The following is a 283749-nucleotide window of genomic DNA, read 5'->3' on the forward strand; positions in this document are numbered from 1 at the left end:
CACTGCAAAGACTGTCTGGGCCATCCTTAAGCAGCTACTGAGTGGTTGGTGGGTGAAACTGCTGAGCTTGTTTAAAGATACAGAAACTTAATAGACAGTGTTGGAGCCCTTAGAGGGGAAGCCAGGTTCCCGTGAGGAAGGACCGTAAGACACTGCCACATGTTTATACAGTAGCTCCTCCTCCTAGCCTTCCCAAGGGAACGTGCATTCATTTACCACAGTGACTATGTATAGGGGGAAGGGGAAAAACCAGTGCTTTTTGAGGATGACTCATCATTGGCCCTGAGATGACACAGACACCTAAGGATCCAGTGCTACTAGGAGCTAGTCAGAGTGAAGGCTTATAGAGGCCAATGATAACTGTTTTTCCCTAACAGGGCCGCCAACCAAAATTACCACATTCCTGGGAGAACTGCAGGGGTCACTGCCTCCTTCCCTGGCTTACAAGGTGTAAGGGTGGAGATTTCTACCACAGCCTCGTTAACGCACCAATCTGAACATATGAATGTTCATATGAGATGGGGAGAAAAGTACCATAAACCCATTCAGGTGGCAACTGCAACTGTAGCTACTGTTACTTAAGCAGAGTCGTAGGGAAGGTGAAAGAATTTCCAGGAGACGAACTGAACCTGTGACCGAGTGGAATATTTCAGAGAGCTAAGTAGAAGCTGCCCTTGCCTGTCTGTGAACCTGGCAGCCAAGAGAAACTAAAAGCCCAGTTGATGCCTAGTGATAAAATTAGGGAGCGGGTATGGGAATTCCCTGGTGGTCCAGTGGTTAGGACTGTGCGCTTTCACTGCCAAGGGCCTGGGTTCGATCCCTCGTTGGGGAACTAAGATCCCACAGGCCACGCAATGTAGCCAAAACAACAAAAAAGTGAGGGGGCATGAAGGCTGGCCAGAAAACAAGAGTGATCCTTAAAATCATGGCAAGGACAGAAGAACAGAAAGCATCAAGCAGACAAATAGCATTTTAAATCTGTGCCAGCACTGTGAGACCATGGGGCTGGCTTAACATGTGAGTATCACATGTGCCCAGAGATTTTCTCACCTGCAAATACAAACTGTGTATGTATAGAACCTCCATGGGACTCTATTAGGGAAGAGTGTAACCAAAGAAAATAGGCAATAGCCCTTGGATCTAAGGACCTGAACTTCACTGGCCTTAGTCTCCCAGGCAGAGGCATAAAAGGGTTGCCTGAGCCAAGTGGCAATGTAAATCTTCCTAAAGGAACTCCGTGCTTGGGGGTCCCCAAGGACCATCTCACGTGACTACAAACAAGAGTTGCCTAGATATGACATTCTCAAAGACTTCATTATTTTCATATAACCCATTATCACAGATAGAAGAGTTTCAAAAGGCATAATGTAGGAACTATTTAAATGGCAATAGACATACATTATTTTGGTCATGGTAAAAAAACTACCAAATTTATATGATTGGTAGGCAGTATCTTTAGCATGTTCAGTTCAGTGGTGTCTGTGGAAGGGAGACAATTGACGCACTAAGTAGACAGTGCATTATCCCCCAGAGTCAGGCAGGCACTTAAAGATACACATTAAAAAATTCCAGGTCCTATTTGGACAGAAATACGGGTCTTCTAGGATTATGGTGGATTATCATAAACTCAAGTCATGACACAATAGTATTATGTGCAACACTACCATGATTAGACTTCTACTTCTGGATCTAAAGGATGCAAAAATAAAGCTCGGGACACTAGATTTAGAGAAAAACATCATTTTAGCCTCCAAAGGGGAGATCCCTAAGGCCACGCCAGTTGATAAACCACTTAAAAGATTTGCCCCCATTATTATCGTAGCACTAACCAATATTTCTCCAAAGGCTTGAAGGACTTTGTAAAGTGTCTTAAAATCACAACTTCCTTCTAGAGAGTGAGCTAAGCACGAAGGTGAATGTGGTTAATGTTCCATATACAATGAACCATTTATCACTTTTCCAATATCCCAGTTACACACATTACAAGTTTTGGGGTAAGATAAAGGTCAGTGTCTAGTGTTCTCAGCAAGAGAACTTCAGCTGATTCCAGAGAAGTAGAGAAATGTACTTTGTTATTGGGGTGATTTATTGGGGGCAACTTAATTTTTAGCCTTCATTCCCACATGGACTCATCTCATCATTTAATAGCATCCTACCATTCAAGTTGTTCAGCCATTTCTGAGAAAGGATTAATCTGTGTCAGCATCAGCAGCAAGATGGACACTCTGGTGGAGCAGATGTGCACTCTTCTCTGTAATTACTTTCAGCTCTTACTTTGCCCTTTACTGTCTGTTTGAAATTTAACTTTAATGGAATGAGAATGGCATTTACCCAGGGATCAGCTCCAGGTTGTGTGAAACTCACAAAAATAAAGGTTATGACATAGGAAGTCTACTAATCACTTTTTTTGTGTTTGGAATTGACTAACAGTTATCTTTGAGTAGAAGAGATTAAGGATGTCACATATTTATCCTGAGGTAAGAGAAATGAATCATTCCTTTACTCACTTTGCCCCCTGCCATCAACTACCATGTGAGCCTATGCTATGACCCCTGAGTCACAATCCAGAACTCCAACATAGCATAGCATAGGGCAGGGCCCATTCTATTGAAACATAAGTGGCGTAACTGTGAGATGCCAACCAGACATCCAGAAGTAGAGACTGAGTTGGCAGCTGGAAAGGCAGGGCTGGGACATGGAAGAAAGGTTTGAGTACCCAAATATGGCAAAAATGGAATCAAGAAGTGCCGTTAAGTATTCCACACTCTGCTGCTAGAGGCCAGGTTAGGATGAGAACTGAATGCTCCTTTTCCTTCCAAAAATAATAGTGAGATTTGCTAACAGGGACTTTATAAATGTCATAGGATGAAGAAACTTTTATTATTTAAATAGTTGGCTCCTGAATTTCTCTTAGAAGAATTGTCTTCCTTTGGAGGAGTATCTTGATAAGTGATTAGGGGGAAAAGCCCCTATTAGGGCTCTATTTTGAAGTGTCTTCCAGACTTCAGAGGAGAGAGGAAGCATCCCTGTATAATCTACTATGGAGATTTAACTCCTGAAAGGGAATAGAAGAGCAAAGGAGAAAGGGAGGGAGGAGTCGCAGCATGGAGACAGACTCAAGACTCGGAAAAAATGCAATAGGGCAAAGAAATAGTACAAGAGTGCCATTGACTCTTCCCTCCAGGAAGAAATTGCTAATATAACCCCCCCCTCCGGCTTCACTCTTCTCCCTACTGGTTTTCTGTAAAAATCACTGAATGATTTTTTAAATAATGGCTTTTAAGTTATACTTTAAAATTAAGAAAAGTTTTCTTGAAGAAGCCACAGAAAGAAGAGAGGTCCTCACTGGAGCTTATACGGTGTAGGGCAGCTAAAGAGCACACAGAAGGGAGCCAAGTGACCCCAGGATGTAAGATCCCAGGGGATCAAACAGCTCTGGAGAAAGCCTTCAGAATTTCGGATACTGTTAAACTGGCAAAGGTTTAAGCCAATCTGCCCTAGACCTTGAGGGGCAGGTAGGTCTCAGGTTGGCATCTAGATAAAAAAGCCATCTCACTCAATTCTCGTAATACACCTCCATGGGGAAGATTCTATTGTCAGCTGCATTCCGAAGATGAGGAACTTTAGACCCAGAATCATTCCCAAGGTCACATATCTAGTAATAAATGGCAGGGCAGGACTACATTACAAATTCCAATAGTTGGTACAATCTCAACCAGTATAACATAACCTTTGCCTCATATTTTGAGATTGAATACTTGCAAAGCCAACTCCTTCCCATCCTTTAAATTTAGTTTTCCTTCCCCAAACGACACTGATCTCTCTCTCTGAGATTCCGCATTCTTCACTGACTCTACAGCCCCTTCTCTTCAGCACTTAAACATAATCCGATCTTGCCCATCTTTGTAACAAAGAAGCGTCTTCGACTGTTTTCCTAATTCTTTTTTCTCATATTCAAATGTCCTGAAATGCTGTCTGTATTTTTTCTCTGCTCTCTCTTTTTTCATTCACTTTTCTCCTGCTGTATCTGCCTGTTTTCTCTACCTAGGTGGGTGATGGCCTCCTAATCCCAAAACTCAGTAGACACCGTCAGCCTTCACTTTATTTTCTTTCTCTGCAGCATTTGACACTCTTCCCAAAGCCCCACCTCTATCTCTGTGGCACCTCTTAGATTTGATTTTATACTTGCATCTCTGACCCTCTGTCTGTCTCCTTCCTATATTCCTCTTTTTCTAGTCATTCCTAAAATGGTAATGTGTTCATTGGTTTCTGCTACTCTCAGCCTCTACCTGGGGTACTTATCCCAGAGTCTATAGATCAGCCTCATATGGTGGTAAGGGAGCCTCCTGAAACTGACACAAATTATTTTGCATATGTACAATTTCTCTCATTCAATATTATTTATTTCCATAAATATTTATGGAGAATCTGCATTGTGCTAGGCATTCTTCTAGGTCCTTGAAATAAAGCAATTAAAAAAAAACCCCACAAATATACCTGTGAACTTATAATAAGCAATAAGCTATGAACAAAATAAATAAATAAATCATATAATGTTTGAAGACGTCAAAAGCTACAGAAAAAAAAAAAAAAGGTAAAAGGGATTACAAGGACCAGGGGAGTGGGGGGCAGGCAGCTGGCAATCCTAAATAGGGTAGTTAGGGTAGATTTCATTGAGAAGATAATGGTTAATCAAAGACTTGAAAGATGTGAAGCGTTAGCCATGTATATAACAAGTAAGGCAGAAGGAACAGCAAGTACAAAGGTCCTGAGGCATGTGCATGTTTGAGATCCCCAAGGAACAGCAAAGGAGCAAAGGGAGCATACATAGTAAAGGATGAACTCAGAAAGGTGATGATGACTCAGGTCATGCAGGGATTTTTAGATCATTATAGCACTTTTATGCTGAGTGAAATAAGGAGCCATTATAGGGTACTGAGCTTAGAAGGTTTGCAATCAAGCTTATGTTTTAAAAGGATCACTCTGGCTAGTATATTCAGCATTGGTGTAAAGAGGCAGAGGTAAAGTCAGGGAGACCAGTCAAGAGGCTATTGCAGTTATCCACACGAGAGGTTGGTGGTTTGAACAGGATGGGAATGATGATGTGTGAGACGTGTTCACTTCCCTATTATGTTTGGAAGTTATATCCAACAGTATTTTCTAATAAACCAGATACAGGATATGAGAAATAAAAGAGTTAAGCACAACTCAAGATTTTTGGCTCTAGCATCTGGTAGAACAGAGCTGCCATCAACTGAGATGAGGAAGTCTGTGGGTAGATAATGTTGAGAGGGGAGGAAGTGTCAGGAGGTCAGTTCTGGACTTGTAAAGTGTGAAATATCTATTACACATCTAAGTGGAAATATTGAGCAAGTTGTTGAATATACAAGTCTGTATTCAGGAGAATGGTCTAGACAGAAGTCATAAATTTGGGGGACATTAGCATATAACCAGTATTTAAAACTAAGTAACAGGATGACATGACTAAGGAAATGAGTTTTGATGGGGAATAGAAGAGAACCAAAAATTGAGATCTAGGGTACTCAAACAGTAAGAGGTAAGACACGAGAAAAGACAATTTAGAAGGAGCAACAGCAATGTTGGAGAAAAACAAAGAAGGCTGGATGCCAAAGGAAGTATCCAGAAGGAGGGAGTCATCAACTATGTCAAGTGCTACATAGAGGGACAATGAGACCTGAAATGGATCTGGCCACATGGAGGCTGATGGTCACTTTGACAAGAGCAGTTTGGGTGGAATGGAAAAGATGAGGGCCTAACTGGAGGAGGATTAAGAACAAAAGGAGAATTAGAATTCTGCAGCAAAGAGGAGCAAAAATGATGGTGAAAAAAGTTATTTTTAAAATGGAGAACTATTTCAGTTTGTGTGCTGGTGGGAATGATTGAGCAAAGAGTGAAAAATTGATGAGATAAGAGAGAAAATTCCTGCAGTGATGTCTTGTGTAGGCAAGATGATAAAGGACCTAATGTATACATATTTGGAACCTCTGGTTAGCAATAGGAGCGTGAAGACTTTATTTATGATAATGGACAAGAAAGCAGAGTATGTGTGATGGATCTGATAGATGTTAGAGAGGATTCTGTAGATGTTTTCATGTAAATTATCCAATTATCTAATTTTCTCACTGAAATAGAAAGCAAATTCATCTCCTAAATGTGAGGAAAGAATTGGGGTGAGGCCATCTAGTGTAATAAGAGAGAAGGAAATCTTACCTGGTTGCCAGGCAGCTCTTGAAGGACCCACTTGCAATCCAAGGTCAAGAATGTTAAAATGAGACCAGTCAATAAAGTTGTGTGTTCCTTCCAACCACAGTCAGTTGCACAGGTTCAGGCACTTATAGTGGGCAAAGGGTTGGATATAACCAGTGCTACTGTTTATCAACTGAGTGCAATGAAGCAAGAGGGAGTAGGAAAGTGATTAGAAGGATTGACCATAAATTTAAGGTGTAGAAGCAGGGATCATGAACAATGAAGGAATAAGTTACAGTGAAAAAAATGGTGAAACACTACTTAATGAAACACATGTAAACATGGAACTGTTGGACCTGGTGGGGTAGACACATCATTGGAATTAATATACTAGAGGAAGTAAGCTGTCAATATAGGAAGTAGTGGTCAGAGAGTGGGATGAATGAAATTAAGATTCTGGAGGGGTTGGATGTATTGAGAGTGACAATGTCTAGAGTATGATCATGTGAGTGATCAGGTTGTCAAAGAATTTAATACCTACAAACTGGTGAAGATCCACATTTCCACATCGTTTCCACATTAACTACCCTGATTCTAAATATTGCATGTTTTGAGATGATTTTCTGTTTGTAAGATCAACTTAGATATTCTCCATCTGTTGGCTGTCCCCACTTAGATGTGGAACAAGTACCTCAAATAGAACACGTTCCGGGGTGAACTCATCATTTTACCCTTCCCCTGCCCCCCCACCAGCAGAACCAGAAAATGATGTCATTTATTTAATCTCCCTAAGGCAGAAACAAGGACTTACTAGACTCCTTTCCCAACCAGCAACATTAAAATAATTAACAACCTTTGTTGGTTTAATCTCATGAATCTATAATTTTTAACATCTTTATTGGAATATAATTGCTTTACAATGATGTGTTAGTTTCTGCTGTATAACAAAGTGAGTGAGCTATACATATACATATATACCCATATCTCCTCCCTCTTGCTTCTCCCTCCCACCCTCCCTATCCCACCCCTCTAGGTGGTCACAAAGCACCGAGCTGATCTCCCCGTGCTATGCGGCTGCTTCCCACTAGCTATCTGTCATGAATCTATATTTTAAACTATCTTCTTTCTCCAGTCCCACTTCCACCATCTGGAATGCATACCCTTACCATGTCAAAACTGGATTACTGCAGTAACTTCCCAGCCTCTTGGTTCTGGTTTTGTCCATTTTTCAAACCCATCTTCCATATTCCTTTGGGAGTATTATTTCTAAAACGCAAACCTCCTTAAAGTGTTTCACCGGAGGAGGATTTCGGGACAAAATCCACCCTCCTTTAGCAAAGCTAGGCAGCTGTGTATTATCTCGTGCTGCCTAACTCCAGCCTTGAATTCCCCTACCTGTCCCACCCCACATTCAGCTGGCACTCCAGCCACATCGAATTACAACCCATTTCTCCAAGACACTCCCCTTATTCATAAATCTTCACCTTTGAAAGTACTCTTCTGTCTTCCAGAAATGCTCAGCCCCTTCCCAACTCCTTCTTCACCTCCTTATCTATGGCTCATCCTTCAGAGTAAACTCAAGCAGGTCCTCTTCCCAAAAGCCTTCTCAGAAGTCCTTAGTGGGCTTAGGGTCTCATTATATGTCCCCAAAGCCTCCTGTCGATGAATGGATAAAGAAGATCTGGCACATATATACAGTGGAATATTACTCAGCCGTAAAAAGCAACAAAATTGATTTATTTGTAGTGAGGTGGATGGACCTAGAGTCTGTCATACAGAGTGAAGTAAGTCAGAAAGAGAAAAACAAATACTGTATGCTAACGCATGTATATGGAATCTAAAAAAAAATGGTACTCATGAACCTAGTGGCAGGGCAGGAATAAAGACACAGACATAGAGAATGGACTTGAGGACACAGGGTCTGGGGGGAAGGGGAAGCTGGGGCAAAGTAAGACTAGCGTGGACATGTATACTCTACCAAATGTAAAATAGACAGCAAGTGGGAAGCAGCTGCATAGCACAGGGAGATCGGCTCCGTGCTTTCCGGTGACTTAGAAGGGTGGGATAGGGAGGGTGGGAGGGAGATGCAAGAGGGAGGGGATACGGGGATATATGTATGCATATGGCTGATTCACTTTGTTGTACAACAGAAACTAGCACATCATTGTAAAGCAATTATACTCCAATAAAGATGTGTAAAAATAAAATGACTTTCTCATATTGTAAATTAGTTATTTTTAATTTGTCTTTCTTCCCTCTGAACTGTGAACTCGTTGAGGGCAGAACATTGTTTTTTTAGTCAAACTTCCCATACTTCTTAACATAATATCTGAGTACACAATAGGTAAACAGCATGGGCTTTCTGAATGAATGATTGGCACTTAATTCAATCCTACTGTTATGGTGGTTGAAGTATATGTTCACATCCTGGGATCCCAAGTACATGAAAATTCCTAAGAATAGTAATTATTTTGTAGTCCCCAAAGTATATAGAAAACTGTTGGCATAGATAAGGTACAATGGATTCGTTTCCTTCAGCTACAGCAAATATTTGGCTCTTGGCTCAGTATCTACCTTTCTGGCAACTGGACAAAATTGTTTTTCTACATCAAATTTACATGAAACAAAGAAGCACGTGTATTTGATGACTGAAATAAAATACCAAAGCTTCTAAAATGAAATCTTCTATTTTTTTGCAAGCGAATTGCATGAGGTTATCTTAACGATGTGATAAATTTGGCAAAAGACTCCAGAGAAGGAAAACTTCCAAACAAAAGGAAATAATCATCACTTTGATGTTAAAAAAAAGAATTAAATTCTCTGACTTTGTGCCGTTGCCTAATTGCAGCAAATCACCTTCACTTACCTAGCCAACGGTTCTTGGCTTCCAGCAGCTCCTCCCCCAGCAAGCCAGTTGCAAGCAGGCAGCAGCTGCCACCAGGAGCTCAGCTGCCCTCCAGCACCAGCTCCCCTGTTTCTGCCTTTCTCCTGATCAAGACCTGCAATGGGATTCCAGTAGAGGGACCAGTATGGGTGTGAACCATCTAGGATATCCCCTCTAGATCCACAAATGGAATATATTATCAGAAACAGGAGAATGACGGTGCAATTGAATAGCAGGCTGGTGAAGGTCTATCACTGGAGCTTTGTTTTACTTCATTCACCGTTATGGAATTTCTGGTTAGTACATGCTTGATGCAGAACTGTGCTGAGCAGGCAACAGGGTGCACAGCAGAAGACACTGAAGAAGGAGCGCAGGGACAGAAAATGTGTGGTTTAGAGTCAGGCAGACGTGAGCTGGAATCTCAGCTCGGCGTTTGACTCACCACCCACGTTACTGTATGTCAGTTAGCCTGTTTGAGCCTGGATTTCTTCATCTATAAAATAAAGATTATATCTCCCAGGAAGGGCTGTTGTGAAGAGGTACTGAGATCACACATAGAAGGTGCCTAATAAGGAGCTTGACAGAGTCGACAATTAACAAAGGAGACCTGTTCTCCCAAGGAGTGTACAATTCACTTGGGAGACAGAAATTTACATAATTTACCATGATAAAATGTTACAAGTATTATTAAGCAAACCCTATGGTTTGAAACACGATAATAATTCATCCTGCTGGATGGGGTGGTAGGACAATGTTACACCCAAGCCTCTGGATTTTGCTGTCTGACTCTAGCATTGACCGGTTCACCCCATAACCATCAGCTGACAAACAGGCTCTGGAACTCTGCCATAAAAGCAAATAAATAAATCTTCCTTTGACCTCACACCCCCCTCCAGCTACTCGCTCCTCTCTCTCCCCTTCACAGCAAAACGTATGGGAATATTTGCTGCATCCACCTCCCGTTTTCTCTTCAACACACTCCCATCTGGCTGACATCCTGTCCACTGAAATGACAAGTTGCTTCCACTCTGGCCACTCTTTTCAGGCTTTGTACCATCTCTTCCTCCCCTGCCAGGGTCCAAGACAGGTCCTCTTCTTTCTTCCCTGAATTTTCTCCTTTAGATGATCTCACCTAGTCCCTTGACTTTAAACACAATTTATTCACGGATGATTCCCAGATCTACATCTTCAGCCCAACTCTTTCTAGAACACCAAAAATCTTTTCCGCCCAGCTGCTGATTCAGCCGACCACACCGACGGGCCTCCCGAACTTAACAGTTCTAACACAACTACTGACCCCACCAAACCTCCCCCACAAAACAAAAGATACCTGTTTCTTTCGTATTCTTTCCTGTCTTGTAAATGTTGATACCACAGTCGGTCACCTTTGATTGCCCTTGTTCCATCACCTCCTGTTTCTGATCCATCATCGAGGCCTGTTGACTCTACCTCCTTGCTCATTTCCCTCTGTGTCCACTGCAACCACCATCGCCTAAGCCACAGCCAGCCCTCACCTAGACCACTGCAAGAGCCTCTTAACCCATCTTATAGCTTCCCATTCTTCCTCCCTCCTCTCTCCACAAAGTCTTCACTAGTCTCCACCAAGTAGTTCATGTGATTTCCTAAAACGCACTCCCCTTTTTCACAGCCTACCATGTCTTCCCATTTCACTTGGGAAGAAACCTCAGTGCCTTACCGTGACCTCTGCAGCCTTGCACTGCCTGGCCCCATGAACCTCTCTTCCCCTCCTGCTTTTCTCCAGTTCCCTCACTATGCCCCAGGCACAAAGGGCTTCTTTCCATTTCTCAAATGCACCAGTTTATTCCTGTTTAGGGGAAAAATTCAATTTGTTCTTTGCTCTATGCCGCACTCTCCTCCCAATCTCTGAATGGCTGAGTCTTTCTCATGGTTCAGGTATCAGCTCAAATGCACCCCCCTCAGAAATGGGACTCTTCAACTGCCCATTATAGAGAAGCCTTGCACCACCCCCATCACTGTCTAGTATGTTACCCGTTCTGTCTTCTTCGCAACACTAATTCCTGTTCAAATTATGTTATTCGTGTGCTGCTTTATTGTTTCTCTCTCTCCCTCTAAAATTTGAGAGAGAACAGATTTTTAAAATTAATTTTAAATTAATTTTTATTGGAGAGACTGGATCTTGAGCTGCTTTGTTTATTGCTGTATGTCCAGTGCCTGGATCAGTGTGTGGCACTTGACAAGCATTCACGCAATATTTGTTGAATAAAATAACACAGTTTTGGAAGAGTTTGGTAAGAGGAGTTATTGGATTGACTAATTAAATCTTAAGGGTGGGGGAGGGATGAATAGATAGAGCACAAAGGACTTTTAGGGCACTGAAAGTACTCTGTATGATACTATAAGGGTGGACACATGTCATTATACATTTCTCCAAACCCATAGAATATACAACATCAAGAGTGAATCCTAATGTAAACTATGAACTTTGGATGATAATGATGTGTCAGTGTAGTTTCACCAGTTGTAACCAATGTACCACTCCGGTAGGGTATGCTGATAATGGAAGAGGCTATGCGTGTATGGGGGCAGAGAGTATATGGGAAATCTCTGTAACTTCCACTCAGTTTTGCTGTGAAGCTAAAACTGATCTAAGAAATAAAGCCTACTAAAAACATTTAAAAACTTTAAAAAAAATTTTAACTATAATATTCTTTATGATTTCACTTACTTATGCCCCCTTATTCCACTTGCAAATGTAATTGAGAATCTGCTGAATGGTAAAAGCATCACTTATGTTAAAATGATTTTACTCATAGAGAATCTTTGTGCTTCTGCAAGAGTAGTGCTCAGTTACTGGTAAGCAATAAAGGCACAATTAGGGGTGCTAGGGTACCTCACCCACCTCTGAAAGGAATCATACAAAAATCAATATCCTTGAGGCACTTCTCTACCTTGAGTGAGGGTGAGGGCGTATATTATCCTGAAACTCCTTTTTCTTTTTAATTTCATTTTATTTAGTTTTTTATACAGCAGGTTCTTATTAGTCATCAATTTTATACACATAAGTGTATACATGTCATTCCCAATCTCCCAATTCATCACACCACTACCCCCACCCCCCCGCTGCTTTCCCCCTTGGTGTCCATATGTTTGTTCTCTACATCTGTGTCTCAATTTCTGTCCTGCAAACTGGTTCATCTGTACCATTTTTCTAGGTTCCACATATATGTGTTAATATGCAATATTTGTTTTTTCTTTCTGACTTACTTCACTCTGTGTTACAGTCTCTAGATTCATCCACATCTCTACAAATGATCCAATTTCGTTCCTTTTTATGGCTGAGTAATATTCCATTTTATATATGTGCCACATCTTCTTTATCCATTTATCTGTAGATGGGCATTTAGGTTGCTTCCATGACCTGGTTATTGTAAATTGTGCTGCAATGAACATTGGGGTGCATGTGTCTTTTTGAATTATGGTTTTCTCAGGGTATATGCCCAGTAGTGGGGTTGCTGGGTCATAAGGTATCTCTATTTTTAGTTTTTTAAGGAACCTCCATACTGTTCTCCATAGTGGCTGTTACCAATTTACATTCCCACCAGCAATGCAAGAGGGTTCTCTTTTCCCCACACCCTCTCCAGCATTTGTTGTTTGCAGATTTTCTAAAGATGCCCATTCTAACTGGTGTGAGGTGATACTTCACTGTAGTTTTGATTTGCATTTCTCTAATAATTAGAGATGTTGAGCAGCTTTTCATGCGCTTCTTGGTCATCTGCATGTCCTCTTTGGAGAAATGTCTATTTAGGTCTTCTGCCCATTTTTTGATTGGGTTGTTTGTTTTTTTAACATTGAGCTACATGAGCTGTTTATATCTTTTGGAGATTAATCCTTTGTCTGTTGATTTGTTTGCAAATTTTTTTTCCCATTCTGAGGGTTGTCTTTTTGTCTTGTTTGTAGTTTCCTTTGCTTTGCAAAAGCTTTTAAGTTTCATTAGGTCCCATTTGTTTATTTTTGTTTTTATTTCCATTACTCTAGGAGGTGAGTCAAAAAGGATCTTGCTGTGATTTATGTCAAAGAGTGTTCTTCCTATGTTTTCCTCTAAGAGTTTTATAGTGTCTGGTCTTACATTTAGGTCTCTGATCCATTTTGAGTTTATTTTTGTGTATGGTGTCAGGGAGTGTTCTAATTTCATTCTTTTACAGGTAGCTGCCCAGTTTTCCCAGCACCACTTATTGAAGAGACTGTCTTTTCTCCATTGTATATCCTTGCCTCCTTTGTCATAGATTAGTTGACCATAAGTGTGTGAGTTTACCTCTGGGCTTTCTATCTTGTTGCATTGATCTATATTTCTGTTTTTGTGCCAGTACCATATTGTCTTGATTACTGTAGCTTTGCAGTATAGACTGAAGTCAGGGAGTCTGATTCCTCCAGCTCCATTTTTTTACCTCAAGACTACTTTGGCTATTCGGGGTCTTTTGTGTCTCCATACAAATTTTAAGATTTCTTGTTCTAGTTCTGTAAAAAATGCCATTGGTAATTTGATAGGGATTGCATTGAATCTGTAGATTGCTATGGGTAGTATAGTCATTTTCACAATATTGATTCTTCCAATCCAAGAATATGGTATATCTCTCCATCTGTTGGTATCATCTTTAATTTCTTTCAACAGTGTCTTGTAGTTTTCTGCATACAGGTCTTTTGTCTCCCAAGGTAGGTTTATTCTTAGGTATTTTATTCTTTCTGTTGCAATGGTAAATGGGAGTGTTTCCTTAATTTATCTTTCAGATTTTTCATCATTAGTGTATAGGAATGTGAGAGATTTCTGTGCATTAATTTTGTATCCTGCAACTTTACCAAATTCATTGATTAGCTTTAGTAGTTTTCTGGTGGCATCTTTAGGATTTTCTAAGTATAGTATCATGTCATCTGCAAACAGTGACAGTTTTACTTCTTCTTTTCCAATTTGTATTCCTTTTGTTTCTTTTTCTTCTCTGATTGCCATGGCTGGGACTTCCAAAACTATGATGAATAATAGTGGCGAGAGTGGATATCCTTGTCTTGTTCCTGATCTTAGAGGAAATGATTTCAGTTTTTCACCATTGAGGATGATGTTTGCTGTGGGTTTGTCATATATAGCCTGTATTATGTTGAGGTAGTTTCCCTCTATGCCCACTTTCTGGAGAGTTTTTATCATAAATGGGTGTTGAATTTTGTCAAAAGTTTTTCTGCATCTATTGAGATGATCATATGGTTTTTCTTCTTCAATTTATTAATATGGTGTATCACATTGATTGATTTGCATATATTGAAGAATCCTTGCATCCCTGGGATAAATCCCACTTGATCATGGTGTATGATCCTTTTAATGTGTTGTTGGATTCCATTTGCTGGTATTTTGTTGAGGATTTTTGCATCTATATTCATCAGGGATATTGGTCTGTAATTTTCTTTTTTTCTAGTATCTTTGTCTGGTTTTGGTATCAGGGTGATGATGGCCTCATAGAATGAGTTTGGGAATATTCCTTTCTCTGCAATTTTTTGGAAGAGTTTGAGAAGGATGGGTGTTAACTCTTCTCTAAATGTTTGGTAGAATTCACCGGTGAAGCCATCTGGTCCTGGACTTTTGTTTGTTGGAAGGTTTTTAATCACAGTTTCAATTTCATTACTTGTGATTTGTCTGTTTATATTTTCTTTTTCTTCCTGGTTCTGTCTTGAAAGGTTATAGCTTTCTAAGAATTTGTCCATTTCTTCCAGGTTGTCCATTTTATTGGCATAGAGTTGCTTATAGTAGTCTCTTAGGACTACTATTTCTGCGGTGTCTGTTGTAACTTCTCCTTTTTCATTTCTAATTTTATTGACTTGAGTCCCCTTCCTCTTTTTCTTGATGTGTCTGCCTAATGGTGTATCAATTTTTTTTATCTTCACAAAGAACCAGCTTTTAGTCTTATTGATCTTTGTTATTGTTTTCTTTGTTTCTATCTATTTCATTTTTTTCTGCTCTGATCTTTATGATTTCTTTCCTTCTGCTAATTTTGGGTTTTGTTTGTTCTCCTTTCTCTAGTTCCTTTAGGTATAAGGTTAGATTGTTTATTTGAGATTTTTCTTGTTTCTTGAGGTAGAACTGTATAGCTATAAACTTCCCTCTTAGAACTGCTTTTGCTGTATCTCACAGGTTTTTGGATCGTCTTGTTTTCATTATCATTTGTCTCTAGGTATTTTTTGATTTCCTCTTTGATTTATTCAGTGATCTCTTTGTTATTTAGTAACGTATTGTTTAGCCTCCAAGTGTTTGTGTTTTTTACGTTTTTTCCCTGTAATTGCTTTCTAATCTCATAGCCTTTTGGTCTGAAAAGATATTTGATATGATTTCAATTTTCTTAAATTTACTGAGGCTTGATTTGTAACCCAAGATGTGATCTATCCTGGAGAATGTTCCATGCACACTTGAGAAGAAAGTGTAATCTTCTATTTTTGGATGGAATGTCCTATAAATATCAATTAAATCTATCTGGTCTATTGTGCCATTTAAAGCTTGTGTTTCCTTATTAATTTTCTGTTTGGATGATCTGTCCATTGGTGTAAGTGAGGTGTTAAAGTCCTCCAATATTATTGTGTTACTGTCGATTTCCTCTTTTATAGCTGTTAGCAGTTGCCTTATGTATTGAGGTGCTCCTCTGTCTGGTGCATATATATTTATAATTGTTTTATCTTCTTCTTGGATTGATCCCTTGATCATTATGTAGTGTCCTTCCTTGTCTCTTGTAACATTCTTTATTTTAAAGTCTCTTTTATCTGATATGAGTATTGCTACTCCAGCTTTCTTTTGATTTCCATTTGCATGGAATATCTTTCTTCATCCCCCCATTTTCAGTCTGTATGTGTCCCTAGGTCTGAAGTCGGTCTCTTGTAGACAGCATATATATGGGTCTTGTCTTTGTATCCATTCAGCAAGCCTGTGTCTTTTGTTTGGAACATTTAATCCATTCACATTTAAGGTAATTATCAATATGTATATTCCTATGACTATTTTCTTAATTGTTTTGGGTTTGTTTTTCTAGGTCCTTTTCTTCTCCTGTGTTTCCCACTTAGAGAAGTTCCTTTAGCATTTGTTGTTGAGCTGGTTTTGTGGTGATGAATTCTCTTAGCTTTTACTTGCCTGTAAAGCTTTTGATTTCTCCATCAAATCTGAGTGAGATCCTTGCCAGTTAGAGTACTCTTGGTTGTAGGTTCTTCCCTTTCATCACTTTAAGTATATCATGCCACTCCCTTCTGGCTTGTAAAGTTTCTGCTGAGAAATCAGCTGTTAACCTTATGGGAGTTCCCTTTTATGTTACTTGTCATTTTTCCTTTGCTGCTTTCAATAATTTTTCTTTGTCTTTAATTTTTGCCAATTTGATTACTATGTGTCTTGGCATGTTTCTCCTTGGGTTTATCCTGTTTGGGACTCTCTGCACTTCTTGGACTTGGGTGGCTATTTCCTTTCCCATGTTAGGGAAGTTTTTGACTATAATCTCTTCAAATATTTCCTTGGGTCTTTTCTCTCTCTCTCTCCTTCTGGGATCCCTATAATGTGAATGTTGTTGCATTTAATGTTGTCCCAGAAGTCTCTTAGGCTGTCTTCATTTCTTTTCATTCTTTTTTCTTTGTTCCACAGCAGTAAATTCCACCATTCTGTCTTCCAGGTCACTTATCTGTTCCTCTGCCTCAGTTATTCTGCTATTGATTCCTTCTAGTGTAGTTTTCATTTCAGTTATTGCGTTGTTCATTTCTGTTTGTTTGTTCTTTAATTCTTCTAGATCTTTGTTAAACATTTCTTGCATCTTCTCGATCTTTGCCTCCATTTTTTTCCCCAAAGTCCTGGATCATCTTCATTATCATTATTCTGAATTCTTTTTCTGGAAGGTTGCCTATCTCCACTTCATTTAGTTGTTTTTCTGGGGTTTTATTTTGTACCTCCATCTGGCACATAGCCCTCTGCCTTTTCATCTTGTGTATCTTTCTGTGAATGTGGTTTTTGTTCCACAGGCTGCAGGATTGTAGTTCTTCTTGCTTCTGCTGTCTGCCCTCTGGTGAATGAGGCTATCTCAGAGGCTTGTGCAAGTTTCCTGATGGAAGGGACTGGTGGTGGGTTAGAGCTGGCTATTGCTTTGGCGGCAGAGCTCAGTAAAACTTTAATCCATTTGTCTGCTGATGGGTGGGGCTGGGTTCCCTCCCTGTTGGTTGTTTGGCCTGAGGCAACCCAACACTGGAGCCTACCCGTACTCTTTGGTGGGGTTCACACTGATGAGTACTTCCGAGAACTTCTGCTGCCAGTGTCCTTGTCCTCACAGTGAGCCACAGCCACCCCCTGCCTCTGCAGGAATCCCTCCAACACTAGCAGGTAGGTCTGGTTCAGTCTCCTATGGGGTCACTGCTCCTTCCCCTGGGTCCCGATGCGCACACTACTTTGTGTGTGCCCTCCAAGAGTTCAGTCTCTGTTTCCCCCCGAGTCCTGCCGAAGTCCTGCAATCAAATCCCGCTAGCCTTCAAAGTCTGGTTCTCTAGGAATTCCTCCTCCCATTGCCGGACCCCCAGGTTGGGAAGCCTGATGTGGGGCTCAGAACTCCACTCCATTGGGTGGACTTCTGTGGTACAATTGTTCTCCAGTTTGTGAGTCACCCACCCAGAAGTTATGGGATTTGATTTTATTGTGATCACACCCCTCCTACAGTCTCACTGTGGTTTCTCCTTTGTCTTTGGATGTGGGGTATCTTTTTTGGTGAGTTCCAGTGTCTTCCTGTCGATGATTGTCCAGCAGCTAGTTGTTGAAACTCTTTTTTCCTAGACTAATGGGAAGTTCAAGAACATTGAGACTATTTTATATCTTTCCAAATGCTCAGGAAAACCATACCCATTTAATAGGGGATGAAGCTCCAACAACTAAAGGGGGTGGGAGAAATCAAGAGACGCACTAAAGCAGTCATTTCTACAAAAATATGTTCTAAGTAAATCAGGAATGCAGAGCCCTTTCTAAATATTGACTTCTCAGGAGGCTTCAAATGCTGTCACCAGACGTGTCTGTTCAAGGAAAGTTCCAGGCAATGGGCGCTCGAAGGCCAGACCCCCTGCCACCGTAGGAGAGGATTGGTGAAGGAGCTGGCACTGTAGCTTTCCTCCCCTAATTGCCCAGGTACTGAAGGTTTTTGACAGTCTAGTCACACTGTTCTGATTTATTCTATTCTGAAGGTGATCTTTATTTGTGATCTCGTGAAATCTAAAAAATTAAGTCCCTCATGAAGAGTCACTTGGTGATATCTCTGCATCCAAATCTGAGACCTTGGAGGCCCAATAAGTGCAGAACCTAGGTCTCTAAATCAGTTTCCTAAGGCTTTCTCTAATTCATCAATGCAAAGGTGCCACCACATCTGTAGGTCCCGTGTCCTTTGGGCGGTCTCTGACAATGGTGAAAGAACACTGGACTGTTTTACAGAGCCAGAATGAGATACTGTGTCCTCACTGGCCATTTAGACAACCAACTTGGCATATGATCACTCTTCAACTCTTTGCCTCCTATATGAGGCTGATCATTTTCATATTGAAAACTGAAGCAACAGAGAATTAATCCATGAATCTGCCTTCCACATCCTATAATTACAAGTCAGGCGACCCCACCACCACCACCTTGGGTCCTGGGACACAGGGTATTGAAAAAGCCAGGCAAGGTTCCAGAGAGTCCGGTTTGTAACTCTGTGATACTATCACTTTAAAACGGACAAGGTAAAAGTTGCTTTATTAAATTTTGACAACACTCAAACAAAGTGAATACAATTCAATGTGACACTTACTGTCAAGGAAATCTTGCTTCTTCAAGGAGAGTGTTTTTCCAACTCTGTTCTCATTAGAATCACTGGGGAGCTCTCTTTGAAAATATACTGAGAGGTTATGATTTAATTGGTCTGAGGTGGGCTGGTTATAATGAACTGCCACGGTTAAGAACTACCAACCTAAGGGGGTAAGTAGGAGCCTCCAGATTTCTAAAGCCCCAGTAGGGGTCCCCAGCACTGCAGCAATTGTAGCTAATAACACACAAATAAGAAGCAATCAAGTAATTGAAGAAATACAGCTCAATTAGCACTGAAAATTAGTGAGGTAAGGAAGATCCATTCTACAGGTAAAAGGTCTTAATCACAATTGTGGTGTGTCTACAGTTATTTTTGGTAAGTGAAACTGAGTGAAAACGCTCAGTTGTTAGTAACTTCTATTGGGTTTTGTTTCTTCCAGTGATGCTTTTGTAACTGCACTTTTACTTTGTGAGTTTACCTTTTCCAAACTGACTTTCATAGTACTGAAATTCCGAGTTATCACTCTGCCTGAAGCCCTGCTTTGATGTGTTTAAGGTAGGGGGAAAATCTTTTTAAATGAATTTCAAGGCTATGTCAAGAACAGTTTAAAAGTTAGAAAAATATTGTCATAAAATTGCTATAGTCAGTAGTATTTTGAGATTTCACAGCAGTACATTGAACACAGGAAAGTACTGCTCAGTTTGTATTTTGTGGTTCTTTGCAACTTAATCCTCTCTGAGTCCTGGAGGGGCTGTGCTGTTTTGTTTTTGCCATTTCTATACCCAGTCTCTCTAAGATATGAGGTTTGGTTGCCCGCACACATTCAGGTCTCTGTGTTCACCCACTTGCACACAAACACACTGGGCAGACGCCCAGTGGATGCAGACGCCATTGGTCAGCCTTGGAGGTCACTGAGTTCTCCCCTGGGGGTGGGGGAGGAGAAGTATTTGTATGGAACCATCCGTACTCAGCCCTCTTGCCCTTAGAACTATGAAAGTGAATGAAGACCAACCAAATGAGGAAAGCAAAGGCAATTCTGAACTTGCTACAGCAAGGGTATCAGCCATCATCACTTGGTAGATACTCAAAGGCAGGCACAGGAGTGGGAAAACTTCAGAGTGAAAAAAAGGGAAGACTTCAAGCGTACCCAGATTAGAGGATGTTGGCCCCGAGAAGCCGTGGGTGGGATAAGCGGAAGTGCTCTCTGATTGGTTAGAGGCACATATTTGGCTTTCTCTGGTTGGTCCTAAGTTGAACGTGGGGGCAAAAATTAGGGAAGCTGTCAATTATTTTATTTTATTTTTAAAAATATATTTATTTTATTTTTTTATTTTTGGCTGCATTGGGTCCTCGTTGCTGTGCGGGTCTCCTTGTGGTGGGCGGGGGCTACTCTTCGTTGTAGTGTGTGGGCTTCTCATTGCGGTGGCTTCTCCCGCCGCGGAGCACAGGCTCTAGGCGCGTGGGCTTCAGTAGTTGCAGCTTGCCAGCTCCAGAGCACAGCCTCAGTAGTTGTGGCTTGTGGGCTCTAGAGCTCAGGCTCAGTAGCTGTGGCCCAGGGGCCCAGCTGCTCCGCGGCACGTGGGATCCTCGCGGACCAGGGCTTGAACCCGTGTCCCCTGCACCGGCAGGTGGATTCCCAACCACTGCATCACCAGGGAAGCCCGGGAAGCTGTCAATTATTAATCATGTCCTGGCCATTTGGGGCTGATTGTTACAGAAGTTATTGTTTAGCTTTGTGTCTTGTCACTAGAACTAGAAATCTGGCTTCCTTCAAGTGTGACTTACTGCAGGCCGTGTTCTTCCTGCACTGCTTATTTTTTAATTAATTAATTAATGGCTGCGTTGGTCTTCATTGCTGCACGTGGGCTTTCTCTAGCTGCGGCAAGCAGGGGCTACTCTTCTTTGCGGAGCACAGGCTCTAGGTGCAGGGGCTTCGGTAGTTGTGGCGTGCGGGCTCAGTAGTGTGGCTCACGGAGTCTAGAGAGCAGCCTCAGTAGTTGTGGCGCACGGGCTTAGTTGCTCTACGGCATGTGGGATCTTCCCGGATCAGGCATCAAACCTGTGTCCCCCGCCTTGGCAGGCGGATTCTTAACCACTGCGCCACCAGGGAAGTCCCTGCACTGCTTATTGTTGATAAGGGGTTGGTTTCCTGGGCAGGTTGCTTCAGGTTGTGGGTCGAAGTTCTGTTTTTGTCTGTGGTCTGGCCATTGTCTGTTTGTATATTCAGTCTCTCAGAACCAACAGAAAGTGGATTATGGGGGTTATTTAAGCCTCTGCTTGCCAGGCTGTCCCACATTCTGACTGTAGTGGTTAGCCACAAATATACTGATAATTTTAGTCATTAAATATAACTTGTTTTCATATGGCAGAGTAACTAGGAAAAGGTCCAGAAGTATCCTATTAGCTGCTTCATTTACCATGCTATTCTATTGGTGGGGAAGCCTAAACTTTGGTTTAAAAGATAAAGCGGAAGCTGCCCTATGACAGGGCTTTCTTTACTTGCTTTTTGCCATGCACCACGAGAGCTTAATACATGTATAATAATAACTTGGAAATAAGAAGAAAGCAGCTATGGCAAAATCAAGATGCCTTGGCAGTAAATTCTTGATTTCTTTGAATGCAAATCAGAGAGTACTCACAGCTCTTCATCAAGAGCTCTTTGTGGCCCACTCCGCATCCTCTCCCGCTCCAGCTCCTCAAAGCACCGCTTATCTGACAGTGATGAAGCCTGAACCACAGTCAGCAGCCCTGGCTCCATCAAGAGGAGTATCTCGTACCATCAGGCTTGATTACCCCTCCAGTTCAGCTCAAAACATTTGCAGCTGGCAAGGAGACAAGCCAACATGTATTTCAAAAGTAAATCTCTGTCCAATTTCTTTTGTCTTTAGAATATCTGAACGTTGTAACAAATATTGTGCCCATCAATCAGTTTCAGACACATGAAAGTGTTGATTATGCTGAGATTTAGGGTGTAATTGTACTTGAGATTCATTTAGCCAGAGAATGGTAACCACCAACAGCACTAAACTTGAGGCTAAACACTTTTAAACACATTCTTCGGAGTAATTCATGCAGTCATGTGATCCAGATGTTATTTCCATTTCACAAATGAGGAGATTGTGAGCCTCAGTCAGGTCCAAGGGAACACAGCAAACAAACCGCACAGCTTTTATTCCACGGATCAGGGACACTTACTCAACGCTCCCAGTTACTCATGTATTACTCAGAGCTCTCCGGAGAAACATAACCAGCAGGGAACTAGGAAAGCTGGGGGCGTAAGTCAGTTTGAGTCCAAAAGCCTGAGAACCGCAGGAGCACTGGTTGTCCCAGCTCGGAGAGCAAATTTGCCCCTCTGCCTTTTTGTTTTCTCCGGGCCCTCAAAGGAACGGATGGTGCCAACTCACATGTGAATGTGATCTTTATTCAGTCTACCAAGTCAAATGCTAAATCTCTTCTAGAAACACCTTCACAGACACACCCAGAAATAATGTTTTACCAGCTATATGGATATCCCACAGCCCAGTCAAGTTTACGCATAAAATTAACCATCACATGTGCCTTATGTGGGCAGATATTTATACTCATAGAGATACTTTATACTCATAAAGATACTCATAGGTTGTTTCCTGGTTTTCGCTTGGCCCAGCATAACCAAGGGCACAAGTTGTACGCAGTTATAGAAACAGCTACGCGCCAGGCAGGGTTTGTATGCCCAGGAGCCCTTTCCCATGCTGTCTAGCAAACCGTCCTTGATTCCCCCAAAATGGTAACACAAATTGCATTATAATAATATAAGCACATACAATAAATTCCTTCTACATAAGCTCACAGACCACATCCTGCCTCTGGGAGCAAAGTCATGGCATGTTTATCAACACTGCTGCCCAAACCGTCACTTAGAAGTCAACAGTGCCACATTCTGCACCTTCACTTCAGTTTCATGGTTAAAGTCACTTCTTGCTTTTGTTACTTTCGGTTCTCCTCCAACCATCTTATCAGTGTGATGTTTGTATATGTTTTGATGTTATCAGTATGAGATAGGGAATTTTTATTTACTTAGCAGTCGACAGAAGCATTTATCATAAGGAGAAGTGATCTACCAATGCTCAGAAAATTATTTGAAACCCCTGACTGTGGTAGAAACTAAGACCTTGGAGGGCCTAAATGTAAGGATTTGCCCTACCGGAGGGAAGGAGGGAGAAATTGTTGTTTGCACTGGACAGGAAAGAAGGAGCTAGAAAAAGACAGTTGTTTATGACTCCTTGTAACTTTCCTTTCACGCTTGAAAGCCTAAACTAACACAATTCTTGGTGTGATGAGAACATTTGTGGGAACTGATAAAGGGGCTATACTTTTGGTTCAGGTCTTTAGGGGCAAGATCCAAGATATGGAGTTGAACCTAGCTGTTTGTCCTTTGTTTTTGGTATTCTGATGCTTTGACATCTGGGGTCTTGTGGACCCCCCCAGAGTTAGCCAGTCCTGGAGATCGTCAACAACTCATCTCGGAGCAGGCTTTTCAAACACAAGCCAACCAGTCCACAGTCCTTACCACCAGCCACCTCCTCTGTCGGGCTCTCGTACTCCGGGCCACTGTCCATTGCTCTCTCACCCCAGCGCCAGTTATCAGACAACTAGGAACAGTTCCTAACTCCCAGAGCCTGCTGAAATTTTTCTAACTAGCCAATCCGAAGCCTGCTTACCCTCCCTCGCCTGTTGTTTCCCGGAGAAACCCCAGGAAAGGCCCTGCCCACGCGCCTCTTCCCACCAACTCCCCGCCTTCTCGCTGCTTCATGCTGACCTCGAAAGTTCCCCAAGCAGTCTCCGTGGCTTAGCATGACCCCTCCTCTTGGGAAATGGGAGTAAATATCTTTGCCATGGCAACTATCTCCTGACCTGGTGAACTTACTCTATCTCAACTTTTCTATTAATACACTATATTTTAAAACACTAGTGGAACAAAGTCCAGAGGAAACAACAAGGGGGAAAAAATATGTCAGAAGTTACTGACATGGTGAGAAGGGCTCTAAATTCTCAGACACTCAAGCTGGGGTTCAGCCAAACTCACTAAGTCTCTGAGGGTCAGAAAAGCCCCACACTTGCTTCAGAAAGATATGTCTTTGCTTTATTCTCAGCGCTACCTATCTCCCTTCTCCTTTTACCTGGAGTGAATTTGTAATTCAAAAAAATCAACCCCAGGAGATTTTCTTTCATGACACCAAGGATTCTCATACCCATGTGAGAATCATATAGTAGGGAGAGATCATAAAAGTGCATATTTTCAGCTCTGAACCAAAGCAAGGATCTCCAATCCTACCTCCCTGGTCAAGTTTGATCTGAACTGAATGGTGAGTAAAGAATAAAACGTTTTTCTTTTTAAGGAAATTTGTCTTTTAGGTAATAAGCACACATTGTATAACCCAAACTTTATACAAGAGAGGAAGGAAAGAAATATGAAAAAAAAATAGTATGAAAATTTTCACCCTTTCATAAGAGCTCTTAACATCTAGCTAAATGTTCAGGTTATTAGAAATCCCTTATACACACATCCCGAGGCTCTAAAAAATGTACAAATTAAGATTAAAAAATAAGTGTATGGTGAATCCAGAATCCTAAAATCACTTAGAAATTTGGATAATTTAAAAAGCAGGCATGTATCTTAGAATTTATTTTCTATTTCCTCTTAAAAAATGTATTACATTTTAGAATAACTATAATTATGCTGAGTCTGTTCTTATTTCTGATCTATCACAAAATAAAAATAAGCAATTCAAAGCCAAATATAAATTTTGGTCTATAAAAGACAGAACTGGAAGCCACTTTGACTGTATGTGAGGATGCAACACTCGTGAACACACGTATGCACGCGTGCACACACGCACGCTCAATTTTTTTCTAATTTAAAAGTACATGACCAGTTTTTTGTGACCAAGAAATTAAGCATGTATGAAACCAGTTTTGTGAAGAACTAAAAATAATGTAAATCTATATTTAGGAATTAATATATTCCTAGATATTGAAATATTGAATATATTTATTCATATATATGTATTTGCTCTTCTTTATTGGAATCAGTCTTTAATGGTAAGCTACTCCAATAAATGAAAATACTTTGGGCTATTTTTATTGATTAAGCCAAAATTTTCTAGGACCATATTTGCATGAAAACAAGCTATGTAATTCATGTAGTAAAAATTAGAGATTTTATAGTCACTTAACCTAATTTTCAGCAAATGCCTCCATATTTGCCAATTGAAGGAGTCAAAGTGAGTCAAGAACTCAGGATTTTCATCTTTGTATTCTCAGCACTGGCACAGTGTCTGTCATATTTTAAGTATTAAATGGATGTTTTAAATAAATGAATGAAGCAGAATTAAGGATACAGCTGTAATGATGGCTATTAAATGCTAAAGCTCCTCCAAAGGTAAGCAATGGTCAAATTAACATAAATTTCCCTAAGTGTGATGTATTAGAGGAGATTATTGTGCACAAAAATCTACTCAGACTACATTCTGCTTGGTTTCTGTCCCTTGAAAGTCATAGAAAACTACACGGTAAAATACTGTACATTTACAAGTAATTTGCACCATGTTTTGGACTCATTTTAAACAGGTTTACTTTTCATTAATAACTTAGTTTTATATATAAAAAGATGGTGGTAAATAAACTAAGGCTTCTTGAATAAAACAAGAGTTGTTGCAAAGAAATCTGAAGCAAAAATGGTTCTGATGAACTTAGGGGCAGGACAGGAATAAAGACGCAGACATACAGAACGGACTTGAGGACATGGGGAGGGGGAAGGGGAAGCTAGGACGAAGTGAAAGAGTGGCATGGACATGTATACTCTACCAAATGTAAAACAGATAGCTAGTGGGAAGCAGCCACACAGCACAGGGAGATCAGCTCGGTGCTTTGTGACCACCTAGAGGGGTGGGATAGGGAGGGTGGGAGGGAGACCCAAGAGGGAGGGGATATGGGGATATATGTATATATGTATATGTATAGCTGATTCACTTTGTTTTACAACAGAAACTAACACACCATTGTAAAGCAATTATACTCCACTAAAGATGTTAAAAAAAAATTGCAATTAGTGCAAAACATTATCAGACTACAAACATAAAACATAACCTAAAGGAAAACAGTCAGAAAGTCAAAGTCTACATTGTAACAAGGATGTAGTTACCAAAGGTTCTTACCAACCGCAAAGATTCTCTGCTAGCCAAATTCCATCTGGCATCACTGTATTTCACCTTCCTGATGTCCCTTGGCCATTACAGCTATACAGATTCACTTCTTCTTCCTCTTTAAAAGGCCACAGTTAGGGCTTGTTGGCAGAGGGTCTCTTGGCCTTCTCCCAGAAAGTAAATGGATTTCAGGTGTAGGGGAGGAAAAAAATCTTTTCCTCTATTTTCAGGTTCAGTGGCTGGGGCCTGTGAATTGAACTGACAAAATACATATTAACAGTAGGAAAGGCATACAAAGTTTATTAATGTTTTTAATTTTATGTGCATAGGGGTATCACAGAAAAGTGGAAACCCAAAGCAACAGACTCGGGAGCTTCTATATTATTTTAACAAAGGGCAATAAATTGTGGAGACGTGACTAGATAAAGGAAGGGGGTTTGGGCTTCTAGGGATGATAAATTGTGAGAAAGTGACTAGGAAATATATGGCGGAAATGAATGGAATATAATTATTTTAGTAAGGTTTGTTTACGCAGACTAATCCTGGTGTGACTCTCTATCTCCAGTGATAAGGGTTTCTTCTTCATCCTAGATAGTTGGAAGGAAGGAATTTATGACCTACTTTCAGGCAGACAGGAAGAAGGCAATGAATTCTTGTGTCTGTTATTTCTCAATTGCCTTCAGCTGAAAAATAATCAATATGCCAAAGTGGCATAAATTGGGGTAGTACATCTGGACTCCTTCACAGAAATGGGTGAACATATCTTGGATGGAGGCTGCTGGTCTAAAATGTCCTTCACGACACCCAGATAAAGGGCATCTTAAGAAACATACAGGTGAGCAGTATGTGAAGAAGATAATGAAGTCAACTGCTAAGGGGAAGAGATTTTACTGAAAGGTCAAAATAGCCAGGAAATGAAACACTTTTCCAAAACCAGTGAGATCATCTTCACCTGATGTCATTTTGTGGGTAATTTAAATCACAGTGCCTTGCTAGATTCCTCTAAATCTTGCTTTGGATTTTTTAGCCTCTGATATTAACATTTATTTTTTGTTGGTTTGTGTGTTTGATTTTGTCTTTGTATTTTGTTTTGTTTGTTGTGTTTGCACTTCTTAGCAATTTTCATTCCTAGATTTATGAGATTTAAAAGGATGAGAAATATAGCCTCAAAAAATATGAATAGAATGGAGGCAAAGGACACACTTTCTTCTTAATCATGAAAAATGAATGGCACTTATTGTAATCAATATTATCAAAACAAATTACCATCAGGTCAAAGAATGATTAGTGAATTCTGAGAGATATCTACACAAGCAAAAATATTAATATGAAAACAATAGATCCAGGCTCGTGTAAATTGCAACCCATGGAATGAAAAACATAGCCTTTTGCCTAAAATGATCTTCAAGGAGGTCACCCAAGAAAACCTTCTCATTTACCAGATGAAGACTCTGAAGCTCAGAAATGTTAAGTGACTTGCCCAAGGCCATACAATGAATTTTTGGCAAAGCCGGAACTAGACAAACACAAAGTTTATTGGTTCCAAATCTCCTGCGCTTTCTGCTGAAATGGTATCTTTGTTAAGTGAAAAGCAGAAAAAAGTATTTGTTTTGTATTTGGTTTTACATAAAAGAAGGAGCTTTTTTTTCAGGACACGGGGGAAGTGAGGATGCTAAAAACATATCCCAGGTAACTCTTAAACAGCGAGATGTTGATTATATTGATTACATGGCTTGTGGATTTTCTAGACCACTTTCTACATTGACCTTTGTCCTGTCCTTCCTCCATAGGCAGCCATATTTCCCCTAGACTTCCAAGAACTATGAAATGAAAACGACAGAAATACACATCAGTCAGTATATTTTCGTATTTGTTAGCTGCTGCAGTGAAAATCTTAAAGGAAAATTGAACATGGGGACCCCAAATGGGATATTGTATAGCTCATCTTTTCCAAGTTATTATGACACTTTTAAGAATTAACTTCCAATTAATCTTTCTAATTCTGATGTCAAAAAGCGAAGTTTTTGGTAATCCCACAGTGGCTGGGCTCTGTTGAAAGAAGAAGATCAACAAACCATTAAGCTGGTGTTAAATTTAACAGAGGCACATTCAGCGGGCAGAACCCAGGAAATCAGACCCAACAGTCCAAATTGGCTGATAAATGAGTCACAGTGCTTCTGATTCCCTAACCTCCATCAGAAAGGCCACAGGAAGCGTGCTGCTTACAGACCCTTACAGACACCTAAACCGCTCTGGCTGCTGGGAGAGAACAGTGAAAGAGTGAGTCAGTCTTTGCCTGGATTAGTGTTAGTGACTTTTCTGGAGTTCGCACCCCCATTTTCTCAAAAACTGGGCTGCCAAACATTTATTTACTCACAAATTTAATAAAAATCATGCTGTTTGCAGCTCACTAACATTGGACAGAAAATGCCTCATTGCTTCCTTGGGAAAAACAAAATAAGCAACCATTAGGGTCATCCAGAACTAATCAGGAAATTGTGTGGCAAAGGGACAGGCTATAAAGCTGTGGATCCAAGTTCAGGCACAAAGTGTGCCTTAGGCAGAAAGCCTGACAAGCATCCTGCACTAAAATATGATAAATTGGGGTTGTTTTTTGCTTCCTTGTAAAAGTGATAGATTTAGTGCTTCTTAACAGCAGAAGCTGGCATGCCTGTAACACCCCCCAAAACTTAACAGGACATTAAATATCAATCACGTCAAAGTGAAGGCTTTTAGACCATTGGCAGCGGGTCCTCTGAAACCTGGGCTGGTACTGCTTTCTCAGCGAGCAATGGTAGTAGATACTCAGCAGCCTGGATCCTCCCCGCGGACTCCCAGGGGAAGGGACCTTCACTATTTAATTTTGTCACCAAAATAATGATCTCTGTAGTCACAAATAAAATGACATACATCACTTGAAAACTCTGGGCATATTCAATTGTCTTTAGGATCATAAAGCAAGAACCTCCAGTTGAAATACCGTCTTTGACGTTTCCTTTTCTATTACTTTTGCATTCAATCAGTCATCCATATTACCAATTCTAAAGCCTAAATATCCCTGGAATCTATTCCTTCTATCATCTCCACACTGCCATTATTTTAGTCCAATGCACCATTATCTATTACCTAGAACACTAATTTGTCTCTTTGCTTTCATTCTTATACCTTCCTGTCTGAGTTAGCAAAAGCTGCAGTGAACTCTCAGGGGCTTATAGCACAAGGCATTTGTTTTTCTCACTTGAGGGGTATGGGCTGGCTTAGTTCAGCTCTGTCTGTGTCTCTTTATGGGACCAGTGGTTGCATGATCACGTTCTTCTCATGGCTGATGTGGAGGCAAGAGGCCAAGATAAACCATGCCTGAGCATCTAAAGCTTCTGTTTCAGGCACACACGCTAACATTCCATTGGCCCAAGCAAGTCACACGGCCAGCCTCAGATCAAGCAGGTGAGGAAATATCCTCCCCCCAATCTAGTGGGAGGGGGTATAGTCATGTGGTAAAAATCGAGGACCTCTTATTCTACAACTGTGGAGGGAATGCGGAATTAGAAGCGTGAATGCAGTTCACGTTATTATTATCTATTCTCTGCATCAACCCAGAGAGGTTTTTTAAGTAAACAAATTTAAATAAACTTGTCACTCCCCTTCCCATACTCTTTAACGGCTTCCTTACCATTACAATCGACAATAAACATGCCCTGCAGGCCCTGCAGAACTGGACTCTGCTAGTTGCTCCAACCCAATCTCTCACCATTTTCCTCCCCCATTTCTACACTTTATCATCCTGAATGAAGTTCTGCTGTGCCAGCCTCTCCCACCTCAGATTTGCTCAAGATATGCACTCTGCCTGGTATAACTTCCTCTCCCTTTTCTTTCATTTAAACTTATATCTGAAGGGTGTCACTTCTTCAAAGAAATTTTCCTTGGCCGAAAAGATTGCGTCAGATCCCCTTATTAATTATTAATTCCTTCTGATGCTTCTTCATCGCACGTCACAATTGTAATTAATGGATACTTAGTCTAATGATCGTTTCCATAGCTAAAACGTAAGCTCCATGATTGAACAAACATTGTTTAGTGTAGGGATATGTTATGTTCTTAGCCTCTGTGTTCTATCATAATAAGCATTCAACACACACAGAGACATGCACACACAGGAAGATGTATGTGTGTGTGTGTGGGTTATATATATGTGTATTTAAATGTACTCATATTAATAGTTGTACACTTTTTCTTTTAATGATCTCCCCTACTCATTCTGTCCCTTCAACACTTCTTTGCTTAGCAAAACAGAAATAGTTTGAACAGTGTTTACTCTCAGTTCTGCCATTTAGTAGCTGTGTGGGTTAATGATTTAATCTTGCTGAGACTTACCTATGAAACGGCGATGATCATTTTTACTTTGCAAGGTTGGGGGACTTCAATGAGCCATGCATGAGCAAGCACTCAGGCCGCTGTTCCCTTCTCTATTCCAGTCCCCTGGCCTAGTCACCACGCCTGACTGTTCCAGTTTCTACTGGACATTTTCACCCAGATTTGCTGACAGCCATACATACCGCCAATCAAACCTATCAACTTTCTATCAAAACTGACAACTCATTCTAAATCCCTACTTTGGTTAATTTTTCAATAGGTTCAGATGGAAAACCTGGAAATCATCATCCACCAAGCCTTCCTCTGCCCCAGTCTTGGCCTCCAGCATGCCCAGCAGCTCTGCTTGGTCCTTCCCAGTTTCTCTGTGCTGACCCTGACATTAGCTCTCTTGAGACCTCTTCTGGGCTTTGCCAGTATCCAGGCTCTGGTCACTACAATGCAGCACTTCATTGCAACCACATTTATTCACTTAGGGTAGGTTTCTAATCCAGTCTTCAATGATAAGTAAAGTGCAGCAGCTGACAAAGCAGTATGTGCATCATAATGACATTTTTACCTTTTAAAACCTGTGTCTATACACACAAAAAAATTCCAGAAAGTTTACAACAAAATATAGGTGGTAGGATTACCAAAGCATCTATTTTCTTTTTTATGCTTTTTCTATATTTCTGGGCTTTATATGACAAAAATGCATTATTTTTAGAATAAAAACAACTAACGTTATAAATCTAAATCACCACCCCAAAAGAAATATTCTATGACTCTTTTTTTGTTTTCCTAACAAATGAGACCCAATTACTTAATCCTGGCATTGAGGTCTTTCACGCATGAAAGGTCATTCATGCTTTGGCTCCAGATTATTTTTCCAGCCTTGTCTCTTACCACTTTCCTTATACTCCACCATATTACAATCAAACCATACTCTATTTCTCTCTCCACATGGAGCTGAAATGGTCCTCCATTCCCATAACTCTTTCACAGGACTCCTCAATTTCCACAAAGGCACACCAGCTTTACTCTGTTATGTGCCCTCTATAACATTTTAATGAACTCTCAATCAAGCAACCAGTTTATTTGTACTTTAAGCACTCAGGAGGAAATACAGCATCAAGCATCTGCTCTCTAACTTCTATTCGGAGCCCCAATAAGAAAAGTAATACCCTTCAGTGTCTTCACAGTCCTATCCATTAGGAACCTGCGAACAACAGCCTTTCTACTTAATTCATAATAGCCTTGAAGCAGGGCATTGATAGGTCTAATTCTAAAATATGTTAATAATAAGTAGATATCTAACCAAATATATTGTGGAAAGAGGAGAAAGATTCACAGAGTAGCAACACCTACACAAAACCCAATGTGATTGCCCATTGACTTTCTTCTTCCTCCCCTAAAATCCTCTCCCCTAAGACACCTCACTTCTTGCCCTCTACTACCTTTAAAAATCCTCTTTATTTTCCTAAGAGTTAAATTCAGCTCACATTCACTTTGCTTGCTGTGCTCAGTAAATCAAAAGCATGATACATAATTTAGGCCTGCACCTTGGCGGTCTCTGGTCCCCACTCCAGAAAGAATTATCAGAGTATCCATCAGACAAAACAAGGCTCTTCCTAAAGGAAAATTCTATTGGCTAAGAAAATATGTTTTATCCACTTTAGTGTTCATCCTTCAAAGATTGATTCAATGGCGTCCCCTTCAGGAAGCCTTCCCTGATTCATCTAAACAGAGAGAGTATCTCTCATCCAAACCCCTGTATGGTGGGTTGAATTAATATACCCTGTAAGAGTATATTAAGAATTTTTACTGTATAAACTACACTGAGGGCTGGAGACACCTGTACCTGATTTGGCACCTCCCTAAATAGTACTTTTAATTCTCTCTTGCCATTGTACACAAAAAATGCTCCAAAAATAACATTTAAAACTTCTGGGCAAAATTACACAGCAAGAGATCACGGCCCTAAGAAATGATGAAGGTGCATGTGTATGAGCCATAGACACTAAGATTCTTCCTCCCCTGCTCAATTCTTTAGATGTTATTATCTGTTAGATTTAAAGAAGACAAAAGGCAGTTTTATTTCAAATGCCATCCTTATTTTCACTTTAAAATGTACAAGCCTGCTTGTCATTGCAAAAGAGTATAAAGCAATGTGACATTGTTTTGAAGAATTAGAATCCTAAAATTGTTTTTATGGTTTAAACAAGGTATTTTGTCTGCAGCGATATAATCCCATGTCAGAATTTTACTTACGTCTGTTGGCTCCAGACTCAAGTAACTAGAACAGGGTATTCATAAGCAGAAGTGAGCTAAGAGCTTAGAGCAAGGGAATACTTTCCTCTTCAAATTCACTGACAGTAAATTGCCACACTTCTCAATTCGTTGCCAAATAAATAAATAAAGAAATCCTAACACTATTCACACTGATATTACAAAATATTCCCAAGGAACAGATGACAGAAACCTATCCATTAAGGTAACAGAGCCAAGCATAGGAAAATCACATCTGGATAAGTTGTCCCAGATGGTGTCTTATGATGAGCAGCCTCCCCTTCCTAGTACAAAATTATGGTCACAGGTCTTCCATCCCAGAGGGAGAGCGTGAGAGTGTATGTGTGGCATAGTAGTGTTAGGAAGTTTTGCAAAGCCATATGGCCCTGTTTCTCTGCTGCTACCTCATTTACCATCCACTTCAATATTCTCCATCACCTGCCCTGACATGATCTGTCATACACAGGTAAGAGCTAATGGTAGCCAATCTGACTCCAGGAGCCTGTTAACTAGAATTAATGTGAATTCTCCTATTTTCATGCATTGCAAAGTCCAGTACAACAGAAAGCTCATGAAGTGGTATGTGCATTTGTAGCTTTCAGAGAGAATCAGAGGACTGCAACGTAACTATGAAGAAATTAGGTGTAGAATATGAAAAATCTAGAGAAAAGAGTGACAAGCGTTTTAATAATGCCTATTCAAAGATTCAGAAAAAGGTAAAGAATGGACAATATTTGAAGGTAAAAAGGCTAAGAACTTTCAAGAAGTATTAAAAGATCTTCAGATCCAAGAGGCTAAAATTCAATTTTAGACACAATACTGAGACTGAAGAATGACAAAGAAAAACAAAATATATTTAAAAGATTCCAAGAAGAAAGAGCAGATTACCTGCAAAGGAATGACGATTGGATGGATTGCTGACCTCACATCTTAAAGAGCAGAAACCAGCAGACAGCAGAAAATAGACAGCAGAAAATCACTGTCAACCTGGATTTCCAAACCATGAAAAACTGTCTTTCAAGAATAAATAGAGGGCTTCCCTGGTGGTGCATTGGTTAAGAATCTGCCTGCCAATGCAGGGGACACGGGTTCAATCCCTGGCCCGGGAAGATCCCACATGCTGTGGAGCAACTAAGCCCGCGAGCCACAACTACTGAGCCCACGTGCCACAACTACTGAAGCCTGTGCACCTAGAACCTGTGTTCCGCAACAAGAGAAGCCAACGCAATGAGAAGCCTGTGCACCGCAATGAAGAGTAGCCCCTGTTCGCCACAACTAGAGAAAGCCCGTGCACAGTAACGAGGACCCAACACAGCCAAAAATAAAAACAAATAAATAAGTAAATTTATAAAAAAGAACAAACAGGAAACAAAGACGTTTTCAGACAAAAGAAAAAGGTAAGTGAGTTTACCACCAAAATATCCCTACTAAAGTGAATTGTAAAGAATCTATGTATTTCAAACAGAAGAAAAGCCGTTCCAGATGGAAGGTTTGATGTACAAAAAAGAACAATGTGCAAAGACATTAATAAATATGTGAGTAAAAGCAAGCAACCATTAACTGCTTAACACTATGAAATTAATGTCCAGTTTATGGTGAAATACAGGAGAAAACTGAAATACTCCCTAACAATAGTATATATTTCTATCCTGGTATAGGCTTTGGACATGGGCCCTGATGGCTAATTCTTCTGGTCCAGCAAACATGTTCCTAAAATTGTTGGTTAATTTGATTTTATCTGATTTTGGTGATTAAAGGGAAAAAAATTATGGAATATGCTATAAGTTAAAGACAGCGCTAAAGAGATTAATCTTCACCTAGACACTGAGAATGTTTTACCCGTGATTCAAGACATTTATTTTGGTTCCCTTTTAAACTGAACCTTTATTCCTCTTCTTCTCAACAGCAAGCCTTGCAAATTCACAAAAGCACCAAAAGGGCTAGCCTTGTATTGCTTAAATCAGGGTGGGAAACAAAATGGCACCTGTGCTACACACACCCAATCCTTCGGCCAGGTGGGAGCTTGCTTGTTAATCAAGGCACTCTTTGCTGAGGACCTGACTGTGGTCTCACAATCTTCTCAAGTGCAGCAGGCAGCCACCACCAATCAACCAGAGCTAACATTTGACATAAAACCTAGTTGCCTTTCTGGGCTAAAGGCTGCTGACTTTACCCTGTATGGAAAAGGGTCTGTGATTCCTACTTCTTCCTTCAGCTGTTAGGGAGAGAAATACAGTATTATTTTTTATCCTGGAAATATTCCTTCACCCCTGGTTGCTGGCAAAGGCTGAAGAAAACTTATCAAGTAATAATACCATCTTAAATTTTCACACTGGCTTATGCACATAGTCAGACTTTTAGATACATACATTCTATATTTGCTTATAAATAACTGTACAAGAATTACGTGTTTGCCTCATAACAGAAACATCTCATATTTTTTATTGTGCTTTACAGTTATTGTAGCACATAACCATAAATATTTTGTCCCCAATCTAAAACAAATATGTATTGAGCAATGCCATGTGACAGGCATTGTGCTGAATGCTGCGGATAAAAAAGTTCTTGCCCTCTTGAGCTTATAGCTGAGATGGGGATGCAAACACATTAACAAATGATGCGAACACAGGATGACACCTTCTATAATGAAACAGAAGGGGACAGCATGAAGTAGTGATCAAAACTATGGACTTTGGAACCAGGAAATCCTGCATTCTTGTCTCTGCTCTATAATTTATCAGCTCTATACTAGTTAGGGTTCTCCAGAGAAAAAGAACCAATAGGATGTGTACATATACATCATATATAGAAAGACAGAGAGAACGAGATATTTTAAGGAAATGTCTCGTGTGATGGTGAGGGCTGGCAAGTCTGAAATTGAAATTCTGGCAGGTGTTAATGTTACAGCCTTAAGTCTAAAGGCAGTCTGGAGGCAGAATTCCTTCCTCATCGGGAGATTTCAGTCTCTTCTCTTAAGGCCTACAACTGATTTGGTGAGGCCCACCCACCTGATGGAGGGTAATATGCTTCACTCAAAGTCGAATAGTTTATATGGTAATCCCATCAACTTAGCACTATAGCCTAGTCAGTTGACACGTAAAATTAACCATCACAGGCTCAATTCTTTGTCGGTAAAATAACAACGAGAATACTGAAAACTAATAATACCTGCTTCACAGGATCCTTGTGAGATTGTACTGAGACCTGTTCTGCCTGGGCTTGGCACAGTGTCTGGAAGAAAGCTCATGCTAGGTGCCGCCATGTTGGCATCATTGGCATTTGTTCATCTGCCGCTCGCCCTTCTGGGTAACCTCTTACCAGCCACAGGACAGAGACCCTGGTGGTGCCCCGTTTTCCTCTCCTCGCAGCCTACGTGCGTGAGGCTTCCTCTGCCTGGAGCATTTAAATCTCAGTCTTTGTGCGCGAACTAGCTAAGTCTATATGTGAGGTGGACCGTAAAATAGGATGAACCAGGAAAAACAACAGTATTTGACCATCTTTGACATACAAAAATCAGCAATTTAATACGGCTTAGCTTAATAAAACTAAGCTACTTTGTAGCACTATCAAGGCAGTTTAAACAGAAACCCCAGGCCAATATTAAAAAATAATTCAAAGTAAATGAAGGCATTACATTTTTAATCCAAAAATGAAATCTCTAAAATTCCTTTTCTTCTTCTTTGTCTCTCAAAACACACACACACACACACACACACACAGAAAATTGTGTGTGTGTGTATTTCTATATAGGCAATGCATACATACATACATGTTATGTACTTCTGTATCACATGGGCCCCTAGGCCAATAGTTCAATCTGTTCCTCTGGCCTGACCTTGGCTCCGTACTCTCATCTTTCTTTTTTCTACCCTCCCACCTTCTGGATTTATTCTTTTGCTTTCCCATAAGTAGTTCCCTGACCTTTCTTATGTAAACAACTCAAATTTGTTGTGCTTACCTAATAAAGGTGCTGCCTAGCAAAGACAAAGTTTCTGTAAAGGAGGAAATTAATTAAGTTACACATTAACCTTTTTTTTGCAGTCACAGCATGCTATGCATACATAATCTATTTCTGGATTCCATTACTTTTTTATCTGCTTACACTTTGTGTTACACAACTAAAGCCACTCTATCAAATACAAATGTATTTTAAACTTAAATTTTTACAAATTAGTTTTTTTGTCCCAGCACTATATTTTTAACAAATAATGCTTGTAAATAAAACATACAAAAGCATGCCAGGATTCCCCAGGCCTCAAACTGTACGCTTGCAGAAATATCTTCAACCGACAAATTGGAGAATATTCTCTTCAATTCTTCTGGCGGGTGGGGAGGGGTGACCACCAACTATTTTCGTATTTCCTTGTGCAAAGCGAGAAGGTTCAAATTCGTTTCTGATGAGCAGAGATCTTGCAGCTTGACCCTGACGTGATAGAATTTTCTGAGCTCAGAAAATGAGTAGCCCTTCCAAATTCCCCTACTGGCCTCCCCATGGCTTTAGGGTTAATAAAGGAGTATTTAGAAGGCAGAAAGTATTTAGAGCTCTGGAAAGTGAGGTAGCAAGAGGAGGAGGAGAAGCACTTATAAATGTAAGGTAGCAGTGGTCCCCCCAGTTTTTGGCACCAGGGACTGGTTTCGTGGAAGACAATTTTTCCACGGAGCGGGGAGGGGTGAGGGGGGATGGTTCAGGTAGTAATGAGAGCAATGGGGAGAGATGGGGAGCGCACATAAAGCTTCACTCGCTCCCCGGTTCCTAACAGGCCTGGGGTTTGGGGACCCCTGCTGTACGGGAAAGGAGAGTCAGCCCATTTCATTACCGGAGAGCAGCCTTTGGCATCAGGCTATGTGAAGGCTTCCTGGAAAACTCTTGAGAACTTGAAGTTCTCAGTTCACCTTCTCAGGTAGTATTATCATCTCCCTGGAATGATGGTCACCTGTTTGCTGAAGAAATCTGACTTTCCCCTCCGTAAAAGTATATGCAACCATATCATAGAACTACTTACGTCTCTGATTTCCATTCCCTAGTTGAATATGTTTGAAATATTTACAGTGATTTTTGTTGAGACTTTTAGTGTTTGTATTTAAATTTGTTCATAGCAATCATTTAAGAGAGCCTGGTGGTACATATTAGCAAGTCTTGTATATAGTCATGTAAAAAAGCAAGACAGATGGCCTTTCACTCATAGAAAATCATGTTATATCTTGGTTCTATTCTATCTCCAGTGATATGATACATTCATATGAAAACAGAAAATAAAAGTTTAGCAAGCTTAATAGATTATCTGTGCATATTTCTCTACATATAAAAAAGATGTTTCTAAATATGCAAGCATCATATCATTACAACAGTGTTTCACTGAATCTTTAAATTCAGAAACGATATATTTTGAGGGTAATTTTCCATCCGTTTTCTGGCAGGAGTTCCATAGAGCTGTAGGGAAGGAAAACAATATTTCCCTCAACCCTCTTAGGGGTCCTGGCTGGGTCTGAAAATTAAACTGACAAAGATAGGTTAACAGAAGAAAAGTATACAAGATTTATTGCATTTTTACATATATGTGGAAGTCTTCACAAGAGAATAAAGACCTAAGAAGTGACCAGAGCAGGAAGCTTTTATACCTTTTAGACACCAAAACAATACATTTGTGATGATTTGACAAGGCAGAGGGGTTTGGGCTGGGGGTAGTGAGTGGTGAGGAAGATACTAAGGGTTAGTTTAATTAAGTTTGTTTGAATGGCTTCCCCATCCCTGGTGAAAACCATGTCTTCCCTCCTCTGGATACAGGGAGGGTACCTTTCACATGGGAAATTTACCCCTGCTTTCACGGAAGAAGGAGGAGGGGGTGGGGATGTCAGAGTAACTTTCCTGCTTATACCGTTTTCTCAAACTTCTTCAGCTTAAGACAGTCCATATACCAAGGTATCACATTTGGGATAGCAGGTCCTGAACCGATTCAGAGCCACTGGCCGAACTACAAGCACAATGCTAGGGCTGCAGAAAGAAGTAGAGAGAAGATAACAGGAAACAGAGTTAAATCTCACGATTGAAGGGGCACCTGACCTCCTGCTTTGCCAAAATTGTGATTCTAAATATTGTTGGAGAAAAATAACTTATTAGGCTACCTTACAGAATTTAGATTTAAGAGATAAAACTTGAGAAAGTTCCAAATTACTAATATTGTAGGCATGGTAACAGTGTAAAATGGAGACTGTTTTCGAACAGGATCAGCCTTAGGCAGAAGCAAAGTCCTGCTCCTACAGGTCCTGGGGCACCTTACACCCCTCACCCCACCCCTCTATTATGGTTTTATGAGGCTGGCAGGCTGGTGCCTAAACTTTCATCGTTACAACTCTATCCCTCTTAAAATAGATATACCACACAGGAGAGAGAATATATGGTCATGATTTGTCCAGTAGGCATGTCTGTGAGCTAAGAACTCGCTGAGGACAGGGATGTTGTTTTCACTTTTAGAATCCAGAGGCAGGCAGAATGTGTGGTAAAAGGAGGTCATCTAGAACTCTTTGTAGAACATAGGAATGAATTAGTCCCAATCAGTCCCAGTGTGAATTAATTTATCTCATTTCTGACAATCAACAACCTATATGGGGGCTGGTTTAGTGAGAAACAGAGAGGAAGGGTAAACAGGAAATGCCTAGAGCCTAGGGAAATACCAAAAAAGACCAGTATTGAGTGGATGGTCCTGGAAAGCCAATAGACATCAGAGGCAGAGGATTTGGAAAAAAAATAAAGCCAGGATTCATCCCAGTTTCTATTTCTTGACTATGTGATCTAGACCAAGTCTCTTAGCTTTCTTAGTCTCAGTTTCTATTATAAAAATAATAGAATTGTGAAAATTAAAGATAGCATAAGACTATATACAGCTAATAAATAATGGATGGAGATTAAATTGTAAGAATGTTAAATGATTTATAATAATTATTACCGTTATCTTCAACATCATTAGTGTCAATAAAGAAAATAATCACTTCCAGGAAAGAGAAAGTTTTTTTTAAATGATGGTAGAAGGAAGACAAAGAAATTTACTCTCATAATTTTGTCTGGGGGTGGCCCCTCTTTCCAGTGATACTTCCTCCCTAAAATAGACGTTCTTTTAACAAGTAAACACCAAATCAATAAGGTAAATTAGTTGATGCCGATTTCATAAGAAGCAAATCCTTTCGCCACGATTAATCTGAGACTGATTTACATAATCATTACTTTAAGAAGACATTATCTACTCTACTCTCTGTGGTCATAACCCAAACTCCTAAGATGTGCAATTCATAAAGCTTTGCCATCCACGTTGTTGTACTGAAAGAAGGAAGAAGAGGAGGAGGAGGAAGAGGCTTGATTCAGTTGTCTCCAGGAGACAGCCCTGAGCAACACAAGCCCCTGAAGCTTGAAAGGCAATCGAAGGCCACTCCTGGAGCATTGAAATCCATTTGGTAGGCTCTTGTGCACATCGAGTACAGGTACACGATGCTACAGAGAGACCTTAGCCTTGGAAATCATCCCAGAAGACAACAGGGAAATTCAGCAGTGAAATTCATCTGGAAAGGACAGTTTGCTTCAATTGTAGCTCTCCTCTCAGTAAATCATTTCTGTTCAGGGTGTATTCTACCAACTTAGAATCATCTGATGCAATTCACACTTTTCTAGGAACTGAAATCATTAGAGATGTCCCAAAACTTATGAGTCATAGAGCACTCGTATAATAAACTGGATCGTATTTTTCCAGTTGTTCAAGGGACATTCAGATCAATGTTCTAAAACCCAGGGTTGAGCAAACTTTTTCTGTAAAGGGCCAGATAGCAAATATTTTAGGCTTTGCAAGTCATACAGACTCACCTCTCTGCCTCTGTAGGGCAAAAGCAGCCATGGACAGTATGTAAGTAAAAGGACTTGGCTGTGTGTTTACAAAGACAGATGGAGGACAGGATTTGGGCCACAGGCCATAGCTTATCAACCTCTACAAAATCCATGTCAACATCTAAATCATGCCATAAAATTAAATACCAATTTATCAGTCTTTCTGGTTGGAAATTTTATCAAAAAACCATGTGATTTTTTACCAGCTTCAAGTAACTTCAGTGATTTAGAGCTAAAACTGTAGTAGGCACTCATCGTAGATGATCAATAACTACTCGTTGGATGAATAAAGAGATGTATCAAAAACTAGCACCTCAATCATGCTATATCTCCAGATGCTCCAAGGTTTTTTTCACTCTGAAGCACATCTGCCACTGTGTTATGCTGAGGTTTTCTTTATTACGGCATGTTGATTTTTTTTAAGTTTTGATCATTACCATGAAAGTAGCTTATTTAAGAAAGTGCACAAGGTACTTAAATGCTTACTCCAAAAACTTAAGGACAGATATTTTGGGGGAATTTAAAATTTTTCATACTTTTCAAAGTTTATACAGTACAGACAATGTATTATATGTCCCCACATTCCTCAAAGTCTTGGGCAGCGCCGTTAATCAAACATAGTATTTCTCCTATGAAACATATGAATATTCATATTACATGAGATCAGTAAAGATTATAATAATCCAACTGTTTTCAAAGTATAATTTAGGGGTCCTTGGGAATCTTCAAAACCTTTTCAGGGTGTCCATGAAGTCAAAATTATTTTTAGAAAGATACTTTACCTTTTCACTCATTCATTTATGAGTGTATAGTGAAGTTTTCAAGGGGCTGATGATGTGCGACATTATGGTAGATTACATGTAGAGGCAGATATGAGAATCTGGCAGGCTCTGTTAAGCAAGACTAAAAAGAGATTTGCAAGAATATTAAATACTACCACTTTCCTTCTGAACATTTTGGTTTGGAAAAAATATAGTAGTTATTTTCATAAAATATCACTTATATTAACATGTAATGAACTTATTACTGTTATTTTTAAATAAACATAAATTAATACTTTTTAACTTTCCACTTTAATTTCTAATGTGGTAACTGGATATATACAACTCACGTAAGCACAAGAACTTTGGGGTCCACAATAATTTTTAAAAATGAAACTCCTGAGACTGAAATTTTATAACTGCTGTAAAAGGTTAACATCATTTCAGGGCAAATTTAGCTGCCAAATGAGTTCTGCAAGAACTTTTGGTTTTCTGAGCATATGGATGTCACTTTTAGAGTTGAGGGACTGTTGGCTTTTTAGGAGATCTGATGTTAGAAGTTTGCCTGATGCTTATTCTAAAGCAAAGTCCAAATCCTGGTGTCTTGGATTTAGAGGGCTTTCATAGGTTGGAAGTTTAAATGCCTTCAAGATCCAGGCAGGCAAGGGAATTGTGTGAAACAAGGCAGCTGGGGACTGTGATACCTGGCCTATGTGATGCCTTGCAGAAGAGCCTGGTTTTACCAAACCTTTAGAATTCAACAGAAACTGGAAATCTAGCATTTTTATGTAAAGTTCCCTCATTGTATTTACTATTTAAACAGTTTTTCAAAAGAACACTTGATAAATCAAATCAGAAATACCTGCCAGTTCTTGTCCACCTGATCTCAGCACTAACATGGACTCAGGGCCACTTAAGGCTCCTGCCTGCCTTGAGAGATTCTGAATACTGTTAGTTCCCTTTATCTCAAGGGCACGGACAGATGGAAGTGATGGCCAGACGTGGGGGCAGCAAAAAGCCTGGGGCAGCTCTACCACTGACTCTACTCTTAATGCTGGCTCAGCTCCAAAACCATATATTTTAAAAAGTCACTTTGTCAGATTCGTTGACCATAGTTTTCATTTTGAAACGATCACTTTGAATTTTGTCTTTATATATTAGTTAGAGAGATATAAGAAAACTGCTATCTCTTCTGAATATTAGTTATTAGTTATTGATTTCTAAATGTTAGTAATACAATTCAGAAGATGTTTCACTAAAAATATTCCAAGGAACACAGATCTTGGGATGACAATAACTGAACGTGTATAATTATTGTGATTATTCTTTTCCCAGTTCCATGTCATGTGGATAAATACTGTGTTAACTAGGTTATAAATAAAGTATTGGTCAAAAATAATGCATCTTGCCTCTCTGTCCGCTTGCCTTTTTCATAACTGAACCATCTACTGTTTTTTATGATTATTAAAAAATGCATGTTCATTGTGGAAATTTTAGAGAATATAGAAAACTGTTAACAACATAATAAAAGCCATCAAGGATCTCACCATCTAGAGGTAACTAGGATTAAATAAAAATATTTTAAAATATTTGCATGTGTGTGTATCCTCCAAATGCAAATATGTAGATATACAAACAATAATATTAGAGTAATACTCTATATTCAATTTTGTCTCCTGCCTTATTTTATTAATGAGTACTTCTGAAGATTTGATTTCAGAGCAGCATTTCTGATTTTACTGACATACAGCTCTGGAACAAAGCAAGCGGAGACTTCAGTAGAGCCCAAATCAGTAAGGACACACAAATGGTACCTATTATTATAAATGAAAGCCACGAGTCAGACCATCCCTAACAACCGTCTGCTTTTTCTCCTACTCCCTGACTCCCCTATCTCCTCTTATTTCTATAATAACTGTTGGGTTACTGAACGCATGTGAACTACTTCCCACTTGGACTGTTTTATGAGGACAATGATTACCAAGAGACTAAAGTCTCTCTGCCAGAGAGTGTCCCTAGCTTTCCTGTATAGAGAAACCTGGTTGTTATTTACATGCAGCAAATTCTACTCGAGACTGAAATGACACAGTCCTCCAGGAGCTTTGGATGTAGCTGGGGACATGTAATGCAAATACAAAGAAGGATGAATATCAGTGATAAACAGCATGCTAATCTAGTAAGTTAAATAAATCGCTAGAGTAGCAAGTATAAAATAATAGGTGTGCAAGAAACAGAACGTATCTTTCTTTTCTACATCAGCCTAATTCTGGCCCAGATTGAAAGAAGATTCACCTTGAGTCAATGCCAAGGGCTCCCCTCCCTGAGTTGATGTGGCATCCAGATCTGAGGAGGCCACTAGCCACCTGTTCACATGAATTATTTTGAGACACCATTTTTTTTGTGTGTGAGTGTGTGTGGTACGCGGGCCTCTCACTGCTGTGGCCTCTCCCGTTGCGGAGCACAGGCTCCGGACGCACAAGCCCAGCGGCCACGGCTCATGGGCCCAGCCGCTCCGCGGCACGCGGGATCCTCCCGGACCGGGGCACGAACCCGCGCCCCCTGCACCGGCAGGCGGACTCCCAACCACTGCGCCACCAGGGAAGCCCTTGAGACACCATTTTTCACTCTGCGTGATTCCTTCAGGATCGAGGACTCTGCCAGTTTGAAGGTCTGCTTAGGGCCTGACAGTTCTTGGAGAGGCTGCCTTCCTTGACATAACCCACAGCTAAGCCGCGTCAGTTTGCCCCCTGACCCTGGGATGTTGCCTTAGAACTGCTACCCAGTCTCCGCTGTGCTGTGAGCCTCGGAGCTCTCTCTCCCCTGTCCTATTTCAGAGGACACTCACCTCTCTCTCTAGCTTCCTCTCAAAGACCATCCTCTCTCTCTCCTGCTACTCCAGGGCACTAATATAATCAACTCAAAGGATTATGTTTTTACAAAACACAGGAAAAGCTGTTGACTTCAGGCTCTCTTACTTTCTCTCTTGGCAAAATTCCTGAGTGTCTGGCTACCCGCTTGAAATGAATGAAGAGGAAAGTATAGGGAGAAACCATGGCAGCAAATATTTCTACAAGAGTTGAGGAGTGGGAGTAATCACTGAGCTTTGAAGTTATTTAGCAGGGTTCATGGAAGAAATAGTACTAAATCTGAGGCTGGTGGATGGATCAGTCTTGAACAAGTAGAGAAGAGTCAGGGCTTTCCAAGTAAGTGGAATTGCAATGAGTAAAAAGATAGAAAGGAAATATCCTAGTCAGGACCTGCAAAGACTAGTTATTTGGGAGCTCATGGAGCAGGGTAGACATGTTTGGAGATGTAGTGGTCAGTCTGTAGAAGGCACTGAATACCAGATTACTGCTACTGCTAGTTTACTTGTTTTGTAGACAACAGAAAGCATTAAAGACTTTTTTGAGGAGTATGACATAGAAAATGTGATGAGATAGACAGTTACGGGCAAAGCCATCTTAGGATGATTGCTAGAGAAGCCTTCTCTGGGGAAGTGTGTCTTGGGGTTTGTACCATGGAGAGTATGATCAACACCCCCCCCCCAGTGGGTTTCAATGTGGCGATTGATGAAGTCACACAGGCACTAAGACTATATGAAAAATTTATTACTCACATAATGAGGTTTTGTGGGGAGAGCAAAAAAGATACCCAAGCCAATTCAAATGGCTCAAGCAAAGGGAGGGCCACGGGGCCATGTGGCTTTGCTTTTGTTGCGGTCTGGAGGTGGGGCTGGGGTGAGCATTCCCACGCATGGGTTGGGGCTTGCGTGGTTTGGACGTCCCACCCGTACATGTGCCCAGGGAATGAGGGTATTGGCTTTCTTATTGGCTGGCCCAGAGGAGCAGGGCTTGAAGCTATGTGTGTAGGGTCAAGCATCAAAAATAAAGTCAGACTCTTTATTACAAGGTGATAGTTCAGCTGAAACCAAAGGATAGAAGAGGCAAGGGAAGAGCTGGAGAAGAGCCTCCCAGACCGAAGGCATGGAAGCAGACGCTCAAAGTTGTAAAAGGCCTTGAGTGTTTGAGGAACAGAAAGATGCCAGTCTGCTTGGAACATGGTAAGTAGAGGAAGACTAGATTAGAGAGGCCAAAGGAGACCAGATCATGCCATGAGTTTAAATTTAAAGCAAGCGTAATGGGAAGTCATTAAAAGATGACAGCTTGGAGAAGTGAAGCCAGAATTTTATTGCAAGCCTCACAAAACCTGATATCTGGATATAGTGAAAGAGAAAAAATAGACAAATCAATGGAACATCTCTAACATTATTTTATTCATTTAGCTATTGTACACCTAGATAAACCTGACCCTCGTGCACCGAATGGTCTAGGCTAAGGTTTAGGACACGTTTTGGATTCCTGCAAATATCTCTCCATCATGCTCCTACCCTCACCAGGGTGAGCACAATATTCTGTGGGTGCTGAATAAATAATTAAACATGAATAGAACAAAAAGAAAAAATAGATGATATAGAAAAGTAACAAACACTGAATCAGCCCTTCTTTTAGTGCTGCTGAAAAGGTGCACATCCAGTTTCAGTACGGCTTCGTCAGTTTCTTTCCCTCTCCGTGGTGACATCCCGAAGCTCCAGTCTATCAAACATCCCTTGGAGAAGCATGATTGGAAGTCAAAAGGGAAATTCTGAAGCCAGAAAATCATCATTATGTACCTGCTGGAGGAAATCATGTACTGTTTGTTCTTTAATAGGAATCTCTGCAACAAAGCTCACGTCACTTACTTTCAGCTAAGACAGTTAGCCTTCAGTGATAGATTTGAAATAATTGCCCATTTGTTTTCAAAAGCAATTGTTGTTCAAAACCACTATCCCTTTAATAAGAATATAATGTAATGGTTTCCTGTTCATTTAATTTCCTATTTGGGTAAAATGTTTATGATCAAAATGATTTCTAGAACCTCCAGAATGACTGCACTACACATTCCTTATGATCAGAACATTGCCTTTGTGCTCCTGACTTAGGCAAGGTGACAGTAAGTCACCAAACATCAGCATTACATTCATCCATTAGGACCTGGAAATATGCAGATTCCACCTCAGTGGTGAAACACGCCCATGGAGATGTGTGCCCCTGGGAATCTTGTAAATTTTGCCGTTAAAGCAATTAGTCTATTTGAGAAATATACTTGTGTCTTTGACCTCACAAGCTTTATGTTCTTGACTGTCTAATTTTATATCTTCAATTTATCCTTAATACCATACTATTTCAGAATTTCTATTCTACAAAAATAAGATGAAGTCAGGCCAAATCAGTATTACTGTATGCCCAACTCTCTTCTGTTGCTATTACCCAGAATCTTTTTTTTATTTTTTATTTTTTTACTGTTTCAAAACTGTCATGCATTAAGAAATATCTTGACAAATAAACATGTCTTATGTGATATTTTACATTTTGACTTAGCAAATGAATTTAAGACCTAGGGTGTCCCCAGGTTAAAACTTAGAGTGAGCAGATACTTACAGAATGGGATTCTGGAGACAAGAAGTTTCTCTCTTCTTGCTGATCACAAAGCTTTACATTTCCATGATCTGGCAGTCAGGGCCTGAATTCAGGGGAGGCAAGAGAAGCTCCTAAGGCACTGAATCTAAGAGACACTCACTCTCAGTGTCGTGTGAGCATCTCCTTGAATTTTGCATCCAAGGCACCCACTTACCTCGCCCTCATCCAGGCCCTGGCAGCAGTCATTTGGGATAAAGCCCAGAAGAATCCAGTTACCATGCAAAGAGTATAACACGGTAAGTCATTAGCAACCACCTGATGGAACTAGCTTATTAGATTAGAACCAACCCCACCAAAAGGGTTCTTAGGAAATGGGGCACTGAACAAGTCAGTTTTGAGGAAGAGAAAGAATTTGAAAAGGTTTGAAGCCTATGGCACTGCCCAAGGCACAGCAAGTGACCATGACTGAGAAATCATGATGGATGGGGTGGGGGTAAGGAGGCAGCCTGAGAGAGAGGAAGTCAGTCGATCTCTGAAAAGGACACGAGAGTCCTGCAAAACTCAGTTTTGTGTGTGTATAAATATATATATATAGATAGATAGGTAGATAGATAGATATAGATATAGTATTTTATGTATATTACTCATGTGTAATATATAAACTATACTGTACATACCCATACATATACAAACATGCATATACACACATGTATATATGCACACACATAGGGTATGTGTGCACGTGTGCATATGTGTGTGTATTTAGGGGTCAGGGTGGGAAGTCTTGTAGTGGACACAGAGGTAACAAATTCCCATCAAAGCCAGGACTTAACGTTCACAAGGAAGGTGCCCCAGCTAACCTGTAGCCCTTTAAATTTGCCTGAAGCTTATTTCTGGGTTTGTGCCAAAGGAAGGGCTTATAGCATCACTGCTACTGGAATATAGGCGTTGAGCAGCTTTCAGCCTCTTCCTCTGTCAGTGGGCACCTCTGTCTTAAGAGAGGGGGCTCCCTGATGAAGACAGCATTTGGATGCCACACTTCCCAGTTCACAGGAGACTTGTGTTTTTCTTCCTTCTCTGACTTGTCTGAACTTTGATTTTTCTGTTTACTCTAAGTCTCCTCTCTGCCTGGGTCTCATCTCCAGCCTTGGCCTCCAGCTCACAGCATTCATGGATTGTGTCCTCTCTTCTCAGCTTGGCATCCTCAGACTGGCCACCCTTTGTAATGGAAAGCCCATTCTGTGACATGCTTAATAAGGAGAGGAATATGCACGTCTCTCCTTTAAGTCAGTGTCAGTGAATACCATTCCCATGTAAGCATGAAAGCTCCTTGAAATCAAAAACAATAAATGAATGAATGAATGCCATAGAAACTCCACAATCTGAGGCCATCGTTTCTTAGGTGGGTGAGTTTTACCAAAAGTTATCTGCATAGTACATCTCCAAGGAATGTATCAGTGGTATAATACAAAAGGCAATGGCTGGAAATTGGGGGGCTGGCGTGTTAGTCCTGGATCACCGTGAACCACTTCTTAATCTTTGTCTGCTGATATTCAAACTCCTGAAAATTGGGGAATTTGAACTAGAAGAGCTCGAAGCTCATTACATTTTATACCTTTCTGAAAAATTGTTTTGGTTTGAAATAGAAATGCTAAACAACCCATCGGACAGTTCCTGGATTGCTGGTGGCCAGTTCTCTTATTTAGGTATGTTATGTTTGCACCCGACTGACTTTTATCTTGAATTTTCTCTACCTCATTGTCCAGGTCCCAGTCCAACCTCTCACTCTCCTACTGCCTCTAACACCTCTTTCAAGGTGAGAACCACAGTCTCAGTTTGTCTGCTGAGCTGTGATCACCCTGGCCATGATGTGACCTCCATTCCTAAGCATAAGCCAGTGAAGGTTATTGAAGGTGAGTTGCCTTTATATGGCCTGAGAGTAAGAAAGCAAAGAGCCATTACCCACACCCTAAACAGCAAAGAACATTCTGAAGGTACCTCAGGCCACCTTTCAAAATGCTAGTCAATGTTTTGCTTTTCACTGGGGTCAAAAGTAACTACTAAAGTTTGACTCTTTTAAAAGATGAGCTTCTCTGAGGTCTTTTAGAACAAGGGCTTTAGGCTGTTGCCTGGCAACAGTCCTAAAGGCAAGAGTAGCCTAAGGCCTGAAGAGATCTAGTAAATTAAGAAAGAAAAGTGCCTGCTGCCCATGTCAAAGTCATTCTGCTTTAATAGTCCTAAAAGGACAGAGGAAATCCAAAAAGCCAGTCTGGAGTCTTTTCTTCCCTAGAAATCACAGGAGAGTGAGTTGACTTTGGTGAAGGGAGACATGCTGGGTACACTTTCCATAAACCCTCATTAATGAGTTAATGCTGTCCTCGACTCACGTAGCCTTTCACAGGCATCGTCTTATCCAGTCTCCTGATGGTCAGGGGACTGGGGCAGCAGGAAGATCTCAGCAGCTACTTAACAGCATCCTCGCACTCAAGCTCTTCTTAAACACTGTCCTGACCCGGAGCTTACTGTCTCATTGGATGGGTCAATATTGTTTTTCTTGACCAACCTGTGTTTGAAAAGTTCTCTTAGAACACTCTTCCTTAAGAACTGAAATTGTTTCTAGGTAATTTTCAAATACTGGTTCTCACTCTCCCATATATTTTACCCTGTTTTAAACGGGACAGTTAACACTAGCTACTGCAACAGACAAGCCGCCCAAATTTGGAGGACTTAAAACAACAAAGGTTTATTTCTTGCTCAAGTCCAGTTCAGGTTGGAGAGCCAACTCCATCTTAGGGAGCTCTACCATCTGGAACGTGTTGCCAAGGCCGGATAACAGAAATTTGGTGGGAGCAGACTAGCTCTTAGGGCTTCAGTCTGTCAGTGCTAACACATCTGCTCCAAATTCATTACTCAGAACTGCAGCTGACAACCCCCAAATCTGGATGCCTTAAAAACTGAGAAATGAGGGAAAGCACTAAATGTAGGAATTCGGTGGGTGCCAACTGTGTCTGCCACATCCTGTGTCCCCAACCAAGCATGCTGATGGGAAGGATGAGGCATGTACCACGATTTGATACATCACAGTGATATTGAATCCTGAAACCAGATGGTACAAGGCAGAGCTGGTGCTTCTTTGATCAGGCAGCGATGGCCCAGCAGTCATTCCTTCAGAGTCTAACATCTGGCCTTCCTCTGTCTCTGTGCAGTGTCTGCAATATGTGACTTTCTCCCAGAATAGGCTGGGCGTTTAGAGGGCCTAGCAGTGCAGACCCCAGCCGTTCACATTTGTTGTTGACTGGAACATTTGAACTTGTATCTCCAGACTCAGAGATTAAGAATTTGACAGCATGAAGGAAGAATGTCACATAACTATGTCATTTTATGTTAATTAAAATTATGTTATCCGTTCTGCGTTTCAGATACTTCCAAGGGGCTGAAAGTGAGAAGATATCTAGGAAATACACGTAAGATTTCTCCAGCAGGCTGAAACTCTTATTTTGTCACCCCACTCTGAAATGGGAAACTGACACTCAGAAAGATTGAGTAAATGATCTGTGTTTATATGACCTGTAAATGGCAAAGCCAGAATAGGAACCCGGGATCTGTGACTTCGAATCCAGCGCCAAGTGCTACGTTAAGGGCATGCCAAGAACTAGATTACAATCACCTCCAAGCTTTCTCTTTTCAAATGTCAGAATACCAAGCTGACACTGCAGGGAAGAAAAAGATAGATAGCCAGGCCCTCGCTGATAATGGCACCTGTGGTGTCAGCGCCAGGGAAATAATAGGCAGTGGCAAATGCCCATTTAAGTCATGCAGAACTTAGTGGCATGATGAGGACAAGAGGCCTCTGATGGAATAATTGCTTCCCCACGGGGTTTTCAAGCAGCTCGAGTTTGCCAGTGCCCAGACTATAAATGAGTTTGTACTGGAGGTGTTACCGCGGCCAATACAATGGAATGTGAAGGGGGAGGGGGCAGCCACAGGCACCGTGTTTTCGAAACCACGTGATATATGAATTGCTGAAATGCTGTTCAGGAAAATTTACACCTCTTCAAAAGCTTTACACTTTTAGGAAGAAATGGCAAAATGGCACTTCAGCACTGACTCTGCCCTGACTCCGTCAGGGATGGTGTAGTCAACATTCACTTTTGTAATAACAGGCTAGACAGGTAGTTTTAAAAAGCTGTTGTTAAGCAGCCGTAAATTTTGCAAACATGTTTTATCCTTCACTGGTACTAGAATTATTCCATGATAGCATCTGGGAAGTGTATGATGCTGTGGCGCACGACCACTGAAGGGACAGAACATTCATGACAACACAGGGGACCTCGTAAACCTCCGGCAGGTCATCCTGCAGCAGCAGATTACAGAAGCTTTTGATGAAAATTCGCACAACCTTAGTGGCAATGGCAAATGCATTATAGAAAACAAATGAATTGATTTTCATGTCTGGCATTTTCATAGTACCCTTGCAATCTCAAATAGCTCTTGATCATTCTGGAAGGCAAAGTGGTTTCATCTGTCCCAGTTCAAAAGCATATATTCAAATGCATTATTTAAAATACCCCTTTGACTCTTGTAGTCCCTATCCTTCCATGCAGAGTAATTATTATTTACATTTGATAGTTTTTGCACATACACAGCCAGATTTTTTTTTTTTTTTTTTTTTTTTTTTGTGGTACGCGGGCCTCTCACTGTTGTGGCCTCTCCCGTTGCGGAGCACAGGCTCCAGACGCGCAGGCTCAGTGGCCATGGCTCACGGGCCCAGCCGCTCCGCGGCATGTGGGATCCTCCCAGACCAGGGCACGAACCCGTGTCCCCTGCATCGGCAGGCGGACTCTCAACCACTGCGCCACCAGGGAAGCCCAACACAGCCAGATTTTAATAATGTCTTTTTCGAGCCTCATACGGTGCATGTAAAGTAGATTGGACAGATATTATTATCCCCATATTTAAATATGAGGAAAGGTGAGACTTGGAGAATTTAGGTACTTTGCCCATGATTACACAGCTAGCAGGAGATAAAACCAATATTCCTAGCCAAGACTCACTTCCTGCTTCCTTTCAAAAGGATACAAGACTACATAGCCTCACTGTTCCAATGTTTACCAGTCAGACTCACTTTAAAAAATACTGCTGGGAGCATAGATTGTGTCCAGTGCTCCCAATACCCTGAAACAGCCCTGAGGGCCTCTGAAAACAAGGTGATTGAACACACAGTATCTGAGCCTGGAATCCGTGAGCACTGGCGGCTGCTTCTGTAGAACCCTCACACGTTTACAAAACACTAAGTCTTGTTCATTTTCCTGGGGAAAGGGTCTCTGACTTTCCAAACTCTTCAAAAAGTTAACAGCCGATACTTCAAAAGTAATAGGAATATCCTAAAATAGTATTTCCCAATCTTTATAAACCTTCCTCTCTTTCATGAATCAAAATAAATTAAGAAGCATAATAAAGAAAAATCATAAATAGGACATAGATCTGCTTTGTTTTTAAACTACATGCATCATCCTACACTCCAAAGATGTTAATATTTTCTTGCTCTCCATCCTCTCCCCATCTCTCCCACCCCACAATTCCTGCCCTGGAATAAGGTCTCCCAGATTGATTTAAACTACTGTCCTCAAATTTAGAAGCAACACTAGATGGGGAATGGAAAGAATTAGTAATTATGGATTTCTGGGGAATGCTGCCCTCTTCTGGCTGCACTTTCTTGTCTTTTGTTGTCCGATTAAGGAGAGATTAGCTGGGAAGAGACTAGCGGTCAGATTTAGGCGGCAAGAAATATCTTCATGAAGACAACATAGCAACAGTTTACCCTAATTTATGAAATAGCCAAAGCAAAAATGTAGCAGTTTAAAAGCTAATGCACAGGAATAAATAGCAGTTCTTTTTTTAAAAACAACTTTATTGAGGTACTGACATGTAATGAACTGTACATATCTAAAGTGTACAATTTGATAAGTTTTGATATATGTAAACTCCATGAAACCATCACTATGATCAAGACAGTGAACATATCCTTTATCCCCCAAATTTCTTCATCCCCCTTCGAAATCTCTCCCTCCTGTTCCTTCGCAGCCTCAGGCAATCACTCATCTGTTTTTTATTTAGATTTTCTAGGGTTTTGTATACATGGAATCAGTCATACACTATGTGCTCTTTTTTTGGTTTGGCCTCATTTGCTGAGCATGATTTATTTTGAGTTGTTGGATATATCAACAGTTTATTCTTTCTAGTGTTGAGTAGTATTCCACTGTATGGATATGCCACAGTTTGTTTATCCATTTACCTATTGATGGATATTTGGGTTATTTTTGATTGGGGGCTATTACAAACAAAGCTGCTGGCAATGTTCCTGTAAAAGTCTTTGTATGGCTTTCATTTCACTTGGATAAATAATTGGGAGTGGAATGATGGGATCATATGGTGGGCATATGTTTAAAATTTTAAGGAAGTGCCAAATTGTTTTCTAAAGTGTTTGCACCATTTATATTCCCAGCAGCCGTATATAAAGTTCCAGATCTTTCACATCCTCTCCAATGTTGGTATGGTTGAATCTTTTTCATTTTAGGCATTCTAATAGGTGTGTAGCAGTACTTTATCATAGTTTTGATTTGCATTTCCTTAATGGCAAATTGTATTTAGCATCTTTTCATGTGCTAATTTGCCACTATCTTTGGATGATCTTCTTTGGCGAAATGTCTGACCCCAAATTTTGCCCATTTTTTAGTCGTTTGTTTTCTTATTGATAAGTGTTGGATTCTTTGTATAGTCTAAGTAGTTCTTTATCACATATATCATTTAAAAATATTTCCTCCAGTTTTGTGACTTTTCTTTTCATGCTCTTAATAGTGTCTTTCAAAGAGCAGAAGTTTTAAATTTCATGAAGTCCAATTTCCCTTTTCTCTTTTTTATGGATAGTGAATTTGCTTCCTATCTAAGGGATCTTTGTCTAGCCCAATGTCACAAATATTTTCCCCAATATTTTCTCCCAGGAGTTTTATATATTTAGTATTTCTTTGGTCTATTGTCCGTTTTCAGTTAATTTCTTATATGGTGTGAGATATAGATCAATGCTTTTGTTGTTATTCTGGGATTTCTTTTTTTTTTTTTTTTTGCCTATATACACCCAATTGTTCTAGCACCATTTGTTGCAAAGACCATAATTTCTCCCCTGAATCCCCTTTGTACCTTGTTGAAAATCAGTTGTCATATATATATGTGAGTCTATTTCTGAACTCACTATTCTGGTTCACTGGTTTGTTTGTCCTTTTCTATGCCAATACTACACTGTCTTGATAACTGAAGCTTTATAGTAAGCATTCATGCCAAGTAGTCTTAGTCTTCAAAATTTGTTCTTATTTTCCAAAATTATTTTGCATTTCCTTATGAATTTTAGAATCAAATTATCTATTTCTACCAAAAAAAAAAAAAAAGGCATGTTGGCTTTTGAATAGAATTCCTTGAATCTATAGAGCTCTTACATGGAGAATCAACATTTTAATGATATTGACTTTTCGAGGCCACAAACCCTGTACATCACTCTATTTGTTAATGTCTGTTTTAATTTTTCTCAATAATTTTGCAGTTTTCAGAATACTAGTTTTATACGTATTTTTGTCAGATTTATCCATAAGTACTTCATTTTTAATGCTATTGTAAATGAAACACTTTTTAAATTTTAGTTTTCGATTGTTCATTTCTTGTACAAAGAAACACAATTGCTTTTGTATTTTGCTTTTGCTTTCTACAATATTACTAAATTATTAATAGTTCTTGAAGCTTTTTCATAGATATCATCAGATATTCAACATAGATGACCATGTTGTCTACAGATAGCAACAATTTTACTTTTCCCTTTCCAATCTGCAGTATTTTGATCAAGTATTTTTTTTAAAAAATACTATCCTTATTGCACTGGCTAAATTCTCCAGTACAATGTTAAATAAAAATAGTGAAAGTGAATATACGTGTCTTGTCCCTGACCCTGAGAGGAATGCATTCAGTCTTTCATCATTAAGTTATGATGGTAGCCCAAGTTTTGGCAAATGCCCTTTTTTTCATATTGAAGATTTTATTCCTATTTTTCTGACAGTTTTTTTTTTATCAGAAATTGATTTTGGATTTTGGTAGATATACTTTTTGCATCTATTGAGATAATCATATAGATTTACTTTTTGCTTTGTAGTATGTGAATTACCTACATTGATTTTTGAATGTTGAACCAACCTGAAATTCCTGGAATAAACCTTACTTAGTCATGATGCTATACTCCTTTTATATATGATTAATTCAATTTGCTAAAATTTTGGTTAGAAATTTTGCATCTATGCTCATGGGGGATATTGGTTTATAGTCTAATTTTTCCTGTTAGATCTTTGGTTTGTTATTGGAGTAATGCTGGCTTCATAGAATGAGTTAGGAAGTTATTCCCTCCCCTTCAATTTTCTCAAAGTGTCCCTGTAAAATTAGGAATATGTCCTTAAAATTTTTTGTAGAAAATAACTATGAAGACATCTGGCCCTGGAGTTTCTTTATGGAAAAATTTTACTTACAAAATTAATAATTGAATTAATTAAAAATTAATTAATAATTCAATTAATAAGATTATTTGTTGCTAATTGTAAATTAACTCATTCTATTTAATTAATTATAATATATTTAAATAATATACTCTATATTATTATTAAATATAATAGATTATTCAGATAATCTATTTCTTCTTGCATGAACTTTGGTAGTTTGTGTCTTTTAAGTAAATTTTCCACTTTATTTAAATTGTCAACTTTATGGGCTAGAGTTGTTCATACATTTCCTTTAATGCTTTTAATATCTGTAAGAATTTATAGTGATGGTACCACTTTCATTCCTGATCTGATTCATTTGTTTCTTTGTTTTTTCTGATCACTCAGGCTAGAAGTTTATCAGTTTCACTGATCTTCTCAAAGAAACAATTTTGGTTTAATTGATTTTTGTCTGTTGTATCTCTGCTTTCTATTTCATTGATTTCCAATCTAATTCTGTTACTTCTTTTTTTCTGTTTACTTTAGGTTTAATTTTCACTTATGTTTTTAGTTTCCTATAGTGGAAGCTGAGGTCATTGATTTAAAATCTGCTTTTCTAATATTGGCATTTGGTGCTATTCATTTTCCCCTAAGTATGATTTTAGAGTTATTCCACAAATTCTGGTGTACTGGTATTGAATTCAAAATGCTTCACATCTCTCTTTTGATTTCTTCTTTGACCAATAGGTTATTTAGAAGTGTGGTGTTTAGTTTCCAAATATCTGGTAATTTCTCAAGGATTTCTTATTGAGTTCTAATTTAATTCCATTGTGATCAGAGAATATATCAAAATTTTGCATGACCCGAATCTTTTTTAACTTATTGAGATTTGTTTTATGGCCCAGAACATGGTCTGCCTTGGTAAATGATTCATGTGCACTTGAAAACGAATGTTCTGCTATTGTTGGATGACGTGATCTATAAATGTTAGCTCAAGTTGGTAGTGCTGTTTGTGTTTTCTACATCCTTGCTGATTTTCTGACTACTTATTCTATCAACTATTGAGAGATTGAAATCACCAGCTATCATTGTTTGTCTGTTTCTCCTTGCAGTTCTACCAGCCTTCTCCTAATGTATTTGAACCTTTATTTCTAGATCCATAAACACTTAGAATTGTATTGTCTTCTTCAGTAATGTCTTCTTGACCAATTTACCCCATTATTACTATGAAATGATCTTGTTTACCCCTTGTAATATTCCTGGCTCTGAAATCTACTTTGTCTGAAAGAAATACAGCTACTACAGCTTTCTTGTGATAGTGTTAGCATAGTGTGTATTTATCTGTATTTTAACTTTTTACCTAGTAGCGTCTTTCTATTTAAAAGCCTTTCTTGTATGCAGTATATAATTGGGTCTGACAACTTTTGCCTTTTAATGGGATATTTAGATCATTTACATTTATTGTGCTTACTGATATGGTTAAGTTTAAACCAAGCATCTTGCTGTTTGTTTTTATTTTTATTTTTATTTTATTTTATTTTTTTGCAGTACATGGGCCTCTCACTGCTGTGGCCTCTCCCGCTGTGGAGCACAGACTCTGGATGCGCAGGCTCAGTGGCCACGGCTCACAGGCCTAGCTGCTCTGTTGCATGTGGGATCCTCCTGGACTGGGGCACTAACCCGTGTCCCCTGCATCAGCAGGCAGACTCTCAACCACTGCACCACCAGGGAAGCCCTGTTTGTTTTTTAATTGCCACATTTGTTTCCCTTGTCTCTCTTTTTCTTCTGTCTTTTGGATTAAATGAATTTTATTTTCAATTTGTTTTATCTTTTTTGTTGGCTTAAGAGCTATTATTCTCTGTATGTTTATTTTTGTGGTTGCTTTAGGTTTACAGTAGACATTAACATATAATAGTCTATATTTTAGTGATAGTATACTACTTCACATAAAATATAATAACCTTACAGTAGAATACTTCCACTTATCTCTTATCTTGGTCTTTAAGACTTTTACATAGGTTATAAACCTTAGACTACATTTTTATTATTTTTTTAGAGTCAATTTTTTTCAAAAATATTTAAATAATAATAAAAAGTTCTTATAAATTTACCCCATATATTTACTATTTTCAGTGCTCTTTATTTCTCTTGTTAGATGCATATTTCCATCTGGTATCATTAACCATCTAATGAACTTTATTCATTACTTCACATAGTGTAAGTCTGCCACATGACTATAATATAAGTATCTGTAAATATTTTCAAGGATTTTTTGGTATAAAATTAAGTTACTTGGAAACAGCTTGATCTTCTGGGGTCTTGTGTTTAAAATATTTCAAGCAGGATAAGAACAACCTTTAGTCTAAGGCTAATTTTGCCTCATTACTGATTGCAAATCTCTTCTATGTACTTACCCAATTTCCCACGAATTATTAGGTTTTCCATTCTGGTTAGTAGGAACAGGCACAATTCCCAATTTTGCATGAATGCTTGAAACTTTCACATCTCTTTTTTTTCTCTCAATCTAGTTCTTACCTCTTCAGTACTCTGTCCTGCAAACTCTAGCTTCTTTAATCAGCCTAAATCCTCAGTCCATCTCCTCAACTCAGGGCATCTGCTCGGCTTCCTAGATTACCCCTCCCTGGGCTGCAGCCTGGAAACTCTTTTAAGGCAGTATTCTGGGGCAGTCACTGGACTCAGGCCGCTTGTTTCTCATCACTCGGGGTCAGTGTCTTGACTATTTTTTCATGTATTTTATCTAGTGTTTTGCTTCTTTAATGTGGAATGATAAATCTTTTTACTGTTATACCATATTCACAGTCCTTTAAAAAAAAAACTTTAGTTTTCCTTTTATAGAGAGCTTATGCTTTCTATATTTTTATGAGCTAAACTTTGGCACTCAGAATGGGGGCTTGCCCTCAGGGAACGAGCAACAGAATTTAGGTGTAATGGCAAGGGGTTATCAAATACCATAATATCCCTTCAGAACTATTTATGCTTTGAAAATATATTAACTCTCTGTGTCATTAAGGCTATAGCCAGGCATCTATTTTTTGAACAGCAGTGAATGCCACTATATTTGAAGATTAAGTGATATGGTAAATTATGTACAAGATACACACTCAAAGATCTATCCCTTTATTTAGATTTTTGTATGATGTGGAGACAATCCCTTGCCCCCCAAAATGATCTTTCCTATTTATTTAGTAGTAATTTCTAAGCATCCTCCACAGCCCTAACCCAACTTCCAAACAGAAAATTTTAGAAATTAATATGATAGGAATATTTCCAGATTATTCCCAATCCAAAGAAATGCATACTGCCTACTCTATCTGAAACAAAACCCCAAACGAACTCTGATGGTCTTTAATGCCAATCTCTTTGAAAGACTAATCAGTAATAAATCTCTATCCTTTGTAGTATGGCTCCCAAGTGTACTGAAACAGTACCAAAACCTTCCTAATTGCCAAATTTAATTAGAGTTCTTAGGTTAGGTTATTTTTTTCTTTTATATATGACTTCTTTGAAGTATTTGAAACCCTTGAAAACTTTTATCTTCTTGAAATTTTCTTATTCAAATCACTTTTCTTCCGGTTCACTCTCATAATATCTCACCTAGACTATTACAATAGCCATGTAATTATGAAAGGCATGAAGTAATTGGTAACAACATAATACAGCAGAATATAGAAACAGCCAAATCAGGGATGTCCCATTTTGAAAGAAATATTCCCACCTTAACATGATGTTCTTATGATTAATGAGAAAAGTCATCTCAATCCATGTTTCTATTTTGTCCCCATTTTATTCAATAAAGAACTGTATTGCACTTGGCTCAGAATATATGAATTACTAATATGCCTCAAAATGTTATTCCTCATGCAGGGAGAGGAAGAATGTTTGCCTGATGTTTACTCTCACATACATACTTTATAATCCACAACAGAGGACAAAATCTTGAGAAACAAGTTGTGCAAGAGTGAAAAATATCCTCTGCACAGGCTGCTGTGTTTATTCGCCTGCTGTGATCCATTAGCAAAGAGCTGTTCCTTGACTTCTGTAGATAAGAATTCTCTCAGTACAGCAAGTTGGGGAGAGAAGGGAGTTATTTCTTTTTTTCAAACTGGTGAAGCTAGGACCAAAATATATTTGTAATTCCTTGCAACGTATCGTACAAAATAAGTACCCAATTAATATTCTAATTGTTATTACTGAGCATAATTCTCAATTTACCCAACTCATATCATTCCCAAGAGGAGAAAAAAATAAGAATTTCAGTAAAGGAACTTTTGATGAGAGATAAAACATAACAAAATATCTGAAACCTTGAGGGGGTATGCCATTTTTCTTAAACAAATCCATCTTACTCTCTATAATTCAATTTATCAAGAGATTTGAAAATGTTAGTGGAATCTCATAAATAAAGCTTCTGAATTAAATATAAATTATATATGCACAAATCAGATAGTAGCCTGTTTGGAAAACTGCTTACAGATTTAGCTGTCATTCACTCTGTTGCAAAATGTATTGAGGGCATGCTTAGCAACTGCTAACAATGAACACCAAAAACCTCAGGATAAGTTTCTCTGATGAACCATAATGAATTACACAGATGACTGGAATGCCTTAATAATGTGTCTTCATTGCCAAATACAGGATTTTTTAGACTTCATTGAGTATAGAATTGACATGTTTATCTTCTGGGAAAAAAATATAATCTCACAGTTTAACATTATTTAATATTGGAAAGAACCTAATAAAAAGCATATGTGCTGTAGTGAAATAAATTAGTTTTATTTTAGAGGCCTATATATTCTTCATTTAACAAGAATGGACAAATCATGCAATTCATTAATTTATTCCTAGAGAACAGAAGTTAAATTCCTCATGTAGGACATGCTTAACTTGGAGAACTGAGTTATTTTTGAGAAAGTGCCTTCAGGAAACTTTATTCAATTTGAAAGTAATTCAAATTTGGGAAACTTTTGAAGTATGAAAGTTTTAAAATAATCATGTTAACTACCACTCATTGCTCTAAGTTGGTTTTCCTTTTGTATCATAAATATATATAAACATTCCCAGGTTATTGCTAAAAAAAAGTCCTCACCATTATTCATTTATTTATTCACCAAATGATTTTTGAACACTTACTGCATGCCAGAAATAGTGCAAGATGTTAAACATTAAAAGATGACCAGAATACAGTCTATGATGTATGTTTTATAGTCTTTAAACTTAAACTTTTAGTATCATAAAGAAACAGGTAAAGACTCAGAAACAATGTATTGTGACAAATGGATTGGGTCCATCAGGATCACTGTTATTTGAACAGGGAAATTGTACTACAAGGAATTATTAATTAGGAGATTAAAGAGAACTCTAAGGGGTCCACAGGTAGCAGATGCAAAAGCTATTAACCCCAGGCTAAGGAAGAGTAGAAAATATGGAAACTAATGACTAGGAGAGGACCTTGCCCCCAACCAAGGCCGAGGTCTAGCCCTCTTCGAAAAGGGTATGTCTATGACAGGAACACAAAATCTGCCGCTGACAAAGAAACTTGCCAGAGGGAAAGGGACAGTGCCGTTCTGTAGAAACAGCCCGTGTTTTGGAGTATGAGGGCAGCCTGGAGTTGGTTTACAGAAGCAGCCCATCACTGTGAGAGAGTGTGGATGGATTAGACCTACTTGGAAGTGGCTACTGGTGAGGAAAGGATGGTCAGAAATGCAACTGCACAGAGTATTTCGTTATTTCACTTCTCATTTACAAATGTGCTTAGTTCCACAAAATAATGTATTTTATGTGTAGAATCCAAATTTTACTAGCGAAATGGAAGCTGAGTCTCATTGCTGGGGAGGGTATGGAGGGTATGAAGGGTATCCAGGGGACCTGGAAATAGGCTATCTGATGTAGCAACAAAACAGATTTTATAAGAGATGTGTTCAATGGAAATTTGTCTAGGAACAGGATGTGTAGTGTGTGTCATCCTTTTCAGAACCTCTATCAATCTTAAGTAGAGCTTACAAAAATAAGAAGAAAAAAAAAAGAATGATGATGAATGGTAAGTGCAATTGGATTTCACCTGAAACTAAGTGAAGGGTCGAATTTCATGTTCTGATTGATCTTAGGCCAAAAGAGGATCAACTTGAATGGGTGAGAAGACCGCTAATATCTGGGTTATTCAAGCAATGCGTGGTCACTGTACAATTCAAATTTTTAAAAGAAAGAAGCATGACAAAAGTAAAACAAAACTTTCAAAAAGCAATCCCAACTTCCAGTTTCCATTCTGACATGTAAAGAGCTTAGAAATTGTCACTCCCATCCTTAAAATTAAAAAAAAACAACAACTCAAAACCAATGACCTCCATCAGAAACTTGAGGTCATACAGCACACCGCCGCACTGAAGACTGGAGACACAAGAGAATACAGAAAACCACAAGTTTTCCATAATTTCTTCCAGAAAATAGAAGCAGAGGAAATACTTGCTAACTCTATCTATGATGGCAGCATTACCTTAATAGTACAATCAGACAAACATCATAAGAAAGGAAAACTACAGGCCAACATTGCTCATGAACATACATGAAGAATCTTTAACAAGATATTAGCAAATTGAATCCATAAATGCATAAAAAAGATGATACACTATGACCAAGTTGGATATACATCTTTGTATGTATATTTTTGTGTACTTATTCAATTATTTCCTTAGGATAAATTCCTAGAAATAGAATTGCTAGATTACAGGGTGTGTATATACTGAAGAATTTTAATGATTATTATTAAAATTACCTTCAAGAGAGCTGATCTAATTTTTATTTCCACCACAAGAATCTAAGACCGCTATTTGAGCTTGTATGTATCCTCTCTGATGATTTTGTTTTATGTCTGTTAGGTTTTCTCCCAAGTTTTAAAATAATGATTTATACAGTAAGAAATTATAATAATTTTTCATATTTTGTACCTGATTTTTCCTGCTTTGACATTTGCCTTTCAGCTCTATTTTTGGTGTTTTTGCCATAGGAAGTTATTTTTTTAACATGTATGTAATTTAAAATCTGAGTATTTAATGCATGGTATGTTCTGGAATAACAATTCATCTGTTTCCCCCACCGACCTTCATCTTTAAATTTATTGTTACTCAATTAGAAGTTTAGGGATCTGTTTTGTATTTTCTATTACATTCTTTTGATATACCTTTCTTCTCTGACATCAGAACCATCTTGCTTTAGTTATGGAAACGATATATTACCTTTAAATTTCTTTAATTTTCATAGCTATTCAGATTATTTTATTCTTTCAGATTGAGTGTAAAATCATGTAATAAATTCTCAGAACATTTTACATTGATTTCTGTTTAACTGAATTGAAATTTAGAAAGAAGTAACAGCTTTAAATATACACTCTATATCTTTTCACTTGTTCAAATATTACACAACGGTGTAACATGTGCATCTTAGGTTGAGCTTTTATTTCACATTTTTGTTGCTCTTTTAAATAACAAACATATTTAAATCTTTGTTTTCTAGTCACTTATTATTCTAGGTAGAGAGCAAAGCTTTTTTTTTCATATTGATTTTGAAACCAGTCACATTTCAACTCATTAATTTCCAGAGAATTTTTTGAAGCAGTTGTTTTATTGCAAATAACAATGATTTGCCTTCCTTTACAGTAGTTTTTATACCTTCTTTTTCTTCTTGTTTTCTCATCTTTAGTGCCATGGGTAGCATTTCCAGAAAAATGTGCAATAGTAGCAACAATTGTCTGCATCCCTGTTTGCATCTTGATTTTTTTAATGGAAAGCCCTCTGACTAATGATGCTGGCTGTTGGGATCTGGCCTCAAGGAACACAATGCAGTAAAATTAGGCACTAATAAAAAGTGTTAATCCCCCAAAATAATAGCATAATGATTATATAGTTAATAACAATAATAGAAATTAAAAGCTCTAAACAACTAATAATATTCTTTAAGAGTTAAGGAAGTATCCTTCTCTTAGTGTTCTAAGGCAACATATCAGTAATGTATGTTATGACCCATCAAATATGTTTATTAGTGTTGAGACTGACAAATAATTTTTATCCTTTGATAATATAGATTAATAGATATCCTGATGAAACATTCTTTCATGGCTGGTCATTATACAATTTTCAATTCAGTAGTGCTTTATATACTGCTGAATAAAATCTGCTAATGTTTTACTTAGAATTTGACTTTGTATTTGCAAGTAAAATAAAATCAGTCCTCAGGATTTGTATATGTGCATGTGCTCACACTTTCCATTTTAGTATTATTGTTGTATGAAAAACTTTCCAATTCTTTTTATAAAAGATTTCCAATGCTGTAGAAATATCTATTCCTTGAAGGTTCCTAGAACTCCTGTGTAAAATAAGCTTAGTGTGTATTTCTTAAATTGTGTGGGTGTATTTGTTTGAAGATAAGTTTTGAATAATACATTTCTCCTTTTCTTTGCAAAGTGATTTTTCTTGATTTCTTATTTTTCGTAATTTCAATTTTGCTAGGAAAATCATGTTTCATTAAAATTCAAATGTGTTTGCACAATATTATATAGCATTTTCATTTTTAAAGGTTATCCTATAATCTGTAGTTATATCTGTTATTTTCCATGTTATATATTGTGTTTTCCTGATTTTTTTCCTTTATTATCATTGCCAGACTATCATTCTTTAGTCTTTTGATCTTTTCAAAGAGCCAGTTCTTGTATGTATCAATTCTGCTTTTTCTTCAAATGCATTAATTTCTCTTTAAATCTTCATTATTTTTTCTCTATTTTTGTTTTTCTAGTTTCTTGAATTGAATGCTTAATTTGTTTACATTTATTGCTTATTTTTTATAATAAAATGGCTTTAGTGCTATGAGTTTTCTTCTGAGTTCAGCTTTCTCTGTATCCTACATGTTCTACTTCTTTTTATAATTAGTTTTTTTTTTTTTTAAAGGAATATAACAATAGCTTTCAGCTGCAAGTAGTGCCATTTCCCTTCAGAGAGCTTTAGAAAAAATATAAGTGTATTTAGATTTCTCACAATGAACAGGAGGTGGTATTTGCACTAGATATCCAGTGATTGGGTGTGCCAAATGTCCTATGATGCATAGGTATATCCCATAGAAAGAAGCATTGCCAACTGAAATGCCAATAATGACCCTATTTGGAAACACTGGAAAACATGCACTATATAGCATACACAGCAAATATTTTCCCATGCCTCCCCCACTATCCAAAAGCAATCACTTTCTACTGCTTTCATTATTTATTTTGAGATTTCCCTACACCTCTATATAATATACATCTAACGTATATTGTAAACATGTGAGACTTCCTATTGCTTATTCTGTTAGGTGACAATCTCTTAGGTTTCTTCTTCCTCTCTTCCTATTTTTCCAATATTGTTATATCACGTCTTATAGTATATATATTATTTTATTATTATAACTATGTAGACTTTTTACTCTTGAGTATATTACTATTTAATTCTGCTTCCAATGAATCATTTGTTACTGGAATTATATAATGTCTCTCTTTTATTTAATTTGCTTTCTTTTCTTTAAATCTGTGGATGGCTTCCTACACTTCCCACAATCTTGTAAAAATACCTCTCAATATAATTTTCTACCCTGTTTTCAACCTAAATAAAGAGGTAACTGAGGGTAGCTCGAATTACCAGCAATTGAGTTTATTCAAGAATAGCAGAGGAATTGTAATGGGGAAACACAAGTAATAGCAAGCTACAGGTCATGCCATTAAATGTTTGGGACAGGCTGTGTTTATGGGCAAGGAGTCCAAAGAGAGTGTAGAAATCCAGACAGAGTCCAAGCAGTAAGTTCATTGATTTGAGGATAGAAAGAGATTCTTGGCAGAAGGTCATTGATCAGGAGATAAATTCTAGTTTTCTGTAAGTCAGGAATTTATGGGAAATCAGTCTCTCAGTTGTTAAATTTTGTTTCCCTGAGGTATATGTGTAAGATTCTTCATTTCATATCCTCTGTTTCCATTTCGAACTGAAATTCTTTCATACTATCATACTGAAAATTTATTAGTTCCATTTTTGAACTGGACACACTCACAGCCCTCTTGGAACTCCCTGACCTCCTGGTATCTTTTGGACTGGAATCTAGCTAAGCCTTCAACACAGTTGTCATCCTCGGACTTCTCTTTACTTTCTTCTATGTTGTATCCTCTGTTTATTGGATCTTATGTCTTCCTCATTCTTGATTTATTTCTGTTTTGATAGGAGCACATTCTTTACTCGATTCTGGAGAAATGCTGCATTGGAAGTAAATTTTTAGAGACTTCATGCATCTGAAAATGTCTTATTCTACACTTATACTGATTGCTAGTTTAGCTAGGCATAAAATTATTTTCCCACTCTAAGACTGCTTCATTGTTTTCGACCTTCTAGTATTGATCTTGAAATGCCATTATTATTTCAAATCCTTTGTAAGTGACCCTGTTTCTTTTTTTCCCTTTTGGTAGTGCTTAAGAGTCTGCTGGTATTTTCACGTATCATGATTAAAAGTTGCTATCGCTCTTTTTAAATTTCTTGTGCTGAATATTTGGTGGATTTTTTTCAATCTGGAAATTTATGTCCCTCAGTTTTGGTTAATTTTCTTTTACCATGTCTTTTATCATTTCCTCCCCAATATTATATCTCTGCTCTTTCTGAAATTTCTATTAGTGAGATGTTGTACTTCTGATGTTATTTCTCTAATTTTTGTATTTTTCCTCTCTTATTGTCCAATCTTATCTCTTTGTTCTTTTTAGTGAAGATTTTTTTAACTTTTATTTTTCAAACCCATTATTGAATTTTGAATTTCATTTATTTTATCTTTAATTTTCAGGTATTCTTTCTATTTTCTGAGTAATTCTTCTTTACAGCATCCCCTTCTTTTTTCATGATGTCATAATTTCTCTTATCTTTTAAAAATATTAGCTATAATTTCTTTGAAAATTTCTTCTGCTTTCCGTATTATTTGTTTCTGTATGCTTTGATCTCTTTCTTATAAATTGGAAGCTTTTCTTTATATGGTAATTCTTAGCTCTTCTTACACTTTTAAGAGTGAAACACTGATAATCTCATTAGACTCTGCCTTATATGTACAATTGAAGTTCTTTGAGTCTGGACTTCATTCTAGGACATTCTAGGTTAACTTTCTTTTTAATGAATCACTTAAATATTAAAAGCAAACTGTATCATCTGCAAACATAGGGAAAGTCTTCATTTATATAAATTTCATTTTATTTTCCTTAACAAATTATTATAATTTTCTGCATAAATTACATGCATTTCCTTTTGGTAGATTAATTCCTAGGCAAAAATAGCTTTTTCTTTACATTATAAAAGTTATAGTTTTTCCTTTTATATTTTCTAATATTTTATTTCTGGAAAATAGAAATGCTACCAGGTTTTACCTGTTGATCTTATAATTGGCAACCTTGCTGAACTCTTAATTGTTCTAAGTTTCTGCATATTCTATTTTATTTTTAGTGTGGCCATCAGATCATCTGAGAATAACAACCATGTTATTTCCTTATTTTCAATCCTTCTTATTGATGATTGATTGATTATTCAATCCTTATTATTTCCATGATTATCTTATTACTTTGGCTGTGAAATCACTGTTTCCTTATATGTGTTTCATGCAACAGATTATTATTCCTTTATAGGCAATCGTTGTGTAGCATTTTATAGGATGCATGTTGTTTTATTCTTACTTTTCCATGAATAGGGCAAGTTCTGTCCTATTTGGTGTTTTTCACCTAATATAATCAGTGGATTCGCCTCAGTCCTTTTCTCTGCACACTGTTTTCTACAGTGAACAGATCTATAGCTGGAAGGCAGGTTAGTGTGGCCAGATCTGAATCCACTGCACAGAGTGGATTTCTTTCCTTTTTAAAAAAAATTTTATTTATTTTTTTAAAAAAATTTTATTTATTTTTTATTGAAATATAGTTGATTTACAATGTTGTGTTAATTACTGCTGTACAGCAAAGTGACACAGTTATACATATATATACACTCTTTTTCATATTCTTTTCCATTATGGTTTATCACAGATATTGTATATAGTTCCCTGTGCTATATAGTAGGACCTTGCTCTTTATCTCTTCTATATATACCAGTTTGCATCTGCTAATCCCAAACTCCCAATCCATCCTTCTCTCACTCCCCATCACCCCTTGGCAACCACCAGTCTATTCTCTATGTCCAACAAGATGTATTTTAAAATAGACTTGTTGTTTATTCCAGTGAGAAGTCGTTTGTCCACTGGGAAAATGTAAACTTTAAAAGATGTTGATGAAACAATCACTTGTTTACTTATAGAATTTAATTTATTATTTTAGCCACACATATTTAAATTACACATATATAAATTACATTTTATCTAAATAGAATGATTTAAAAACATTGTTTTTTTTCCCTCAGTCACACCTAAAAAATACTCAACCTGTTTAGATGCATCTTTGACATCAGTGTCTTTGTCATCACCAGAGTATTTTAAAATCATCATAGCGGCATCACTTATATCTCAGTTGTTTTGAGATACAGCACTATGTGATTGTGTGTGTGATGTGGACACTGAAGGTTCCCATTAACACACATTAGTACAATTTCATTTTTATTTTTCCTCTAAGTTTATATTCCTAAACTTCATAATGTAATAACCTTTATTGCTTTTTTAAAAACATCTTTATTGGAGTATAATTGCTTTACAATGGTGTGTTAGTTTCTGCTTTATAACAAAGTGAATCAGCTATACATATACATATAACCCCATATATCTTCCCTCTTGCGTCTCCCTCCCTCCCACTCTCCCTATCCCACCCCCACAGAGTGGCTTTCTAACAGAGCTCCTCCTATCATATCTGCCTAGTTCTCTGTCTTTTCCCACAATAGAAAACTGATGTTTCTGACATGCAATGATAACAGGGTTCTTCACTGGTCATCTCCCAGTCCATTCTTCACTCTCCCAATCATACCCTTACCCCTACAGTGCTCTCCTCTCAAAGTACCCTTGTGATATTACAATTTATAGTAAGAAATAAATATTTGGCCTTTGTCCATGGTTTCTGGCACATAGCTCCTAGAGCCCTGTAATCTCCTATATAACCACAGTGGCATCTTTTGTTATAACATTTAGTTTTGTTCCGAGTTCCTGAAAGAGCCTTAATGTGATAAAGGTGAAATGAGTGTTTTTTGTCATTCATAACAAGCTCCTTCAACCACACCTGAGTTTATGTTAATGCTGTGATTTTTGGAAAGCCCACAGGATAAAGCCTGGTTGCCAGGGGAACCAACCACGTGATTAAACGCTTAGAACTTTCAACCCTCCCTCCACCTCCTGGGACCGGAGAGGGGCTGAAAGTTGAATCAGTCATCAATGGTCAATGATTTGATCACTTGTGCCTATGTAATGAAACATTCATAAACACCCAAAAAGACAGGGTTTGGAGAGCTTCAGGGTTGGTGAACACGAGGAAATCCTTCAAAAGTGACACACTCAGAGATGGCATAGAAGCTCCATGCCCTTTTCCACAAACCTTACCCTATACATCTACTCCATCTGGCTGTTCCTTAGTTATCTCCTTTTACAATAAACTGGTAATATAGAAAGTAAACTATTTTCATGAGTTTGTGAGCAGCTCCAGCAAAATTAATTAAACCCGAGGACAAGTTGTGTTAACCTCTGATTTATAGCCAGTTGATCAGAAGCACAGGTTTGCAGTCTGAAGTTGGGGAGGGGAGCCACCTTCTTGGACTTAGCCCTTAACCTATGGGATCTGATGCTATCTGCATGTAGGTAGCGTCATAATTGAGTTAAATTGTAGGACACTCAGCTGGTGTCACATAATTGCTTGATGTAGGAAAAACCCCATACATCTGGTGACTGGAAGTGTCAGAAGTGAAGCAGTGTTGCAGTAGAGTATGGAAAGTAGAGGAAACATACAGGAGGAGTGTTTTTTTTTTCTTTACTACACTAAACCATTGGTTTCTACTCTTTACAGTTTTTTTTTTTTTTTTCTGGGTTTTGCAACATTTGCCTGACTTGTAGGTTATTGGCGATGACATTTGCTTAGGGGTGTATGCTAGTTTTCAACTTATTGCTTCTCAGTTCCAAATCCACCCTTCATTGCCTGCTTGTAACACTGAAAGAATTTTCCTTTGTCAGTTGGCTTGATGTTGAGCTTGGTCAGTAGAGAATGCTGGAAGGACACTGAAGGAGGAAAGTGTTTTTCTTCAAGGTGCCAGGTTAAGCTCTTCTCGGTTTGCTCCTACAGCATCCTGCAGCACAGGACACCCTATGGACAGCTTCTCCTGACAACCCAGAGGGCAACATCCCAGCTGGTGTCTTCTCACCAGATTCTTCAGCAGGGCACCTTTCCATGGATGGCTTCCCCTGCTCCCCAGAGGACAGAGTTCCAACAGCACTTCAGGAAGGTGCTCACCATGCAGTGGGGCATGGCTGCACCCTCTCCAATGAGGTCTGAATCTCATGGTAGGGAAAAGGAGAGGAAGGTGGAATCTTCCATATTTGTCTCTTCCTTGTGTGCTCTATCCAGCGCTAGAGGTAGGTATTGCTCTCATGTCCATTACTCTTATATTCCTTAGACTTTTCTTTCAGGAAGCCATTCCTATACCAGGATGGTTATTAATAGTTTAACTTTGCCTAGAAGTGCCTGAAAACTACATATACACACCCCATTAAATGTAAATTAAATACCCCAATTCCACTTAATCTCTGAGGCCACTTCAAAACCATCTGACACAGGAAGTGTGATGGGGGGGAAGTTAGAGTAAAAGAAAACAACAGTCTTAATTTGTTGAAATGGAACAAATTACTAGTTTACTAGCAAAATAGTTTACTTTTCCAAATTTTACAAAAATATATGACCCAAATGAATACATTGTCATACCCAGGGCATGGCAAGTGAGCGGCCTTGAGCTTAAGCTTCAGTAGCTTCATGGCAATTCTGCCTCTACTCTTAAGACTTCAATTTTGGAAGGTTGCAACATGAAGACGTAAGCTCCTCCTGGATTTCTGTTCAGTAGAGTGGCCAGAGACATCCTGGGTCCAGGGACAGACTAACAGAAGTCTTCCTGATGGCATACATTCGCCATGTTGGCAGTGCACTCTGCGGTGTCCACACTTGGTCATGAAAACAACAGCATCTCTGCCAAAGCTGCCCAGTGATGCAACTGGGACATCATTTCTGGCTGTGATTCCCCCAAGCCTGTGAAGCTGCCAAATACGCCTTAGTGAACACCTTTAACGCACAATGAAACTATCTAGAAGAGAATCCGTTATTTCTAAATAAAAGAAAAATTGTAACTCAACTGTTAAAAGTCAGTGAGCCTGACCCCTTCAATTTGTGGGTTATCCCAGGGACTAGATGAGAGGGAAGCCTTTCCTGAACCCCCAAGCTAGTCAGATTCTTTTGTTATGTGTCCTTATAGAACTTCATTCAAGGCACTAATTTTAGTTTTCATTATACATTTTATGCAATTAGTTTATTGACATCTGTCCCCCAAAAGACTAAGAATCCTGAGATCAGAGACTATGTCTATTTTACTTCACCAGTACTTATCACCTGTAGGTGCCCAATAAATGTTCATTGAAGAGAAATAAAATCACTTATCAAATGAATCCATTCTTCTGCTTTTATGCTTTCATCCTGCACTTGCCTTTTTTCTTTTTACCGTATTTAACACATTCTGTTGATATTATCTATTTATTGGTCTGCACACCCTATTAGAGTATAAACCCCTAGAAGTTCAACATTATTTCTCAATTATTTAAACATCCCCAATAACTACTCAATAAATGTTTGTTGAACTGATCTGTGCCCTGAACTGGGAATTAGTATTTCTGCCATGTATATCAGATGGCTTACATAGCCTCTTTGAGATTCAATTATTTTTTAATCTGTAGAGTGAAGAAGTTAGAATAGAAAAAAATCTCAATTAAAAAAGCTTAAAGTTATATGACTTTAAATATAAAATACATCCTCATATCTCAAATCATTAGCAATGTCATAAGCAATTTAAATGAGAAAAAAGGCTTTCAGGGTAAATTTGAAGATGTGGGGAGAAATTCCATAAAAATATATAGAACAGAATTTTGTCAGTTATTTGATTTTTACTCAACAGAATTATAAACAATAAAATGTTTATTCACAGAAGCCAAATTGGATAACCATAAAGAGTTTATGCTCTTCTGGCGCCATGCAGAAAAATCCCTAAAATGTGTGTGCATTTTTTAAAGCTTATCATTTTAGGAAATAAAGTAGTTTGTACTTCTTGGGAATTTGAGAAATGTGACTATGCCTGCTGAGTAGTATTACTGTACACAAAGATGTAAAAGTTTCCTTTAGGAATTTACTATTAAACTCAAGGAAAATATATTAGATATTCGGGCACATTGGACCATTTAACATAACTCTCTTTTAACAAATGTGATTTCTGGTAAAGAATAAAATACGTATATTTGAATGATTCCGTTTTAGCTTTTACCCTGCTCTTACAAATGTAAATTCTATATTGAATCTACACAATGCAACTACTGGAAAATCTGTTTATCTTCAAAATAAATAATTTATTTAGTGGCATTTGCTCCAGAGCCTGAGAATAATGTTCATAAATCAAATAGTTCATCAAGGTGGTTCAAAGAAACAGAGAAGGAAGGCAATTTGAGAACACTGGGTAAATGAAAGTAGCTGCTTTCTCATATCCTCATACAAAATACATCCCTTAATCAACAAGATTACTTCCTTTTGGAAGAACAGAATAAAGTATATTACCTCCAACTCCTTTCAACCTCTACTTTCAGACGACTGTGTGGATCTAAACTATAAGTATGTAGAAAAAGACCTAAATCTGAGAAACTGTAATGAGAACCACTGGCCTCTAAAGATGAACTCAGCTAGACTGTCAGAGTATCAGACATTTCACTGCTAGGGATTCATTCCTTGGGGATTTTTGCCATGTGGAAGCAGGTCCCTTTTTGGTGTCTAATTTGGGGGGGGAATCACTAAATATAACAAACTTACTATTCAATCATGTTGCATCTATAACTTAGAATACTGTCAGCCCAACCATGAAAGTAAGTCACAAGCCAGAAGGAATATCAGTTAGATTGGAGAGATGAGGAGACAGGACCTATAACCAAGTAGGGAAGGCCTAGGAGACCAGAATGAGGCATCTCTGCATTCATATTGTGGCTTACTGGTATCACTGGGGTTGGGGAGAGGGAAGGAATGGATGCTTAAAGGAACAGCAAGATGATGGCAAAAATTAAATTTACAACTTTGCCAGGGACAGATTATATGCTTCATGGTCTACTTATTACAGAAAAGTTGCTTCTGAAAGTCAGATAGTGGCTTTGACTGCCAACCTGGAGTTCACCTTCCTTTGAGAGGACGCTCAGTATTTCTAACAACAACAACAGCAGCAGTTATTCACAAGTTATAACAATTATACCAAAATGCCATACATGGTAAGTAAAATACTCTTTGGTGTAGCATGTTCTCACTTGAGTATTTAAAGTTTTTTTTTTTTAATCTTTTATAGAAACATAGAAAAACATACTCTGTACAGTTTGGGCACTACTCTAACTTTTGATATCACCAACCCCCAGTAACTGGCCTTGTACTAGGACATGGGTGCCTCATAAGCTCAGGCTCTTCCGTTAGCCTCTTCTCTGAAGCTGGGATGCTAAATAGGAATTCTTCATTCTGAAGTTCAGCCACAGTGTAAGGTAAGAGCATGATTATGTAGTCTGCAAGTCTCAAAAAGGAATATATATGGCTCCTATATATGGTTCAGAGGTAAACCAACATCGCTGTAATTCAGGAAAACTGACACTCAAAAGAGAGTGTTCTCAGGCAGAGAAAGACAGATTGCTTACTAATAATGCTGGCTTTCCAGATACAAAAAGGGAGTGGTAACCTTGGTATCAAATTTTTATATTGTAATTTACCATTTATGTACATTAAAATTAAAAAGATTTAAAATTAAAAACTCCATGGTCGGCTTCCCTGGTGGCGCAGTGGTTGAGAGTCCGCCTGCCGATGCAGGGGACACGGGTTTTGTGCCCCGGGCCGAGAAGATCCCACATGCCGCGGAGCGGCTGGGCCCGTGAGCCATGGCCGCTGAGCCTGCGCGTCCGGAGCCTGTGCTCCGCAACGGGAGAGGCCACAACAGTGAAGGCCTGCGTACCGCAAAAAACAAACAAACAAACAAAAAAACAAACAAAAACTCCATGGTCAAAAAGAAACAAAAAATATGCTTTCAGACTCAGAAGAAATAACTCAAAAAGTGATACATCAAACGACAGCATATTTAATATGGTTAAGAAGAAATTGTGAAAAAAAAAACTACAGGAAACTTTCATGACACCTTAGATTCATTGATAAGCCTAACTATTCATAATACAGCTTTTTATCCCATGGTATACTTCTCAAACCAGGTTGACTAGCTATGGAAACTTACTTCCGCCAATTGATTATTCCTTTAGCAATCATCTAAATTCTTGTTCAATTTCATTACCACCAAAGGGAAAAAGAAGAAAATGAAAATCAAATCCAGGAACAAAAGTAGAAAAGTTTGACTCTACGTGAATAGAAACCCAATTGTTTATGGTTCTTGTGTCCCCTACTCAGCTATTTCTGTGCCCTGCATGAACTTCTGGAGGCAGCACACATGTATACTTTAATTTTTCATTTCTTAACTGTGTAACTTATTTTATTTTTTAGACATACTCATTCTTTTTCCCCAGTGGTGCACTTCTTATATGTAGAAAAAAATAATACTCAATACCCTGGTATAAATAAAAAATATATACGCTTTTTAAAGCATGTGTTTACATTTGGTGTTAATTTTTCATGTTTAAATATTTATATATTATATTAAACTTTTATGCAGAAAGCTTTTCTAAATTACAAACCAGAATCCATTTGAGCTATGCCAAGACATAAATATTTGCTTCATAGTTTTTTATTAATGATTTTAAATGTTATTTTTCTATTTAAAAAACCATGTGTACAGTTTGAGTTGTCTTCAATACAAATTTAAAAATTAATCAGCTATAATGGCAATGTGGCATAGTCATTAAGAGTGGGGTTTGTGGTATCAAAAAACCTGATTTTAATTCTGCGTCTAACACTTTCAAGCTGTTTTACCTTACAGAAAGTATTAACCTCTCTGTACCTCAGCTTCCTCATCAGCAAATGAGAACAATCGTAGCAACTACCTCAAAGAATTGTTATGAGCCCTGTTCATTTAAAGCCATTACTGTTACCATTGTGTCTAGTGTCAGCTGAGGAGATATCTTGGTATTGTTTTCACTATCATCCCCAAGAATCAATTCTGCACTTATAGACACATGATGCTTTGCTAGACACTAGGTACACGAGTTCATCAATTGAGTCCTCTCAAAACCTGCAGACCCACACATGTGCACACATACACACATCCTGCAATAGAATGGCCTGTACCAAACTCTGAAATAACCAGTTAAGAACATCATCTACAGGTGTGCTGTGCTGACATTAGAAACAAGTCAAAGGTAAATGGGAAGGGATGTGGAGATGCCCGTGGAAGTCCCTGGGAATTCTGTATTTCACAAAGAAAAGTACAGATCCCCTCTGGTTAATGGCTTCATGGAAGAGCAGTGACAGTGACAGTTTAAGAGAGGAGAGACACAATTGGGTGGATTTGAAAGAAAAGAACCTTATCTAGGCTTACAAGGCTGTTATCTTAAAGACTTGGCATTTGAACTGGAATGACTGTATCGTGGGAGTTTGAGACAATTTTGTCTAACATGATTAAAGACTCATGAACCAAAGAATAGAAACTAAGGAAATGAAGTTCAAGGCTTGTCCCTGACAGGCTGTGAAGCACGGTATGTGGATCTTAGAGTTCTGAAGAACCTAATCAGTGACAAGACACTATCAGGCTTTGGGGGGAGATAAGCAAGAGCATTTTAGGAAGAACTTTAGGAAGAACTTCAAGGGGCTAAGAGATGGATGAAGAAAACAATGCTGACCACAGGATGACAGTGAGAAGCGCAGGATAGCTGTAGGCAGAGAGTCCAGAAGGAGACTAAAATTGATCAAGACACAAAATTAAAAGTACTCGGGACAGGTGGTAAAATGTGGCACAGATAGGAGGGAAAAGCATGAAACAGAATAAAGTTTAGTTTAGCAATAAAATGCATGAACAGAATGCAGAATGCAGAGGAGGTGAAATGACACTAGTTTGTGGCTTGAAATGGGAAAGAGATGATGATGACACAGCTGCTTTGATTGACAGCAGGGTGGAACAGAGAATTTGAAGGAAAACATAACATTGTTCTTGACTCTTCAGTTGACATGGGATCTCCATCACAACTTGTCCTATGTTCAGGGAAGTATAAATCAAGAGTGTGCTCAGGCAAAAGGAAAATTACATTTGTATTTCAAAGTTCTTGATACCACGTGAGGTCAGCACTTACTATCTAAACTCGCTGCTGCTTCTCTCCTGTTCTTAACCCTTTGTCTCTATCAGTTACCCAGTAGTTAGGCATCTGGCCTGTGCAGGGGGAAGACAGAACCTAGGATTCAAAGATAGTTTTATGTACACACAGACTGAAGCATACATGCACATACATACAGCTTCCAAAGCTAGAAAACAGTATCAGAATTAAACTTAAGAAACTATTTCATTAATGCCCTTTCCACGTTGTTTTCTTTGGTAAAATGACTCTTGCTTTCTGCACTTACTCATATAAAAATATCTCTGTTATTCCTTACATTTGTTTCACACATATCACTTCATAAACAGTTGAATTGTGGAAAATAAGAGGAAATGTTCACAATACCTCCTTAGTTGGTCCTCTCTCTTCTCCCGTGGTACTAAAGAAAGTAGTATAAGCAACACATTTTTAAACAACAGACAGTACAGAAGAAGTGCTGCTTTGAGGGCCCATTTAATTTTGATGTATTTTCAGAGAGCCATAACACAGTGCTGAAGAAATAGGTGCAAGTGTGCCACGAAGAAAATAGCAAATCAAAAAGTTACTCTCAGAACGAGCATCTGAGAGCCAGCTCCCATCCTGAGCTAAGTACCTCCACTTCAGCATAGACAACAAATATCTAATTAACACAAATATCTAATTGCTTTAACAGAATAGGCAGTAAATTATATTAAAGGGGAAAAAATAAACAGCAGGGAAAATAGGGAGAAAACTACTCAGGAGATTATTAATTTGAGAAATGTGATTATACTCACAAGTATTCTTCTCTTTACTTGGCTAAGACATCGTCTCAGCAAACAGCTCTCATCTTATGAAACAGTAAAAGGAAGCAAGTTCTCCCAGGGAGAGGGAGGGGATGGTGGTTAGCCACAGACTAGGTAATTAGTAAAATCCTGGCATGTCTAGTACACTTGCCTCGAGTCGTGTTCTGAGTCAATTAGTTGATCTGATATATTGCTTAGCTCAAAGTTAAAATACCAAATGAACAAGTGAGCAGGACTTGACCAGTCAATATACCTAATATAACATAGCCCATAGAACTGTCAGCCAATAAACTAGAACTGTGTCCAGGAATGATCAAATTTACATTTGCTTTACTGACACCAGACTGGATTTTTGTCAGAGATGTTTTAAAGTGAAATTTTCATGGATTCCGAATAAAAATTTTATGTGGAAAATGCGTGGAGAAGATAATGATGTATACTCAGTCAAGACAATTACATGAACTCTAAATAATTTCAGGGGTTTCTTCTTGTGGCAAAGATGGCCTCTTCTCTCTTGCAGGCTATGACCCTCTTTTTCCTTTAAAGTTCTTCTCATTGGAGAATCTATCCACAGCTCATTCCATTTGGCCCCAGATACGTTATTCCAGTGTTCCCTACACACGTAATGTGGACCCCTGCATAGCTTCAGAAGGTGTACAGTAACTTATTTTTTATCTGTACATTCATTCATTCATTATTCATTCATTCCTTTACCCTATCCTCTACAACATCACGAGGAAGGAACAAGAGCCAGTTGAGCATTCAGTTTTCTCTCTGAGCACTGTAGAACATTTTTACTGTCCTCTCAGGTCCTTTGGTTGCCTTGGTAAATGCCAATTTGTAGCTTTTTAATGTTCAAGGGAAAAGAGGAGATTAAAGTTGACATAAATCACTAATTAGAAGCATAGATTGTTAACTTTGGAAAGGACCTCAGTAGTCATAGGATCAAGTCTTCCATCCAGGAACCGACCCTCTTTAAAATATTTGTAGAAGGGGGTTTTTCAACTTCTGGTTTAAAATCATTTAGTGGCAGGTAGCTCATTATCTCACAAAGCAATCCGTTTTACCATTTTCCAATTCTGTTTAGAAAGTTCTTCCTTAAAGGAAGCCAAAACCTACTACCCCTATAACTCCCAGCCATGAATCTTCCTTTTGCCCTCACTTGCCTTATTTATATGTCAATTCTTCAAATATTTCGAGTGTTATTTCTTTCCACAGTCTCCTTTTCTCCAAGTGAATTGTCCTAAGCTCTTTCCTATATATTTTGTTAATTACATCCGTTTAACAAAACCATTGTGAGTATTAAGTGAAAGTCCCAAATGGTGCCTGGAAAATAGTAAGCATTTACACGATTGTTCAAAAAGATGAATTTACTAGTTCAAAAAGATCTCTGGGGTTGAGGATATGGGGAGGGGGAAGGGTAAGCTGGGATGAAGTGAGAGAGTGGCATGGACATATATACACTACCAAATGTAAAATAGATAGCTAGTGGGAAGCAGCCACATAGCACAGGGAGCTCAGCTCGGTGCTTTGTGACCACCTAGAGGGGTGGGATAGGGAGGGTGGGAGGGAGGGAGACGCAAGAGGGAAGAGATATGGGGACAGATGTATATGTATAACTGATTCACTTTGTTATAAAGCAGAAACTGACACACCATTGTAAAGCAATTATACTCCAATATAGATGTTAAAAAAAAAAAGATCTCTGGGTCTTGTTTTCTCCATCTACACTTCTAAAGAAATCAGAAATCCTCTTTGGAAAACTGTCTAATCTGTAAATGTCAATATCCTTCTGCAAACTTGTTGACAGAACAGAACACAATACTTCTATTAGCTAGTGGTCAGAGCAAAAATTCTGCACTATACTTTTATGTGGTCAAGACATAAGTGCTCCTTGTTTGTATAATTATGTGTGTAGAAAACCAGCCCATCATTTTGTTAGCCTTTTTAGCAACAACAGCAAATGGTAGGCTCATTTAAATACCCCACATTTTTTTCACTTGCACTATTACTAAACCAGGTTTCTCCCTTATTTATTTTTGGAAAGTGTCTCATTGATAACATTTTTATTATGAGCTGTGGGAAGATTGACTCCTGACTAAAATGTGGATTTTGTTTATGTATCCTCTATTTCTGTCATTAAAAGTGACAATCAAAAATCATATATCATATGGATCAAAAAGTTCTTCTCTTTGAATTGAAAGAAAATAGGCCACTGAGGGATAAAACATATTCTGTGCTAACAACAAATATTTTTGTGAAAGTAATTCCTGGAGAAAGAAGATTGGCAAATGCTTCAAATTACACTGGGACATTTACCTATAGACACTTAAAAGCACTTTGTCAAAGAGACTTGTTTTATATCAGTTGTTATTCCTCATGCATATTCAGATCTATTTAAATAACTTAAAAATAAAACAAATTTTCTTTACACAACCTAATTACTGCTTGCCAGTGATTACATGCAAGCGTCCTTTATTTAACTGGTTTACATATGCAATGATCTTATTATCTTCCAAAGAATATCGCCTCCATTTTCAAATAATCAGCTTTACATACTTAAAACACGGAAAAATTTTGTGTACAGAAATTTGAATCTTTTCAACTAATAAGTTAACAAAATTTTGATTACCCTTGGAGAAAACAATATACTATAAACAGAAAAAAAAATAAAACTTTGTGTTTATTTCATAAGGGAATACTGTGGATGCCATAACAATACTATCAGGTATGCAGTTTTCTCTGGAAGAGAGAATTCCACTCTTCAGACATCTGAAATGTAACAGGTCACTAGGTTAGCCTAATCTTTTAGTTGTGAGTTTTATTTATGACTTTCAGGGGGCTGCAGCTGTTTTTTTCTTTGCTTCAACTTCTTTATTGGAGTATAATTGCTCTACAATGGTGTGTTACTTTCTGCTGTATAACAAAGTGAGTCAGCCATACATATACATATATCCCCATATCCCCTCCCTCTTGCGTCTCCCTCCGCTCCCTGTCCCACCCCTCTAGGTGGTCACAAGCACCGAGCTGATCTCCCTGTGCTACGCAGCTGCTTCCCAACAGCCACCCATTCTATATTTGGTAGTGTATATATGTCCATGCCACACTCTCACCTGGTCCCAGCCCACCCCTCCCCCTCCCTGTGTCCTCAAGTCCACTCTCCACGTCTGCATCTTTACTCCTGTCCTGCCCTTAGGTTCTACAGAACCATTTTTTTAAAATTTTAGATTCCATATATATGTGTTAGCATACAGTATATGTTTTTCTCTTTCTGACTTACTTCACTCTGTATGACAGATTCTAGTGAGTTGGACTCTATCCACCTCACTACAAATAACTCAATTTTGTTCTTTTTATGGCTGAGTAATATTCCATTGTATATTTGTGCCACATCTTCTTTATCTATTCATCTGTTGAAGGACACTTAGGTTGCTTCCATGTCTTGGTTATTGTAAATAGTGCTGCAATGAACACTGTGGTACAGGACTCTTTTTGAATTATGGTTTTCTCAGGGTATATGCCCAGTAGTGGGATTGTGGTGTTATGTGGTAGCTCTAGTTTTAGTTTTTTAAGGAACCTCCATACTGTCCTCCATAGTGGCTGTATCAGTTTACATTCCCACCAACAGTGCAAGAGGGCTCCCTTTTCTCCACACCCTCTCCAGCATTTATTGTTTATAGATTTTCTGATGATGCCCATTCTAACTGGTCTGACATAATACCTCATTGTAGTTTTTATTTGCATTTCTCTAACAATTGGTGATGTTGAGCAACTTTTCATGTGCCTCTTGGCCATCTGTATGTCTTCTTTAGAGAAATGTCTATTTAGGTCTTCTGCCCATTTTTGGACTGGGTTGTTTGTGTTTTTGATATTGAGCTGCATGAGCTGCTTGTATATTTTGGAGATTAATCCTTTGTTAGCTGCTTCATTTGCAAATATCTTCTCCCATTCTGAGGGTTGTCTTTTTGTCTTGTTTATGGTCTCCTTTGCTGTGCAAAAGCTTCGAAGTTTCATTAGGTCCCATTTGTTTATTTTTGTTTTTATTTCCATTTCTCTAGGAGTTGGGTCAAAAAGGATCTTGCTGTCATTTATGTCTTACAGTGTTCTGCCTATGTTTTCCTCTAAGAGTTTTATAGTGTCTGGCCTTACATTTAGGTCTTTAATCCATTTTGAGTTTATTTTTGTGTATGGTGTTAGGAAATGTTCTAATTTCATTCTTTTACATGTAGCTGTCCAGTTTTCCCAACACCACTTATTGAAAAGGTTGTCTTTTCTCTATTGTATATTCTTGTCTCCTTTATCAAAGATAAGGTGACCATATGTGTGTGGGTTTATCTCTGGGCTTTCTATCCTGTTCCATTGGTCTATATTTCTGTTTTTGTGCCAGTACCATACTGTCTTGATTACTATAGCCTTGTAGTATAGTCTGAAGTCAGGGAGCCTGATTCCTCCAGCTCTGTTTTTCTTTCTCAAGATTGGTTTGGTTATTTGGGGTTTTTTTGTGTTTCCATACAAATTATGAAATTTTTTTTCTAGTTCTGTGAAAAATGCCATTGGTAGTTTGAGAGGTATTGCACTGAATCTGTAGACTGCTTTGGGTAGTATAGTCATTTTCACAATGTTGATTCTTCCAATCCAAGAACATGGTATATCTCTCCATCTGTTTGTATCATCTTTAATTTCTTTCATCAGTGTCTTATACTTTTCTGCATACAGGTCTTTTGCCTCCTTAGGTAGGTTTATTCCTAGGTATTTTATTCTTTGTTGTTGCAGTGGTAAATGGGAGTGTTTCCTTAATTTCTATTTCAAATTTTTTGTCATTAGTGTATAGGAATGCAATACATTTCTGTGCATTAATTTTGTATCCTGCTACTTTACCAAATTCATTGATTAGCTCTAGTAGTTTTCTGGTAGCATCTTTAGGATTCTCTAAGTACAGTGTCATGGCATCTGCAAATAGTGACAGTTTTACTTCTTTTCCAATTTGGATTCCTTTTATTTCTTTTTCTTTTCTGATTGCTGTGGCTAAAACTTCCAAAACTATGTTGAATAATAGTGGTGAGAGTGGGCAATCTTGTCTTCTTCCTGATCTTAGTGGAAAAGGTTTCAGTTTTTCACCATTGAGAACAATGTTGGCTGTGGGTTTGTCATATATGGCCTTTATTATGTTGAGGTAAGTTCCCTCTATGCCTACTTTCTGGAGGGTTTTTATCATAAATTGGTGTTGAATTTTGTTGAAAGCTTTTTCTGCATCTATTGAGATGACCATATGGTTTTTCTCCTTCAGTTTGTTAATATGGTTTATTTTATTGATTGATTTGCATGTACTGAAGACCTTGCATTCCTGGGATAAACCCCACTTGATCAGGGAGTATGATCCTTTTAGTGTGCTGTTGTATTCTGTTTACTAGTATTTTGTTGAGGATTTTTGCATCTATGTTCGTCAGTGATACTGGCCTGTAGTTTTCTTTTTTTGTGACATCTTTGTCTGGTTTTGGTATCATAGTGATGGTGTCCTCGTAGAATGAGTTTGGGAGTGTTCCTCCCTCTGCTTTATTTTGGAAGAGTTTGAGAAGGATAGGTGTTAGCTCTTCTCTAAATGTTTGATAGAATTCGCCTGTGAAGCCATCTGGTCCTGGGCTTTTGTTAGGTGGAAGATTTTTAATCACAGTATCAATTTCAGTGCTTGTGACTGGTCTGTTTATATTTTCTATTTCTCCTGGTTCAGCCTCAGAACGTTGTGCTTTTCTAAGAATTCATCCATTTCTTCAAGGTTGTCCATTTTACTGGCATAGAGTTGCTTGTAATAATCTCTCATGATCCTTTGTATTTCTTCAGTGCCAGTTGTTACTTCTCCTTTTTCATTTCTAAATCTATTGATTTGAGTCTTCTCCCTTTTTTTCTTGATGAGTCTGGCTAATGTTTTATCAATTTTAGTTATCTTCTCAAAGAACCAGCTTTTAGTTTTACTGATCTTTGCTATTGCTTCCTTCATTTCTTTTTCATTTATTTCTGATCTGATCTTTATTATTTCTTTCATTCTGCTAACTTTGGGGTTTTTCTGTTCTTCTTTCTGTAATTGCTTTAGGTATAAGGTTAGGTTGTTTATTTGAGATTTCTCTTGTTTCCTGGGGTAGGATTGTATTGCTATAACCTTCCCTCTTAGAACTGCTTTTGCTGCATCCCATAGGTTTTGGGTCATCATGTTTTCATTGTCATATGTTTCTAGGTATTTTTTGATTTCCTCCTGATTGCCTCAGTGATCTCTTGGTTATTTAGTAGTGTATACTGTTTAGCCTCCATGTGTTTGTAGTTTTTACAGTTTTTTTTCCTGTTACTGACATCTAGACTTATAGTGTTGTGGTTGGAAAAGATACCTGATACTATTTCAATTTTCTTAAATTTACCAAGGCTTGATTTGTGACCCAAGTTATGATCTATCCTGGAAAATGTTCCATGAGCACTTGAAAAGAAAGTGTATTCTGTTGTTTTTGTATGGAATGCCCTATAAATATCAATTAAGTCCATCTTAATGTGTCATTAAAGCTTGTGTTCCTTATTTATTTTCATTTATGATGGTCTGTCCATTGGTGAAAGTGGGGTGTTAAAGTTCCCTACAATGATTGTGTTACTGTCGATTTCCCCTTTTATGGCTTTTAGCATTGAGATGCTCCTATGTTGGGTGCATAAATATTTACAATTGTTAGATCTTCTTCTTGATTGATCCCTTGATCATTATGTAGTGCCCTTCTTTGTCTCTTGTAATAGTGTTTATTTTAAAGTTTGTTTTGTCTGATATGAAAATTGCTACTCTAGCTTTCTTTTGATTTCAATTTGCATGGAATACCTTTTTCCAGCCTGTCACTTTCCGTCTGTATGTGTCCCTTGGTCTGAAGTGGGTCTCTTGTATACTGCATATATACAGGTCTTGTTTTTGTATCCATTCAGCAAGTCTATGTCTTTTGGTTGGAGAATTTAATCCATTTACATTTAAGGTAATTATTGATATGTATATTCCTATTACCATTTACTTAATTGTAGGCCTTAATTGTTATTGTAGGTCTTTTCCTTCTCTTGTGTTTCCTGCCTAGAGAAGTTCCTTTAGCATTTGTTGTAAAGCTGGTTTGGTGGTGCTGAATTCTCTTAACTTTTGCTTGTTTGTAAGGGTTTTAATTTCTCCGTCGAATCTGAATGAGATCCTTGCTGGGTAGAGTAATCTCGGTTGTAGGTTTTTCCCTTTCTTCACGTTAAATATGTCCTGCCACACCCTTCAGGTTTGAAGAGTTTCTGCTAAAATATCAGCTGTTGACCTTATGGGGATTCCCTTGTATGTCATTTGTTGTTTTTCTCTTGCTGCTTTTAATATTTTTTCTTGGTATTTAATATTTTTTCTTTGTACTTAATATGTGTCTTGGTGTGTTTCTCCTTGGATTTATCCTGTAGGGGACTCTCTGTGCTTCCTGGACTTGATTGACTATTTCCTTTCCCATATTAGGGAAGCTTTCAACTATAATCTCTTCAAATATTTTCTCACTCCCTTTCTTTTCCCCTTCTTCTTCTGGGACCCCTATAATTAGAATGTTGGTGCTTTTAATGTTATCCCAGAGGTCTCTGAGACTGTCCTCCATTCTTTTCATTCTTTTTTCTTTATTCTGCTCTGCAGTAGTTATTTCCACTATTTTATCTTCCAGGTCACTTATCTGTTCTTCTGCCTCAGTTATTCTCCTATTGATTCCTTCTAGAGAATATTTAATTTCATTTATTGTGTTGTTCATCATTGTTTGTTTGCTCTTTAGTTCTTCTAGGTCCTTGTTAATCGTTTCTTGTATTTTCTCCATTCTGTTTCCAAGATTTTGGATCATCTTTACTATCATTACTCTGAATTCTTTTTCAGGGAGACTACCTACTTCCTCTCCCTTTGTTTTGGTCTGGTGGGTTTTTACCTTGCTCCTTTATCTACTGTGTATTTCTCTGTCTTCTCATTTTGCTTAACTTAATGTGTTTGGGGTTTTGTTTTTGCAGGCTGCACGTTCGTAGTTCCCATTGTTTTTGGTGTCTGCCCCCAGTGGCTAAGTTTGGTTCAGTGGGTTGTGTAGGCTTCCTAGTGGAGGGGACTAGTGCCTGTGTTCTGGTGGATGAAGCTGGCTCTTGTCTTTCTGGTGGGCAGGACCATGTCCAGTGGTGTGTTTCGGGGTGTCTGTGAACTTAGTATGATTTTATGCATCCTCTCTGCTAATGGGTGGGGTTGTGTTCCTGTCTCGTTAGTTGTTCGGCATAGGGTGTCCAGCACTATAGCTTGTTGGTCATTGAGTGGAGCTGGGTCTTATCATTGAGATGGAGGTCTCTGGGAGAGCTCTCACCGATTGATATTACATGGGGCCAGGAGGTCTCTGGTGGTCCAATGTCCTGAATTCGGCTCTCCCACCTCAGAGGCTCAGGCCTGACAGCTGGCCGGAGCAACATGACCCTGTCAGCCACACGGCTGGAGAAGATGGGCTCTGAGTTGTGTGTCAGCCACTGCCCTGTTGTAGCTCTGTCTCAGCTATCTCCAAATGTCACCCAGATACATTGGATTATTCCACCATTCCTCAGAACTTGCACGTGCCAGTCTGGGATTTGTAGATGTCCTCCTGATACTCTTCCTTGAAATACTAATTATAGGCCCATCAGTCAAAATTATGACCTCCAAAATGGCAGGCTTTTGAAAGTCAGCTGAAGGTACGTGTGTCACAGGACAAAGCTTGCATTTATGGTGGTGAGAGATATGCTAATAGTGTTGGTTCTCTTCAGTTCAGAGACAGGGACAGACTGAGCCTTCATGTAGCCAAGTCAGGAGCAGCTGGCCAACGGTCCCAAAGTGATAATATGTTAGATTCCAAGAAGGCTTTCTGCAGAACCCGAGCAGTAGTCCCAAGCAGCCACTCCACTCAGCTGCAGCACTCTGACCAGGGAACTCGGTGGGACCCTCAAACGAGGATTTCTGCTGGCCCTAGAGCCTGACTTGCCCCCCCAGGCAAGGAGCTGAGGAGGGCGTCTCCCGGCTCCGTCTCACCAGAGGAGCGGACACCTGGAAGCTGCGCAGCCAACGGCGCTGGAGCTGAGAGGTGGGCAGGCGGCGCCGACAGCCTCCCGAGAAAAGCCCGAACCATGTGGAGGGTTCTGGTGCTACCGCCCAGGTAGGGGAATTAATTCAGAGCCGAGGCTGAGAGTAGGTCCTAGCCCACCCTTCCTGGAAAGCCTGGCGTTACCCCACCCGGTCCTGATAAGGCAAGTCGCTGCAGCTGTTCTTACGCTCAACAGAATGTATAGAGGAAGAACAGGTGTTCACATCTGATTATTTACTCCATTGATTATAAATGAAATTATGGAGATGAGGCAATTTGTTGGATTAATCAGAAAAAGAAAAGAAAAACACAAAAATGCATCCCTCCCTATGTAAAGTTTTAGACATACAGGAAACTTATGATGAAGACCTGAATTCTAGCTCATCCTTGCTTAATCATAAGAATTCATCTATCAATCAAATCAACACATAGGAAGGAAGACAATCTGTGGGTTTGAGACAATCGTCTGATATTTGTGTCCATGAGGCAAAGTATAAAGGATGATGCTATTTTTAGAGTATTTTCATTTCCAAAATATGGAATTTTATCCTGAAACATATATGACATTTCACCACTTTTTGACATTTATACAAATAGTATTCATATTCATTCTTTATTGAGCAAGTGTTTTAACATGGCAACTATTTTATTTGTGTTATTTATTTATACCTCTTTCTCCAAAAGGAATTAAATATGACACTTATAATGAATCAAACAATATAGAAAAATGAAAATAAAACTTTAAGTAAGTAAGAAAGATGAGGCAATGGAGTAAAAATGGGTAGAAAAACAAGGCAGACCATGGAGTAAATTTAGTTCAAGAAATTTGTACCACATAATCCTAATTGTTACTGAGAAGAGGAAAACAGTTATTTGTAAGCTTCACACTTGCATAAAGTATTTTTTATTGCTCAAGAAAACAAGAACTGTGCCTAATTCCTTGGCCAGAAGGAAATTTCTTCCATGAGATCACTCACTGTGAGAATACTGTGCAGTGCAATACAATCAATAATATTCTTAGTACACTTAGCAATGTATTTCATAAGGCTGTTGTTTTTTGAATGCCATCAGTATTAGCCTATGATGGCAAACCAAAGGGGATTTGAATAAATGCAATTTTCAGCAAGAGATTGGGATGAAAATGCAATATAAAATTTTATAGAATCATGGCTTTCTGCTGTTGATATATATTTGTTATGAATTAACACCATTAAATACTAGTGTTATATATAGAAATGGATATTAAGCAAAAAACAACAAAAGGAAGCCTCTGATAGTACTTTTCAATAAATTACCCAATCATTAACTTACATGAAAACAAGTTATTCCGACATGTTTTCTTCATATTTCTCTTAGGTTAAAATATACCTCAGATCTGAGCACAGGAGCCAAAGAAGTATTTGGCTTAAATGATATCTGAGAATGTGCAAAAGCCTGTGTTGCTAAACACTACTTACAATTCCTACCTAAAGATGTTATAGTGCAGTGTGTTAAGTGCTTGAAGAGGAGCAAACATGGGTCCTATGAAAATGCCGGGGAGAAGCAACCTTGAGGACCCACGAAGACATCTCAGAGAGGGTGACCTTGGAGAACAAAGGACAGGCCAGACATAGATGGGAGGGAAGAGGGTTCCAGGCAGAGGAGAGAGTATGTACAAAAACCAGAGGGTAAAAAAGTTCATAGAACACTGAAGTAATTCACTGTGACTGGAGTGTACTCTTGGAGGATAGTTACACGAGTGACAAGAGAAACTGGAGAGAAAGACATGGTCTGGATCATAAGTGGCCTTATATGTCCCAATAAGAACTTTTAAACTTTTTCCCTAGAACGATGAGGAAACATTGAGAAACGGTGAGCAAGGAAGAGACAGTATCATATTTGAATTTCAGAAGGGTTTCTCTGGTAGCCACATAAAGAATGGTCTGGAAAGGGGTAAGAATAACAGTAGGAAGATAACTCAGAATGTGTTAATAATCTATATCAGAGCTGATAATTGGGAGTGGACATACTTAAGAGATATTTAGGAGGTATAAGTGAAAGAACTTGCTGAGTGATTAGAGGGATGGTGAATGGGAGGAAAACGGCAAAAATGACATTCAATCTTCTGACTTGAGCAACTGGCGCAAAGATGTTGTCACCGTTTGCCCGAAGGAGAAAATGTGGGAAGTTCAGAAAAAGAAAGAAAACTTCATTTTGTGGCATGTTGAATTTGAAAGCTATCCTGGGAGATGTCCAAATAAAAATGTTCAGAAAAAAATTGATATATGGGCCTGGCACTCAAGAAAGAGCTTTAGAATTGAGATTTGGGTGTCACTGGTATAGATGATGATTGAGAAAATTCTGATTAAAAATGGCAAACATGTTATCCCTCCTGACATCTGAATGGAAATTACAACATAAAATTTGAGGATAGAAATCCACCTGCAACAATGAATAGAAAAGTTAAGAAGGATGACCAGCAGGTAAGACATTTCATCACCGAATGAGGAGACGCCGTACTGCAGGAAGATGGGCAATAATGTGCTCATTGGAACCTTGAGACTCACTGAGCTTAAAGTTCTCAAATATAGTGGAAGTTGGGAGATATAGGAAGGCAAAAATGAGATGGGGTGGTAATTATAAGTCTGGCAATAAAGAGTACGTCCTCACCAACATTTGCTTTGCCCTCCTTAACAATTAAAAAAAAGTTAGAAATATAAAAAGGAAAAAAGAAAGTAGATCTAAAACAATCCATAATTGTAATTGTAATAATGTCAACAGGAAGGAGGGATAAACTCGAGTGGCTGTAGGTCAACATTAATGTTCTTTCCTTTAAGGAAGAGGAAATAATTAAAGTGAAAACTAAAAGCAAGAAAGGAGAAAATAAGGCATAGGAAAAGCAGAAATATTTTGAAAGAAAAACTAAACAATAGAAACAAGTTCAAATATATCAGTAATCATAATAAACAGAAATGGCTTAAGCCCCCGAAGCATGTGAGGTGCTGGGCAGACATAAGCTTTGTTCGAATACCATTCTATAAGAAATGGAGGATAATTATCTTGTTTGTCCACAGTTGGTACAAAATCTTCACTGCAATTATCTGAACCATGAATCCATCTTTGGATTTGTCGTTTAACTTTAAGAAAGCAACAATAAGGATCTCTATTAAATGAAAAATATATTCCATTTTCTTAAGTAATTATATACAGCAAACTAAATTTTATTCAGTGTGTTCTGAGTTTTCTCTCACTAGAAATTGATGAAAGCCTTGATAGGTGTGACAATGGCAATTATCTGTTCTGTTCTGTGCTAGGTCCAGCTCTTTACTCTTTCACTGTCCAGTTTCTTCTGAATTTCTTTTTTGTAATCCATACCACTTTGATGCTAGGCCAGATCATTTAATACTAATTATTTATAGTTCAGGTTTTAAATGACAACAATCTTATCCACTGAATGCTAAGTAGCATTTCCTTTAGTAGTATTGGTATAACGCCTGATACAACTATAGTACAGGAATTCATCCTGCCTGTTACTTGAATGGCCCAACATTTTCTGTCTGCCTCCGGCTATTCTTTCAGCTGTCTCTGGATTTTCTTCTTGGTCCTTTGGGCCAAATGATAACTTCCAGATCATATTTGAGCTTAAAGCTTTTCCCCCATTGGACATATTTTTAGATATTCTACATCCTCTAGCTACAGGAGCCCAGAGCTAGTCCATGCCTACTATAATGTAAGCTAACCACATATTTTATGTTGACACTAAATTAATGTTAAGGAATCAAAGAAAAACAAACAAGACTAATGGGACATCTCTAGAAGGTAATAAAAGAGCTGCTCAGTAGAAGACTAATAATATGAAACACACAAATACATTTTTACCAAACTCTAAATGATCTCACATAATAATAGCTAATTATTCAACCAAAGAAAGTTTTGAATGTGTTTTGTGTTAGGGTTTTGAATATAAGTTTTATTAGATTAAAAACTTGGTCCAAGTTTACAGTATAAGTATACAACTAGAAACACTGAACATTGTCATATGAATCATATTTTAAAGTTTCCCTCATCTAAATTACCTACTTGAAAATTCTACTTTTAAAATGTGAAAACCCAATTCATATAAGAAGGGGCTAATGATTCCATTTGTGAAAGTCCATTATTTTTATTGCTTCTTCCTTTACATGCTACTTTTTTCTTTTGTTTCTTTTCTTCTTTAAAAAAAACTTTATACTCAGTATAATTTATGTCTTAAAGGTAGGGAAAAGAAGTCATAAACTTCAAATCAGCCCAGTCCGTTTAATTTTTCACCATCTACTTGGCTAGATATTAAGATTACCTGGCTCACATAAGGCGTGGACACTATCTGAAGGTGTAATCCTGAGGAGTATATTTGTTTATTGCCAAGAAAAATGGTGAGTTTTCAATATCTTCCATTTGGGGTTGGCTTTCAGTTCGCTAGGTAAGAACCACTACTCAAAGGACAATAACTGGAAATCACAAATATAAACATGTTCTAAGTCTAAGAAATTCATCACAAACTACCTTTCTCTGTAACATTTTCATTTGCAGATCATCATTTAAGAGCTTCCATCTTCCTTTTAAGAATTATCCTCTGAAACCCAGTAGTGAAAATACTGCTATTGGGCAATATCCCAGTAGCAGCAAATATAAAGCATAAGCTGTTTAAGTGACATCAGAAATCAGAGTACATTTTAATGCCACAAGTTATGACAAAAATTTTTTTTTTCATAAAACTAGAACTTATATTTTGGTAATGAACCAAATACAATGCCTTCAGCTGTAAGCAATAGAAAACCCAACTCTCTGGTTTATACACAAATAAGCAGTCACACACAACTGAAGTCAAGAAGTTGGGAAGACTTCAGGTTAACTTATCTAGTAGCTCCAGCTTCACCATTTCTCTTCTCTCTCCTTTTGTGTTATTCTCAGGCTGGTAGGAAGATGGTTCCACTAGTCTGGATCACATCTCTCTACAAAACAACCACCAAAGGAAGAAAGAGCATCTCTTCCTGTAGTTCTTTCTCAAGAGGGAGAAAAGTTTACCCAGAAGCCCCCAGAAATGCTTTATGTATGCCCGGGGCCCGTGTTAAGTCACATATTTTTCCTGAACTCATCTCTATTACCAAGAAAATACTTAATTTAACTCAACTCTGGGTTCCTGAACCAAGGAGGAGAGTGTTTCCTGTCAAGTGTTTTACTGTGACTGTAGCCTGACGTCAGGCTAAACCGGTAAAAACAGGAAACTCAGTCCATTCTGATCCTTTCTTCCTCATTTCCACTCTTCTCCAACCTGCTTGGTTTTTCATTCACCATAGTCTACTGGAAGTTGTTTTCTGTAGTGTTATGGTTTGAATTGCATCCTCATCAAAATGCATATGTTGAAGTCCTAACCTCCAGCACCTCAGAATACAACCTTATTCAGAAATAAGGTCTCTGCAGTGTAACTAGTTAAGACAAGGTCATACTGGAGTAGCGTGGGCCCCTATCCAATGTGACTATACCAGTCCTCATAAGAAGGGGAAATTTGGACACAGACACACACATAGGGAGAACACCATGGGGAGATGAAGGCAGAGGTTGGGTGATGCTTCCACAAACCAAGGACTGCCAAAGATTGCTAGCAAATCACAGAAACCAGGTGAGAGGCCTGGAGCAGATTCTCCCTCAGAGCCCTCAGAAGGAACCAATCCTGCTGATACATTATCTTGGACTTCTAGCCTCCAGAACTGTAAAACAGTACATTTCTGTAATTTAAGCTACTCAGTTTGTAGGACATTTTTATGAAGGCCCTAACAAACTAATACATGTAGTGTGTCCAGAATTCATATAGGTGCTTCTCCACCAAACCAGGAGTGAAACTGTCCTATTTGCCTTAGAATAAAGTCACATTTTCTTTGTGCTTTCTTATCTGTCAAATAGGGATAATAATAATATTTACCTCATAGGATTTGCTGGGAAGATTAAATAAGCTCCCAAGTATAGGTAAAGCACTTGCAGAAAAGAGCTTATAAGCTCTCAATAGTTACTAGCTATTCTTGGCCTTGACTCATTGAGCTACATGCCAAGCTCCATTAAAGGCACCGTAAGTATGTCACCAGACAAAACAAATACAAATTTTGGCCTTTATGATTTTTACATTTGTAGTGAGAGGATGCAGAGAATAAAACAGAATAAAATAAGCAGATTATGTGATATACTGCCCAGTAGTAAGTTCCAGGAAGGGAAATGAAGCAGAGAATGAGGAGAGGGAGGGCTGGAATTGGGTGCGGCGGTTTTCGGTAGGGTGGTCCAGAGAGGCATCCCTGGAGGAGGGATGGGAGCGAGGCATGTGCTCACCTGGAAAAAGACCATTCCAGGCAGAGAGAAGAGCAAGTGCGAGTGCCCTGAAATAGGAGCCTTCGTGGAATAATCAAAGAGCAAGAAGGCCAGTGTGGGGAGAGCAGAGAGGTGGAAAGCAGTAGGAGGTAAGGTCAGAGACATAACAGGGGCCAGGTTGTGTAAGTTCTTGGAGGTCTTTGGCTTTTATTTTGAGTGACATGGCAAGACTTTGGAGGTTTTGAACACGGGAGTGGTATGATCTGACCCACATTTTTAGAGGACCACCCTGGCCACTGAATGAGAATGGTAGAGGGAGAGGGAGAGGGAAGGCAAGACACGGGCAGACCAGTTAGGAGGCTGTTTCTGAAGTCCAGTCTAGAGATCATGGTGGCTCTACCTAGGGTGGTTTGGGGGAAGAGGTAAAACAAAGTCAGGCTATAGATATTTTAACAGGAGAGGTGACAGGTTTTCCTGATGGATTAAATGTGATGTTTGAAAGAAAGAATGGAGTTAAGAATGTCTCTGAGGTTTGAACCTGAGACTCTGGAAGCCTATGTCCATTAACTGAGTTGGGAAAGAGTGCTGGAGTAATTGGGGAAGGAAAGAACAAAGGTGTTATTGTTGTTCTTCTTCTCCCCTTTATTATTATTGCCATTATTAGTGTTGTAATGAGAGGTAGCTGCATCAGTCCTTCCCATTTTATTCTTAGTCCCATCTCCTATCAGATTTTCTCTTTTTCCCAAGCTCTGTGCATCTCTCCCCTCTATTTGGTCAGCACATTACATCAAACTGGTCCCTCTTCCTACTGTGAGCTAGTCCCAAAGAGAAGTATTATAGATGGATACTTAGCATGACCCTCTATCCTGGGAACGTAAACTTGACCCTAACTGCCTGTTTCTACACGCACATCTTCCTTCTCAATCCCCCCAATAGTATCGTAATGAAAGCAACCACCTGCTTTTTCTTCTTTTGGAAATTTCGCTGCCCTTTGCTTTTTCTCATTTTAGCCATTTTTCTCCCACTTACTCTAGTTTCCATTAATCTTTTCCCACCAACTCTTCCCCACTAACAATACCGTCTGCTCTCACTCCCATGAACTTTCCTATGACCCCTCAATAACGCAGTAAATCTCCTGACCTATCTCCCTAGCTCATCCCTTTCCACTGCCCTCAACTAAAGCTTCTTGTGGCAGGAAGAGTCGTTTGAGGTCTCTGAGACTTAGTTTGCTCCTCTGTAAAATAAGGGAATTAAACAGATTATCTCCAAAGATACTTTCAGTGTTAATTTTGATCAAACTGACTCTACCTTTAGCTATTCAGTATTCTTTCATGTGCGGAAGTTCTCATTTCCTAGGTAGCTCGCCCTCGATGTCTCCTTTCATTACGTCTTTATAGGTTCCGAAGTCCTAACCACATTTTTTCATCATCATTTCTTAGGCCAAGCCAAGTGGTTTTCACCCACACCTTAATGTTGGTCAAAAGAGTGTTTCTTTTCTTAAATTTTTCCTAACATTAGCACACAAAATAATCGAAAGATAATGTTTCAAGTCTAAAAGGAAGTAAACTTATTGGGACATCTCTTTACCTTCAGTGATATCTTACATTGTTCTTTGAAAACTCTGTGACTGGAAAGTTTTGTTAATGCCAGTGACAAGCAGCTAAGGGCACAATATCTGCTTTGATTTTCCTGACACACCCTTGAGCTTTCCATCCTCACTTCTTTGTGGTACCCTCACCTTTGACTTCCTTTTGTCCTGTAACTGCCAATTTTGATCAGCTAATGAGAGCAATAAGGAAAAAACAATTTAGCTCAGCCGAATGCCTCTTATAACAAATAAGGAAACACAGTTTGTTCTTCTGGATTTCAGACTAAATTAACAACATTTTGAAAAATCCTGTACACAGAGGTCATTTTTAATGCTTTTATTTAGCAAAAGTTCCAGGTGATTTTGAAATACACTGGACATTCCATTCACTCAGGATGAGAAGTTTTTCCAAAACATTTTTAATAGCCCTAAACTGATTCTGTCTATCAAAGAAAAAAAGGGGAAAATCCACCCCAAAAATGTCTTTCTATGGTGGAGGTTACGTAGTTGGACTTCATAGACATTAAAGAAATTCTCACACACCCCATTTATATAATTAGTTAGAAATATTCCATTTTTAAGATTAAATTTTACATAACACCTTATGACTATGGGTTACTCGAATACCATAGTTATTTCTACTTATTTTTAGCAAGAGAACTAGACTTCACATTACTTAATCCTGGCTTATAAATTTAACTCTGTAAAATTGTAGGCTAATGTGTCCTGTCCAGCCTTCTCTGCCCAAATCAAATGCCATTGCCTTTGAGTCCCAGTTATAAGATGCCACTGAACTCCGCTGGGACTTACCTTTCGTCCTTCTTATCCCCATACTACCTAAATCAGAGCCTCTCATATCTATCAATAAATGTTTATGGAAGCGAAGGAGGAGGAGAAAAATAAATAAGCATTTTAGTTTAACAGAAAAAGTATGGGCTTTGAGTCAGACAAACGTAGTTTTGTGTCTTATTTCATCTATTTATTCACCATGTGATAGAGGACAGCTGATTTAATCTCTCTGAGTCTTAGTTTCCTCATCTGTATAATGGAGATAATAAAATCTCCCTCATAAAGTACCGTGAAGCTTACATTAAATAAGATTTAAAGCCTCTAGCACATAAGAAGTACCCAATAAGTTACTTCCCCTTCCGCATTCCAGCAAATCATTACTAGTTCAAGCCTGCAGTGCACCTGATTGAACACAGGGCTTTTCCTAGGCTATGAGCTTTTTGAAGACAACATCTTATTAATCTTTATATTTCCTATAGAACCCAGGATAGTGAGTTGCATAGTCTGGAGGCACAGTAACTGTGTTTTGTATTAAACCGAGGGATAACGCAGGATCACTCCTGAACTGTGGAACAATTGTCTGTGGACTTTGGCACTTGGGGCTCTTTTGGGAATACAGCTCCTCTTGTGAGCTATGTATGGCTCAGGCCACTCTGGCCTTGAGACAGTCCCCATGGCTTAAATTAGGATAACTACTTTCCTGAATTCTATGGCAACTGATCAGAGCACTGTTCCATGTCTCACTGTAGAAACTGCTGCAAAAAAATCGACCTTCCTCTGACAGAGACCGACCTCTGTGCTGGCAAAACCACAGGTTGTGTTGAAAAAGCACTGAGTCAAATAAACCTGGGTGATAAACCCCAGCTTGTCCCTGACCAGCCAGGAGACCTTGGGCATGCTCTCTCTACTTCCGGAGCCTCAGCTAAAACAAATAGAGATAATAATGCTACTGAGGCTCTCACACAGGGTTGTGGGTAGAGAAGGAAGGCGAGGCCTTGGAACACATTTTAACAACCATGAAGCAGAATGCAAAAAAAAAAAAAAAATATCTAGAAAGTCATCACTTTGGGTCATATGAGGCTCTTACTTTATCATAGCCTAGGCTCCCACCTACCCTATTCCCTTCTTTGGTCAAAGGACCAACTCTTACTTTATAATTCCATCTCAGTTCAGCAGAAAAGCTGTGCATGTATGTAGATGTGTCTGTGTGTGTGTCTCTGTGTGTGTTTGTGTGTGCACGGACACATGCAGTGATGCCATCTACATAACTCCCAACCTTTTCTTCTGCAAGCCAAGTCACGATGCAACAAGCAAGGGCAGTCGTGCATTCACAGTACCGCAAAGCAGCCGCCATGCTGCAGGGGCCGAGCCACCTGCAGGCACAGAACTGCACCCATTCACTTTCTGTCTGATGCCAGAACCACACTGCACAGTCCAGCTGCTTGTGGACTTTTCTTGTGTGTCAATTACAGCTTCCTTTGTAAAATATTCCAAAGAAGATACAGCTCAACCAAAGCGTAACCAAAAGTCAGTGCCAGACTAAAGAAGGCAGGTTAGGGCAGTAGCCAAGACCCGTCTTTCCAGCTGAGGAAGAATCTTGCTTTCTACGTCATTTATAAGCATCACTCCAGGCTTCGTAAGGAAACCGGGACGCAGGGGAGGCAGATCCATCACCTATACGCCGCATATGGAAGACCGAACCTTCCCAAATTTCTGATAAAAGTCTTCCTCTGCCTGGGCCAAGGCGTCTTCATCAATGTACACAGCCGGCCTTTTGGCCACGAGAAAGTACTGCACCTTCCTGCGATTCCAGCCCAGCACGTACTGGAGCCAGCCGCAGATGGCGGCGGTGGAGCGGCCCACACCGGCGTTGCAGTGCACGTACACGGTGTGTCCGTTCTCAAGCAGCGCGTGGAGGAGACACACCGCCTGCGGCAGCATCTGGACGCGGCCTGGGATTGAGAGAGCACAGCACAGACCAGTGAGAAGTGAGCCCCGTGTTGCCACTAATAGTCACTCCTCCAGCGCACCGAGAAATCACAACTTTGTGGCGGGAGGGGCAGGGATGTCGGAGCTTGCTTCATTCCTTCGTTTTGAAAGAAAAGGTGAGACAATATCAAACCCTGCTATTTATAAAGTGGAAAGAGCAGCCAGAGGCAATAGGTCAGCTCTGAATCTTCAATTGATTTTCCTTTGAGTGACGTCTGCATCCGTGCAAATCTCCCTTCAAAGATAATTTCACTACCACCTCTCCTCAGAAGAATGGATTTTTACATCCATCAGAACGGTCTGTACAGATTGGGCAGAGGTTTCAAGGATTGCAAAGAGAAGCTCACAGGTCCTGTCACCTGAATTTCCTTTAATCCAAAAGGATCTTCCAGGTAAATCCAAAACAGAGTTAGTCCATATTGGTTAAAGGAGTCAATCTGACTCTTTCAACATGGGCGAATTTTAATTTGTCCAATGAAATGGCTAACTGGTTAACTGACACATGTGGGATAGCCAGTCGTTCATGGATTCATGGATTCATGTATCCACGTATTCATGTATTCATGTGTATTAAAATTGATTCAATTTCTCCTTTACTGTGCAATTATGATTACAGGTGTGGCTGCTCTATGGCTACTATCTTGATGATTAGAGGATCCAATGTCTTCCCCTCGTCACACTGAGACAGGATATACGATGCCCTGCTGAGGCCCATTGGACCCAGGCCCCTTTCATCACCCTAGGGACAGAGAGCCCCTAAAACCAGCAAACTCCTGGGTGCCTGGGGCTGCTCACAGATGCTCAGAGCAAAATGAATTTAGTGGATTTCTTGGGAGAGTGGAGGATGGTCATTATAAACTACTTCAAGAAGCTATTAAAGGGCTTCCCCGGTGGCGCAGTGGTTGAGAGTCCGCCTTCCGATGCAGGGGACACGGGTTCGTGCCCCGGTCCGGGAGGATCCCACACGCCGCGGAGCGGCTGGGCCCGTGAGCCACGGCCGCTGAGCCTGCGCGTCCGGAGCCTGCGCTCCGCAACGGGAGACGCCGCGACAGTGAGAGGCCCACGTACCACCAAAAAAAAAAAAAAAAAAAAAAAGAATTGATTAAAGAGGGAAATTATACAGAGTCCCGGATGAAAACTCTGTGCTATGACCTCACATTCTGCAGCTGCTCTCTGTCCTCAACCACATGGAGACACCACAGCCCGGGGGCGCTCTTCCGAGGGCCACAGAGAACGCCCTGTCCAGCCCTCACATCGCCATCCCGCTGGATGACGGCAGAGGTGGGAAAAACCCCTCCCCTCAAAAGATTTCAGGAGGCCTGGAATTCTCCCATGGCCGAGAGCTGCTCAAGTAAGTTTAGACTTTCCTTAGATGTCCTTTTTTAAAACGCCTTGTAGGGCCCAACACAACACATTTCAATCAGGCGTCACCACCTTAGAAGGAGAGTTACCAAAACCCCACTGTGGCCGGAAGTCACCTCCCTGCTGGGGCAGGGGGTGGGAGGGGGGGAGCACTTTGCCTCGGGCTCAGCCTGCTCTGAGGTCAGAGCAGGCGATCTCTACGGAAGCCGGAAGCCGGAGAATATCCGAGCTGCTCATGGCGCTCTGTTACTCCCTCTGACTAAGGGATCGAAAGGGCCCCACGCGGCAGTGTAGAGATGCTTTTAACAGGAATGCTTGAGCAGAGCACACTCTGAGGTTCCTGAAGCTCCATCTCTGCCTTGTCCCTGAAGGCATCTGAATTGGAGACACACCAGCTCCAAGCCTAGATTGAGTTCTCAGAGTCCAAACTGAGCCAATAAACTGAAATGGATCTATTCTTCTGTGCTTGGTTGCAGGATGCTCTGAGGTTAGAGTTAGGTGGGCCTGCCATTCAGTCAGTTGCTCCTGGCCCTCTCCTAGAGGCAGGAAGTGTCTCCGGAGATGTAACAAGGCAGAAGACACCATATGTACCGGAGAAGTGTCTCGCTGTATGTCTCAGGGAAAGGACTGTTTATTTGGTCCACCATTTGAGTTGAGGGATCAGAGGCGGCAAAACCTCCAAGGTCTGTCGGAGTGGCCCTGCTGATAAGGGTGGGGCCTGTTCAAGGGCACAGCTTTTGTTCCGCTGAGGGCGTGTTAGAGGTTTACTTTAAGTGATGCTGTCCAGGAAGGGAACTACCAGGGACGGATCTGGGAAGCTTGGGTTACTCCTGCTCCTGCCACAGCTGGCATCGCTTTTCAAGTTCCCTGTTACGGCTGCCTCTCCACTTACCATGTTCATTGCCGGGAAATAAACGTAAACATTTTTTTTTTTTTTTTTTTTTTTTTTTTTTTTGCGTTACGCGGGCCTCTCACTGCTGTGGCCTCTCCCGTTGCGGAGCACAGGCTCCGGACGCACAGGCTCATTGGCCACGGCTCACGAGCCCAGCCGCTCCGCGGTATGTGGGATCTTCCCAGACCGGGGCACGAACCCGTGTCCCCTGCATCGGCAGGCGGACTCTCAACCACTGTGCCACCAGGGAAGCCCCGTAAACATTTTTAATATGGGTTTTCATCAAAGGCCAAATACACAAGTAAACCACAGTGGACATTTGCAGGAGGAGCTGCTGCAGAGTCCCAGAGTCAATGCTCAGCTTTTGCAGCATCAGCGGAGCCAGCCTGCCCTGGCCACGTCTACGTGGACCCATCAGGATCCCTTCCGCTGACCTTCACTCTGGCCAGAGGTTCCCCGAGGAAGGGTCTGCACCAAATGGCCAAAATGACCTAGTATCTCCCCCTCTCCTTTTTATCTGTAAGAGATTCTTCAACAGGTATGTACACAGTTTAGAAGCTGAAAGGGGATTTGTGTTAGTTTCAGGTTCAGTGAGCACAGACACATAATCCTGGAATGTAAATGTCAGCTGCCACGTGGAAACTCCAGAAGGCTCCCAGTTTAAACACAGGTCTCACCCACCAGCGGTCTTCTCCTAGAATCACTCAGCCGTCCCACTTAAGAACTATCAAACGATTATTTAAATAACACAAAGAATGAATAAAGAATAAAAAGGAGCACCCGAGAAGCAGTCAGTCTAGGGGGCCCACCCCTCTCAGCCTGGCTTCAGCTGGAGCCCTCCTTTACTTTGACCCGGTTTATGACTGATGACAGCTAACACGTACTGAGCCTTTTCTACCTGCCGACCACTGATCTAATCACTCTGTGTGCGACAGCTCCTTTACAGCTACCTCTCAACAGCTATGAGGTTGGTATTATTATTATCCTCAGTTATATCTGAGATTTGCCCAAGGTTATTCCCTAATGGCCACCTCCAACACAGCCGTCCAGATTCTAAAGCCTTTGGTTTTAACCTCTGTACTACTGTCCTTCCCTAGCCTACCTGGTCAATGGCACTTGCTGGCCACTATGCTGTCAATCTGAATTTTCAGTCAGTCCCTGCCCCCCACTTACCTGGTCATGCTGCGGCTCTCACTCCTGTGGGACAGTAATACCCTCCATGGGATTCAGCACCTCGGCCCCTACCCTAGAGGGGCCATCTGTGCCCTACAGGCACATGTCCTTCTGCTTGAAAACCCATCCTAGGGAGCCTGAGCTAATATGTAACCCGCCAAGGAATCACAAGACAGCCCCCAGGGTCAGGGCTCACACAGTAAAGCCAGCATCAACCAGATCCCCTAATCTTTATGCTTCACATATTTAGGCTCCATATAGAATTTAATTTGATAAAATGTTTCCATTTTTAAAAACAATAACACCCCAAGGCAAAAGAGAACCACTGATTTTTTTTAATGTAAAATATTCCAAATTTTAAGTGTTGGCAACTAAGTTGAAACTTTTAAAGCCTGTGCAGGTCCAACAAAACACTCCACCATCTGTGATTCTTACTTTGGAATTTAAAACAGGCCTTGACTCTCCATAGATGCTCAATAAACACGAATTAAATACACGAATTAAAACAATGTAAAGAAACTTGTTAATACCGATTTGATCTGAGACAGTCCGAGACCCCTCTTATCTAAATTTCCGGTCCACGTCTCCTCCAGGCTAATCCAACTCTGGAATGATTAAAAGCTACCTGAAAACATGCAATAAGCAAGCAGGCACAGGTGAGAAAGAGGACAAGGGCATGGAGGGGCAGCCTGAGGCATGAGGGGGCCTGAAATAAGTGGGAGTGGGGAGTCCCTAAAGATATCTGAGGTTGACCTAAGGCTGACCCTGAAAGAAATCATTCCTGGCACGACTTTCAGCCTTCCAACACACACACACACACACACACACACACACACACACACACACACACATACGTCTTTCCTTTCTTAATCCAGAGGCAGATTTATGGCTGAATATATTACTATTTTATTTGAGCATATCTTCTTTTCCTTAATATTGATAAGGTCTATGTTATCTGAAACGCCCTTTGGTAGAAACTGAAGAACTTGGCGCTAATATTATAGTCCCAACTTTGGAATTTTGAAAGCACTTTCATATCAATTATTTTATTCCATTGTTATAATCGTGTAAGTCTGCAATTATTATTCCCCATTTTCCAAGTTCAGGAACAAGCCTGCCCGTATCACATGATGGTGATAAGGCTCAAGCCCAGGTGCTGTGGCTCCAAGGAGAGTGTCTTCGCCTCGTGGCAGCACTGAATTTAGCATATGCTGAGTCAGACAAAGAACTAAGACTGTGACCACAAACGGGTGGCTCTGGGGGGCATGTTAACCCATTTGGGAGACAAGGGTAAGCCATTTGTTATAAACAGCACTGAGCTTACAGAGGCCCAAACCCAATCTGAGTACTTCCCGTGTGAGGGAAAACTGACTTTTAATGAACAGCTTTTATGTTTTCAGGTGAGTGCTAGATTTGGGAGCTTTTTGTTCCTCAGCTGAAAGACACAAACCAAAATAAAAAAAATTTTAAAAAAGGAAAGGAAAAACCTAAACAACCCCAGTCCCACTGCATATGACAAAAAGTACAAGAGAAAGAATCGACGGCACAATTGATTGTACCAGGTCTGTGACAACCAGTGGTGACAGTCAGGCCTAACAAACTGTCTTCTTTCTCAGACTTTATCTGACAGCATTACGCTGCGGCTCCAAACACTTCCAGATGGATTTTTCTCTAGAGCTCTAAAAATATTCAGCTGAATTAATCTGTGTGTTCATTGCGCTAATGTTGTGAGCCACAGAGATTGATCTATTGGTCAGAAATTCCTCGGCGACTCAGGAGTGTTGTTAACCCTTTGATTACTCCCCCCAGGTTATGCTGAACCAAAGAAACCCTTTATTTAGTCTTGGGCTTTGGCCTTTTTCAAGTGGGAGCTTTCATTTTTGCTGCCACTTCATGTTTCCAAAGTGCTTCAGGGTGGAAGACGCTCCGTTGTATGACTGAGTCCTGGTGACTCTGTAACCCACCCCCACCCCCCCCGCCAAAGGTTTTAATACCATTACAGCAGGTCTTTGGAGGTAGAATTTTCCATCAGGCTTCTGTATATTCCCAAACTATCAAGCAAATTGCCTATCAGTCAGCAGGGTTTTGGAGAATCAGTGCATGGGGTGGAGCCGGCCATCTCAGCTTCTCTGAGCCTCGTCTCACATCCTACTCCAACAGAATAACAATGCGCTAAGATGACAACCAAAGAAGCGAAAATCAAAACACTCCCAAGAAGCTACAGGCACACTGTCCTAACGACCTGCTCCATTTTGAAACCAGAGAAACCAACTGGACAGGGCAAATATGACCTAGATTCGACCAGTGCTCTTCTGTGCAAATAAGGTGGGTTTTTTGTTTGTTTGTTTGTTTACTTCTTTGAAAAAAGACAGAGCTCCTGCAGCTGAATCAAGCTCCTATGGATCAGCATTAATTACCAAGAAGAGTAACCAAACTATCTCCTCCTTCAGGAAGAAAAATTATACATCCCCAGTGATAGTTCAGTTCACACAGACCCACAAAGGGGTCTAGCCCGGCCAGGAGGACCATAAAGATTCATTGAGAGCCAAGATGGCCAAGGTCCTGGGACACTCTGGGGTGACAAGCTACCTCCCTGGAAACTCCTGACTTTGTCTAACTCCAGCTGACGATGTACGTGACAGACTGAAAGTGCGGGTGGTGGTCTGCAGAAAGTGCATGAAGAGTCCACGTGACCATGTAGAGAAGCTTCATCATATGGTGTCAGGAGCAATGTTCTGAGCCTGACTGCCTGGGTTGAAATCCAGGCTGTGTCTCTGCTATATGACATAGGCCAGGTTACTTAACTTTTTTGTACCTCATTCGCTTCCTCTGCAAAATGCAGATAACTACAACATCTGCCTGGACTCTTGTCTTGAGAATTAAGAGTTAATGTATGCAATTACTGAGAAGAGTGTCTGATACATAATGTACTTTGCGGGGAAGAGGGCTGATGATAGAGACGCTTCCGCCCTGGCCATCGCTTGTCTTCCTTCTTTCCCCCAGAACAGCAGTTCACCAAACTCCCTCAGCCTGCACCAGTGCATAGCTCTCTGCTGCCCCCTGCTGACATCTGGTTGATATTACTCGTGTAACTTGTTCTCTTGGCTCCACTCCGTTCTACAAACAAGAACCCTCCTCCACAGCCAGGCTGAAATACAGATCGTTCCTCTAAAATACCATGCCTCTGTGCCTTGGTTGTTTCTTCCACCTAGCATGCTCTTTCTCCCTCTACCTTGACCTGCCACGCCCACCTCAAATCCCAGGATACTCATGTAGCTTCCCTGCGCTCCGCCGTAGAAGTGCTCCTCCCACGCCATAACCCCCCTAGTGCGCAGGACTCACCCCTCTCATCACTTTCTTCTTTCTACTATAAGTAGTTTTGAACTTGCCTCACTGCCTCTTACCATGAGATCAAAAGTGTGCCTTGGGCTTCCCTGGTGGCACAGTGGTTAAGAATACGCCTGCCATTGCAGGGGACAAGGGTTCGAGCCCTGGTCCGGGAAGATCCCACATGCTGCAGAGCAACTAAGCCCATGCGCCACAACTACTGAGCCTGCGCTCTAGAGCCCGCGAGCCACAACTACTGAGCCCACGTGCCACAACTACTGAAGCCCGCGCGCCTAGAGCCCGTGCTCCACAACAGAAGAAGCCACCGCAATAGAGAAGCCCGTGCACCGCGACCAAGAGTAGCCCCTGCTATCCGCAACTAGAGAAAGCCTGCGCCCAGCAACGAAGACCCAACACAGCCAAAAATAAATAAATTAAATAAATACTTTTAAAAATAAAAAGTGTGCCTTATTTATCTCTGTTTCCCTGGCAGCATCCATGTCACACCCTACTTCCCTCATCACAAAGACACGCTCAGCCAGTGTTTGTGCAGTAAATGAAGCATCGCTATTGCCACCCTGCCCCAAGCGGTGTTCTCTCTCGTTATCTGTCACCTTACCTACCGCAGTCACCTTCTAACTGGCGTCCCCAGATCGGCTGGGGACCGCTCCAACATTCTCTACACTGAAAACGAAGGGCACTTTCAAAGGGAAAAAAAGGGGCTTCCCTGGTGGCGCAGTGGTTAAGAGCCCGCCTGCCGATGCAGGGAACACGGGTTCGTGCCCCGGTCCGGGAAGATCCCACATGCTGCGGAGCGGCTGGGCCCGTGAGCCGTGGCCACCGAGCCTGCGCGTCTGGAGCCTGTGCCCCGCAACGGGAGAGGCCACAGCAGTGAGAGGCCCACGTACCACAAAAAAAAAAAAAAAAAAAAAAAAAGATATTAATCTCAAAGGGGAAAAAAAAAAAGTTAACTTGACATCTCTCAGCCTCCTGCCCTTCCAACTGCTTCTCACTGCTTTTAGGATAGCATCTGAAGATTTTATTGTGCCCCAAATCCTGCAAGACTCTGCTCCTTCCTTCGCAGCCCTGCAGCCACGCTGGCCTTCTTTCAGCTCCTCCAACACTCTGTGCTCTCCTGCCACGGGGGTTCTTCCCAAGCTGCCCCCTCTGCCTGGAAGCCTCTTTCCCACCTCACACGTGCCAGTGCCCGCTTCAGACCTCAGCTCCAACACACCCGAGGAAACCTTCTCTGGCCCTCTTCCTAGGTCTGACTTGCCCGCCTAGGCTCTCATAGCAATATCTATGTATCTTTCTAACCAAAAAACTCATCACAGCTTTACAACTCTGTCTGTAGTCATTTGATGAATGCTTGTCTGCCCTATAGAACTAGAAGCTCCACGAGGACAGGAGTTGGGCCTGCTTTTCCTCAGTTGTATTCCCTAGGGTCCCACACATAGTTGACACACAGTAAATACATGTTTCATGAATAAATAAATCGAAGGACCCATGTTAAACAGAATCTTAGCCAAGGTGTCAAAAGATATATATATATATATATAAAGTATATTAAACCAAAAACCTTATATTTATTCCACATCTGTCATTCACGTTTAGGTCATTCAATTATAGACAGCAAGGTAGGTAGGTAGATAGGCAGACAGATAGACAGACAGACAGGCAAAAACCCAGCAAGGGCTTCTTTGAAACACATTCAACACGGAGCCAGAAAGCTCCTTCTCATGCTTACCTTCAGTGCTCATATCCGGTGTCGGAATCCAGATGTAGGCCAAGCCTTCTTCCTTATACAGCTTAATCAGAGTGTCAGGAGTCATGGGTTCTGGGTAGCGGTTACAGCCTGAGGAATTCTGTACAATATCCCATTCCGTCTGGAAATTCATTACAGCCGTAATCCCCAGTTCATGCTTCAGTTTGATGGTTACATGTTCCACTTGGCGAGGGCAGCTACCCAGCCAGATATTTGGTAGAATTCTAATGAGAACACATGGAGTCAACTATTACTATTGTTGGTGTCATAGGAGCTGCATAAAACTTGTAGTGTTAAAACGCAATTAACCTTTAAAGCTGGAACAGGAAAAGCTGTATTAAGAATATGAGAACCAATATTATTATCAAAAGACCGAAATACTTGTGGTGGTGTTTTGGGGGAAACAAATAACTCTATTAACTAGAACGCCAGGAAATAAGCATTAGCAAACCAAATCTAGCAATATATTAAAGTAAGTCCACCAAGTTATACCTATTCCAGGAATGTATATGTGGTTCAATATTAGGAAACCCATCCACATATTTCAAATACTAACAAATTAACTGTAAAACTCCTATGATTAATTCTGGAAAATATGTGCTAAAATTCAGCATTCATTCCTGTTTAAAACCTATACAAAAATTTCAAATAGTATGAGATTAACAGAAACTAATAATCAATAATCTTCTTTTAAATAAAATCAAAGTAAAGATTATTTCCATTAGTAACAACATTGTATGATTCACCTAATGTTACAATGTAAGAAGAGGAAATGTAACTCTGCAAAAGAGATTAAACTACAAAAGCTATGAAGAATATTAAAAGTATTAAGATTAAGATATCTGGATGAAGGAAAATATTAAAAAATCAAGCAACCATTCTCTGTACTACCAATAGCCAGGTAGAAATAGAATGGAAGGAGCAGGGAAAATTTCATTCAAAAATAACAACAAAATTATAAAACATCTAGGAATATCTTTAACCAGAAAGCACTATAAAATTTTATTAGAGGACGTTACGAAAACAACAACGAATAAATAGAGAGACATACTGTGATATTGTGATTTATAAGAAATATATATTTGCTCTTCAAAACCATTTCTGGCACAGAGCTCCTAAAATCATTGAAATTTCCTAAGTGATGAGAGCTGTAACAGTGTCCTCTGTTAATGAGGTAACTTTTGGGATACACCTAAGCATGGAGGCTGGTTGCCAGAGGGTACCAACCTTGTGATTAGAGAGTTGGAATTTTCATCCCTCCCCCCGACCTCCTGGGAGTGGAGAGGGGCTGGAGGTTGAATCAATCACCTTTGGCCAATGATTTTATTAACCATGCCTATGAAATGAAGCCTCCATAAAAACCCAAAAGAACAGGGTTGGGGGAGCCTCCAGGTTGGGGAACACGTGGAACTGAGAGAAGGCCCTGCCCTTTTCCCCATGCTTCCCCTAGGTGTCTCTTATATCTGACTGTCCCTGAGTCACATTCTTTTATAATAAACTGGTGATCTAGGAAGTAAAATGTTTATCTGAGTTCTGTGAGCTGCTCTAGAAAATTAATCAAACTCAAATCTAAGGAGAGGTATGGGGAATCTCCAATCCGTAGCCAGTCAATCAGAAACACGGGTAACAGCCGCCTGGGTTTGCGACTGGCTTCTGAAGGCAGGTTGGGGGCTGGGTCTTGTGTGACTGAACCCTTAACCTGTGGAATCTGATGCTGTCTGTAGGTGGGTAGTGTCAGAATTGAATTGAACTGCAGGACACCAAGCTGGTCTCTGGAGAATTGCTTGGATATGTGAGAACACTCCCTTCCCCCATACATTGGAATTAGGTCCCAGAACACAAAAGATACCATGCTCTTTAGTTGCAAGACTTAAAATCATAAAATGTAAGTATCTTAAAAATGTAAATATTTTCCAAATTAATATATAAATTGAATGCATGTTATTATAATCTTGCATATGGTATATGTTGTCTTGTTCACTGATTATTCCACATGTGTACATTCTCTCCAGAACTAATAGGTGAATAATCTATTTCAAACTTTACTTGATTCATGTAACCTAGAACCTTACTAGGTTCATTACAGGGTGTTCAGACAATAGTTCTTAGATGACGGTGGCAGGCATCACAGATGCTTACCAGTGTTCCCAGGTATCCCCTTTCAAGCATGGAGGACTAAACTTCCTCTCTGCCTCAAAGTTAGATATGGCCACGTGACTTGATTTTGTTGATAAAATGTAAGCTGAAGTGACCGGTGTGACTTCAGAGGGACATACTTAAGACCTTATGCATGACCTTCCACTCTCTCTTTCCCTGCTGCAATGAGTATGAAGGCACATGTGAATGCTGAGCTTCTAGGAGCTGAAGTCACCTGGATGGTAACCTAACTCAGGGAGGGCAGCAGCCCAGGGAGCTAACAGCTCATGGTGTTAAGCCAATGTTGGCATTGTTTGTTACCACAGCCTAACTTGACTTGTTCTGACTAATACAAAGCCTAAATAAACTAATTGCTTAAAGTCTCTAATATGCAGGGAAGAAACAGAGCAGGGGGACTACACTTTTATTTAGTTACTTTCATTTTAAGTTTAGAGCAGTCATTCTCAGTTGGGAACAGTTTTGCTTCCCAAAGGATATCTGACAGTGATTGTGGAGACATTTTTGATTGTCACACTGGGTGGTGCTACTGACATCTAGTAGGTTGAGACCAGAGATGTTGCTAAGCTTCCTGCAATGCACTGGACAGCTCCCCACAACAAAGAATTATCTTCTCCAAGATGTCAATAAAGTGGAGGTTAGGAAACCTTCGTTTAGGGGAATAAAAGTGGAATAGAACCCTTTATATACTTTTTGTAGGAAGAAAAGGAATGTGGAGCAGGAGTAAGACCAACATACCTGACACAGAGTTTGTGGCTCATCAGCTACAATATTCTGATGATAATATGATTCCGTGTCATATTTGGAAATATGTAAGCATGTATGTATGTGTGTATATGAAGAGAGATATAGAGGATGAAGCAAAAGCCTAATATTAGACAGCTGAACAGCAGGATGACATGTTAAGTGTGGCATAATGGAAAGGGCACTAAACACAAGCTAGAAAAACTGGGTTCAAATACCAATTTTAGTATTTTTAAAAGCACTTGGTAATAACTGTCTGACCTTAGGCCAAACTATTTATCATCTCTGAGCCTTTGGTGTGCTCATCTTTAAAATGGGTCTAAAAATAACTAATTCACAGGAATTTTGTAAGGAGTCAATACAATTAAGTAATGTATTTGAATAAGTCTGACACTAGTGGATACACAATAAATACTAGTGGAGTTTATGTCTCGTTATTATAATTTACCTATTTTAGTAATTTATTTGATATTGAAATGACTATTTATATAATTTTTCATTGTCCTATGTATCCTTCGTTTGAATGTTGCAGAGCGTAGACTATTCACCCTATTTTATAATATGAAATCCAGCTAGCTATTCTCCTTTGGTTGTTGCTGTTGTCATTGTGGATGTTAACATTAAGAAGCCAATTGACTAATCCTCAAATGTGGGTATTATCCATCCTCGATGAAAATATCTTACAAGATCAAGCATCATCTTTCTAAAGCTTGAACCCTACTTACTCTCCAGGAGAGGATAAACCAATTTTTATTGCCGCTTGCGTTCTAAGTATAATGAGTTATTAGTAATTTCCTTGTGGATATTGAGGATTATCATGGAAGCAATAAAAGGGAAAAATTTAAAACAAAGAGAAACCCAGGTGCTGTGAAGAAGGGCACAGGATCCAAAGGGGTTTTTTTAACCTTATTTCTGACTCCAAAGAATTCTCAGACACCCCACTGGGCCCAGTGAACTGAGAGAAAGACCACCAGCAGGGACACATTTAGAGTACCCCAGAGCTATGCTTGGCCAGGACACTGTTAGCTGAGTATTTGGTCTTTGCAGGAATGGAAACTTCACATCCCCTGGGTCGTTGCCCCTACACTCCGGCTGTTCAGTGAGAGTAGGAACCTTCCCCTATGTAGATGTTCCATCCTTCCTTCCATTATTCCATAAAGATTCCTCCTGCAGCAACCTGCTGGATGCCTAGTAGGTAATAGTGGTTGGGCTGCTTTACCTATACTTTGGGGTTTAACTGAGCATGCTTACGTATGAAACTTAAGCAGACTTAAGTGTTCTTAAGAACACTCAGCTGGAAAAAGAAGGAAGTGGACACCTCAGTTATACAACCTTCTGAACAATAGTATACTTTTACTGTCCAAACCTTGAAGTGGACTGGTTACATATTAAAATGAATATTCATGACCGGTAAGCTGAATTCCAAATGTCATCCAGAGTTCTCTTGAGTACTGTACTCTTTGAGTGGGAGCATTTAGTATTTAACTAGTAAATAAATGCCAAAACAAAATGGCTGGCATTCAAGATTTCCATATCTACCAAAGAGTAGTTCATAGAGATATATAAAGGGTAAATCAAGACATTTGACCCTATAAAATAAGAAATCAGAATCCAAAAACAGACTCAATATATAGATCACATTGTGTTGCTAAAAAAAAAGGTGTTATTTTACCATCTTATTCAGCCCTGGTCTTCAAATGTATTTAAACTAGCCAGTAACCTTAAGAAACTCAGAACAAATCGAAGATAAATAGGCCCAAAGTTGGTACCCTAACATATATATTTCCCACATCAAGCTTCAAATGGAAATAAGCCCTTGAAATACATACCCACAGATACTCACACACAAATAACACCAGTTTCTATACCAAATACTACCAACTTTTACTTAACATAATTAATTCTTCCTCTAACAATGCTAGAAGTCAGAGTACATATTTAAGAAATTAATATAAAATAATTCCTGATTTTTTTAGAGTAAGATGTTCTGAACCTAGGAGGCGGACAACTAAAGATAAATTCTGAAAACAAGCAGTGTAGTGAAGGATAGAGAACTGAAGTTGTAAAGTAAATGATACTGAACCATTACATGGGATATAGAGACAAAATACTGGGCTTGTTGGAAAGACACAGATCAATAGATTCTACTTAATCAGACAGCTAAAGTGACCTTTATATGCATCCTATTTCAGTTTGCTGTCTCTAACAGTAGGTGATACATTTCTAGTTACACGATACACTATAGTAATAAGATGCATGATGTCCTTTCTAAACAGTAATTAAACTTTTACTTCATTCAAAAGAGAATAATTTGACACCATTAAAAATCTATTTTTACTCATCTCATCTTAGTTTTAATCTTCTTTTGGTGTCAGTGATACTTTAAATGATTTTTTTTAAATCAGTATTTTTCTGTAAAGGTGAGAAGAAATTTGTTGAAATATAAGATTTAGGGAATAAAAAAATCTTCTGTAAAGGTAGTTTTAATGCAAGACATACCAAACTTCAAAGATACAATAACAGAATAAAAAGCATAGCTTACAATTATATTGTAAATGACATCATAAAACTTCCAGAGAATTATTTTATGAATAACTCACTATCAATCATGAATTACAGCAGAGACTTCTGGCAGCTCCACTATAGACTATTTGGAAAGGTCAAAGAGAAACCACTGTACCAAATGGGCATTGACACTCAGTCAACCCAGAACAGAAGTTTCCAGATCTGGCTTTGCATTCAAGTCACGTGCAGTGCTTTTATAAAAACTTCTATTACCAGGATCTACCCCAGAGATACTCATAAAGTGGCTCTAAAGGGAGGCCTCAGATTCTGTGAATTGATTTTTACTTTATTTTTTTAGAAATTACCCATATTACATATATTACATATGTAGCTAGATTCCAGAACCACTAGCCTAGCAGATCCCAATAAACATGCAGGAGGACCTGAGTATATAGATCTCAATACCTTTTAGAAGCAGTGAAAAATATGGAGATGAGAGGATGTGGACTTGCTCAGCTCTACACATGGACATATAAAGTGAAGCCCTTACTTTCTCCAAAAGTAGTTTCAAGACTGCAAATGATTCCTAGACAGAGAGTGAGGAATGGGAAACTCTGTTATAAGAGAGTAGTTGTGAGAACATGTGTCCTTATGTTTAATGCATATTATCTTCCAAACCATCAAAACTAAATCTCTTTCTGAGCCATGCCAAATACTTAACACAGCTATATCCACTAAGAATGTACTATTGTAGAAAAAAATTATTCACTTGGGTTTTGACTCTTGCCACTATGATTCAACAAGATTGAATTTAAATAAAATCCATCCTAGTCATATCACAACTTGGTTAAAGACCAGGGGAAAGAAATAGATGGCTAACATTCTGGAACCTTACTTTCTTGGATTGCAAATTAAAAACAGTTTCATTCATTTGAGTGAATCTGGATTTGTGGTTCCAGGTAATCACATCGCAATACTACACCGACTGCTTCATTTGTCAGGCTAGGACCTACAGTACAACAGCTACCGAAGCATATGAATCAGAACTCACTTGCTCCATCTCGGCTGTCAGTCAAAGGAGGCCTCACTGGCAGTAATGAGTACATCAAGCAGAACAAGCACCCAAGCACTTTGCAAGAACATCACAGGGTACTGACAGGAGGGGGAGCGTGGAGGAGACAGGAGATATCAGGAAAGGAGACAGCTGTATAGACTCCACATCGCAGGTTCCATCCTTAATGGCCTCAAGAAATGGCTGAATAACCTTTTCCTGAAGGTGTAAATTAGCATTATTTTTTGTCCACAGGAAAAAAAATTAGGAAAATCACAGGAATGGTGGGATCAATGTATGAACATAGGCTTTTGTTTATTTCTTATCATACCAAGAGACCACAACTCTTGAACTGCAGCACCCTCTTCTTAGCCATACAAACACAGCACCATTTCAAAGACAGAGGAAATGGATTTTGCGGAGGTTCTTCACAAAATCCAGCTAAGAATTCAGGAGCAAAAAGAGCTTAGCACATTTCTTAAGATGGATAATTGTGCTGCATTTACCTTATTTATTATTTTATGGGCAATTCAATGTGAAATTAAAATGTGATCTGGCTTTTAAATAATAGGTGAAGAGAATAAGTCTACTAGTACTGTAATTTAGATCTCATTAGGGAGAAAGCAAGAGAAACATTAAAATCAACCTCTACTAAGCTCCAAGCTTCATTAGCACATATAGCTCCTTCCGCTGAAAATTTGTTCTCTGGTGTCAGGTGTTAAGTTATTAATGCCAAATTTCTACTCCAAAAGCGTGCTTATGACAGACTCCAGTTAAGGCTGAACAACTGATCAAAGACAAATTCCAATTTAAAGAGTGATGCTAATTAACTTTCTCAATAAAAAGGTTTTTGGTTTTGTTTTTAAAGATTTTTTAATTTTTATTTATTTTTTGGCCGCATCAGGTCTTAGTTGCGGCATGTGGGATCTTTCTCTGTGGCATGCAGGCTCTTCATTGTGGCACGTGGGCTTCTCTCTAGCTGTGGCGTGTGGGTTTTCTCTCTCTAATTGTGATGCGTGGGTTCCAGAGCGCGTGGGCTCTGTGGTTTGCAGCACGTGGGCTCTCTAGTCGAGGTGTGCGAGCTCAGTAGTTGTGGCATGCGGGCTTAGTTGCCCCGCGGCATGTGCGATATTAGTCCCCAGACCAGGGATCAAACCTGCGTCCCCTGCATTGTAAGGCGGATTCTTTACCACTGGACCACCAGGGAAGTCCCAATAAAAAAGTTTTATTACAGTTTGCTTATGGGTCAGAGACTATAGTCTATATAGAGCATATGTGAATTTTTATAAGTGCAGTTAGTTTCTTAGATTTTTTTGGATGTGCTGTGTAGTTTTTGGCCACATAAAGCAAATATTTTTGACATGTTCTTTTATTTTCTATATTATAAAATGCCATTTAAGTAAATTAATTATGAAGGTCTGTTATGGGTTGAATTGCATTTCCCCAAAATTCCTGTGTTGAAGTCCTAATCCCTTAAAATGTAACTTTATTCAGAGAAAGTTCTCTACAGAGATAATCAAGTTAAAATGAAGCCACCAGTGTAGGCTAATTCAATAGGAATGGTGTCCTTATAAGAAGGGAAAATTTGGACACAGATACATATGGAGAGAAGATGATGTGAAGATAAAAGGAATAAGATGTCAATCTCCAAGGCAAGGAAAGAGGCCGAGGACATATCCTTTCCTCACAGCCCTCAGAACAAATCAATCCTACAGACACATGGATCCCATACTTTTAATCTCCAGAACTGTGAGACAATGAATTTCTGCTATTTAAGCCATCTGGTTGGTGGCACTTTTTTATGGCAGCCCCAGGAAATGAATATAAGGTCTAAAATTCAGACTTAAAATATATACAATCATCCAGACTCTTCAAATATCCATATATCAGGTGCGCTTAAAGTTAAGTATTTGAATAGATATTTTTCACCTTTCATCCTGATGTTTGGAATTCTAAAAATGCAACTAATGTTTGATTGCAGTGCCAAATTGTTCTTTATACACAATACTACCCACACTCCTTCCTTTACTCAGGTCCTTCAATCCATCACCTGAGCACCTCCAACATAGGGGAAGAGACCATCAGGCCCCTGGCTGGGCTATTTGTCTTTTTTCTTGATCTAATAACTCAGTTCTAAAGTCCTGATGTATCTATCAATAGTTTTGATAAATACAGTAGAGTCTTGGGCCCCTTTGCTTGGCTTTCAGGGAATGTGCCTCAATGGAGAATTACCTGAAATGTATAATAGCACAGTCTCTCAGACTCATGATTTCTTCAGACTCTTAGTCCCATAGAGTTTGTTCTTCTTATTTTTGCATATGTGTTGGCCTGAAATTTGGTTTATATGCCATATTGACAGATTGTACTGGTAAATACGGCAACTAGCACACTTCACTTTCTTCAAGTCAATCACAAGGTACCACAGACTAAGACAAATAACTAGGCTAGCAGCCTCAACTGGTTCCCTTGGTACAAATTTCAACAAAATGTTCCATTAAAATATCCTCTTGGCATGTTAATTTTGTTTCCAATGCTAAGCATTCCTTGAAAGAGTAATATGTCATGTTTAATATTTCTTCACATAATGAACTTGAAAGGATTCTTCAAAATTAATCACTTGCATAATGAATTAGGAACCACAGAAGATCAAGGAAGTAATAAAAAAATTAAGCATGTGAACATTTTTATATTTATTTTACAGTCATCCTTTCTACTGAAGAAAAATGTAATGATGCTTGCTTTTTGCCAGGTACTCAACAACCGGTGGTGAGCAAGACAGTCAAGGTATGCTCTTATTGGAGCCTACTTTCTTTGAGGAAGACAGGCAATAAATGAATAAATATCCAAAATTTATAAAATTAATTTGTAATGTGCTATTGAGGACTTAAACAGGGAGTTAAAATAGAGAACCACAGAGGAATCAGAATTCCAGTAAGACAATCAGGCAGGTCCTTCCTGAAAAGGTGACATTATTATTTTTTTTAACTGAAGTATAGATGATTTACAATGTTGTGTTAATTTATGCTGTACAGCAAAGTGATTCAGTTATGCATATACATACATTCTTTTTTATATTCTTTTCCATTATGGTTTTTGTTTGTTTGTTTGTTTTTTGCGGTATGCGGGCCTCTCACTGTTGTGGCCTCTCCCGTTGCAGAGCACAGGCTACGGACCCGCAGGCTCAGCAGCCATGGCTCACGGGCCCAGCCGCTCCGCGGCATGTGGGATCCTCCCGGACCGGGACACGAAGCCGTGTCCCCCGCATCGGCAGGCGGACTCTCAACCACTGCGCCACCAGGGAAGCCCTCCATTATGGTTTATCATTGAATATTGAATAGAGTTCCCTGTGCTGTACAGTAGGACCTTATTTTATCCATCCTATATATACTAGTTTGCATCTGTTGACCCCAAACTCCCCCTCATCCCTCCTCCACTCCCCCTCCCGCTTGGCAACCACAAGTCTGTTCTCCATATCTGTGTCGTTTCTGTTTTGTAGATAGGTTCATTTGTCTCATATTTTACATTCCAAATATAAGTGATACCATATGGTATTTGTCTTTCTGTTTCTGACTAACTTCACTTAATATGATAACTCTAGGTCCATCTGTATTGCTGCAAATGTCATTATTTCATTCCTTTTTATGGTTGAGTAGTATTCCATTGCATATATGTACCACATCTTCTTTATCCATTCATTTGTCGATGGACATTTAGGTTGTTTCCATGTCTTGGCTATTGTGAATAGTGCTGCTATGAACATAGGGGTGCATGTATCTTTCTGACTTACAGTTCTGTCTGGATATATGCCCAGGAGTGGGATTGCTGTATCGTATGGGAATTCTATTTTTAGTTTTTTGAGGAAACTCCATACTGTTTTCCATAGTGGTTGCACCAACTTACATTCCTCCAGACAGTTTAATGTACCTTGAAAAGGTGACATTAAAACTGAGACATGATATAGAGGGACTTCCCTGGTGGTCCAGTGGTTAAGACTCCAAGCTTCCACTGCAGGGGGCACAGGTTCTATCCCTCGTCAGGGAACTAAGATCCCACATGCTGCTTGACATGGCCAAAACAACAACAACAACAACAACAAAAAAGAACCCTGAGACATGATGTAGAAAAAGGCGCAAGACATACAATGTTTTATGGTGAGAAAGAGAGGTATATACTTTAGGAACCAAGAGAAACGTAGAGACAGGAGTGAGGCGAATAAGGAAGAAGTGTGGCATGAGACAGATTGAAAAGACCATGTCAGGTCTCACTGATGTACCAAGGAATTTGTATAAGAATATAAAAGCGGGCTTCCCTGGTGGTGCAGTGGTTAAGAATCCGCCTGCCAATGCAGGGGACACAGGTTCAGGCCCTGGTCCGGGAGGATCCCACATGCCACGGAGCAACTAAGCCCATGTGCCACAACTACTGAGCCTGCACTCTAGAGCCCACGAGCCACAACTACTGAAGCCCATGTGCCACAACTGCTGAGGCCCATGAGCCTGGAGCCCATGCTCCACAACGAGAGAAGCCACCGCAACAAAAAGCCCGTGCACCGCAACGAAGAGTGGCCCCAGCTCGCCACAACTAGAGAAAGCCCGTGTGCAGCAGCGAAGACCCAATGCAGCCAAAAATAAAATAAATAAAATAAAAATAAATTTTAAAAAAAAGAATATAAAAGCAACGAAATGTCAGTGAAGGATATTTAAGTATAGGAGTCACATGGACTTATTTCATAATTTTTATAAGGTGACTCTGGCTGCTATGAGGAAGAGGGAAGACCTTTGGGATAGTGACAGCTTGAAATATAGTTAGTGGTACAGATAGAGAAGTGGATTAATTCAAGATGTACATTAGCAGTGGAACCAAAAGAACTTGCGCATTAATTGGATGAAAGGATTGAGAAAAGGGAAGATTATAAAATGACTCTAAGTTTACTAATGTAATATTATAATTTTCAACTGCTTAACCAGGTCTGCCCTCAATGAAGCCTATCTCTCTAAGTTTCCTTACTACATATTTTTACAAGTTTCAGATTAACCAACATTTCATTGACTAGACATCATGCTAATAGCATCCATATGCCCAAAGTCTTGAGAATGTCAAACTATTCAAACTTCCTTTCAGTTTTCCACTCAACTCTTTCATTTCTATTATGGAAATATCAATAAGGTAGGGTTTTGTTTCGTTTTTTTGATGTAAGAACTTTGTACACAGGATATGTTGCCCATCAATTAGATTTAACTCATATCAAGGAAATATCCATTGTAGGCAAAGTGGTACACAATGAAACTGATTGATTTATTTAATCAGTTCTCTAAAGAGTTAATTTTAAAAATTTATTCTTTACACCTGTAGTGTAAAGAATTATTATTTCAGCTCTGGAACAAAAATGAATTTAGAAAACAAGACGGTTGGAAAATGAAAAAAATGATCTTTTTTCTTTTTTATGTTAATTCTTCATCACTGCCAACTAATCACTTGATTTACTGAAATACAAGTTCTATTGTGAAAGGAATTCTATTACGTACTTTGAGCCACAGTAGGTGCTTTCCTTATAATTTTCTTGACCAAAAAAAATCATCTGGGGTATTTGTACGGTTAATACTCATCTAGACCAGTGTTTCTTAAATATTAATGTACAGGGCTTCCCTGGTGGCACAGTGGTTAAGAATTCACCTGCCAAAGCAGGGGACACAGGTTTGAGTCATGGTCAGGGAAGATCCCACATTCTTGGAGCAACTAAGCCCGTGCGTCACAACTACTGAGCCTGCATGCCAAAATTACTGAAGCCTGTGTGCCTAGAGCCCGTGCTCTGCAACAAGAGAAGCCACCGCATTGAGAAGCCCGTGCACTGTAATGAGGAGTAGCCCCTGCTCGCCGCAACTAGAGAAAGCCCGCACGCAGCAACAGACCCAACGCAGCCAAAACATAATTAAATAAATAAATTTATAAATTAAAAAAATATATATTAATGTACAGAGGAATCATCTGGGGATTATGATAAGATGCAGATAGTGATTCAGTATATCTAGGTTAGAGCCTGAGATTCTGCATTTTCACAAGCTCCCCTGTAATATCAATGCTGCCGGCCCTTGGAACACACTTTGAGTAGCAAGGAGTACTCTAATAATGATATTTAACCTATATGCTATTATGATATCATTACACAATAGATCAATGCAATTCATAATGCTCAGGTGCACTGAGAAGTAAACAAAATAAGGTCCCTCTTGCAAGTAGAAACAAAAAGAGAAGCATTTTATCTCTATTGTTGATACTAATACTAGAGGCCTAATAACTGTGCAGAGAGGCTTGCTATTTTTAAAAATTCTACTAATTACAGAAAAAATTTTAAATCTCTTTAGCCCTCTTTCTTGATTTCTCAGTGAAGAATCTGTAGGAAGCCAAATGGTTATATTTACATAATGACCTTCCTTGGTTCTAAGACATTCCTCTTTTCTCCTTATTTACAGTGCTCACTGGCCTCTTGATAGGGGGAAAAATTCCCTTTTGTGTTATCTTTTTAAAGTGAAGCTTGCGATTTTTAACATGTGGATGCTGAAAACCGGGGATGATACACACAAGACTTGAAATGTAGGGAACACCAAGGAATTTAAATGGTTGGGAACTCTGGTGCAATTAGCAGTGTTGCAGTCAGGAGTATCAGAAATTAGATAAGCTTCCAGAAAGACAAACAGAAACACCTCCTCTCCCCTATGAGATGTAAGTAGTTTGGATGACAGGTACAGAAGAGAGATTCATAGCTACAAATACTGTAATATTGGGACTGAGAAAATCTCTGGGAAGTTTTGCTTCTTTCATTCAGCCTGGAATCAGGGCACATATATTTCATGAGGACCAAAACAAAGTCATGACAGTCAATAAACCCACTTAAGGAGGTACAAATCAAAAAGGCCTCTGTTTACTTTATGTTACCCACAGATTCTGAGAATCCATAGATAGGGGAAAAAGTCCACAGATATGCCAGATGTCAGTGATACTTGGTCCACTTACGTTATTTCTAACTAGGAAAGGTCTTAAATAAACAGTCGGGCATGTAGTCTAATACAATTCACAAAGAGAATTAAACACCAATAATACCCAAACTAAAACTGTCATATTTAAATGGGTGAATTTCAAATAACCCTAATCATCACGAGAGTGCACTCAGTTATATGTGCCCTTATATGCAGTTAATTCATTCTGGCAATACCTTCACAATACAGATTTATTTCAGCTCATCCATTCCACTGAGCATATAATAGCTTCCATTCATTGAAGTACTTAATTGGGAAAAACTGGTCTTACATTTTTTAAGCTAAAATTGCCCCTTCCATGTCTCATGGTCAAGGACATCATTGCCTCCAACTGCTGTGCTTAGATGTTTTCAAGATTTTTCAGGAACATTGTTCTGCATTCACAAGTGGGCTTAAGTGTGTGGAGAAATGTTTGGATTTCAAACTTTTGAAACATATCTGATATCTAAAACATCTGTCCCTTAAATAATATAAATCATTCATAGGCTTCTACTAAGAGAATTCAGTCCAGCAGCCAGAGACCCAACACCTATCAAGTCCCATCTGACACAGTCGATATTTCACAGTTTACTGTACACTTTCTATCTCTGTCTCAAATTACCTCCCTATTACATCTATCAAATTACCAAATTACACCCCTGTTATATTATCCCAAATTACATCTCTGTCCCAAATTACACGTATCCTATTGATCACTTCCATGATCCCACATACTCCTAGTTTATTCATACTTATGCTCTGTTTCCCTCATAAACTCTGTGTCCTCTACAAGCCTTAAGTGTGAGTGTTTCTCAGGGTTCCAAACTCTGGTCTCTCTTTGATTTATATACTCTTATCTCACTAATATACGTTGCCACCTATAACTGCCATCTACATGCTGGTAAATTCCAAATCTACTGCCTCCAGCTCAGACCTCAACGCTCTATTGGAATTCTCCACTTATAGTCCCGTAAGTATCACCTGAACTCATTTTCACCATCTTCCACTCTTTGCTCCTGACCCACAAACCTGATTCTCCCCAGTTGCTCTAGATTTCCATGTATTGTGCCACAAGCTGCCCAGTCACCTAAGCCAGGAAACTTTTCTTCTTTCTTTCTGCTTCTCCTCTCTACAGTCATTAACCCAGTCATACAAGTCAAACTCCTGAAAAGCTGCAGAATCGGTCCCTTGTTCTCCATTCCCACTGCTTTCCTTCAGAGCCTCAACACTCAAGAAGTGAATTACACTAACAGCCTCCGAAGTGATCTCCCAGTCGGTCTCCCTTCTACATTGTAGCTAAAGTGGTCTTTCTAAAACACAAATCTGATCACATGACCCCACTGCCGAAAATACTAAGGTGACTACCCATCACTTTCATATGAAGTCTCAAGTCTTTGGCCTGACCCTTTGGAATCTGACCCCGACGTAGGTCTCTCATTCTGAAAGCCCCATATGAACCCCACCGTCCAATTTAGGGGAGATACTTGTAATTCTTCTGAAGCACCGTGCACTCTCCCTGCCCTGCCATTTATCCTGCTGTTCTTCCTCTTGGAACGCATTTTCACTGCTCATCTATCTGATTAAACCTGTTCAATCTTCCTTGGTCCTCCACTTAGGTCCTCCTTCTTTGTGTTCCCATGATATAGACACACCTTTATTTCAGTCTCTGACCTCTCTCACTAGCAATTTTGGGTTTTCTGAGCATTTCTCCCACTGGACTGTGCACCCCTTGAGAACAAGCATGACATCTCATTGATCACCTTATTTCCAGAACTTAACATTGTATCCAGCATAACATTAGCACTGAAAAGCAAACAGGGGATTGAATAAATGAATGAGTGAATGAACAACTGTAGAAATGTCTTTACTTACTCAAAATATTTGGTTCATTCAACTACATGACGGTTCTTACAACTGTCACCAATTGAACAGCATTTCCATAACTTTTGCAAAACGGTGGTGAAGATCTCTTTAATTGTGTTATCCCAAGGATATATGTTAAATTGCTGGTTGAAATTAGTTTACAAATAACAATTTTCTCTGCAGACAAAGTGAAAGCTGTTTTTAGCCAAAATATAAAACTATATTTATATCCTTTTTTTTGCCTTAACTACCAAAACAGTTAAAGACAAATTTAGTGTTCAATAGTAGTAATGAGACCGTCTCGGGTCCCTGATAATTTCTATCCCATTTCCTCTCATAAATGTTCTATTTCTATCCTAAATTACTTTATGACACATGATTTATCCTCTAAATTCTTCTATTATAAATGATTTTAATATTTGTAAGTAGGTAGAGAAAGGTGGCAAAACCTAATCCTTCAAAATATGTGTTTCTTCCACCTTAAGTCCCAGGCATTAAAGAGTCACATCAAAGTGAAGACTGAGGGGCAGGAGGGGGGCGAATTAGGAGAATGGGGCTAACAGATACAAACTACTATACATGAAGTAGACAGGCAACAAGAATTTATTGTATATCACAGGGCATTATCTTCAATATCTTGTAATAACCTATAATGGAAGATAATCAGAAAAAAAATAACTGAATCACTTTGCTGTACACCTGAAACTAATACAATATTGTAAATTAACTTTACTTCAATTTTTTAAAAAGTCAAGACCAGCCTCTATCTGAGCCATACAGACTTCTGGCAACCTATCAGGATCTGAGTTTTCTGGTTAGTCTAGTTCTGCAGCTATGCACATCGATCCAAATGTCCCACTCACATAAAACTGACTGCATATTATAGCCACCAGTACAAATTATCTGCAATACTAAAGTTCGACTAATGCTTGGAATGTGGTCACATTTGTATGAATTATAACCCATGGACCATTGCCGTAAGTTTCATTTCATGCCATGTAGCATTTTAAATGTTAGCTGTTAATGCAGGTGGACAAATTTAGCAGATGATAACAAACGTGGTACAATCCAGCTCCATACAAGAACCTGAAGATGGTTATAAAAGCCTGAATTAAAAATGGAAAATTAGAGACGATTACTCATTTTTAAAAGGATTTCTGTCTTTATAAAGGATTAATTTGAGCATTTCTTCAGGTACCAGGTGGTGATTTAACTGATGTAGACTGGTCTCAGTTATTAATTATACTTTGTGACCTTTGCAAAGTCACCTGAATCTCTCAAGACCTTGCTTTTCCAATGTGTTAACTGAGAGAACTGGATGAAAGAAGCACTTTCTCAGCTCACACTGTTTCCCAGAGGTGTCTAGATATTACACAGAGGTGGAAGGGTAGCTGAGGGCACAGACCCTGGAGCCAGGCTGCGTAAATTTGTATCGAGGCACCACTAACTATGCTACTTTGGGCAGATTAATTAACCTTTCAGTGCCTCACTTTCATCAACTATAAAATGGTATTAACAATACTACATACTTCATAGGGTTCTGAGATTAAATGAACGAATATATGTACAAGCATTTAGAATAGTTCTGGGTACACAGTAACCACTATTAAAGCATAAGTTATCATTCTTATTACTTATATTCCACCCCTGAAGAAAGTCAGGGCCTTGAGTATTACTAATGTATTGGTGAGCCTCTAAGAAGGGGGGAACTTCATGTAGCACTTCAAAAATATATTTGACCAGTTAACCCTTGATTGCAGGGGGACAGCTGTCTATGGATCACACACTGGGGAAAGCTGGACTACATGATTGCTGTATCCCTTTAAACACTAGTATTGTGTGACTCATCTCCATGTCTTAGAGACCCAGAAAACTATGGCCCATGGGCTAAATCCAGACGACCATCTGTTTTTGTAAATAAAGTTTTCAGGGAACACTGCCATTCTCATTTGTTTACATATTTCTATATCTACTTTCACACTACAACAAAAGAGTTGAATAGCTGCAACAGAAACCATATGGCCCACACAGCCTAAAATATACACTGTCCGACCCTTTGCCAATCCTTGCTTTAGATGTGTAATGTACTGCAAAGCCTACAGCTCTTCTCCATGGTAACTTAATCGAGACAAATTTTATTTTATGAATAGGCATTTCTATTCCATCGACCCAGTTGGCTGGAGAAAGAGAGGAAACAGTCATCAAAGTGGGATGCAAAAAGAGACTGGGTATGGGGGTGGGAGGTTCTCGATTATATGGTCTGGAAAGGATAAACAGCAAGGATCAGAGAGGAAGAACTGCTGATGGCGAAAAAACAGAAAGCAATTGGAAAAACAGAAGGTGACCCAAAGACCTTGACACTAGTTAAAGGTGCTGACATAGGATGGGCATCATCTCCCATAACCTTCCAAAAGTCTACTCATCCTCTCCAAAATATTAGATCTCCTTTATAATTACTACTATTAATCAAGTACAATCCTAGAAAATGCTTTTGTTATGCTATTTGTTCCCTTTTTATTAATATTTATTGGAGTATAGTTGCTTTACAATGTTGTGTTAGTTTCTGCTGTACAGCAACGTGAATCAGCCATACATATATATATATATATATATATATATATATATCCCTCTTTTTTTGGATTTCCTTCCCATTTAGATCACCACAGAGCACTGAGTATAGAGTTCCCTGTGCTATACAGTAGGTTCTCATTAGTTATCTATTTTATACATAGTAGTGTATATATGTCAAATGTTATGCTATTTGTTTCGTTATATAATTATTATCCTAATTTTATAGAGGAATAAACAGCAAAGTTCAAGCAACTTTCCCATAGCTGATCAATGGTTGAGCTCCTAGTCAAAACTAGTTTTACTGATCTCAGATTTTCCATTATGCCTCAGCTGAAGTTATTTGGTTATAGACATTCTCTTATATGCAGATAAATGCTAGATAAAATTCTGATGACCAGAATTTTCTATGCACTATTCTAAATAATTGTTTATCTCCGGGCAAAGCTTTACTATTTCTACCCATACAAACAATCTATCCTCTCCACAAGTTTAGCTCTTGGGTGGGGGTGAGGGAGGAGGGGAATGGATAGGCAAGGTGATATAAGGAGTCTGACTGCATTCTGCATAGATAGGCAACCGTGTTGAAATTTATCTTATCAAGAAAGATAAAGAAAGGAATTCATTCAGGATGAATAGAAACACAGGAAGCTACTGAAGAATAGATAAAAATGCACTGTTTGAAATGGCAGCTGCAAATCTTATCACTTATATTCCACTGCTACAAAGACTAGTCAGCTTTTCTTAGCCAAATGTTAATTAGAAGAAATATAATTTAGTGTTTAGAAAATATGCCTAATTTACCACCAAAGTTATATAGTTTTGTCTTGAAGTAAGGAATTCTACATCAGCTTTTAAAAATGATGGTGATTAAGTAGACTACAATATACTTCCAGTGTTCTGTTCTTTGCATTATTTGTGGCACACTGATGAAAAGTAATTATGCTTTGGCAAATTTTCCTCTTAGATGTAATTTGGACCACTTATCTGAGATTCTCAGAAGGGAGCTGACTTGACAACTAAAAGAGAACACCTGTTTCTATCAATGTAAAGGAAGTCTTCCTGAGAGCCTTTTCCTCTGCTTAGCAAGGCACAACATTTCTACAACCAGAAATACTGAGTGATGTATTAATGAATTGCCTTTTCTATTTAGCAAACAGAATCAGGTATTAAATGGTATATCTTTATATTTACATAAGGAAAGAAAGAATGGTCATGAATATAAAATAAGAAGAGAAAAGGGAGTGTGGCAGTGATTGAGAGGACTGAGCTACACTGATGTCTGCCCTAGTGACCCGCCCACCTGCAATGAGATCTCTCAGCTACTCAGGTGCTTTAAAAAAAACTCACAATTTGGGATTCTGTTATTTTATTAAATAGGTCAAAGGGGATCTGCAAAAAAGGTTCATGTATGTTTTATTGTTTCCAACACACACTGTGCGTGTGAAAATTCCATCCATCCTCTTTTCACTGACATTAAAAGCAGGCAGCTGGCACGATATTAACAGTTCATAAAAAGAGAATGGTCCCACCGCTTTATTGAAATACTAAATAATTCCATTTTCTGACTAGGACCAGTGAAGCTTCAAATATACTTTTAAGAGGCTTTATTTATTCCTTTTATGATCTATAAGAAGGCTACACGGCTATTACTTTGGCTTTTCCATCCTGTTTTAATGAACATCAAAAAGCACTTTTACAAATACAATCTTTTGGTCTCACTGCATTCCTGAGATGAACATCAACAAGTAAAATAAGTATAGTACCAAAGATCTGAGACACGATTTATGTGGATCTACTGAGAATCAGTTAATGGACTTCAAGAAAATTTGTTTTTCTTTGCCTATACATTACCATCCCTTTTTGTTTGCCTCTAATGGGAATCTAATTTTCTTATGGAATAGTTTATGGAAACTATTGAAGGGAAATTCTGCAACAAGTTATTTTGGTTGTTTATATTTGTAACACATCATGAGCTTGCACCCTATCAATTTTTCTAAGTATCTGCAAGACTGGGTACATGAACTTTTAAAAACTTTTTATTGAAATGTAATATACATTAAAAATACACATAAGTGTACTACTCAATAATTTTTTTTTTTTTTTACAAATAATACATTCATATAGCCAGCACCCAAATTCAGAAACAGAACTTCTACCAGGCCCTAGAGACTCTCCTCATACTCCTTTCTACTCATCATAAAGATAACTACCATCTGAACTTCTCCTAACCCTAAAGATGTCAGTTCCATAGGGTCAAGGGTGGGCACATTAAATCTTACAAATAAGGAATTCCCTGGTGGTCCAGTGGTTAGGACTCCATACTCTCACTGCCAAGGACCCAGGTTCAACCCCTCGTTGGAGAACTAAGATCCCACAAACTGCACAGCACAGCCAAAAATAAACAAACAAATAAATAAAATAAATCTTACAAATCTTCATTGATCCCCCAAACATGAGCCTGGCCTCAAAATTCTCCATAGCAATAATCAAGTCAGGAGATTAAAAACAACATCTAGGGCTTCCCTGGTGGCGCAGTGGTTGAGAGTCTGCCTGCCAATGCAGGGGACACAGGTTCGTGCCCCGGTCTGGTAAGATCCCACATGCTGTGGAGCGGCTGGGCCCCTGAGCCATGGCCGCTGAGCCTGGGCGTCCAGAGCCTGTGCTCCGCAACGGGAGAGGCCACAACAGTGAGAGGCCCACGTACCACAAAAAAAAACAAAAACAACAATCTAAATATATTTGAAAGTAATTCAAAATTCTATATCTCATCAAGTTGCCATCTATGTATAAAGACAATATGAAGACATATTAAATATGTAAAAGATTTAAGAAATAAACTCTCATGAATCCTTCTTGAAAAACTACCTTGTGACTTAATCTAACCAACCCAGTGATGATTTTAAAGACTCAGGAGAGATAATGCCCTTATATGAAAGATATGATGGTCAAGAAATTTATTTAAATATGTAATTAAATCTAAAGAATTGATTATAGTGACAAAACAATGTGTTGTCACTTATAAAAGTAAAGCTAGACAATATTAAAAATAAAAATAAATAATTATAAGACACAGGGAAAAATCCTACTAATACTAAAAACTGAGGTTGTAGCCAAGGGCGAGTGGGTTCTTTATCTATCTATGTAATAATATCTATGGTCTTTCAAAAGGAGGCCTCTCTGGGTGTTTTCAATCGATTAAATTGAATTTGAAGTAACAGTATGTTCACATTCAAAAGATAACCTATAGTAGAACAAGAAACATTCCATATATCTTCTAATTATCAGAAAGATGTTCATATATAAAAGACAGAATGACAGGAAATGTTTAAAAAGCATTAAAAACAGGAGACTTAAGATAAGCTGGTATAATTAGGACTGAGCATTTTTTTTTAATTTTTTTTTTTGTGGTACATGGGCCTCTCACTGTTGTGGCCTCTCCCATTGCGCAGCACAGGCTCTGGACACGCAGGCTCAGCAGCCATGGCTCACAGGCCCAGCTGCTCTGCGGCATGTGGGATCTTCCCGGACTGGGGCATGAACCCGTGTCCCCCCACATCAGCAGGCAGACTCTCAACCACTGCACCATCAGAGAAGCCCAAGACTGAGCATTTTATAACACTAAATATTAATGGGCTATATTTACCTATTAAAGAAAAATTACTCTCCCACTGATTCAAAAAACAAATCTAACTACATATTAAATATAAAAGGCAAAGTAAAAACAATGTAATTTGGAAAGGGTAAATAGATAGACAAAAGTTTATATTTTACTATTAACTTATCATTAAATTATTATTTGCAAAAATAAATCAAGGAACAAGATTTTAATAGAAGGCAAGATTGAATTCAAGGCAAGAATATTACAGGATTTCATTTTATATTAAACTGAAAGATTTGATTATTTCAAAGGAGTCAACCTTCTGCGTAGAAAATTAAGATTGTATTTTATGACTTAAATGAATATAGAGCTTTTATTATCTATAAGTGACCAGAGAAATTATTGAACTCCCCATATTGTTATCCAGGGAGAACTTCCCTACTGAATTCTGGAAGACAAAATAAACTTGTTGCTTGTTTATAATGCCAGTTATGAAAATAATTAAACACATTCGGCACTTACTGAGTTAACGTTTTATCTCATTTAATCCTAGCAACAGCCTATTAAGGTTTAAGTTTACTATTAACATTCTCTTACAGATGATGCACAGCACTTAAGTAACATACCCAAAGTCCTACTGCTTAGGGAGTGGTAAAGCTGGAATTCAATCCCTGGCAGCCCAACTCAGAGCACATGCTTTTAATGACTACATTAAAATTTGGTGGGGAAAAAAACACAAAAATCCCATTCACACAGAATAGGATGCATGTACCTGGGATTTGCACCAAGATGACCAGATACCATTCTAAGGCTAAAAGTCTACCTGCACCTCTACCAATTGGTGGTGAGGGGCCTTCGGAGAGCCTGCAGTCCTAGCCAAGACTGGCTCAACACATTAGCTAGGCTGAATCCCATAAAGTGAATATGTCAGGGCTCCTCAAGATCATTCCAGGTTTGGTGATTTGCTAGGTGATCTCACAGGACTCAGCATATAGTTGTGCTTGTACTGAGATTTATGACAGTAAAAGGATACAAAGGAAAATCAGCAAAAGGAAAAGGTGCATGGGAGAAGTCTAGATGAAACTAGGTGTACACTTCCAAGAGTTCCCCAAACACACAGTGTAATTGCATAGGACATGCTTAATTCCTCCAGCATCAAGTTGTTAAAATAAATGAGAAGTCTTGTCTACCAGGGCAGCTCATTAGAGACACCACCAATGGTTTTTTTGGAGGCTGGTATGTAGGTATCCTCTGCCCAGTATGTACCAAAATTCTAGATTCCCAAAGGAAGGCAGGTGTTAAGTATAAACATATTCTTTGCACAGTGAGCCACAATTAGTATTTAGGGAGAGTTTTATATCAGTGTGTGGGACTGTTTACTAGCCAAATTCCCAGAGACCAGCAAGAGGGCCAACCTTGCAAGCAGGCTTTTCTAAGAATAGGCAATTTCAGACCTGCACTATTCTTTTTCTGCACAGTGAACATGAAGCATTCAACTACCTCGTTCTGAGTTTCCCTCTATGATTTGTGAATTGACACTATAATATTCTACAGTTCTATATTTTTAGTTTTCTTATAATTTAGATTTCTTCACCTTTCTCTACTCCCACCTGCTTACTCACTCTATCCACTGAAATGTGTACTCATCATCATTAGTTACTTCTGAAAAACCCCCCCTCTGAATTGCTGATATTACACAGACTCTTTGGCACTCTAGAGATTCAAAGAGGGGAGAAGGCATTGTGCCTGCTGGTGGCCAAGCTATGACTCTGTAGCAATTCAGTTGTCATTTCCTCCACCCCTCACCCCCCACCCCACCACTGCATACAACCTACCTATGAGGTGCAAAACTTTTGGATAAGTTCCTAGATGGCAAGTAATAGTGAGACACTGAATGAAGTTCATCATTCAATCTATACCTATAACCATCAGTTATGTGCAAGGCATTGTGTTAAAAGCAGTGAATAGATGTGACACTGAATTCAGACATATATCCTACATCAAAGGAGTATATAGTCTTATAGGATGCATCATTAAATAACTTTTATATGAAATAAGAAGTGATGGATTACAAAGTATAGGCACCGTAACTGGGAATACAACAGTGACTGAAATAGACAAAGTCTTTACTCTTATTACCAGAGAAAGGGCAGGTGGCATCAGAGAATGGGCCTGATCAATATCTGGATATGTCAACATGATGACACAATGTCATCATCATGGAAAACAGTTGACACAGGTACAGTGCTGTTGCCAAGGGAGCTATATGAAGCCAGATGGGATAATTTCCTGATCCAGTGTGACTGACTATGTTCCATCTGCAGAATGCCATGCATAGTATTCGGAGTCTCAAAAACATTCCTGCTCTTCAAGGCTCTTTAACACTCCTTTGACAGTGTGGCAGCAGGAAATTTGCCCAATCTTGTAGATAAAAATGGGTGCAATTCAATATTGTACTTCTACGGGTAAAATAATCTCCTGAATCTTATGTTTATTAGTTTAATTTTAGGAAATGTTAGAAATTTTTTTCAGTGTCCTCTCATAAAACAAGGCAGGATTCACTTTACAGTATGTTTATAATAGGTTTAGAATCAACAATAAAATTTGAAGAATGATAAATTACAATAAATGAAAGAATATGCTCCATCATTATTTTTTATTTGAGAAATTTCATCTTTCTAATTTTTTTTCCAGACATGTATTGTAATTTTTTTTAATGGAAGCTATGCTTCCTATCTAACAGATGGGATTTATTCTCATCATTAAGTTGTATTTAGGTTTTTCTTTCTGGCCTTTGCTTTTTTTCATTTACATTCTTTAGTCAGTTTCTTCCATTTACGCATGCTCCTCTGTGCTGGCTTCTCTTAACCACTTGATCCATAATCAGAGATCTGACTTTCAATTTAAGTGGCATTTTTGTAATAATCTGTTTGGTCAGTTGGGGCCTCAAGCTACTACAGGGCAGGTTTTAATTAGAATTTTAGGAACATGAAGCAGCCTTTTGCTAAGATTTTCAAGTTCATTTTAAGGGCCAATTTCATGCTCTAATCAAAAGACTCTCATTTCACTCTTAAAATAGCAGAAGATTTACAGACTCTGTTCCCAGAGTCTGCTGAACTCAGACATACGGTCACTCAGGTGATGCATCTCATGGGACTGCCTTTCAACTTTGTCCTAAACTGATAATACCAAATTCCCATCAGCTTAGTATATCATAAGACTATGTTTGTTCCTTCAACTGTCTGGAATAAAACTTCATTTTCTTAATTTTTTTTAGTACACTAGCTACCTTTATGTGCACTCTATATTTGCTATTTTGATTTTCCAAAAAAAGGTATTTGCATTAGCAAGAGAGCAGCCTACGACAAACATCTTTAAATAAGCTGAAGAAATTAGCCACTACGTTAAGCCAAAATTGCATAGTAAATACTGTCTGCATCTGTCCAAGCATGCAGTCATACTTTACTGTCTCTTTATTTTGCATTTTATTTACAGATATGCTCCATTAAAGGACTGACCTGTTCTGTACTACCCCACAGCATTTTTTAAATTTATGGGCTTCTTATTTTTACTGAAGATCTGTTAGTTTGGATTCACCATTTACAATGCAATAGATGGATTTTGCTCCTAAGCTCATTATTTCTCCTTCTCATTACAATTACTAGAACTCTGAGATAGTTTCAGTCAGAGAGTTAGTTGTTCCTCACTTTTACTTCTAAGCCTAGAAGAGGACTTTCCTATTCTTTTTCATTTAAAATACAACTTATTCTGTAATGGCATAGTTCACTGAATTCCAGATGAAAGTTATGTTGTTTTCATTAAAATCATTTCATAATTAAGCAATAATAAAACTACTCTGGGATGACACATGCCTTATAAGGCTATTTCAAAAATGCATATGTGTAGAAAAATCTACTTTGCCTTTTATAAGTTAATGTAGTGAAAAGCCATATGGTTTTCTAAATTCAAAATCTAAAAGTGGCTTTGATTTTTAATTAAATTAATGTCAACTCTTAATCTTCCCAGTACATTAGGGACCTTCATATAATTTTTTAATCTCCATTTTCAAATAGTGTTTAGAAATATTTGTTTCTAGGCTTAGATACTTTTCCCTACGCAAATTCTAGGAAGATTTTTCATACTGCTGCAGGGGAGGAATAAATTCTTTTTCTAATACCCTTCTAGGTTCTCTGACTAGAGCTCTATAAATCAGACTCACAAAAGACAGATTAACATGAGAAAAGCATACAAATTTATTTATATTAATATATACTTATTTAATATAAAATTTACAAGACATAGGAGCCTTCACAGGGACACGAAAACCTGAAGAAGTGGTTAAACCTGAGCATTTTTATACTAGGTTTGATGAAGAGTGGAGAGTAGTGGCAAAATGTAATAGAACAAGAGGATGTGAGCTAAGGGTGGTAAACTGGGGGAAACTAGCAAAGTATGTGCATTTGGATTCCTCTCAGTCTTCAGAGATAAGGATGCTCCTTTCCTCCAGGTATAGGGGTATAAGGAGGGCACTGTTCACACAAAGGTCTTGATACCTGCTTTAGGAGAAGGTCAGATACATGCTGTTTCTCAAATTCCTTCAGCTTAAAATATTTGATATCCTAAGGTGCCATATTTGGAGTAGCGTATTCTAATCCCCATCACTGTGAAACTGGACATACGCTAAGATTAAATAACATGAAATGTAACTAACCGGGACGTTCTGGGCCTTCCTGGGACAGGCCACCCCCACTCCCACCCTCTGCTTTAGTTCCTCTCTGAAGTACGTAGATAACAGTATCAGATGCACACTTCCCTGGTAGTTTTACAGATGCTAAAACCCCACCAAGTGGAAGAAATTAACACATCCCCTCTGCAGTATAGTATGGCAGGAACCAGGAAATATTTGCAACGACTTTATCTGCCTTTTTACTTTACCTCACCATCAACCAATCATAGGATTGTGCGGGAGCTGATCATACCCTGGGACTTCCTTCCTTTGCCTGGCCTTTAAAAATGCTTTGCTAAAACCCATCTGGTAGTTCGGGCTTTTTGAGTACTAGCTATCCTGGACTCCTTATAGGACACCCTGCAGTAAATGCTGCACTTTCTTTGACCACAACCCGCTATCAGTAGATTGGCTTTACTGCGTGTTGGCAAGTGGACCCAAGTTTGATTTGGCAACAATAGGCCTTAACTCACTCAGAGTCCCTTAGGAAATGTGATGGAATATCAGTCAATTGACTTGCAAACTAAATAGTTTAACACAGGTAGTTTCTTAGAAATTATTACATCTGGGTCCAAAACATACTATAAAGTTTTTAAGTATATGTCAATCCAAAAAATTATAATGCCCACCACGTAGATTTGTGTGTACTGTCTAAAATTATTACCCAACCAGGACCACCACAGGTAGCAAGGCGGGCTTTGCACTGCAGAGTAAGTGGTAGCAGGGTGGGTGGAAAGGGGATTCATGTAAGCTACTATATGAATCATATATTCTGGAGTTGTGCACAGAAAAGGTCCTGGACCCGAGCCTCTAGGAAAATTTATTTTGAATAGTGATAAAAATCTAAAGCCCAATTTTAAGACAGTGCTGTACTTTACCCAGAAGGCTTTTTCTGTACTTCAACAGAATAATTATTTAAAAGATTTTATTAGGGTGAGAAAATAAGAATGTGAGGTAAATAACACTTTTATTAATTTCCTTACTTCATAAAGTTTTAAGCATCATGGTCTCTCCCTTTTTAAAAAAAGTTTGTTCCTGAGAATTAAATATTAACTAAGCTTTTGTAAGCAAAGTCACATTTTACATGTAGAGAGATTCCAGCAGGCATTCAAGACCTTGATTCACTCAAAGCCACTTAAAGAAAATAGGGTGAAAAATCTCAGAAAAGTAAGAACTACATTAATTGGATTAAGGTTTTCACAGTAATACATATTTGTTTTGTCTCTACTGTGGGACTATTAGCTTCTGAAGGAGAGACGCTAGGTCGTGTTTAACTTTGTACCCCTGGTATCTGGCATCTGGCAAAAAGTAGGCACTCGAAAAATAGTTGAATAAATGAATGGAGACAGACCAAAGTCAGCTGATTACCACATTAAGAACAGAAAGTACTAAAGGTTTTAAATATTTGTTTAGACATGGACTTCAATTCCATATTGTGGTCAGTTAATAAAGTGTCAAGACAAAAATGAAGGAATGGAACAAGGACGTTAAGATAAGAAAAAAGGGGACAGGAAAAGACAGAGGGAGGGTAAGGGACCAACAGGGAAACAGGCACAGTGTAAGAGACAGTGGGGAATAAAAGGGAAGTGGGGGCAGGAGAGGAGTAGACTGGAAATGCAGAAAACGGTAGAGAAATAGGAAAGGTGGCAAAGAATATAAGGGCAAAACCTAATAGACAAAGGTGCATTTGTACCCCAAAATTTATAACTGCCCTCCTGCAATCTGCAGCTCACCAGGGCCATGAATTTCAGAGTCTAAACTTCTCATCACTCATCTTTGAAATGTGAGTTAGCTGGTTAATTACTATTCACAGTTTTGGGTTTGTTTCCCTGTAATTAATTCTTCTTAGTCATAGTGGCAGAGGCCAAAACAAAAACATTCCTCAGGTATTATTAATTCAGGCCAGGGAGTGATCCTTTCCCATCAGCTCTATCCTGACACTGTCTACTATCTAAAAGCAAGAGAATCTTTTCACAAAGGGAAGAACACGTTTGTCATATAAACAAATACCACATCATTTCATTATTATTTAAGTTGAAAGTTTTTAACAGTACCTAACACAGTACTGGGCACATGGTATACAATCAAAATGATACTTCTAAATTCAGCTTTTTAGGTTGTTGGGTTGTTTTTTAAGTAGAGAACGTTAGTCTCATGAAAAGAGCATTCTGAAAGTTGGTGTTCTGATGTTCAAATCTATTTCTATAATAGATTACTTACATGTATTTTCCACTTCTGTGATACCATTTTTATCATCCTTTTTACTCCATCTTGACTTAATTAACAATATATTATTTGAATATCCTGAATTAAAGGGCAGCTCTCAAAGCCCCAGCAACTATAAATAGCTATGATGATGGCTGCGGATCCTTGATCAATGCATTGCTGACCACTCTCAGAATAGTTCTTTCACTTTCACTGCATCCCTGAGCTTTGTTGTTGTTCTTTTTTTTTTTTTTAAGATCTGAAATAATAAAAACTCACTGTCATGGCTAAAAGCAATGAGACACAGAAGAGGCCTTATTTTCAAACCTCTGGTAACGTCAGAAACAACAGATTAATCAAGGTGAACTTTAAAGGGACAGAGAGAAAGAAAGAAATGGGACTAAGAAAATAATCCATGGTTCCCCCTGTTATCATAGAATAGCTAAGTGACAAGTGGCCAAGTCTATGTTCCTTCATTCTTCCCACTTTCTTCTCCATCTCCCTTCTTTTTTCTTTCTAATTCTTCTAGGATATGATGAAGAAGCAACTACAAACATACAAGTAGCTGTATAGATATAGATATATTTCAATTTGCACAACTAAATGGGTCCTTAAAAAGTTGTATAAACCTATTATTTTGTAACAAATTGATCATGCTTCTCTTTATCATTTTTGAGATGCTTAATTTTCATTCCTAATTAATCATTAATTTTGGCTTTAGGTTTCTCTTCCCTCCTAAAACTAGACTGAAAAATAAAAGTCTGGAAACAAACTCTTAGATCCTTGGGGAGGTCACCATTTATGTAAATTCTCTGGTGACTTCCTGTTTAATGCAAAAATGTCTCTTTGAGCTTTGGGATTTTATACATTGTTTCCATAGAACTTAGCATGAGGAGTCACACCAACTATAACTAAGCTGGAGTAGCAGCAGAAAAACAATGTGATGTAGTTTATACTGGAAGATCCTCTCATAAAATGTCTTCCTCTACCATCAATAAGCCTATTCATAACGGGGCACGGGGGTGGTAAACATGTCTGAGGAGAGGGCGTCGCAATGGAAATGCCAGTGATTAAATTAAGAAGATTAATAATAATTGCTGGAGAAAAACAAAACAGCCCAAACAAATGAATCTTTTGGAAGAAAGGGGTGTTGGGACAGGATCTGCAATCTAAGAAAAGGGAAAATGAGACAAGCAATTAATACCACAGCTTAAGATTATACGGTGAGGAAGGATAATGAGGTAAGTTGATGCCTGAATAAATAGCAATTTCAAAAAAATGGCATAAATGTGCTGGGGGAGAGAAAACGTTTTTAGGTACTTCTTATAATTAATTCAACTTATTTTGACTTATATAGACTATCTAAACTTTAAACGTTGATGCATGAAAATAAGCAGGAATTTTTTGTCATTTATTTGTGTCCATATGTGTATTTGGATCAGAAGTTGATGGCAGAACGCGATGGTAGAAGAAAACGGAGCCCCCGTTTCATGAGGAGGAAACAGAGGCACGTGGAGGAGAGTCTGAGAATGGGGTCAGCTGTCGTGACCTCAGAGCAGGACCTGGAAGAGTTGGTTCCCATTTTGCTTCTCTACAACAGCAGGGGATACTGTGTAGCATGCCTTTTCTCTCATAGTCAGAAGTAGCTCAGGGTTATAAAGCATTATTAAGGTTTTTACTTGCCCAACAGAATCCTCAGACAACACCTAAAATCTACCCCCTGCTTTCATTAGCCTGAATCTCAGAGTTGTGCCCCAGCACTCTGTCAAACACATCATGTGGCTGCGGGTAGAAAACAATCCTTTCCTTATAAAATGGAGAGCCTGCAAAGTAGGTGTTACCAGTGTGTGTGTGGGTGTGTGTGTGTGTGTGTGTGTGTGTGTGTTGCTACACCCAGTACTTTTTTTTCAGAGTATTTATCAACTATGTGGTGAAACACTTAGCATTTACATATGCTAATCAATTAAATTATTGATTCATTTAACAAGAACCATAAGTCTACAAGACATTCAAAGAAAAAACTTAAAAGAACTTTGAGAAAGAAGGTTGAGAAAGGTAATTCACAATGTATCAAAGCATGAAAATAAAGATACTGCTTTTCAAAAAACGTCCGTGAATGTACAAGTCATTATAGGACCTTTACGATATAGAAATAGTCAACAGGAAAACTGATTATCTTATTTAGTATGTAACATATGCATTTTCACTACTCTTTCTTCACTGACCCCTCCTCCACGGGTTTCATAATCTTTGCATTCTGTTCAGCCAAAGATGAGACTATGTTCTAAGAAACTAATCATTTTCAGTCAATTTAAATGATCACAGGGATTGGCAAAGTGATAGAAATATACCAACCCCGTGAAAACAAGAAAGGAGCATTCCCCAAAGTGTTCACTGACTCTAATATAAATAGATCCATTGTTCTTCCAGAAGTGGACCTTCCATAATGGCCAGCATAATAAATTTAAGTCTAGCTCTGAAAAATATGTCATATAATTCCCAATCTACAAAGCCTCCGTTTTAGCATATTACTTAGACTTCTTTCTGATCTGGCTAGAGTCACACAGAAAACTGTCAAAAATATTCTGTCTGTCTTCTGTACTCATTTAAAATGAGAGAATAACTTCTTTGTTTGTCATAGTCACTGTAATATTGGAATTGGGAGAGTCTTGTAAAAATAGAAATTCATGAGTCAGTACATTCACATTCCATTAGTTACCCAGTCTATATATCTCATTCAAACCTAAAATTCTTCTCTCTTCTCACTCTCATCTGATGACCTTGCTTCCTATGTCATGGAGAAAAGAGATCAGAAAGACGCAGACGTAGAGAATGGGCTTGAGGACACAGGGAGGGGGAAGGGTAAGCTGGGACGAAGTGAGAGAGTGGTATGGACATATATACACTACCAAATGTAAAATCGATAGCTAGTGGGAAGCAGCCACGTAGCACAGGGAGATCAGCTCGGTGTTTTGTGACCACCTAGAGGGGTGGGATAGGGAGGGTGGGAGGGAGATGCAAAAGGGAGGAGATATGGGGATATATGTATATGTATGGCTGATTCACTTTGTTATAAAGCAGAAACTAACACACCATTGTAGAGAAATTATACTTCAATAAAGATGGTGAAAAAAAAAAAAAAAAACAGAAGAAATCAGAAACTGAACTTCCACATGCCCTCACTACTTCACTGACATACCTGCACCCATGCCCATTCTCTGCTTCCTCAAGGACCATGGATGAACTCTTTGTTCTCCTGCATTCAGATCACTCTTGTTTACAAAAAATTTTGCCCCATGACTCTCCCCTTTCTCCTCTTAATCATTAATTTTTCTCCACTCTATGAGATCATTGTCATTGACATCCAAACATTCTTTAACAGCACCCACCTTATAAATTACCTTCCCCTATCCTAAATTTCCTTGTTTCTCTGCTCTCTTTTATAGTAAAAATTCATATTTTTATAGTAAAATTGCCAAGTTTTCCCCACATAATGACTTAGGAATCCAAATTGCTTAACTTACATGATAGAATATTCCCTTTTTCTTACTACCATTCCTATAGACGCAATCTGAGATCTGACAACCAAGTTCTCTCCTTTAATCGAGCTTCTCTCTCACTGGCCTGACCAAGACATTTCAATCATAATTTAAATAACAATGCTATTGATAATTTAAAGGCAGCAAAGAATCCAGCTGCTTCCTTTATAATTGTACTGAACCCACAACAGCACTATCAGCAAAAACTGACTTCTCCATAAACTTTAGCAAATATGTTTGTTTTTTTTTTTTTTTTTTGTGGTATGCGGGCCTCTCACTGTTGTGGCCTCTCCCGTTGCGGGGCACAGGCTCCGGATGCGCAGGCTCAGCGGCCATGGCTCACGGGCCCAGCCGCTCCGCGGCATGTGGGATCTTCCCGGACCGGGGCACGGACCCGTATCCCCTGCATCGGCAGGCGGATTCTCAACCACTGCGCCACCAGGGAAGCCCAGCAAATATGTTTTAAATAACTTCTAAGAAACAAGAATTAAGGGGTATGTTTACAATTAGTTCATATTACCATTAGGATGCTAATATCTATCACTAATTTTTTATATGCTACTGAAAATAAATCATCCCAATGTAACTATACATAATATAAAATATATAATCTATTTTAATATATTTAAATGTTTTATATAAAAATATGTATTTTAATCATAAGAAAAAGGGGACATCCATCAATTAAGCTGACCTCATAAAATATGAACAGCATTATTTGTTTAGGGAAAAGGAACTCTTCAAGGAAATCTCACACACTCAGTTAATACTCAATAAAAATCATTGCCCAATCAGAAGAACTCAATAAGAAGGAAGATTTTGCTGTTTTCCTTTCCTAGTAGGATGAACAATTATAATCTTGGTTTTACTGTTTAGAAAAATCACAAATCATTCAATCAGATGCAAATAACAACTGAAATTAGATTCCTCCTTTGGCCAGTAATTTCTTGATTGTGAACTACAGAAGCAGGACAATGCAGTTAGGTCCTGTTGCACACAGAGTGTTGTGATTATTCTCTATTGAGTCCAGAAGAGATCTCCTGTCAAAATTTGATTATGAATATGAGCAATGTAAAATATCAGTTTATAATAAGTATTTACATACTTATTAGGGATTAACTGTAAAATGACTATAATGTATGTATATTTCCAAATATTTCTGTAGTGTTGGACTGAATGTAGGAGCCATAAAGGCTTCAACTACTCAGCAGCAAACCAGAAATCTATACATTCTTCAAAGAAGACTTAGACATGTGTGAACAGTTAGGGGGCGTTAAATGGAATTTACACAGGCATACAAATAAACATGTGGCATACCGATCTCATCAGAATGATGGCATAGCTATATTGGGAGGATTGAACAATAGAAGGATGTCACTGAGGTTTGTGCGGGAAGGGGAAGAAAGAAGAGCTACATTTTCATTTTTCAGGTGTGAAACCAATAAATAATACCAAAAGCTAAAATCAAGAAGCAGTAATATAATCATATTATTTATCATTTACCTGAAAGTCATTAGCGAATAATCAGCTAAAAGATGTGAAAGCGGTTGCCTGTGGGCAGACCAAATGGGGGGAGGTGTGGAGGCAGGGGGAGCGACAGACTTCTCTTCCTAATAAAGCTCGTAGATCTACTAGATTGATTCATCAAACACGCACACGTACACCTTGAGTATGAAAGACTCACTTATATTTGCTAAATTAAATCTAAGTTCTATAACCCTTGGAAATGTAAAAGTACTGAAAAACAGGAGTTAATGGGTGGAAGTAGATGTGGAGGAAAATATAGGGGGAGTAAATCTCTTATCTTACACAGTAGGAAATCAAGGGGCACTGCCAAAAATGTATGAGTCAAGAAACAGAATTTTTATGAAGCTAAATAACAAAAGAATTTTTGTCATGAGCTTGGTAGGGATTGTAAGTGGGGAGAGAAGATAAGTGAGCTAAATTTCTCTCATGTCAGAGGGGAACCAAAAGCTATTTTTAAATTGACATATTAACAAATGAAGTATATGCATATTATTTAAGACTTGGATTTAAGCTTCAGAACAACTAACCATAAAATGGTTAAAAAGAATCACTTCTGGCGAGTGGGAATGAAGGAAAGTATATTGAACCTTACTTTTCATTTAGCATCCTCTTTGGTGTTTGAATTTGTACTATGGCACATATTGTTGGTATAATAATTAAATAGACAAATAAAAATAAATCTATAAATAGATACTGGGTGGGTCAAAAGGTTCCTTTGTTTTTTTCCGTAAGATGGCCCTAGTAGTGCTTAGTTGTCTTTAATTTCATTCGAAACAATTTTGTTAGATTGTATGTAACAGCTGTCATATCGGCATGAATTTTTTAAAAAGACATCAAAATTGGTGAATTTTTGTGTAGCCATTTTAATATTGAAGATGGAAGAAAAAAGCAATATTTTCGGCATATTATGCTTTACTATTTCAAGAAGGGGAAAAACGCAAGTGAAATGCACAAAAAGATTTGTGCAGTGTATGGAGAAAGTGCTGTGACTGACTGAATGTGTCAAAAGTGGTTTGAGAAGTTTCGTGCTGGAGATTTCTCACTGGACAATGTTCCACGGTCGGGCAGAGCAGCTGAAGTTGATAGCGATCAAATTGAAACAATAATTGAGAACAATCAACGCTATACCACGCGGCAGATAGCCAACATACTCAAAATATCCAAATCAAGCGTTGAAAATCATTTGCACCAGCTTGGTTATGTGAATCGCTTTGACGTTTGGGTTCCACATATTAAAGTTAAGCGAAAAAAACCTTCTTGACCATATGTCCTCATGCAATTCTCTACTGAAACATAATGAAAACCTTCCGTTTTTCAAACAAATTGTGACGGGAGATGAAAAGTGGATACTGTACAAGAATGTGGAACGGAAGAGAGCGTGGGGCAAGCGAAATGAACCACCACCAACTATACCAAAGGCCGGTCTTCATCCAAAGTAGGTGATGTATATATGGTGGGATTGGAAGGGAGTCCTCTATTATGAGCTCCTTCCAGAAAACCAAACGATTAATTCCAACAAGTACTGCTCCCAATTAGACCAACTGAAAGCAGCACTTGACGAAAAGTGTCCAGAATTAGTCAACAGAAAATGCGTAATCTTCCATCAGGATAATGCAAGACCGCGTGTTTCTTTGATGACCAGGCAAAAAACTGTTGCAGCTTGGCTGGGAAGTTCTGATTCATCCGCCGTATTCACCAGACATTACACCTTTGGATTTCCATTTACTTTGGTCTTTACAAAATTCTCTTAATGGAAAAAATTTCAATTCCCTGGAAGACTGTAAAAGGCACCTGGAACAGTTCTTTGCTCAAAAAGATAAAAAGTTTTGGGAAGATGGAATTATGAGGTTGCCTGAAAAATGGCAGAAGGTAGTGGAACAAAAGGGTGAATACGTTGTTCAATAAAGTTCTTGGTGAAAATGAAAAATGTTTCTTTTATTTTTACTTAAAAAACCAAAGGCACTTTTTGGCCCTCCCAATAATAGAGCAGATGATCACATCCTATCTAGTTTTGTGTCTAGATTTTCACACATGTTTATTTGAATAATATTTTATAAAGAGACAGCAATTTTTGTTTCACAGCTGGTCTGTAGCATAAAAGATACAAATGCTGATTTATGACATTTTAGTCTGGTTTTTATTTTTAATCCACTATGTAAGTACAAAGATTGGTAAACTACTGTCTGGTCAAAATATGTTGATGCCAGGGTGTATACTTAATAAAAGAATTCTATAAAAAGGATCCTTCACATCTAGAGCCAGAAAATCTCACACAGTAATTCACTGTAACTTACCTCCTCAAAGCACTGCAGGCCTATATAACCCTTCAAAGGGAGATACTGCAGTTTTACACACAGTGAATACTTCCATTGTCCTAATGCTACCTTTGTCCTACTTCTATGCTTATAAACATGGCACTATTTTTACCTTGAATAATGCATGGCTTGGTGGCCTGCAATATTAAAATAGAAGTCTGTTGTGTGCTTCATTTCATTGGTGTGCCCAGTGGCCTCGATCCAGTGTCCTATTGGGAGACAATAAACACCATCCACCAAGTTGTTTTCATTATAAATACAGCAACGGTCGTGGTGAGGCCCATTGCCTAGAACAAGAAGAAATGACAAACAAAGCAATTACATCAATGTTTTGCTTAAACAGCCACAGAGTTGCTGATGCAAAATTAATAGTAAGATGAAAACAAATACAAAGCTGCATAATCTACACATTTCAGGATAAAAAATAGACTAGAGTAAGAGGAAAAACAGTAAAAACTTGTAGTTACTTATGAATTTCATAGAGTCCTATGCTCCCGTTGAATACACGGATATTTCCAAAAGCATATCAACTCAGAATTTCTTGGGACCTTTCAATGCCTTAAGAGCCTGTTGTGAGTCATTTTGTAGCCTGATAAGCTGCTGAAAAGGGTTTTTAAAGCCATTAATGTCCCTGCGCTGCATACTTTTATCTTCCTGGTATGCAAATTTATGACTAAAATCAGTAATAAAGTGTTTCAGTATCAGCTCAAGCAATAAATTTTAAAAAACAAATATATTAATAAATAATAAAACAAATAACACATGCAATCCAGCCTGCATGTAAATCAGTGGTTAGTATTATCTTCAAATGGGAAAACTAAGTATCACAGAGATTAACTAGCTTGTCCAGGGTCACAGAACTAATAAGTGCAGAGCTATCAGTAAACTGATACCCTAGACCCCAACTTTCAGGCACCTGACACCTTCATGCTGTTTTCCGCCTACTTCACAAGCACCAAGACACACATCCTCTTTCCAGTGAGTGGAGCAAATGAGGCAGAGACAGAAGAACATGTCTCTGAAAACACTACTTGCCTACATCACAATTCTGCCCGGTATCAACTACACTAGTAAACAGACCTTTTATTTCTATGAAAATTGTAATTCATACATTATTTTTATTAGTCCTTCTTATGTGACCACCCCATTTCAAATAATTCTTTTCCTTAAACTACCTAATTTCCATATATTGTCATTTATAAGAAAAACATGTGAGCAAAATAAAACAGGAAAAGTCACATTTATTATGAATATGAAAATTCGACTCATTTGTTCCTTGCTCTATCTTACAAAACATTTTACCTAAGGTTATTTGGTATAAAATCTATTTTAAACAATCCTTAAGTCATTGGGCATTTCTTTAGAATGTAACTCCCTTCCATCAGACAGAAGGTACAGCATGGCTCCTTTAATAAATCATCATTGATCTTCCTAGCTCAGACTCCTCTTTTCCTCTTGATGGCTACAAGGCGCTACACCTTGTAACAGCCCTATTAACCTTGATATTTAATAGATGAAAATCAAACTATACTAGCAATTGCACTTCTAGCAGTATATCCAACAGAAATATAAGATTCAAGAAAGATACATAGATGCATACATGTGTGGGGTAATCCTATTTTAATAGCAATACTGTAAACTACATAAGTTCATCTACACATTTTTCCACAAATATTTATTGAATGTTGACTATATGGCAGGCATTATACTAAGTCATGTTAAAGTCATGATAAGAGCAATGAAACATTAAAATATTTTAAGCAGACAGGTGGCATGACCCCATTTTTCTTTTGAAAATATCTCTCTGGTTATAGAGTAAAATATTAATTCAAGCACAATGAGATTAGAAATAGAAAGTCCATTTAGGAAGATACTGCATTAACCCAGGAAAGAGATGGTAAAAACCTGGATGTAGAAATGGAAAGGAGTGGGAAGATTCAGTAGGGAAAAGCCACAGGACTTGGTGATTAATTCGATATGGGAGGTGAAGAAAAAAGGGAACCAATAATGACTCCTAGGCTTCTGGCAAATACAACTCAATATATAGTGGTACCAGTCACTGAGATGTGAAATCTGGAAGAGTTGGAAGGAAAGATCATCAGTCTGGATTTGGCATTTGGGGCTTGAAGTGCTATTTAGATACAAAGGGAGATGTCAAGTAGAGTTAGAGTTATTGATTTGACACTCAGACCAGAGATCTAAACTAGAAAAATAAGTTTATGAGTCATCTAAGTATAGATGGTAATCGAGACAAGGACATAGGTGAGTTACAAAGAAAAACAATACTTTATACATTCTTTTATTTTTATTTTTATTTATTTATTTTTGGCTGTGTTGGGTCTTCATTGCTGTGCAAGGGTTTTTCTCTAGTTGCGGCAGACGGGGGCTACTCTTCGTTGCAGTGCATGGGCCTCTCACTGCGGTGGCTTCGCTTGTCATGGAGCACGGGCTCTAGGCACACGGGCTTCAGTAGTTGTGTCTCACAGGCTCTAGAGCACAGGCTCAGTAGTTGTGGCACACGGGCTTAGTTGCTCCGTGGCATGTGGGATCTTCCCAGACCAGGGTTCAAACCCATGTCCCCTGCATTGGCAGGCCGGTTCTTAACCTCTCCGCCACCAGGGAAGCCCCGAAAACCAATACTGATTGAGAAGAAAAGGCTTCTAGAACCAAGTTTAAAAGCATCTCAACGTTTAAAAGCTGAACAGAGGGATGAGCTTACTAAGAAGGGCACAGAAAGAGAAGCTGGAGAGGAAAACTAGAAGTGAGTAAATGAGGTGGGGGAGCATGATTGAAACTGTAAACATAGACTAAAAACTTGATGGATGCATGTCTGACTGTTAACAGTAGTTACATCTGAAGAATGTAATTGGGATGGAAGGACTACTTTAAACTATTTTGAATCCATTGGATTTGCTACAAAGGGAAGGTATTACTTTTTAGTAATAAAAGAATAATATCGGGCTTCCCTGTTGGCGCAGTGGTTGAGAGTCCGCCTGCCGATTCAGGGGACACGGGTTCGTGCCCCGGTCCGGGAAGATCCCACATGCCGCGGAGCAGCTGGGCCCGTGAGCCACGGCCGCTGAGCCTGCGCGTCCAGAGCCTGTGCTCCGCAACGGGAGAAGCCACAACAGTGAGAGGCCCACGTACCTCAAAAAATAAAGAATAATATCTATGGCTCCTACTGTTCAGTATAAGAGACTTACAACAATTTAAATGTTGTAACTTAAATAAATTTAATTATCGAGGAGCTCAAGTATACATAAATTACACTGTTCAAGAAAAATTATGTATGTAACATCGACTTCCTAAGAATTCTTCATTCCTAGAATTAGTTTTCTCAATGATTCATTTTTACACATACATGTTTTAGGAGAAGTAACAAGACACATCTATCTCTCTCAGCCAGGGAGGTATCAGTGCTGGTGTAGGGGAGAGCAGGAACTCCCACCCCATTCAGTAGTCATAAGGAGTCCAATCCCTTCAGCTCTCAAGGCAGATCGGGTGAGGAACCTGGGTAATGAGGTGGTACCTGCACTCTCCTGCTGGAGCAGCGTCAGAGGAATCCAGTTAAACCAAAAGAGGTTTGATAAGATACACAGTCTCATTATATAATACTCAGAATGGCAAGGTTTCAATACAAAGTCACTCATTATATCAAGAATCACAATGATCTCAAACTGAATGAAAAAGGAAAAGCTCAAAAGATGCTAATATCAAGATGACAGAGGTATTAGAACTATCTGACAAAGATTTTAAGCTTCAACAATCCATTGAACACATTTGAAACAAATGAAAAATCACAAAGTCTCAGCAAAGAAATAGAAGATGGAAATAAGAACTAAATGGAATTTTAGAACTGAAAAATGTCAGTATTAACAATTGAAATAATAACTTCAGGGGACAGGCTCAAGAGCAGAATGGAGGGGACAAAGGAAAGAATTAGCAAGCTGCAAGATAGAACAACAGAAATTACCCAATCTAAGCAACAGAGAGAAAACAGATTAAAAAAAAAAAAAGAACAGAGACTTAGGGACCTGTGAGACTACAACAAAAGATGTAAAAAAAAAAAAAAAAAAAAAGAACAGAGACTTAGGGACCTGTGAGACTACAACAAAAGATGTAACATTCCAGTAATTGGAGTCCTAAAAAGAGATGAGAAAGAGGGTATGGTGGAAAAATATTTGAGAAAAATAATGTCTCAAAACTTTCCAAATTTGCCAATAAGCATAAATCTACAGGTTCAAGAAGTTGCACAAACTCCAAACAGGGTAAACAAAAAGAAACCCATGCCACAATACATCATAATTAAATTTCTGAAAACTAAACGCAAAGAAAAATCTTGAAAGTAGCCATAGAAAAATAACAATTTAGGAAAACAACCATTCTAATGTCAGTAGGCTTCTCAAAAAAATTGGCTAAACAGAAGATCTCTATAAACAGAAAGGAAATTGTTGAACATCAGGAAAGAAGAACACGGTAAGAAAATATATGGGTAAATACAATAGACTTCCTTTCTCCTCTTGAGTTTCTAATAAAAATTGCAATGCTCTCTGATGTGGCCCTACATGGATGTAGTGGAAATATTTAAGGCAGTTATATGGAGAAAGGCAAAGAAATAAAGAGGGAAATAAGATTCCTCCAATTCACTTAAACTGGCAAAATGATGAAACCAGTTAACTATGACAAGTTATGTTTGTATAATGTAGGTAAATCAAAACAGAATTCTAAAAAATGTTTAAGTATGAACCATATTGCCATAAGAAGGCAGAGAAAGGAAACAGAGAGAAAAAAAAAATCAGAAACAAAAAATAAAATAGCAAACTTAAGTCCTAACATAACAATAATGTCATTAAATGTAAACTGTCTAAATACACATTAAAATACAGAGATTGTCAGAATAGATTTTTTTTTTTTTTTTTGTGAACCAGCTATTTGCTGCCCAGAAGAAACTCACTTCCAATTATATAGGTAAGTGGAAAGTAAAAGTATAGAAAAAAAATACCATGCAAACATTAATTAAAAGAAAGCAGAAATGGTTATATTATTATCATGGAAAGTAGAACCTCAGAGCAAAGAAAATCAGAGATAGGGAGGGAAAACTATATGGTGGCAAAAGTATCCGTCCAACATGGATGGACCTTGAAGGCATTATGCTAAATGAAATAAATAAGACAAAGACAAGTACTATATGATCTCACTTAAATGTGGAATCTACAAAACAAAAAACAAAACACAGAAAAAGTGTTAAGATGTCTTTCAGTGATTGAATGATTTAACAAATTGTGGTACATCGGATACCATAATTTAGCCAGAAAAAGGAATGGCCTACTGATAATGCAATAACCTAGGTGAATCTCCAAAAACTTATGCTGAGTGAAAAAAATGCCAATTCCACATACTGTATAATGCCATTTATATAACATTCTTGAAATTAAAAACAAAAATTATAGAGATGGAGAACAGTTTAGTGGTTGCCCGGGGTTAGAGGTTGGGGAAGGAAGAAAGCAGGTGAGGCTAGAAAACAGGAACATGGGAGATCCCTGTGGTGATGAAAATGTTACCATTGAGGGAACTGGTAAAAGGTACACAGGATCTTTCTGTATTATTTCTTACAATTGCATGTGAATATACTTCAAAATAAAAAGTTTAATTAAAAAATAAATAAATCTTGGCTTGTCTGTTTTTTCCAAATAGACTGGAGAATTTTTAAGTTTCCAACTCACTTTCTTTTCCATAGGACTGGCCTAAGACTACAATGTATAACACATTGTTTACTACCACAGTGATCATTTACGCCTAGAAGTTCAGTTGACTTTTCCAGGTCTCTTCTACCTCATAAAGGAGTCAGTTGGCTGTGTTGTAATGAGGTTAAAGGAGTAACTTTGTGGCTTCTTTAGAGGGGCGACGGGGGTGGGGAGAGAGCCTGTAGGAGGTGAATTATCTGTTCCATAGGAGCCGCCCATTGCCAGCCATTCATTAGCATTAATTTAAAATAAATAAACATACAAACAACTCACTAAGGCAGGATAAACTAACATGTGTTATTGGCAGAAAAGTAGAAAAGGGTTGGTTTAATTAACAATAAATATCTATTTCCTTAGAGCAGATTTGGCCATAATATTATCTGTTCACTGAAGCAAGTTAGGTAAGTTAAAATAAAGCAAATAAATGTGAAGGAGTAAGAGACCTGCTTTCTGGCACTCCAGTTAAAGCCAGAGAAGTAAGAAACCTCAAAAATTTAAAAATCTGGACAAACACAATATTTTAAATAGTTCTATGAGTTTGAAAGTTCAAGTTAAAATGACTTTATTTTTTATAAACTCAGAAGGTTTGAAATTATATTGGACAAGCAAAATCTATTGGATAGTGTAGTCTACTTAAAATTAAAATTCTAATTATTTTGCATATGTTATTTTATTTGAATCTATCCTCTTTGGCGTTTAATTACCTTGCAGTTTTTATTTCCAGCACACGAACATCAATTGTGAACCTAACACATTAATCTCTAATTTTAGCTAGTAATTCACCCAAATCAGATCTCTCTCATGCCCCATCTGTTACTTACTACTTCAGAAACTATTGGTGCATAAAGTTGTACAAATATGGTATAATCATTACCAATTTTGTTATTTTGATTTTCTGTTCCAATGGCAAAAGCAAAACAAACTAAAATGCAAAAAATCTTTTTGTTCAACCAACTGCCTCTTTGAGAGAGTGGATCCTGTTCCACTTGAGCACTTTGGTAAATTGCAGTATGCAACAGTAGAAAATAGCTGAGTTTGGGAGTAGGAACGGGAGACAGGTCAACTGCATGATAGAATAGAGGACACAGGTGCGATCAACAAAGGAGAAGATGGGGAAAAAGGGTGTGAAGATTGAGAAGGAGGAGGAGAGGTGAGACGGAGAAAAAGAAGATAGAAAAAAGATGCAGCTGGCAAACTACATAAAGTGAAGTAATCAAACACATTGGGCATGAGATCACCAGACAGCAGGTACAGGCAAGCATTTTAATACTTAATTTGAAGTTGTTTGCCTTTCTATAATATTCCTCTCTACTCCTCCCACCCAACCTTCAATACAACCTACTGCATTCACACACAAATTTCTTGCATGGAGAGACAGAGAGGATAGTCCATTAATGAAAAGTTACTTAAAAACTCAATTTCTTGCCTGTGTTGATGATGTATAACAGGGCAACAAGAAGCTTTATCTGCTAAGCAGAGCAGAAGCAGGAAAGCAAATGTAAATCCTCACAGGAGGATTTAAACCTTCCCTCCTACACAGGCATCTTAGAGAGGGTTCCATCCTCCCCAATCTATAGGAACAGGGACTTAGATAGATATACAGATATATAGATGTATAGATATTTAGATATATAGATATCATAAGGAGGAAGACCACAGTTAAAATCTAACATATGTAATTTTACAGTCTTTACAAGCTTTCAGAATCTGTACACACACAACAACATAAATTTTTAAGAAAGAAAACAAGGAAAGCTAATAAGAAAATAATAAATAATACAAGATTTAGGAAGAACATTTTGACTTACAAGATTTTTATATCATTTGATTATAGGAATGCAAAAACCTTAAATGCAAAGAGTTAAGTAGACAACACTTCATGCTAACGGTAAAAAAAAATGAAATTTGGCTAATGGAAATTAGGAAATCAATGACTACCTGTGGGTATGAAAAAAGTTCTATACTAACTCAGGTAGGTATGTAGACAAAAGCCCAGTTTCTGTATAATAATACTGTATTAAAATAATAGGAGGTGTATATAGTCAAGTGCCATGCCAACAGTTAAAGCTAAAATAACTTCTAGGAAAAATCCAATACAAAACAATCCAACAAATTCAGGAAAGAGCTCCAAGAGTTTTGGTTTAAAATAATTATAATGACTACAAAGACACACTTAGCAATGATGAAAATAGGAACTAGATTTAGAGATAATAAGGTTTTTCTACAATAGATAAGAAAATATTATTGTTAAGGAGGCTAGGGTTTGGAAGACCAGAAAGGAAAACATCAAATGTGACAGGATGATTATGGTAATGAATCAAACATCTGACTCAGGAGTGTGCGTGTGTGTGTGTGTGTGTGTGCGCGCGCATGCAAATATGTATATGTGTGTGTGACTGTCTTTCAAGGTAAAAAACTGATTATTATTGGTGATTGTTATTTTTATGGCAAATAGTAAGTTGAATAGTGATACATAAGCATCATCCTTTCTGTAAATCTGTACACTGTCTAACCCTTTCAGTCAAAATTTAGACAATTACTTGATAGAACCACAAGTCAGGGGTCTCCAACCTTTGTACATAATAGGTCTGGCCTCACTTGCTCTCATTAATAATCAGACTTAAAACGATTCACATATTCTTCAAATTCTATGAGACAACAAAAGTCCTTGAGACAGCTGCTTAGTAGACAGGTGTGATGTGTTGGTTCTCTCAAAGGTGAGCTTGAGGTGTGTGGAAAACAGGAACAGCAGGAGTGATTAATAAAGCTTAGCCTTGGGTTCACTCTCTACCAAGCCTCCAGAGGGGATCTTTTAGGTAAAACTCCCCAAAGAGGCTTGATCAGTTCCAGCTAAGAATTTTAAAGAAAAACTTAACACCTGCCAAACCATACAGAGCAGAAAACATTAGAAGGGAAAATTTCCATGATTATAAGAAGATACAGGTGAAGTGGAGGCTTAGATAAAGCTAGGTTAAAGAAATATAATTTTAAAATGGTTATGGGAAAAGCAAAATTCAATAGTTCTTTTCTTAAAGATTTACTAATAATTTAATATCTCATTGTTATGAACTAAATTATGTACCCCCCAAATTTATGTGTTGAAGCTCTAATCCCCAATGTGCCTGTACCTGGATATAGGGCTGTTAGGGAGGGAATTCAAGTTAAATGAGATCATGAGGGTGGGGCCCTAAACCAATAGGACTGGTGTCCTTATAAGAAGGGGAAGAGAAACCAGAGATCTTTCTCTCCATACAGGCAAAGAGGAAAAGACACAGTGAGAAGGCAGCCATCTGCAAGCCAGGAAAAGAGTCCTCACTGTAAACCAAGTCTGCTGGCCCCCTGACCTGGAACTAACTTTCAGAACTGTGAGAAAATTAATTTCTGTCATTTAAGGCACCCAGTCTATGGTATTTTGTTATAGCAGTCCGAACAGTCTAATGCACTCATATATGTGAAATATTCTAGAATTTAATCCAGTTAATATCCAAGTATTATTGAGAGCTCATTGTATATCCAGTCCTGTGGTAAACTGAGGTAGACAAATGAAATTTAAAACATGATTGTCACCATGAATTGACTATTGTTCATTAGACAAAGGTTATACAAAGCAATTAGTGAATGAAACAAAACTAAACTAAACGGTGAAAATAATTTTAAAACTATGCAAGAGGGCTTCCCTGGTGGCACAGTGGTTGAGAATCCGCCTGCTGATGCAGGGGACACAGGTTCGTGCCCCGGTCCGGGAAGATCCCACATGCCACAGAGTGGCTGGGCCCACGAGCCATGGCCGCTGAGCCTGTGCATCTGGAGCCTGTGCTCCGCAACGGGAGAGGCCACAACAGTGAGAGGCCTGCGTAGCCCCCCCCCCAAAAAAAAACAACAACTACGCAAGACACTGATACATGAGCAGAATGTTCAAGGACTGCAAATAAGTTGCATCTCCAATGACATTTTTCAATGTATGATGACTGGAATGCTATGTTGAGATTTATTTTAAGGAGTAATTGGCTCACTAGGAAAGGAAACTATAATAGATTTGCAGTGTGTACATGGATATAGAAGACTGAAAATAGAGTATCAGTATGAGCTACATCTACTGAGAAAAGTTTTGTGATAAAGGGGATGGGTCTCAAGCTGTCATGACAACAGAGTATGCTTTAGATACGTAACAAAGAGCACAACAATGTATGAATGAGTATGATTCGAAGAAGAAAATAGATAACAAGAACAAATGTTTACTTCAGTGGGTAAAGTGACAACATAATATGGACTCAGGAGGTTCATATTACTTACCAAATTCTAAAGCAAGCACTGTAAAACAACTGGATTTCATGACTTGGAAAAGCAAAAACCAGAATTACCACTTTTCTAACCATTATTTAGGAAGTCAGACTTTTTTTTATTGCAGACGATTTACATTAATTAGTGATTCATGAGGATACACACATCTTAAAATGGGAAGCATCTCAGAGATTGAAGATTCTCCTTAAAAACATCCCCAAAATGTCATTACCAGGCAATTATGCTTGCATTTAAAATTAAATACAATAACAGAGTTCTCCTTTTTATATAATTTTTAGAGAAAATCTGAAACTTAGATTGTTCTTAATAGGCTTACTCAAAGCACCAAGACTGAATTATTAATAATTCATTCAATGTGATGATAATCTAGAGAGAAGCCAAAAGATTTGACCACCTGATTTGAAGTGATCAAATCTTTTGGTAGCTAATAATGCCATGACTCAAGGGATTAGACAAGACTGGAATATTAAAATGCTCCATCTCTGCATAATTGGATATATTTCTACATACTGCATTTACTTTCTATAGTCACATGCAGAGATGTTTATTCATGTGTTTAATGTATTTCTATTTGATTTCTCTAATAATTTTTAATGTTGATTTTCCTACTGTCATTTAAACAATTTTTATAATAGTGTCTAGACTTCTGTTGTTAAATTGTCAGGTCAATTTTTCTCTCCATAGCACTCTCAGGATTGACTAGAAATTTCATTGTGTTTCATTGTCTGAACACAAATCCAAGTCACACTATAAAAATAAAGCATCTATATTAATATCAGACTCACTATATGAAGCAAATTCCTCTAACCAAATTTCACTACTTCATTTGACATACTGTGAAGCCCACGACAAAAGCTCTCATGTCACCTATCTTTGTGTACTTTAAGTCAAATAATGCTGAGGCAGAAGGCAATACCTTCCCTAGCAGCCAAATCTCAAGTGTCCAACATTTGGATGCAAAGAACATAAAATAATCATATTCATCCCAGGCACTCTGAAGAACACTGAGGATTATTTTACATTTAACCCCATCCTAACCCAGCTCACCCAGCAGACAGGCATTTTAGTAGTTTCGTAGTAAGTAAATGTTTTGGCATGAAATCTCTCTTCAATTATGATTTTCTAGAATGTGGACTAAATGGTTTAATGAGACATTCCCTTGAGCTGATCTAGATCTGATGTGGAAAACCATCTCTGCTTCATGCTTTGGTTTCTTCCATGGCAAAAATACTTTTTTGATAGTATAGAGATACAGCTAATGTAAATATCATAGGGGCACTGCTCTAGTTACTGAAAAGAAACTAGAAATGAACAACTAATTGAATAAAGTGGTCAAACAGTTTTAAAGACTAAATTGTTTCTGAAATTGATAAGCCAGATTAAAACCTTTTTAATGAGACATATAGGCTGTAAAAATAAAAGTGTCAATTAGGTAGCTTATCTTAAAATGTATCAAAGCCATAAACTACACATGTATAAGAAAGAGTTGATAAAGAATTTTGCTTCTCTGAGTCCTACATCTGACTACAAGCAACAGAAAAACTGACTAATGGTGACTTCGACAAATACACATATATCTCTCATGTAACAAGAGGTGCAAAGCCAGGCAGTCCAGTACTGGTGAAATACCAAGTGCCTTCTAAATGTCTGCTTTGCCATCCTTCACACATTGACTTTGTTGTCATGCTTGTCAACCCATGTTCAAAGGGTGACCTCTAGACATAATGTCTGACACTCCACTAGCCATGAAGAAGAGTTAAGCGCCCTTGTTCCTTTTCATGCGAAATTGAAAGCTTTCCTGGGAGCCTCACCCAAAAGACTTCTCACATCTCATTAGCTAGAACTAGGCAACACGGTCATCCTTAGACCAATTGTTAGCCAAGATGAATAAGACTACCATAACTGATTAAAGGAATAATGTTTCATCCCACTGCTACCAAAACAAATCAGGTTTTCTGCTATTCTGGGAAAGTTGGGGAAAACAAATGCTAATTAGGCCACTGATGGTGATGGTAGTGGTTTGGAACACATCATCTTTCTCCAGCGAATCATTTTGGAAGATAAACCACATTTCTTTAGGTAGCACTTGTCTCTACCTGATTTAATTCAATAGTACCTAATGCATTAAATTTTTAATTGTAAACTATTTTTAAATAAATCAACAGGAAAACTAAAAGCATTTTAAGGTTTTAAAACATTAAAAATTGCCCCCACACGTCCCCCTCACTCCCCCCCCCCAAAAAAAAAGAAAAAAGAGAGAGAGAGACTAGAGGCTCTCTAGTTCTTGACTGTGTCTGTCCTGTATAACCTCTTTGCTATCACACAGACTCTCCTCCCTTCTACTCCTAGCCTTAAATCTCTCCACATCCCTCCTCTTCAAGTTTTCCTTTAGTCTCTGCCCCACCGCCACCTCTGATAACCTGATTTTTCTTCTAAATAGGCTGGTCCCCAACAAATACCCTCATTTCCCTATTCAGTCTTCAGGGGCCTACAATTTGGCATCTGCCCTCATCACCCCACTGGAAAAACAAAACTTTAAATGAAGTCATCTAATGTCAGTCATTTTTCACCTTTCTTTACCTGCCTGCAGCATGTAATGATGGTGGCCATTCTGTTGAAAGTCTCCTCTGTCGGCTGCGTAACACTCTTTCCCTGGACGGCAGTATATTATAGCAGTTAAGTGCATGGACTCAAGGTCCAGACTCAGACTCCATCCCATGTTATACCATTTACTGTTTGTAAGTAGTATTAAGAAAATCATTTAAGCAGTCTGTGCCTCTGTTTTCCTGTTTGTGAAAAAGGGATGGTAGCACTATCTGTCTCATAGAGTTGTTGAGAGGAAAGTCAATCAGATGACCCTTTTAAAGATTTAACACAGGACCTACCACAGTTGGTGTTCAATAACAGCTCAGTAAGAACTCTTGACTAGTCTTCTCTTACAACTCTTCCACTGCTAGTCTGTTTGCAAAACTGTTTACTGATTTGCAAAACAGGTATACCCCTAAAATAAGTTCAAATTGTTTTAACAGCTCTGTTCAGATCTACATGTTCCAAAGATAAGATCACCCATTTTTTTCCAGCAACTCACCTAGTTTATAAATTCTGATCAATCTCTTTCCAAACCATGCTAACTTCTCCCTAAAATCAAAACTAATTGAAACTCCCAAATCTTTTCACTTTGAATTGTTCGCAAAGCAAATTCTCTAGTGCTCTATTTTTATAAAATAACTTACTAATGCAAATACAAGACTTGACTTTTATTAATTTCTTCTCACTGGTTTATTCCTACTTTGGGACCTAATATTTTTCAAGACTGCTGCTCTCAAATGAAATAGCAACTCTCTCTCCCAGTTTTCTCTCATCAGCAAGATTGATAAGCATGCTTCCTAAATTACTAATAAAAAGATTTAGCAGGAAAGGACCTAGAATAAAGTGACTTGTGAAATGCCAGCTGCATTCACCCTCATGGTCCTACTGGTTTATTAATCCGAGCACTTTAGATTCGGTTGTTCAACTTGCAATGAATCCACCTAACTAATCTATTAGTCAGCCATTTGCTTCCTAATTTGTAGACAAAGAAATTGAGAGGTTTTTCTAAAATCCTTAACTAAGATACAATGCTCCTCCATTTTTTCCCTTTGTACAAATGAGGATTGATATTTGATGAGGTAAAACTTCTAAAACAATTTTTAAACCTACTTTAAAATATGTAATGATGATGAAATACCAGAGGTTTTTTTTTTAACTACTGTGGGTCACAAATCCTTTCGATAAGCAGTAAAAAGCTATGGATCATCTTCCACAAAAAATTTTTTTAAATGTTCATGCACACAGTGCAAACAACTTATCATTAACCTGTATATTAGAAGAGAGGAAATGTGATTCATAACTATGACCATAAGAGAAAGAAATTAAATTTTCACTAACTTATCAATTCATGTTTAGACATCTATCTTTTTAACATTTTTTTCCTCTGTGAAAACAGCAACAATTTATTTGGCACAAAACTATTAAAATTTCTATCAAATGTCAGCCATTTAAAAATAAGATTTCTCTATCCACACCATTTTATAAGCAACTTTTCAACAGCCTAATTTTCAAAGCAGCTACTTTCTCTTGTACAGAATGCAGTGATTATGGCAGTTTAAAACTGTACTGATGGTCTCCTTACAACTAAAAACTAGCAATCCATTATACTGCTAAAGAATCTTTATATTTTTTTCATGCTACAGGGAAAGACTGCTCTAGAAGACCCAGACTATCACTTATATGGAAGCCTTAATATCAACAGAAGTCAGCAAGGAATAACTTATCAAGCTTTACAAGTATACTTTTCCTATTTAGCTCATCTTGTAGAATTAATTTTCTAAGAAATTCTGACGCAAAGTAAACTGATATGGAACCATGACAACATGTTTCACAAACATGTCATAGACGTCAAAGGATTCAGCATAACAACTTTCTCATCTTAGGATACACAGGATAAAATAAGCATCAGTGGTATTATCAGTCAAAAACATCTACATGAGTTTATTGAAAAAAATTGTTAAAGCATTCACAAAAAAAGCCAATGGCAAGATATTTGTAGGTGATTTTACTGATTTTAACTACCTACATCAAACTAATTTACTTACATCTGAGCAAAATTAGGCTATCTAACATTTCTTCCCAAAAGATGCAAAAGTTCTGGGTAAATTGCTAAGTCTTAGTGATTGTCCTCACATATATGTCATTAAATCACTTTTAAACAAATGGTAACAGTTTCTCAGAATTGTTTTGGGAGATAGGGAGTGCACAGGATGGGAAAGGGGAAAGATACGGTTGGGAGAAAATGAGATGGTGATTAAATTCTTTTCTTCGAGATTAATACAAACTATAAAATTATAGTAGAGTACAAGTGAAATACTGCCACCCAGTGGACTTAAAATATAAATTAAAAACTGCAAATTTGAAAAGATTGCCAAGAATTTCATATCAATTTTCAACTGGAATAATAGAGCTTAATAATTTTCAAAGTACTTTCAAATATATTATTCCTCAAAAAATATCCAGTAGGACAGATAGCAGACATGTGAGTACATTTTTTCCTGAGTCTGAGATTCTAGCAGATGACATGACGACTGAGTCCTATGCTTAACCAGCAGCAAAGCAAGCGCTGGAACCCAAAGCTGCTGGCTCTCAGTCCACTGCTGCTTACACCACACAGCTCCTCCTAAAGAGACTCTGACATCGCTACCTTTGTCCAAACCCTGTATTTCATAGAGAAGGAAAGTGAGACTCGGAGATTATCAGGGTTTCTCAAACATTTCTAATACATAGACTGGCATATATAATCTATAGGAATACAGATTAAAGCAGAACCTTACTGTCATAAAAATTCTTGTATTTTTTCCTTTTAAAATTCCTGTGGAATCTGTGTTCTCTTCCATATCATATGAATGTCTGTTTCAATCTGAAAATAATGAGGTATTTTTCCTCAAAGATCTTTTACACAAAGTGTTGCTTGAAAGACAATGGTGCATTTCTATCCTGTGCTACAGACTCACTAGTCCAGGACCACAACAAAGATGGGAAGACAGAGAGTATGAGTGTACTAGTTCGAGACACTGGGAAATCGCCTTGTTCAAGTTCATTCATCCATCAAGTACTTAATGAACACCTGCCAAATGCCCAGCATTGTTTTAGATCCTAGGACATACTGTGATAACAAACAACTCTAAGTTATCAGTGGCATAGAAAAGCACTTCTCCCCCGTGCTAGAGCTCATTGTAGATTGACTAAGTAAGGGCTCTTCTTCACATTGCCAGTATCTTCATATTGGGACCATCAGACACAGCAATCATTTTAATTTTTTAATTTTATTTTATTATTATTTTTTTATCTGGTACGCGGGCCTCTCACTGTTGTGGCCTCTCCCATTGCAGAGCAAGCTCTGGACGCGCAGGCTCAGCGACCCAACCGCTCCGCGGCACGTGGGATCTTCCCGAACCAGGGCACGAACCCGTGTCCCCTGCATCGGCAGGCGGACTCTCAACCACTGCGCCACCAGGGAAGCCCAGAGCAATCATTTTTAGAACAGCAATAGTAATCTCTTGTCAGAGAGAAAAAAGTGAGGCAAAACAACAGGAAATGACACACATCATTTCCTCTTACACTTTATTGACCAAAGCAAGCCACGTGACAAAAGTATACTTCTTCAACAGGGCAAAGAAGAATAATCCTCCCACAGGGAGAGGGTGTGGATATTGGTAAGAGATCATCATCTACACACCCCCAACTTTACCAAATATGCTGAGAAAAGGTGGTGCTGGGCATCACAGGGAAAGAGGTCAGATCCCTCAATATATGGGATGGGAATTCAAGCAATTTTACTTAAATATCAAAAGAAAGGGTTATCACAGAAGCTTAGAGGACTTGGAATATTGATGCTTCAGATATGTGAGATATAAATGAGTATGTATTAAACAAGTAGGCAGAGAAAAGGGATTTCGAATATTTGTAAGTATGAATCACAACTCTTAGTCTTAGTTCTGGACATGGCACTTTATCAGTACAAACTCACAGAAGCTGCCTATGTTCAGTGAAGGATACCATAATCTCATCAGAAGCAACATGGCAAGGGTTACTTAATTTACATAAACACAAAACTATAGCCAAGTGGGTGGGGTATCAGAGACAGATGTATACAAATTATACCTAGTGTCAACTCAAATGGATGCTTAACTTACATGTATGTAAAACCCACAACCAGTTAAGTGGGGGAAACAGAGCCAGCAGGTGCCCTAATCACATATATGACCAAAATATATGAGTTCACTAAACTGCATGCTATTTTTGTAGCTCAAAAACACTTGCTCCAGCAGGAGGGATGCATATTGTCCCTTCCCTCTACCAATGCTGGACGGTTAAGTCTCTGACCAGAAGCTCTAAAATGAAAACGTTCATACTGAAGCTAACCAACACTGATAAACTAGACAGCTGCCAGAGAAAAAGAAAGCAACCTTACCTACAAATGCCACCAATGGACTGTGACAGACACACCTTAGAGAGTAAGAAACTCATCCCCTATATCTCTAATCCCAAGAAGTATATATATGCATGTGTGAGTGTTGTGCATTAGTCATAAGATTATTTTAGATAGATTCGATAATTTTACATTATACAATCATTTGTTGTACTTAAGAATTATATAATAAATATAAATTTCAAGAGGTTACCTCTAACTGGTTTTCATATTATTCCACGAAAGCCAATGGAATAATGTGGCATGGTTTGTTGCAGATCTAAGACTGCCATGGTTTTGACAGAAATCCAAGAAAAAGGTACAGCACTAATAAAGAATTGCATAAACTACTGGGGAAAAGTAAGAGTCTAGGTGGCTGAAACTTAGACTTTCTTAGGAAGTGGCAGGAAAAGTACAGGCAAAAGTAATTTTTTTAAAATAAACAATTGCCAGATTATAAGGAACCTGAAAGGTCATACTAAGAAGTTTAGATTTATTTTATAGGTAATAAGAAATCATCAAAGAATTTTTAAGCACACATGGAATATTATCCAATCTATGCTTTAGGAAAATAGCAGCATGGAGGAAGGAATGAACAGAGAAGGGACGCAAAGGAATTAGATCTGTAGAAGGCGACTGAAATGCAAAGGAACCAAACTTTGGCAAGAGGCAGGAAGATGAACATAAAAAGGGATGGGGTACACATTGAAATATTTCAACTCCAGAAGCACTTTCAGTGACTTCCCAAGCCACTTGCTTATCAAAAGCACCCGGGGAAATTGTCAAATTCTTATTCCCTGGACAATTCCAGAATTATTAAATCAGGATCCTTAAGGATGTGGCCTAGAAAATGCCCCAGGGGCTCATGATGCAGGCAGCCCAGGCTAAGAAGTACATACGTTTCCATATACTTGAGTGACTAGGCTATATTGTCTTTAAACTGGGAACAAAGAAAAACAAGGTTTGCAAGGGTTGATTATAAGATGAGGTTTGAATATATTCAGTTTAAACTACTTGCAGGACATCCAGATGAAAAAGTCTTGTAGACAATACACAATTTAAGCTTGGAATGCAGAAAAGGGATTAGAGAAGACACCTTCAAGATGGCGGAGGAGTAAGACGTGGAGATCACCTTCCTCCCCAACAATACATCAGAAATACACCTACACGTGGAACAACTCCTACAGAACACCCACTGAACGCTGGCAGAAGACCTCAGACTTCCCAAAAGGCAAAAAACTCCCCCTCATACCTGGGGAGGGCAAAAGAAAAAAGAAAAAACAGAGACAAAAGAATAGGGACAGGACCTGCACCAGAGGGAGGGAGCTGTGAAGGAGGAAAAGTTTCCACACACTAGGAAGCCCCTTAGCAGGCGGAGACGGGGTGGGGGTGGAGGGGAGCTACAGAGCCATGGAGGAGAGCGCAGCAACAGGGGTGCAGAGGGCAAAGCAGAGAGGTTCCCGCACAGAGGATCGGTGCCGACCAGAACTCACCAGCCCGTGGAGAGGACTGGGGTTAGCGGCGTGAACACAGCCTGAAGGGGTTAGTGCGCCACGGCTAGCCGGGAGGGAGTCTGGGAAAAAGTCTGGACCTGCTGAAGAGGCGAGAGACCATTGTTTCGGGGTGCATGAGGAGAGGGGATTCAGAGTGCCGCCTAAACGAGCTCCAGAGACGGGTGCGAGATGCAGCTACCAGCGTGAACCCCAGAGATGGGCATGAGATGCTAAGGCTGCTACTGCAGCCACCAAGAAGCCTGTGTGCGAGCATAGGTCACTCTCCACACCTCCCCTCCCAGGAACCTGTGCAGCCCGCCACTGCCAGGGTCCCGTGATCCAGGGACAACTTCCCCGGGAAAATGCACGGCACGCTGCGGGCTGGTGCAACGTCACACTGGCCTCTGCCGCCACAGGCTCGCCCCGCATCCGTACCCCTCCCTCTCTCTGGCCTGAGTGAGCCAGAGCCTCTGAATCAGCTGCTCCTTTAACCCCGTCCTGTCTGAGCGAAGAACAGAGGCCCTCAGGTGACCTACACACAGAGGCGGGGCCAAATCCAAAGCTGAACCCCAGGAGCTGTGCGAACAAAGAAGAGAAAGGGAAATCTCTCCCAGCAGCCTCAGGAGCAGCGGATTAAAGCTCCACAATCAACTTGATGCACCCTGCATCTCTGGAAAAACTGAATAGACAATGAATCATCTGGAAAACCTGAATAGAAAATCATCCAAAATCGAGGGGGTGGACTTTGGGAGCAACGATATATATTTTTTTCACCTTCTTCTCTCTTTGAGACTGCGTATGTGTACACTTCTTTGTGTGATTTTGTCTGTACAACTTTGCTTTTACCATTTCATTTGTCCTAGGATACTGTCTGTCCATTTTTTTTTTCTTCTTCTTTTAATACAGTTTTAAGCACTTGTTATAATTGGTCGATTTGTTTTTTGGTTTGGCTGCTCTCTTCTTCCTTTCTTTCTTTTTTATTACTTTTTAATTTTTTTATTTTTAATATTTATTTTAATAACTTTATTTTATATTTTATTTTTTTCTTCCTTTCTTTCTTTTTTTCTCCATTTTCTTCAGAGCCATGTGGCTGACAGGGTCTTGGTGCTCCGGCCGGGTGTCAGGCCTGTGTCTCTGAGGTGGGAAAGCCGAGTACAGGACACTGGTCCACTAGAGGCCTCCAGGCTCCACGTAATATCAAATGGCAAAAGATCTCCCAGACATCTCCATCTCAACACTAAGACCCAGCTCCACTCAACAACCAGCAAGCTAGAGTGCTAGACACCCTATGCCAAATAACTAGCAAGACAGGAACACAACCCCACCCATTAGCAGAGAGGCTGCCTAAAATCATAATAAGGTCACAGGCACCCCAAAACACAACTGAACACAGTTCTGCCCACCAGAAAGACAAGATCCAGCCTCATACACCAGAACACAGGCACCAGTCCCCCCAACCAGGAAGCCTACACAAACCACTGAAACAACCTTAGCCACCGGGGGCAGACACCAAAAACAACGGGAACTGTGAATCTGCAGCCTGCAAAGAGGAGACCGCAAACACAGAAAGTGAAGCAAAATGAGAAGACAGAGAAACACACAGCAAATGACAGAGCAAGGTAAAAACACATCAGACCAAACAAATGAAGAGGAAATAGGCAGTCTACCTGAAAAAGAATTCAGAGTAAAGATAATAAAGATGATCCAAAATCTTGGAAATAGAATGGAGAAAATACAAAAAACATTTAAAAGGATAAAGAAGAACTAAAGAGCAAACAAACAATGATGAACAAAACAATAAATGAAATTAAAAATTCTCCAGAAGGAATCAATAGCAGAATAACTGAGGCAGAAGAACAGATAAGTGACCTGTAACATAAAAGAGTGGAAATAACTACTGCAGAACAGAATAAAGAAAAAAGAATGAAAAGAATTGAGGACAGCCTCAGAGACCTCTGGGACAACATTAAACACACCAACATTCAAATATAGGGGTCCCAGAATAAGAACAGAAAAAGAAAGGGACTGAGAAAATATTTGAAGAGATTATAGTAGGAAACTTCCCTAATATAGGAAAGGAAACAGTTGAACAAGTCCAGGAAGCACAGAGAGTCCCATGCAGGATAAATCCAAAGAGAAACATACCAAGACATATATTAATCAAACTATCAAAAATTAAATACAGGGGCTTCCCTGGTGGTGCAGTGGTTGAGAGTCTGCCTGCCGATGCAGGGGACACGGGTTCGTGCCCCGGTCCGGGAAGATCCCACATGCTGTGGAGCAGCTGGGCCCGTGAGCCATGGCCACTGAGCCTGTGTGTCCGGAGCCTGTGCTCCACAACGGGAGAGGCCACAGTAGTGAGAGGCCCGTGTACTGCAAAAAAAAAAAAAAAAAAAAAAAAAAATTAAATACAAAGAAAAAATATTAAAAGCAGCAAGAGAAAGGCAACATACAAGGGAATCCCCATGAAATTAACAGCTGATCTTCCAGCAGAAACTCTGCAAGCCACAAGGGAGTGGCAGGACATATTTAAAGTGAGGAAAGGGAAAAGCCTACAACCAAGATTACTCTACCCAGCAAGGATCTCATTCAGATTTGACAGAAAATTAAAGCATTTACAGACAAGCAAAAGCTTAGAGAATTCAGCACCACCAAACTAGCTTTACAACAAATGCTAAAGGAACTTCTCTAGGCAGGAAACACAAGAGAAGGAAAAGACCTACAATAACAAACCAAAAACAATTAAGAAAATGGTAATAGGAACATACATATCGATAATTACCTTAAATGTAAATGGATTAAATGCTCCCACCAAAAGACACAGATTGGTTGAATGGATACAAAAACAAGACTGTATATATGCAGTCTACAAGAGACCCACTTTACACCTAGGGACACATACAGACTGAAAGTGAGGGGATGGAAAAAGATATTCCACGAAAATGGAAATCAAAAGAAAGCTGAAGTACTAATTCTCATATCAGATAAAACAGACTTTAAAATCAAGATTATTACAAGAGACAAAGGACACTAGATAAGGATCAAGAGATCAATCCAAAAAGAAGATATAACAATTGTAAATATTTATGCAGCTGACATAGGAGCACATCAATACATAAGGCAAATGCTAACAGCCATAAAAGGGGAAATTGACAGTAACACAATCAGAGTAGGGGACTTTAAAACCCCACTTCCACCAATGGACAGATCAACTGAAATGAAAATAAATAAGGAAACACAAGCTTTAAATGACACATTAAATAAGATGGACTTAATTGATATTTATATGACATTCCATCCAAAAACAACAGAATACACTTTCTTCTTAATTGCTCATGGAACACGCTCCAGGATAAATCATACCTTGGGTCACAAATCAAGCCTTGGTAAATTTAAGAAAATTGAAATCATATCAAGTATCTTTTCCGACCACAACACTGTGAGACTAGATATAAATTACAGGAAAAAATCTGTAAAAAATACAAACACATGGAGGCTGAACAATATACTACTAAATGCCCAAGAGATCACTTAAGAAATCAAAGAGGACATCAAAAAATACCTAGAAACAAATGACAACAAACATATGATGACCCAAACCTATGAGATGCAGCAAAAGCAGTTCTAAGAGGGAAGTTTATAGCAATACAATCATACCTCAAGAAACAAGAAATATCTCAAATACATAACCTAAACTTATACCTAAAGCTATTAGAGAAAGAAGAACAATAAAACCCCAAGTTAGCAGAGGAAAGAAATCATAAAGGTCAGAGCAGAAATAAATGAAAAAGAAATGAAGGGAACGATGACAAAGATCAATAAAATTAAAAGCTGGTTCTTTGAGAAGATAAACAAAATTGATAAACCATTAGCCAGACTCTTCAAGAAAAAAGGGATAAGACTCAAATCAATAGAATTTGAAATGAAAAAGAAGTAACAACTGACACAGCAGAAATACAAAGGTTCATGAGAGACTACTACAAGCAACTCTATGACAATAAAATGGATAACCTTGAAGAAATGCACACATTCTTAGAAAAGCACAACCTTTCGAGACTGAACCAAGAAGAAATACAAAATATAAACAGACCAATCACAAGTACTGAAATTAACACTGTGATTAAAAATCTTCCAACAAACAAAGGCCCAGGACCAGATGGCTTCACAGGCGAATTCTATCAAACATTTAGAGAAGAGCTAACAAATATCCTTCTCAGACTCTCCCAAATATAGCAGAGGGAGGAACACTCCCAAACTCATTCTACAAGGCCACCATCACCCTGATAGGAAAACCAGACAAGGATGTCACAAAGAAAGAAAACTACAGACCAATATCACTGATGAACATAGATGCAAAAATCCTCAACCAAATACTAACAAACAGAATCCAACAGCACATTAAAAGGATCATACACCATGATCAAGTGGGGTTTATCAGAGGAATGCAAGGATTCTTCAATATACACAAATCAATCAATGTAATAAACCATATTAACAAATTGGAGAAAAACCATATGATCATCTCAATAGATGCAGAAAAAGCTTTTGACAAAATTCAACACCAATTTGTGATAAAAACCCTACAGAAAGTAGGCAGAGAGGGAACTTACCTCAACATAATAAAGGCCATATATTACAAACCCACAGTCAACATCGTTCTCCATGGTGAAAAACTGAAAGCATTTCTTCTAAAATCAGGAACAAGACTTGGTTGTTCACTCTCACAAAAATTATTCAACATGGTTTTGGATATTTTAGCCACAGCAATCAGAGAAGAAAAAGAAACAAAAGGAATCCAAATCGGAAAAGAAGAAGTAAAGCTGTCACTGTTTGCAGATGACATGATACTATACATAGAGAATCCTAAAGACTCTACCAGAAAACTACTAGAGCTAATCAATGAATTTGGTAAAGTAGCAGGATACAAAATTAATGCACAGAAATCTCTTGCATTCCTATACACTAATGATGAAAAATCTGAAAGAGAAATTCAGGAAACACTCCCATTTACCATTGCAACAAAAAGAATAAAACACCTAGGCATACCCAAGGAGACTAAAGACCTGTATGCAGAAAACTATAAAACACTGATGAAAGAAATTAAAGATGATACAAACAGATGGAGTGATATACCATGTTCTTGGATTGGAAGAATCAACACTGTGAAAATGACTATACTACCCAAAGCAATCTACAGATTCAATGCAATACCTAACAAACTACCAATGGCATTTTTCTCAGAACTAGAACAAAAAATTTCACCATTTGTATGGAAACACAAAAGACTCTGAATAGCCAAAGCAATATTGAGAAAGAAAAATGGAGCTGGAGGAATCAGGCTCCCTGACTTCAGACTACACTACAAAGCTACAGTAATCAAGACAATATGGTACTGGCACAAAAACAGAAATATAGATCAATGGAACAGGATAGAAAGCCCAGAGATAAACCCACGCACATATGGTCCCCTTATTTTTGATAAAGGAGGCAAGAATATACAATGGAGAAAAGACAGCCTCTTCAATAAATGGTGCTGGGAAAACTGCACAGCTACATGTAAAAGAATGAAATTAGAACATTCCCTAACACCATACAGAAAAATAAACTCAAAATGGATTAAAGACCTAAGGATTAATCTCCAATATGTATAAGCAGCTCATGCAGCTCAATATCAAAAGAAGAAACAACCCAATCCAAAAATGGGCAGAAGACTTAAATAGACATTTCTCCAAAGAAGATATACAGATTGCCAGCAAACACATGAAAAAGGATGCTCAACATCACTAATCATTAGAGAAATGCAAATCAAAACTACAATGAGGTATCACCTTACACCAGTCAGAATGGCCATCATCAAAAAATCTACAAAAAATAAATGCTGGAGAGGGTGTGGAGAAAAGGGAACCCTCTTGCACTGCTGGTGGGAATGTAAATTGATACAGCCACTATGGAGAACAGTATGGAGGTTCCTTAAAAAACTAAAAATAGAATTACCATATGAGCCAGCAATCCCACTACTGGGCATATACCCTGAGAAAACCATAATTCAAAAAGAGTCATGCACCACAATGTTCATTGCAGCACTATTTACAATAGCCAGGATATGGAAGCAACCTAAGTGTCCATCGACAGGTAAATGGATAAAGAAGATGTGGCACATATATACAATGGAATATTACTCAGCCATATAAAGAAATGAAATTGAGTTATTTGCAGTGAGCTGGATGGACCTAGAGTCTGTCATACAGAGTGAAGTAAGTCAGAAAGAGAAAAACAAATACTGTATGCTACCACATATATATGGAATCTAAAAAAAAAGTGGTTCTGAAGAACCTAGGGGCAGGACAGGAATAAAGATGCAGATGTAAAGAATGAACTTGAGGACACAGGGAGAGGCAAGGGTAAGCTGGGATGAAGTGAGAGAGTGGCATGGACATATGTACCCTACCAAATATAAAATAGAAAGCTAGGGGGAAGCAGCCGCATAGCACAGGGAGATCAGCTCAGTGCTTTGTGACCACCTAGAGGGCTGGGATAGAGAGGGTGGGAGGGAGATGCAAGAGGGAAGAGATATGGGGATATATGTATATGTATAGCTGATTCACTTTGTTATAAAGCAGAAACTAACACACCATTGTAAAGCAATTATACTCCAATAAGGATGTTAAAAAAAAAGGGGGATTAGAGCTAGAGCTATAGCATCACAGGATTGGAGGAGGTCTTCCAAAGAAAGAACATAATATAAGAGGTGATCTGAGGAAAGAAGCTTAAAGAGCACTTAACACTGAACAGTAGTGCACAGAAAGATAAACATGTTAATATTAGGGTTGGCCAAGAAAAGATCAATATATTTAACAAATAATTCCATTAAACCAAATTGCTCCACTTGTTTACAACAAAGTGAAGCACTATACAAAACCAATTCATGCATTTCAAAGTAAAAGCTTCAATGTTCAGCCCAAGTTATATGTATCAGCTGCCTATCCTATAGTTTTCTATTATCCATCCAAATATCTGCATCCATGCCACCTCAGGAGGCAAGAGGGAGGAGATATGGGGATATATGTATATGTATAGCTGATACACTTTGTTATAAAGCAGAAACTAACACACCACTGTAAAGCAATTATACTCCAATAAAGATGTTAAAAAAAAAGAATGCAATAGAAAACAAAATAAAATAAAATAAAATAAAAACATGGACTCTCAATAGCTCAACATCTGTAAGGCAAATAGCCCAATTAAAAATGGGTAAAAAGAAGTGAATAGACATTTCTCCAAGAAGATACACAGACACGTGTATCTTCTGATTGACAAATGGCCAATAAGCATATGAAAAGATCCTCAAGATCATCAATCATTAGGGAAATGCAAATCAAAACCACAATGAAATACCACTTCACACCCTCTGGGTTGGCTAAAATAAAAAATACAGAAAATAACAAGCATTGTCAAGGATGTGAGAAACAGAAACTCTCATACACTGTTGGTGGGAAAGTAAAATGCTGCAGTCACTTTGGAAAACAGTTTGGCAGTTCCTCAAAAGTTAAACAATGGAGGTATCATATGATTCAGCAATTCCACTTCTGGGTATACACCCAAAAGAAGTAAAAACATCCATCCACACAAAAACTTGTGCACCAATGTTCATAGCAGCATAATTCAAAAAGTGAAAATAACCCATATGTCTGTATGGGCCGATGAATAAACAAAATGTGGTGCATCCACACAATGAAATATTACTCAGCAATAAAAGGAGATGAAGAACTGAGACATGCTACAATATGCATGAACCTTTGAAAACATTATGCTAAGTGAAAGAAGTAGGTTATACAGGGCTACGTATTGTATGGTTCCATTTATATGAAACACCCAGAACAGGCAAATACACAGAGACAGAAAGTACATTAGTGTTTGCCGGAGGATGGGGGAGGGAGGAATGGGAACTGATTAGTAATGAGTACAGGGTTTCTTTCTGGAGTGGTGAAAATATTGGGGAATTGGTGTTGGTGGTTACACAACTTTGTGAATAGGCTGAAAATCACTTAACTGTACACTTTAAAGGGGTGAAATTTATGATATGTGAATTATATCTCAGTAAAACTGTTAGAAACATATGGACATGTGGACACGGGGGTGAAAGGGGGCGTGGGATGAATTGGGAGATTAGGATTGACATACATACACTACCGTGTGTAAAATAGATTGCTAGTGAGGACCTGCTGTACAGCGCAGGGAGCTCAGCTCGGTGCCCTGTGGTGACCTAGAGGGGTGGGATGGGGGTGGGGGGAGGTCCAAGAGGGAGGGGATATATGTATACGTATAGCTGATTTGCTTCATTGTACAGCAGAAACTGACACAGCATTGTAAAGCAACTATACCCAAATAAATAAATACAGTGGCAACAACAACAAAAAACTATGGATTTCCAAGCTTCATCCTTGGATATTCTGTAAGTCTGTGATTGACCCAAGAATCTGTATGTTTCAAAAACTCCCCTGGTGGTCCTAATGCTCAGTCAGGTTGGGGAATCATTGATGTACCTCGAAACTTCACCAGAGAGTCACCTGAGTTACATTTTAAGAAAAAGAAAAGATGCCAACAGAGACAGCTCAAAATGAGCAAAGCAGCAAGAAAGCTATCTGTGCCCAAGTCCTCCAGGTCCCGAGAAAGAAGGCCCTCCTCATCACCCCACAGTGGATGCCCCCAGACTCCTGCAGACCCCATTCCCACCCTCCTCACCAGATGCCCCTAAAGCACCTCCCTCACGATTCCTTTACCAAAATCTGATGTTCCTACACCTCACCCCACCCCATCCCAGGACTCCCAGGGAGCCCCTCCACAAAAGGCTGAAAGGCTTACGTGCCTCTGAGGCCTCAGATTTGGGCTTTTTCCTTCTCACTTTAGTAAACCCATGACTCTCACTTGTGGAGGATAAAGTCAGGGCACCAATTTCCTGTTGGATTCACATCAGGCAGGTTTTTAAAAAATAATTTTGTTTTTATTTTCATAATTACAGAAAGAAAATAAATGAGGGAAGATTCTATTCTTTAAATACCAAGTTCAAAATACTATGCCTTCTATAGAGATTTTCCCATCCTCCTCCCTTTCCTGAATTCCCACCAGGATAAACTTGCCCCACTACACTGCATATAGATTTTCAGATTTCAGTTACCGTCCTTACTTGATTGAAAGCCTTTTTTTTTTTCCTCTGCTAGAATATGTCTCTTAAATGCAAGACCTGTGATTTTTCATCTTTGTTTCCCAGCACTTATTGCAATTCCAGGTGGATAACTGAGCCTCAAAATTGTGTTAGATGAGTTGAATAAATGAATCAATACTGATTATTATTTCTTAGGGGCTGTTTTTCCTAACTGAGGGAGGGAAAGTAAAGAGATCCTTTCTCAAAGGCTAAAACCAAAATAAGGTTTTAAATAATACTAAAATTCAAGGTTTAATGATATTAGTATATTTGTATTTTCAAGGCATTTTTCCCTTTATAATAGCAGACTACCTAGAAGAGTTACTTTTTTAAGTTTGATTTGGATTATGTCCCTCTACATTGCCCACACCTAATTAGTTCGATACACTAATGAATTCTAAGTACATCTCTCTGAGAAATAATAAAACCTCTTCAACCACAATCAAAAGACAACATTATCAAGTGAAAATTTCAGATTCAGATTACTAAACAGATTAAGACAGAAGTCTGTGTAAAAAAGTATACACACCTCAGGCGTAAAGGACTTCTAATAATTTTTTATGGGATACTCCTTCATTGCAAATAAAATGTGAAATGTCACCAAAAAATAATAAAGATAAACTAAGGACAAAATCTTGTCAATATTTTTAATACAAAATATTTATCATTTCCAAAGAATGTTCCTATATATTAACTCAATTCTTCCTCATAATTATTCTGCACTAGTAAGTTTTGTTTGTTTGTTTGCGGTACGCGGGCCTTTCACTGCTGTGGCCTCTCCCGTTGCAGAGCACAGGCTCCGAACGCGCTGGCTCAGCGGCCATGGCTCACGGGCCCAGCCGCTCCATGGTATGTGGGAGTTTCCAGGACCGCGGCACGAACCCGTGTCCCCTGCATCGGCAGGCGGACTCTCAACCACTGCGCCACCAGGGAAGTCCTGAACTAGTAAGTTTTAAAGCAACACTTTAAACCAATGTCTTTTGCACAACGTTCAGAATTTGCTCAACCTCAAAATTCAGTAGGTGATGTATAGAATAGTTCTGAATCTAAGATCATGGAAATAACAGTGTTAACTCCCAAATATAATTTTCTGTATATGGGAGCCTGCATTATTCTAGTTCTGGATAATGACTTTCACACTCATCAAATAGATTTTTAGTGATTGCAGTCAATAAAGGGGGTAGTAAATTGGTAATTTATGGCAAAAGACACAAATGTAAATGCTATATTAACCTTTTCCAAAGGTAAAAAATCTACAAATATAACTTACAGAAATTTTGGCAATAACAGATCAAACGATGATCTATTATTTCTCCTAGAAATAGAGGAGAGCCTTTTACAACTATACTGAAAAAGGAAATGATTTCAAAGTAACCATTCCTCTGATTCTCTATGGTTTAATTAGCTAAAATTAGGAATAGAGCTCTATGTTAATGTGACATTATGATTTAACATTTAAAAACATGAAGGTCATAGAATTGAAAATGTTAAGTTTAATGTTAAGTTTCTCATTCTGTTGCATACTGGCTGCATACTACAGACCTCAACTAGCTGGATACTGGCCCATGATCCCATCATCAGAGCAGAAAACTGCAAAAATGTTCTACTTAATGACACTCAAATTGATGATCATCTGGGAATAATGAAACATTTTAAGGAGCTTACTAGTATGGAAGCACTGGCACCAACACTGGTACCAAGACAGAGCCACCTCTCATGCCCAGCAGAGACCCACACAGCTCGCCAGACCTGACCTGCCAGCCAAGCCCATCTCTTTCATGGAAAGTTGAAATCTCCTCAGGCTTCTTTCATCTCATTAAGCTATCCATCTCTGGCTTTCTACAAATCACAGTTTATAAATCTTTTTCTCATTCACTCTCGTGCCCCAAACACTCATGAGCATTATCTTTACACAAAGAAACATAATTAATGAAGTATAAAATCTGCACCATATGCATTTCATTTCCCTAAACTCCCCACCACAAAATGTTATACTGGTTTAAACTAATGCTTTATTCAGCTTATTATTTTGTCTCTACAGGAGCACAAAGGAACATTTAGTTGTTCTACCACTTTCTGAAGAAAAACCTTTCCATAGCATCTCTCCCTCCCCACTGCGTGAGCATGCGAAAATATTTTCTTTAATTTTCCCTAAAATTAGAACCCCATTCTGCTTCTGGGGACATGAATAAGTCATCTAAAGGCAGCAAGGATTTTCATTTCAGCTCCCATTCAGCTCTCTGGCAAATGACGGAGGGTCAGGTACTGGGGAAGATGGAATGAGAAACTGCAGTAATATCTATTCCTGGATTATTTTAGTCTGGCACAACTTATTTTGGATATATGGTAGACCATGGTTTGGTCCAAGAGCAGAGAACAAAATGCTGTTTATTCTAATTTAAATATCATTCTTATTGATGTTCTCGAAACTTTGGGTCGTTTTAGCTGAAGCAACACATTAAATAAATGCTTTGAAGAAAAAGAAGGTGGGAAGAGGATTAAGAGAATGCTAAAAGAACCATTTGGAAGAGTCTCAACTCACTTCTCCATTTTTTCTCATTTTTCTCCATCAGTTCCCTTCTCACTGATCATGCAAAGATATCCCAGATATTACACAGCCACCATGAACTTCTTCTCACCTATGAAGTCCCAGAGCTCAGAGTTTATATACAGGATATTAAAATTCACTCACCAAATCTCCATGCCCTGCCTAGCAGAGGTGATGTAATCTAACCTGGAAGGAGAAGTGCTAAATCATGACACCAGCCTTCTAGCCCAGTGTTTCTCATAGGCTAGCAGTGTGTGCACTTAACCTCTCTGGGTCCCACTTTCTCCATCAAAAAATAAGGAGGGTTAATTTGATGATGTTATTGTTCAACATAGATTCAGGTTTCCTTGGATGGTTTCAGGTGATCAAGAAACAGTAAAATTAAACCTATTGTAATTTTTAGTGAGTAGCATTTTTCATTCAACAGTAATAAACTGTTGTCAAAATGAATATTTCTCTTGACCATTTAATGCGTCACTCTTCAAAGTTTTATTTATACTTGTCTTTCATAACTATTTCATTAAGCTATCTCATGTAACTCTGTACCAGGTACCAGTTTATATTCCCTTTTTAATGATTCCTTTGATAGTTTGAGTGTAGCAAGCATAGTCAAACCCAGTCTTCACCAAAGCGTAGCACAGAGTAGAAGCACAAGTAGAAATGGGAAATGCAAGTAATTTTCAAGAGTTTGCATCATGGTCTAGAAGATACTGGAACATTGGTGTAGTTTGGGGTCAGTGTATGGAATAGTCCAATATTTCATAAAACTGATGCCTCTGTGAACATAAACTGTCTTTAAGATCAAGAAACTTTATCTTAGTAAAAATGGAAAGGCAGAGGTAATTCAGCTGCCAGAAACTGCTGGCTATCTTAAAGTTATACCTACTACCTTGTTCTAGACACCTTACAAACTAGTCCTCACAACAACCCTGGTGTGGTTGTTAATCATCCCTTTTTAGGAAGAAAGAAACAAACTCATGAGGTTAAGTAATTCATGTAAGGTTATACAACAAGTCTATGGCAGAACCTGGAGTCTAATCTGGGTTTATCTTATTGCAAACATTTGTTCTTTATACTATGGTGTCCCTCTATATTGCCTTCCAAATAGATGTTTTTATCTAGAATACAGATAACAGTGAAGTAGCTCTAGGGTAAGTTTTTCTACCCAAAGGCAAATGATAACCTTCTTTAATAATTTAGAATGTAGGGACTTCCCTGGTGGCACAGTGGTTAAGAATCCAGCTGCCAATACAGGGGACACGGGTTCGATCCCTGGTCTGGGAAGATCCCACATGCCATGGAGCAACTAAGTCCATGCGCCACAACTACTGAGCCAGCGCTCTAGGGCCTGCGCGCCACAACTACTGAAGCCCATGCACGCTAGGGCCCGAGTGCCTCAACTACTGAGGCCCTGTGCTGCAACTACTGAAGCCTGCACACCTAGAGCCTGTGCTCCACAACGAGAAGCCACCCCAAATAAGAAGCCCGCGCACCACAACAAAGAGTAGCCCCTACTTGCTGCACCTAAAGAAAGCCTGTGCACAGCAACAAAGACCCAACACAGCCAAAAATAAAAAAAATTAAAATTAATTAATTTAAAAAAAAATAGAATGTAAAGAACAATTTGGTGAATCAAATAAATATTGGAAGAGATTTGCTTTCAGTATCCATTGAATTGTGTCCCCCAGAATTCACAGGTTGAAGCCCTAATCAATTCCCAGTTCTTCAGCGGGACCTTATTTGGAGAGTCTTTACAGTGGTAATAAAGTTAAAATGAGGGCATTGCGGTGGACTCTATTCCAATATGACTGGTATCCTCATAAAAAGAGGAAATTTGGACAGAGGGACACATAGAGAGAAGGTGATGTGAAGACACAGGGAAGAGAAAACCATCTGCAAGCTGAGGAGAGAGATCTAGAACAGATCTTTCCCTCACGGGCCTCTGAAGAAACAAATCCTGCTGACACTTTGATTTTGGACTTCTAACCTCCAGAACTGTGAAATAATAAATTTCTGTTGTTTAACCCATCCAGTCTGTGATAGTTTGTTATGGCAGCCCTAGCAAACTAATGCATTATCTAAAAAACATAAAGTTGCATGTTGATTTGCTTAATCTTCTTAAATTATAATAATAGATTATTTAAGGATTAGAAATTTTAACATGTCAACTCTAACACAATCTTTGTAGTGGCATGAAAGGTAATATGAAATGAAGACAAATTACAGTTTTTGCAGAGCGATAAATGTGGAGTAAGAAATAGTAACAATTTGAATGTCGAATTTATGGCCATTAAAATCTAAGACTAGGATGCCTAATCCAGAGTGTAAATGAGTGGAAACAGAATTTAATGCCAGTTTATAATTAAAGAGTTAGGAATCTTCAGCATGAAAGAAGCTATTACCAAATAAAATAACCTAATTTTAACAAGAGAGATATAGGTTAAACTATACATATACGTGTGTGCCTGTGTGGGTATACACATATATGCACATATACACACATACATAAATATATTAGAAATGAATTAAACAACAAAATCAGGAATTGCCATTTCACAAAATTTTTAATAATATGCTATAAAAATATCTAACAGTAAACTTTTAAAAATCAGTCACAGACTTCTCCTGCCTATAAAAGCAACAACTAGAAAAATGGCAAAATATATGAAAACGGTTTTTAGATGTTGAACAAAAGGCAGTGCAGGAGTGAAATCTCTGAGAAAAGAAAAACAAAGTGAACAATATGAATGCCTGCCTGTAGAGAATTTCTGAACCATGACACAGGGATGAAATCCCAAAGAGAACCCAACGGTGTCCTGATCGAGGAACTAGAAACACAAATTTGGGAGAATGAAGTAACTAGAATTTGTAGGGTCAAATTCTAGAGATGAGAAAGCCATACAAACAGGTCCATAAATCTTCATAAAGGTCTCGGGCTTCCCTGGTGGCACAATGGTTAAGAATCTGCCTGCCAGTGAAGGGGACACGGGTTTGATCCCTGGTCCAGGAAGATCCCACATGCTGCAGAGCAACTAAGCCCGTGCGCCACAACTACTGAGCCTGCGCTCTAGAGCCCGTGAGCCACAACTACTGAGCCTGAGTGCTACAACTACTGAAGCTTGCGCACATAGAGCCCATGCTCTGCAACAAGAGAAGCCACCACAGTGAGAAGCCTGCGCACCGCAACGAAGAGTAGCTCCCGCTTGCCTCAACTAGAGAAAGCCCGTGTGCAGCAACGAAGACCCAACACAGCCAAAAATAAAAACAAATAAATTAATTTTTAAAAATCTTCATAAAGGTCTCTTAGATTCTTTGGTTTCATGCCTATCTGTGGATGCATAAGTTGGAATTTGACAGAGCAATACAAAGAACAAATGACAAGAAAAGAACAATTTCTGAAAATTGTAAGCCAAAGAATTGGCAGAGCTCACAAAGAACTGGGAAACATTTGAGTTTCCACCAGATAGAGTGGGAAGATCTTGTTTAATATGTGAAGCATCCAGCAGAGAACACAGAAGGATCATTGCTTAGTAGTGGGGCTAAACTAGCCCTACAGCAAAAGCTACTGCAGTTATGCTCTTATAAACCTTCAAAATAAACCTCAAAAGGAACAAGCTTATCCATAAATAACTGCCATAAAAAAATCCCAAACTTTCTTTGAAACAATGTAAAACTACAATGTCTACAATCCAAACAAAAATCAATAGATATATAAAAGTCGATTTATTCCCTATATACCAACAATGAACAATTGAAATTTAAAACTGAAAAAATTTTAAAAACACCATTAAAAATAGCCCCCCCCCCCATTTACAAAAACTTATGTATAAATCTAATGAAACATGTACAGGATCTGTATATGGAAACTACAAAACGCTGATAAAAGAAACCAAAGACCTAATTAAATGGAGATATATTCCATGTTCACAGGCTGAAAAACTCAATAGTATTAATATGTCAATTCTTCTGAACTTGATCTATAGATTCAAGGCAATGCTAATCAAAATTATAGCAAGCCATTTTTGTAGATTCAACAAATCGATTCTAAAATGTATACGAAAAGGCAAAAGACCAAGAAAAGCCAACACGATACTGAAGAGGAACAAACTTGGGTGACACACACTACACTATTTCAAGATTAGTATTAAACTATAGTAATCTACACAGTGTGTCACTGGTGCGAGAATAGACACAGATTAGTGGAAACAAATAAAGAGCCTAGAAATAGACCTATGCAAATCTAGTCAACCTGTTTATGATTAAGGCAATTCAAAATAGACAGAACAGTATTTTCAACAAATGGTGATGAAAAAATTGGACACCCATATGCAGAAAAAAAAAAGACCTAGACACAGACTTTACACCATACATAAAAATTAACACAAAATGGATTATAGACCTACATATAAAATGCAAAATTACAAAACTTCTAGAAGATAACATATGAGAAAATCTAGATGACCTTGGATTTGGGGAAGAGTTGTTTATTCAAAACCACAAGCACAGTCCATGAAAGAAAAACATGGTAAATGGGGCTGTATTAAAATTAAAAGTTTTACATTACAAAAGACACTGTTGAGAGAATAAAACGACAAGTCATAGACTGGGAGGAAATGTTTGCAAATAACATATCTCTTAAGAGTTTGTATCTGAGATACACAAAGAATTCTTAAAAATCAGTAATAAGAAAACAAACAACCCAACTAAAAAATAAAGAACTGAGCAGGCATCCAATTAAAGAAGTTATACAGTTGTTATACAATTGTAATATCAAAGATCACTGACCACAGGTCACCAGAAAAAAGTAAGTATATGCAAAGATGCTCAACATAATTTATTTTTAGAGCACTGAAAATTAAAACAGTGAGATACCACAACACACCCATTAGAATAGTTAAAACCCCCAAAATGAACAAAACCACCTGATGAGAATGTGGAGCAACAGGAACTCTCATTTATTGCTGGTGGGAATGAAAAATGCTATGGCCACTTTGGATGATGGTTTGGCAGTTTATTACAAAGATAAATATAGACTTATCATATGATCCAGAAAATCCACTCCTAGGTATTTATCCAACTGATCTGAAAACTTCAGGTTTATGTAAAAATTTGCACATCAATTGCAAACTATTATATATAGAATGGATAAAAAACAAGGTCCTATTTTACGGCACAGGGAACTATCAATATATTCAATAATTCAATATCCTGTAATAAACCATAATGAAAATAATATGAAAAAGAATATATATATATTCACATATATATATATATGGCTGAATTACTTTGCTGTATACCAGAAACTAACACAGCATTTTAAATCCACTATACTTCAATTTTAAAATATGTGAAAGAAGGGCTTCCCTGGTGGCGCAGTGGTTGAGAATCCGCCTGCCGATGCAGGGGACACGGGTTCGTGCCCCGGTCCGGGAAGATCCCACATGCCACGGAGTGGCTGGGCCCATGAGCCATGGCCACTGAGCCTGAGCGTCTGGAGCCTGTGCTCCGCAACAGGAGAGGCCACAACAGTGAGAGGCCCGCGTACCACAGAAAAAAAAAAAATGTGAAAGAAAAGACACCAAAAAAAAAAAAACCTTGCACATCAATGTTTATAGCAGCTTTATTCATAATCACCAACCCTGGAAGCAACCAAGATATCCTTCAATAAGACAATGGATAAACAAACTATGATGCGTCCACATAATGGAATATTATGCAGCAATAAATATAAATCATCTAACAAGCCACAGAAAGACATGGGTAGATCCTAAATGCATATTACTAAGTGAAAGAAGCCAGTCTGAAAAGCCTACACTCTGAATGATTCTAATTATTTGACACTTTGGAAAAAGCAAAACTATAGAGATGGTAAACAGATCAGTGGCTACCAGAAGTTTGAGGATGGGGGAGTCTTGAATAGACAAAAGACCAGGGAATTCTAAAACTATTTTATATGATATTGTAATGGTGGATGATATACAACTGTGCATTTGTCAAAACCCATAAAACTTTATATTACAAACTGTATATCTGTTCCCCATATATACACATACATATTTCTTTGTTCTGTTGGCTAAGAGGGCCTACAAGCAGCAATATCCCAGAAGCAAGGAGCATACTTAGTGCCCAGATCTTGGTTTCTAATACCATTCTACAATAAAACAAACCAGAGCTCTTTGGAAAAATGGCTGATTTTAGAATGAGGGCAGGAAATACAAAAGATGAGCCTGGAGTACTCTGCAGTGCCAGAAAGTAAGGAAGTGCTCAAATTGAACAAACAAAGAAATAAACCACACACACAATGATGCAAGCAGCTCAAAAAGCCACTGGAGCCACTGAAACAGCTCTCAGTGGCCAAAGCTGGATCAAACTGAGCAACAAAACAAATAAAATACTAGAGGTGGGGGTAGCAGATGGATGGGAGGGTGGGCAAAATGGATGCAGGGTGTCAAAAGGTACAGATTCCAGTTATAAAATAAACAAGTCATGGGGATGTAATGTACAGCATGGTGACTATAGTTAGTAATACCATATTGCATATTTGAAAGTTACTAAGAGAGCAGATCTTAAAAGCTCTCATCACAAGATACATTTTGTAACTATGTATGGTGACAAATGTTAACTAGACTTATTGTGGTGATCATTTTGCAATATATACAAATGTTGAATCATTATATTGTATACTTGAAACTAATATAATGTTAAATGTCAATTATACCTCAATAAAAAATAAATACTGAGATTATAACCCAAAGTATAAAATAAATATCTATGAATCCATACCAAAATCAAAGTGATTGAATAAATAAATAATTGGAGGAGACAAATCCTGCATGCAGATGGATTCCAAATAATTTATGTAGATACCCCATTCTTAAGGAGGTTGGAGCATAACTCCCCACTTCTAAGATGTAGGCTGTACATAACGAATTCTTTCCAAAGAGTACAGTATTGAAAGAGAGGGGAAAAGAGCAACTTTACAGGGGAGAAGACTAATAGACAACTTACCTCAGCCAGGTGAATATCAACAGCAGTAAATCATGTTCAAAGTATGTACCCTTGATATGATGTGATAAGAAAGGCAATTTACCTCTATGATCTTCTTCCCAAAAGCCCACAACCCCAGTCTAATCATGAGAAAAACACCATAAAAATTCCAGTTGAGGAACATTCTACAAAATACTTGATGAGTTACTTAAAACTGTCAAGCTCATCTCAAAAACAACTGAAATCTGAGAAACCAACACAGCCATGATGACTAAAACATAATGTGGTATTGTGGACAGGATCCTAGAAGAGGAAAGGTATGTTAGTTAAAAAAAAAAAAAAAAAAAAAAAATCTGAATGAAGTGTAGGCCCTAGTTAATAATAATGTACCAACATTGGTTAATTAATTTTGACAAGTATACTATACTAATATAAAATGTTAACAATAGAAGAGTGGGTGCGGAGTGTATGGCAACTCTGCCCTATCTTTGCAACTTTTCTGTAAAGCTAAAACCATTCCAAACACAGTTAACATTTTTAAAATATATGCAGTATGGTCCAAAATGTGTAAAAATAAAATCCACAAATAAAACTCCATTATATATTAGGGAAAAAGCATGAAAAGAAGCAGAGAAGTATTATTAATAACCAATAGGAGAATTAGTCAATAGAAATCATACCCAAATATAAGACAAATATAAGGGGACTAGAAGATATGGACTCTAGCTATAATTTCAATGTGGTCAAGAATTTAAAGAAAAACATTAAATAAGAACAAAAGGAAAATATGCAAAAGAGTATGAATCAAACTTTCAGAGAAAAAAATACAATATCTGAAAAAAAATTTCACTGGATGAGGTTAATAGCAGATAGCAGATTGTAGATTAGACCCTGCAGAAAGCCTCAGTCTCCTCATTTGTGTAAGAGGCAATTGAATTTCTTCCTCCTCACAGCATAGATGGGGAGAACAAAGGGTAATTTAGTTGAAAGCACCTAAGAAGTAATTAGCACATGATAGATACTTAAGAAAAACTTTGATCTTTCTGTTTGTGCTTCACTCATTCAACCAATATTTACTGAGCAGCTACTATGTGCCAATTACAACTGCAGGATATAAAAGAGTGAATAAAGCAGACATAGTCCCTACCCTCATAGAGCTCACAGTCTGGTGGAAAGGTATACATTAAACAAATAAATATTGTAGTTGATATCTTTTGTTTAAAATGTAGCAGACATTGTTAATTGCCTACCTAAAATCAATTCTCCTTATTCTTGGTAAACAGAATCCTAATTTTCCTCAGGGCAGCAATGTGCTAGGCTAAATAATGTACATTTCCAGTCTCTTCTGCAGTAGAGGCAGCCCAGCACAACCGTTCTGTCCAATTCTAAACATGAAAAGAAGTATTGGCATACCTCAGAGACACTGCCAATTCAGTTCCAGACTATCAAAATAAAGTAAATATCACAATAAAGCAAATCACATGAATTTTTTGATTTTCCAGTGCATATAAAGTTATGTTGACACTATGTTGTAGTCTATTAAGTGTGCTATTAGTATTATATCTTAAAAAACAATTTAAATACCTTACCTTAAAAATACTTTATTGCTAAAAAATGCTGACCATCAACTGTGTCTTCAGCGAGTCATAATCTTTGTGCTGGTGGAGGGTCTTGCCTCTATGCGGACGGCTGCTGACTGATCAGGGCTGTGGTTGCTGAAGGCTGGGGTGACTGTGGCAATTTCTTAAAATAAGACAACAGTGAAATTTCTCACATCAATTGACTCTTCCTTTCATGAACAATTTTTCTGTAGCATGCAGTGCTGTTTGATAGCATTTTACCCATAACAGAACTTCTTTCAAAATTGGAGCCAATCCTCTCAAGCCCTGCTGCTGCTTTATCAATTAAGTTTATGTATATTCTAAATCTTTTGTTGTCATTTCAACAATCTTCACCAGGAGTAGATTCTATCTCGGGAAACTACTTTCTTTGTTTATCGATAAGAAACAACTCCTCATCGTGAAAGTTCTAACATGAGATTGCAGCAATTCAGTCACATCTTCAGGTTCCACTTCTAATTCTAGTTCTTTTGTTATTTCCACCACATTTGCATTTACTTCCTCCACTGAAGTCTTGAACCCTTCAAAGTCATCCACGGGGTTTGGAATCAACTTCTTCCAAACTGCTGTTAATGTTGATATTTTTACCTCTTCCCATGAATCACAAATGTTCTTAATGGCATCTAGAGTGGTGAATCCTTCCCAGAAGGTTTGCAATTGACTTTGCCCAGATCCATCAGAGGAATCACTATCTATAGTAGCTATAGCCTTATGAATTGTATTTCTTAAATAATAAGACTTGAAAGTCAAAATTACTCCTTGATCCATGGGCTACAGAATGGATGTTGTGTTAGCAGGCATGAAAACATTAATCTCATTGTACATCGCCATCAGAGCTCTTGGGTAACCAAGGTGCATTGTCAATGACCAGTAATATTCTGAAAGGAATCTTTTTTTCTGAGCAGTAAGTCTCAAGAGTGGGCTTAATATATTCCATAAACTATGTTGTAAACAAATGTGCTGTCATCCATGCTTCCTTGTTCCATTTATAGAGCACAGACAGAGTCATTTTAGCATAATTCTTAAGGTCCCTAGGATTTTCAGAATGGTAAATGAGCACTGGCTTCAATTTCAAGTCACCTGCTGCATTAACCCCTAGCAAAAGAGTCAGTCTGTCTTTTGAAGATTTGAAGCCAGGCATTGACTTCTCCTCTCTAGCTATGAAAGTCCTAGATGGCATCTTCTTCCAATAGAAGGCTACATTGAAAATCTGTTGTTCAGTGTAGCCACCTTCATTAATTATCTTCCTAGGTCTCTGGATAACTTGCTGCATCTTCTCCATCAGCACTTGTTGCTTCACCTTGCACTTTTAAGTGATGGAGGTGGTGTCTTTCTTCAAATCTCATGAACCAACTTATGCTAACTTCAAACTTTTCTTCTGCAGCTTCCTCACCTCTCTCAGTCTTCACTGAATTGAAGAGAGTGAGGGCCTTTCTCTGGATTAGGCTTTGGCTTAAGGGAATATTATGGCTGGTTTGATCTATCCAAACCACAAAAACTTTGTTTCAGCAATAAGGCTCTTTCATATCTTATAATGCATGTATTCACTGAAGTAGCATTTTTCATTTCCTTCAAGAACTTTTCCTTTGCATGCACAACCTGACTAACTGATGCAAGAGGCCTAGCTTTTGGCCTGTCTTGGCTTTCAACATGGCCTCCTTATTAAGTTTAATCATTTCTAGCTTCTGATTTAAAATGAGAAATGTGACTCTTCCTTTCATTGGAACACTTCCAGGCCATTGTAGGGTTAGTAACTGGCTTAATTTCAATACTGTTGTGTCCCAAAGAATAGGGAGGCCTGAGAGGGTTAAGGTAGGGGAGGATGGCCAGGTCGGTGGAACAGTCAGAACACAAACATTTATCCATTAAGCATTAAGTTTGCTGTCTTATATGGCACTGTCAGTGGCACCCTAAAACAATTACAATAGTAATATCAAAGATCACTGACCACAGGTCACCAGAAAAAATATAATGATATGAAAAAGTTTGAAATATTGCAAGAATTACCAAAATGTGACACAGAGACATGAAGTGAGCAAATGCTGTTGAAAAATGGCACCTAAAGACTTACTCAACACAAGGTTGCCACAACCCTTCAATTTAAGAAAAAAAATTGTAATATCTGCAAAGATCAATAAAGTGAAATACAATAAAACAAAGTATACCTGTATGTATGTTGAGGGGTGGGGAGAATTCTGGCAAAGTTAATGTTTTCTAGGTAAATGGGGATACCCACGGCTGACATTTCCATCCTTCCCACTCCTCCCATGTTCCACTGAATGCATATGTGATGATTACAGCAGCAGCTGCTGCCTTGAGGGAAAAGCCAAGAAAATGCAATGACACCTCACCTGACATCCATGAAATATGGCCCATTTCCACTGCCACCTACCTATGAACTTTTTACAGCAGAAAAACAAACCCTTATTTTTTTAAGCAACTGCTTGTTGTGTTTTCTGTTAACCTGTGGCCCACTGCATTCCAAACTGCCTCTGAAACAGTACATGCTTTCTGGGGCGGGGGGAGGGAGGGGGAGGGGGAGGTATTCCTCCTTCCTACTCCAGGAATTGTTTGTTGTTGGAAATGCTCATCACTGTGCTCCCACTTCCTTGGCAAGAGTGATTGGTTCCAGCAAGGTGAATTTCAGTCTTTCCCCCAGATTTTTCTAACTAGAGCTGGCAGGAGAGATTATATTTTTCTTCTCTGGTTCTAAGTATGTAAGCCTGGAGCTCTCTGTGGGGAATCTAGCTTGACAGAGTCAGTTAGCTTCAGAAAATGAAGTTCCTGAGTAAAGCAAATGCACAGGGAAGAGAGAGAAAACTAGAGGGCAGGTGAGGAAAGAGGTTGGACCCCATGCTTCTTTAATTTGGCTATATGAGTTAATAATATTTCTTTTATAGGCCTATTCATACTCAGTTTCTATTACTTGCAATCAGAGTCCCAGCCAACATAACTAATGCAATTTTAAACTATAATAAGAGATATAAGGAAAGAAACAGGTGCTGTGAGAAAGAATAAGAAGGTAGTTAGGGAAGACTTATAAGCAGAGACTTAATGAATAGAGAGATGCCAACCTGGAAAAGAGTTGAAGGAAAGGTTTCCCACCTTCCTCCTTCCACCCAACCTTATCCCTAACATGAAATAAGTGTGCTGTTAACACAGTAGAGAATGGCTTTCCTGGAAAGAGCCCTAGTGTGGGTATAGGGGCTAGATATCTGAAAAGAACAGATCTTGACACATCTATGGACCCAATGACAGACCTGGAGATGAGAGAAAAAGGCAACACCATTCAGGAATAAAACAGACTGAAATATCTCTTCCTATAGTCAAGTTTTTGTTGGTTCTGTTTGTTTGACTTTGCTAATGATAAGGACCTGGAGCCTGCTAGATCCTCAACCATTAACCCTAAGTGAAGAAACTTTCCCCTCCACAAAATCTGCCAGATTACATGGTATCCCATGAGTGTCTTCCCATTTAGAGAAGATTTTGGATAAACATAAGCAACTTCAACAAATCAATATAACCTTTATTAATAAAAATGAATGGTCACCTAGGGATTACCAGATACTTGAGGAAAATGCTTGGCATTAAAAAAAATTGACTACAGAGAGGGGGAAAAAAAGTTAATGCAAGACAAACACAACTTTTAATCAATTCTATTTAATGTCCTCAGAAAGATTCAAGTATAAATTATCCATACAAGAAGAACAATCAGCTCTGGAAAAAAAGAAATCAGAAAATAACAGAATAAAAGGTAGGAGATTAAAAATACAATTGCCAAAAATTTCAAAAATATAGTGTAGGAAGTAAATGATGGAATGGTTAGTATTAAAAACCAAACAGTGATCTGGAAACACAGCCAGGGAAATCTATTCAAACAAAAGATGGAAAATACAGGAGAAAAGTTAAGAGATACTCACATAAAAGCAGAAGGTACAATATATGGCTAACAGACATTTCAGACAAAAGAAGAGAGAAAACAGAGAGGAGGAAATAAAAGAATAATAGAAAATTTCCATGAGTTGAAAAAAACAATTCCTGGAATCAAAACAACCAACCAATTGTCAAGTCACAAGAACAACAACAACAAACTCAGATACATCCTGGTAAAATAATGTAAGGAAAAGTGTTAAAGCTTCAAAAGAGGGGAAAAAAGTGCCTACAAAGAAATGGGCTTAGTTTGACATCAGAAATATCAGCTACAACAGGTGCTAGAAGGTACTGTGGCAGTTCCTTCAAAGGGAAAATTATTTTGAGACTAGAATACCCTACCAGATGACTAATCAAGTGTGAAATCAAAAGGAAGACCCTTTTAGGCATTTAAAGACTCAAATATTTTATCACCCACTTACTGTTTCTTTAAAATTATTTGAGGGAATACGTTCAAGATGGCAGAGGAGTAAGACGTGGAGATCACCTTCCTCCCCACAAATACATCAGAAATACATCTACATGTGGAAGAACTACAGAACACCTATTGAACGCTGGAAGAAGACCTCAGACTTCCCAAAAGGCAAGAAACTCCCCCATGTACCTGGGAAGGGCAAAAGAAAAAAGAAAACACAGAGACAAAAGAACAGGGATGGGACCTGCACCTCTGGCAGGGAGCCGTGAAGGAGGAAAACCTTCCACACACTAGGAATCTGCTTCACTGGTGGAGATGGGGGATGGGGGAGGGGAAGCCCCTCATTCCGTATCCCTCCCTCCCCACAGCCTGAGTGAGCCAGAGCCCCCTAATCAGCTGCTACTTTAACCCTGTCCTGTTTCAGCAAAGAACAGATGCCCTCAGGCGACCTACATGCAGAGGCAGGACAAAATCCAAAGCTGAACCCCAGGAGCTATGCGAAGAAAGAAGAGAAAGGGAAATCTCTCCCAGCAGCCTCAGGAGCAGTGAATTAAATCTCCACAGTCAACTTGATGTACCCTTCATCTGTGGAATACCTGAATAGACAATGAATCATCCCAAAACTGAGGCAGTGGACTTTGGGAGCAACTGAAGACTTGAGCTTGCTTTCTGCATCTAATTTGTTTCTGGTTTTATGTTTATCATAGTTCAGTATGTAGAAATTATTATCATTGGTAGATTTGTTTATTGATTTGGTTGCTCTCTTACTTTTATATATATATTTTTTCTCCCTTTTTGCTTTTTTGAGTGTATATGTGTATACTTCTTTGTGTGATTTTGTCTGTATACTTTTGCATGTACCATTTGTCCTAGGGTTCTGTCCGTCGTTTTTTGCTGTTGCTTCTTTATTTTTCATATACTTTTTAGCACTTGTTATCACTGATGGATTTGTTTTTTGGTTTTGTTGTTCTTTCTTTCTTTCTTTTGTATTCTTTATTTATTACTTCTTAATATTTTTTTTATTTTTAATAATTTTTAAATGTAATAATATTATTTCTTTTAATAACTTTATTTTATTTACTTTTTGTTTCTTTCTTTTTTTCTCCCTTTTCTTCTGAGCAGTGTGGACAACAAGGTCTTGGTGCTCTGGCTGGGTGTCCCAGGCCTGTGCCTCGGAGATGGAAGAGCTGAGTTCAGGACATTTGTCCACCAGAGACCTCCAGGCTCCATGTAATATCAAATGGCAAAAGCTCTCCCAGATATCTCCATCTCAATGCTAAGACCCAGCTCCACTCAACGACCAGCAAGCTACAGTGCTGGACACCCTATGCCAAACAACTAGCAAGACAGGAACACAACCCCACCCATTAGCAGAGAGGCTGCCTAAAATCATAATAAGGTCACAGGCACCCCAAAACACACCACTGGACATGGTCCTGCCTACCAGAAAGACAAGATCCAGCCTCATCCACCAGAACACAGGCACCAGTTCCCCCAACCAGGAAGCCTACACAACCCAACCTTAGCCACTGGGGGCAGACACCAAAAACAACAGGAACTACGAACCTGCAGCCTGCAAAAGGGAGACCCCAAACACAGTAAGTGAAGCAAAATGAGAGGACAGAGAAACACACAGCAGATGAAGAAGTAAGGTAAAAACCCATCAGACCAAACAAATGAAGAGGAAATAGGCATTACCTGAAAAAGAATTCAGAGTAATGATAATAAAGATGATCCAACATCTTGGAAATAGAATAGTGAAAATACAAGAAACGTTTCAAAAGGACCTAGAAGAACTAAAGAGCAAACAAACAATGAACAACACAATAAATGAAATTAAAAATTCCCCAGAAGGAATCAATAGCAGAATAACTGAGGCAGAAGAACGGATAAGTGACCTGGAACATAAAATAGTGTAAATAACTACCACAGAACAGAATAAAGAAAAAAGAATGAAAAGAATTGAAGACACCCTCAGAGACCTCTGGGACAACATTAAGCACATCAACATTTGAATTACAGGGGTCCAGAAGAAGAAGAGAAAAAGAAAGGGACTGAGAAAATATTTGAAGAGATTAGAGTTGAAAACTCCCCTAATATGGGAAAGGATAATCAAGGCCAGGAAGAGCAGAGAGTCCCATAGAGGATAAATCCAAGAAGAAATATGCCATGACACATACTACTCAAACTATCAAAAATTAAATACAAAGAAAAAATATTAAAAGCAGCAAGAGAAAAACAACAAAAAACATACAAGGGAATCCCCATAAGGTTAACAGCTGATCTTTCAGCAAAAACTCTGCAAGCCACAAGGGAGTGGCAGGACATATTTAAAGTGAAGAAAGTGAAAAACCTAAAACCAAGATTACTCTACACAGCAAGGATCTCATTCAGTTTCGACAGAGAAATTAAAAGCTTTACGGACAAGCATAAGTTAAGAGAATTGAGCATCACCAAACCAGCTTTACAACAAATGCTAAAGGAACTTCTCTAGGCAGGAAACACAAGAGAAGGGAAAGACCTACATTAACAAACCGAAAACAATTAACAAAATGGTAATAGGAACATACATATTGATAATTACCTTAAATATAAATGTGTTAAATGCTCCAACCAAAACACATACACTGGCTGAATGGGTACAGAAACAAGACCCATATATATGCTATCTACAAGAGACCCACTTCAGACCTAGGGGCACACAGAGACTGAAAGTAAGGGGAAGGAAAAAACTTTCCCATGCAAATGGAAATCAAAAGAAAGCTGGAGTATCAATTCTCATATCAGACAAAACAGACTTTAAACTAAAGACTATTACAAGAGGCAAAGAAGGACACTACATAAGGATCAAGGGATCAATCCAAGAAGAAGATAAAACAATTGTAAATATTTACGCAGCCAACGTAGGAGCACCTCAATACATAAGGCAAATGCTAACAGCCATAAAAGGGGAAATTGACAGTAACAAAATAATAGTCAGGGACATTAACACCTCACTTTCACCAATGGACAGATCATCCAAAATGAAAATAAATAAGGAAACACAAGCTTTAAATGATACATTAAACAAGATGCACTTAATTGATATTTATTATTTATTATTCCATCCAAAAACAACAGAATACACTTTCTTCTCAAGTGCTCATGGAACATTCTTCAGGATAGATCATATCTTGGGTCACAAATCAAGCCTTGGTAAATTTAAGAAAATTGAAATCGTATCAAGTATCTTTTCCAACCACAATGCTATGAGACTAGATATCAATTACAGGAAAAAAATCTGTAAAAAATACAAACACATGGAGGCTAAACAATACACTACTAAATGCCCAAGAGATCACTTAAGAAATCAAAGAGGAAATCAAAAAATACCTGGAAACAAATGACAAAAAAACCCACTATGACCCTAAACCTATGGGATGCAGCAAAAGCAGTTCTAAGCGGAAAGTTTATAGCAATACAATCTTACCTCAAGAAACAAGAAACATCTAACATAAACAACCTAACTTTACACCTAAAGCAATTAGAGAAAGAAGAACAAAAAAATACCCAAAGTTAGCAGAAGGAAAGAAATCATAAAGATCAGATCAGAAATAAATGAAAAAGAAATGAAGGAAACAATAGCAAAGATCAATAAAATTAAAAGTTGGTTCTTTGAGAAGATAAACAAAATTGATAAACCATTAGCCAGACTCATCAAGAAAAAAGGGAGAAGACTCAAATCAATAAAATTAGAAATGTAAAAGGAGAAGTAACAACTGACACAGCAGAAATACAAAGGCTCATGAGAGATTACTACAAGCAACTCTATGCCAATAAAATGGATAACCTAGAAGAAATGGACACATTCTTAGAAAAGCACAATCTTCCAAGACTGAACCAGGAAGAAACAGAAAATATAAACAGACCAATCACAAGCACTGAAATTGAGACTGTGATTAAAAATCTTCCAACAAACAAAAGCCCAGGACCAGATGGCTTCACGGGCGAATTCTATCAAACATTTAGAGAAGAACTAACACCTATCCTTCTCCAACTCTTCCAAAATATAGCAGAGGGAGGAACACTCCCCAACTCATTCTACAAGGCCACCATCACCCTGATACTAAAACCAGACAAAGATGTCAAAAAGAAAGAAAACTACAGGCCAATATCACTAATGAACATATATGAAAAAATTCTCAACCAAATACTAAAAAACAGAAAACAACAGCACATTACAAGGATCATACACCATAATCAAGTGGGGTTTATCCCAGGAATGCAAGGATTCTTCAATATACGCAAATCAATCAATGTGATAAACCATATTAACAAACTGAAGGAGAAAAACCATATGATCATCTCAATAGATGCAGAAAAAGCTTTCAACAAGATTCAACACCCATTTATGATAAAAAGCCTCCATGGAGTAGGCATAAAGGGAATTTCCCTCAACATAATAAGGGCCATATATGACAAATGATGTTTACAGTCAACATCATTCTCAATGGTAAAAAACTGAAACCATTTCCTCTAAGATTAGGAACAACACAAGGTTGTCCACTACACTACCATTACTCAACATAGCTTTAGAAGTCCTAGCCACAGCAGTCAGAGAAGAAAAAGAAATAAAAGGAATCCAAATCGGAAAAGAAGAAGTAAAGCTGTCACTGTTTACAGATGACATGATACTATACATAGAGAATCCTAAAGACTCTACCAGAAAACTACTAGAGCTAATGAATGAATTTGATAAAGTAGCAGGATACAAAATTAATGCACAGAAATCTCTTGCATTCCTATACACTAATGACAAATAATCTGAAAGAGAAATTCAGGAAACACTCCCATTTACCACTGCAACAAAAAGAATAAAATACCTAGGAATAAACCTACCTAAAGAGACAAAAGACCTGTATGCAGAATACTACACAACACTGCTAAAAGGAATTAAAGATGATACAAATAGATGGAGATATATACCATGTTCTTGGATTGGAAGAATCAGTATTGTGAAAATGACTATCCTACCCAAAGCAATCTACAGATTCAGTGCAATCCCTATCAAACAATGGCATGTTTCACAGAACTAGAACAAAAAATTTCACAACTTGTATGGAAACACAAAAGGCCCCAAATGGCCAAAGCAATCTTGATAAAGAAAAATGGAGCTGGAGGAATCAGGCTCCTGGACTTCAGACAATCCTACAAAGCTACAGTAATCAAGACAGTATGGTACTGGCACAAAAACAGAAATATAGATCAATGGAACAGGATAGAAAGCCCAGAGATAAACCCACACACATATGGTCACCTTATTTTTGATAAAGGAGGCAAGAATATACAATGGAGAAAAGATAGCCTCTTCAATAAATGGTTCTGGGAAAACTGGACAGCTACATGTAAAAGAATGAAATTAGAACACTCCTTAATACCATACACACAAAAAAAACTCAAAATGGATTAAAGACCTAAATTTGAGGCCAGACACTATATAAGTCTTAGAGGAAAACATAGGCAGAACACTCTATGACATAAATCACAGCAAGGTGCTTTTCTACCCACCTCCTAGAGAAATGGAAATAAAAACAAAAATAAACAAATGGGACCTAATGAAACTTCAAAGCTTTTGCACAGCAAAGGAAACCATAAACAAGACGAAAAGACAACCCTCAGAATGGGAGAAAATATTTGCAAATGGACAAAGAATTAATCTCCAAAATATATAAACAGCTCATGCAGCTCAATATTAAAGAAACAAACAACCCAATCCAAAAATGGGCAGAAGACCTAAATAGATATTTCTCCAAAGAAGACATACAGATGGCCAAGAAGCATATGAAAAGCTGCTCAACATCACTAATTATTAGAGAAATGCAAATCAAAACTACAATGAGGTATCAGCTCACACCAGTCAGAATGGGCATCATCAGAAAATCTACAAACAACAAATGCTGGAGATGGTGTGGAGAAAAGGGAATCCTCTTGCACTGCTGGTGGGACTGTAAATTGATACAGCCACTATGGAGAACAGTATGGAGGTTCCTTAAAAAACTAAAAATAGAATTACCATATGATCCAGCAATCCCACTACTGGGCATATACCCAGAGTAAACCATAATTCAAAAAGACACATGCATCCCAATGTTCATTGCAGCACTATTTACAATAGCCAGGTCATGGAAGCAACCTAAATGCCCATCGGCAGATGAATGGATAAAGAAGTTGTGGTACATATATACAATGGAATATTACTCAGCCATAAAACGGAACGAAATTGAGTCATTTGTTGAGACATGGATGGATCTAGAGACTGTCATACAGAGTGAAGTAAGTCAGAAATAGAAAAACAAATATTGTATATTAATGCATGTATGTGGAACCTAGAAAAATGGTACAGATGAACTGGTTTGCAGGGTAGAAGTTGAGACACAGATGTAGAGAACAAACATATGGACGACAAGGGGGGAAAACCGTGGTGAGGATGGGGATGGTGTTGTGCTGAATTGGGCGATTGGGATTGACATGTATACACTGATGTGTATAAAATTGACGACTAATAAGAACCTGCAGTATAAAAAAACAAACAAACAAAAACAACTAATACTAAACTTTCTTTGGGTTATTTGTATGGAAACATGTTAATATAAATGTTTCAGATATTACATGAAATTTCTAAAAATCTTATATGTTCTGGTATAATGTTATGTCATAATTCTAGTTATTACTTTAAAATGTATATCTCAGAAATAACTAAATTTCCTTGTCAATTGCATTATTATGAACTTTCATCAAATCTTTAACTGTGGTCATTTTTAAGTCTTTTGTCATTTGCAGACAGTTCTGGGTGTACTCTGATGCTTTTGCAAATATATTCCTATAACAGTGTTTCATCTTCAAGGGATTCATGGAAAAGACTCTTGACAAGTACAGGTTTCTGGTAACTGACTATACTGCTGAACTGAATGAATAAGCATTTTCAGAACTCTAATGGAAAATTTATGAATTCATAAAAGTGCTAACAAAAGATCAAGATGAAAAAAAAATTAATTACATGGGACTGAGTGAACTGATGAGGATGATTATAATTTTTGTGACTTTCTGATTGAATAATGAAAAAAAAAGCCCACAAAGACTCAGATGCAAAAAATATACAAATCAATTTTCACTGCAAAGTAAAGGAGCTGTTACAGTGGAGGATGACTGGACTGAATGTCAATATTATGACATGGTATGAGTGTGTTTCGTGTTTGGTAATTGCAATCATTGTTGCTTTTGTTGTGGTCATCCATTTACAATGCTTGGTGTCAGTTTATTTATCTCTTGTAAAAATAAAATACAGGGTGTGTGTGTGAAAAAAAAAACCTTAAAAAAAAGTATAAAAAATACCCCCAAAAAATTATTTGAGGATACAATCCAATGAAATGATTAAGTCATTCAAGAAACTGGAAGATTTGGAATCCTTAAAATGCAACAAATATCAGAGTTCAATTAAAAACAACAAAAATAAAAGTCCCAGATAGCTGTGCTCAGAAAGCTATATATTAGTGAAAATTGGAACAAAAATCCCAATTCATCAAGGAAAAGAATGTTTTCCAAAAGTGAGGAATTTGCATTCATCAAATACTGCATTTAAGCTAGGAAATTTTGAGGATCAATGTGCTGTTTCTGTTTTTAAAAAGTAACTTGAAAGTTTGAAACAAGGTGTAGAACATTGCCACCCAAATATAAAGTAAAATGAACTCTGGTATCACTTTAAATAAAAATCTGAGCATGATTTACAGTGTTAAGATAAGAGAGCCTTTCCTCCTGGTACACAGGTTTCATGTCACAGAATTATATTTCCAAACTTTTAATGAGTGCAACTGAACTACTTAGTTCCACACTAATTATTTCCTAATCATAACAGTAAAAATAACAATAACAATCACTTATTTAACACTTAATATACGTCTTATTCTACGCTCTTTAGATTTATTAGCCAGTTTAGTCCTTTCAACAACAGCACTGTAAAGTGACTTGCCCAAGGTCACACACTGGTTGGTGAAGCCAGTCTGGCTCTAGAATCCTTGCTCTTAAAGGTAGGCTATGCTGCTCTCCTCATGATGCTCTTTGTTAATTTACAATTCTTAGAATCAACCTATCCACCTAAAACAAGAAGGCACAGCAACAATTATAAAACAGAATACAAATTATATATTAATAGAACTTAATGTAGAAATGATGATTAACCAAAGTAAGGAGAAGGGGAGGAATGTGTAGGTTATTTTTCTTATCCTTTTATATAGGAGTAACTTTCTATGTAACAGAAGCATAATACAGAAATTTGTATATAATAGAAAGTCAACAATAAACTATATATATGCAGTATAAAATAATAATATAAAAACCAGCAGGGAGGAGAGAGATAATGAACTTGAGCTAAATTCCTCATATTTCACAGCAAGTAGGATGGTTAATTTAATGGGTATTCAGCAGCTGTCAATAGATATTGTCTAATTTTAATTTAAATGTAATATATAACTTGTATGGTAACTCTCAGAAAATCTAAAAACAGAAAAATTCAAGTTGATATATTAAGAAACAGCAATATAAGCAAATTATTCAGAACTTTGGGAAGAATATCAAAAAAACTAAAAATAGAAAAGGAGAGAGACTGGGGAAAGGGAAGAATCTTTTTTACCATCCTATTTTTTATTAAGATTATCAGATATTACTTTATTATGAAAAATAATTATATAATACTATCAATAATAGTAATATCCTGTAAAGAAGGGCATAATTGATGAGAGTACCTTTCAGTTCTGGCATGGTAATACAAAAGGACAATAAATGTCACCAGACCATGAAACTCAGTGGGGTACAAAAAGAGGAACAAGGATAATATATATATATATATAAACAGAACACTCGTGCTCTTTGCAGATTCTTTGATTCCACATCATTATGGGCTAAGTGACCCATTTTTGTCATAAACTTCCACAGAGACATTTCATCCACTTTAGACAACTACTGAGCCACACATACTCCAATCCCCACCTTTGCACACTTCATTTAAAGAAAGGACTGTCTAAATTCACACATCGCGGGCAGGATTCTACACTGGCATAAAGTTTTCAGGGAATAATTTAGTAGTCCTTACTGAAATGTAAAATATGGCCACGCTTTGACCTAACAGTTTCACTTCTCAGAATCTAGCATACAGGAACATTCCCAAATGCTCAAAGATAACTTTATACACGGATTTCCAATTAAGCTATCACTGTTTATAACAGAGGAAGATGGAAAACAACCTAAATGCACATTGGTAGATGCAGAATATTTCGTTGCCATTTAAAAAATGAAATATACATTTATGTGAGTGATACTAAAAGGTATCCACAACCTTCACAGAGCAAGAAAAAGCAGGATAGAGAATAATATATTAACCAATTTGTGTGTGAGATAGATACAGATGTCATATATCGGTCAGTGTGCAGTGGACTTAGGCTATGTGGAGGACACAAGTTTTTACTTTGTACATTTTTTGCTTGTTTTTGATTTTTTACAGCCAGCATGTATTGGTTTTATATTTTAAGAAATCAGAGCATATCTCAACTGTCATATACTCGGGGCTTTTTTTTTTGCAGTACGCGGGCCTCTCACTGTTGTGGCCTCTCCCGTTGCGGAGCACAGGCTCCGGACGCGCAGGCTCAGCGGTCACGGCTCACAGGCCCAGCCGCTCCGCGGCATGTGGGATCCTCCCGGACCGGGGCACCAACCTGTATCCCCTGCATCGGCAGGCGGACTCTCAACCACTGCGCCACCAGGGAAGCCCTCGGGGCTTTAAAAAAAAATTAAAAAGAGAAACGCTCAACGTTTTTCCATTAGTTCACTCTCAAATCGAAAAGAAAAAAAAATACACGAGATAGCACGTTGCAGTTTAGGATTAGCGGAAAGGCTAGCTTCACTGGTTGGGTCATTTTTTAGTGAATCGGGGCAAGAAAATGAGGGCACAAAAACAGTCGAGACAGAGTTGAGGAGCGAACCCAGGAGCGGCGGGGGACCTGGCAGCCCGGGGACCCACGCAGGGAGGACGCGGAGGGCGAGGGGGACCGAGGCCCGAACCGGGTCCCGTGCTTGTGGGAAAGAGGTCGGAGGAGCAAAGACCGAAAGGGCGGGAGGCCGGGAACCCAGCCTCCATCTAGCGAACCTGTCGGGAGCAGGAGGCGCGGCTGGGGCGACAGCTGGGAGGACAGAGAAGGGTCAGCCCAGGGCGCCCAGGGAGTTCAGACAGCTTGCGAAGCCCGAGAGCCGGGCAAAACGCCCGGGAAGTCGCAGCGGGAGGCCGAGGCCAAGGCCAAGGCCGAGGCCGGGGTGCAGGCCGGCGCAGCTCCCAGTACCTTCCCAGGAGAGCTCTCCTCCCGGCTCGCGCTTCAGGAACTTGTACCAGAACGTGTCCACGCGGCCCGGCTCCGCCCCGTCCTGCACCGCCTCCTCGGCCGCCAGCTCCACCTCCCCGAGCCACAGGCCCGGCTCCTGCAGCGCCAGCGCCCCCGCGCCCGCCGCCGTGCCGGCCGGCCTCAGGCGCACCGCCCCGTGCGGCTCCCAGTGCCCCAGCTCAGGCCGAGACCCCACGACCAGCAGCTCCGGCCCGGCCCCGGCCACCGCGGGCGGCACCACCACCCCGAAACGGAACCGCATGGCGGCGAGCGGCGCGGCTCCCGGGCTCCAGTCTCCTGCGACCGGCGGACGCGACCCGAGCGCCAGGCGGCCGCGGCGATTGGGCGGCGGCGCGCGAGGCGCGGACGCTGGCGGGGACACGTGCGATGCTGCACCTTTTTTGGGCTGCATCACGCGGCCCAGGAGCCCGAGGATGATCCAGGCCGGGGCCTTTGGCCGTGGGAAGTGGTCAGCTGGGGCCACCACCCGTCTCTCCAGGAGAAGGAGCCTGGCCCCTGCCCGCTGCCTCTTCCAGCGGCTCCGCGGACGGCTGGGGACGCATCGGGAGCAAGGAAAGGGGGTTAGGAAAGGAAATAAAACATCGCATAAGCCCCGAGATTTTCCAGTAATCTTTCCAAAAAACTCGAAATTATTTTTGTGAGGATCGTAGGAAGAAGAGAATGGCATATAGAAAGCAGCCTCCATAATGGTGAAGTTGGGGAAAGATCCTGCAGTGGTGTCTGGAGAGCTCCGGATCTTCAACAAGTCACTTACTCTCTCTGGGCCTCAGGTTCTTACCAGTAAACTGAGGGTATAAAATAATGATCTTTAAAGACCCTGCCGGCTCTAAAGTTTTTCTGATTAGTGGAAGAGGCGCCATTTAGAGCCCAGAGCTCGTGCAAAAACACTGAATACTTTTCCCTTGCCTAGACCAATTTGATGCCTGAAATGACACATGATCACTTTCTTTTTTCGAAAGAGTGTTATAATACTTTTAGTATGTATAAAAATGGGTTTAAAGTAAATATTTTCAAGCCTTTCCAAGGTAAAACAAAACCCCAAAACGGTAATTCTATGACTATAAATATATGACTGATAATTTTTAAATGGCATAAAATAAAGCTTTTTGCTTTAAATTTGCTTTCAGTAAAAGTCAGCAATATTTTTTCAACTTAAAACATCATTTTGTGTCCAGAAACACAGGCTCATAGTTATTTGATCAAAAGAAAATTGTTAGGGGTAGGGAGGGGAGGAGGGGGCCTTTAATTTTGGTCACTGCCTTAAGAAAACCACCTGTTCTGTTTACATAATCTGTTACTTTTTGATTCTTTATTAAAATTGTTCTCGTGGTCTTAACATTTCTATATTCATCAGCACTTAACACAGCAATCTTATGTGAACTAAAGACACACAAAGACACGTCTTTACCAGTATTTGAAAGCTTGTGAATAGTGGGGGGAAAGTCGAAAATTTCAGGCATTCAGAATATCATAAGTAGAACAGAAAGAAGTACAAAAATGTAAACCATACAAACTCAGTCTCTCTGCGGAACAATTAGTAAACTATTAATACATTTCACTTTTAAATATCGATATTCCACTCAGTGTTTGGTTAGTTGCTAAGCTTAAGGATAAACACAAAGAAAAATGTGAAGACAGCAGGGCTGGCCAAATACGGCTGATTCAGTAGCAAAGCAGACATTAAATCACAGTGACAAGTGAGTCCGTTTATTCAAATAGCTGCTACAAAATATTCTTAGAATAATTTTAAGAAAATAAGAGTCATTTGGCCATGCAAGGACCCTGGAACCTGACAGTTCAGAACTTTCTTGTGTTCTGCCATGCTGCTGTGTTGTGTACTTTCCAAATGACATTATTCCCATCAGCTCTTCCAAAAGGAATACTGCCCATTCTGTAGATGAAACAATGACAAAAAAGAAAACAATATATTTTTTCAGTAGACATTATTTCCTTTTCTCCTCTCTCCTCGTAAAGAAGTTGAGTAATTTTAACAGTTGGAAGCACCCTTTTAAGCCTGTAAATAAAATTTATAACAGCTTATTTTATGGCATGCATGGATTTAAACATAGTACGAATGTGATGGCTACATTGTGCCCCAAGTAAAATGCAATTGGAAAGAGAGAAATACCAAAATATAAAAATACATATTTTAAAGTCTCAATCATACTTTGACTGTCAATCATTTTAATTTATTAACTATGATAGTTATAATAGTTATTGAGCCCTTTTTATGTGCCAGATACATGGTTTTCATATTCATATGATCTCATTTAATTCTCTCACCAATCCTATGAAATAACTGCAATTGTTATCCCTATTTTTATATGCGAGAAAACAAGCAAGAAAGGTCCAGTAAACAGCCCACAGCAAGGAAGGGGCAGAGCCAGATACTAAAAGACATCGATTCATCTTATAATTAAAGATAAGATAAGATAACATAATATAATATTTGATTTCTGATAAGTAAATCTTTTACAGAATGCATTTAAATCCCAGCATATTTAAATAAGTTATTCTCCATTAGTTCTTAATAAAAAAAATGAACTTTCTGTAAATATTTCCTGCGACTAAATTCATGCTTAGGAATGATGGAATAGAAGAATCATAAGTGGCAGTCTAAGCTGATCAATGAGATCTGTAAAGACAAATATCTTGGTATCTAAAGTGGATTTGACCTCAGGTTCTAGAAAATGGTCATTTTTATGCCTTAATATGCCTATCTTGTTGGCAGTAGTAACACAAATATAAGAAGGCAAGGTGAAAAAATTTACCAATTATTAAGCTGTGTTATTCCCAACTCGTTTTCCTTGTTGAGTTCTCCATGTAAGGTTTCTTTTACATTTCAATGACTCGGGATATTTATTAAAAGAGATTAGTTATGAAATCCATTTGGGGTCAGATTCTTGTTGCTATAACGACAAGCTGAATTTAGAACAAGAATTAGCCCAGCAGAGTAACATAATTCTGATAATAATTTTTAAAAGACCAAACTAACTTGTTGTCATTGAATTTCATTTCTATAGTTCTATCTTATATATAACTACAATATATCTTGAAGAATGGGTGATAAGTTCAAATTTAGAGTTTTAGGATCCAATTCAAATGCAAATTCTTTCAAAGCCCCCCCAGGGAAAGCTCTTACTTGGATCTCTGGTAATTTATGTTTTCTGAAGCAATCTTTCACTAGTCAGTGAGTTATCATAAGTCTTTCCTTATAATATTGTGTATGTATTCACACACTCACTGATGTAAAATATATTTCAACCAAGTAGTGTACGAACCATTATAAGTATTAGTTTATAACTTGTCAGAACATACTGAATTAAATGTGTCACATATACTATTTCCAATTTTGTAGCTTAAAAAAATAATAAAAGCAAAACCAGACAAAACATTCCAGGGAGAATTTGAATACAGCTTAGAGATGTTTGCATATTGCAACTGACTTTTTTCTGGCTTGGAAAATTGTAGGTTAGGCTACTTGAAATCCTTTTGAGGATCTGGAGCAATAGAAGGATTTGAGCTACACCAAGGCTTTGTTCAAAAATCCCACAACTTGGGCTTCCCTGGTGGCGCAGTGGTTGAGAATCCGCCTGCCGACGCAGGGGACACGGGTTCGTGCCCCGGTCCGGGAAGATCCCACGTGCCGGGGAGCGGCTGGGCCCGTGAGCCATGGCCGCTGAGCCTGCGCGTCCGGAGCCTGTGCTCCGCAACGGGAGAGGCCACAACAGTGAGAGGCCCGCGTACCGCAAAAAAAGAAAAAAAAAAAAAAATCCCATAACATGTCTCAACTATTTAAAAAATCCATGTCCCTTTTTGGTGTATATAAAAATCTTCTATCTCCAGGAGATTCCAATAATTCATCTTCCCACCCCACACAGTCATACGGAAGTACTGCATTTTCAGTGTATCACCAACAGCCAGTTTTGTCATGCATATTTCTCTGTAATTTATACGATCAACAATGTTAATTGTTAGAAATGCTCCAAGTATAAAATTACAATGAAATGTATGCTTTTTCCAAAGACATTGACTCTGCCCCTCCCCTCACACATCCCTTCCCACTCTCCACATTGTAAAACCCACCTCCCTACACTTCTCAGTTGGAAACCTCTACAACAGGTCAGTCGAGCCTGGATTCTGTTAGGCAATGACCTCAGCTGACTTTTCCTAGGGAAAGTAGTGGGCCAAGCCAGGTGCCCAGACCTTGAGGTTAGAGACACCAGCTTAGAGCATCCTTCAGTGGTAAAAAGATCCTCCTAGGTCTGGGGTAACTTGAATGGCAGGCTCATTAACACCTTTCTCAAGGAGGGTAGAGGACCTGATAACTCAACCCTTGGGAATAAAAGAGTCATGGCTGGAAGGGACGATCTGAAACTCCCAAAGGAACCTTCAAAGAGTTTGAGAAAAAGGAAGGAGGTTAGCTGAAAGCAGAGCTGACTCATTTAACCTTAAATGGAGAATGGAGAGTAAAGTGGAGGAGGAGGGCAATTGTTAGTGGGGAGGCCAGGAGGCAAACCTGAAAGTACTTTTTTTTTTTTTTTTTTCTTTCTTCGGTACTCGGGCCTCTCACTGTTGTGGCCTCTCCCGTTGCGGAGCACAGGCTCCGGACGCGCAGGCTCAGCGGCCATGGCTCACGGGCCCAGCCGCTCCGCGGCATGTGGGATCTTCCCGGACCAGGGCACGAACCCGTGTCCCCTGCATCGGCAGGTGGACTCTCAACCACTGCGCCAACCAGGGAAGCCCTGAATGTACTTTTTAAGAATTTGAGAACACTGTAATTTACCCTTTGCTTATTTTTCCTCACCATTGTATGTGTTTGCATTAAGAATAAAAGTACTTTAAACATGAAACCATTTAGGGTGCCTATTTCTAAGATTGGGAGAGGAAGGAAAGCAGAAAGTTGTTTAGAAGACATTCCTTTACTACATCATCAGCTGGACAAAGACCAGGATCCCGGAGAGGAAAGTAAGCATTGGTGGGAACTATAAAGAAGAAGCCTGAGGTGAAACCCCATTGGCCTTCAAGAGGAAAGAAAGGATAAAGCATGATCTGAGTAAATGCTCTGGGCCTTCCCCAAATCTCTAGTTCTTACTAGGACCTCAGGAGCTCCCTGGAAATGCAGAAATAAGTTAGAAGGAGGAGGTGTCCTCGTATTTTAATCAAGGGAACAAGCCACTTTTTAAAAGATATATACTCGTCCAAGCATGCATTATGGACATTGTCAAAGTATAATTTTCCAGAATGAATCTCTTGCAAATTAATGAGGGAACCAGCAGGATGGTAAAGATGGTTCAGAAAGAATTCAAGATGCAATGTATATAGACGCTGAAAGACTGCTAGAAGTTTACTAGGTTAAACACAAAATTGATTAATTTCCCACAAGGCAATAAAAATGTGACCTTTGGGTTTATCTATTCTACCACACAGAAATCACTTGCATCTGTAACAGAAAAACATTTACAAAATTTAATATATAACTTTGGGAGTAGGGCCCTAATCAATGGTAAACAGTAACATAGATCAAGACATGAAGAATCTCATAAAAAGCTGAATAATTCTTGAATGCATCTGGTGGCCACTGCTCCAGACTGCCCGACATGCAGTCAATCTTGCATCTTACCTCTAAGTTTCGAATATTTTTTCTTAACAATATATAATAATAATAACTTCTCATTTATTGAGTGCCTATCTACCATTGAGGTAGGCACTGTGCTGGGTGTCTAACAGACCTTATTTAACCCTCTCCACATTTCCATGACATAGTTATGATCTCCATTTTACAGCAGAAGGATGAAAGTTTCTGAAACATTAACTGATTTGCCTCAGGCCATACAGCTAATAAATGACAGAGCCAGGAACTGTACCCAGGAATGTCTCCCTAGCCAGGGACTCAGCATATGGTTGTGCAGCTCAGATACTGCCCGCAAGCACTGGGCTGGAGGGGTCAGTGGGGGCTGAAACATAGCCCATGCTCCGCTTGCAAAGCCTTTTCCTCTGGGTGCTTTTCTCTTCCCATAAAATACCTGCTCCTTGGTAAACCTAGTGCCACAGGGTAAATCTGTAGAAAGCCATGGGGGCTGAGAGTGCCCAGGGGTGACATATGTCACTACTTCCTTCTCCCAGAGGGAAATACTCCCAGTTTCCACAAAGGTATATAGAAGCTAAAGCCCTGATTCCAAAAGTATAAAAAAACAAACAACCCAATTAAAAAATGGGCAGAATAACTGAACAGTCATTTTTCTAAAGAGGACATGCAGATGGCCAACAGGCACATGAAAAGATGCTCAACACGGCTAATCATCAGGGAAATGCAAATCGAAACCACAATGAGATATTACCCCACACCTGTCAGAATGGCTATCATCAAAAAGAACACAAGTGGGCTTCCCTGGTGGCGCAGTGGTTGAGAGTCCGCCTGCCGATGCAGGGGACGCGGGTTTGTGCCCTGGTCCGGGAGGATCCCACGTGCCGCGGAGCGGCTGGGCCCGCGAGCCATGGCCGCTGAGCCTGCGCGTCCGGAGCTTGTGCTCCGCGACGGGAGAGGCCACAGCGGTACCGCAAAAAACAAAACAAACAAACAAACAAAAAAAGAACACAAGTATCTTGTACTGGCGAGGCTATGGAGAAAAGAGAACCCTTGTACACTGTTGATGAGAATGTAAGTTGGAAAACAGTATGGTGGTTTCTCAGCTGGTCTTTGTCCAGCTGATGATGTAGTAAAGGAATGTCTTCTAAACAACTTTCTGCTTTCCTTCCTCTCCCAACAGTATGGTGGTTTAGGTATATATATATCTAAAAATAGAGCTACCATATGATCCAGCAATTCTACTCCTGAATATATATCACCCCCCAAAAAAACACACTAATTCGAAAAGATACATGCACTCCAATGTTCATAGTGGCATTATTTATAATTGCTAAGATATGGAAGCAACCTAAGTGTCCATCAACAGATGAATGGATAAAGAAGATGTTTATACACACACACACAAACACACACACACACACACACACACACAATGGAATACTATTCAGCCATAAAAAAGAATGAGATTTTTGCCATTTGTAGCAACATGGATGGACTTAGAGGGCCTTGTGCTAAGTGAAATAAGTCAGACAGAGAAATACAAATGCCATATGATATCACTTGTATGTGGAATCTAAAAAATACAACAAGCTAGTGAATATAACAAAAAAGAAGCTGACTCACTGATATAGAGAGCAAATTAGTGGTTACCAATGGAGAAAGGGAAGTGGGGGACAATATAGGGGTAGGGATTTAAGAGGTACAAACTATTAGGTCTAAAGCAAGCTACAAGGATATATTGTACACATGGGAAATATAGTCATATTTTCTAATAACTATAAATGCAGTATAACCTTTAAAAATTGTGAATCGATTACTTTGTTATAAAGCAGAAACTAACACACTATTGTAAAACAGTTGTATTCAAATAAAGATGTTTAAAAAAATTGTGAATCACTATATTGTACACCTGTAACTTATGTAATATGTATATCAACTATAACTTTACTTTGATTTTAAAAAGTAGCCCAAAAAACAAGAACAAAAATAAAGGCAGACCAGACAGTCTGCCACATAATATTTTCATAGACACAGTACCACAGTGCAAAGCTTGTGTAAGAAGGAGGGAGGAGAAGGGGATAAGAAAAAAAACTCTTTAAAAAAATGTAAAAAAAAATTAATGACAAGAAAAGGGAACCCTCCTACACTGTAGGTGGCAATGTAAATTGATACAGCCACTATGGAGAACAGTATGGAGGTTCCTTAAAAAACTAAAAATAGAACTACCATATGCAATCCCACTACTGGACAAAGACTCAGAGAAAACCATAATTCATAAAAACACATGCACCTCAATATTCATAGCAGCACTATTTACAATAGCCGGGTCATGGAAGCAACCTAAATGTCCATCACAGTGGAATGGATAAAGAAGATGTGGTACATATATACAATGGAATATTACTCAGCCATAAAAGGAATGAAAGTGTGTCATTTGTAGAGACATGGATGGACCTAGAGAGTGTCATACAGAGTGATGTAAGTCAGAAACAGAAAAGTAAATATCGTATAACACATATATGTGGAATCTAGAAAAATGGTTTAGATGATCTTAGTTGCAGAGCAGAAATAGAGACACAGACCTAGGGAACAAATGTATGGATACCAAGAGGAAAAGGGGCGGGGTGGGAGGAATTGGGAGACTGGGACTGACACATATACATGATTGATGCTCTGTATAAAATGGACAACTGATGGGAGCATGCTGTGTGGCACAGGGGACTCACCTAATGCCCTGTGGTGACCTAAATGAGGGAAGTCCAAAAGGGAGGGGGTATCTGTATGTGTATGGAGGATTCATTTTTTTTGCGCAGTGGAGTCTAACACAACCTTGTAAAGCAACCATACTCCAATAAGAATTAATTAGAAAAAATTAACGACAACTGTTTAGACACAGTATGGTAAATCTCAATATTTTTACTCATTAGCACAGATCCTTAGCAAAATTACAGCCATAAGCAGATTATATATAACAGCCTGGACCAATACAGACGTATCTAACTAAGTGTAGAACAGTAGCCTAGACTTTACATACATGCGCTGTGACGAGATTGCCTGGCTGTAGGGGTCTGCCGTGTGGCGGCTTCCCCTCCTTCTACTAAGACCTAGTTCTGCAAGAACTTCACAGGAAACTTCACAGCCGTTCTGTCTCTCTGGGAACTCTGAGAGATGAGTGAAACAGGAAACAAAAATTCTACTGCTTCCTTCCTTAAAAGGAGGCCAGAGAAAGCTATGATGAGGGAAACAGTTTACTGAACCCAACTGAGCACATTTCACTTCAATTTATAAATATTACCAGATGGAGGGAGGCACTCGTCTCTAGGCCACCGCACAGAAAAGAACTTGCAGAATGTAGCCAAAGAAAGCAAGTAAACAATTATGCCAGCTTATATTGCACATTTAAGTCATTTGCGTTTTGAACCCCTGCTTTTCAAAGGAAAACACACATAAACCTTGTTCCTAAAAATCTAGAAGAGAAGAATGTTTTCCCTTCAGCATACACAAAGGTACTGATTTGCACTTTGCAGTGGTGGATAGGAAAAAAGACCTTTTCGGATTTTTTCAAATCCTTCCAAAAGAGGCAACTAATTCACATCAGACAATCAATATACAAATAGTGTTGAAGTAGACAGCATTGGATTAGGTGACTTGGACCTCACAAATATAAGATGTGATCCTTGCCCTCAAGGAGTTCCTGGTGTAGTTGTTAGAGATAAATACACATGAAAAGTTGAATTACATCACAGATACTCATTTTTTTTCAATATAAAGATACTCAATTACTTGTCACAGAGCAGTGACGGACAACTAAAAACAGGAATCATAAAGATCAGAACAGTATCGAAGCACCAAGGACCTGGATGGTTTGGTCCTTGGAAGCATAAATGCCATAAAGGACCTTGGAAGCAGAACATGGGAGAGACAATAAACAAGAGATGAAGGTGAGGGGACACGGGTACCCCAAGTCAGAGAACTGCATCCCCAAAAGCAGAGGCAGAAAACCTCAAAACATGTTTAAGGTAAAGTCATTTTAGAGGAGCAAAGGATAAGGATCCCCAAAATCATTTTTGTCAGATAATTTTGTAACAAACATGTATTCTGCCTTAGTTACATTTTAGAGAAATCACGCACTTTAACTCATATGTTTCACATTTCACAATTTGTAATAAAAAAGAATGGATAAAGAGACAAGCATATTATAGTAGTTCTATAAGGAAGAAAGGGAAAATAAAAGAGAAAAGAAAATATTTGGGGTGTTTAATGTCCATAGAGAGAATATCAAACTTATTAAAATCAAGACGTGAGGCATTTCATGTACCTTAGTTCAATATGAAGACGAGTTCATTTATGCTATTTCATAACAGCAGAAATGAGTAAATTGCAAACTGTTATAATTTGTTCATTGCCTTCTTCAGTGAGTATGTGAGTGCATCACGCACAAGCTTATCAGGCTAACAGTATTAATCATGGCAAGGCTAATATACATTTAATAATCTCATTTAGTTGTCAAACTTTTTGAACTATTAGGTTAGGTACACAAGATTGCTTTTTTTCGTTTGTTTGCGGTACGCGGGCCTCTCACTGCTGTGGCCTCTCCCGCTGCGGAGCACAGGCTCCGGACGCGCAGGCTCAGCGGCCACGGCTCACGGGCCCAGCCGCTCCGCGGCATGTGGGATCTTCCCGGACCGGGGCACGAACCCGCGTCCCCTGCATCGGCAGGCGGACTCTCAACCACTGCGCCACCAGGGAAGCCCAAGATTGCTTTTTAAAGCAAGTATCTTTGGGATGCAGTAACATTCTTTTTAGAAAGGGTGATTTACTATCACTTTGAGGGAAGGATCAATTTTCCAGTCTTTAATTTTCAATAAATGTCCAGCTCTGACATAGTCACTGCCGGGCCACTAAATTCACTAGGTTTGTGACCACCTAGAGGGGTGGGATAGGGAGGGTGGGAGGGAGGGAGACACAAGAGGGAAGAGATATGGGAACGTATGTATATGTATAACTGATTCACTTTGTTGTGAAGTGGGAACTAACACACCATTGTAAAGCAATTATACTCCAATAAAGATGTTAAAAAAAAATTCTGTGGTTTAATTAAGTTTGTATGTCCCAGGTGGAGTAGCAAGTGATTCTATATTCAATTTAGAAATTCCTCCATAGAATAAATGAAAACATAATTTGTTTCACCAGATTAATGGCTTTAATATTCAGTCAGTTTAATATAGTTAGTTTACCACATTGCCCCTAGTTAGAAAATTCAACTATAAAATTCAAGTTATATTTGTTTTTTGGTTTTTTTTTGTGATACGCGGGCCTCTCACTGTTGTGGCCTCTTCCGTTGCGGAGCACAGGCTCCGGACGCGCAGGCTCAGCGGCCATGGCTCACGGGCCCAGCCGCTCCGCGGCATGTGGGATCTTCCCAGACCGGGGCACGAACCCGTGTCCCCTGCATCGGCAGGCGGATTCTCAACCACTGCGCCACCAGGGAAGCCCTCAAGTTATATTTGGAACTGCAGATTTTTAAGAGCCTTCTGGACCTCCATGTTCCAACCTCTTTGTTTCATATACGAGCAAACTGAAGCTCTTATAAAACCAATTTTTAAAGTTTCCATTCATTTGTTTTCACCTATAGGTCTAGATTCCGAAAACATGAAGGATTATCTGAGAGACTCACTTCCTCTTATTTCCATGCCCTTCATTCTCACTCCCTTTCCTGAAGGACTAACTATGTGGTAACCTCATGTCAATGATACATCCACCGGAACACACCCAATCCATGACTGATAATAATGTATTCATTATGTTGTGCGAGCATCACCAAAATCTTAATTCCAGAACTTTTTATCAATCCAAAAAGAAACCCCATACATATTCATAATCAGTCTCAATTTCCCTCTTCCTCCATCTTCTGGCAATCCCTATTCGTCTTCTGTCTCTATGGATTTGCCTATTCTGGAAACTTCATACAATTGGAATCACCTTGAGGGTTCCACTGTTGTCTCTGAGATGTCTTTACAAGCCACTGATATCCAGTCTACAAACTTTGACGCTGGTACTTCCTTTTTCACTAAACTTATAGTTGCATTGTTTTCTCTCAACTGAATCACATGCCCACCTTTTGTTTCAAGCAGTAGATAGTTTTTGAAATTTGAAGTTTGATACCTTAGTGATAGTTGTTCACATCAGCCTGTACCTGTTTTAAATATTGTATAATTATTTGAAGGAGTATGACATCTCTCTTGCCTTTAGCTGCATCACCTGGCATGTGATAAACAAGCCTTTGGCACGCATCTTGGTAACAAAACAACTCTGCTTCACCTACTTGTGGCAACCTTCATCCGGTTCCATAAAACACTTGGATATTGCTTTGCATGAAAGTAGGCAATTGTGAGCTTTCCACTAATGAGAACTCCTTGTTTCAATAGTATAAAATTTACATTTTGCTGATTCCTTGCCTTTTTTGTACACAAGAAGTTTTCAGATTCTAGACTGGATCATACTGTAACCTTTTTGAAGATATTTTGAAGGGCAAACTCAACATGTGTGGCAACAACCAAGCACACAGGTCAAATGAAGTGGCAACAATATGAAGAGCTGTGATTAATTCACCCCAGTGATCGCCCCAAGGCAGAGCTCAGCAGACTTGTTCTGTAAAGGGCCAGATAGTAAATATTTTAGGCTTCATGGGCTATATGGTTTCTGTCGCAGCTATTCAACTTGCAACACAAACACAGCCATGGTCAATATGTAGAGATAATGAGCATGGCTGTGCCCCAATAAAGCTTTATTACAAAAACAGGTGCAGGGTATTGATGGAAGGAATGCGCACATGATCTAAGCTGGTCCAATAAGATTTCTTCCCCCAAGTGGAAAAGGAAAGTTCTTTAAATATCAGACTCTAATACTAAAATGGAGAGCTACTTGTATCAAAGTTTCTAGCCCCATGAGGACAATTAGTCTGAGAGAATGGATCTGACACATTAAGAGAAACCAAGACAAGAGACAGAATCATCTCAGTATTCAAGGCTGTAAATCCATTTTTTCCTGAGGTCAACACTTCCCCTGCCTTCTGTGCTTTGGTTAAATGTACCTACCTAGTCACTTTTCAGGCATAAGCTGATTCAACTTGTTTTCTTATGCTTATGATCTCTGGCTATGTAATCTTGTTTAAGTTCTCAAACTCCATCTCACTTTCTTCACTAATAAAATGGGAACAAAAATGAACCTGCTTCACTGGGTTGATGAGGAAATCAAGTGAGATATCATATACAGGAAAGGGCTTAGGACAATGCTCGGCAGATAATAAACCCTATGCAAATAGTATCATCATCATCGTCATTACCATTGGTAAAAATTTGGTTGCTTGCAAGAATATAACATAAATCTAGAATGTTACATTTTCATTAAAAGACAGAACAGTTAGTTCACACAGGCAAAACTCCTTGGCAAATCTAGCTTATTAATTTTTCCCTTCATAATAAGGGTTATGGTAGCGGAGGAAGGAAAGAACTGTCAATCATATGGATTTTAAGGCTGATATTTTCAGAATTCAGGAATACATGGGTCATAAGAATAGGAAAGTGAAGTCTATGTTTAAAATGCAAGGGCTTAAAAGTCAGATTGCTTTATTTCTTAGCTAAGTTACACAGATCACCTAGCTGGCATATGTTCATTAGTAAATTGGATATTCAATAATATGTCCCTATTAATCTTTTTTTTTAACATCTTTATTGGAGTATAATTGCTTTACAATGGTGTGTTAGTTTCTGCTTTATAACAAAGTGAATCCGCTATACATATACATATATCCCCACATGTCCTCCCTCTTGCGTCTCCCTCCCTCCCACCCTCCCTATCCCACCCCTCTAGGTGGTCACAGAGCACCAAGCTGATCTCCCTGTGCTATGCGGCTGCTTCCCACTAACTACCTATTTTACATTTGGTAGTGTATATATGTACATGCCATTCTCTCACTTCGTCCCAGCTTACCCTTCCCCCTCCCCGTGTCCTCAAGTCCACTCTCTACGTCTGCATATTTATTCCTGTCCTGCCCTTCGGTTCTTCGCATTAATCTTTAAAACATATTAATGTTTCAGCAGTTTGGGATGCCAAGGAGAAAACTACCTGTGCAAATCCAGACTAGTCTTAGAACGAGTTAAATAACTCCTATATATTGAAGAACATTGAAAACTCTCATTTTGTGATAATCATTTCCTTATTTCTCTTTATAGTTTTATTTCCTACATACACATCCATACTATAGTGTGGCAGAGATTACTAGTATCCCACTCATATCCCCTAGCAATTACTAGGGTTACGTCTCAAGTCCTATCATTTCATGATAGGAAATGAACTATTCTTCTATGAGAGGAAACAATTTATAAAATGTGCTACATGGCCTAATACGTACAGGCAGACATTGAGAGGATATGCCTGAAAATGAGGGGGTGGAATATAAGCTGGCTATAGTATTGGCTTATTAATTTGAAGGCCCTCTCCTGTGATTCAGGATGTACCATCTTTAGGAAGGACTCAAGAGGTCAGTGCCAATACATTGTTGGAATGGTTTCTTCAAATTTAAGGGAAAAGATGGTACATATTGAATGATGTAAAGGTTGAAATTGCCTTGGCAGAGAGAATATTGAGGAAGGGATCAGAGAACTTAACGGGGTGAGCAGGCTAGACTAAATATTTAGAATATAGGGTAAGAGGAGCCACCAGCTGACCATGCTCCTTGTGGGTGCCCAGAGGATGTCCTTTTACTAAAGCAATAAGGAATGCACTACTAAGGGAAGCATCAGTATTTGAGAATTTCTGTGGCAGCTCTTCTTTGAAGCCAGGGCTAATGGTAGACGACACTTCTTTGGAACTGAGCTTTTCACTGTCAATGAGAAAAAATAAGAATCTGGAAGAGAAAATGGCAGGTGGCAGCCCAGTGACTTCAGAAGGGAAGTGGATATATCATCAGTTGAAGGGGAGACATGTCCCCTCAAGGAAGGACTTTTCAGTGCCTCAGCAAGTACTTACAGAGCGATTTCCAAATCCTTCCACCAAAGGGCCATACACAAGTGCACTGCAGTAAAGAAAATACCTATATCTTTTAAGAGCTTTTAGCTATTGCATCTGACTTGAAACTGTCAGGAAGCCAAAATATCATGGATATCCAGTCAGAAAGGGGGCATTCAGAGATCTGTTGACAATTAGAGTCCTGGTCCATATCCATTTCACAATGAGTCCAATGGGTCTATGAAATCATCCATGGTCATTTCCCCAGTCCTTGAATATATAATCGGAAGGGATGTACTTAGAAACTGGTAAAGCTGGTGAAACTTAAATTGGCTCCGTAAATGTGGAGTGCCATAGTTAATTTCATGTGTCAACTTGACTAACCACGGGGTGCCCAGGTTAAACATTACTTCTGGGTGTGTCTGTGATGGTGTTTCCAGATGAGATTAGCGTTTGAATTAGTGGAATCAGTAAAGTAGATTGCCCTCCCCAGTATGCATGGTATCATCTCGCTGAGGGAGGGCCTGAATAGAACAGAGGAGGAGGAAGGAGGAAGTGTCTCCTTCTTGTCTGGATGCTTGAGCTGAGACATAAACCTCCTGCCCTCGGTGGTCCTGGTTCTCAGATCTTCAAACTCAGGCTAAATCACACAACTATCATCCCTGGATCTCCAGCTTGCAGATGGTAGATTGTGGGACTTCTCAACCTCCATGATTATGTGAGCCAATTCCTTATAATAAATCTCTTCCTCTCTCTACATATATCTTATTGCTTCTGTTTCTCTGGAGAAACTTAACTAATACATGGAGTAAAATCATAATTGTATAAAAGTTCGTAGAAAATTATGTTTGTCCTTGAATGCCTTCACTTCAGGCAAGACAGACTCTTATCCTGCATGAATGGCAGAGATTAGTGTCTCCCTCAAAAATGTAAAGGATGCAGGGACACAACTCCATCATATCTCCATTTACTTCACTAATCCGGCCTTTGAAAAAATCATATGGATCATGATGGATGATGGCAGGATACATCACAGCCTTCCCAGAACTAAGATAAATTCTCCTGATCTCGAGCACAACATAGTTCAAGGGTACCTCAGTCATCTGGACTTTTCTCAGAACTCCACTATATTTGATAGTAAAATAATTGGAACTGAGGATCAAAAAGTTGTAACGCTCTGGATGCCTTTGTAAGGCAAAATGCACACCAGAGGGTTGGAAATAATTCCTTCAAAGATTCAGAGGTCGGCAATGCCAAAAGAGTGTTTTGAGATTCAGTAGTCTGAGATACGCCAGCATATCCCCTTGGAAGTAAAGCATTGCACCTTGCAACTCCTACAACTAAGAAGGTGGCACGGACTTTCATAAGCCTCTTTGGATTTTGGAGAATACATACCACACAAGAGTGTTGCCTCAGCCCATTCACTGGGTAACTTGGAAGATTACCAGTTGCAGTTGAGCCAGAACAAAAAAATGTCTCTGCAGCAGTTCCAGCATATGGTACAAGTGACAATGCCTTTTGTAACATAGGTCCCATCTGATCTCACCAAACTAGAGATGTCCAAGGTAGACAGCAATGTTGTGTGGCATCTCGGCAAACCCTGGAGCAGTTCTCCAACAAAAATTCATGGGAAAAGGTGCATAAATATCTTAGCTTTGCCCCTAAAATAAGTTAATTCTGGTGCTTTTTCACTGGCTCCCTTGAGTTCCCTAATGGGACTAAGCTCTAGTCCTCCATAGTGGTAGCTGGCTTGAAAAACACCATATATTGTCTGCTTCCACTCCTTGTCTATTTATTTCTCCACTTCTACTGCTATTTTTCTTTCCTTTCCAAATAAACTATTGGATTGACCCATATTTGCCATTTTTGCAGGTCAAAAAATGAATATCACTAGTTTCATACATTTCAACCTAATATTTGAGCTTGAATCCTTGATTTAGGATCCGCTTTTGGGGACACTCATACTAAAAAATTGTTTCACCTATTTTTTGAATTTTGTATAAATGAAACCATACTGCATACACTCTTCTGTAACTTAAGTCCTTTGCTCAACATTATGTTTTTGAAATACATTCATATTGGGGCATGGAAGTTCAATTAATTTTGTTTATGTACAGTATATTTCATTGTTTGAATATCTCACATTTTATACATTTTGTTGTTAATGGAGAGAATCATTATTTTCGGTGTGGTCCAATTATAGACAGTGGAGCTACGAAGAGCCTGGTATATACATCCTGATGTACATGCACAAGTTTCTCTGGGGTATATACCTAGAAGTAGAATTGCTAAACCACAGCATATGTTCGTATTCTACTTGTTCTTTAAAGAATACTCAAAATAAGAAAAAAATAACCTTTACTAGGGTACAATCCAGTGTATCTTCCTAACCCCTGCTTTCTACACAGCATATCTCCGATGTGAGAATTTTAATTCTATGCAGCCCTGGGTGAGAAAGAAAACAGAGGCTTTTGTTTCCTCTTAGAGTTATGTCCTTCTATATTTTCTCCTCGAAGAGTGTAATATCCCTAAGTTTTCTCTTTTCTTACCAATAAATAAACCCAATTCCTTTAGTTATTTCTTCATAGAGACTATTTCCTATGCCTCTAATTATTTCCATTAATCTCTTCTGGACTGCCCCCAAATTTTTCAAATCTAGGGTAACCGTGAAATGTATTGTCCAAAGCACGTCAATTTTGAGAATGGAAAGAGGTGTTAAAAATAATTAACAGTGCTAACAACAGCATAAACAAGATCCATCTTAGGCAAACCAGAATGTATTTTATTCATGTCACACTTTATGTGTGTGTTCTCGAACCAAATAAGGAATGCTTCTGGAGACTGGCTCATATTAAGTATTAAAGAGAAGGGGTTGGCTACATGACACATTTCCATTTACAATCCCAGTTGTCTCAGAGACATTACTGTGAATTTATTAAGCCTAAGTAACAGCACAAAATGGTATTCCTACACAGCAAGGGCAAAACATTGGTCTCTTAGCAGCAACGAAAAAAATACTAACTAGGTTTCAACTGTGCCCTTTAGGGAAATTGTGACTGCGTATTTGATCTTCCATTTAGTAATAGACACAAATCTCACGGTAATTTAGTATTCAAAGGAGATTTTTCAAAAGTATTAGCTGGTTGCTAAGTAACGATAAGAAAGAAGGTAAAATGGGAGAAATTTTGCTAACTTCCCTTGTATTCACTGGCTTCAGAAAACATTTCTCTTTCATATAGGATCCGTTTGACAATTTGTACCTGGGAAATTGAACGTGTGACACTTTTCTGCAAGAAGAAATGTGCAAAACAAAACTATTTTAGGCAGAAAGAAATTTCACAGTGTTAGTATTTGTTTATATGGAACAGACTACAATGCATCTCACTGCTTAGATAAGCGAAATATCTGAATAAAAAAGTAAAATATTTGGGGAAAAGTCTAATTGCCTCAGAAATACTTGGATTTTCTCAAATAATTTGGTAATAATAATAGAATTGGCCATTTAATAGGAGCTGCCTTGTGGTGGTCACTAAGCTTCAAACTTCAGTTACAACACCTAATAAAATCTCCTTAATTTTCTTAACTAGAAATTATGATCCCATTTTGCTGTTTAAGATACTGAAGCCCAAGTGGTTAAGTAAATTCTAAGTGGCTGAGCCAATATTTGAATCCAAAGCTTTTTGACTCCAAAGGCCTTATGTCTTTTATAAGATATTTGCAAGGCTTTGATTTTATTTGCTACCACATAAAAGATGCTACAGTTCAGGTGACATTAAGTAAATAGAGACAGAAAACATATTACTGAGACTTGAGGATATTAGTTTACCAAAATAATTTAAGCAGAGATTTAGGGGCCCACTTTAAAAACCAATCTACACTTTCCTTGAAAGTACATTTCTAAGCTTAAAAAAATTAATTATTAATACTTAAACATTAAAGAGGTTGATATAATCTAGGAAATAGAAAAAATTCTATTTTAAAATAAATATTGAATTTCATATTCTTCGGAAGTCAATTTAAACAATGTCAATTTAGGAAAAAAATATGTATTAATTACTAGAATAATGTAGATAATCAAGTAGGAGGAATTTAACGTCCAAATTTACAGAGGTAAGACATGTTTTCTGGTTGCCTCTCAAGTCTATCCAATTTTTGTTATGACAAAATTTCACTTTGGTGGATAAATTTTTAGTTCATCTTGTATTTTTGTATAAACTAAGATAAATAAAAGAAGGTAGGCCAGAGGGTAAGAAGACTAGAGAAAAATGGTAATTAATTTATGGAAATTGGATGGAAAGGATAAAATGAAAGAGAAAAAATTTTTTATGCATGGTGAGCAATAACATCAAAGTCTGATATTCTGAAGCAGAAAACCTGAAATCATTGGAATGCTGCCGCTGTATAAACTTTTCAAGATGAACTGAAGTAGAAACTATTCTATTTCATTCTTCTTCTGCTTATTGACCATCATGCATAAGAATTTTTTTCTCTTCCATTTTATTCTTTCCATCTAATTTCCACCTAATTTCCATAAATTAATCACCATTTTTCTCTAGTCTTATTACCCTCTGGCTTACCTTTGTTTATTTATCTTACTTTGTAACTTCTAGAAAATTCTTTTGAAATGCCTGAACCACATTAGCTGTCTTTCTTCATAGTAAAGTGATCCATTATTAGAAAAAAAAGGTCATACTTTAAAGAACTATATTTATTTTGAACTTTGGCCTTACTGGCGATAAATAAAAAATAAATTATTATGGTTTAAGGAAAAAAGTTTTCAGTAGTAAAATTACATATAAGTTCCCAAGTGTAATACATGCCACATCTTCAGTGGAAAAAATATTTAAAATGTCGAGATAACTTTTCTGCTCACTGTCTAGATATGATTCTTTTATTGCTATCTAAGCTAAAGATAACACATGAAGGAAACTCTGGACAATATTACGAACTTAGTGTCTCAAAACAAGAATGATAGATTTCTGAGAAACTCATATGATTTTAAAAAGCAATGTTAGGTAGCATTTTTCTCGATTTCTGAAAATTGTAAAGTAATAAAGTAAATTTAATTGTCTGATTCTGCAAAAGGAATATCATTTCAATCCCTGACCAGTGAAGATTTGATTTTGAATGCCTTAAAGATTTGGTTAAATTATAATATCATACGGTTTGGGATTGGCAAATCCTAAAGAGAATTTGCGAGTCTTTTTCAATAAGATGGCAAAAACACACATCTCTTAGGATGGGTGTCTGCTGATTAATAACTAGAAGAAAAGTAAGCCATTAGAAGAGTAATAAGGTAGAAAATAAATAATGACCTTTCAATGTAGTTTGGCTCTGTGGGGGTGGGGGGCGTGTATTTAACAGTACTAACAGGCCTAGAAATGGAGAAGAGAGATCACTGTAGTCGTGGGAAGGAGCAGACATGAGCAGCTCCAAATCACAGGACATGGATAAGAACAGTGGCTACTAGGAGATCACCTCAGGGGAAGAAATGACAGGAGGATATTTAATCTACAAATTGTGAACAAACTGGCCTTTTACTTAAATACGTAAGTGGGAAAAACTTTAGGTTTACTTGTATTAAACCAGTGGTTATTTATAATCAATATCTGAGGCAATTGTAGACAAGCAGATGGGCTGATGACATGTAGCTGAATATGCTTTAAAAAATGAAATTATTTAGTAAATGTCAATTGTCAGGAGCTAGCAATGTGATTGTAACATAAACATTACATTTGTGCTTGATAAGATCAAACTTTTTGATGCTTAATAGCTATCTGTATCTCTAGATAAATAGAAAGATATTTTAAAAGATACTTTTACATTTCATTATATATGTGGCAAAATGGAATTTTTTCTCTCCTTCTCAAATTTTTTCACTTAATGATGTACACACACACACACACACACACACTCTTATCCCACTGATCCCTTCAGGCTCTGGTCCATCCCAAAACAGAATAATCCAAAATGAAATTTTAGGATTTGGCAGAGCATAGAAAAGATTCAGAGACCCATATAGGTTATGCTATAACAAGCAGTCTATTAGTAAGAAAATTATTTGTCTCACAAATGTTTCTCTTTGAAAACTAAAGGAATCAAAGCACTCTCCACTCAGGAAGAAACTAAATGGGAAAAGAGGTAATCTGCTCACAGCATCTATGCTGCTAACAACTCATCGATATTCATATAGATATAAAGAAGTGATTTTGAAAGGAAAGATGAGGAAAGCTTTGTCCATGTTGAACTGTGGTACTTGCAGGCTATCCAAGAGATGTTAACTGAAAGACAATTAGGTCAATCACTATAGAGTTTAAAGGAGGTTTAGATTTGAAAGTCACCAAATCCAGAGTGCCTGAAGGTGAAAAGTGAATGTAATTATCCAATTAAATGGTTAGAATGAGTGGAGAAAGGGCCAGCTTCAAGGATGAAGCTCTGGTGTGCCCCGGTATTAGAGAAGAGCCCTGACACTGAGAAAGAACATTTATTCATTCATTTGACAAATATTTGTGTGTCTGCTCTATGTGATGCAGGAGCTTGGTAGTGGGAAGACAAGATATAGTCCATGCCCTTGAGAAGTCCAGTTAAGAGCAGCCAAAATAAATTAAAGGAAAAGTAAGAGGAAGTAGTTAAAGGAAGATACGGGAAACAAGAGTTTCAAGTGTCACAGAGTTCAAGTAAGATAATGACAGAAAAATACCCTAGTGGAATTGGCAACTAAAAAGTCTTTGCTGATGAGACGTCCCTGGTGGTCCAGTGGTAAAGAATCAGCCTTCCAGTGCAGGGGCTGTGGGTTCGATCCCTGGTTGAGGAACTAAGATCCCACATGCCACGGGGCAATTAAGCCCACGTGTGACACAACGACTGAGCTTGCGCGCCTCAACGAGAGAGCCCGTGTGTCGCAACTACAGAGCCCACGCACCTTGGAGCTTGCATGCCACAACAAAGAGCCTGCATAGCAACAAAAGATCCCTCATGACCCAATGAAGATCCCGGGTGCCACAACTAAGACACAACGCAGCCCCCCAAAATTTAATTAATTAATTTTTTTAAAAAGTCTTTGCTGAGAATGGTTTCTTTGCCATTGTTGCAAGGAAAAGTAAATTGCTCAAGATGGCTAGTGAATGAGATATGAAGTAATTAATACAAAGTGGGGGTAAACTACTCTTTCAAGGGCCTTGCCATGAAGAGATATGATGAGACAGAGAGAAGGAAGGAGGGCAGTGAAGCACACATGGGAGTTTCTGTTTATTTTAAGATGAAGAACACAATCATATTTACAAGCTGAGAGAATGTTTAGTATGGAGATGGAATTTGAATGGACAGGGCAATAAATGCTGACTGATGGAACATATTTCCCCTAAGGGGTAGGAGAGGAAGATGGGACCCAGAGCACTGATATAAGAGATTAACTTTGTAACCAATTAGGAACAGTATTTTAAGAAAAAACAAGGGGGAAGAGAAATAAAGATAAGTATACATGCAGAAAAAGTTAGAATAAATATGGGAAGGAAAATACTGGGTCCCATTCCTATATACACACTCATTTGCAACATGATTTTACTGCTTCTCCCACAGAGAGGTAGAGTCTATTTTTCCATCCCTTGCACCTGGGCTTAGCCATGTTCCTGCTTTGGGAAATGGGACATTCCCAAATGTGACAAGCAGTGGTTTGCACATTGGGGCTTACTCTCTTGCTGCTCTTGCTACTGCCACGTAAATAAGCCTGGGCTAGCCTAATGGATGATGAGAGACATGTGGCCTAATCATTCCCATCACCCCAGCCAACAGCCTGCCAACTGCCAGACATGCCCGTAAAGCTGTCTTAGATCATCTAACTTCCAGCTGATCCATCAGCTGACCATGGATGCATGAGCCAACCAGACGAGATCAGCCAAGTCAGACCAGACCAAACTAACCTAGCCAACTAATCATGAGCTAATTAAACTTCTTTCAAGCCATAAAGTTTTGGGGTGCCATGTCATGCAGCAAAAGCTAGCTGAAACAGCATTTTAAAATATTCAGTCGTTTTTCAAGATTAGTTCAACAGACATCTACTGAATGCCTTCTGTGTGTCAGGCCTTTTGCTAGGCACAGAGATCCAAAGCCAAGTGAGACATGGTTTCTGCCTAAAGGGGTCCACAATATATAGCAGTGTACAGATATCAGCAAATAGATAATGGCAGTGCAGTGTGATGAATACTGAAAAAAGGTACGATTTTTTTAAAAGGGGTGGGGACATAGATGAGGGCAACTCATTGGCTTAGGAAGGTCTAGGAAAAAAACAGGTGACATCAGAATTGGATCCTCACCAAGTATCTGAAGTTTACCAAAGAATTTGGGGGAGGCCATTCTAGGCCAAATTAAAAGCATATGTAAAGGCTCAGAGACATGAAAGGATATAAAGTGTTTGGGAAATAGTGCAGAAATGTAGCCTGCAAGAGGACAGAATAAGAGGTGATGACTAAGGAAATCTGGGTCAAATAACCTAGTTGATAAAAGTCCTAACTCTTGTAGAAATATCACAAAATTGCTGAGAAATCACTAAAGTAAAAAAGCACACCAAATTTAGAGTAGAATCATCACAGTTATTACCCTTCCTCCCACTCCTTGACTTTGGACCTTGTTGCAGTGTCTAAGTAGACCTATTGTGGTGTAGGTCTCTTCTTGTCTACTCTGTTTATCCTGATAGTTTAGATCATACTATCAACCTCAATCTGTTCAGCTCATTTAATTATACTCATTGTTGTTCAAGGTGGAGCACACACACACCTTAGTTGGCATATACACCCCCAATCAGATGAGAGGCACAGTTATTTGCAAAGCAATTTAACTTTTTAAATATTGATTTTAACCAACAATTTTCTAGTCAGCTCCTTAGAACACAATGGAAAGTAACTGGCTTAATGTAATCTAAAAATACCTCCTTCCTAAAGCCATGAAAGCAAACTTAATTGTTAATAAATGCATTCCTCAAGTAATAGACTATTTATAATCATGTGTATCTTACTGTACTAAAGAATATGTCTTTAGTGTTTGAGGAAGATACATATGAAGAACCATTTAAAGGGCCTAAAGCCTTTCCTTCTTTGGAACTTGTCCATTTGTCCACGTTACCAGATACACAGTAGTCATAGGAGGAGGGGGAAGTAGTAGCAATTCATGAGTCATGTCACAACCTTCCAGAATCAAGCCTACACACTGCCTGGCATCAATGCTCAAGAAATTCTTGTTGAATGAACAAACACTGACAAACTCAGCTTTGATTTCTCCAAATATAAAATGAGAAACTAAATGATCATTAAAGTACCTACCAATGCCACCAGGATTCAAGCATTTTCCCACAAGACAATTCAAAAGAATACAAAAATGCATACATCAGTTCAATTTATTTAGTCTTATCTAATACACCAGTGTACTTGCTCTTTAAAAGGAACATGAAGTATAAAACCATAAAAAATGATCATGAAAACTATACAAATTTTTTTTCAAAGCATGATTTTACATACGGATCTTTAAAAAATGTGATTGAGATGTGCCACAAGGAATCATAAGAAAATGTAAAAGGTGAAAAATGAACATTAGCATGGAAGCCAATTACTCACTGTTACAGTTGTATTAAATACAAGAAAATTGTGATGAATTACAACTTTATTTCCACTGCTGTCAGCAGTACTTCTGTGGTGGAATTCATGAATTTCATTAGGACTTTGAATAAATGTGTTACATTACTAATGCTGTAATTTAATTCTAAACCATAGCTTAAGCATTTCACACTTGAGAACACTGTACTTTTTACCTTTAGTAATGACTGCAAATACTCCCTTTTAAAAAAAAATTGTGGTAAAATACACATAACATAAAATTTACCATTTTAACCATTTTAAAGTGAACAATTCAGTGGCATTTAGTACATTCACAATGTTGTGCAATCAACGCTATTTTTGTCCTAGAATATTTTCACCACCAAAAGGAAACCAGTATCCCTCAGGCAGTCACTTCCTACTATTCCCTACCCACAGCGCTTAATCTGATTTCTCTCAATGGATTTGCCTATTCTGGATTATTTCATATAAATGGAATCCTACAGTATGGGGCCTTCTGTGTCTAGCTTCTTTCACTTAGCATGTTTTTCAATAAATATCATACCCTTTTGCAATTAAGATAAAAAATGACTTTATGTTAATCATGAGAAAAAGAAGATACTTTGGAAACTAAATGACATCTGAGGTAAGTTAATGAGTCAGTGCAATTACCTCTCAGAATCCAAATCAAGTTTTCAGGACTGATTGGTGCTTAAACACTGATCAAATGAACAATACAGCTTTAACATTTTAAATGCAGCATAAAAATCTTTAGAATTCATATCCACCGAATTATTAACCGTTTAAAGCAATTTATTTCATAGGTCAGAGTTTTTAATCATAAAACTACTGGAATGTTGTAGGGAATCAATACTATTCTCTATTTTTATTTCAGATCTCTAATACAGGTAACAATTTTAACTAATTTTTATTGGAGTACAGTTGCTTTACAATGCTGTTAGTTTCTACTGTACAGCAAAGTGAATCAGCTGTATGTATACATATATTTATTAGGAATCAAATATTCTAGACAACAATATATTCCAAAATAATTTCCCTTCTCTTTCTGCATTTGTAAAGAAAAGTCAGAACACACTGCTCTCAAATACTCCAAGACACTCATCAATACCTAAACTTTGAGTTATCTATGTATAAAATAGATAACTAATGAGAACCTACTGTATAGGTCAGGGAACTCTACTCAATGCTCTGTGGTGACCTAAATGGGAAGGTAATACAGGCAACAATTTTTTAAAGTTATCAGTTGATAAAAAAGACATCCAGTTGACATAGTTAAATATTCACTGGGTAATTTTACACTTGAACAGATGTAGTACCCTATTGTTTCTATTTCTATGGTTTGATTTCTTTTAATCAAATAATGTGATTAAACCTGAATACTGATATTTCAATTTTTCAACACTACAAACTTATTTGTGAGCTGAGACTTTAAAAGAAACGAAGTTACTTAATCAAATCTAAACTTTATTGATCAAAACTACTAAACATAGGTTGATCAGCAAAACAAGTTTTTAAAAACTCTGTATACTTAATCTAGGTTTTTTGATCACCTGATCAGAAAATTGAAGTCATAGGATAAACAGGCAATAAGGACGATTAATGTGGAAAGGAGGACTTCAATGAAGAAAAAATTCTAGGACAGTCGAAGGCAGTTATCTCCTTTTTTCAACTTCAACCTTTTGAGCAATCACAAATTATTGCTACTGTTCTTGTATCATTAGACCACTGAATAATAATCTAACAATATTACTCTCTTGACTGGAAGGGGTTTAGAAAGCCATCAAACTCTAGGCAGTTTCTCTGCCCGAGGATGAACCCACACATGTATCAACCTGTTTACCTGTCTGAAGATCTTGTCTGAGAAAAAAATTCTAACAATTTATATTAGAAAAAGGTAAAAATTAAACCTGAGGAATTTGCTTTTACTGGGAAAGGACAATTTGACCTGATTAGTTGGTCAGTCTTAAGAGTTCAACACAAATGCAGTTATATTACTTTCAAACACACACACTATTACCACCAGTAGAACTACCCATGTAGTTCCTTCCGTATCACATTTGCATGCAAATCAGTTAATAATATGCTCTGGGGGATGCTTAAAATTTTACTGGTGTTAGTGAAAAGGAAACAGATTTCCCTTGTTTCTGTTGTCAGTTTGCTTCAGAAATGCTCTTCATAGTAAATAAGATGCTTCAGTACAGTACATCAAAGATAAAAAATTATAAATAGGAGATTCATATCAATGAGTTTTTACTGTATTTCTATAGTTTATGAATCATCCTTGTAACTCATTTCTTTGTAGTTTATTAATGAAAAGTTACTCCCCACATAATACATTGGAATGTCAAACATTCTGAATACAAGATGTCAGTTTTGAAACGTTCTAAGGTAAAACAGCACTTCGAGATGTATCTCCATTAGTATATCGCAAGATGTATTAAAATCTACTTGGCCAATTTATGGAGATAATACATGCAAACAAATATATGTATAAACAATAGATTTTACCAATCACAGATGCAATAAAATACTTGTAAAAATTCAGCAAAAGGCCCTATTTTTACAAAGGATTTTCAGAACAGCATACGGTACTTAATTTCTACTTTGTTTCCTTTTGGTATTACCCAATAACTCTTTCCAAAACACTTATTAGTAATCAAATATTCTAGGCAACAAATATTTTCCAAAATAATTTCCCTACATCTAAATTTCCCTTCTCTTTCTGCATTTGTAAAGAAAAGTGAACTGCGTCCAAAACAACTCATCAGTACTCATCAGTACTTAAACTTTGAGTACCTAGGTTTTATTCATCCATACAATGGAAACTTAAACTTACTTTGATCTTTTAAATCAAGGAAAATTGTGAAAAAGGTGACTTTAAAAGAAACTATTCTTCCTCTCCCCTTATTTAAAATGGAGTTTATTAGCATTAGCCTTTACTTGTACATCTTGAACTTTTTTGTTTGGAAATCAGATCAAATCCTAAAAAAACCCATCACTGAATGATTTTAAACACAATGGATGAGTCACTGGTTTTCTTTAAAGGCATCACTAATACACTCTTGCTTTCTAGGCCTCACAAGCATGTTAAGACTACTAAGAGCTATATTTAGATAACCAGCCAAACACACATCAGAGAAATTATTTCCATCAGAAGGCTTTATCCAGCCTTTTGAGAGAACGAAGGCCAATCGCTTTCTTTCTACTGTAATTCTAAACACCCACCTCTGCAGGTGCCAATTATATCACTTTCCAATGTGGTGTGTCATGCATGAAACAAACATATTTTTTAATGTTTGTATAACTACTCCTTAGAAAATTTTTAAAATAAATAAACTCCATGTCTTTTTAGGTTGGGATGCAAAACATGAAATCTGTTTTGCTTCTGAACACCAAAACCTACCTTCGAATTGCCAGACATTAAAAACCTGTTATAAATATGGTAGTATAAACTACCATATCTTCAAGGATTCCAATGTTAAGGGATAGTTAATAGCAACAACATTGTTGGGACATGTAGCACAGGGTCAAAGACCAAAAAAGATTCTAAACTACTGATAAACCAGAAACCCAATCTTTAATACCTCTTATTGACAGTGTTCCAAGAATTCCTACAGAATTCTTGTAGAACTTAAGCCAGTATCGTTTTACCTCTACTCTATCTTAGAAATCTATGTTCACACGATTCTGCAACCACTCAACAAGAGAATGAACGATGACTAGGCTAAATGTGCTAATGGAACAATCTGCAATTAACCTTGACCAGAAGAAACACTAGTGAAATACTAAGAGTAAATTTGTTACTAGTAAATACTAGCTTTTAAAAAAAATGTCCAACCACCATGGTACCTAATGCATTTTGTCATATGGCTGTAAGATTGAGACAAAATATATCATTAAATTTGATCATTTAGGTAATACTAATGACTATTACTCTTAATTTTGGATCATACATGTAGCTACCTGCACACATATATCTGTTCCAATAACACAGCATTCAGGAGAAGAGCTGGCATAGTCCCAGGATTTCCTCTAAATTCTCATACTTTACCGTGCATCAGATCACTTGGGGAGGCCTTTGCTAACAGATTGCTTGTTCCCACCCCACAGTTTCTGATTCTCTAAGTCTGTGAAGGGGCCCAAGAACTTGCATTTCTAGCAAATTCCCAGATGACGCTGATGGTCCAGGGACCACACTTTGGGAACCACTACTCTTAAGTGAACTGTGATTCTCAGAAGCTACAGAAAGAGAGAAGGACAGAGAGAGAGACAGACGGGGCAGGGGCGGGGGGGTGGGGGGGGCGTTGAGATTAAGCTAATAGGCAATTCTGGGGAAAAAGGCAGAGGAGAAAAGTGAATTCAGATATTTCCCTCCTTCCTAATACCTGCCCTTTATCTTGCTGGTTAGCAAAGACTAAGGTATCAACAAAGGCTTCTCAAATGACAACTTACTTGGCCAAAACACAAACCTTTTCATGCTTAAAAGGTTAGATAGATTGTTCCCATTAAAAGTTTTAGAAAAATAATATTGCCAGAAGCTCTTCAGCCCTTCAATACCCCTAGGTGGGACTACTTTCAAGAAGACACTGAAGGGGCAGAGAAAGCTACCTGATTAGTTTTCTATATTAAAAAAAATAATAATGTTCACCAGTAAAACATGGGTGAGCAATAATAATCAACAAGCAACTCCTACAACATGCAGAAAATCCCCACTACAGAAACAATATAACTGTGTTTGGAATTTGTCGAGCAAGGATTAAAATTTTATTTAAATGTAAGTTTTTTCTTTTTAAGTTACTGAGCCATATAAAGGAAAATATTAATTTTATTAGAATTTGAACAAATGCTGCACAAAGAAAACATTTTAACAAAACAGTATGGTGGCATAAACAAAAAAGAAAACAGCCAAAGACGTGTAAAAGAAATAAAAGGTAGAAAATGTTAAATATCTCATGATCCAGTGTGGAAACATGGAGTCTAAACTTAAAAAAGAAGGATTTTTAAAAAGCACAACCATAAAACAAAAAGTTAATGTTTGTGCTATCCTAACCAGATACATTCTTCAGCAAAACTTTAAAAGGCAGAGTTATATATTTTACAGTATTTGATATCTTATTTCTGACTTTTTCACAGAAAGAGACTGTTTATGTAATTCAAATCTCACAATTGAAATAGTTGGTTTAAGCACTAAGAAATAAGTATTCTTCTAATTAAAATGACAGGTGAGGCAAAACAATTGATTAGTCTTTAATGCTGTATTTTTCAACTGTAGTAAGGCCTTGATCCAACCAAAACAAGTCTTAAAGCAATTCAAAAATTCTTTTGTAATGCCCAGGGAAAGCCTCTGCCCTGCCCGATTGCCACATATGGGAATCAAGAACCTAGTTAATAGAGCATTCTCAGGGACAAATGTAGGAAGAGAAGACAAAATAGTTTTGAAGTTTTTTTAGTAAAGTAACTTGTAACCATTTCAGACTACCAAATGCCACAAGTTACCTAAATTATTTAAGTACAAGTCTCCATCTTTGCAATTTATTTCTTAATACTGATATATTCATTTTTCTAAACTGACCATATCAGGTTAATAACAGTATAAATCAATTTGAAAACCATAATAAAATACCTCAAGAATAGGTCTTCGAATATCTTTCTGTTATATTTTGGTTTTACACAAAGATGCAATTCTTACTTTTTTGGTAGAGAAGTCTATGGAATATTAACCTGGAAATGTTTTAAAGAGACTGTCAACCAAGACAGGTTTCTGCATTTCATGACTGTCATCTTACAAAGATAGCAAATGTCACATTTTTAAATGTCTTAAAACAACATAATTGTGATTTTTATAAACATCAAAAGGCAAAAATTTTAAACACTTGTGATAAAAAGTTAAGCCCTTTGCATTCTGAATATCTGAAATTCATTCACGGAATATGCCCAATTCAAACTTAAAATGAGGTATACAGTCGTCTCAGTATCTGCAGAAGATTGGTTCTACGGTCCCAAAAGTCACAGATGTTCAAGTCCCTTCCATAAAATGGCATAGTATTTGCACATAACCTACGCATACTTCCCATATACTGGAAATCATCTCTAGATTATTTATAGTACCTAATGCAATGTAAATGCTATGTAAATAATTGTAAATATAATGTAAGTGCCATATAAATAGTTGAAGATGAGTGGCAAATTCAAGTTTTGCTTTTTGAAATTTCATGGAATTTTTTTTTCAATTATTTTCCATCCTTTGGTTGAATCCATGGATTTGGAACCTGCAGATATGAAGGGCCAACTGTATTTTCTTCTCTCCAAATATCAAATAACTCGCAAACATATAATACCATACACAGTTTCAAATTAAATTCACAGGATGTTTTGGTTGATTTTGCTTTAACCTGTCACATAAGACACTGCCATGAGTCTCTGGATGTGGCATCTAACCAAAAAAAGCTGCATATGGTCAACTCTCTGTATGAGAGTTGTAAATATGTAAGGCGGAAACATTTTTGTGGACTATTTTTAAAACATGATAAATGGCATTATCACCATTACTCATGATTTTAAATATTATGTATATATTAGAGATCATCTATATATCAACAATTATGTAAGGGGAGAACTAGAAAATAAAAACTTTATAATGGTCTTATGTAGTGTTTAAGCAATTGAATGTTTTCTGAATCTGAATGTTTCTGAATCTGTAAAAATTAGAATCAAAGTTTTGATTTTTGAATGCATAGGTTATAACCCACAGAAAATAATGAGGAATAAATTGTTTGGTCAGGATCTTGTTATTTAAGAAGCAAAAAACGTAAGAACCAAAATATGCACACCACTAAAAATACTAATTCTGAAAATTATGTAGCTAAAAATTAAATCACCCTGTCCAGCAAGTTCCAAAAAATTCACACATTTCAAACATTAAGGCAATTTTTTTCCAACTAAACAGTACTTTATAAAAATATAGGTCACTTCAAAACATTATATACATAGTGACAATGAATTTAGCTAGTTGTAATCTTTAATACATTAATAAAGTGTCACATATTACCAAGAAGTTATACTAGGTGCTTGCATGTATGTGCAAGTGGAATTACAGTATTTAAAGTACAGGTTTTAAAACTGAGCGAAGTGAACGTCCTTCTTTAGTGAGTTCTCGTGTCACACACATACACGGCAATGGGATTGCTTCCTCCCGTTTCTCTACAATATTGTAACTGCATTTCTTCAAGTGGTCAGCCATGCTTAGGATGTCAGCAAATTTCCATTCATTGACAGAACAAAATGCAGTACTGAATCGCCATACCTAGAAGAAAATTCTACCTCAGATTTAAACAAGTCAATTCACAAAAATCAAAACATACTTCTTGCTCTAACTGTTAAGAGAAATTTCTAATATAAAGTTTCAAGTAGTTAGCTACAAAACTGGAAGTAGTAATCCATTTGGATACAAATCTGTTTATCAAATATTTGTAAGATAAATCATTTCTATGACATTATAACTTCAATAAATATAATAACCAAAAAGAAAATAAAAGACAAAGCTCAACATTGAAAATCACATCCAACCTGGCTTACTAATTAAGCAATTTTTATAAAATAGTCAGAGCTACTTCCTAAAATAATGCATATTGTACACCAGTCTTTCATCCTATCCAAATGTCTCTATATATACAGACCTATCCATAGTCTGGAGATATTGACAATACAAGTCTTATTTTTTTCTCCAAGTTTTTCTCCCATTCCTATTACACCATATGAAGTATACTAAAAAATACTCTATTGTGCCAAGGTACTTTTTCTTTTCATTATTTATAAGTAGTAAACGCACTTAGTAATAACGAGGAACACAAGTGCTTCAATTTGTTCAACATGTTTCTGGAAATTTTTATAGAGCTTTTTGTAAAATTAATCATTTTTTAATTCCATATCACTGTAAAATACATTTCTGGGAAAAATATTTATATGCCATCCCTGTTCTGGTAGAAATAAGAACTACTTTCCCTTTTGCCCACTCAGCAGGTCCAAGCCGTGAAGCACTGTCACCTTATAGGTCCAGCAATGACTGTTGTGGCCCCCTCTCATCTTCACAATTTGAAAATATAAAGTTACCTGAACAGAGGTAACAAGCATGAATACAGCAAGACAGGCCTAGGCATCCTAGCTAAGCTAATCAACAAGCAAATATCTAGAGAACATGGAACCCGTGGCAAACAGCAGGTACTCTAGAAAGTAGCTGTGAATTTGAGAAGCCCTCAGCACTCACTAGAGCTTCTCAGAAAAGAATGCTATGAATTGTGGGGTGGCCAGATGCCTTCAAATTCTGAACACAATTATTTTTCAGCCAGCAATAGAACAGTTCAGCACATAAGGTACTTAATTGCTAAACTTCTTAAGGTTATATCAATCACGCTGCATGGAGTCATTTCCCAGATGTCAGTGAAGGCCTGGAGTGTAGCTAACAATAGACATTATAGATTACAATTCCCCATAACCACAAAACTATACTAAGAATTAGGAGTTTTTGTTAAGCTTCACAGAATGAATTTGCTGAAAGATTCAATGGTGGCACACAGTCTCCCTACTTCCACACAGTCAAAGGAGTCTGGTGAAAGAAACTCAGGAAAAAATGGACGGCGCCCATCTCCTGATGACAAGGTTTCTTAGTAATGGGCCAATTTTGCATCCAAGTATACATCAGGTATTTACTTAGTGCCTGCTATATGGGAGGTGCTATGCTAAGCAGTTAATATTTTGGTTCCCAGAGAGTCTCACTTCTCAATGAACTTACAGTCTAATGAAAGAAACTGACAATTCGTCAGTGAATTTCCAAACACCATGGTCAGTGCTTCAGTAGGGGTACACAGAGTAGGAGGTACATAATGGGAGAACACAGAGCAGTGCACCTCCCTAAGGGCTTCAACGGGGTAGGAGTAGGCTTTCTTGACAAAGTAAGATCTGAAGAGTAAGCAGGATATAGCAATGAGATGATGATCACAACCTCCTGGAATAGGTTCCCAGGGTCTGAATCCACCAACTGGACAAGTTACTTAACCTCGCTAAACCTCAGTTTCTTCATCCATGAAACAGGGACAGTAGATTAAATACATTAACGAAAGGAAAGTACACACTGCCTAGAACATCTCAAGTGTTCAAATGTAGGTATCAGGGACAGTGTACTCAAACACCTTAAGGCAAGAAGAAAACATCAGACAACTGTAAGTAAATTCCACGGCTGGAATATAAAGTGACAAAAGGAAACTGAAGAGGTAAGTGAGGACAAGATTATGAAAAGTCTTAAATGTTTCATTAAGGTGTCTGCCTCTACCCCAGGGCAATGGATGGACATTTAAAAAGTTTTCAAGCACTACAGCATAAGAACTGTATTTAAGAAATTATTTATTACTCTACCTCTTCTATAGAGAATATGTTGGAGAGGGACTCAGTTGGAAACAGAAACCCAGTAAGGAAGAGGCTACTGTAGTAACCCAGGAGAGACTAACTAGGGAAACCGCAGTAGAAACAGCAAGCAAACCTGTGAGGTATGAAGAAGGGAGACAACAGGACTCTGTGATTACCTGCATATGGAAATAAAGGGGGGAAAAAAGGGGGTCAACCTTAACTCCCAAATTCCTAGTTTAGGCAGCTTCAGAGATGAAAATGCCATTTTCTGAGATTAAGAGGGGTAGAAAAGTGGAGTAGGTTGGACCTGCTGAGTTTGCTGAAGCTGTGACATAATCAAGTGCAGATGTCCAGGAGATGCTTGTATATAATGGACTGGAGTTCAGAAGAGAAAATGGCCAGGATATACACATGTAATGTGAATAAATGATGGCAATTTAAACTCCAAGAGTAGATGAGGTTTTCTGCAGCAATAAAATCCCCAGAAAATATTTTACCTCATAGGTCAATACTAGTGGGCAAGGACAAAAACTGGCCATGCTCTGAGTGTCTCATCCCAAACGGCAAAAAGACACCAAATCATGTAGAAAATGAAAATACACACATACCCACATATATGCAGCAAGTCTGAAATTTTCTACATAAAATAATTAGTGCGCTCATTTACTGGTCAAAGCTTCAGGAGAACATAAAAGCAGATGCAGAATTCTGAAAAACTGGAGCAATGAGTGAAAATAAGAGAAAACCTAAGGGTGGTAAAAACAAAGTGGCCAGAAATGTGAACCCTGTTCAACCAATGTGAAGTTTATCAAATTTTTTTCTACTTTATAAAATCAAAGTTTCATATTATAAATGTTCTAAAATGAAAAAACACCTTCAATCAAAGGTATTTGTAATGCCTTCCAGTTTCTATTGGATAGTACCTCAGACAGAAGCTGGGCAAAAGTAAGATATCACAGGAGGAAAATGGTGGAGACAGGATTTCTTCCCAATCTGCAACACTCCCTTGTACTGTACTGAACGCAGAGTCAACAAATCAAATCCTACTGCTCTTACCTCCCCTCAGACTAGCACATTCCACATCCATCCATTTACTTTCTCTACACCCCAAATACTCCACTGGTCACTTACTGGGAGTAGATTTGTTTTCATGTCTCCTTATTTAAGTTCTCCCTGTGATAACCAAGTTCTAAGAAAGAAATTGCTAACAGTGGACCAAAACTGCCAATTGCAAGCAGTAAAAAACCTTCTCCTTGCTTCCTCCATTGTCCTATGGTGAAAATGTTTCCGATGGAGCCCAAATTAGAAGGTGGCTAACATGGACTCAAGAAAAGGGAGTTGTTACAGAAGTAACTAGGTACAGAACCCCTCAACTGAAAAACTGCAAGTGGCCTCTGTCGCATGACCTCAGAATCTAGTTCTAGGATGTCTGCACTAAATAAGTGATTATGACTAACAATTCTAACTATTCTTGCTTTCGTTATAATTATTAAAAAGTCTGTCATCATACTGAATTATTAAGTTTTAAGGATGGTCAATTTTGCAACAAGGTTAATTTTATTAATTCAGCAACATTATTAAGTGCCTATTATATGTTAAATAAGGGACTGATACAATTAAATTAAACCAACCTTTTCTTTTATCTGCCATGATGAATTTCCTTCTGGATACTTCCTTTTCCCCCACTGCAGTATGACCATTCCACGAGACTGAAGAAGACTGCCACACACATCCCTCATTAACTTGGATACACATGAGAGCTGGCACAAACTGAAGCCATCAAGAAAGCCTGCAATATGTTGCAGGACTTCAAAAGGAAGACTACTTAGATGGTCACTGTGTAATCCCAACACACAGTTTCTAGCAGGCTCTATTAACACTGTAGATACAGATGGCTGAACTCCAAACGACCTCAAATGGCGGTCATGTATAATCTTTGCTCCTTGTGTTGATGGACAAAATCTACGCTGAGAATAGGTACAACCATAATATGCCAAAGGACACCTCTGTTCCATCCAGCCATTGAGTCCAGCATGAATGTCACCATGCACGTTCTTAAAATGTGATGAAAATTCTTTTCTTCTAAATAACTGTCCACAAACAAATGTAAACATTGGACGCTGCTTGGGTTGGTACCTAGCAACACATTCCAATACTAAATCCAGCCCAAGTGTCTGAAAAGGACTTGGATTTGAAAGCTGTGGGTTGGCATGATCACAAGCTGAAGCTGAAGCTATTTCCCCAACCATTGTATTTGTAGCTAATATGGCAGACGGAAGTGAAAAAGTCTGAGTCCCAAAGTCGATGTGATAAACATCAACCATGCGACTATCAGATATACCCCTCCCACCTGGAGAATCTCCTAGACAAAACAGTAATGCTGCTGTGATTAGATCTATTCCTTGGAGACCCATTGGATCTTCTGCAACTTCCAAATCTGACGTATCTACTGCTTTATCTTCCTTTGGTTTAGACCAACATGAATTAGAAAGAAACTTGAATGAAGGAGGAGGACTGAAAGATAAGACATCCACATTCCTTAGGTCCCCTAAGTCTACTTTTTTCCAACACAAGTCTTCATCATCATCTGGCATGAGGATATGCTGAACTGTGCCATTAGGCAAAGCGTTAGATGGTATTACTTCCCTAACTTGTGCTGCTACTGAAAGTGAACTAGAAGGTTCTGAAGGGCCATCTGATGCTACACATTCTCTATTTGTTAAGTTACTTTGTTTTGAGTCACTATGTAAATTCTGATTCTGCTCAATGACCTGTGCACATATATTTTCCAAAGGGAAGCCATTACAAAGAGCAGAAGTGCCGTAAGAACTGGCATCCAAGTCACATAATAAGTCACTTGAACCATTTTGCTCAGACTGGGCATTCTGACTTGTGTCATTATGGTCAATCCCACCTACTGCTCCTATCTCATCCTCATAAACATGGTCCTGGTCTTTCAAGTTTCTGTTCTGTAAGCTTTCTCTGCCATTTTCTTCTTCTTTCATTTCATTTGGGGAAGCACAAAGACTCGTACTTAACATGCCAACGTCTCTTGTGGCGGTATTCAGGATATCTAAAGCAACAGCCAAACTTCTGGTTGTTTCAACAGTAGCTTGATAAAGTGCACCATAAGAGTCTTCATCAACAGACACCAAACCATTAGTATGTGGTATTTCTGGGACACTTGATTGAACTGAGATCTGTTCTCTAGGTTCTGATACTTTATCCATTGCTTTTGACATCATGGTGGCTACTTTGAGAGACTCTAAGAGCATCCTTTGGTCTTGAAGGGCCAAGGCCATATCTAATTGTGCCACTTCATCAACATCTCTGCTTAGATTTTCATACGATTTCCGGTCTGCGTAACTAACTGGCCATCGGTTCCACTCCATAGTACAGCACACCACACTTGCAGGACACATTTCTAGATGTTCGGCAACTTTATTTCGAGCCATTGTAAATGGACATCCAAAGTCACTATTTAAGCAAGGCATTCGTTCCAATGGACATAAAAGTCGATGCTCATCAGCTTTACAAGAATGGAAAACTGCTCCACAAACCAATGGACAACCTATCAAGTCACAGGAAATCCCAGGCTCTGGTCTGGTCATACACCGTCTGCTGACACAATTCACACAGTGAGAGTGCTGCAGCTCCTCCTCCATAATGGCCAGTCCAGCTCTAGTTATTGAGATGGAAAAGAAATAAGAAGTTAGGCAAAAAGTGGTCACTTTCTAAAAATTGTTTTAAGGAAAAACATCAAATCATGAAGGTATATTGGCTTATATGAGGATGAAATATATAAAATAAACATTTAACAAGTTTATTTGACGTACAATCAATCCATCTTGAAACAGATTAAGCACTTCAATTCAAGAAGCAAGTCAAAAGTTCATTTTTATATACCATATAACAATCTGCCCAACAGGCCAAACATTTCAAAACATAATACTTAAATTCTAGTATATTGTGTAGTATATAAATTAATGCCAAAAACCAGTTAATGAATATTTAACTTTTAGATTTCAAAGAATGCTTTAGCTTTTACCTTTTTAATTTTAACTGAACTGATTATGATGTACCCAACATTGCAGAGACCTCATCATATTCCTAAAAGAGAATAATCTGAATTTCATGAATATACTTAACTAAAACCTGATTAGATGTTTTCTTTAATATTCCCTCCAAATATATAAATTCATGTAAGATTTCATCTATTGACCTCTCCTTCTATCTATACCTTAATAAATTCTACAACAAATAAAGAGAGTAAGCCTTAATTAAAACAAAGAGGGCATTTATCCAAAAAATGTAAGTTCTAGCTCCACTTCTGTGGCAGTGGGCAAATCACTTACTTCTGAGGGCCACAGTTTCCATTCATTCATTCAACACCTATTTATTGTTTAAATGCCATGTACCAGACTCTGTGTTTGGTATGGCAACGTGAAGATTAGAAGTCATGGTGCCTCCTCTCAAGAAGCTTCAGCAGGAGGTCAGAGATGAAAGTAAAATCATGTCACATTTTTATATGATCAATATGACAGAGGAAATCAGTATGGGTGGGGGGTAGAGAAGAATTCACAGTAGTCTTGAAAGATGAGAAGTCTTAAGCACAGGAGGGTAGGGTTAGAAAGGAAGAGAGGCATTCAATGCTGAAGTAACAGCATATGCAAATACAGAAAAGCATGAATTCATGTTGAGGGAACCTCAAGTTTCCCAGTATTGCTGGATCACAACGTGAAATGCAAAGTAGCTGTGCGAGATGAGGTGGGACAGGAATAAGAAAAGTTACGGAAAGTGTGTTATATGCTACTGGAAGGAGTTCAGACTTTAAGTAGTCAGAAACCACTGAGGATTTTAAGCAGAGAAATAGTATCCACAAAATAACATGAGAGGATTACAGATAACTAATGTTCTTTCCTGCTGTTAGCAAGAAAAATTTTATACAATAAAAGAGAAAGTATTGGCACAATGCACTGATTTACTTATAATTACTTAGCCTATTCAATGTCTTATTTCTATAATCTTCAACTTCCTTATTGGCTTGTTCCTATTAGCAGCAAAAACTTAAAAGACTATTTCATCTTTAAAAACATATATAATAGGGCTTCCCTGGTGGCGCAGTGGTTGAGAATCCGCCTGCCGATGCAGGAGACACGGGTTCGTGCCCTGGTCCGGGAAGATCCCACATGCCGCGGCGCAACTGAGCCCGTGAGCCATGGCCGCTGGGCCTGTGCGTCCGGAGCCTGTGCTCCGCAACGGGAGAGGCCACAACAGTGAGAGGCCCGCATACCGCAAAAAAAAAAAAAAAAAAAAAAAAAAAAAAAAAAAAAAAAAACATATATAATAAAGCAATATCCCCCTTTTGCTGTTTTTTTTTCCTTTTCAGTCAAGCTTTCAAAAGAAATACAACAAACAAACCCTGTTAACTTCCCATATACTCTTCAGCCCTCTAATGTGGCTTTACTTTTACCACCACTCATTAAAACCGCTCTATCGAGATCCTCAATGCTAAAGCCAAACAGCATTTTTTCCAGACCTCATCTTCCTGAGCCATTATATCATTTTGTTGACTAATTCCTCCTTTCTGAACTACTATCTTTCTTTAGTTTTTATAGTCTCACATTTCCCTGGTTTTCCCCCTACCTCTTTGGTTATTCCTTAATCTTTTCTTCTAAAATATTACTCTTCTTCAGGGATCCATGTCATTTCTGGTTCATTCTATACATTCTCCCAGGGTGTGCTCTCAATTTCTCAAAAGCTTCAATTACCACTTATACGCTAAAAACTCATTTATACCTCCTGCCCAGATCCCTCTTCCAAACTTCAGATCTCTACAGCTACTTATTTATTATATAAGTAAGTATATATGTGTATAAGTGTATATGGCACACAGGCAACTCACCTCACAATTTTCCAAATTAAATTAATAATAATTTTCTGGTTAAGAAGCCGATTCTTAACCTATTTTCTTCACTTTAGTGCATAAAATCTTGCTAGTTCTCTCACATACTCTCTTCCATAAATTCTATCTTACTTCTAGGTGGCTAATGTAAACTAATTATTCCCCAAATTGCGATTTCTTTTTCTCCAGTCCAGGCTTGATTTTCCTCAAACTCAAACAGCAAAAGTCTACTATTGACGAGCTTTGTTGATTAAGTAGAAAAGTTCTGAGTTGATATGATGGTGCGAACTGATGCCAGGGACAGAAAAAAAACAAGGTACACATTTAACAACAAAACTACATTTTAAAACTGTGTTTAAAAATTACAAATGAGGGGCTTCCCTGGTGGCGCAGCGGTTGAGAATCCGCCTGCCGATGCAGGAGACACGGGTTCGTGCCCTGGTCCGGGAAGATCCCACATGCCGCGGAGCGACTGAGCCCGTGAGCCATGGCCGCTGGGCCTGCGCGTCCGGAGCCTGTGCTCCGCAATGGGAGAGGCCACAACAGTGAGAGGCCCGCATACGGAAAAAAAAAAAAAAAAAAAAAAAAAAAAAAAAAAAAAAAAAAAATTACAAATGAGTTAAATACTTCTGAATGTTTATCCCTATAAATTTTAAAGCTAAAGACAGAACCTATAAATTGAAGACAGGCTAAAAAGGGTCAAAATAGAAGAAATGACAGACTAATGATGACATCTGTAAGTTAAGCAAAGAGAAACTTTAATAAGAATTAAGACAAATTTTACTGGGTGATTAGATTGTGAAAACAGCTGTAGCTTTCTTATTTTACAACAACTAGACTCAGTTCATCTCACATGCTGAAGGTTATAAACGTGACTGTTACTGAGAGAAACCTAAAAACACAAGCAGTTCCAACAGAAGTGACCAAGGCTCTCAAAACTAGTAGGAACACCTTATGTTACATGCACATCACATGATTATACCAGGCAGAACACATCTCAAAACATCGCTTAATTCAAAAGTGTTTAAAATAGCAACTGTTACAAACAACTGAGTTAAATGCAAAACAGCAACAACTTTGAAAGGTAAATAGAAGTAGAGGGCTCTCAAGATTCAAAATAAATACCCTCTTCCACACTATTCCCCCTCTGAATAAAATAAATGATTAAAAAAAATAATAATAGAAATAAAGGCACCCACAGCAATGAGTCCACAACATTTATTATTTACTGAAGTAGACTTAAAGGAAAAGGGAACACTATGTACCTACTTTATCCTTCTTTGTAGAATCATGTCAATGTCACTTAATCCTCCTAACAACCCAGAGAAAACTGAGGTACAGAGAGGGTAAGTGACTTACCCAAGGTCATCTACCTAGTAAGTGGCAGAGCTAGGATTGAAATCTGTATCTCATCAATACATATGGGCAATAACAGATATGCTTACTTATAAAGTTTAAGAAAATAAGACAGCACTTCAGTAACTTGGTGATCCAATTTTAAGATGGTATTTGAGGAATGGAGGTTACACAACTTTGCTTGTAGTTTATTCCAACACTTAATCACCCTTGGGTCAAGAAAGTCTTTTTGGACCTTTCTAATTATAATAGCACATTACTTTGCTTTGAACGTAAGTGTTTTAAATTATTTTTAAAATAACTTACATTTATAATGCTCAGTATAAACATATGAAATAGTGCAAATTTAACCATTCTCAAAACAGCCATACAAAGAAGGAATCAAGTTTAAGTCCATTTTACAATTAAATATATTAAGTAATAAGTATTTTTCAAATGCAGTAGACAATACCCAAAAAGTATTCTGGGGTACTGTTTCAGAATTTAAAAGTTCCAAGTCCACCCTCTTTCAAGACCGCTATTATCAAATTAAATATGCCTCCAAAAAGTATCGCACAATTGCTCACGAATCCTATGAAACGGGTTTAAAATGTCAATCCCTGATTTATCAGCTGAACAGTGACACAGCAGGTCCAGCAGAAAACTTGTTGCTAAAACTGAGGCTTCAAGTTCAAGATGAGCTTAATTTAAAACTCCTCAGTATTAACTTTAAAAAAACTCTCTTGAAAAAGAATCTTAACGTTCCAAATAACATATCTATTTACACTTAAAGTTGAATGACTGGAAAAAGTTTCATTAGACTAGAAAATACTGTAAAAGATTAAATGCTTTACAATAGTTTCAATTTTCTCTAACAGAAATTCTAAGCCAACTCATAATCTGTGGCTGACAAGCAATCCATAAAAACAATTTAAGGCACTTTCACATACTATGAAATTAGACTTTGTTTTAAGGCTATTTCTAGACAGAAGGATATTGCCCTCAAAAAAGAATTCCTTTATTTTTCCAAATTCATTACAATACATAAGGTGATAAATAAAGAAAGCACTGCAAATCAGCGCGATTTTAAATATGCTAAATCAAGTCACCCAAATATTCAACACAGCTTGCTCAGGCTGTTCTTAATGTCTGCCTCTGCCTCCAAGAGACAGACAGACACACACATACACACTCCTTTCCTTGCCCAACTGTTACCTCAAATCTTTATCAGCTTAAATGTCACTTTTCCACATACCCAAAGGCAAGGTATGGTATGGATTCCATATTATACTTATGTGCTCATTACACACTGCATTTTTCCTTGGTAATACTAGTCATAACTTGAAGTAAATCATTACCCTGTTCAATATCTATCTCCACCGGAAAACTATAAGCTCCACAAAGGAGGCACCATCTCCATCTCATTCATTCCTGTGTTCCCTGTATTCAAAACTGTGCCTCAATTAGAGCCTCACTTATCGAAAATGAAATTATTATAATACAAGAAATAACCAGATGGATTCCAAAACAATTCTTGACTTCACAGAAAACTACATACTTCATAAATCTAGAATTAGTCAACCAGATTGAGTCAAAATTACCTCATTGTACCAGCTATAAAAAGTCAAAAGTACTCAAACATTTATTGAGCATCTAGGTGAGATGTTCCAGGCATTTTATATGAAATAAGCTAAACTGTTCATCAAAAAAGCAAATTAAAGGGAAAAGTAAATCAAGTAAAATTAATTTCAATATTCCATTGTTCTAAAATCTTTAAAAATAATAGTAATAAAAGTCACAAAAGGGGCTTCCCTGGTGGCGCAGTGGTTGAGAGTCCACCTGCCGATGCAGGGGACACGGGTTCGTGCCCGGGTCCGGGAGGATCCCACATGCCGCGGAGTGTCTGGGCCCCTGAGCTATGGCCGTTGAGCCTGCGCGTCCGGAGCCTGTGCTCCGCAACGGGAGAGGCCACAAAAGTGAGAGAGGCCCGTTTACCGCAAAAAAAAAAAAAAAAAATAGTGCACTATTTAAATTCCTTAATCAACCCTGCAGTCTGATTACAGGTTACTGACTATAGAGGCATTAGATTCAAAAAGAAAAGCAGAGGTGGAGGTGTCTGCATGTGTGCAGCTGCCTGAGTATATAGAGGGTGAGGAAAGGAAGCTCAGAAAAGGAAGTGGTGTCAGCCTACTTCCTTAATATTACAATTAATATGATATTAGATAAAAAAGAATTCCACTGAGACAATAAAAAGGTGCTTCAATGTAAGGCTGAAATGGAACTATAGACATACTTGTTCAATTAGTTAACCATAATCACAAGTAGGTCTATGACTGAAATTTCATACTTAGCAATCACTTTTAATTCCTCCGGAGCAAGTCTCATCCTTCTTGTATAGTTGGAGGTGCTACTGAATAGTAAATACAAACATTTGCTGGCTGGTTTACTGATCAGGTGCACTCAGTTTTAAAAACCATAATAAATCTACAACCTCAGGTGGATGTTTTATTTCACTGGTTTAACAAAGGGGGATGAGGTACCTACACAAGATTGAAAATCCAAGATCATTAAACTCCCAACTCAAAGCAGTGCCCTACTGATGAGTCCAAAATGGCTAAATTGGTTACACTGTATACATTCTTTTATTAAATTTTGGTTCTGACTTTTTATTTACAGAATGATGACCTAACTATATGGAATTTTGTTTTCAACTTTTCACCCTTCCATTTCTGATATAATCACAACATACCTCCTCCATTTCTAAATATGGACATGGGTAGCTTATTCCAAAGTGGAAGTCCTAACTACGTGCAATTGTTCTCCACTAAATAAGCAAACAAAATTACTGCAGACTTACATCAGAAATTAAAATAACATATATTAATAAATATTTAATATTCATACCAGAAGCTATTTGAGCTGAGACTCAGATAAAAATAATCCACCGAAATGGTGGAACTCAGCTTATTAAAAGGGGCAGCATGGCACAGGGGAATACGGGCTTCCAAGGAATCTCAGCTTTGTGACCTTGAGGCAATTACTGTGCTGTGAAAACAACCTCGTACTCCACAAAAGTCGGCTATAATATGCGTGTGTCCAGTAAGATACAAACACGCATTCCTCAGAAAACAGACGCACCCCGCTTTACAGAACCGCCACATCCGCATGCACAAACCGTTACGTACAATCATTTTTACATCAGGTCATTTATACTTAGCAAGCTGATTAAAAGCAATCATATGAGGAACTACCTGATGCTAACATTACCCACTCTTAAGAAAAAGACATACCCTTTTTGTAAAAGATTTTCACAGACTGGGTTGTAATTAAGAGATGCTCATCTGTATTTAACTCTCTAGCTATCTACAGTGTAAAAACCACCAGTCCAAGGTCAATCCCACCTATTTCATCAAAATAAATTTGAAATTAAATATTTTATACAGCCTTTTGACTGAAGACTTTAATATTGATGAATTCTACCTATACAATGTCATTCCACAGCACGGTAGTCATGGTAACTTAGTTTAAAAATTTATCAAAAACCATATAGAGTAGCATAAGGCTGATGCCATTAAAAGTCACATTTCAGTAATATATTACATCAGACAGTAAACACATTAAAAAAAGGCCTATTTTGGTGACCTTAAAGCACCTCTCTAACTATATACATTATCTCAAAATACGTATTATTTTTGTTCAACAGCGTATTTTATTAGGACACTTGGTATATATTTTTTAAAGTCTCCAATGCTAACCATAGAGAAATACTGGATTGAAATTAAATATCCAGCACACTTGGAATGCATAAAAGTTTGCCTATATCGGAAACTTCAGTTCTCTGGTAACACTCACCAAACTCCACCCACTAACATTTCCAGAATCACACACCAAAAAAGCTAAGTCACCGCATTAAACTACCAGATAAAAACAAATTGACAATTTAAAAAGTTAGCAAAACACCATATTATCCCCAATTAAACTTCTGTAGTAAGAAACAGTGACCAAGCATAAAGAACAGTGATTCAGCGAAAACTGCATACTGAAAAACTGAACCCTTAGAAAAACCCTCATCTTACACTTTATGCTACTCTTCTCCCTTTTGCCCGTCAACAACTTTGGAAAAGCTTAATAAATATGAGCAAATGAAAAATTCTGTTAATATAATTTACTAGGTCTCTAAACGACACAAAACTGTACTGAAATGTAGCAAATAGAAATGAAAAGCTAAGAAAGCTTGGGGTTTTGTATTTACAGTTTTAAGATAATCTACTCTGATACCAGCATGCCCATAAATAACTTCATCTTGGATCCCAGTCAACAAAGTAATTTTGGAATAAAAGGTCAATTCCTTCCCAAGCATCTTTTATCCGAGACTTACGACATGGCTCAGAAAGAAAAACAAGACACAGGGAGAGGGGACTGGAGTACCCCATGGTAAACAACACGCTGTTCTGTCTCTATTCTCTAAATACACGTGTAAAAAACATACTCAAAGGAGATTAAACTCAATGTGCACTCTATGGCCCCCTTCCAAGCAGTGCATTTCCACAAGACAGGACACAAATAACTTGGAAATGGTCACACGCCTCAGATCTATAAAATCAGGATGTTTCTCTTTAGTAGGGACTGAGGCTAAGACTAAGATCCTCTCACTTCCATGAATGGAAAAGTTACCAACTTAACTCATCCCGTGGAGACAGTTGATGATGCCTCCCAGTCTTACTTTAACCCGTCTGTCCCCAAACAAAGCAAGTTTCTATAGGGCAAAAGGAAAGAGAAGCCAGGGTTTCGAGGTTCCTGGGGCCCCCTAAGTTTAACTCCGGCTTCACCCCCCCTCCCCAACACACAGACACGCGAGCCCGGGTGGCACGGGGGTCGGCCCTCGGGGCCTGGGTCGCCATTTGCTGGAGGCCTCCACGGCGGGCCGGGCAGCGGGCTGGGCGCGGACGCCCACGCTGCCTACTTCCTCTCGGCGCCCGGACGGGGCCGCGTTTGCTCCGCCCCAGGCCCGGCCCGCCGTCCCCACGGCCGCCTGCACCCCGGCCGCGGGCCTCGCACTGCCCGGCCACCGCCTCCGGCCCCGGCGCAGACCGGGCGGCGCCGGCCTCCCCGACACTCACCGGCCGGCCCGGCCGAACCGCGGTCCAGACCCTGGCTGCCGTGGCCGCCGTGCCCAGCTGCTCCCCGCTGTCCCGGCGCCGCTCCGCGCCCCACACCCCCGTGCAACCCGCCTCCTCCTCGCCTCTCTGCCCAGCCGGGCCGCCGCCTTCTCCCTCCCCCGTCTTCCTCCTCCTCCTCCTCCTGCAGCTCCTCGGCCTGCTCTCCCGGAGCCGATCCTCCCTACCCTTCCCACCCCGCCCAGCTCTGCCCCGCCCACCCGGCCGGGCCCCTGGGCCCGTGGCAAGCTGGGCGGAGACGCGCACGCCAAGCCCGAAGGAGACGCTCACGCCGAGCTCGGCGGGGACGCGCACGCCGCCCACCAACACTCCCCCGCCTCCCCGGAAGGGACGTGACCGAGACGCAGGTCCAGAGAAATCTGGTGTCTGCGCCTCTCCCTAGGGGGTTCCCACCGGGCCCCACATGGCTCCTGCCCAGCAGGTCTACCAAATCCTGTTCGATTTTAGGATGCTGTATTCCTGAAAGGAATCCTAGACACGTAGTTTTGGAAATGGGGAGAATAGGCCCAAGAAGAGTGACTTGTTTAACTCCCTAAATGGTAGCAGAAGCAGCCCAAATCCCTTATCTCTGGGTGCATCGGTCTTCCCATTAGGTCACATTTAGGAAAAAACGGGGCAGCTGTCCTTGAATCTTTGATGATCAGGCCTTCCTGCCGGCTTACCAAAAGTGCCCCAGTCCCGTGACTTAGTGCCCGGATTCTTGTAGGTTCTACCTGCCCTGGGACCGAGCTCAGCCCAACAGGATTCAGGCGTCGCGAATCTTTTCTGGAGCCCTGGTGGGGCAGCCCACCAAGGTCTGCTTCTGTGAGGGGCTGTAATCCTCCACACATTGCAGGATATTTTACAAAAGGATTGAAGAAATGTCACAGGGCTATATCAGAGAATTGGGGTCCACTTCCCCGCTACTACTACCACGCCTTGGTCCAAGGCCAAGGGACAGAAGGGACAGTGATTCCAAGTGCTGGGAGTAGGTGTCCCTCATCCTCTCACCTCTACCCCAGTGTCCATCCCGCAGACTCCTGTCCAGTTCTAAGGCAAGAAAAGTATAAAGAGAAGACGGCTGTAATCCTGCCCTTGCCAACGGGGGCAGAGACAGGAAAACACTGTTCTGTAATCCTTTGTGTGACTAGGTTTTTACCCACAACTGGTGTGTCTTCGAAAACAGATCGCACATGATTTGTCATGCTGAGAAATGGCTCTCAGACATTTAGATTTTAAAGAACTTTTTTTTTTTTTGAGCTGGAAGAAGAACTTAGATTACTGGTTTTTAATTGTGCTAAAAAAGACAGTAAAGATTATACCATTCGTATTAGTGCCTCATTTCCTAAATGAAAGGCGATCATAACACCAATTATTAAGCAAGGACATAATCACCCAGTAAAGGTTAGTTCTTTAAATGAATAAATTTAGCTTTTTGAAAAATTCAGTCTATTTTTCTTATTTTGTCTAATTTGGCTGCAGATGGGCCCTGGTCCTTAGTCCTGAGTTTTAGAGCCACTGTCCAGAGAACTAGACAGAACAGACAGTGAAGCAGGCAGATGACCCTGCAGGAGAAGATGTGGGTTCCAGCTGCTACACTTGTCCTCCTTTGTTTACTGTCCTAGACTGAGTCACACATCTGCCCTGTGCCTTAGCCGTCCTCCTATCAAATGAGGGGACTAGCATAGATGACCTCTGAAGCCCTTTCCAGCTTTAAAATCTCTTGATTCCATGTTTATACTTATTGAAATCTGGGGCTTTCCCCTTTACTAAGTCACCTAGCTGACACGGGATCACCCCCCCCACTCCCTCAAGCTGAGTCATTTAGGCTGTAAACCTCACAGTCTTCTTTGCCCCCTCCATCTCAATAATTTCCTGTGTCCAGGCAATTTAAAAATAACACCTTGTTTCCTGTCCTGTCCATTTATTCCTGTTACCATCCTAGGCAAATTTGGACTTCTGCTGTTGCTGAACCAGTCTTTCCTCCTCCAGTGCTTCCCACTTCTAACCCACCACCATCATCATTCTTCCTAAGACATCCATTTCATCTTGTCATTTCTCTATTCAGATATCTGTGATGGCTATCTAATGCTCATGGGGTAATTCTCAACTCCTGTTGAGAATTGAAGTAAATCTTGAAGTAAATCTCTCTTTCTAGCTTGATTAGTTTCCATGTTTTCTCCATCAAACACTATACACGTCCAATTCCAAGTCATTTGTGGTTGTGTAATAATAATGCCTGAACTTCCTCCCTCTTAACTATGCAGCTCTAACCCCATGTCCTCTGTGAGGGACTTCTGTAGCACATACTACCTATTTTCAGCACTTTGACCTGTGCTTCTCGCCACTGTTACCTGCTTCACAAATGTATGTCAGCTTACAGATATCTCCAGACCCACGGAAGCATGTTTTGCATTATTTTTGTATCTCCCCTCAGTATCTAGCATACCTCCTGTATAATGTAGATGCTTAATGATTATTTGTCACTTCCCAAACAAATAAAATGTATGCTTCTCTCATTTCATCCTATCCCCATTTTTACTTTCTGTCCTATGTTCTAACTCCTCAGAGAATCTTCTCTTGGTAACTTTTAAGAAAATGTATCTTAAAGTTTAGTAACAAGCAGAAAGAATGCCAGCAATCACAAATTTCCTCAAATATGCTCTTTTCTCTACGAGGCATGTATTTGACATGGACTTCTAGAACAAAGCTATCATCTGTGTGGTTTAACCATGGAAAGAAGTGACAGCAACCCTGGCAATTTAAAGTAAAAAACGAAGAAAGAGCAGTATTAGGTTTGACCTACCAACTGCCCTAAAAAAGGAGGGCCTTTGCGTCTCCTCAAATCACACTCTGCAGACCATCTCTCACAGACTTAGCTCCTAGTGGTTTTTTTTAGAGGCCATTTTCAAGTTTGAGAAGGTGTAAAAACCATAAGAGTAAAAATAACACCAGAAATGTAAGTACAAAGCCTAGACACCAGACTAGATTGTAAGAGAGAGAAGTTGTCAGAGAATGCAAATTCAGTTGATAAAGCAAATTCAACAAGCAGACAAATTGCTCTTCCCTTTTTTCAATGTCAGGCAAATAGCATCACCGTTAAAGTAGGTTTTCTTTCCCAATTAGACCGGCCTGCACCCAGGTAACCCAGGGACCAAAGCAACAGACAAGTTAGGTCTAAAGTTTGTCATGTGCTAGTTAAAGAAAGCATCCTTGGCCTGAGACAAGTGTGAGAGGATGGAGCCAGATTCACGGCTGTGCAGTCATGGGACAATCGGAGTTACCAGCTGGGACTGAGGTGGGAAATACCATTCCTTTTTTATGACATGCTCCTAAGGAGTTCTAAAAGAGAAAGAGCCAGTGTGAATCGCCGAATTGCCAGAATTTCGAATCTAATAGCTATAATTATATTTCCTATATAGTTTATGTGAAGTATGGAGAGTATGACAAATAACATACAATCATATGGTAATTTAGAAACAGCTTGCCAAGGATAATGTTCATAACCCCAAATCAACCTTGCAGTTTTATATAAATAATCAAGGGAATTTGAACCAAGGCAGCTTGGAATTTTGGAACAAGGAGAAGACCCAGGTATTGTTCCTGTACACCAGAGACTTGCTATGGGACATTGTTGATATTACCAATCATGTACATTTCAATGTTTTGCAATCTGAGCTATTATAACTGACGTATTCATATAGCTCCTAGCATACAGATTATATGTCCACTGACCAAATAAAGAAACAAATGAACAATTCTATTTCCCAAAAGGCCGTGGAGTGCCTCTAAGGTGTTGCATTTATATTTCAGGTGGAACTAGTTTGTGCATGAGCAGATAAGCAGGTGGCCCTCTCTCAGGTGATGTTGTCATATCAATTGTCTACAAATATATATGTAACTTTGTTAAGCTGACAACACATCTTGGGGGTGATATTTAATTTCTATGTATAAAGCTCACATGATTCAAAGAAATTTGATATAGATTAGATATATGGGAGAAACCACTTTTAATTTATCCCATAAATGGGCTAACTCTTCAGTGCTCAGGTCTACTGTGCTCTCTATTCAACTGCAATGGTAGTAAAGTCAAATGCCTACAGCCAAATGGCATGCTAGTAACAGGAAGTGGGCTCAAAGGGAGTTGTTGGAATCAAACAAGCACACTGTTACTAAGCTGTTACTTAGCTCTCGTCAATAGTTGCTGCAACCTGAAAATGAAGGAAATAGGGTTACCACATCTTCTGATTATTTTTTTAAAGCTCCTGGAAATCTAGATAATTGGGTTAAAGTCACATAGTGTTTTAAAGTCACATAGTGTTTTCATGTTTTTTGAAAACTTGTATGGGAAAAAAAAAAAATCAATGACCACAAAAAAAGCCTCCATCTTCAGCAACTCTTATTTTAGTGACTCATCCAAAAGATGATGAAAGAACTACATACTTGTTTCTATGTGTAGCGTAATTTCCAAACCATGTGAGTCTCACTTTCCTTTGGCTCTAGGTTTCCTGTACTCAAAAGCTGACTTAATTGTCTCTTAGTTGTTAATTCTCGGGTAAGTGCTATAGATTGAATGCTTATGTCCCCCCCCCCAAATTCACATATTGAAACCTCATCCCCAAAGTGATGGTATTAGGTCTTAGGGCCTTTAAGATGTGATTAAGTCATGAAGGCAGGACCCTCATAAATGAAGTTAGTGTTCTTCTAAAAGAATCTCTACAGCAGTCTCCTCGCGCCTTCCACCAAGTGAGGGTACAGTGCGGCGGGCTCTCACCAGACACTGAATCTGCCGGTGCCATGATTTTGCCACTTCCCAGCCTCCAGAACTGTGAGAAATAAACGTCTCACTTAGTCTGTGCTATTTTGTTGTAACAGCCCCAAAGGGCTAAGAGAGTAAGTTACTGAACCTCTCTGTATGTGGCGTACAGACTCTAAGATGACCCCCAATGACTCATGTCTCCTAGTATGGGCACTTCTGTGTAATCTTCCCACGAGTGTAGGCAGGAGCTGCGACTTGCTTCTAACCTATGGAATATGTCAAAGGGGTTGGGCTATCACATCCACAATTAGGTTACGAAAGACTGTGACTTTTGTCTTGTTGGCAGACTGTCTCCCTTGCTGGCTTTGATGAAACAATTCATCCTGTTGGGGAGGCTCACGTGGCATGGAATTGAGGATATCCACTGGACAACAGCCAGCTAGGAACGGAGGCCCTCAATTCAGGGTCCCAAAGGAAATGAATCTTACCAGTGACTATGTACAGGAGATCAGAAGCAGATCCTTTCCCAGTCAGGCCTTCAGATGAGACCTAAGCCTTAGCCAACACCTTGACTGCAGCCATATGAGAGACCTTGAAGCAGAGGCACCACTAAGCCATGCACTGACCCATAGGAAACGTGACATAGTATTTATTGTTTTAAGCCACTAAGTTTGTGGTCAATTGTTGTGTAGCAGTAGATGACTAATATACTATACCTTACGTTTCCCATCTTTAAGATGGGAAAGATAATAACACTGCCCAGCCCTTCCCCCAACATAGTCTATTGTGAGGCTTAAATGAGTTCACCATGTAAAGTGCATAGAACAATACCTGGCACATAAGAGCACTCGGTAATGGCAGGCATCTTTTCCTTAGGCAGATTCTAGAGGTGAAGTCAGACATCTTAACCAGGAAGGTATGTATAGTAGCAGAAGATGAAAGAGCTGTTTCTGTTCTGCTTCAAACCCAAATGACAAATGGTGATGTCGTGTTGGGCAGAGGAAAATTCATTCCCACCTGTGTACAACCATGGGGAAGCTACCAAAGAGCCTGAGAGAGTGACAGGCTACCTATGGAAATCGGGGGGCAGGGGGCCATGTCCTCATGGAGGCCACCGGGAATTGAAGAAGAACCAGTACAGAGGATCATCAGTGGATTTATGCTTGAGCACATGTGACAGACTCCTGGGTAAACCCAGAAGCAACTGAGCCAGCCTGTGAGATAAGCCTGTGAAGGGTGGCAAGCCCTACCATCAAGATTTATAGCTGAATCCTTCTAGTAAGCCTTGGAGTACCAATCCAAATGGCCTAGAGGCACGGTATGTTTTCTATATTGCTTATTCCCCCAGAACCTAGGGGATTATGACACAGATTGTGTTAAATAAATGTGTGCTAAAGGACATTTGTGTCACCCCGATAGTAGTATACTGTTATTATTCGGTACTGTTAGATGGCAGAACAATTTTCACAGCCTGACCTTAAACACTGACAATAAAGGAAAGAGGGTGCATAATGACATTAGGCTAGACCCTCACCTGCCCACAGCTACCTTGGCATATTGCTGGGAGCAGAGGCAAGCTGGTTCTCAGGATCAATGGATTATTTTCCACTCCAGTGAAATATCTGAAATGACCACGCCAGTTAATTTATCTTGCAAAGACAGAACATTTCCTGAATAAATAAATTAACCAGCATTGCTTCCATTTCTCTTTAGGTAGGCAAACAATTCAGAATGTGTTCAGAATATAGAAGATGAGGCTGGAGGGAGGATGTGTGTAAGCAAATCATTAAGTGTGAGTTGATACTAGTGATCACTCAAGTAGGTCAGCAGGAAAGTAGGAAAGACTTGCAATAGGAAAAGTTCTATCACATAAGTATTGAAAGATGAAATGCAGACTTAGGGGAGTTTTACCAGTAAAAGAAGAGTTAGATGTCCTTCAGAGTGTAGATGAGAGAACAGTAAGACCTAGAAAGCAAGAGTGGGCCTTTCTAATTCTTTCTTCCAGAACTCAAAGGATTAAAGGGTAAGAGTCTTCTCCATTCCTATCAGCTTAAAAAGCTGAAGCTAGTGTCTGGCAAATGGCCTCTTGATTCCTCTCTAGAATGACTCTCCTTTGAAGAAAACAAGATTCTAGCATGTGTCTTCTTGTCTTCTTCAATGTTGGGAAGTCTGAGGTCTACACAGCTGTGTGAAAGACAAGTCCTCTGGGTGGGACACCAGATTATCAATGTGTTTCTTTGTTGACTATGAGGTCTTCTAGAATCACCTATTAAAAGATAAATAACCCTCGACTAGGCAGTACTTTATTTAGAAGGATTATTGACAGTTGAAGGTCTGAAAAAGAAGGTCTGAAACATGGAACTAGGAGAGTCTCAGGGTCTCAGGATGGTGAAAGGATTAAAAAGAGAGGTGGAAGCCTCCAAATTTTAGCTCTGAAAGTTTATATCTATATCCTATTTGTTTCACCTGTGGACTCTGGTGAGAAGTTAAATCTTTCACCCAACAATCCCAAGCCTAGGTCTGCACCTGTTTCTTTTTTTCATATGAATTGCACATCAAGGTGTGGTATAATCAGAACCACATAGGGTACAATTCTGACATCCTCCTAAATTTTCCTTGACGTTGCTGGGCAAGGAACGTCTTGTTCCATGCAGAAGTTTTATTGACTTTCAGGACACAAAGGAAGAACTCAAGTGAATTACCCTTGATATCCTTCTCATGGAAATACTGGAACTAGCTTCACTGTCATTTTATGTTCCCCAAGGCATTATGGATTTTCATATCACCCCTATTTTGTAAGTAGAAAGGATGGTAAAATCAATTTGTGAGCCAGGACCCGAGTCTAGGACCTGACTACCACACACACTGTGATTTAATTAACCAAGATGTTGAAAACAGACACACGTAAAAAATTAAATTAACCCTAAATTGACTTGCAGTTCACTTATCAGAAGCTTAATTTCATTTCCAACCTGAAATGGAAAGATCTAGAGCAAGCCCACATAGGTCATTCATTAAAGCCTGTATCACCACAACTCAGATGCCTCATCATCTTTTCCAGGTGCCTAATCTGTGTCCAGAGTTAAACTAGCCATGCCCCGATTCTGCTTGCCTGCTGCTCCGCATATCTTACGCAGAGAAACATGACAAACAGTATACGCTTCTATCTCTCCCCTTCCTAGTGAGGTCACACAATAATGTTCCTTGGAGAAACAGAACTTACTGATGCTTTAGCACTGGAATAACTTTCAGTTGCTTCCCACACTTGATTAAATGCTTTCAATGTTTGTTAAAGAACATAACCGTGAAATAGAGGAAAGCAGGCTTTGGAAAGAGACAGAAGGAAAATACAGTTAACCATGGAACAACATGGGTTTGAATTGCGTGGGTCCACTTGTACAAAGATTTCTTTCAATAAATACAGTACTACAGGATCTGGGGTTGGTTTAATCCAATGCAGATGTGAAACCGTGGATGCAGCAGGCTGACTCTGCGATTTGAGCATCCTCGCATTTTGGTATCCACAGAGGGTCCTGGAAGCAGTCCCGCATGGATACCAAGGGACAATTGTAGTACTTTTCAGGGCTGGCCATAATGCAAAGTGCATCAAAGTAAATGCACCTGATCTAATTGTTGTACAAGCTTATAGTTAAGAGGGCCCTGGCTTGGCATAATATAAACAGCAACATTAAAGCATCCTTGAGTTTGACCTAGATGTCTGAGAAGATATGGACCTCAGGATCAGGGATGGGAGGGGGTGGATGGTAAAAGAATTGGCTGAAGAGGGAACTGGTCAGGAAAGCTTTCTTTATTCCCTATGGGTCTCTGAGGCACAGGCAAAGCTGGAAATATCCACAGTAACTTCCAGCCTCAGCCAGGCTTTGGTTCATTCAGAGCAGGTGCCCTGAGCCAGAAGGGATGGGACTGGCCCCCACACTGGGTCAGGAAAAATATCCTTACCTTCACCCTCTGCTCTTGCTTCCTCCCTTGAAGTCCTGACTTAGACACCATTGTTTTGCTCTGCTTTTTTCACCAGCAGAGACAAGACTTTCCCCCAAAAAAAGTCAGGTGAATCCACCTTGATAAGAGCAATTAAACTAAGCTAATTTTAAGTGAAGAGCCCCTTACGTTTGTATAATACATTTTAATTATTTCAAACTGTTTTTTTTTGTGTGTGTGCAATAGATCATTGTTTTATTCAGCAATAAAAATGCTTTAAATTTCCTTTATCAATTGAAAAGGTCTTGTTATATTATAGTCATTCTCAATGTAACTGGTGGTATAAATTCACAGAATTAAAACATTCAAGGACTTTTCACAACTTCCAGCTCTCAGAGTATAAACCAAATTTTTTTATGACCAATTTTTGTAACTTCACTATCAATCTCATGAGTAACTCAAGTTGTCCCTACTTAGCATTTGGGGAAATAGGGACAAACAGCATTCAATCGAGGTCGATCTCCAGGTCTCACAGCACAGAACCACAGAACAGAAAGTAGAGCTGGGGTCTGCTGATTCTGTATATGCCCTCTTCCAGGAGCAAGGCAAGCAAATAAGTTGGACCTTAGAGATAATTAACGCATCATTTTATAAATGAAGACACTAAATGCAGACACTGAATTCTTGTCTAAGGTCATGGTGTTAATCAGTGCAGAATCAGAACAGCTGGAACTCAGCAAACCAACTGTCTGACGCCCGTACTGCTTTGAGGCAACACTTCACGTGAAAAAGAGCAACATACCATGTGGAACCGATGCCTCCTTTTTCAGAGTGTTTAGAAGGTTTTCTTTCTGGAGTTGTGCAGCTCACAACCAGCAATTCCGAATGAGGTGGCCAGTATGCCCTAGCTCAGTATAGCCGCTACACGTTATATACTATACAGGCTAATGAAAGATCGAGTTTCTTTACTGATAAGTGATATTATATCTTCTCAGCGTGGCAATGAAATCAGCGTTTCAAACTTTGTACATGGAGAGAAGAGGCAAAGGAATTACCTACTTGGGAGATTTTGGTGATGAGAAGATTCAGAACTAGGTCCTAAATCTATTCTATAGGCATCAAGGATTTGTGGGTTAAGGACAAGGGGGTCCAGTGGAACAAGAAAGATACCTATGGTGATTGTGGGGATAAGTAGATCCTGGAAGGGGAAACAAATCAAACACTTACTTCATAGTTTTTACAGTGGTGCCTCGATTGAAGTCGATTAGAAAGGTAGTTTAGTTTCTAATTTTTGATTGAAAGACACCTCAAAAAGTCATCAGATTATAATAATGTTTTACTGTATTTGTGATTTAGAGAACGATGGCTTTAAGTGTCCCATTTCATTCATAAATCCATTTAAATAATAAAGCATTTCATAAAAGTCTTCTACGATAAACCACACAGGAAAGAAACTACTTACTATGTTTTAATACAGGAAAAAGATCATGTTTGGAAATGAGGTATTTAAGCTTAAAAAAAAAATCCCACATCTCTCGCAGAAGTCAGTCAGTCCAAATTGCTTACTGATAGTTTCTGCAATTTGCCCTGATTAATATTAGTTAAATATTTGATTAATATTAACAGCAACTTTAGACTCAGAATGAGCTGCTGAAGGTGCGAAAATGAAGGAATTTACTGTCCTTCAGAAGTGTTGGAGGCAAGGAGAGAAAAGCAAGGCAGCTAGAGGCAGTGCCTGAAATACAACCACTTTACAGATGTCTGCTCACAGAAGGCAGGGCCAGGGCCAAGCTTCTGTCCCGTGAGCTCTGAGAGGCCTTGCTCGGCTCTAACCTCCCCCAGGCTGTTTGCCTCTGGCTGCATGACCTGCGCTCCCACGCCAGCTCTTTCTGGCGTGGCTGTTGCTTGCTGCCTCCCGCTCTGGCCCGAGCCAGGCTGGCCCCGGTCCCCTGGTTTGGTGGTGATCCTCTGCCTGTGGCTCTGACCCTCTTGTCCAGACCCTTGTCCTCCTTGACTTCCTTAGAAATGAAGAACAGAGGCATGCTAAAAACCCAAAGACGATATACACTGGGAGGATTTTTTAAAATAAAAGTGACTCCATTATAAGAGGACTATGTAGCATAAAACTATTAAGTACTCTGTAATAAGATCCTCTATATGTGTCTACTATCTTCCCCTATGAATACATTTGCATTTTCAAGAGTTTGAGGCAAGATTACATGAAATAAAATTTGTGCAATAGGTATAGTCAATCTAAATAGAAGAGAAAGGGCTCTAAAACCAGAAGGCAAAGAACATTTCTAAGAACAGATGGCAATAATGACAGAAATTTACAGAGGTCTACGGTTTGTACGGAACACCTTAAATATTTTAAGTTTATGTAAGAGTATGAGGTAAATCCGTGATAATAATGGCTCAGAAGCTCAGGACTTCCTAAGTGAAGATCAAACTGGAACTAGCCTAGAGGTGGAGCATTAACATTTAAATCAGGAGACTTTGGGTAAAGCAGATTATTCTCTTTAATGTGGGTGGGCTGCATCCAATCAGTTGAAGGTCTTAATAGAAAAAGACTGACCTCTTAGGGACAAAGGGAATTTAGTCAGCAGATAGCCTTTGGTCTTGAACTGCAACTCCTCCCTGGGTCTCCATCTTGCTGGCCTACTTTGCAGATTTTGGCCGTGCCAACCTCCGAAATTGCATGAGGAAATTCCTTAAAATAAATCTTTCTCTGTTATATATATCAGAAGAGATATAGATCAGAAGAGATTATATATATAATTTCATATCTATATTTCATATGGATACAATTTGTATGGTAAATTATATATGTACAATGTTACATATTAGATAAAAATTTAATATATTTTTATAAAAAATTTTTTTTAAATAAACATATGTCTCCTGTTGGTTTTGTCTCTCTGGAGAATCCTGACTAGTACAACTGACTCTTTATCCTGTTTGCTCAGTGTAATTTGAATAGCCTCGAGGAGTAATGCCAAGTAGACTTCATTGTTGTTGATCTGCTTTCATAGTGCATTATTATGTATTAAACAACACAGGAAATTGTTTGTTTAAAGCCAGAAATAAATGTTATTTATTTATTTAAAAAATCAGGCATTTCTGCTCTGGAGCAAGCAATTGCACGAATACTGACCAATGTTCTTGTCTTTGGGTTAACAAGTGTTTATTAATTGCATGCCTTTCTTTCCTCCCTGCAATTTAAGTGATGATTATGGTTTTAAACATTCTGATGGTTTTAGTCGCTACTCTGAGTGTCCCAACTGTAGTTTAGACAACAGAACAGACCCACTGACGTTGCCATCATTCTATCAGGAACTTGTTTCCCTGGGATGCTCACCTTTATGCTTGCCCTGCAGCTTCCCTTCTACTCTTGGAAGTAAAGAAATGGAGGAGCAGGAGGGGGGACACGAGGAAGAGTTTGTCCTGGACAATTGGTGGGATGTTGGGTGGAGTATATTCTAAGCTTGACCGAGGCAATACAAGTGCTTTTAAATTCCCCACCCCTTGCCACAGGCTGTGACAAAGCAGGCAGGAGCAGAAGCAGGCAAAGGCAACTTTTGATTTCCTATTACCTCTTCCCTCCCCTCTGGACTCATCACTTTGTAATGACCTCTGGGTTCAAAAACATGTGAGTTCCTTCCCAGAGCTGCTATTCTCCCAGTTCCTCTGGTTGGAGCAAGCCTTTCCCCTGGTTCCCAAACAGCCCTGTCTTCCCTGAGCACCTGTGTGCACACTGCCTCTTGTCCAGGGCCCAGGGGGATGGACAGGCAGGTTAAGTGGAAACTGTGGACAAAATAATAGATCACTGATTATTTACAGGCACACGTCAGAGATATTGCAGGTTGGGTTCCAGACCATCAATAAGACAAGTATTGCAATAAAATGAGTCACAAGAATGTTCTGGTTTCCCAGGGCATATAATCATGATGTTTACACTCGACTGTAGCCTGTTAAGTGTGCAACAGCATTATGTCTAAAAATACAATCTACGTACCTTAACTTAAAAATACTTTATTGCTTAAAAGTGCTAGCCATCATCTGTGCCTTCAGGGAGTAGTAATCTTTGTGCTGGTGGAGGGTCTTGCCTCCGTGCGGATGGCTGCTGACTGATCAGGGTGACTGGTGGCTGCTGAAGCCTGGGATGACTGCAGCAACTTCTTAAAATAAACAAAAAATGAAGTTTGCTGCATCGATTGACTCTTCCTTTCAGGGCCAATTTCTCTGTAGCATGCAATGCTCTTTGATATCATTTTTCCCACAGTTGGACTTCTTTCAAAATTGGAGTCAATCCTCTCCAACCCCACGCTCCTTTATCAACTGATTTTATGTAATATTTTAAAGCCTTTGTGGTCATTTCGACAATCTTCCCAGCATCTTCACCAGGAGTAGGTTCCACCTCAAGAAACCACTTTCTTTGCATGCAGAGCAGCACACTCATTATTTCTTGTGTAATATATCACCATAAACTTTCAGTTTGTAAAAAACGCAATATCTGCAAAGCGCAATAAGGTGAAGTATGCCTGTGATATGTTTTCAGACTTTTGATTCATCGCAATTGCACTAATCCCTTAGTATCAAGGAGCTTTTGTGTATGTCACAGTATTTAACCATGTCCACAGAATGCAAGAGTATCTTTTAAAATATTAGTAGGGTTGTTTGTAGAGTGACCTTATATTTTATCATTCACACCAGAACTCTTCTGAGAGTAAAAGGAGGCACTGTTCGTAATTATTCAAGACAAAACAGCATGTGCAGACCTCTGGTTACCAGGCACTAACTTTTCTTGCTTTCTCCACTGTTGGCCAAATTTCTCTTAATAATACCATAAGCTGCTCTATGAGAAGAAGATATTGTGGTTCTTTTATATCTAAGCACCCAACTGTCTTTTGCTAAGAACTGTTCAAATAAAAGACAAATTGTAATTATCAAAGCCTATATGTGCAAAACATCTTCCAGTGGACTTAGTGGTATTCACAGACCAGGGTTCTGACCCAGTCTTTACCTAGAAAAGCTCAGGCAGGGTGAAATTACACTTAAATATAGTTAGGAACCCAGCAGAGAAGTTGGGAGTAAATGGGAAAGCCCACCATGCACGGGTCAGCTCCTTTCCAGGCAGCTCTCATCTTTTAAATCTATGGACCTCACTTTCTGTTTGGGGAGAGTCCACGGTGTAGCCCAATCAAATCAAAAGATGGAATAAGATTACCTTTAATTTCACGAGAAATAGCATATCACACTTCTAGAAGGAATGGGGGGTTGGAGAGCATGTCAGGGAATGAAACTCATTATGATATTGAGATTCAGCCTCAAAGATACTGGGAATTTCTGTCTTAAACAATACAGAAAGAAGAGAGAATGCTTCCTTTTTTAGTCTCTGATCTCTTTCACAACCTTGATGGTTAGGGGATTGTTTAACTTGTGAAATGCCTTTTGTACAATCTGCCCTGGAGGCATTTTGTTTATGGTCTGATACTGTGCCAGCTTTTTCACACATCAATCTTTTTAAAAAAATGTTCTCCCTCCCTCCCTCCCTCCCTTCCTTCCTTCCCTCCTTTCTCTCTGTCTCTGTCTTTTCATCTGTCTAACATGAAATTACTGGCTGTTTTCTGTCTGCAGCCTTTTCTCCCTCCCCACCCCTACTCCTGTTTCTCCCCTGTCTCCACTCTCCAAGTTGAGTACAAGACCAATAGATTAAAAGTAAACATGTATTTATTTAACAGTAATCGAATAAAGGTTTCTTCCACTAAGTTATAGATAAAGATATGATTGTCAATATGTTATTAAAAGCATCTTATGTAAAGAAAATTCTGATCATAAGAATTTTCAGCAATAAGCAGTGGGTTTGGTTATATAGCAAAATGTATAAGTTTCAGAAACAGAGACTAGTCTTTTAATTTAGTCAGTTCCCAAAATGTCATTCTGATTCTTATTGAATTTTTCTTTGCCTGCTATATCAGCCAATTAACTGCCATTAAGATATATATATATATATATATATATATAGTGTGTGTGTGTGTGTGTGTGTGTGTGTGTGTGGTACACGGGCCTCTCACTGTTGTGGCCTCTCCCGTTGCGGAGCACAGGCTCCGGACGCGCAGGCTCAGCGGCCACGGCTCACAGACCCAGCCGCTCCGCGGCACGTGGGATCTTCCCGGACCGGGGCATGAACCCGTGACCCCTGCATCGGCAGGCGGATTCTCAACCACTGCGCCACCAGGGAAGCCCTAAGATATATTCTGAGTGAAGTATTTTTGTTTTTGTTTTCACTGCAAATAGTATGTCAATTGATAACCATTTGAATTTAAATAAATGAAGTCTATTTTAAGATATGTTTTAATACTAACAGTGCACTGGGAAATTCTTTGTGATCTTAAACAATCTGTCAGTAAAAGAGAGAGACAAATAACAGCATTATAACACATTCTTCAAATGTATGGACAGAACTGTGGAAAATTATTTTCTAAAGATGCTTATATATTTTAGCTCTTGATAAAGAAAGTTTTTCTTTATTTGACTTGCCTGTTTAGAAGACATCTGCAACTTATTTACGTATTTGGTGTTTTGCTCACTCTGTACTTTTTCTTTCTGGAGGACCACCACATTTACCCACTCCTCATTCATCCAAGTTCAAGGTAGCATGTACCTAGGCCAGATCAGTTGGGAGATCCCAACTTCACTCCGCTGCACACAGCAAACAGTTCGAGGATGAGGAAGTCATTCTGATTGTCGAGAGGAGAGGTGCTCCATTTCACTGGGACCCGCAGCCATAAGGATAATGGAGCCTGGAGTGGCCAGGTGTCATCTTTGCCAGCACTTGGAAAGAGGCTGACTAAGGATGAGGACAGCACAGCCAGAGGTGGAGTAATGAGCCTGATGACAGTGCACGTTCTTCTAATTCTGTTCACAGCCAACCTGTAACAGCCTGTCTGGTTACTTAAGACGATAAATTCTTTCTTTTTTTACCACTTAAAGTGATTTAAGATCGATTTCCACCCTAATTTTGAGAAAGTTCCAATGTACCATTAATTTTTAACTGAAATGCAAAGTCACACCGCCATGTTTGCTTTAAGACAGAATATAATTTTTATTTCTTTTTGCACCCCCAAGTCCAGTGGGAAGCTTACCAGTTTGCTAAGAGCAGAACTGTGATATATTTGAACTGTGATACGGAGTACAGATCACTATAAGAAATCTCAACACATCTAAATATCTGCATTTGTTTTCTGGATTTTTTACTGATTATTTTCAACAGTTGTTTGATTCTTCCCAACTTGAAGGCAGCTAGAAAGAATTGAGAAGACATAATGCCATAGATTATACTTGATCAAAGATCAGGAATCCTGCTGTTGCCACGTATTAATCTAAAATGTCTCAGGCATTGTTTTATAAGGCTGAAATGAGGACCCTTGAAAAATGAGCAATAAATGCAGAGACCCAGACAGAGTCCATGTTAATTTGATATTACTTAAAAGCCTCTTTTGTCCGGATTTAGCTTAGCATATGTCACACGTGGTGACCAGTCACTCTTATGGAGAGGACAGTCAGGTCACCACATTAATCAACCATTGTATGAGCTTTGTTCTTAACCTTGCCAACTTGTTGTGACTATGCAATTTATACTCCAGGGAAATTTTGGTTTGTCATTCTTACTCAGTTAACTTACCCATGAAGTTTGTCATTATAACTTGAATTCTCTGGATCTAATACCTTTAAAAATAGAAGCAAGAATCTCAGGGTCCTAATTCTGTCGAATGAGTCACTGTTTGTTTCTGCCAACGACCCCCCTGGGAATTGGTCTGCGTCTAAATCCTGTAAGAGTCATGGATGAATTTCCTAATGGCTTATGCAGGAGATGTGGAAATCTGTGGCTTGGTAAATAATATTCCATATTCTCAACTTTTTCTTGTATGATGATCTGAACCCAGATGAAGAATTGAACTTGAAAATAAGGAACATAACTTAGTAATATCTATCATATTAGTAATGATTCTTCCTGATTAGAAAGGGACGCTATTGTATATGGCCTTTAAAACTGAAATATTTCCACTTTATCTATTTGAAACAATGTTTCAGAAGATAACAGTTGTGTCTAGTCAAGTGGGCTAAACTTATTTGATCAGCAAGTGCATAAAGTGTGCTGGGGGGGGGAAACCAAGAAGATTTCTTCTGTAATCTATACGGTCTTTAATGACCCCTGTGGGGGAGGCCATGCACCTGGCATATTAAAGAACAGATCAAAACTTGAAAATAGCGCAAAGAATCCTATATTTTTTGCTTCCAGGGGCTCCAACAGTTAACCACATTTTCAGGTCTTATGCCTTTCTGGTTGCCACTTGACTGTTAATTTTCTCTAAATCAACCTTCTGTGTGAATATGGAAAAAACTGATTAGGTTTATTTTTTAGGTGTACTACATAGAAATTTGCAATTTGCATCTGTTATGAAATGATCACCACAGTAAGCCTAGTAACCCTCTATCCTCATACAAAGTTATTCAAATATTATTGATCATATTCCTTATCCTATATATTACATCCTGGTGGCTTATTTATTTTCTAACAGAAGATTTGTCCCTCTTAATCCCTTTCATTTATTTTGCCCTCCTCAACCCTCCCCTCCCCTCTGGCAATCACCTGTTTTTTCTCATCTATGAGTCTACTTTCATTTTGTTTTGGGCCAACCCAGAAGGGAGCTCTGGTGGAAAGATTGGCTGAAGAGGAGTTCCACATTGGAAAGAGATGACGACCGCCGTGCCCAAGCAGTGCCTGAGAGCTGTCCAGGCTCCTGAAGGTACCAGAGCTAGAGGATGTCAGCTCACTGCACTTCTGCACTTGAAGGGCAGGTTCTTTGTATCTGTGTGGCACATCTCGGCTGTCCTATTAGTAATGAGACATATCTTTTTGTGTGTGTATGTGGTACGCGGGCCTCTCACTGTTGTGGCCTCTCCCGTTGCGGAGCACAGGCTCCGGACGCGCAGGCTCAGCGGCCATGGCTCACGGGCCCAGCCGCTCCGCGGCATGTGGGATCTTCCCGGACCGGGGCACGAACCCGCGTCCCCTGCATTGGCAGGCGGACTCTCAACCACTGCGCCACCAGGGAAGCCCTATGACATATATCTTAAATTTTATGTTTAACTCCTTCAAAAGTGCCTTTAAAGATTTCTTTTGCAGTCTGCACTATCCTTACCAACTATAGGGACACTGTGAACATATTGAATGGTAAAAGAGTAAAGGCTGTTGGGCTCCTGAACTCAACCCACTGAAGAGTCATATCTGAGTATCCTGGGGGCCATAGTTTTCTGCTGGAAAGCTTTGCATGAGATGATGAGGTACATTTATGACACAAACTCGTATTTCTCAACTGGAGGAAATAAAGCAACACTGTTCAAAACGGTAATATGTACTAAACCATCTCACGGATAACTGTGGCAAAGCTGAGGTTATTACAAAAAGATGTTTGATGTAGTACCAGGGACATTTCATGCCCCTCTGCAGTTCTGTGACATCGGTTTAGTTTCTGATATTCTTGCTTCCTCTTTCCCTGCTTCCCTATCCATCCATTCTCTACGCACGACTTGATAGATAGATACTCCATTTTATATCATCTCTACCTAGGAACATGGAACAATCGGTTTTGTCCAGGGAAACCAGGGGTGCAAGAAAGAGAAGAGGACATTTTGAGAAGGAAGGAGACATTTGCAAGGCAAGGGGGAAAGGGCATGTCAAACAGGTAAAACAACAGCAGTAAAGTCTGGGCCGCAGGGAAGTCCAAGATATACTCATGAAATAGCTATTCATCTAGTGTAATAGTGAGAGAGAGAGAGTGTGTGTGTGTGTGTGTATGTATTGTCTGGAGGGCAAGGGGGAAAAGGAAGAATGGCTGGAATGAAATCACAGAGAGTGGCTGGAAGACTTTATTTGGTTCTCATAGATTTGAATTAATATCTTAAAAAAGCTTTTTTATGCTACCTTGTGGATGACAAGTAGAAACTTCTCCATGGTAGATCTGCACTGCCCAGTACAGCAGCCTCTAGCCACATGTGGCTGTTTATTTTAAATTTAAATTAACCAAAACTAAAAGAAATTTAAAATGTTGTTCCCAAGTCATGTTAGCTACATTTCAAGCACTCAATAGCCACATGTGGCTGGTGGCTACTATATTGGATGGTGCAGATATAAGACATTTAAATCATCACAGAACATTCTGTTGTGCAGCGCTGAATGGACAACTCACAACTCAGCTTTCTGCAGTATCACTTCTGCCCTGAAGAAGACAAAGAACCGTGGCAAAGAAACTTAATGAGGAAATAATTGGGCTATGCCCAGTAACTGGACATGAGCACTGCTGCAAAGTAGTGAGGGATTTGCTTCTCATCTTCTGCAAAAAATCAGACTCTTGCCATTCAGAGAGCTATGCTAATCCCTGGCTTTCATTTTGAAAACAAATGTAAAGGCTAATTGGGAGAAAGTATTATAAGAGGAAGACGCCAGAGTCAGACTGCTGGGCTGATATCTGGCCTTGCTTCTTACTAGGTGGGATCCCTCAAAAAAATAACTCAACCTCCTGAAGCCTTCGTTACTTCATCTGTGAAATAAATCTTGGTAAAGAAAAGATTTTCATGACACTTGTTAAAGCAGTAAGGTAGATACGGACTGTTGAGATGGGGCTTTGCTGTAGGGGAGAGATTGGGCTCAACTCTGAACACAGCTAGGAAATGTGAGGATTTATAGCCAAGGAGCAGGGTGGGGGGGTGGGTAGATGAAAAAATACTAAGTGGAAACGCCAGGTGTAAGAGGGGATGCTGGCTAAACCAACCTAACAGGGTTCTTGCTAAAGGCACCCTGGGGTGACCAGGCATCACCTGGGGGATGGTGGAGGATGAGGAACCCACTTAGATATCAAAGGCAATCAGGTATGGAGGGAAGGGGATTCTAGGTAAACCAACATAGCAGGGTTCTTGCTAAAACTGGGCCATGCAAAGAAGGATACAGAAGTTCAAAATTTGAGATCTAGTTGGGAAGAGGATTTAGAGGAGCCTGGCTAAAGTTCAGTCAAGGAGAGACTCTTTGCCAATATGGCAACAGTACCTTCCCACGGGGCTGTTATAAAGGTGACATGAGTAAATATATGTAAAGAATTGCAATCGTGCCTGGAGCTTTCAGTGCTCATTAATACTATTAACCAACTCATCTTCTTGTCAAATTGGCACTACACAGCACTGGCTTTGGAAGGAGAGCCTAGACAGAGCTGGTTTTATATGTGTGAACATGTCCTATTACACAATAAGCACTCAATACCCATTTATTACTGTCGTTGTTATCTTTCAAATGGCTGTATTACCAGAGGCAATTAGCAGTATTAGCAAATACTGGTTGGAAAAGTCAGGTTATGGAATATAAGTTTTTATACAGAAACTGGTAATGCTAGAAATTTATAGTCCCACAACTTGCTTTGTTCCTCAATATACACAGTACCAAACCGTTTAATGTCCTCTGATTTCAAAACTTTTAGCACACAGATTCTACAAGGAAAGTCAACTATGTACCAGTATCCCTCTTAAGGACAAGTTTGGCTAAGCAGAGGTCATGGGTTGCTACTTTCTGGCGTCCCCTGAGAGTGGATCGATGCTTCTTGATGCCATCCACTTTTCTGATCACACTAGAACACGTGTTAAGTACAAGAATAATATGTTAGGTAGAAATGTTTTAAAAATTTAGAAAGGGATAAATAAGTCCCCCAAACAAACCTTTTTTCCTGCAAAACTCTATGACAGAGACTTCTGCTTTTTGGCAAGATGGAAAAACAAGGGCAGGATTTATTCTCCTGTATGAAACAAACAAACAATAAAATCAAATATATAAAACAATGGTTTTCTAGACAGCAGACATCAGGCGATGCCGGAGAGTAATCCTTCCGAAGCAAGTAAGGTGAGCCCTATGATTGCCTCAGTCATTGATACATGTCACAATATGGATGAATCTTCAAATAATTATGCTTAGTGGGAGAAGCCAGACCAAAAAAGTGTGTACACTCTGGACTTACCATCTATTAGCTGTGAGATACCTTATCCCATGCCTTTCCTCTAACTTTCCCTTCACCTTCCAGCCCTAATAGAAATCTGGATCTTCCTTACAAATAGCCTCCTTTAGAGAGAACAGCGTGGGAGACATTGCTTTTACCCCCAAGAACCTCAGAGCATGAAGAGAGCCAGTTGTAAGCCACTTCTTTAGTCCGCCTTCAAAAACCACTGCTTCTGTGAAATGCATGCCATCCGATCTTACTACACATCATGCTGAGTTCACCTTCCTCCTTCATTCATTGGTAACTTCTTAGTGTCTGCCTCATTGTCTTCTCTTCCATAAAAAAAAAGTGTGCACACTGTTTGATTCCATTCATATAGAACTCTAGAAAATGCAATGAATCTCTAGTGACAGAAAGCAGATCTATTAGGAAGATGTAGTAGGAGATAGATGACAAAGATGCATGAAGAAACTTTCGTGGTAATGGTAATATAGATGCACACTGTCTTGACCATAATGATGGCTTCATGGGGGGTAATTCAATGTTAAAACTTATAAAACTGAAAATTTAATTGTGTGCTGTTTATTATGTGTGAATTATACCTCAGTAAAACTGTTAAAGAACAAAGCAACCCTCTGCTGTTCTTTCCTCCCCCTACAATACTCAACAAATGCATCACAGAACTACAGAAAATCTAAAGGCTCAAAACACTGATGCTGGAAGACAGTGTGACCTGGCAATCTACTATTGGCAACAGAGACCTGCAGGGCTGTGTGGTTTGGGTTTCACAGTTCTTCACGACGGGGCTGACAGAAATGAACTTACTTGTGGTTGACCCTGACTTTGCTCTTCTCATTTGCCTGTATGTCTATATAGTTCATAGCATAATCACAAGCAAATCTGATATTAATCATTGCGCTTGTGATTGCTATGAATCTCATACTCTTGGTGGTATAAAAATTACAATGTGGGAGTCTTCAGAAGCATGAAAAGCAACCCAAAACTTTTGCCCAGGCAGCTTTTCCATGTACATGTACTTATAGAAGATCAGACATAAACAAAACGTAAGTCCAGTCACTTTTGAATCCCGACTTGGAATTCAGCAAAAGACTAACAATTTCATCTCACCTAATTAACCTGTCATATTAAATACAGTTTTCTCTTAGCTTTTGCATTTTTCTAGTTGATCTATATGTACTTTAGAAAAATGACACTGTTCAAATGATATACTACTTATTTTTATTTAATATGATATTTGGCATCTTTTATAGAGTTTTGGCATGGGGCCTCCGGTTGGGAATTCTATTATAACATTGTTTCTATGGGAGAATCAAAATAAATTTTCAACATTTCAACTTAATGTGCTCTTTTCAGGCATGTTCTTTGCTATGAACACAGTATCCACTTGTACTATAAAGCATACTTCATTATTATTCAGAATAACTTACCCATGTAGTCAAATCAATGACTGGAAATAATAACAGCAATTTGGAAACGAAATTGCCTCTGTTCCAAAAGGCAGTGTGGGAGTGCCTTCATTTTCAAGTTACAAATGAAAGACACTTGTAATACAAATACAAATACAAAAACAAAGAAATGAAAAGTCAACCACAGTAAAGCTCACTGACTATGCAGTACAAGATGCCAGTTAGAATGAGGACATGATAATAGACATTATAGAATTTGTCTCTAATTGATGTTTCTGATTCCAAACCAATATAAAAAAATTTGGAAGTTTTGGTGACAATGGCCAGTCAGCTTTGCAGGCTGTGAATACCATAATTAGAAGAGGAAAAAAATAAATTGAAAAGAAGAAGAGCAGCATAGCAGCATGTGTTGGAATGGCAGGAAGAAAAGAAACTGCTGTTGAATCTTAAGTTGAATTCTATCTCTGTTTTTTCTGAATGGTAAAAATATATTTTGCAGGCTCATTAATGGTGTCGAAAATAGATTTTTTATTTATCCACTGTTCACCTTTAAACAACATTTAACCTTTTATAACCTAAATATAAATTGCTTGTTAACATTAACCCCCTACACTGCTAAAATTATTTCTGAAACAGGCATTTATCACTGATGAATTAACATGTACTTAAGGACAAGTATTGTGTGTGATGTTTGTACTCAGAGCATCTAGCACAGTTTACCAGTTATACAGATAGTATTGAACAATTACTTTTGTGTTTCAAGTATCAAAGTTATGTTCAGAATGTATGAGGTGCTGCATTTCTCTCTGAAATAGAGTTTTTGTGTCTGGGTAAGACTACTAAAGAATTACAGAACATTTTGTCTTTATTTTTCATCCAACTATTTCCATGAGTGTCTTAGAAAACCCTCTCTCACCTGCAACCAAGGCATGCAATTATTCCATTTTCCTGGATTAAAGTGCTAGGCAGGTACCATATTTTATTCGTCTCGGTATTTTCAGAATCTGGCACAAATAGGTACCTTGCACATGGTAAGTGCTCAGTTAATTTTGGTTGAATGAATGAGTGAGTGAATAAGACCAAACTCTGTGTAGTGTTAAATCTCATTAGACTGGAGTTTGGCTCTAAGTATGTCAGGCACTGAACAACAGCTATGTGTCTGACCCTGAATTAGTGAAGAGGGTATAAAGGTGCATATGGCAGACCCACCAGCCTGAAGGAGACAGCTGTGCACACAGATCAACTACGACAGTGTAAGTGCTATCACTAAAGTGTAAAGAAGATCCATGGAAGCACAGGTAAAGGAGTGAAGGTTTTTTAGATGAAGAACTACTTCTGTTGGGGCTTGAAAATAATAAAAATGAATGCAGAAGTTTTGATTAAAGGTTAACCAAAGAAGAAATCTTCAGAATAACATGTTTAAAGTAAGTTCACTGAGACCAGCCATAAAAAAGTAGACATATATAAGACCAGGTTTCCAAAGAAATGCATGGATAGATGCTAATATATTGTAATATATTCCCTGAGTTTAAGTGGTATTGCACCTTCAATAAGCAACAAATATTTTAAGCCATCTGGATGAAAATGACAGTGGTGAGCGGTCGGTTTGCAATAGCCCCTGTTATTAAAAAGACAGAGAAAGGTTAGGAGAGCATTCTAGGTAAAGAGAACAGCATATTGACAAGGCACTCAGGTGTTAAGGGGATAGCAATTTTAGTGTAACTGAAGTTTTGTTAAGAGAAAGTGGCTGTCTTAGTCTGCATGGGATGCTATGGCAAAATACCATAGACTGGTGGCTTAAACAGCAGAAATTTATTTCTCACAGTTCTGGAAGCTGGGAAGTCTAAGATCAAGGAGCCAGCTGATTCAGTTTCTGGTAGGGGCTCTCTTCCTGGTTTGCAGACGGCAGCCTTCTCACTATGTCCTCACGTGGGCTTTCCTTGGTGCATGCTTTGGTAGAGGAAGGGTGGGGACCAAGCTCTCTGGGTGCCTCTTCTATAAGGACACTAATCCCATCATGAGGGCCCCAACATCATGACCTCATCTAACCCTAATTACCTCCCAAAGGCCCCATCTCCAAATACCATCACAATGAGGGCTTCATCAGGGCTTTAACATACGAATCTGGGGGGAGAACACAATACAGGTCATAGCAGTGGCTGAGATGGGGCCAGATATGTAGAGCTGGGTCAGCTAATAAAGGACAGTTGTGCCCTGTTCTGGAGTTTGGGACACTTCCACTGTCAACAAGGAGCTAGCAAAGGTTTTTTAAGTAGGGGAGATGATGTGATCAAAGTATTTTTAGAAAGGTAACTTTGACAAGCAACATCTTCTGGCTGCTGCTTCCTGCTGCTTTTAGTGACTCGTTAAGTGACTAGTTGTCAAGAAGCAGGGCCTACAGTCAGTAGAATACAGGGTATTTGAAGAATTACTCATGGTGTGTTATTGGGGTATTGTTGCTAAACAGATTGTGTTCAAATCTTGCGTGATAATCTTTTTTACTTATTATTTATCCATATGAGTAATTTGAATCATAAGAGTGTCTGGCAATGGTTCCAGGAAGCTACAAAGCATTTCTTTGTATGAGTGGTTAATTCTTACATCTTGTTGACAGATTAATTTACCTCTTCTTCTCTTGCTGTTATGTGACTATAATTTAAGACAAATCCCTCAGGGCTGTCGCCTGAAACCCTATCTTCTTGTTTCATTATTCTTCATTTTTTACCTTTCCTTGCTTTGGACCTTAATTTGGGGGTCTTCACATTTATTCCATAAGGACATTTATTACTGAATAACCCTCACTATTTTTACTTATGCCAAACATTTTTAAGCTGAAAAAGATCTTTGAAAAAGAAACGGAAGATTTTTTTTAAAGTAAAAATAACAACAGTTACAACAAAACAAAACAAAAACCAGAACAAACAATAAAGCCTCTTGCAATAAGGCAGCACTTTGCCACCTGGTGCAGAGATAAAGTCATTTGACATACGAATCTTTTAAAAACTTACGAAAAAGTTTTTAAAAGGCTTGGAGCATAAAGACAACTTTTCTAAAAAAGGCACAGCATTCTTTCCAAGTGAAATGCCCAAAGAGACCAAAGTTTGATGATGACCTAGATTTCTGAGACAGTTTACACTGAAATGATTATTTGTTTCTTTTTGAGTTGCCACATTTTTAGGTCTTTAGTGGTAGGCAAAGTTGTTAATGGCGCTATCTTTTTTTTGGTTAATGTCCTCTTCTTCAGCCCAGTATATCAAATAAATAAAATTTAAAACACAAACATAATCTGAGACTTTAATGCTTTTATATTTATTTCTTTTTTTTTCTTTTTTTTTTTTTTTTTTTTTGCGGTACGTGGGCCTCTCACTGTTGTGGCCTCTCCTGTTTTGGAGCACAGGCTCTGGACGCGCAGGCTCAGCGGCCATGGCTCACGGGCCCAGCCCCTCCGCGGCATGTGGGATCTTCCCGGACAGGGACACGAACCCATGTCCCCTGCATCGGCAAGCGGACTCTCAACCACTGCGCCACCAGGGAAGCCCTCTATTTATTTCTATTATGGAATGTTCAGAAGCATAAACTGCCACATTTTTTGTAAACTGCTCTAGTTTTATTCTTCTGGGCTATTTTCTTCCCCACAGTTATGATCATCCCATGTCCCGGACTTAAGCCCTTTTCTGAGTTCACATTTTGGTACCTTTGACGCCTCTTATGCTCTTCCCATCTGAATTTGGAAGGAAACAAATGGTTACTTTTCAATCTAATTCAAGCTGTCATTCCAACCTCAGTGAGAAGCAGTGGATGTCTGAGCAAATTCCAAAGCTGGCTTCCCTCCGGGGAGTTGTGTCCTGGTATGAGGAGAGCCTGGGCAATCTCCCCAAGAGTTGGGTTCAGCTGCATCTTGCTACATTGGCTGCTTCAACGAGCATTTCAAGACAAAGCAGCCCTGATTGTGTAGAACAGGAGGTCTCTAAATTGGTGCCAGGGAGTCTAAGATTCAAATGCAGGCCTTATTTGGGAAACCTTGTGTATGTCTATATATCCTTGAGTTATTTAATTTTGATTCCGTAGGAGCGATTTTACAACTCTGTATGCTGTAAGTAGCAGGCATACAAATTCTGTCCTGTCTGGTATGAGTTCTACTGACTTCCTTCAGTCTCCCTCTACCACCAACGTAGGGGGGTGAAGGGTGGGTGAGGTGGGAACAGTTGTGCTTCCATCTACAATTCCTCTCAACCTTCCTTCCTTCCTTTGTTCCACACAAATATGTGCTTCTAGATTTTTTCTTTGGCCATGCAGCTTGCAGGATTTTATTTCCCCATCTAGGGATTGAACCCGGGCCCTTGGGCAGTGAGAGTGCAGAGTCTTAACCACTGGACTGCCAGCAGATTCCCTTGACTTTTTTTTTTGAACCAGCTATAACATCTGCCTGGTTCCCACAATGAATGATTTAAACAAAATCTTTAATGCATGTCCATTCTTATATCTGTATAAAAGTCACAATTTTACCTTTTTTTTTTTTTTTTTTTTTTAAATAAGCTTTTAACCCTAAGCTCCCTCATTTGGCGAATGAGCATAGTATACCTCTCTCACCCTCCTCCCTGAGCTTTTGGGCTTGAATGAGTTATAATTAACTGGGTTGAAAGGATGCCCAAGGGCTGAAACTGTGTCTTCTCTGCTTTTGTATTTCCAGTACCTGGAAGGCAGAACCTGCTCCAAAGTGCTCTCTGGTATAAAATACTAGACGAAATAGGAGGCATTATTATTATTATCAGACGTTGTTGGCAGCCCAGGAGCCAGCAACCACTGACCTCACCTTGAAAGTGGTAGAGGGTTCACCTTAGGTAGCATTCGAGGAGTCAAAGGAGCAAAGCTCACGTGCCGGGCAAATGGGGACACGGACACACCTGGTGGTTTCCGATTCCCGGGAAGAGGCCACAGGTGACAGAAAAGGGTTAAAGGAGTCTCAGAGTTGCCTCTTCCTTTCTGGGCCCTTTGCCACCAGAGATTCAGAGGTCAAAAGTGCTGTTCCCACACAAACATGAGCTGCTCTAACACACAGTCACCTGTCATTCTGTTCCTCTGAGGTGGGAGGGTAGGCAGAGGGGCAACAGCAAGATTTCTGGTATGCAAAGTCCTATACTGAATAGCAAGACTGGGTACAACAGTAAAAGACAGCCGACACTTACTGGCTGGATCTGTATCCTACTTTTACATTCAAATTACTTATTTCCATTCCAAAATATAAACTCTAACACTTTAAAATAGGAGGCTAAAGCTCAAAACTGAAGTCACTATAGAAATATTCTGCAACGGTTTTTAAGTCTCAGTGTTCTCTTTTCCGCTCTTCATCTCTCCCCGATCTCAACACGAGCAGGTACACTGAACATCTTGTTCATTAAGCATTACTAATGCAAAGGTAACAGGAAGGCAGCTTGTGTTCGCTCCGTGAATATCTGAATGCATCCCCCTATCAGGCTGAATAATGGCTCCCAACGACGCTGGTCCTAATCCCTGGAATCTGTAACGTATACCTTATATGCAAAAAGGGTCTTTATAAAAGTAAGTGAAGGGTTATGACAGGGGGAGATTATCTGGATTAACCTGGTGGGCCCTGAATGCAATTACAAGTATCAGTATAAAAGAGAGGCAAAGGGAAGACACAGACAGAAGAGGTAAAGGCACATGATCACAAAGGCACAGCTTGGAGTGATGCAGCCATAAGCCAAGGAATGCCGGAAGCCCCAGAAGCTGGAAGAGACAAGGAAGGGATTTTCCCCCAGAGCTTCCCGGGAGAGTACAGCCCTGCCAACATCTTGATTCCACGCCAGTGAAGTTGATTTCAAACTTCTGGCTTCCAGACCTGGAAAGAATCCATTTCTATTGTTTTAAGCCACCGAGTTTGTGGTCAGACTGGGTAACTTAAACAACACAGTTTTATTTTCTCACTGTTTTGGAGACTAGATTTTCAAGATAAAGGTGTCAGCAGGGTTGACTTCTTCTGAGGCCTCTCTCCTTAGCTTATAGATGCATCTCCCCTTGTGTCTTCACCTGGTCTTCCTTCTGTGCATGCTTGTGTCTCTGTCCCAATCTCCTTTTCTTTTAAGGACGTCGGGCATATTGAATTACGACCAACGCATATGACCTCATTATACCTTAATTACCTCTCTCAGGACCCTATCTCCAAATACAGTTACATTCTGAGGTACTGGGGGTTAGGACTTAAACATATGAATTTTGGGCTTCCCTGGTGGCTCAGTGGTTGAGAGTCCGCCTGCCGATGTAGGGGATACGGGTTCGTGCCCCGGTCCGGGAGGATCCCACGTGCCGCGGAGTGGCTGGGCCCATGGGCCATGGCCGCTGGGCCTGCGTGTCCGGAGCCTGTGCTCCGCAGCGGGAGAGGCCACAGCAGTGAGGGGCCTGCATACCGAAAAAAAAAAAAAAAAAAAAAAAGTTAAACATATGAATTTTGAGGGGGATGCAATTCTGTCCATAAAATCAAGTAACATTGTTATTTTTATTTCTACCCATGAGGAAAGACTGAAGTCCAAAACTTTGTTTAATATCACACAGCTGAAAAATCCAGGAGCATGGATTTGAAATCAAGTTGCTCTGATTTCATTACTGAGTTCTTAAAAAAAACAAAACAACAACAACAACAAAAAGGAAAGACTCAAAGAGAGATAATGTGGATGTCTTAGAAGAGTCTTGTGTTTTACACCTCACCCCTCTAGTTTCTTGTCTGGTAAATTCAGCCTGAAGGTGAAGCAGGACGTACAGCCTAGGCAGTCAGGATCATTACTATATATATATATATATATATATATATATATTTTTTTTAAGTCTGTTATAAAATAATCACCCTTACAGCTGATTTCTTGAAATATCATTTGGAAACAAAAACATCTACAATGAATTATCAGAGTTATTTTTAGGAGAAAGTTAGAAATCTTGCATCATAATGGTTTGTTTTTATTCTTCTTCAATAATAATGCCTCTCCTGTCTATTTCATGTGACATCATCCTTTTTCTTAACGAAACATTTGATCAAGTTCTAAAATGCTGTTTGTTAATGGGGAAGAATTTCCAAACATAACATCCTTTGTTGAACAAATATTTATTGAAGATGATCTGCCAAAGATCGTTCTAAACATTGGGGAAAAAGTACCAAAAACACCCCACAGAAAAATCCTGAATGAAGCCTACATTTTAGTGGGATAAAGCAGATAGCAAACAATTACATGTCAAAGATTAAGTACACAGTACATACCAATCACGCCTTAAAGTGACTACTGTGCCTGCAGTCCACAGAACACAACCTCATGAGAGTGGTTACCAGACTCCTGACCCACAGAAATCATGAGAGATTAAATAAATTATTACCTTTTTTTTTTTTTTTTTTGCACAGGCTGCGGACACGCAGGCCCAGCGGCCATGGCTCACGGGCCTAGCCGCTCTGTGGCATGTGGGATCTTCCCAGACCGGGGCACGAACCCGTGTCCCCTGCATCCGCAGGCAGACTCTCAACCACTGCGCCAGCAGGGAAGCCCAATTACCATTTTTTAAAGTCATTAAATCTTGAAGAGATTTGTTATTCACCATTAGACAAATAATAAGTTGTTTGTAAAAATAATTCAAGTATCTTCTTAGTACCTACTTTGTAATAGCTTTTTGTTTTCAATTGGTTGCATGATTATTTTATGGTAAATGTCATGACGTCAATAGAAAATATGCATTTTTCTCCAGGCAGTGCTTGGAAAGCAGTTGTTAATGTATAGCATCATTCCTTGAAGAACCTGATATTTCTGAGGAGCTACAGATATCACTAAATGATCAGGCTCTTTCAAAGGAATGTGAATTCCTATCCAGAGAACCTAATTTTCTGTGCTGCTTAGCCTCAATGACTCCTTAACATTCTTTACCTAGAAAGAATGCTTCTAGGTAATTACAATACCTGAACGGTGCTTGTCACGATAGATATTCAAAAAGAGGATAAATCTCTTCCCCTCACTTTATTTTTCATAGGTTAATTCTAACTTTCAACAAATAAGACTAACGTTGACTTCAATAGATTTATATCTAGACAATAAAAGTATCTGTTACTTGTTTTCCAAGCCATTAACTGACTTGAAGGCAATTTAAAAATGCATAGTATGTATTCTTGGTTGACCACACAGGATTGGACTTTTACAGACTGCCGTGGTTCCCCCTGTTAAAGTGGTAGCCTCCACCAGCTGAGGAGAGAATGGAGCATATTGCCCTTTCAGCCCAAAATATCTATACAAAGGAAAATCCCCACATTAATGTATTTCAAATAAACCTATATTTATAAGGCTGGGAATTCTTTGTAAAAACAACAGCAACATTAACAACAACAACAACAAAAACGTCTTGGAGTTTCCATCTGAATCAAAGCTTTGGAACAGATGATGATTTCATTGATTTCTGCGTAAGACAGTGTTGCAGGTCAAAACACAACCTACTGGGGCTTCCCTGGTGGCGCAGTGGTTGAGAATCCGCCTACCATTGCAGGGGACAAGGGTTCGTGCCCCGGTCCAGGGAGATCCCACATGCCGCGGAGCGGCTGGGCCTGTGAGCCATGGCCACTGAGCCCGCGCGTCTGGACCCTGTGCTCCGCAACGGGAGAGGCCACAACAGTGAGAGGCTCGCGTACCACAAGAAAACCACAATCTACTGGTAGCGTGTGTTATTTAGCTGCTAATCTTAAGAGAAATCTTTATACCAAATTATTACAGCATAGCTAATTTGCAACCATGCTTAAAGATTCAATGTCATCCTTTTTCTTCTTACTGTGCTGTGAAGGAATTCGTATTATTGGTTTCTGACATACGTACACTAACATTCACTCAGGGTTTCTCCAGGGAAGCCTGCATTTAAATGGCAGATTTATTTGCCCCGAGGCAGATGACAGTTGTCTTACTCTACTTCTTACATCCTATTTATAGTTGATTCTTCAGACACTTCGAAGTGTACTTCATTTGGTGGCAATGAAAGATCAATGCATTGATCCTTTTAAGTGGATGGCAGACAAACGCAGCTTGTTTTTCTGTTTCAATATCATATAACATCATAGAGCACCGGAACACTGACTCATCATGTTTCTGACCAACTTAACGTCTTCATAATTAAAAAGGAGACACAGGGCTTCCCTGGTGGCGCAGTGGTTGAGAGTCCGCCTGCCGATGCAGGAGACACGGGTTCGTGCCCTGGTCCGGGAAGATCCCACATGCCGCGGAGCAACTAAGCCCGTGAGCCATGGCCGCCGGGCCTGCGCGTCGAGTCTGTGCTCCGCAACGGGAGAGGCCACAACAGTGAGAGGCCCGCATACCGCAAAAAAAAAAGAGACACACCATTGGAGAGGTACTGCAGGCACTGCACACACTGAGCAGAAGTACTCAAAGTGTGGTCCCTGTACCAGTAGGACCAGCATCATTTGGTAACTTATTAGAAATTATTGGGCCCCGCCCAAACGTACTGCATCAGAAACTTTAGGGGCAGGGCCCAGCATTCTGTGTTTTAACAAGCCCTCCAGGGGATTTTGATGCAGGCTATAGTGTTATAGTTTGAGGACCAATGATATAGGACATTCCTAGCCAAAGAATAAGACAGATCAGGATACTGAACTCCTGTTAGGCCTGATGCAAATGTGGATTAAAAAATAAGACAGGACTGGCATTTGTACTTTCTTCTTGGTTAACTTGATTTCTATTTAAAGTCAGAAATCTACGGATGATAAAATTAAGTTGCTTCATAGGTGAAGCAAATTTAAATAAAGGACTTGAAATGAGGAAATTTTCTGGTAGGGGGTATATCTTCAGACAAAATTCCTTAACAGGAATCTGGGAATGACATACTACAGAAAGTCCTCATGAAATTTCTAAGTTTTGCCACTGGGAGAGACTGAAGGAAACCATCATATCTGCCTTTCAGAGGAAATGCCAGTTAAGTGAATCCGTTTGTCAATATCCATAAAATGGCTTTCTGGAAATTTGATTAGGATTGCATTGAATCTAGTTGGAAAGAACTGACAACTTGACAATATTGTACCTTCTTATCCTTGAACAATCTCTTTATTTAGGAGCTCTTTGATTTCATTCATCAGAATTTTGTCATTTTCTTTATATGGATTTTGTATATATTTTGTTAGATTTATACCTAAATCTGTATATATTTTATTTCCATTTCTTATCTTATTTCATTAGCTAGAACTTCCAGTATGATGTTGATAAGCTGTGGTGAGAGGGCATATCCTTGACTTGTTCCAGATTTTAGTAGGAAAACTTTGAGTTTCTCACCACTAAGTATGATGTTAGCTGTAGGTTTTTTGTAGCTATTCTTTATCAAGTTGAGGAAACTCCCTTAAATTCCTAGTTTGTTGAGAGTTTTTATCATAAATGGGTGTTGGAATTTGTCAAATGCTTTTTAAGCATCTCGATATAATCATGTGATTTTTCTTTAGCCTTTTGATGTGTTGGACTACATTAATTGATTTTTGAATGTAGAACCAGCCTTGTAAACCTTGGATGAATCCCACTTAATCTTGGGGGTAAGGATATTTTTATTCCATCTTAGGAAATTAACTAGGTGAAAGTACAAAGGCAAAGAACATCATTTAGAACTTGCTCCAGAAGAGCAGTCAATTAAGCACCTGGAATAATCAATGTAGTTAAAATATAATATACCAGAAGAGAATGGGTAAGTGGAGGTATCCCAGCATACCTGCAGACACACTCAAGTTGGGTAATCTGGGGAAGGTTTAACAAAGAAGCTACTGAAAGGTGATTAGGCACAGTAGAGAGAAATCACAAAGGATGAGCATCCTGAGGCTACTAAGAGCTGGGGCAAGTTTACTACTCCTAGACTTGAGAGGAGAGAAGGAACAGTTACAGGAAACTGAAAAAGACCACTGGATGAGAGTGGTCTCTTTTCCTTCGGTGAAGGAAAGCAGCTAGTCCTTGTGGATCCTGCAGAGAGGGAGCTGAAATAAGAAACATCCTGACCTCACCCTCCTTCCTTCCTCAAATCTCCTGTTCAGGCTTCCCATGGGCCAAACCCAATGAGAAGCCAGAAGACCAGTGAGCTCACTGATGAGAATGGAGGTGGAGGGGCAGATGGGGTATACTGAACACCATGGGTTAGTTGGTTGGAAGGGTAGCTCGGGACCATACGACTGAGAACTTTGAACCCTAAGTGGAGGAATTTTAACTTTCTTCTATAGGTAAAGAGGAACCATTGATCATGTTTGGAGCCATAATTCAGAAAGAACCCAGTCATGGGAAGAATGGAGGAAGTTGAGATGAGAAGAAATGAAGATGTGAATTTGAATAATGATGATTATTTGAGAGACATCTTTTGCACATAAAATTAATAGAATGTATGTATGGAGTGAGGAAAAAAAACTTTATAAAGAGCCTGGAGCCTTGATGAATGGTGAGAGAGGAAGAGAACTCTGAAAGCAAGCAGGGTGAAGATGAAGCTCTTGTTTGGAATGGAGGAGTCATAGAATTTTGGTGCTTGACTAGCCAGAGATGACCAACTCCAATGACTCTTCTCCACTTGGGACTAATGTTTACACTCACATGCAGCTTTAGACTGTCCAGCTGGAGTAGAGAAAAGAAAGGTTTTGGTTAAGCGTAATTCTCATCCCATCCCAACTCTCTCTCAAGTGATCAAAATACGCCAATATGTTGTTGAGAGATGCTGAGCTAACCCAGCTCTCTGTTTTACACGCAAAGAAGCTGAGAGAATAGTTGTGTCCGAGGAGACCCAGCTTGTTTATGATAAAATCAGACCAAGTCAAGAGGTCAGATGGCCTTACTCCAAACTTAGGTGCTGCTGAATATGTTCAAAGGCAAGTTCAAAATAAGGGCTTAGGGGTGGAAAGAAAGTTAAAGGGGAGAAATAAAAATTAGAGGGAGGCATTTATAAATGTCATAGCTGAAGCTGAAACCATGATTATGAGGCAAAACCTTGATTAGTAGCAACTAGTCCAAAAAACTGGAATCCATAGTTATCTAAAATGTATCCCACATTCTACTTTATGGAAAAATGAGATAGATTATGTGCTTTTAATATTATTTTGTGTAAAAACACAACAGTTTCTTTTTTAATGAGTTATAGTTGATGTATAGTATTGTATAACTTTCAGGTAAAAAACAACAGTACTAATCCTTACTCCATCTATAATATGGTAAGATGAGATTTTATTCATTCAAGCTTTCAACAAGTATCTGTTGAGCTTTTTACCAGGTAATGGGCTATAGAGGTAAGCGAAATAAAATTTCAGCTCTTATGGAGTTGATTTTCTATTGAGGAAGATGGAGAAAATATATAAAATGAATATATGTCAGATGGTGATAAGAGCTTAGAGAAAATAAAGCAATAAGGGGGATAGAATAACGTGGTAAAAGGGAAGGGTGCAATTTTGTGTAGAATTCTCAAGTCAGCCTCACTGATAAGCTGACATTGGAGCAGAGGCTCAAAGAAAGTGAGACAGTGGGCCATGCGAGTACCTGGGGGAAAAGCATTGCAGACAGAGGGAACAGTCATTTCAAAGGCCCTGAGGAAGCATGCTTGAGAATGCTCCAGGTACAAGAAGCACCCTGAGGATGGAACAGAAGGAGAGAGGGGCAGTGTGGGAGTTGAGGACAGAGAGGTGGCAGGGGTTCAGATCGGCCAGGGCCTTCCAGCCTTCATGAGGATTAGGTTTCTCTCTGAGTCAGTTGAATAACCATGAGAGAATTTTGCACAGAGCTAGGACATTATCTGTCATATATCTTAAAATGATCACATTGGTGGCTGTGTTGGGAAAATGCTCTAGGAAGCTGTCAAATAATCCAGTTAAGAGTGAGTATGGGGCTTCCCTGGTGGCGCAGTGGTTGAGAATCCGCCTGCCGATGCAGGAGACATGGGTTCGTGCCCTGGTCCGGGAAGATCCCACATGCCGCGGAGCAACTAAGCCCGTGAGCCATGGCCGCTAGGCCTGCGTGTCCGGAGCCTGTGCTCCGCAACGGGAGAGGCCACAACAGTGAGAGGCCCGCATACTGCAAAAAAAAAAAAAAAAAAAAAAAAAAAAAAAAAAAAAAAAAAGAGTGAGTATGGCAGGGGCTAGGTGGCAGCTGTGGAGGTGATGAAAAGTAGTTGGAGTCCAGATGTATTTTGAAGGTGGACTGATGGATTAGATGTGAAGGATGAGAGAAGAAAAAGATTTTTGTCTTGAGTAAGGGAAAGATGGAGTGCCATTTAATGAGATACTGAAAAAAAACAGCCAGTAGCTTTATTCTTATACCATTAGTTAATGAAAATTACAATTAACAAATTCATTTCACTTTTTAAAAGTTTTGGGAGAAGACTTTCCTTCTATAAGCTTATATTCCTTTAGTGAACATCTGTAGCCAATACCATGGACTTGAACTCTGGGGCTGGTTCTTGGTAAAGCCTCCCATTCTGCACATAGGAGAGGATAGCTTGTCCATGGTACCCTGTAGAATAATTGCAAAGGGTGGGTGGGGATGTTAGCTTTAGTGTCTCAGTGGTGCTTATTAAAGGAGGGAGGGAAGGAGGGAGGGAGGGAGGGAGGAAGAAAGGAAGGCATAAGGAAGGAAGGAGGTAAGGAAGAAGGGAGGGAGGATGGAAGAAAGTTAGGAACCATCTAACCCTAGCTTCTTAAAGGCAGAGGCATCAGGTCTACTTATGGTCCTCCTGAGGCAGGTGAAACCTTTTTAGTGGGAAAACTAATGTCACAGACTGATATTATATTAATGTTATGACATATTCAAATGCGTGGACAGATGCTGTCCACACCATAGTTTCAGAATGCAGTAAATTCACATTTAAAACCGTTGAAGTACGATGTATTAAAACTTATGAGATTACATCCTTTTTTCTTAGATGATTTAACTGATAGGCTTGAAGGACAATGAAGGTGAGTTCTGCCATAATGAGCTGGTGTCCATAATGATAAAGACATCGAGTGTATTTGCAAATTCTCTGTCAGTGGATAGCAAATCTTTTGCTACATGGCAAAGTTGATTATACAATTGCATTTCAATTGCTTTGAAATATTTCCATTTATGTGTCCAAGGGCAGTCTTTTACTATAAAACAAATATAATTCTTTCTGTGCCTCCATGCTGGCAGTTCAACATCAGATCCAAATTTAAGAGCAAAATATGACAATCTTCCAAATGTACTTGGCAAATAATATGGTCGCCTAAATTTGTAATATCGGTGACACCACTTATTACACAAAATCTTAATATTACAAACCAACAGAGCTTATCCTAGTGAAGTAAAAGTCAAATATATGGAATTTTCCTTTTGATACATGGTCTGTGTTATTACCATGGAAAATGATTAAGTATTTCTTGACTTATTGTTCTCAATTTTGTACCCCCCCAGAGATATTTGGTTATGCCTGGGAGCATTTTTGGTTGTCATAATTTTGGGGGTGGGGTATGCTAATAGCATCTAGTGAGTAGAGGCCAGAGATACAGCTAAACATCTTGTGGAGCACAGGATATTTCCCACAAGAGTTATCTAGCCCAAAATGTCAGTCAGTAATGCTGAGGTTGAGAATCCCTGACCCATGCCATTGCTCATAGCTCATTTCACAGCTCACATCACAAATGCATTCCTTTAGCTGAGCCTTACAGTTCAATTGTTCAACTCCATGCTTGAGTGTCAAAGGAAGATTGGCACTATATTGCGTTTCTAGGATGGGAAGAACCCACTAGGTTGAAGTTATAAGATTTACAGTCATTAGCTGAGTTGGAAGACCATATGATTCTTTATTGGAAACTGGCAGGTGTGCCAAATTAAGGCTTTACTAAGAATCTCATGAGGGTAAACGAGTCTTTGAAAGATAATAGTTACCTTTGTTTCATGTCTAAGAACTTTATCTATGCATTCTTTATTCATTCTAATCCCATGGCTATCTATTCAGTTGAGTGTCAGTTACAGCTAGCTATTCGAGATGCTCCACACACACACACATTTTAACTGTGGCTGCCAGATATCAATGAGATCCACAGGCCCCCAGTACAATATTCTCAACAAAATATGCCTGATATTTTGAAGACCATCTGTCTCATTTTAATCTAGAATAGGCTCTGCTAAAGCTTTTGCATGCCAAATGACTTTTAAAAAACCAAAAAACCCTTGTGCTGTGTTAAAAAAATGTTTTTATTGAGATATAATTCATATACCGTAAAACCCAGCCATTTGAAGTGTACAATTCAATTTTTTAAGTATACTCACAGAATTGTGCGACTATCACTACAATCTAAGTTTAAAATATTTTCATTATGCCATAAAGAAACCTCATGCCCCTTAGCAGTCACTCCATATACCCCAGCACCCCCAGACCTAGGCAACCACTAATGTACTTATTTGATTCTATAGATTTGACTATTCTAGACATTTCATATAAATAGGAGCCTATAGTATTTTTACTACTGGTTTCTTTCACTTAGCATGTTTTCAAGATCCATCCTTTTGTAGCATGTCTCCGTACTTTTTTTCTTTACTGTGCCCAAATAATATTCCATTGTAAATATATACGACATTTTGTTTATCCATGTATCATCTGACCGACATTTGTGTTGTTTCCACTTTTGTACATTGTAAATAATGCTGATAAGAACAAGTTTTAGGGTGGGGCCCTAATTCAATGTGACTTGTGTCCTTATATGAAGAGAGACACTTGGGGTGGATGCACACAGAGGAGAGACCATGTGAGGACACCTTGATCCTCAACCTCTAGCCTCCAGAACTGTGAGGAATAAATTCCTGTTGTTTAAGCCACCCAGTCTGTGGTATTTTGTTATGGCAGCCCTAGATGACTAATATTCCTAAGAATGGAATTGCTGGGTCATAGGGTCACTCTATGTTTAACAATTTGCAGAACTGCCAAATTATTCACATTCAAGTCATTGTATGGATATATGTTTTCTATTCTTTTCAGTAAACAGGAGTGGCATAGCTGGTAAGTGTACGTTTAACTTTTTAAGAAATGGACAAACTGTGTACCAAAGTGGCTACACCATTTACATTCCCACCAGCACTACATGAGGGTCCAGTTTTCCATTTCCTTCCCCAAACTTGTCATTGTTTTGATTCTAGTCATCCTAGTGGGTGTGAAATGGTATTTCGTTGTGTGTCTTTTTTTTTTAATAGAGTTAATCTTTTTTAGCCATTTTAGGTTCACAGCAAAATTGAGCAGCAAGTACCGTGTTCTCAGAAACCTCCCACCCATTTCCACCTACCCCCCAATTCTCCCACTATCAATATCACACATCAAAGTGGTAAATTTGTAACTTGTTACAATTGATGAACCTATTTTGTCACATCATTATCACTCAAGGTCCACAGTTTACATTAGCGTTCACTCTTGGTGGTGTAGACTCTACACAGGTTTTGACAATGTAAAGTAGCATGTATCCGCCAGTGTAGTCATCATACAGAATTGTTTCACTGTCCTAAACACGCTCTGGGCTCTGCTTATTTATTCCTCTCTCCCCCTCCACCAACCTCTTCATTAGGGTTTTAATGGTTTTGATTTACATTTCTCTAGTGACTAATGCTGTTGATCATCTTTTCATGTGCTTATTGGTCACTTATTTACCTTTCTCAGAGGGGAGATATACGTCAAAGTATACAGACTTTCAGTTATGAGTATGTACAGTATGGTGACCATAGTTAATAATATAGTATTGCATACTGAAACTTGCTGAGAATATATCTTAAGTCTTCTTACCACACATACATACAAAGAGTTAATTATGTGAGGTGATAGATGTATTATCTTATTTTGGTAATCATTTCACAATGTATATGCATATCAAATCATCACATTATATACCTTAAATATATACAATTATATTTGTCAATTATTCCTCATTAATGCTGGGAAAAAAAAAAAAACCCTTAAGGTTAAAATGGCTACTGTCTGTACTGACTACCTGATAATCGTATTTGAGGGCAAACATGTTTAGTGATATTATATTGTGGCAATACAAAATATACATGATGTTTTTTGACGTAATTTTATAGAACTCTTAGACTTCTTAAGATTTTGATGTTTTTGCTTTGAAATAAAAATATTTCTATTAAAAAATCCTTTGCCCATTTAAAAATTGGATTATTTGTCTTTTTATTGTGGGATATCAGTGCTTTTTAAGGTCCAGTTTGCCTCCAACTGAACAGGAAAACGAGCCACGATTTTGTCTAGTATAAGAGACACACTGGTGTCTTATCCTGAATGGTAGTCTACTCAGCAGGTTTCACTGTTTTGCGGAACGCGGGCCTCTCACTGTTGTGGCCTCTCCCGTTGCGGAGCACAGGCTCCGGACGCGCAGGCTCAGCGGCCGTGGCTCACGGGCCCAGCCGCTCCGCGGCACGTGGGATCCTCCCGGACCGGGGCACGAACCCGTGTCCCCTGCATCGGCAGGCGGACTCTCAACCACTGCGCCACCAGGGAAGCCCTCACTGTTTCTTTATATCTGGGATCCGCTGTTGCCTTGTCATTTCAGGGCAGAAGCACCACTTTTCTCGGCAGCTGGATCCATAGGAGTCCAAAAGAAACAAATAGCTTTAGGAAATGTTCAACCTTAGAGAGATAATAGTGTAACAATTCGTTCCTGCTATCACAATCAAAGAACAGATTCAAACAGCATTTCTTACAATTAAATATGAAAGACACAGGAATAGTGCAGCTATAGGAGACGTGTTAACTCACTTCTCAGTGCTTATTAGCTAGTGGTCTTTAACGGACAGGACGTTTGCAGATGTTTTAGCAACCCACACAACTCTGCTCTGCTGTGGCCGTGTTTACCAGTTATTCCAACCAATTAAATTCAGCAACTATTTACCACACACCCAAAGAGAGGCAATGCCTTTTCCACTGAATTCACGGAATTCTTTGATGAATTTTTAAAAAGAAATAGTTGTATGTTTACTAACTTTTTAGAAAAGGAAATAGCAGCCTCCCTTTTTTGTTATTTATTATTCACTTGGCTAAAGACATTCTGGAACTTAACACCACGTATTCTGGGAGAAAGAAAAATCTAAAATGGAAAATACCATAGTGCTTCATCTACAAGATTTAAAAGAGCCTTAGGGGTCTTCCCTGGTGGTGCAGTGGTTAAGAATCCGCCTGCCAATGCAGCGGACACGGGTTCGAGCCCTGGTCTGGGAAGATCCCACGTGCCGCCGAGCAACTAAGCCTGTGCGCCACAACCACTGAGCCTGCGCTCTAGAGCCCGCGAGCCACAACTACTGAAGCCTGTGTGCCACAACTACTGAAGCCCCCGTGCCTAGAGCCTGTGCTCCGCAACAAGAGAAGTCACCTTAATGAGAAGCCTGCGCACCGCAACGAAGAGTAGCCCCCGCTCTCAGCAACTAGAGAAACCCCGCGTGCAGCAGTGAAGACCCAATGCAGCCAAAAATTAAATAAATGAATAAATAATTTAAACAAAAGAGGCTTAAAGTTCACTTGTACTTAAAATCTTTCAGATACGATGCCACTATCTCCTTTGAGAACTCATTTTGTGTTTAAAATTTCCTTTCTCAGGGATAATCAAAATCATGCTGGATGCTTCAGGCCTGTCCTCCTCTGCATTCAGTAGACTAGCTCTTCCCCGCTGACATCTTATAAGGACGAAATTCTTCACACCTTCTTTGCCTGATAGCATAGTAGCTCCCATAGTCACTTACACAGATGACATGTGACTGCCATATAAATGGATGGGAATAAAGGTGTTGGTGTTGATCTGCATATTACGTAAGAGGAAGCTTAATTTCTCCTTTATAAATAACCCTCCACTCTGTGTAAGTTCCAATATCTTCTTTCCACATCTTAATGGATTTCCTTGCCTATCCCTAGAAAGTGTACATGCCACACCAGAGGCCACTAATGAGCCAATGATACTCATAAACTGTCTTTTTGTTGGGTGCAATCTTTATTCTTTGATGTTTAAGTCATGGCTAAACACTTCGGGGTATGTTTTCTTAGAAACATTACGATGCTATTTAAAAGTGGTAGCATAAGCCATATCACCCATTTGTTTCTCCAAGGGTAGTGTATGAGTCGGAGTTCAACCAGAGAAACAAAACCAGGATTTATGGCAAGGTATTGGCTTATGTGACCGTGGAGGCCAGTTAGGAGGCCAGTTAGGCAAGTCAAGTCCATAGGGTAGGCTATCAGGAAAGGCAGGCTGGAACTCTCGGGCATGAGCTGAAACTGCTGTCCACACATGGAATTTCTTCTTCTGGGAAGTTTCACTTCTGCTTCGAAGGCCATCCAACTGATTAAACCAAGCCTGCCCAGGTCATCCAGAATAATCTCCCTTAAAGACAGCTGATTATGTACTTTAATCATATCTGTAAAACACTTTCACAGCAACACACAGTGTTTGATTGGATAACTGGGATTACAGCCTAGACAAAATGCCTCATAAAACTGAGCATCACAGGTGACAAGTATCTCTGTGGTCATAGAGCAGTCACAGAATATCAGTTTACTTTGTATTCATATGGAGACGGCTTTTGGTTTAAAGTCAGCTGTTATAAGCAACCTCAACCATTTAACTTTTTTTTAAAACTAAGTGTAAGATGCAAAATTAATTGGAACTCCTTGTTCTACAGTCTACCAGACTTGCTGTTGCTGTGTGGGTAGACTTCTTTCTACAGTAGGCCTTTGCCTATGATCAATAAAATTGTGTATATAGCAACTTACCACAAACTTGGCTAGAAAAATTTAGCCCATTCCCTGCCTTGTTCTTAATGAGGAGACACTGAAGATAATTTAAAAAGTCTACTGTAGTTGTTCTCAAAATTTTTGGCCTCAGGACCTTTATGTGCATCAAAATTATTGAGGACTCTAAAGATCTTTTGTTTATATGGGTTACGTCTTTGTCAGTTTGGGCTGCTACAGAACTCTCTCCAGGGAGCTGCAGACTGTATACAATTCTGGGGGCTTACCCTCTGAAGCTCATCTGGGAAACCTCTTCCTCCCAAGGGCCCACTGACTCCAGGTTAGGACACTTGGGTGGGGGTCTGATAAGTACCCTTTTACGTGATGGTGAATAAACTGCTCTTCCAGTACCTAGACATACAGTTTTAAAACCAAGGAGGAAAAGAACAAAGAGGAAGGAAGGGAGAGAGAATTAAAAAGTGGTTTACTCAGTAAAGATCTTTATGGTGATGCTTGAAAGACCAAAGCCATTTAAGTAGGAAACGTGCTAATCTTTTGCTGTATGTATATGGAAAGATCATGAGTAAAAGTAATCCTCCCTGAAAAACTCACTGCATAAATTGGATGTCTACTTAACTGAGTCATCGTTAACAACTTGATAGGAAGGCGAAGTGCTATGTAACATCTTTACTTGTACTGTATCATGCTGGTAGACAATTCTCTGGGAAGCTGAATGAGTTCGGGGTAGAAACGGTCACCTGCAGCATATAAGCAGTAATCTGATTATCAGTTAAAAAGTGAAAAGCACTGAGGAAGTTTTAATTAAACAATATTCCACAATGATGCTTTTAACAGTTTTATAGCTAATCATTTATAAACATGCTAATACTATAGAGTGAGATCAGGCACTAAAATGCATTCCCTTTTAAAACACAGGTTTGCACTGAGCAAAGAAGACAATATTCTGTGACAGCCAAAGGAAAATATACTCAGTATGGTCAACAAACAGTAGTGTTTTCATGTTAGTTAATGGACATTTTTACAAACAGTCTGGAAAAAAATAACTGGGTGTAGCACTCATTTGATTGGGAAGCAGGGAGACAAAGGGGCATAAGGTGCCTTTATAATTCTGAGCTCAGAATTAGGGATGTGGCAAATATACCTTAAATGGTCTTGAAAGAAAATAAGTGCAGGTCATCTCAGTAGATATACCCAAAATAAATTAGTAATAAAGTGAGGAGGAAGTAGTTTCTAAGGAAATCTGGGCACAGATGTTTGCTCTGTAAGACACGGTGAGTTCAGGGCTCAGAAATGTGAGGCATACAAAGCATGGATCTGAAAAGATCTCCCATGTGTTGAAAATAGGTCCTTGCTCTATTGGACCTATTTGAGCAAGGACCTATTTTGCTATTCAATTGTCCTTTGAATAGGCTTTATCAAGATGTGGAACGTAAGAGCAGGTTTATTAGGAGACAAAGATACCAAAGGGGT

General features: G+C 38.8%; 2 protein-coding genes across 9 annotated transcripts; both read right to left on the reverse strand.

Moving 5' to 3' along the window:
- Positions 1-93930: 93930 nt before the first annotated feature.
- Positions 93931-194680, reverse strand: EPM2A (EPM2A glucan phosphatase, laforin). 2 transcript variants are annotated; one of them, XM_059036004.2, is made up of 4 exons: positions 194324-194680; positions 140829-141003; positions 104888-105129; positions 93931-96349 (listed from the first exon to the last, which is right to left on the reverse strand). In XM_059036004.2, exons 1-4 carry the CDS (start codon positions 194622-194624, stop codon positions 96072-96074), a joined length of 996 nt encoding a protein of 331 aa, XP_058891987.1. In that variant the 5' UTR covers positions 194625-194680; the 3' UTR covers positions 93931-96071. The 2 variants fall into 2 exon arrangements, with proteins under 2 accessions (XP_058891987.1, XP_066867064.1); XM_067010963.1 differs by lacking the exon at positions 194324-194680 and adding an exon at positions 179585-179667.
- Positions 194681-223394: 28714 nt separating this feature from the next.
- On the reverse strand, positions 223395-240534 carry FBXO30 (F-box protein 30). Of its 7 annotated transcripts, XM_067010969.1 has the most exons (5): positions 240347-240462; positions 233892-234179; positions 229618-231667; positions 228120-228162; positions 227412-227542 (listed from the first exon to the last, which is right to left on the reverse strand). In XM_067010969.1, the coding sequence occupies exons 3-5, from the start codon at positions 231649-231651 to the stop codon at positions 227427-227429; spliced, it is 2193 nt and encodes a 730-aa protein (XP_066867070.1). In that variant the 5' UTR covers positions 231652-231667; positions 233892-234179; positions 240347-240462; the 3' UTR covers positions 227412-227426. The 7 variants fall into 7 exon arrangements, with proteins under 7 accessions (XP_066867067.1, XP_058891983.1, XP_066867066.1 ...); XM_067010966.1 differs by lacking the exons at positions 227412-227542; positions 228120-228162; positions 240347-240462 and adding exons at positions 223395-225890; positions 240469-240534; XM_059036000.2 differs by lacking the exons at positions 227412-227542; positions 228120-228162 and adding an exon at positions 223395-225890 and having other exon boundaries at positions 240347-240478.
- Between the last annotated feature and the right edge of the window lie 43215 nt (positions 240535-283749).

Source organism: Kogia breviceps, chromosome 13, assembly GCF_026419965.1.
Source record: "Kogia breviceps isolate mKogBre1 chromosome 13, mKogBre1 haplotype 1, whole genome shotgun sequence".
Taxonomy (NCBI): Eukaryota; Metazoa; Chordata; class Mammalia; order Artiodactyla; family Physeteridae; genus Kogia; species Kogia breviceps.

Coding starts and splice junctions, on each gene's coding strand:
- EPM2A (XM_059036004.2), bottom strand. CDS start 194,624: ATGCGGTTCCGTTTCGGGGTGGTGGTGCCGCCCGCGGTGGCCGGGGCC. Junction 141,004..194,323: donor AGGAGAGCTCTCCTGGGAAG/GTACTGGGAGCT, acceptor TTCTTGTTCTAG/GCAATGGGCCTCACCACGAC. Junction 96,350..104,887: donor ACCGGATATGAGCACTGAAG/GTAAGCATGAGA, acceptor TCTCAATCCCAG/GCCGCGTCCAGATGCTGCCG.
- FBXO30 (XM_067010966.1), bottom strand. CDS start 231,651: ATGGAGGAGGAGCTGCAGCACTCTCACTGTGTGAATTGTGTCAGCAGA. Junction 225,891..229,617: donor CATGGCAGATAAAAGAAAAG/GTTGGTTTAATT, acceptor ATTTTCTTCTAG/GTATGGCGATTCAGTACTGC.